The sequence below is a fragment of the Pelophylax lessonae genome (genome assembly GCF_965119305.1).
Source record: "Pelophylax lessonae genome assembly, chromosome: 5".
Lineage (NCBI taxonomy): Eukaryota > Metazoa > Chordata > Amphibia > Anura > Ranidae > Pelophylax > Pelophylax lessonae.
Window position 1 is genome coordinate 102645405 of NC_138772.1, and position 273886 is coordinate 102919290.

General features: G+C 43.9%; 1 protein-coding gene across 3 annotated transcripts; it reads right to left on the reverse strand.

The window, feature by feature from the left end:
• Positions 1–114856: 114856 nt before the first annotated feature.
• DNAJB6 (DnaJ heat shock protein family (Hsp40) member B6) lies at positions 114857–238767 on the reverse strand. 3 transcript variants are annotated; one of them, XM_082258047.1, is made up of 9 exons: positions 238676–238767; positions 237387–237496; positions 231813–231875; positions 231111–231221; positions 221418–221549; positions 197087–197231; positions 191680–191750; positions 126602–126799; positions 114857–115335 (listed from the first exon to the last, which is right to left on the reverse strand). In XM_082258047.1, exons 1-9 carry the CDS (start codon positions 238738–238740, stop codon positions 115253–115255), a joined length of 978 nt encoding a protein of 325 aa, XP_082114173.1. In that variant the 5' UTR covers positions 238741–238767; the 3' UTR covers positions 114857–115252. The 3 variants fall into 3 exon arrangements, with proteins under 3 accessions (XP_082114173.1, XP_082114172.1, XP_082114174.1); XM_082258046.1 differs by having other exon boundaries at positions 231810–231875; XM_082258048.1 differs by lacking the exons at positions 114857–115335; positions 126602–126799 and having other exon boundaries at positions 190779–191750; positions 231810–231875.
• Positions 238768–273886: the final 35119 nt, after the last annotated feature.

A 273886-nucleotide genomic window follows, 5' to 3' on the forward strand; every position in this document is an offset into this window, starting at 1 on the left:
CCCTAATGTAAGTATACATGCATGTGAGATTGGGACTTTAGAGTAGGGATAAACCGATATGTTTTTTTCAGGGCCGATACCGATATTTTGGTCACAACGTATCTGTATCGGCCGATATGGGCCGATATTTTGTACATTTAAAGTTTGAAAAATAAAGACAATTTTTGACACAAATCTGGTACTGAACATGTTCATTTTTGTTTAATGCTTAATGGCTGGCTGGCTTTCTGGCACCCTGTGGTGGGTGGCTGGCACCCTGTGGTGGGTGGCTGGCTGGCACCTTGTGGTAGGTGGCTGGCTGTCTGGCACCCTGTGGTGGGTGGCTGGCCGGCTGGCACCCTGTGGGGGGTGGCTGGCTGGCTGGCTGTCCGACACCCTGTAGTAGGTGGGTGGCTGGCACAGGGGCTGTGGGTGGTTAGCTGGTACAGGGCCTGTGGGCGGCTGCCTGGTACAGTGCCTGTGGCTGGCTGGTACAGGGCCTGTGGGTGGTTGGCTGTCTGGCACCTTGTCTGTGGGTGGGTGGCTGGCTGTCTGGCACCCTGTGGTGGGTGGCTGGCTGTCTGGCACCCTGTGGTGGGTGGGTGGCTGGCTGGCACCCTGTGGTGGGTGGGTGGCTGGCTGGCACCCTGTGGTGGGTGGGTGGCTGGCACAGGGGCTGTGGGTGGCTGGCTGGTACAGGGCCTGTGGGTGGCTGGCTGGTACAGAGCCTGTGGCTGGCAGGTGCAGGGCCTGTGGGTGGCTGGCTGGTACAGGGCCTGTGGGTGGCTGGCTGGCTCGCTGGTACAGTGCCTGTGGCTGGCTGGTACAGGGCCTGTGGACGTGGGTGGCTGGCTGACACCGCGCTGATGTGGGTGTATGGCTGTGATACACTCCCGCGAGACAAGTTCCGATTCCAGACAAGGCTGTCCAAGGCGAAGGAGGCGGCCTAAGAAGGCTGCCAAGTGGATGGACCTGTGTTGGGATGGACATCATATTTTATGAGCCCGCCTGCAGTTGTGTGAATGTGATGTAGTGCTAAGATTGCTGCTCCTACTTTGTGGTTTTCTATATAGTTTTTATTCATTGATAGAATTTTTTGTATAAAAATTTGTACCACAGGCAGGAAAGAAAATTCTCAATTCTTGACTGTGTTGATGGGGAAATTCCACCCGCAGAGCTATTGTGTTCTCCCGGCGGAGGAGCGCAGGGAGTCATCCTGGCCAGGAAAACACACAGTGATCATTGTTAGCAGCTATAGCCACTGGCAAGAATTGCATGAAATATCCAACATGCTGATTGTACCCAAGTTGATTCATGTGAAATGACACTTTGCTACAATGTAAAGTAGTGAGTGTACAGCTTGTATAGCAGTGTAAATTTGCTGTCCCCTCAAAATAACTCAACACACAGCCATTATTTTCTTAACCGCTGACAGCAAAAGTGAGTACACCCCTAAGTGAAAATGTCAAAATTGGGCCTGAAGTGTCAATATTTTGTGTGGCCACCATTATTTTCCAGCACTGCCTTAAGCCTCTTGGGCATGGAGTTCACCAGAGCTTCACAGGATGCCATTGGAGTCCTCTTCCACTCCTCCATGACGACATCGCAGAGCTGGTGGATGCTGGAGACCTTGCACTTCTATTTGAGAAGGCCCCACTGATGCTCAATAGGGTAGGTCTGGAGACATGCTTGGCCAGTCCATCACCTTTACCCTCAGCTTCTTTAGCAAGGCAGTGGTTATCTTGGAGGTGTGTTTGGGGTCGTTATCATGTTGAAATATTGCCCTGATGCCCAGTCTCCGAAGGGAGGGGATCATGCTCTGCTTCAGTATGTCACAGTACATGTGGCATTCATGGTTCCCTCAATGAACTGTAGCTCCCCAGTGCTGGCAGCACTCATACAGCCCCAGTCCATGACACTCTCACCCCCATGCTTGACTGTAGGCAAGACACACTTGTCTTTGTACTCCTCAACTGGTTGCTGCCACACATGCTTGACACCATCTGAACCAAATAAGTTTATCTTGGTCTCATTAGACCATAGGACATGGTCCCTGTAATCCATACCCTTAGTCTGCTTGTCTTCAGTAAACTGTTTGCGGGCTTTCTTGACCACAGCCATGCAGATCAATTTGATGCAGTGTGCGGCGTATGGTCTGAGCACTGACAGATTGACCCCCTACCCCTTAAACCTCAGCAGCAATGCTGGCAGCACTCATACGTCTATTTCCCAAAGACAACCTCTGGATATGACGCTGAGCACATGCATTCAACTTCTTTGGTCAACCATGGTGAGGCCTGTTCTGAGTGGAACCTGTCCTGGTAAAGCGCTGTATGGTCTTGGCAACCGTGCTGCAGCTCAGTTTCAGGGTCTTGGCAATCTTCCTAGAGCCAAGGCCATCTTTATGTAGAGCAACAATTCTTTTTTTCAGATCCTCAGAGTTCTTTGCCATGATTTGCCATGTTGAAATTCCAGTGACCAGTATGAGAGAGTGAGAGCGATAACACCAATTTAACACACCTGCTCCCCATTCACACCTGAGACTTTGTAACACTAATGAGTCACATGACACCGGGAGGGAAAATGGCTAATTGGGTCCAATTCTGACATTTTGACTTAGGGGTGTACTCACTTTTGTAGCCAGCGGTTTAGACATTAATGGCTGTGTGTTGAGTTATTTTGAGGGTACAGAAAATTTACACTGTTATACAAGCTGTACACTGTGTAATTTCTTCAATGTTGTCACATGAAGTGATATAATAAATTATTTTAAAAAATGTGAGATACTGTGTATATATATATATATATACACATATGTAGCACTGCCTAACAGCAGGACTGTGATTCATTAGTCAGGGTGTCATGGTTTCCAGGTGTGCCTGCTGAAGGGGGAGTCTCCCCACTGGGTCCTCTGAGAGGCTTCTCATAGGTCTGTGGAGGAAACCCAATCAGGGGACACATCCAGGCTTGTAACTACCCCAGAAGGCAGATTGTGCTGCAAAGGATTCTGGGAGTGGGTATAAGTTTGGGGGTGGCACATGACACAATGTCTTTGGCGGGAGCAGAGTCCCAGGATGTAGAGTGCGGCTGTCTCTCTTCCTGTCTGAGGGAAGAGGATGTCTCGGGGTGTCGTCTGAGAATCCAGAGAGTGCTGAGTTGAGCTGAGGGGATCTGGTGTGCCGAGAACCTGCGGAGAGAGAGAGGGGTTCAGTCCCAGGAAAGCCTACACAGGTCGTGAGTACTGCGGATTGCCCCTGGGGGTCTGCCAGAGTCAGAGGGGACCACTCCGGAAGAGGTTCTGGGATCCAGTGCCAGCTATCTGAAAGCTGAAAGGGGGTACCTAGGTTGAGGACCCTGAAGTTACAGAGGGGGGGGTGCCTAGATAATGAACCCCAAAGAGTTCAAGACTAAAGGGGGCACCTACTATTGGGCCCTGAATTGTACAGTGTGTGCCAGTTGGAATGTACAGTTTGACAGGATTCTACAATATACTACCTCGAGCTAAAGCAAGGCAGGAGGGAAGTATTTAGTGACTTGTTGCAGTATAACAGTGTTGTTGGTTCTACAATTTCACAGTCCTGGATCTTCTGGACAACAAGTCGAGGATTCAGCACTTCTCCTATGTTACAGAGTGTTCTCAGAGATACTGAGCGTTGGCTGACACTGGCTGGCGTCAAGGAATCGCCAACAGGCATTTTTCAGGAATGAAGTCCCAAGTGTATATAGTTGAAGCCTAAAGGAGTATCCCACTCATTCCCTTCTCCCATCCCCTTTTATCTACAATAAAACAACAACACAAAGATGCTGGAGTGGTTCATGTCTCAGTCTTCACACCCAGGTCCACAGCTCACATGGGCTGAAAAGGTAACCGGTAACAGTGGCAGACCCACCTCAGGCCACAGGCTATATATATATATATATATACTGTATATATACACATATACACACACACACATATACACTCACACATACACACACTATATTACCAAAAGTATTGGGACACCTGCCTTTACACGCACATGAACTTTAATGACATCCCAGTCTTAGTCCATAGGGTTCAATATTGATTTGGCCCACCCTGTGCAGCTATAACAGCTTCAACTCTTCTGGGAAGGCTGCCCACAAGATTTAGGAGTGTGTCTATGGGAATGTTTGACCATTCTTCCAGAAGAGCATTTGTGAGGTCAGGCACTGATGTTGGAGAGAAGGACTGGCTCGCAGTCTCCGCTCTGATTCATCCCAAAGGTGTTCTATTGGGTTGAGATCAGGACACTTCCTCCACCCCAAACTCGCTCATCCATGTCTTTATGGACCTTGCTATGTGCACTGGTCCAAAACATTTGGTGGAGGAATTATATATATAATTTTTTTATATTAACCGTGGAGGTACAATTTATCATTGTGGCATCTGAAAAGTCCCAGTCCTCATTTTTAATTGCATTAGTACAATATATTGTCTGTAACAATAATCAGGCTAATTAAAATAGTGCAAAGAGAAATTTGAGAAATATGTAAGGTACAAGCCCTGAAAAGCCAGTCGGAATCCTTCTTGTACTGGTTTGACTTCAGTAAAGGAAATTCTGATTAGTTGTTATTGGTTACTGGATTTCACACTTAGCGCTTTGTCTTTTTGTACTGTTTGCTGGGCAAGCAGGAATTGTAACTGTTGAAATGCAAATGTACCCTGTGAGATTTCCCCTTTCAAACTCGTTCCATCTTGCACAGCCTGAACTTTGCAGAAATCTATGTATTAGAGTTGCAGAAAAAGAGTATTTCTGTCAGGAACAATGTTGTCTAAATTGTAAAGTAGCTTTTACCTTATTTCACCAAAGTTACTATTTAGTTATGAGTGCAGATCAGATTTGCACACAAATTTGTGGAAATAGCGGAGTATTTGTTAAATCTAATCTACCAGTCATGGTGGGATATTGCTTGATTTTATAAGACAGAAGAGACAGATATTTGATTCTGGATGTCAAATGTGACATCTGAATTATTACAAATGTTCCTGGGGAAGAAACAACAACAGAATACTGCTGATTGAGAATGATAATATATTTACCTTATGAAATGCGCTGCAGTTGCTGTACTCTGTGCTGAGTTTACTTAACTTTTCCTTCACTGGAACTTAAAGCGGCATTAACCCCAAAAACAAAAATGTATTATATTGCAGCTTTCCATTCCTTAGCTGTGGTGGCTGAATTCCTTCTCTTTTTATAGATTTTATTTCCTTTATCTTCACTTGGTGAGTCGGCCAGTAAGTCTGTTATTTTTCAACTTACAATGATCAGCTTATTTTCATTTATTTAAAACCTTTATCCCAAAAAGGAAAAAAAAAAATGTTTCCTGCAAAAAGTGTTAACTAAAGTTCAGCGTAATTTTATTAAAGGAGATGTACAGCCAAAGCTAGTTTGGCTCTACAACTCCTATGGATCACAGGAGTGCAGTTCCTTCTGTGGTCTGAAGTCCGCTCTCTGCTGATATCACGGCAATGGAAGTCAGGATCCGCCAGGTGCCTGGACTGACACCCTGCTCAGCCTCTCAGCAAGCCGCTGAGAGCCTGAGCCAGCCGCTCCCGCCCCCATCCAGAGCCCAGCGCTCCAGTGAGCGAAGAGGAGGCAGAGCAGAGCAGAGAGCTGCTGACTGATAGTCAGCAGCTCTCTGCTCAGGGTGTTTTCAGAACCGAGCAATCGGCGGTGTTCAATCGCTTGGTTCTCAGTGTAGAGGCGTCAGGGGACAGATGCAACATCGGACCAATGCTGCATCCACCTAGGTAAGTATGATTCTCAAAAGAAAAAAAAATATATATATATATACTTCTCTTTTAAGTACATCTAAATCTGCTGGTGCATATAACACTAGCTTCACCTCAGATTGACAATGCTACTGTCCAAGGGTGTCTCCATTGCGCCTCTAACCAAAGTGGAGCCACTCCAAGACAGGAAGTGTGTTACTGGCCAGATCACCAGGTGAAAATAAAGGAAAAAAAAGAAAACTAAACCACAAAAACTAAGTTTTTGGGAAGCAATGTATTAAATGTTTGCTTTTGAGTTTATGTTCATTTCAAGGAGAACCTTGTGGAAAGAAAGATGTATGTATATATATATATATATATATATATATATATATATATATATATATATATATAGTAAGTGTACAGCTTGTATAATAGTGCAAATTTGCTGTCCCCTGAAAATAACTCAACACACAGCCATTGATGTCTAAACTGCTGGCAACAAAAGTGAGTACACCCCTAAGTAAAAATGTTCAAATTTAGCCCAAAGTGTCAATATTTTGTGTGGCCACCGTTAATTTTCCAGCACTGCCTTAACCCTCTTGGGTATGGAGTTCACCAGAGCTTCACAGGTTGCCACTGGAGTCCTCTTCCACTCCTCCATGACGACATTATGGAGCTGCTGGATGTTAGAGACCTTGCGCACCTTCACCTTCCATTTGAGGATGCCCCACAGATGCTCAATAGTGTTTAGGTCGGGAGACATGCTTGACCAGTCTATCACCTTTACCCTCAGCTTCTTTAGAAAGGCAATGGTCTTCTTGGAGGTGTGTTTTGGGTCATTATCATGTTGTAATACTGTCCTGCGGCCCAGTCTGCGAAGGGAGGGGATCATGCTCTGCTTCAGTATGTCACAGTACATGTTGGCATTCATGATTCCCTCAATGAACTGTAGCTCCCCAGTGCCGGTAGCAGTCATGCAGCCCCAGAGCATGACACTCCAACCATCATGCTTCACTGTAGGCAAGACACACGCTTCACACCATCTGAACCAAATAAGTTTATCTTGGTCTCATCAGACCACAGGGCATGGTTCCAGTAATTCATGTCCTTAGTCTGCTTGTCTTCAGCAAACTGTTTGCGGGCTTTCTTGTGCATCATCTTTAGAAGAGGCTTCCATCTGGGACGACAGCCATGCAGACCAATTTGATGCAGTGTGCCGCATATGGTCTGAGCACTGACAGTCTGACCCCCCACCCCTTCAACTTCTGCAACAATGCTGGCAGCACTCATATGTCTATTTCCCAAAGACAACCTCTGGGTATGATGCTGAGCATGTGCACTGAACTTATTTGGTCGACCATGGCGAGGCCTTTTCTAAGTGGAACCTGTCCTGTTAAACTGCTGTATGGTCTTGGCCACTGTGCTGCAGCTCAGTTTCAGGGTCTTCAGCAATCTTCTTATAGCCTAGGCCATCTTTATGTAACAACAAATATAGCAACAATTAATTTTTTCAGATCCTCAGAGAGTTCTTTGCCATGAGGTGCCATGAGGTGCCATGTTGAACTTCCAGTGACCAGTATGAGAGAGTGAGAGCGATAACACCAAATTTAACACACCTGCTTCCCATTCACACTTGAGACCTTGTAACACTAACGAGTCACATGACACCAGGGAGGGAAAATGGCTGATTGGGCCCAATTTGGACATTTTCATTTAGGGGTGTACTCACTTTTGTTGCCAGCAGCTTAGACATTAATGGCGTTTGTTGAGTTAGTTTGAGGGGACAGCAATTTTACACTGTTATACAAGCTGTACACGCACTACTTTACATTGTAACAAAGTGTAATTTCTTCAGTGTTGTCGCATGAAAAGATATAAAATATTTACAAAAACGTGAGGGGTGTACTCACTTTTGTGAGATACTGTATATCAATATATCCACTTGCTGAAAATAGTCTCAACAATGGCACTTACGGCTGAATTTATGTATCGGTTAAAAAGACCCTATTAACAAAATACAATATAAATCGCTAAAAACAATCAAAGTCAACTGGAAATAATCAGCCATGTATCAAATCATACAGAAATATATATGAATAAAATTTATTATGAAAAATACTATTAAAAGATGACAAATAGTAGTAAAAAATAAAAATAAATTAAAAAATATATATAATAAAATCAAAATAAAATAAAAATAAAATAAAATAAAAATAAAAAATAAAATATAAAAAATGAAAGAAATTGAAAAAAATAAAAAAAAAAAGAGAAAAATGAAAAAACGGAAGATGGAAATTAAAGCAGCGCTTTACTTCCTCTTTAAATATGCAGCTGTAGGCAGATGGGATGTATCACTGAAGCTGAAAGAAACAATGCAATCTCCTTGCAAGTGAGCACAGAGTTGACTGGCAAATCACTAGAAAGAACTGTAATTCATTCACCAGCTACACTGTATTGACATAAGCAGGCTTTCTTTCCTAGGTGGGAGGCCCCCTTTAAGCTGTTGATTTCCTGGCAGCTTCTGGCAACACACCAATGAATGATGGTTTCTGTGGTGCAGTAGTGAACCCTGATGGCACTCTCTCCTATGGCGGCAGCAGCAATCAGCAGGTCTGAGTCTGTTGGGCTGGGTCTGGAAATCCGGCAGTAGGCCTCTGAGCAGAACTCGATCACAGCAGGTAGCAACACTCTGACTCTTGCTCAGTCCAGTGGGATGAAGCTGATCTCTACACTTTCCAGAACCGACAGGCTCTGGTTCTAATGCAGCACAAAGTCTCTAATCTCACCCTTGGTGCAAACTCTATCTCTGCAACAGGACCTTTCCCTGTGCATACACCGGTGGCTATCTCCCCACTGCCCATGCTTTCCCGGGCTTTTCTATTTATCTGGCCCCTCCTGCCTTTAGGCATACTGGGTCTTGTAGTTTCCTGTGTCTGTATTAGTAATGGCATCTCTCCTGGCTTGAACTACTGTACATTTCCAAGGGTTCAGTGCTCCAACTGAGAATGAATCAGAAGCTCTAAGTCACAGATGTCAAACACAAGGCTCGCGGGCCGAATGCGGCCCCCTGGGCCATTTCATGTGGCCCTCGCACCTCTCCTGCAGCTGCGGCAACCCCCTTAACTCTGCCTCCACCTTGTCTCAGTAGGCAGCAGCAGAGAGGACAGAACTCCTTTGTGCAGCTTCAGAAAGGCTTGTCTTTGCCCATCCCCCCCCCCCCAGCAGTTTGCAGCAGAGAGGAGGGCAGAACGCCTCCTACAGATCCTGCACCTCTCTGTGGAGCCACAACACCACCTTGCCTCTGCCTCCCCTGGTCTCAGCATTCAGCAGACCCTGTAAGCTGACTCCAGCCCTCCTCTGGTTCTCCTCTGGACCCTGTACTTTCTTCTTCCCAGATCCATCCGCATCTTCTTCCTGGCAGCAGCACAAGTTAAGGGGGTGCATTGTGATGTAAGGAAGGGTGGGTGACTCTTGACTTCTGATGGTCTGGGGGCCCTTGACATCTCATGTTAGGGTTTAAGGGGGCGTGGGGGGCTCTGGACATCTAATCCTACAGATATAATCATATTGTAAAGCACTGCACAAACTGTTGGCACTATATAAATTCTGTATAATAATACAAATAATAAGCGGCCCTTTGAGGGCGACCATAATGCTGATGCGGCCCACGATGAAATTGAGTTTGACACCCCTGCTCCAAGTCCACAGATCTCCATCTTGTGGTGGAAAAAAGAAACTTCATGCAAAGAATGTTAACTATGACAATGCATTACAAATCCTGTTTGTTTCAGTTACAATGGGTCTTATTACATTAGTTCAAATAAAGAAAAAAAAAAATACTTTGCTAAGTACTATTTGTATATAATAGGCATTATACTATACACCAGTGTTTCTTAACCTTTTTTCAGTCAAGGCACCCTTTACAAATGATAAATAATCTCGAGGAACCCTTTAAAAATGATGGACAGTCTTGAGGCACCCCATTCTAAAATGTAAAAACAATTCTAATAGTTTTACATAATGCAGCAACATCCACAAGTCCAAATAGGACACCCAACGTTAGAAGGAATTTATTGTTCCAAAAGCAAATACACTTTTGCAAACTGGTATTGACCAGTGTTCCAATGTTTCTCCACCACTCAGTTTATGTGACCCCAACTGCTGATGGGGAGGGTCAAACAAGGATGCTATGGAGGTAACTGACATTCTCCTTATCAACTGATGACGCCATTAGTCATTATTGAACACCGGCAGCTAGAAGGTTGTAATGGTACACAATGAAAACCTGTGACTTAGTGTAACTAAAAGGGAGACTTCATCCACACACCAACTTGTATACAATTTTTGGGCAAATTTACACATTTTGCCAAGGCACCCCAGAATGTATGGGCACCCTGGTTGAAAAAGGCTGCTATACACTCACAGTGCAGATCTCTTCCTCATAACATTTCCCCTTAAAGGTCAAATATTCTTAGCTTATATGTGGGGCTATTCTTTCTATTGGACGAGAGTTATTTAAAGCAGAAGTTCACCTTTTAACAAAAAATAATAAATGCACATTTTTTTGCAGGTAAATAAATGTGCATTTATTATTTTTTGTTTCTGGAGCCTCTAAAGCAGGGGTCTCCAAGTGGTGGCCCTCCAGTTGTTGCAGAACTACAATTCCCATAAGGCATTGCAAGGCTGACAGTTAAAACCAGCGGCATGATGAGACTTCTAGTTCCGCAACAGCTGGAAGGCCACCAGTTTGAGACCCCTGCTCTAAATCATTGCACCAGCAATCAGCAGATCCCTGCTAGCTGTAAGAGCAGGGGATTGGCGGTGGAGCAGGGGCAGGTCCGTTCGTAACATGTTACATGTTACACCATGAATATGGAATTACACCCTGAATACAGAAGGTAAACGTATCCTTTAACTCATATGATCAAATGTTCTTAGCCTATTGTGTTAGGCCATTTTCTCTATTGGTTAGGTGTTCTTGAATTCTTATGGTCAAGTGTTCTTAGCCTATAGTGTTGGGTTCTTTTCTCTTGGATGAGTGTTTTAACTCTTATTGTTGAATGTTGTTAGCCTATAATGTTAGACTTTTTTCTCTATTGGTCAAATGTTCTTTAAAGTGCTTGTTCACGTCTTCAGATAAAATTAAATGTAAACTAACAGGGTACACCAACCCCAGCCGCCTGGTCTGTGCTGTACTTACCTCTGTGGGAGCTGAACTATCAGTGCCCACTCAGCCAATGTAGTGATTTAGGATTTGAATTCCTGGTTCTTCTGCCTTTGCAGCACTTCCAGGTCAGATCAGAGCAATTCTGATAGTGCTGGTACAGAGCATTGCTCTGATCTATCTTGGAAGCACTGCAGAAAGAAGAATAAGAAGAGTGGGAATTTCAGGACTCTCGACCCCTACAGGGGTTGTATGGGCACTGACAGCTCAGCACTTATGGAGGTAAGTACAGCGGGGGCAAGGGAGGTTGGGAGGATGTACAGTGTTAGTTCTAGACCTGTCCAGTTCGTTTCGTTCCAAATAAATAGTCGGAAATATGTTTGGTTTATTCAGATATATCCGAATTACAGTATGAACAAAGTTTGCTGAATACTCCGAATAACGAAATTAAAATTAGTCTGAATTTTGGAAATTCATATTTAGTTTTAAATCAAAATTTACATCAAATCCTAGTCAAATTCGAACTGTAAACATATTTCTGAAATCAAAGACTGTGTGTATTATCAGAGTACCATTTTGAAATAATGCTGTTTTTGTTAAGCAAAAAGTGATTTTAAGAGTCATTTTAATTATTTGATGACGATTTCTTTTGTTTGTTCACTTTGCCACATTCGAATCGGAAAAAAAAAATATAGAGTTTTTGATTCGACCGATTAAAAATGTATCGATTCAAATGTTTTTTTGAATAGAATAAAAAGAATAAATAAATAAATCGGTAAATTCAAAGAAAATTAGAAAAAGACAGAAAACAAATTTGGAATACGAATTCCAAATAGGAATTGAAAGAATCAAGCGAATTTAAGGAAACAAAATAACTAGATTAACAAAACAAAACAAATGTTTTCATCATGCACATGTCTAGTTAGTTCACCTTTCCATTTTTTCTGAAAAAGTTTAAGGGCTCTTTCACACGGCCGCTCCGCTTGTCCGCAAATCATCCTATTTTTTTGCGGATGATTTGCAGACATAATGTAAGTCTATGGCATTGCGGTTGCCGATTTTCTTCCTTTCAGTTCTGTTCAATTTTTTGGAACGGAACAGAACCCTATTTTTTCATCCGTTCAAAAAACGGAAAGGAAGGAAAATCGGATGTCAGCGGTGTCACCCGCTGACATCCGCAATGCCATAGACTTACATTATGTCTGCATATCATCCGCAAATGGATGGGATGATATGCGGGCATATGGAGCGGATGACACAAATGTCATCCGCTCCGTGAAAAAAAAATAAAAAGTCCCGCAGCGAACCTTTCACACGGAGCGGCCGTGTGAAAGAGCCCTAACTCTTTTGGCTATTTTCTTTAAGGATCGAATGTTGGGGAATGTTACATTTGCCCGGCAAAAGGCAACAAATAGAAACTGACGTTACACACATTACATTTACACAAATTACAAACATTATAAACATTAAATCAAAAATGGAGAAGGATCTGGGAGTCCTGGTAGAGGATAGACTAAGCAATAGCATGCAATGTCAAGCCGCAGCTGCCAAAGCCAGCAGAATATTAGCATGCATAAAGAAAGGGATGTATTCCAGAGATAAAACTATAATCCTTCCACTTTATAAAACTCTGGTCCGACCACATCTGGAGTATTCTGTCCAGTTCTGGTTGCCGGTCCGCAGGAGGAATGTGTTGGAGCTGGAGAAGGTCCAGAGAAGGGAAACTAAACTAATTAGGGGATTGGAGGACCTTAATTTTGAACAGCGTCTGCAATCGCTTGATTTATTCTCCCTGGAGAAGAGACGCCTGAGAGGGGACATGATAGCAATTTATAAATATCTCAATGGTGATCTCAGCATAGAAAAAAAGCTATTCAGTCGGAAGGACTGCATGAGGACTAGAGGGCATACAATGCGTCTGGAGGAGAAGCGTTTTAACCTCAGGCAACGGGGGGGGGGGGGGTCTTAACTGTTAGAGCTACAAGATTGTGGAATTCTCTACCACAAGAGGTGGTTTCTGCGGGAAGTATGGTGGCTTTCAAAAGACTCTTAGACGTACATCTCAAGGATCAGAACATTCAGGGGTATGTGAGATGATTACAGCCACACACACCTACACAGGTTGAACTGGATGGACTATTGTCTTTATTCAACCTCACCTACTATGTAACTATGTAACTATGTAAATGGTATTATTTGTAACTTCTGCGCAAATGATTAGATGTTCACAAACCAAATTTGTATACATAGACTCCTAGGTGTTTATATGCATGTGTCTTTTGACATTTGTTCCCTTGACTTGTATGGAGGAGTAAAAGCAAAGCTCGAATTGATCTCAAACCGACCGTAACTAATTCCAAAAGCTGATGTAAACTTACCCTAAATGAGATGGATCGTGTACTTGGAGTCATTTAATTGTAACCTTTGTAACACATTTAATAAGAAACCAGCAAGCAAGGAGTTGGATGTCGTCTTATAACTCCAGCGAGTTTACATTATTCAGCAGCGTGTCAGAGCCCTGATAATGTTACAGGCTTTGTGAAAATCAGATGCTTCAAACAGTAACTTTTTCATCAGACTGTAAATCTCCCTAATTAGGAGACTTTGTTCCATGCTCTGCCTGCAGTGCGCTCCCTGACAAAGGTGCCGCATATCGACCTAGATCAAACTGTGCTCAGCTATCTGTGAGGGTTGATTGGGCCAACCTATTTGGCTATGTCTGTAGACGAGAGAAAAAAATAGAGGAATTGAAATGTACACATACAGGATGACAGAATAGGTTTGCTTAAGTTTTCAAAGTTTTGAAAGTGAAGAGCGCTGTCACAGAATCGCAGACTCACAAAGCTCAGTGGTGACATGACTCACAAGACGCTCTTTATAATAGGAGTGTCAGCACAATGTCTTCTCCATGGGAATGTGGCAAACTTTAAATGGAAACTTTTCTGGGTTTTTGCTCAGTTTTATTCTAATGTTTTTGAAAGTTTATATTGCATCTTTTATATCAGGTTTTCATTACATGTATGTCTTTAATACAGAGTGATTGCATTGCAGTTGTTGACAGAAAAAATAGGACTTCTTTATATGAAAGTACTACACTCTCTGCTTACTTTTTGACTGCCTCTGTCTAATTGAAAATTCACATCTGAGCTTGGAAAGGGAGAGGGTGTGTTACTCATTCAGTTTTGTGAATAGTGGGAAGTACAATTACAGGCTGTATAAATGATTCAGTGGTGGACAACAGGCTTGTTTTCACTGTCTGCTGGCTGCAAGTGGGAAATATGCAGTGATCATATGTACTATTTACTTAACTATAACAATGTTAAAAAATACATTTATATTTTTAGGTCATGAGCATAAGAAGGTAATAAAGAAAACATACACTCACCGACCATTTTATTAGGTACGCCTTGCTAGTACCGGGTTGGACCCCCTTTTGTCTTCAGAACTGCCTTAATTCTTCTTGGTATAGATTCAACAAGGTGTTGGAAACATTCTGAGATTTTGGACCATAGTGACATGATAGTATCATGCAGTTGCTGCAGATTTCTCGGCTGCACATGCATGATGCGAATCTCCCGTGCTCTATTGGATTGAGATCTGGTGAGTGTGGAGGCCATTGGTGTACAGTGACCTCATTGTCATGTTCAAGAAACCAGTGGAGAGATGATTTGAGCTTTGTGACATGGTGCCTTATCCTGCTGGAAGGAGCCATCAGAAGATGGGGACACTGTATTCATAAAGGGATGGACATGATCAGCAACAATATTCAGGTAGGCCGTGGCATTTAACCACTTTACCACTAGAGGATTTTGCTGTCTTACGTCTGGGCCACTTTTTGCGATTCGGCGCTGTGCGACTTTAACTGACAATTGCGCGGTCATGCAACGCCGTACCCAAACGAAATTTACGTCCTTTTTTTCCCACAAACAGAGCTTTCTTTTGGTGGTGTTTGATCACCTGTGCGATTTTTACTTTTTGCGCTATAAACAAAAAAAGAGCGTTTATTTTGAAAAAATAACAATATTTTTAACATTTTTTTATATGAAATTCCCCCCAAAAAAGATGTAAAAACCAATTTTTTTTAAAATTTTTGGCCAATTTGTTTTCTGCTACCCATGTTTGGTAAAAAAAATTGCAATAAGCGTATTTTGATTGGTTTGCGCAAAAGTTATTGCGTTTACTAACAAAGGGAAAGATTTATGTCATTTTTGGTGTTTTTTTTTTTAACGAGTAATGGCGGCGATCTGCGATTTTTTTTTGCGGGACTGCGACATTGCGGCGGACAGATCGGACCCTTGACTGACATTTTTGACACTTTTGGGGGTACCAGTGACATTACTGCAGTAATCAGTGCTATAAATATGCACTGTTACTGTAAAAATGACACTGGCAGGGAAGGGGTTAATTTTATTGGAGAGGGAGGGGTTAATGTATGCCTGGTGCTTACTGACGTGTGGGGGGGGAGGTGACTGAGTGACACAGGGACAGATCGGATGTCCAGCTATGCTGAACACTCTGATCTGTCACTCCCTGTCACTTAGGAGATCCGCCCGCTCTGTTTACACAGGTGGGCGGATCTCCAAACTGGATTCCCCGAAGAACGCCGCCGCTCCTCCCCTGGCCCGACTCCCGCTGTGAATGAAAACAGCGGGAGCGCCGCCTACAGGGGGAGGAGTCTGACGACGTAGGTCTACGTCGTCAGACCTACAAGAGCCACTTTGCCGCAGTAGTACTACGGTACTCAGCGGTAAAGTGGTTAAACAATGCTTAATTGGTACTAAGGGGCCCAAAGTGTGCCAAGAAAATATCTCCCCCACGCCATTAAATCACCAACAGCCTGAACCGCAGATACAAGGCAGGATCAATCCATGCTTTCATGTTGTTTACACCAAATTCTGACCCTACCACCTGAATGTCGCAGCTGAATTTGAGACTCATCAGACCAGGCAACGTTTTTCCAATCTTCTGTTGTCCAAATTTGGTGAGCTTGTGCAAAATTTAGCCTCAGTTCCCTGTTCTTAGCTGACAGGAGTGGCACCCGGTGTGGTCTATTGCTGCTGTAGGCCATCTGCTTCAAGGTTCAATGTGTTGTGCGTTCAGAAATGGTATTCTGCATACCTTGGTTGTAACGAGTAGTTATTTGAGTTACTGTTGCCTTTATATCATCTTAAACCAGTCTGCCCATTCTCCTCTGACCTCTGAAATCAGTTGCATATATGCCAGGAAATAACTAAATAAAAATTGCTTGCCTTCATCCAAATTTGTTTGGGGAGGTGTCTCCAAAGCTTAATTGCAAACCAAAAAGTAAATATGGAACTGACACCTGCTATCGGCTAATACAAAAATATGTATTAATTTCAAGGAACATATATAAATTTTACAATTCTAGTGAAAGAAGCCTCCCTCCCTCATTCCCTCCCCAAGATATTGGGCTCAGTCCATAGTCCTCTCTGACTGATTCTAAGTCAGGGTCCTTGATGAGATCTATGCTTATCCACTAGTAGTCATGATGAGTATCAGGCTGCACGTCCCTGATTGCAATAGGTCCAGCCTGCATGCGGTTGGCGGCTCAATATGGAGTTCCAGTGTGCAGCTGATGTGACCAATGCTGCCAATGGCTATTAGAAGGAGAAAAATGAAGGATAGTGTGCAATTTATCAACACTGGCATTGGACCACGCCCTGAGGTAACCTTGGAAAGTAAGCAGGGCGAAACCCATAGGCATCAGGGGGACATCCCCCAAAGTATGGACCCTTGCCTTGGTTATTTGGAAAGCACGCCAACAAACTGGAGATATACCAAGTCAGCCATGGCTATGCTTTAACTGCTATGTTACTGCAGCGCAGCAACTTCTCTCTTGTACAGCAAGTTGGAGGAATAATGGACATGGACTGCCGATGGTGAAAAATTGCACACTATCCTTCATTTGGCTCCACATTGGTCACATCAGGCACACACTGAATAATGAACACTGAAGGAGTAGAGCAGAGAGTGGTGACTGACAGTCACCGGTCTCTGCTCTGAGGAGACCGAGAACTGAGTGATCAGCAGCCATGTTCTCGGGCTTAGAGTGGGACAGCTACAGCACATCAGTATTGAGGGGAGTATGGATGTTCTAAATTTAAGGCCCCAAGTTTCTTCTTTATTGGAGGCCTCAGCAGCAATCATCTCATGTCTACAAATACCTTCAGACTCTTGCCTGTTGTTGGGGGAGTATGTCCTATATTGGCAATACAATTACAGCTGCATAGCAATTGAGAGCTTGTTTGGGAATCTTGTGCAGACTGACAGCAGATCAGGTCAGATGGGAGCATGAGAGAAGGTAAGTATCTGCTTTTTTAGGGCCCATACAGTAAAGAGAACCTGTAACTACAACTTTAACATTCCATCATAATTTAGCTGTTTACCAAAATAATTTTCAGCACATGGTTGCATATGCAAGTCAATATGCTGGAATGTCATTCATGGATTTTACAATACTATAACATTGCAGAACAATATCCAGTTTAATGTGACTAACTACAACTAGCTGTATGTTAACTATATCACTTTTGAGGCTATGACATCCTCTTTCCTCAAAATCATTATCTCCCTGTGTTGTGGGCCTCCACGCAACCACCCACGCTCAAACAATGGTTGCGCCGTATTGTTAGGATTGCCGAAATGGAAGAGCTCATCCATGTAGCACGAGACGCACCAGCTTTTCGGACTTGTGACCCGTTTGTTTCAGCATGAATAATGTAACACTGTATTCCCCCTACACTCTATATTCCCCCCCCCTTTTTTTTTTTTTTTGTTTCCCTCTTGCTTTGTAATACTCTGCCCCGCTGTTTCTACTCTTTTGCTCTCTGCTACCCCCCCCCCTCCCTCTCTTTCTCTCCTTCCCCTGACCTGCTCAGGTGCTATTTGGTGGTTTGGCCGGTCCAAATGGCTCGCACCTCTCTGGTCCTTCCCCCGAGGCCCACCATTGGGTCTCCCCCCTACGCCGACAGCTATCCCTCCCTGTTCCTGGGCTTCCTTTGCCCGATGGACGGGCGTACCCATCAACACCACCTTGCTCCCTTTAGGCTAGTGTTCCCACCTTAGGGATCCCCGTACTTCTACAAGCCTTCACACTCCCCCTGCCGCTGGGATCCCACCTCATCTCAACTCCTCAGACCAAGGGGGTTTTCACTTCCCAAAAGTTCCTTTTTGTATCCATTTTACCCACTCGAACACTGGCCTTTCTGAATAGTTGCTTACTATGTTTTCCCACTACTCGGAGACTGGCTGCTTTTGATCCGGTGTAGGTTGGGATAGTTGTCAAATGTTATGTTGATGTAATTGCATTGTTTATCCATGTATGCCTGTATTTCCATTTGCATTTCATGTTTTCTGTTACTGCTCCTTTTATTACCAATAAAATGTTTAAAAAAAAAAAAAAAATCATTATCTCATGTGTAATCCATATGGGAATTGGCTGGTGAAAACTTTGTTGTATTCATTTGAATCACTGTATACCTTATAGTGGGGATCATAGGTCATCCCAGAGGATGCAGGAAACAGGCACACTAATGTTGCAGGTGTGTGCTGCATTCATATTAGAGCCAAAGATAGAGCTCAGGGCCCCACCTTCTAGAGGGGGTCAGGAATTGCAAGGGAGTTGTGAGAGGTGCACGTTGCACCATATTGTCCAGGACAGGACAGACTGAGGCATGAGCCTAAGGGAGAGAGAAGCTGGGATGCTGCAGAAAAGACACAGAGCTGAGGCACAGCGTATTTGCACAAGCACTGGATGTGTTTAATAAGCAGCAAGACCGAAACTACTAAGTTGAGCAGTAGAGCTTCACAGAGAGCCTCGAGGCTGGATGTTGTTTTTTTTATCATGTTAATGGTGAGAACCCCCTTCATGGGAAGACATCCATGTGAACTTTTGTGTTACTTTTAAGTTATAAAAAAGTACTTCCGGCTTGGAGTAAATTCACTGTTCGGTGATACCAATGAACTGCAAATTCCACCATTTGTCACAATTAGTGGAGGATGCGGGCAGAAGATGGTAGAATTCGGATCATTGCATGCCAAAAACTGATTTGCCATAGACTGTTTGTTTGTGCTTTGCTGTGTGAGTAGCTATATTTGTAATGTCTCAGATCCTTAAAGAGACAGTAAACCAAAGAACTGTGTGTCCTTGACTGCAAAGATGGTTGCTGTTGCCCATGGCAATGAATGAGTGATCTGTGTGGCTGATTTCATACAGCCTATGTTACTTAATGGTCATATTGAGGACTTCATGGCTGAATTACTACAGTCTTTCCTGACAGCAAAGTTCAAGGAAGTGTACCCTTTGATGGGCCATGACAAGGATAACTATAACAGGTACAAAGCAGCAATCCTGTCTGGTGAGAGCTGGGAAAGCTCTGCTGGGAGTGTGTGGTCTCCCATGGCAACAAGAAAGGAAGTGTCATCTGAGTGGTGGAGCTGCAGTGAAGAGGTGGCTCATCATCCCCACAAATAGGGTTGGGATGTTCGAAAGCCTGTGACACCTAGCAGGGTGTCTTGTTTCATTTGGTGGCTGTGTAGGAAGATACACCTGGAGAAACGCCAAATGGAATGTTAAGACTGTTCCTGATAGAAATGTGAAAGGGACTATTTTGGAATTGAATACAAGTGAAGTGGTGGCAAGTCCGGTGAGAAGATCTGCTTCCAAGAAGGACTCGCTGCTGTGTAGTACCTTGTATAGTGGGCAAAACTGAGTATAATGTGTTGCTTACTAATGAGGTTCAGGTAAATAGTGGGTTAATACAGCCTGCTGAAAATGAAAATGTGTATGTAATGCATGAAGCACTGCCAGTGCACGATGGTGAAATGGGGGTATTGCAACCAATGGTGTCTGAAGATGTGTTAATGCAATGTGATCTTAAAGCAGACTGGGATGAGTGGCGCAAGGAAGTACTTGCATTACTGGACAAAGTTTTCGGGTTTAAAAGTGAGGTGGACACTATTCTGTCAGAAGAAGGGTCTGTAGAGCAATCTATAGACCAAGGCACGTTGGCTGCTAAATAAGGTACCCTCTCATGACAAAAGGACTAGGTGAGTGTGAACACACAGCAGACATTTTGCCCACAACGCATATAGGAGTTGATGATATAGTGTGTCTTGTTATGACAGACATACCAAAAGAAATGCTAGAGAATGCACAGCCAGTGTACAAACCCGATTCCAAAAAAGTTGGGACACTGTACAAATTGTGAGTAAAAATGGAATGGACTAATTTACAAATCTCATAAACTTATATTTTATTCACAATATAATATAGATAACATATCAAATGTTGAAAGTGAGACATTTTGAAATATCATGCCAAATATTGGCTCATTTTTGATTTCATGAGAGCTACACATTCCAAAAAAGTTGGGACAGGTAGCAATAAGAGGCCGGAAAAGTTAAATGTACAAATAAGGAACAGCTGGAGGACCAATTTGCTACTTATTAGGTCAATTGGCAACATGATTGGGTATAAAAAGAGCCTCTCAGAGTGGTAGTGTCCCTCAGAAGTCAAGATGGGCAGAGGATCACCAATTCCCCCAATGCTGCAGGGAAAAATAGTGAAGCAATATCAGAAAGGAGTTTCTCAGAGAAAAATTGCAAAGAGTTTGAAGTTATCATCATCTACAGTGCATAATATCATCCAAAGATTCAGAGAATCTGGAACAATCTCTGTGCGTAAGGGTCAAGGCCAGAAAACCATACTTGATGCCCGTGATCTTCGGGCCCTTAGATGGCACTGCATCACATACAGGAATGCTATTGTAATGGAAATCACAACATGGGCTCAGGAATACTTCCAGAAAACATTGTCGGTGAACATAATCCACCGTGCCATTCGCTGTTGCCGGCTAAAACTCTATAGGCCAAAAAATAAGCCATATCTAAACATGATCCAGAAGCACAGGCATTTTCTCTGGGCCAAGGCTTGTTTAAAATGGACTGTGGCGAAGTGGGAAACAGTTCTGTGGTCAGACGAATCAAAATTTGAAGTTCTTTTTATAAAACTGGGACGCCATGTCATCCGGACTAAAGAGGACAAGGAAAACCCAAGTTGTTATCAGCGCTCAGTTCAGAAGCCTGCATCTCTCATGGTATGGGGTTGCATGAGTGCGTGTGCCATGAGCAGCTTACATATCTGGAAAGGCACCATCAATGCTGAAAGGTATATCCAAGTTCTAGAACAAAATATGCTCCCATCCAGACATCGTCTCTTTCAGGGAAGACCTTGCATTTTCCAACATGACAATGCCAGACCACATACTGCATCAATTACAACATCATGGCTGCGTAGAAGAAGGATCCGGGTACTGAAATGGCCAGCCTGCAGTCCAGATCTTTCACCAATAGAAAACATTTAGTGCATCATAAAGAGGAAGATGCGACAAAGAAGACCTAAGACAGTTGAGCAACTAGAAGCCTGTATTAGACAAGAATGGGACAACATTCCTATTCCTAAACTTCAGCAACTTGTCTCCTGAGTCCCCAGACGTTTGCAGACTGTTATAAAAAGAAGAGAGGATTCCACACAGTGGTAAACATGGCCTTGTCCCAACTTTTTTGAGATGTGTTGATACCATGAAATTTAAAATCAACTTATTTTTCCCTTAAAGTTATACATTTTCTCAGTTGGTATGTCATCTATGTTGTATTCTGAATAAAATATTGAAATTTTAAACTTCCACATCATTGCATTCTGTTTTTATTCACAATTTGTACAGTGTCCCAACTTTTTGGAACCAGGTTTGTATATCTTGCCATCCTCTACTAGGTCAGGGGAGCTTGTACCACGGGTTACTGCTAATTTGAGCTGGATATTGCAAGTAGTACTGGGCAAAGGTTGCCAAGAATGGAATTATATGATGCAATGTTTGGTGTTAATGTTGAAAGTTGTCTCACAATGTGCTGGATTGCTTCATAATATTTTGTATGGGAAGCACTCTGGAGCACTGTTACACAGGTCAGAGGTATTTAAAGTACCAGAGGACACAGAAATGGTTAAAGAGACTGGTGTATTTGATCTGCACAAAGGTTGTGTTGAAAAACGTTTGTTGGTAGGACAGTCGCTATTAGAGTGTTGGACAACAGGGCACAATCTGAAACTTTGAGAAGGTCCCCTAGGGAGTAACCACTTGCCTGTATGTGGTCCCTTCACAAACACTGTCCTAGCAATCAATAGGACAAGAGTTCCTGATCATGGTTGGGTTGCTGGGGGTAACCACACCGGAGGTACAGGCAAACCTGCAAGTCAGTTGGTAATGACTGAGGTTAATAAAGGTAGTAAGAGGGGTGGTAGAGAGACCAGTGGAACCCCAAGGGTCAGGAAGAAGTAAACAGAAAAAGCCCTAAAAACATACTACTGGCATGGAGTAAACTCACTGTTTGGCGCTACCAATGAGCTACAAATTCCCCAACTTGTCATATGTCAAGCTAGCCATTCGGCCCCAAAGAGACTGACATATGACACCTTGGGTTGTTGTTTGCCCTGGTCTTGGCACTCCTGCTATGTAAAGTTAGGCAAAATTCAGACATAAAAGGCATTAGGGCCGAATGAACATAAACTTTCAACCTACGTTGAAGATATCCTTTTTTAATGTTGCAGATCCAGTCATATCCCTCCCCATATAAATTAATCTGAACTTTAAAATAAATGATAATAAATCCAAATTTTTTCTGGGTAATCTTTCTACAAATACCCAACAATTATGAGCATCCTTCCCTTTTGTATGAGTAAAACAGTCTGTGCAATATTTAGTCATATCTATTTTTGCAGATCAGAAAAGACTGTATACAGAAAATTATGAGCACTTACTAAAAACTTTACAAACTGGTTTGTCTTTGTGGCGCTGGAGTGCCTTTACATATCTAGGCTGGATTAATGTAGTTAAAATAAATGCCCTCCCCCAAATGTTATACCTATTTTACACGGTTTCTATGTTACACCCAAGGTCTTTTTCTATGTGATGTGTATCTGCAAAATGTTCATTAATTACGTATAGATGTAAAAAAAAAAAAAAAATACACACTAGAATATCCTATTTGACCCTGAGAGGTCCTAAACGATTGGTGGGTTTGGGCTTGCTGGATGTCCACCTATTGGATTAATAATGTGAATGATAAGATTTGGGTCACATTAGAAAAATATATGGCTGGGCACAATCTTGCACAGACTCCTTTGGTCCCGGCTAGGCACAGGGGTCTATCAGTTGGGGTTTCTCCTGTAACAATTGCCACATTGCAGGTTTGGGATGAGACAAATAGGGCTACAAAACTAGCACCTGTAATATCCTTGGCTTTCCCTGGGAGAGAATATCACACATGGGATCAGGGCACTGACATAAGCTGCCATGTGCTTGCTCCATGTGGCACCTTTTTACCTCTTTTTCTGAATTATGACAGTGGTTTAGCCTCTTCCTAATAGACTTTTGGAGAAACCACCAGTTAACACACCTTTTAAAACTAACCATCTGGGAACAAAATGTAAAAAAAAAAAAACTAAAGACTCACATCTTATAAACATATTGTATATCAAATTCTTCTGTTGTAAGATACTCCAGACGAATCATCATTTTGAAGAGAATGGGAGAAGGAATTGAATCAAGAAATACCATTATGTAATACTGGGATGGAATTCTAATTTCGGTAAACAGAATATCTCTTTTCCTAATTATCAAAGATACCCTACAAATATTACTTCATAATACTGCAGTCTCAGTTACAAGAATAGTTTTACCTTTTTCTTTTTTTCTTTTCTTTTTTTCAGGCTTTGTTTTTGTGTTTTTTTGTATATAAATTTATATCTGAAAAAAATAAATAAAAAAAATATAATAAAAAATGAGACCTTGGGTGAAAGCTCAGAAGTCATTTACACAATGCAATGGACTAATGATAAGCCAAACCTCCTTGCCACAAATTATGTAGGGGGTGACCTGTACTCCTGATACACCAGGTAGGCCATTCCTACATTGATGGCCAATAATAACCTTGCCCCCCTGACAATTGGTGGGAGGCTCCCCTGTTGATCTCAAGTGTCATTGAGAATTATTTAGGTCTATGTATATACTAAATGATGTTAATCTTAAGTTACTTTTTCCAGTTAATTTGTTGTTATGGATGCTATGTGCTTAAAGGACTTTGGTGACCAAAGAGTTTTAGTGGGGGAGTATGTAGCCAGGTGCTGGGGTACAGCAATATGGAGAGGGAGACATTACCTTTTATTCTTCTTTCCCTCTACTAAAATACTTATGTCATGCTGCACCATTCTCCTCCAGTCCGCAGGGGAAGAGCTAAATCCAAGCAAACCCATAGACTTCCTCACAGAGTGCTGAGAATAGAGGGAGAGAGGGAGAGAGAGTGGGAGGCAGGGACTGAGCAACTGAAAGCAGGACACTAAGTATTCCCAATCCATACCACATATATAGTGCACTCTATACCACACCTATGCCAAACCTAGACTGCATCTATACCAACCTTATACCACATTACACTGAACATTTACCAGAACTAAACTATATCTACCTTGCATCTTTGCTGAGACCCTACTGTACCTATACTGTACTTATACTGTACCTATACTGCTGGCAGGCTAAGTGGGACTGTCATTAAAGTGGAGTTCCTGCCTCAAATACATTTTTTAACTATAAATACCCCTATAATACTAATCCATCGCCCTTTACAAAACTGCTATTCTCATACTTACAAGGTGTACAGTATTGGATTTTAGTCACAATCTTACTTTTAAAAACGCTGTCTGAGCGTGACCATCTTGGATGTGGGCATCTGAAGCCACGGTGTAATCTGTTGTGTCCTTCTTCCTGATTCCAGGGAGTGTTCTGGGAGTTCTTCCTGATTCCAGCCTCCTGGGAGTGATGATAAACAGCTCCCAGGATGCAATGCAAAGGCTGAAGTGATGTCGGTGGCCGCGGCCACAGAGGGGGGAGAAGGAGGAAGTACAATCAAAAATGCCCTGAAAATAAGGTAAGGGACCCCCCGAAAAAAATTGAAAATGCCCAATTGTTGATCAGCATAACGAGTACTCAAGGAATCACTAAAGTTGCAAAATAGGCCGGAACTCCACTTTAACCACTTAAGCCCCAGCCCTATTTCGGACACTTTTTGTTTACAAGTTAAAACCAGTATTTTTTCCTAGAAAACTACTTAGAACCCCCAAACATTATATATATTTTTTTAGCAAAGACTCTGGAGAATAAAATGTCGGTCATTGTAATATTTTTTATCACGCGGTATTTGCGCAGCGGTCTTTAAAGCGCCATTTTTTTGGAAAATTTTTGAAAAATCACATTTCACTAATTTTAAAAAATACTAAACAGTAAAGTTAGCCCATTTTTTTTGTATATTGTGAAAGAACATGTCACGCCGAGTAAATAGATACCCAACATGTTACGGTTTAAAATTGCGCCCCCCCGTGGGATCGCGACAAACTACGGTCAATAGAGATCTCAATCTGCGACGCTTTAAATTTATTTAACGGTTACCAGTTTTGAGTTAGAGTGTAGCTCTTTTTTTTAAATTATTGCTCACGCTCTGGCGATCGCGGCGATACCTCACATGTGTGGTTTGAACAGCGATTTCATTTGCGGCTCGACTTCCGTATACGTTTTTTTTTTGTGCGCGAGCTAACGGTGACGGGGGCGGCTAAATTTTTTTTTTTTTTTTCCCATTTATTTTATTTATTTTTTTAACTTTATTAAAGTTTTAAAAAAAAAATAAAAATCTGATCACTTTTATTGCTGTCACAAGCAATGTAAACATCCCTTGTGACACCAATATGTAGTGACAGGTACACTTTATGGAGGGATCGAGGGTCTAAAAGACCCTAGACCCCTCCACTACACTTCCCTGTATGCAAAACGTGGAAAACTGCATTTTTGCATACAGCCGTTTTTCAAATTTGCCGCCTTTTGCAGCACAGTAACCCGGAAGTGACGTCATGGACGCCGCCTCCGGGTTACGTCATCGGAGACCCGATCGATGCCGTTTCCGGCATTCATCGGGACTCCATCCAGCCAGCGGATGTGCCGGCTGGGTGCTCGGGGCTCCCGGTGGGACGGGAGCCCCGGGCAAAGCCACGGAAGGCGGCGGGAGGGGGGGGGACGTCCCCTCCCGCCCCCCCGGGTACCGATCGAGCGGCTCCCGAGCCGCATCGGTCGGTACCAACGGAAAGCTAACCGTCGGCTCTAAACCACGGTACCGGGATGATGCCTCTAGCTAGAGGCATCATCCCGGTACACTACCGCAAAGTTTACCGACGTAGACCTACGTTAGTATGCGGTAAGTGGTTAAGTGCACCAATGCTCTTAAAAGGCCCCAATGATAGCCAGAAGAAAAACATCTTAAAGGACTGCCCTTTCCGATAATTATTCTGCAAGTTGCTGCCCCCTCTGCTGCAATCCTCCTTTTCGCTTTATATGCTAAATTGTCTTATTACCACTGTTAATACATTTTATGCTTGCCTAGTTACCAACCATATTGGGTAACAATAAATTAGGTTTGCCTTTACTATCTGGTTTGGTGCCTGTTTACATTGATATAGCACTACTATTAGGCACTAAATATTACTTTCAATTAATTCCTGTGATATTGTATATTTGTGCACTCAGCCTGGTGTGTCAGGGGAACTGAGGTTCTTATGAAGGTCGAGTCACAGAACAGAAGACCCATCCTATACATTGGCTTCTACGAGGGTAGTGCTACATATAGATAGAATGTCCATTTCAATGTAAAGTATGGATTACATGATTTATATACAGTACCTCACAAAAGTGAGCACACCCCTCAGTGAAAATGTCAAAATTGGCCCCAATTAGCCATTTTCCCTCCCCAGTGTCATGTGACTTGTTAGTGTTGCAAGGTTTTAGGTGTGATTGGGGATCAGGTGTGTTAAATTTGGTGTTATTTATCTCACTCTCTCATACTGGTCAATGGAAGTTCAACAAGGCACCTCATGGCAAAGAACTCTCTGAGGATCTGAAAAAAAGAATTGTTGCTCTACATAAAGATGGCCTATTCTATAAGAAGATTGCCAAGACCCTGAAACTGAGCTGCAGCATGGTGGCCAAGACCATACAGCGATTTAACAGGACAGGCTCTACTCAAAACTGGCCTCACCATGGTTGACTAAAGAAATTGAGTGCACGTGATCGGCGTCATATCCAGAGGTTGTCTTTGGGAAATAGACATATGAGTGCTGCCAGCATTGCTGCAGAGGTTGGAGGTGTGAGGGGTCAGCCTGTCAGTGCTCAGACCATACGCCGCACACTGCATCAAATTGGTCTGCATGGCTGTCATTCCAGAAGGAAGCCTCTTCTAAAGATGATGCACAAGAAAGCCAGCAAACAGTTTTCTGAAGACAAGCAGACTAAGGACATGGATTACTGGAACCATGTTCTGTGGTCTGATGAGACCAAGATACATTTATTTGGTTCAGATGGTGTCAAGCATGTGTGGCAGCAACCAGGTGAGGAGTACAAAGACAAGTGTGTCTTGCCTATAGTCAAGCATGGTGGTGGGAGTGTCATGGTCTGGGGCTGCATGAGTGCTGCACGCACTGGGGAGCTACAGGGAACCATGAATGCCAACATGTACTGTGACATACTGAAGCAGAGCATGATCCCCTCCCTTCAGGGACTGGGCCGCAGGGCAGCATTCCAACATGATAACGACCCCAAACACACCTCCAAGAATACTACTGCCTTGCTGAAGAAGCTGAGGGTAAAGGTGATGGACTGGCCAAGCATGTCTCTAGACCTAAACCCTATTGAGCATCTGTGGGGCATCCTCAAATGGAAGGTAGAGGAGCGCAAGGTCTCTAACATCCACCAGCTCCCTGATGTCGTCATGGAGGAGTGAAAGAGGACTCCAGTGGCAACCTGTGATTCTGTGAAGCTCTGGTGAACTCCATCCCAAAGAGGGTTAAGGCAGTGCTGGAAAATAATGGTGGCCACACAAAATATTGACACTTTGGGCCCAATTTGGACATTTTCACTTAGGGGTGTACTCACTGTTGTTGCCAGCATTTTAGACATTAACGGTGTTGAGTTATTTTGAGGGGACAGCAAATTTACACTGTTATACAGGCTATACACTCACTACTTTACATTGTAGCAAAGTGTCATTTCTTCAGTGTTGTCAGATGAAAAGATATGATAAAATATTTACAACAATTACAGATACTATATATATATATATATATATATATATCTATATATATATATATATATATATATATATATATATATATATATACACATATATACAGTATATACACACATACACTGTATATGTAACTATATAGCTTACAAAAAAAGCAAGGCATCCTAACATCTCCCACAAAAAAATTACAATTGACCAGATAGATTCTTCTATCAAACTTAATAGACTCATGAAGAAACTTTAAAATATTTTCAACATGATGTCTGTCATTGCAAAGATAAATACAATTCATCAAAACCAGCTCTCTGTCTTGTATTTTTTTTTAGCAGCGACTTTCTGTTTATCATGCTTGATTAAAGATATTCATACAATCATTGTAATCATTTTTCTTCCCGCTGCTTTGAATCATTGTGAATCCCGATGTTTAGGACACTGGAATAAGTTCAATGATGATGCATAGCCAGGCTGCTGATGTGAAATTAGCACAGTAAAAGATTTCAGACAGAGAGGCTCCAAATTAGAGATGAGCTAAATTATTCAAGCCAGTGGGCCATTAGCTAAATTCTTTTTTCTAAACAATGCTTGAAACAAGCTTTTGGCTTGAGATGGAAAATACAACATATCGTGAAACTTGAACACTTCGCTGTTGGTGTCACATTTGTTCTTAGTCAACCTGGGATATGGTTTAAAAAACAGGGGTTTGAAAAGTTTAGAAGCAAATCAGGCCAGTGTTAAACTAAGAGAGTCCGCATTGGTCGAAATACTTTTATACTTACAGGGAAAGTACATTATTTCTTTTATATCTTTATATATTATGGTCAAAAGTTTTTTTTTGTCAGGTAAATTTTAAAGGAGATCTATGGTCACCGCCTACATTTTCATCTCAGCACCTTTGTAGTTTAGAAGGCAGGCTCTGTGAAATGAATGACACAACAGTGCCCACTCACAAGGCATAATAAATATGTGCCATGGAATTTAGGGAAGTAAATGTGTGGCAACTGAAGTTATATGTAAGTCTTGATTCTTCCTATAAGGGCCCTTTTCACACCGGAACATGTGCAGGAAACCCGCATTCCGTGCGCATTTGTCGCCCTGTGTTCAAAACATATTGGGTGTGCGATTTGCTTGAATTGTAAATGTATTCCTAACAACACCCCAAACGCAGTGCAGTTGCCTAAACAAGATCGCATGGTACAGCACTGCCTTGCGATCCAGTTGCAATGCGTTTGTAAGTTCATGCACTACATTTAGTGTGATCCAGTGTGATTTCAGCCTGTGCAAATTAATGGGCTGAAAATTGCACTGCACCACACAGGAATGTGGTCCACATTTTTCAGGTGTAAACTGGCCCTAAAGTCGACCTTCCACCCCCCCCCCCCCCATCATTTCCATTCATAAGTTTTGGATTTCACTGTTTTTAGCCATTTTCTTGAATCCTATTACCACATTTCTAAAACTGTACTATTGCAATTTGAAAAGAAAGTGTTTAGGACTCTCTAAAAAGTGTTTAGCCTCTACATGTCATAACATGGGGGACCATTAGCTCTAGTGTTAGATGTGTTTTCAAGTGATCCATTGTAGTCAGGAACTATATTTTAAGGGCCTGGTAGCCCATTTTTTTAAAAAGCGAATAAAAAGTCTATAACATATAGGTTTCCCATGCAGGGGTTCTTCTCCAATAAATATACAAACATAAATGCTAGCCCACCTGGCTCTTTATACTGGTCACCCCGGCCATAGGTGCTTCTGTGCAGACAGCTTTACTCTAGCATGCACAGCTCTGCTCTGGCCTTAGCCCTCAGGCCACTTACTGCCTCTTGCAGATACACACACTTTGACTGCCACCTGCAGTCCCTGACTCCTGGAGAGGATTGGAGTCCTCCTGACTTCCATGCACAGACCTCCTGTCTGTTGGGTGGAGTCGTCTCCAACTGGGAGCCCTGGGGTATTCCTTCACCTCCATTATAAGGGCTGTGTGCACCTGAGCACACACCCTGATGGTCATCCACAAAACAACATCGGGAGGATGAATAGATGGGGGGTGCAGGGGCCGGTACTGGGGGTGGGATTGGCCTGCCGGGGGAGGGACATTCTGTGATCCCCCTGATCCCCAGCAGCACCTGAAGCCAGCGAGAGCGGCAGAGGAGGGATAGCAGCTTCTAAAGGTAGCTGCAGGGGATCGGGTTTGCGGGTGGGTCAGTGCTGGGGGGCAGGAAGGGGGATGAAGGGGATAGAAAATGAGGGTGGGAGGAATATTTTTAGGTGACAGGGAGCGGTGGGAGGTGGAGAGGCTGGGGACAGGGAAGCGGCGACATGGGGGAGTGTCACATTTTAGGTTATTAACTCTGATCAGCGGATTGTAATCCGCTGATCAGAGTTATAGAATTGTTCAGCAGAGTCTGCTTAACAATTCTGTTATAAGTTTATGGTCATTGAAGTAACTATGAACTTATAGCAGGGGGAGAAATTAGGTGCGTACAGCGTACAGACCTGGCCGCCTGCAAGCAGTGCTGTAGGTCTGTACGCCGTATGGACCTGGCAGTGAGAGGGTTAAATAACACACGGGGATGCATTAAAGTGATATCTGGTGTTACAGAACAGTACGATTTTACAGTGACAGTGCGCGCAGTCAGCACATATTTGGCTATGTAACAGATTTTTTTTTTTTTTTTTACAATTAGCTTGGCTCACAGCAGCAAACAGTCTAATTCATTTCAGTTTGATTATTTTAGCAATGACACAATCTTTTCCAATAAACAGTAACAAGAAGGCTTCAATTGTCAGATAGAAAGTAGCCAATAGTTTGCTGTGGTGCTCCCTGTTCTAGCTACAGTAAATCTGTTGTGCTACTGGCCAATTTCTAGCTAACACTCATTAAAGCATAACGCAACTGTATCTGAGCACCAGCAAGTTAGGATAAGGTGTAGTGGGAGGGGTGGTGGGAGTGCTGGGAGTGTCCATTACAATGTAAAGATCTACACACCACTGGAAAGTCCAACCTCTGATGACGCTTCCAGGGTGGAGCGAAATGTATTAGGTGACGGGACTTCCGGTGACATCAAATCCTGGTATTGGAACGCAAATGCAAACCACGGCCATTGCGGTATATATTTCATGCTTCCAACAAGAATATGTTTTGTAAGTGCGCATTTTATAGTAATAAAAGCTTTTTAAATTTAAAATGGTATTATGAAATGATGTTTTAATCTTCCTCCTATGATAACCTACAGCCTGGGGAGATACGAGGAACAGCTGAGAAACCATCTGACGGAAACCCCTAGGATTCTTACTACAGGCGATATTCTTTATGGGAGTCAGTGAGTAAGGGCACAAGAGGAAGGGGAGCATGGCACCTTCACCATTGCCATTTCATGTTATTGTACAGACTGCACTTTTAAACATACCTTGGCACAGAAGATATACAGCACTTTATATACTTATGAACTTATTTTATATTCATACTATTGTGATTTCTTTTTTTTTTTGTAGATATATTGTCAGCACTGTTAAACAGTTTTTCATACATGACATTGAACTATACCCATAGCAGGTAAAGTTGGGGATATACACTATTACCCAACATTTCATAGAATTGGAGGTTTACACTTAATATATTTTGAGTTTTTCTTGGATTGTCTAGTTATAACACACATTGAGTAGAGCACAGACAGCACTGGGATCTGAGACTTCTGCTTTAAGATAATACTGAGGAAATAGCAGTGTAAAATTGGCCAGGAACAGGACAGTGTTAATCAGGTATAATAGGTCTAGCCAGTGTGTGCCTAACTTTTATTCCATCGATGAGAATAGGGGGTGAAGTGTATGCGACTGATATGATGTAAAATGGTTTAGGTGCACACTGTTCTTTCACTTTTTTTTTATTTATTTCAAAGATGCAGTGACCTGTTGTGAACAAAAGGCAGATCCAAGAACAGAAAGTCATTACCAAGTAAATGCTGTACTTTCAGTACCCCAAGCTTAAAAAAGGCCCTATTAACACGCAACACAAATGTAAAAAGCCAAATGAAATGAAAACCCCAAAATACCACTCCTGCTATAAAAGCCCACTTTTTTAAGGGAAGCCTTGCATCAGCTTGGGGCTGCAATTACAAGCAGCCGGAGCAGACGCCTCCCGCCGATCCCCCAGGGGTTCCGGTCCCACCAGGAGACCTGAGCCACAAGCCGGGGCATCCGCCAGCTGGCCGAAGACCTGAACAAAGCCAAAATTGGCTTTGATCGGGTCTCCAATGTAGTACCTAGGAAGCGACGCCACAACTTCACCTTCGGTTTACTTGGCAGCCAACGGCGCCAGTTAAAAAAAAAAAAATTATTCAAAAATGCCAATCTTGATGTTTTGAATGGTTTGAAGTGTAGAAGAGGGGTTTGTGGGTTTAAAGGGACAGTGTAAAAAAAAAAAAAAAAAGAGAAAATAAATAGGAAAAAAAATGTTTTTTAAAGCGCCCCATCCCACCGTGTTTGCGCGACAAACACATTCATACGTCCCGCCCGCAAATGTAAACAGTGTTCAAACCACACATGTGAGATATAGCCACGATCATTTGAGCCAGACCAATAATTCTAGTGCAAGACCTCCTCTGTAACTCCAAACAGGTAATGGTTAAAAAAATTTTAAAGCGTCCCCTATAGAGATTTTTAAGTACTATAGTTTGTCGTCATTCCACAAGTGTGTCCAATTTAAAAATGTGACAGGTTAGGTATCTATATACTCAGCGCAACATCATCTTTCACATTATACAAAAACGTTACCGTTTCATTTTTTTTTTAATTCATTGAATTAAGTTTTTCCAAAAAGATTGTGTTTGAAAGACTGCTGCGCAAATACAGTGTGACATAAAATATTGCAACGACTGCCATTTTATTCTCTAGGGTCTCTGCTAAAAATATATATTTTAATGTTTAGGGTTTCCAAGTAATTTTCTAGCAAAAATTACTGATTTAACTTGTAAGCAACAAATGTCAGAAATAGACCTGGTCTTGAAGAGGCTAACCTAATAATACAATGCCCTAGCAACATACAAAAAAAACCATATAGCCACAAAATTATTGAAAACTCCAAAATAGTACCTCTGAAACAAAAGCCTAGCTTTTTTTAAAGGAAAGCAGCAAAAAAAATGCTTGCTGTTGACAGGACAGCAGCTAAAAGTAACATCTGTTCTCAAATTAAGCACAAAATAAAAGACAAAAATCCCCAAATTTTAAGAAAAAGGTTGTGAATGACTTAAGAGCTCATTATCAAATAAAATACAGTTTCCTCAATTTACTCGAATTACTCCCTATGCAGATTGCCTGCTATCCCTATCCTTTGACTACAGCAGCTTCTATTACCCTGTGCCTATTACACTGACACTATGGCTGTCCTATGCCTCCCCTTTTATAGTGAGGGGGGTCCGCTTATACAAAAGCTCCCTTATTGACTCTTCTAAGCCTGCTGGCTGTAATTCAAAGGCCATACACTGCATTTAGTTGAAAAAAAAAAAAAATTGGCAGGACTGCCAACCTGGAGCATGCCAGATTTGCCTTGAACACACGGTAGTGGTGAACCTGAACCCCATCTCTAATGGTGAACATTACCTTTGGTAACACTTCTACCCTCGTCATACATAATGTTAGCATTTTTTATTATAATAAAAGTGCAAAGACTGCATTCTTTCTTTTGTGAGACAGCATTTGCCTACTTTGAAGCTGAACTCCAGATAGATATAAAAGGTGTAAATTAATGCAGATCTGTATTTTTTAGTACATCATTAAATGTATTTTTCTAAATGCAGGCAGTGTAAGTACCATGGTATCAGCCTCTTGCAATCCCCAGTACGACAGAGCTCAGACAAGGAGAGGGTGAATCAGTACAAGGGCTTAGTCAGTAGTGTTACAGTGCTGATGTGCAGTATAAATCTCAGGACTGAGGGGACAGAAATACAAATCCTTTGGCAGGTAAAACAGCTTTCTTACATATATTTCATCTATGTATTTAGCTGTTTGCCTGAAGTTCAGCTTTAGAAATTTTAAAATGTAATTATTCAGGGAACAATAAAATATAATAAATATGGTGCAACACTGACAAGAGCCATTTATAGCACTGATACATTTATTTAATTTTAACATTTTAATTTGCAGCTAGCTGCGGCTTTGACTTGGAAGACGTGAAGCTGTTTATCTCACTTTGTGGGATCTTGTAACACAACAAATGTCACTAAATAAATCAGGGAAATGTGCTTAAAGTATGTTAGAAATTCTGTATATAAACCCTACAGAACAGCGCACAGTCCACATGGGCTTTGCTGCTTAACTGCAGACAGGAAAAGAGGAACTGTTTTCAGGGAAAAGACATAGAGCAAAGCATAGGTGCCACTACAAACTTAGAAGCACTGCCATCTACTGGTTGAAAAATATATCTCTACTAAATACTGATGTATAGTAGTTGTTGCACAAAATACAATTCATTTTCCAACAACCCCACTCAATATCTACTCTAGTTCTATCAATCTTTTTCTTGTAAGCTGTTTTGGCATCTGCAATCTTTAATATCAGCTCTGATCCACTTTTGTTTCATGGGTTGGAAATCTTTGAATCTCATCCCATGATTCTGGCTCTGGTTTTAATGCCATGCAACAAACATAGGACAGACATTTGGCTGGGATGCCTTATCAAACTTTGCACCTGGTAATGCTATATGTTGGTTTTTATTCACCATTTTTTCCCATTACCATTTGGTAAGCATTGTTCACACATACTCATTGATTCTACTTGATGATATATATGTAGGTTTAGGATAGCGCACTTTATTTCCATTTTTTCATTTTTAATTATTCCAATATTCAGGAATTATAAGTGCAGCAATTCCCATTTTTTGATCAGCTTATCTTTGTCCATTTTACATGCCTTGATTGTTTTTGGTATATTTCCTGATTGAAGCCTCTTTTACAGTATTTGGATTGTCTGAGTTAATTTCTATTTCTGTGTCAGTTTATTGCTTATCCTCATGTGACACTGATGTGGAATTTCTCTCAGTTTGAAGTGTTAGTTCATGAAATTTTGAACATACTGAAGTCTAATCGACAATTACACTTCTACTGATGGCTACCTTGTTTGTGTAATTGCAGCTGTGCTAATGGCCATTTTCTTTTATTCTGTTTCTGTATCTTGCACTGCATTTGTAGCTGGCTATGGCTGGGCTCTCAGCTTTTCTCTGGGCTATTCCTGGGCCCATAACCTGTTAGAAATTCTGTATTTAGCCCTATAGAACAGGCAGTGCACAGTCCACATGGGTTTTGTTGCTTAACTGCAGACAGGAATACAGGGAAAAGACATAGAGTTTACCATAGATGGAGCTACAACCTTTTAAACACTGCCATCTACTGTTTGAAGAATACACAGTGAGGGGAAAAAAAAGTATTTGATCCCCTGCTTTGTACGTTTGCCCACTGACAAAGAAATAATCAGTCTATAATTTTAAAGGTAGGATTATTTTAACATGAGAGACAGAATAATGACCAAAATATTCAGAAAAAAGCAATTTAACAAAGTTGATTTGCATCTTAATGAGTGAAATAAGTATTTGATCTCCTATCAATCTGCAAGATTTCTGGCCCCCAGGTGTTTTCTATACAGGTAACAAGCTGGGATTTGGAGCTCTCTCTTAACCACTTAAGCCCCGGAAGATTTTACCCCCTTCCTGACCAGGGGTTTTTTTGCGATTTTTTACTGCTTGACTTTAACAGACAATTGAGCGGTCGTGCAATGCTGTACCTAAACGAATTTGACGTCCTTTTTTTCCCACAAACAGAGCTTTCTTTTGGTGGTATTTGATCACCTGTGTGATTTTTTGATCATGCGCTATAAACAAAAAAAGAGCGTAAATTTTGCAAAAATAACAATATTTTTCACATTTTTTTATATGAAATTCCCCAAAAAAAAAAAAAGTAAAAATCAAAATTTTTTAACATTTTCGGCCAATTTGTTTTATGCTACATATGTTTGGTAAAAAAATCGCAAAAAGCGTATTTTGATTGGTTTGCGCAAAAGTTATCGCTTTTACTAACAAAGGGAAAGATTTTTGTCATTTTTGGTGTTTTTTTTTTTACGAGTAATGGGGCTGACCGCCGCAGTATATGTACTTGCGGCGGTCGGCAAGCGGTTAAAGGGAGTGCTCCTAATCTCACCTTCTTACCTGTATAAAAGACACCTGTCCACAGACGCAATCAATCAATTAGATTCCAATCTCTCCACCTGTCCAATGATATCAGGGACAAGATTGTAGACCTACATAAGGCTGGAATGGGCAACAAGACCATCAACAAGCAGCTTGGTGAAAGGGGGACAACAGTTGCTGCGATTATTCACAAATAGAAGAAACACACTATAACTGTCAATCTGTGTGATAAATTAAATTAAAACCCGCGCTGCTGATATTAAAATTGTCAATATCTGTGTTACAATTTTTTAAGTGCAGCTGCTGTGCATCTAAGTTATTCTTAGAAAGAAAATGTGAAGTAAATTTAAAACAGCGCTAGCATTTCATGTGAAAAAATCAATAGATAGAAGTGCAGTAATATTAATAAATAAAAATAAACATATATTGCAAGAAATAATAAGACAGTCCTTGTTGGTGAAATGTCCAATAAAGTGCTCAAGTGCAGAAAACGATCATTCAAATGGTGCTCAAAGTGAGTGGCCAGACCCTCTAGGTTCCCTACTCACCACAAAAATGAGTCTCAAACGCTTGAAAATAATTCTTCGGACTTTGGCACCCAGGCTTTTTGTTGTAATTCATCCAAGGCTAGAGATGCTCTGTATGGGATCGCTCCAAACCAGACCTCCGTTAATCCCGGATAAAAAACAGAAAGGACCAATAGTGTAGTATGTTTTTGATTATTTATTCCCCCAAAGCAAAAGAAACATACTTACAATGTGCAAAGATAAGAAACGCAGTGAAAAAAGAACCATCAATGGTGGTGGACGCCGCTATTCGCATGCGTTCCACTGTCAATCCAGACTCTGGGAGCACTGGTGTTCTGAAATCACATGAATACTGGAGTGAGAGTTATTTGGAAACAGATATCACAAGACACAGGAGCAAGAGACTCAGGGAGCACTGGGGTTCTGAAATCACATGAATATTGGAGGTAGAGTTATTTGGAAACAGATATCACAAGACACAGGAGCAACAGATTGCGGGAGCACTGGGGTGCTGGGAACGTAAAAGCTCAGAAGCAAAAGACTCTTGAAGCACTGGGGTACTGAGATCAAAGCAATATAAAGTAAGAGCAAGAGACTCTGGGAGCACTGGGGTGCTGGGAACACAAAAACTCAGAAGCAAAAGACTCTTGAAGCACTGGGGTACTGGGGTCAAAGCATTATACAGTAAACCCCCCTCCATTGCGGGGGTTACTTTCCAGACCACCCGCGAAAAGTGAAAATCCGCAAAATAGACGTACCCTATTCAAATACACTGTAGGCATGTTTTTATAACTGTCACTGTACTTTTAAAAGCATTTTAAGGTTTTTAAACACACTGTTAAAACAATAGAAACACATTTAAACACATAAAAGATACTGAGAGACAGAGCAAGAGCAATGAAAAACACAAAAATATTTAATTAACAATGATTTCATTAGTAAAATAATATAAATAAATCTTACAGAAAAAAAAACGCAAAATACCGGGACCGCAAAATCTGAACCGCGATGGAGCGGAGGTTTACTGTACAGTAAGAGCAAGAGACTCTGGGAGCACCAGGGGTGATGGGGATCGCATGAACACAGGAGCAAGTGACTCATGGAGCAGAGGGGTGCTGGGATCACATGAACACAGGAGCATGAGACACCGGGAGCACTGGGGTGCTGGAAACATAAAATCTCAGAAGCAAGAGACTCTTGAAGCACCGGGGTACTGAGATCAAAGGAATATACAGCAGAAGAAAGAGTTTCTTCAAGCACTGGGGTGCTGGGATCACAGGAACATGGGAGTGAGAGTCTCTGGGAGTTGACATGGTGCACAGATGCTGTAATACTGGAAGCTCACTGGGAGTTCACAGGTTATGCGGTGACTGAGAATAGGAACGCCGGAGTTAGCAGGGGTACAATGAGGCAGGGTCTGTGGGAATACAGGAAGACACAGGGGTACACAGGGATCCTCAAAAAGAGAGAGATATAGGGGTACTCGGCAGCTAGCATACTGATCAGTTGCATGAGCATCAAGCAAAACATACAATAACCCTTTAAGGCAGCGGATTGGCTATGGTGCTGGTGGTCTCTGGATGACTACATGCCAGCGGCCTGGGGAAGGAAAGACTCTGTGCTAAAGCAAGGCACAGCTGAGTGAGACACCTCCATAGGTATAGAAAAGTGGAGTTGCCCTTTAAATGGTTTAACAGGGCTTCTTATGGTAATTACAGGAAGAGGAAGCTCATGAACACAACCAGGCTTAAAATCTGTGAGCTGTATATAATTATTTCAGAAAATGCCGACCATATTTCTAAACAGCTCGTTCTCTGATTTCTCTAGACCCTGTAAGGATTCAGCTCCAGCTAAAGCTGCCAATTCCTGGCATCCAGTGTTCTGGAACACTGCACATTTAAAGGTACTTGTGCTATAATAGATGGCTGTGCACAACATGTGGCCCTGCTTGAATGCAAGTGAATGCATTTATCTATCACTAAAAATATACTCTTTGCCAGAAAGTACAATTGTGTGTAATATACTTGCAAATTGGCAAATATAACTTGTTGAGAGAAAGAAAAATGCGGAAAAAAAAAGTCTTTTGATTTAATGCAAATCTCAGTTTAAGGAAACTAGTGCGATCCGCCACACTTTTGTTTCCTTAAATAATCCTTTCAAATGTATGCGCTCGGCTGATCACACAGAGCTACGACGCCCACAATCATACAATTATGTTTAGCTGCTCTGTGCATGATGATCACTCAAATCCCCAACAGCGAACAGAAAATGTATATTTTTTGAAAGGGGGGAAGGGGGTGTTAGAACGTTTATAGAAAAAAACACTACATTCTGAAAAGCCCTAACATTATCTTGTGCTCAAAATTATACTATATTGTATTTTCCTTTGAGTTCACATTCATTAATTAAAGTAAAATATACCTGAAAGTAATTTTTAGCATCATTTTTACATTTTATGTTAGCTCCGGCATACAGTATCACCAATCATTTCTAGAATTTAAAGTGCTCTCTCTAGTGGCTACCTGTGAGAGATATTTCTTGAATACATGCTGCTAGAACAGACAGAAGAAGCAACCTGCTATGAAATAATATGTTGCAATTTGGACTTTCATTACTTAGGCTCCATTCATACCTTAGCATTCTGGGAACGCACATAGAAACCTGCGTTTTTGTACGCATTCTCGGAAAGACACAAAAAGTGTGCCAAAACGTGCATCTCACTTGCAGTACCATTATTTTGTAAAACTGCAAGAATGCACCAAAATGTGCATTGCAATAACCTGGGAAGGCTAAAGCCTCATACACACGCTCAGATTATCGGACAAATTTTCTTTAGTTTTTTGTTGCATGCTAGTCTCAAATGGAAAGTGAAGAGGTTACTTTTTATACGAAAATTCAACTTCAGAAGTGATGCCATGTGTTGATTTGTTTTATTTGTATTCTTTAGTTTCCGAGCATGCCTATTCTTGCTCTTATGACTTTTTTTGGACGAAAACTGTACTAATTAAACAAAAATCGGACATTGTGTTCACGTGCGATAAAAATTATTTAGCCTGCACATCCAGTTTTTGTCGTACGAAAATCTGTAATCGGCTGTCGAAAGCACTATACTAACGATCCGAAAATTGGCATTGGACGAAATTTTACTTCCGATTTTCTTATCGTGTCTACGGGCCTTTACTGCCGAAAGAAAGGGGCAGAAACTACTTTGGTGTGTTTTTCATGCACAGGGCATCTCATTTATGTAAATGGGTGGCACTATGCTGTTGTGGACAAATGTAGAAATAAACCTGCAAAAAAAAAAGTGTGGCGTGCAGCACAACTGTGAATTGAGCCTTAAGGGTGAATTCCAGGCAAACAGGTAATTATACAGTTGAAGTAAAAAGATGCAAGATTTTTTACCTGCAAAAAGGTTTTTATTTCTGTCCATCCAGCCCTGAGATACATAAAGCTCTGACACAGCAAAGTTAGGTTGATAGTAGCCAGACTTTCACTATGGATATGATTAGGGCTACACGCCAAAACGTATAAGCCATGTATTATTTTGTACTACAACTAGATTAATACATTTATTAACTGTGGAAGATCAAGCTGCTGGCTTTCTTTAATGTTTCTGTGTTTGCTCGGGTGCTAGGAGGACACTACAAGCCAGTGCACAGACTGCTCACCACCTTTGGGAAATACTACAGGTGTTTTCTACTATATTTTTTGACATTCCCTTGCCTATTAGGCCCCTTTCATGCGGGCTTTCCGATCCAGGCCGCCTGTCAGATTTTCAGGCGGACCTGATTGGAACCCTATTTTCCATCTGTCTGGAGGATCGGATGGGATCGGATGAAAACGGACAGGCGGTCTGTATTCAACTGATCTCCCATAGAGGAAAGCGGGGATCTGACAGCTCTGTCTCTACATAGTAAGTAAGCGGAAACGGAGCTGCCATCCGCCTGCTCAGTGGAGATCGGCGCGTCGATCCCCGCTGAGCAAAACGGAGTCCGTTGAGCGCACCGCCAGTGTGAAAGGACCCTTAGACCAGAAAAATTTGAATTATATGATATATTCTGCTCTCATTGATTTCAATAGCGTTCAGGTTTGGCATACAAACTTCTTTGAAGTTCGTTGAACCCTGCTCAAACCAAATCCAGGGCAGCTCATCACTACCTGCAACAATATGGACAGAAATTCTGCATACGTATTTAATTTTATATAAGAACTGCATAACCATACTTTAGTATGAAAATAATACATGTAATATCAAAAGAAGATTATTCAAATGCATTTAGGACTACAATCTTGATAAAGCTTATTCTATATGCTTCAACTGCCTGAATCTGAATATTAGTGAGGAGATCAACACTATCTTAATGCTTGCTCTTAATTTTTTTGAGTGTCCATTTCACAGGGGTGCGGTGGATGATTCTGGAGCACTGTACTGGACCACTTTTTTTACTTTTCAAGTCACCACGAATTTTTTGTGCACATCTTTGCACTGAACTTTGTGCTTTCACCAATACATTTATATTGCTGATCCTAATATGGGACTGTGGATTTAAATCTATATTTTTCATTATATTGGTTTTTTTTTTTTGTTTAAACGGTTTTTTCATTTAACCGTTTGCCGACCGCCGCACGACTATTTACTGCGGCGGTCAGCCCCGGCCAGGCAAAGTGACGAAGATCTACGTCGCCTGCCTGTCACTTCCTTGGGAGCCAATAGCGGGCGAGCGCGCGCCCGCCCGCAACAGTTCGTTCACAGGGAAGTCAGTGCGTGTGACCGGCAGACCCGATGTCCGCTGGTCACTCGCCGATCGTCGGTGCAGAGGGAGAAAGTCAGGCGGCTGATGTAAACAAGCCGCCTGTCATTCTCCCCTGTGTAGAAACACTGATCACACGGTTCTACTATGTAGGACCGTTGATCACTGTTCCTACACTAGTAGCCACAGCCAATCACAGTAAAAAGCACGCCCCTAGGGACACACTTAACCCCTCCCTCCCCAATAAAGTTAACCCCTTCCCTGCCAGTGTCATTTTGCAGTAACAGTGCATATGTATAGCACTGATTACTGCAGTAATGTCACTGGTAACCCCAAAAGTGTCAAAAATGTCAGTCAAGGGTCCGATCTGTCCGCCGCAATGTCGCAGTACCGCAAAAAAATCGCAGATCGCCGCCGTTACGCGTTAAAAAAAACACCAAAAATTACAGAAATCTTTCCCTTAGTTAGTAAACGCAATAACTTTTGCGCAAAACCAATCAAAATACGCTTTTTGCAATTTTTTTTACCAAACATAGGTAGCAGAAAACAAATTGGCCAAAAATGTTAAAAAATTTAGATTTTTACATTTTTTGGGGGGGGGGGGATTTCATATAAAAAAATTTGAAAAATATTGTTATTTTTGCAAAATTTACGCTCTTTTTTGTTTATAGCGCAAAAAGTAAAAATCGCACAGGTGATCAAATACCACCAAAAGAAAGCTCTGTTTGTGGGAAAAAAGGATGTGAAATTCGTTTAGGTACAGCGTCGCACGACCGCGCAATTGTCTGTTAAAATCACGCAGTAAAAAATCGCGAAAAACCCCCTGGTCAGGAAGGGGGTAAAATCTTCCGGGGCTTAAGTGGTTAAGATTGGACTTATATATTTTTTTTACTTTAGCGCTTTTTTGGACTTTATTTCAATGTGCTGTTCATTTATAACACAGTATTCACATTTCATTGCTGTCCATTTACCTAATAGATCATGTAGCAGACTTAGAAAACATAGTAAAGATAATAGAAATGTAAACGAGAAAGGAACTAAATCAGTGTCTTTTTTAGATCTAACTGTGGATGGAAAGGACAAAGAGGGACTAAGAAAAGAAAAAGAAGACGGACGAGAAACAGCAAAAGGGACAGGTACTCAGAGGTGGGAGCAGAAGCAGTCCAGGATGAAGCTATCTACTTCCCAGGGAAACAGAGTAACTACAAGGAATCGGAGAAAGGAGACCTAAATGTTGTTACTCTAACTGAACATGCCCTTAATCAGGACCATATATCTCTGCTGAAGCGGGGTCTCAGCTTCTCGCCATGCAATAGAGGGAGTACCACAGATATATATAAGGACATCTGTCTGTTTTTGAGATGTATCAATTTGAAACTTATGTACATTAGTAAAAAATCTGATAATGACATGGCAATTAGGCCAACCCCCGACTTTAGCGGAGCTTGGTGATAGGGAATTCATTGATTTTATGGAAGGCAATACTTGGATAGACTCAGATCTGCTAGATCCACCACCGACATCAGGTCTGAAAAAAAATTCCACATTATTCCCCGACTTTAAAAACAATAGATATCTTCAAAATTTTCAGGAAGCAATCACGAGGGGCCTGCATCCCATCAATTGGGAACAAATTTATCCCATTTCAGACAATTTAACATTAGGCGAACACAAGACCCTAATGGAACTTAGAGAACTCCCCAATTGTGTAATCAAAAGAAGTGATAAGGGGGGTAATGTGGTTCAAAAATATTTACCTCACTTATAAGGTGGATGAACACCGGATTGAATTTCTGGATCTGCTGATCTCTAAAAAGGACACAAGAATTGAAACCAAGACTTTTAGAAAACCTATTGCAGGCAATACACTCCTCCATGCCACCAATCACCATCCATGGTCACAGATCAAAGGTATCCCTACAGGGCAGTTTCTCGGGATCCATAGGAATTATTACAAATAAAGTGGAGAACTAAGACGACGATTTAGAGCTCGAGGATACCCAAACTCAATTATCTGGGAAGGCATCTCTAAGGCTCTTAACAAAAAGAGAGAAGTCATTTTGGGGCACGGGATTTAAATAGCCCTCAGGAGCATAAACAAGAAGGTGAGAAGGCAATATATGAGAAGGTGGTGAGGAGGCAATACATATTGCCTCCTTACCACCTGATTTTAACCCATGATTGCCATGCAATGCACGCAATTATGACATGGTAGTACAGTTTAAATCAGGTGACACTGTGCCCTGTTATCTTTGACTTCTCCTATGTTTTTCAGGTAGATCTCTAAAATCTTTAAGGTTGCCTACCCCTGACATACAGCAAAGAGCTAGTGCAGAGTTTAGGTTTAAACAGGCCGATTGGCAGCAATGGACATGCTCACATGTCCGCATGCTCATACGTGTGGGCAATGATGAACAGTCTGTCTTCTATGGTTATAGAAATGTGCACCCCTAAGCCAAACAGTTTGTCTGCGCATGAGCACTTCAAATATAAAGGGGTTGCTAGGGGCACTACGTCCTGTTTGCATTGATAATATAGGAGGAAAGATGGACTTTTGAGGTGCCAGGACACAGAAAATATATAAAAATATCATGTTTTTATTAAGGTATAATCACAATGAGAATTTTTATGTCTAAAACATCTAATTAAAAGTGCGCATTCCACTAAATACATTAGAGCAAATACAGTATGCCTTCCTTTCATTTTAAACATATAGACCCCAGTATAGATAGATCGGTGTAGATATTCCTATCCATGACCAGCCACATAGACTTGGGGTATCCACTACTTAGGTAAGTTCCCCCAATGCGTTTTGCGGGACACCCGCTTCTTCAGCAGGTGTAGGGGAGTTAGACAGCACTATAATTTGCGAAAGAGCCCAAAGCAAAAAGTACATCCACCTTGAAGCAGCTGTTAATTATAGTGGCATGCAAAATTACTCGAATGATATAACCATGAATTGTGGGTAAGTATGCATTTACCAACAACCACCCAAATAGTAATGTACCCACAAAAAAACATAGAAACAATAAGCACGTACCAAAATGATGGAAACAGGAATAAATAGGAGGTGGAGGCTAGAGAGATCTTGGCCTAAAGGCTGTTTCTATGTTCCTGACACACAGGCTCTTCCAAGATGGCACTCACAGCCCTTGGTAGAGGACACATTGGTCCTATGCTGGACTCCTCCTAGTGCCAGTAGCAAACAGTGGTCATGTGACCAATTTGTTTAGTACTGAAAAGACAAAGTGATTTTTATGATATCACTTCCCAGCACTACTAACACAATGAATCTGCAGTGATGCTCCTCAGTTTAGCAAAGGCTAACTCGGACCACTGGCCCCACCTGCCCACACACATGCCACACCATTTTTTAAACAGAGCCTCCACTGCCAATGGTAACAAGGCTTATCTCTTGGAGGCGTTGGGTTAAATCTCAACTTTGGCAGAAGTCAAGTCCCTATATACAGCCTGGGCCTAGGATCCAAGAGAAAGCACAATAATCTCTACGCACACATTTAAGAAATTGGCTATTCAGTAATGCTGGGTGCTGTAATGACCATAGGCTGGAAACCGTGGATGATCAAAGTGAAGAAATGTCATTAGCACACCAAGGATTCCTTGAAAGGGATTTATTTTTCGTGGTCACATAATAAACATACAGCAACGTTTTGGAGCCACACAGGGCCCCTTCATCAGGCAAGCGACTTGCCAGACAAAGGGGTTGCACCTGGCTCCGAAAGGTTGCTGTATGTTTATCATGTGACCACAAAATTATTTCCCCTTTGAGGAATCCTTGGTGCTGATGACATTTCTTCACTAGGATCCAAGGGGGTCCCTAATCATACTCTGATTATTCTGATTACAGTTCCATGCACCACAAAGCCCTTGCATGTATGCAGTTTTGTTGTCTTAGAAACATTTTAGGCCAGGTTAGGTTCTCTCCAAGAAAGTAATGGACAGTTAGCTTTGAGAAGGAGTGGTGAAGTTATTGCAGCCACATCATAAATACAAGGGTTTCATCCTAATGCATACCAAATGCCTTTTCATTAACTGAAACTCAAGAAAAACTGGTGTAGAATGTGCCTAAATAGAATCAACTGCTTTCCTGAAAAAAAAAAAATGTGCAAACAGAAAACAAAACAAAATGAATAGTGTTCCCTGGCCCTGCTCTCCCATTGATAGTAATTACACTATGGTTTATGAACTTGAAAATCTTGTTTCAAATGCAAGTACAATGCAGTTAATCAATGCCCATGGGCACAAGCCAAGAATAGTATGTACCCCTGATTAACAGGATGACTAAAGTGCTACTCTGCAGCCTTGAAATGTTGTCTGTATAAGGAGCAATTCATAAACTTAACATAAAGTTATTCATCTTTCCAATAATCCCTCCCTATTTTTACTGATGGGCTGTGGCAGGTAGAAAGGCAGGCTGCCATAGCTTAGTGCAAATGTAGGAACTGCGTATAACCAACCAGAAAGCGGATGCCTTATTGGGTGTGATAAATGCAATCAGGAGACCTCCAATCCGGTTTAATAGTAAAAGGATAGAGGACACTGATCTAGGCACCCAGAAGGGTGACAGGATACTGGTTCCTCAAGGTAAAAGTAATGGATTTGTTGAGGAGGGCTCCTGATGGGTGAGCGTAAGCCAATAGATCAACCACATATTTCAAAAAGTACAAATAATTTTATTGAACATTTAAAACAGACAGATAAATAAAAGAGAAAGCAATTCTCGTGATATATTGGTGTACAGCATATCCATATTAGTCTCACTCAAAATCAGGGACAGGGCTGACGCGTTTCGCCCTTGAGTGGGCTTTCTCAAAGACCGTGTAGAGTCCCAGGTAGACACATTAAGAATAATACTGGACAATAATGCTGAAGAGTCGGAAGGTCCGGTCGATGATCATGGACATGAGTCCACACCTGCACTCAAAGAGCCCAGACTAGGAGCTCATAGCCCAAAGATAACCAGGGCCAAAAGCTATCCCAACAGGTGAAGTGTCAAGCCCGGCACCTTGGTCAGAAGTAAACATTCACTGTAATACATATGAGGCCAGGGGAAAGGAACACCCAAAATGCATTTGCTGCACCGGTATGCGAATATATATCTCTCTCAGGCTCTTTCCTTCACAGCCGAGTCAGGATTCCATCGCCGCCACTACAAGAGCGGAGGCTAGTAGTCCATGGGCTATGAGCTCCTAGTCTGGGCTCTTTGAGTGCAGGTGTGGAATCATGTCCATGATCATCGACCGGATCTCCCGACTCTTCAGCATTATTGTCCAGTATTATTCTTAATGTGTCTACCTGGGACTCTACACGGTCTTTGAGAAAGCCCACTCAAGGGCGAAACGCGTCAGCCCTGTCCCTGATTTTGAGTGAGACTAATATGGATATGCTGTACACCAATATATCACAAGAATTGTTTTCTCTTTTATTTATCTGTCTGTTTTAAATGTTCAATAAAATTATTTGTACTTTTTGAAATATGTGGTTGATCTATTGACTTACGCTCATCCATCAGGAGCCCTCCTCAACAAATCCATTACTTTTACCTTGAGGAACCAGTATCCTGTCACCCTTCTGGGTGCCTAGATCAGTGTCTTCTATCCTTTTAAATGTAGGAACTGCATCAACTTGGCATATTACATATGTGCCCTGTTAAGTGTATAGAGTGGAGCTAAAGCAACACTTCCTTCTCTTAAATCTCTTTTGAAAGAACTCCATAGATCTGCTCCTCATTAACCATCATTAAAAAGAATATATATGTGTGTATATATATATATATATATATATATATATATATATATATATATATATATATATATATATATATATATATATATATATATATGTGTGTGTGTGTGTGTGTATATAGGTTTAATAATGTTTAAAAGACACAAATAAAGTATTTAAGAAGGATTCACATTTTTTAGCTAGGCAAATATGAAATATTGCAATTTAATATTATATATTTACATTTTAAGGCATCATGTGAATCCATAGGCTTCTACTTACATGTTTACCATACTAGTTTTGTCTGCTTTTCTGAGAAAAAAAAAGAAAAAAAATTATTTACAGAGCTCAATAATTTGAATGCAAATTACATTCATGCAGCCTAATGAGCCAGAGAAAACACTCATTCTCCCTCTCCTTCTTCGCTTTTTATGTCTCCATACAGACTTTCAATTAGAGAGAGACAGTCTGAAAGTGTTTGCTCTGCTTTCTCACTAGAAAACCCATAGGTTTAATTGCATGCTGTGATAAATGTTCATAAAACGGAAAATTTATATCAAATACTTACCGTAATTTTCCTTTCCTGATGGACTCCATGGCAGCATACGTATCGGGTTTGGCCCCGCCTCCAAACCTACCCATAGGACCTCACTCCCATAAATCTTTGCACCTGTTCAGCACACGTGTTCTGTAACTATCCTCCACAGAAATCCGGGAGGGAACTCCTGCTGCCATGGAGTCCATCAGGAAAGGAAAATTACGGTAAATATTTGATATAAATTTTCCGTTTTCCTGACAGACTCCATGGCAGTATACATATCGGGAAATAACTCGCCGTACACACAGGGTGGGCAGGTGCTGAACAGAAAAAAGTTTAATTCCCTTTGTCAACAGACAAGACTTGCAAACCAAAATTCACAGAAGAAAGAGCTGCTGTCTCAACACAATAGTGGGACAAAAATGTGTTAATAGAGGACCATGCCGCTGCTCTACAGATAACATCAGGAGCCACGTGTCTGGAAACTGCCCACGAGGTAGAAATGCTCCGCGTTGAATGAGCTGTAACTACTGCTGGAGGGGTCAAGCCCTTAGCCCTATAAGCCCACTGGATGGTTTGAATGATCCATGAGGAGATAGATCTCGTAGAGGCCCTTGAACCTTTGTTTTTGCCATAGAAGGTAACAAGAAGATACTCCGATTTTCTGAAAGAAGATGTGGCTTCCAGATATTTCCTAATACAATTCCCAACATCCAGTGGATGAACCGGAGAGTCTTCCCCTTGTCTGAAGGTCGGTAACACAGTTTTGACGTTTTCGTGGAAGACAGAGGTCACTTTTGGTCTCACATCCAACATGGGAATAAGTACCACTCTATCAGGAAAGAATGTTAAGAAGGGCTCTTGTGCCCCGAAGGCCCCAATTTCTGATACCCTTTTTGCTGAGGTTGCAGCTACTAGAAACACTGTCATCAGAGTAAGTTCCTTTATGGTAACGGACTCAGACGTGTCTTGGATACGATCTGACAGGAAATCCAGTACTAGAGGCAGGTCCCACTTGGGAAACCTAGGCTTTCTTTGAGGCCTAATTCTCACTGCTCCCTTAAAGAACTGTCGTATTAAGGCATGACTGGCCCAGAAGATACCTGTGAAAGCTGAGATAGCCGAAACTTGGACTCTGAGGGAACTCACAGAGAGTGGTAGATCTAAACCTGATTGTAGGAAGCTCAGCACATCCTGGATCTTAATGGAGGACTGAGGATCAGGCCTTGCAGCCAACTGTGAAGAAAACCTTGACCAGATTCTCTGATAGACTCTATTTGTTGAGTTTCTTCTAGCACTGAGTAACGTAGAAATTGCAACTTCCGGACAACCTAAAGCCTGCAACCTCCTCCTTTCAACATCCAAACCCTCAGATGTAGACGAGCCGGGCATGGATGGAGTACAGATCCCTGGGACAACAGATCCAGTCTGAAGGGCAGTGGGATTGGGTCTCGGACACTGAGTAGCGTCAGAAGGAGAAACCATGGCCTGTTGGGCCAGAAGGGAATCACCGCCACTACCTCCACTGGCTCCGACCTGAGTCTCCGAAGGAATTGTAACACAATCGGAACTGGTGGGAAGGCGTATGCCCTGTGGAACCTCCACTGATCCGAGAGGGCGTCCAACCCGAATGCCTGGGGATCTCTGAACCTTGTGTAGTATTTCGGCAGCTTGTGGTTGCAGAGGGAGGCGAAGAGGTCTACTTCTGGGGAGAACCCCAATGACAGAATCCAGTCGAATACTTCCCTGTGAAGGGACCACTCGTTGTTGTCCAGGTCTACTCTGGACAAAAAATCCGCTTGGACATTCTGGACTCCTGGAACATAGACCGCCGACAGATCTGAGAGATTTCTTTGTGCCCATGACATGATCGGTTCCACTTCCCTCAATAGGGACCAGCTGCGCGTTCCCCCTTGCTTCCTCACATATGCTACTGCTGAGGTGTTGTCCAGCCGTAACATGACAGGTTGGTCCTTTGTCAGATGAGAGAATGCTCGTAGAGCTTGGAATGATGCTCGAAGTTCCAGTATGTTGGATACTATCCCTCGAGTAGGAAAACTCCACCTGCCCTGAGCCACATCCGCCAGACAATGGGCACCCCAGCCTATGTTGCTGGCGTCCGAGGTGATCACTACCCATGGAGCTGGCTTCAGAGAGTGGCAGTTCAGCAGGTGGCCTCTGCATAACCACCAAGGGAGACTCGCTCTCATGGCTGGAGTTAGGAAGATGAGTTGATCCAGATGCCACGTATCCCACTGTTGCAGGAATCCCTTCTGAAAGGGTCTCATCCTCCACAGGGCCCACTTCACCATGGGGACTACTGCGACCATAGTCCCAATCACCTTCAGGCATTGGCGTGCCTGAAGATGAGAGGATGAGAGGGCAAAGCGAACCCTGTCTCGGACTGTACCTATCTTCTTTTCTGGAAGGGAGATAGTTGCCTTCGCCGTGTCGAACAGGGCGCCAAGGTAAACCAGGGACTGTGTTGGAGTTAAGTGGCTCTTCTGTTCGTTCAGTAGCCAACCAAACTTCTGGAGAGTAGACACGACCTGTTCTAGATGAACTAAGAATTGATCTCTGTCTTGGGACAACAGGAGAAGGTCGTCCAAATAATGGTGGAGCCGAATACCTCTCGTTCTCAGTAGAGCTACCACGGCCAATAAGATTTTTGAAAAGGTCCGTGGAGATGTGGAGAGCCCGAATGGGAGACAGATAAATTGAAGATGTGAGCCGCCCACTGCGAACCGGAGATACCTTTGAAAATCTTCTGCCACAGGGACATGAAAGTAGGCGTCCTTCAAGTCGATGGACACCATCCAATCGGCCGGCTGAACTGCTTGCTGTATGGATAGCAAGGTCTCCATCTTGAATCTCTCTTTTTTTATAAATTGGTTCAAAAAAGTCAGGTCTATGACTGGTCTCCACGATCCGTTTTTCTTTCGAACCAGAAAAAGCGGAGAGTATATTCCTTGGCCTCGCTCGGACTCTGGAACGGAGATGACAGCCCCTTGAGCAATGAGAGACTCGACGTAGGAAAATAAAATTTGACGCCTTTCTTCTAGGGATGGTAGAGTAGTAGGCAGGAATCTTGAGCCTGGCATCTCTTTGAAGACCCACTTGTGACCTGAAGACACCGTCCTGACAGCCCAGGGGTCCTGAATCGAAGCCGCCCAGACATGACGGAAGGAGCATAGACGCGCTCCCACTTGGCATGCCTGAGCTGGCCCAACTTCAAAAAGACTTAGTGGGCTCATGGTCACCTGAGGAGACATTCTTTGCCGTCTTCCTGGAAGACTGTCTGGACCTCCAATTTCGGTTGAATTCTCGACCAGGTCTATAAGTACGAGCCTCCCTGGCTCGATCGGGGACAAACTTCCTACTAGACTGTCCCTTCTTGATATTAAACTGGCGCCGATCCTGGGGAAGAAACCCAGACTTCCCGCCCGTAGCCCGAGTTATGGCCTTGTCGAGCTTGTTCCCGAAAAGGGAGGACCCCTCAAAGGGAATGCGGCACCAGACTTGTTTTGATGCCGGATCAGCAACCCAAGGGCGGAGCCATAGGACTCTCTTAGCCGTGACTGAGGACAGCATAACTCTTGCCAACAGACGGATCAGATCTATGGAAGCCTCCCCAAGGAACGACGAGGCCAGCCTAAGCTCCTGGATTGGGGAACTTCTGGCAACCTCCTCCGACACTGATCTGACAGATTCATCCACCACGTCAGCCCAAGATTCCATAGCCTTAGATATAGCGGCTAAGGCCAGGGCTGGCTTGCAGGCCATACCTGCCGTGAGGTAGATCCTTTTCAAATCGGAGTCCATCCTTCGATCCAGCGGATCCTTAAACGAGACCGTATCCTCTAGGGGAAGGGTCATGTGCTTGACCAGTCTCATCACTGCTGCGTCTACTAAAGGAGGAGACTCAAGATTTTTAACATCTCCCTCTTTAAAAGGGTATAGTTTGGCCATCTTGGAGACTAAGGAATTCTTTCGTTCCACCTTTCTCCACTCCTCTGAGATAATTTCTCCCAATTCTCCCAGGAAGGGAAAATTAACACGCTCCTTATTGAGCTGTTTAAAGTACTTCTTTTGTTTGGGAGGGGGAACAGCTGACTCCTCCCAGTTTAAGGTCTCCCTGACCGCTTTTACCAGAGAAGGCACTAAGGCATACTCAAAACCCAGGCAGGGATCCTCAGCTTCGGAGTCGCTATCTGACAAGAGCATCGACTGATGGCTCGTATGTGCAGACTCAAAATCTTCCTGTACTTGAAGCGTTACAGGGGAAGGGCTTGGGGGAGCCGTTGCAGAGCCTTGAGATTGACTGACACCCACACCCATCTCGGCTAAAGAGTCCTTCACTACCCTTTTGACCAGGGCTTCAATACGTTGATCAGAAGTATCCCTTTCTCCCGCAGCCTGGGAGAAACACCTGTCACAGAGGGACTTCCTTTCAGGGACACTAGCGCCACAGCCCCAACAACCTGCTTTTTCAGGTCTTCGTGAGTGACTGGCTGATGTGGACGCTCTTTTATGATGATGGGAGCCCGATCGGGATTTCCCAGCAGAGTGCCGGTGGCGGGAACTCGAACGCCTTTCGCTTCTTTGAGAAGAGTGCCTAGTCTCTGAACGAGAAGGGCTGAAACAAAACAGAAACAAAAGAAACACAGACAGGAAGCTAGGAACACCTGAGTTCCAATCCCCCCCCCTGTAACCCGCACCCCCACTAAGAAGCCCCCAATACCTGTTAAGAGCGGGCTGACCACCGGAGGGCAAAGTAGCTTCCATTCTGGCGCTGACCTACAGGGATGAGCCGGACAGCGATGTCAGAAACCATGAAGCAATGGGGGGAGAAGGAGGGGGGGGAAGCTCCCAAACTGGGGCCAGTTACTCACCAGGAACCAGGTGGGGAACCAAGCAGAGCGGCAGCAATGCAGCAAAGGATCTTTCCCGAGGCGCCGCACATGTGCAGTAGCGTACCGCACCGGCAGCCGATCAGGAAGTGATCGCTGACCGGCCCCGGACCACTAGCCACCAGGGAAATGAAGAGAAAACACAGGTAGGCACAAACAGGCAATAAAATAAGCAAATAACAATATAGCTGCCATGGAATATTTTACTCACGAACCGCTGGCCACCAGGGATGGATGCGCACACCGGACTTATGACACTCCTAGGGTACTGGCCACCCTCAGCAGCTGGGCTTTCTGGCCAAAGGCTGCTACATCTTCGCCCCTACTCCATACCCCGCAGCAGCTGGGGCTTATTGGAGAGCTCAATACCCGACTGGTAGAGACATCCATCTCCCGGGAACCATCTTCAGGTAGGATATCAGGTAATCCTTTGGAGGACAAAAAAAGAACACGTGTGCTGAACAGGTGCAAAGATTTATGGGAGTGAGGTCCCATGGGTAGGTTTGGAGGCGGGGCCAAACCCGATACGTATGCTGCCATGGAGTCTGTCAGGAAAATGTTTTATATAAATAATAAAACAAAGAAAAAAGGTTTAAAACGTATAAACTTAAAAACAAATTATTGGCTCAAAAATAATCATAATTCCCTTTAAAGCTGAGTTCAGGTATGGATATTTTTGCATAGTTTCATCGGTCCAGCTTAGACCAATGTACAATGTTCCTCTTTATCATCCAGGTTCGATGCCAAGCAGCTTTCTTGCTGCATAGTGAACACAGAAGCTTGCTCATTTTGTGCAGATGCCATTCAGAGAACACCAAGTATTTTTTTCAATGAATACAAGGCGTTCTCCGATTGGATGAAGTGGAGATTGTGACATCACCTCGGTTTATATCTATTGAGGATGATGCAATGCATTCTCTGAATGGTGGCTGTGCTAAAGGAGCAACCATTCCCTGTATTCATTATACAGCAGGGCAGCCACTTGGCATGGGACCCTAAAGATAGTGAGAATCACTGTAGTGGAGGCGGCTATTATGGTGACTACCGTCTTCCTCAGAGATCAGCCAGGTATTGAATACACATATATTTTTACAGTGGGGAAAATAATTATTTCATCCCTGCAGATTTTGTAAGTTTGCCCACTTACAAAGAAATGAAGGGTCTATAATTGTTATCATAGGTGTATTTTAAATGATAGAGACAGAATATCAACCAAAAATCCAGAAAAAACCCATGATACAAATGTTATAAATTGAGTTGCAGTTTAGTGAGTAAGTACAGTATTTGATCTCCTACCAAACAACAATAATTCTGGCTCCCTACAGTATGTGCTCATGTGGTACATAGATTAGTCCTGTCAATTTAGGAAGGTGCTCCTAATACCAACTTGTTATGTGTGTAAAAGACACCTGTCCACAGAATCTCTTTCTTCCATTCAAACTTCACCATCATGGGCAGGATCAAAGAGCTGTCAAAGGACATCAGGGACAAGATTGTAGACCTGCACAAGGCTGGAATGGGCTACAAGACCATCGGCAAGATGCTTGGTGGGAAGGAGACAATTACTTCCAACAAATGTTGGAGTAATTAAATGGAAGAAATACTAAATAACCATCAATCGCACTTGGTCTGGAGCTCCATGCAAGATTTTGCCTCATGGGGTAAGGATAATCATGTAAAAGTGAGGAATCAGCCCAGAACTACAAGGCAGTTGGGACCACAGTCACCGAACAAACTATTGGTAACACAATACGCCACCATGGATTGAAATCCTGCAGCACCCTCAAGGCCCCTCTCCTAAAGAAGGAACATGTACAGACCCGTCTGAAGTTTGCCAATGAACATCTAAATGATTGGGAGAAAGTGCTGTGGTCAGATTAGACCAAAATTGAGCTCTTTGGCATTAACTAGACTTGCCGTTTCTAGAGGAGGACAAATGACCCTAAGAACACCATCCCTACAGTAAAGCACAGAGGTGGAAACATTATGCTTTGGGGCTGTTTCTCTACTACAGGTACAGGCCGACTTTGGCACATTGAGGGGCCTTGAATGAGAACTTCTTCCCTCAGCCAGAACACTGAAGATGGGCAGTGGATGAGTCTACCAGCATGACAATGATCCAAAACATACCACCAAGACAACAAGTAAGTGGCTCAAGAATAAGCACATTAAGGTCATGGAGTGGCCCAGCCAGTCTCCAGACCTTAATCCTATAGAAAATTTCTTGAGGGAACTGAAACTTCAAGTTGCCAAGGGACAGCCAATAAACCTTAAGGATTTAGAGAAGATCTGTAAAGAAGAGTGAACCAAAATCCCTCCTGAGATGTTTGCAAACCGGATAACCAACTACAAGAAATGTCTTACCTCTGTGATTGCCAACAAGGGTTTCTGGACCAAGTACTAAGTCATGTTTTGCTTGAGGATAAAATACTTATTTTACTCACCGAACTGCAACTCAATTTAATTTGCATCATGTGTTTGTTTTTTTTCTGGATTTTTGGTTGATATTCTGTCTCTAACATTTAAAATACACATATGATAAAAATTATATACCCTTCATTTCTTTGTAAGTGGGCAAACGTACACAATCTGCAGGGGATCAAATAATTATTTTATCCACTGTACATTGGTTCAAGCTAGAGCAATATAACTATGCAAAAACATTAAGCTAAATAGGAGTGTATGCACAAGTTTACACATGCAGATAAAAAATCCATAAGAAACCTCAGAAAATAGGAAGCTACGGTGTGATGGCACCTGCTTTCCAACCATGGTGCACTGGATATGACAGCCTGAATACCATCCAGTCTAGAAGGCCTGACCGTGTATGAAACTCTGGCACCCACAGATGTTTCTTGAGCTTCTCTGAGTTCATTTTCATTTTATTTCCTATTAATTCTGAATGTGACTCTAAAGGGTCAGTCTGCCAAAGAAGTATGATAAAAGTAAACCTGTCATTGCTACCCTCTCTTTCTGAAAATGTGTAATTGTTTGCCATATTGATGTTTTGGCTTTAGTACTTTGAGTCACTGACTTTTATAACTTACACCTATTTGTTGCAGGCTTGTTCTAGATCAGGGGTCAGGAACCTTTTTGGCTGAGAGAGCCACGAACACCACATATTTTCAAATATAATTCTGTGAGAGCCATATACTATATTTCAGGGGCGGGAACCTTTATTTAAGTAAGTAAGGCAGTGACAAATTGCAAAAATGGCCTGGTCATTAAGGGGGTAAAACCTTCCAGGGTTTAAGTGGTTAAAAGAGCTGAAATATTGAAGTCGACTTCCCTTGTTCACACGAGTGTGATTTGCAGGGCATGACATTGGAAAGGAGAAATAACCTTAGCGCAAACAGAAAGTGGTTGTGTAGCCCATATGTGCCAAAATGTCAATGTCTCGGGAAATGTTATTAAAAAATTCCACTGTATATACGACTGCAGGCCTGCAGCACTTCTTCAGTGAGGGTATTGGGAGCCTCTGTAAACTGTGAATAAAAGATGAAAAAGAAGGTGCAGGCTAGCCTATAATTTTTTGCTTTCTGGTCTTCACTGTCTCAACTTAGTAATTGCAAATACTTAGTATTTGCAATTACTTGAGACAGGGGAAGCACAGAATGCAAAATATTTACACTGACGAGTCTGACTGACTGACCTGTCGCTTCAGGACCTCCCTCGGCTTTACGCTGTGCCCGCGCTGCCGCCTAGAGAAGAGGGAGGTGTCCAGTGGTGGGAAGAGTAAATTTAGGAGCGGAGGAGGAATGTGACCATTGCCCTTGCTCTACCGCTGTCACGTGATGATGCTGACGTCACGTGACATCACTGGTTGCTAGACGCAGAGCGGCATACTAGCAACCAGTGTGGCCGCAACGCGCAGGCATGGACTCGACTCGGGCTAATAATGATATACTCATAGCAGGAGACCCTATTTGTCTGCTAGCCAGATGCATCCATCAAAAGAGCCACGTCTGGCTCGTGAGCCATAGGTTTCCGACCCCTGTTCTAGAGGCAAATCAGATCTACTAAAGCCAGACCCAGACAGTCAATTAGCATTTTTAGAAGAAGACCAGCAAGGACAGCCCCCATATTTCCCTAATGACAAGTGTACTTTGAACTATAGGAGTCAGGTGGGCTATGTCACCCACTGACAGCTTATATTTTTTTGTGAATTCAGAGATGAAATCTGACCTGTCTCAATTGTCCATTTTGTATTGTAGAGGCTTTTGGACTGCATGCAGAATTAAAGTATTTCTAAAACCAAAACTTTTTATTTTTGTTCTGGATAGAATACAGAAGGGTTACCATCCCGGGCCTTAATAGACATCTTTTTTCCCCGGTAGGAGATTAAGTCTTATTTAAATCCAAAATTCTGAGTAGTCGCTAGAACAGGAATATTGATCAAGACGCTATACTAACTAATATAGTAAATAGACAATAAATTCAGTATAAAAAGTTATATGGCTTCCCTGTATTAACTTATTTCCCCAAAAAAAGGCATATGAAAGTTGAGTTCCCCTGTAACGCTCCAGAATCTACCAAATCCTAAAATATCATCCTTAGGGATTGACCTTTAACATCATTCCAGCTTTTTACGGTAATGTTAGGCCAACTTAAAGTAAATGCAATGAAGAAAATGAATTATGAGCTGATGAGCTTTGCCACTGGTGACAGCTATAATTATACAGAGTGCAAATAATGTAGAGGTGTAAGGGAGTTGTTTTAATACTCTTACAAAACCCTGTGATGAATGACATACAAGCGCGCATGCAGGGATGAAAGGGCAACGCCTGTGACAAGGAGACAGTGATTAATGGTTGCCGATGAATGGGAGATTCCCTGAGACCTGCCGGTGACACCTTTTCCATAATGATATCCAGTGCTGCAAAGTTCCTTCTAAAGAGAGCTTATCATTTAATGCCCATTTACACTGTCTCTGCTGATTAAACCGTAATGATAAATGTGATCCCTCTTCTACTCATATGGAGCTTTGTGAGAATTTGGGTCTGTAAGTACTCATCTACTACAATGGCTGAAAGATAATAGAAGAGCCAGTCCACTCCAAACTAAAATGTATGTTATTTCATACGGATTGATTTAACTATTCACTAACTGCTTATATCACTTAGAATCCAGGGACCAAATCGACAGCTCAGGCTGAACAGTGCATCATGGATTCACGAGTAACCTGCTGTCTCATACTCAGACATGTTTAGATGCTCATCCAAAACCTACATGGCCGAGCTCGCCAGGAAGCTATCAACTGTAATAAGCCAATCCTCTATGGCTAGGGCATTCTCTGCCCTTTGTATACATGCCCCTTGTATACATGCAGATGTGGGATGGGGAATGCACTAGCTATCAGGTGCTTGACCCATTACAAATGACAGCTTCATGGTGGGCTTGGCCATGCAGTTCAGAAGTGTCAGAATAAACCAAGCTCATCCCTACTTATTTTGTGGCAGCTGCCATGGAGCAGAGGCATAGCATGGAAAAAGGTGTGTAGGTCATGGTGTGGGCTTTGACAGGACTTTGTCATTTGCCCTGAGTTCCCATTCACATTTGAATGCACCGTATTGCAACATGCGCATTGCCATGCATTAATTAGAATTAGATGGCCCATTCATGAAAGAATAAGCTAAAACACATCTCAAAATACAAACCCGATTCCAAAAAAGTTGGGACAATGTACAAATTGTGAATAAAAACAGAATGCAATGATGTGGAAGTTTCAAATTTCAATATTTTATTCAGAATACAACATAGATGGCATATCAAATGTTTAACCTGAGAAAATGTATCATTTTAAGGGAAAAATAAGTTGAATTTAAATTTCATGGCATCAACACATCTCAAAAAAGTTGGGACAAGGTCATGTTTACCACTGTGTGACATCCCCTCTTCTTTTTATAACAGTCTGCAAGCATCTGGGGACTGAGGAGACAAGTTGCTGAAGTTTAGGAATAGGAATTTTGTCCCATTCGTGTCTAATACAGGCTTCTAGTTGCTCAACTGTCTTAGGTCTTCTTTGTCGCATCTTCCTCTTTATGATGCGCCAAATGTTTTCTATGGGTGAAAGATCTGGACTGCAGGCTGCCCATTTCAGTACCCGGATCCTTCTTCTACGCAGCCATGATGTTGTAATTGATGTAGTATGTGGTCTGGCATTCTCATGTTGGAAAATGCAAGGTCTTCCCTGAAAGAGACGACGTCTGGATGGGAGTATATGTTGTTCTAGAACTTGGATATACCTTTCAGGATTGATGGTGCTTTTCCAGATGTGTAAGCTGCCCATGCCACACGCACTCATGCAACCCCATACCATCAGAGATGCAGGCTTCTGAACTGAGCACTGAGAACAACTTGGGTTGTCCTTGTCCTCTTTAGTCCGGATGACATGGCATCCCAGTTTTCCAAAAAGAACTTCAAATTTTGATTTGTCTGACCACAGAACAGTTTTCCACTTTGCCACAGTCCATTTTAAATGAGCCTTGGCCCAGAGAAAACGCCTGCGTTTCTGGATCATGTTTAGATATGGCTTCTTTTATGGCCTATAGACTTTTAGCTGGAAACGGCGAATGGCACGGTGGATTGTGTTCACCGACAATATTTTCTGAAAGTATTCCTGAGCCCATGTTGTGATTTCCATTACAGTAGCATTCCTGTATGTGATGCAGTGCCATCTAAGGGCCCGAAGATTATGGGCATCCAGTATGGTTTTCCGACCTTGACCCTTACACACAGATTTTGTTCCAGATTCTCTGAATCTGTGGATGATATTATGCACTGTAGATGATGATAACTCCAAACTCTTTCAAATTTTTCTCTGAGAAACTCCTTTCTAATATTGCTCCACTATTTTTCGCCGCAGCATTGAGGGAATTGGTGATCCTCTGCCCATCTTGACTTCTGAGAGACACTGCCACTCTGAGAGGCTCTTTTTATACCCAATCATGTTGCCAATTGACCTAATAAGTTGCAAATTGGTCCTCCAGCTGTTTCTTATATGTACATTTAACTTTTCCGGCCTCTTATTGATACCTGTCCCAACTTTTTTAGAATGTGTAGCTCTCATGAAATCCAAAATGAGCCAATATTTGGCATGACATTTCAAAATGTCTCACTTTCAACATTTGATATGTTATCTATATTATATTGTGAATAAAATACAAGTTTATGAGATTTGTAAATTAGTCCATTCCTTTTTTACTCACAATTTGTACAGTGTCACAACTTTTTTGGATTTGGGTTTGTATGAGCATCTAGGATGTGTTGCAATGCACGTGTGTTTTAAGAGTGCATTGGGGTGGCTTTCACAATGACTGTTCCTGCTGAACCGGCCGAGATTCGAACAGTGTATGGCCAGCCTTATTACAGGTTTTGTATTTTCTCTTTAAAACCTTTCCAAAAAAATAAATCTAATATCCCAAAATTAGTCACTTTATATCTTCATTGCAAGCAATAATCATGCTGCGTTTGGCCAACCCAAGCTATATCAGAGATACAATTATTTCTGAAAGCAGTGCGGTACATTGGTGGATTGAGAAGCCTTGAGGCAGCTGAGGGAAACAGGAGCCGGTCAGTGTTTCCAAGATTATTCCTTGGGGGTAAAAACAAACACAGAAAATAATTTGCAAGAATAAATGTAATTCTCATTCTTTCTGTTGCCTCTCCTCTAATCTCCCATAATTGTCCACACTTGTGGTCTGCACAAAGGAATTCTGCAATTGCTTTCATCAAAACTCAGCTTTGTGTTTATTAACCTAGACATTGCCAGAGCAGCAAGGATCTCATAGTGTTTCTTACTAAATTGGTTGCAAATGTGACTATTAAAGAGACCTTGTCACCATTTCAACTACAACCTCCCCATAGCATTATCTGTGCATTTAACATTTTATGTTTGTTATTTACTGTTAAAAGGAAAAACTAAAAACTGCTTCTGGGTGCCAATAATTGTTTTCTACTGTCCATGCTAGACAATGTAGTGACCAATGACTAATCACCATTGTGAGGTTGGTGTGGGCGGAAGAAGATGATCATCAAAGTGCAGCAAGGCCCAGGGGGGAGGGTGTTATACATTAGCTTATCTTTTTGATATTTGTGAAAAGGTGAACTAACCCTTTAAGGCAGAATTGGATTAAAGCCAGGTACACAATATTAGTAGAAAAAAAACTGTCAGCTCTGGCCAGAGCCGCAGTACTAACCATGCGAGGTTAGTTCAGCGATCTCCTCCAGCCAAGCTGTTGTGTTCTGACAGGGGGATGGTCCCCTTCCCCTCTCCCCGCCGCAGCCGCTGAAGCCGCCAGAACAGTGATTTTTTTTTACTGCCCGTTGTCTCCCGACATTTGGCCTGTGTGTACGAGGCTTTACGCATAGTAGCAGCGTTGGCCTTTCCCATCCCTTCAATTGACACTTATAAGGAGTGCAACAGACACATATACCACCCTATTTGCACTGCCTCTAGTGGCATGGCCCCACCCTAGACAACCCACAAGTTCATCGTCCTGTCTGGTTGCTTAGCTTCTTCAATCCAGTGCTTCAGCTGCTTCTGTGGCATCTGGTTGGAAACACTTCTGGGTCTTACCTGAACTATTGAATTAGAATCCAACTAGTTGTTGCTTTTATGTCACCTTCACATCCAATCAGAGCTGAGCAACTCCATCCTTTCTCTGAACTGTCATGACACACCCAATTAGAGCATCTTTCTTCCTCTGCCCACTTTGTTTAAACTTGGGATAGCTTTTGACTTGCTGCCTAAGCAACACTTTTGCAAGCTAGCTGCAGAGCTCCTGGCACACCTCCTTGCTATTCACTCTGTATCCTCCATCGATTCCTGGACACTAAGTTCTGGTTAGTTCTTGGTTATCTATGTCTGCCACCTACCCTGACCTCTGACTCAATTTTGGTTTTCAGTGGCTGCTACCCATCCTGACTTCTGGCTCATTTCTGGTTACCTATGTCTGCTTGTTTTGTCTGTGACTATTCTTGTCCACATCCTAACCTGACCTCTGGACTGTTCCTGGTGGCTCCCAACTCATGGCTCATAGTATTTTCAGCAGGGTGAACTTGGAGTAGGCAACCTGGGGTAAGCATGCTGCAAAGCCCAAACTCCTGCAAGGTGCTTCCTAGTGAATACTAGCTGACTCTTAGACTCTGCCCCCTGGGAGGTTCTGCATCACCTTCTCCCACGTGGGACCATCCTCCTACTTCAGTGAGTCCTTCTCCAGTTCCCAGGTCTTATCCATTTCAGACCAATTTTAGTCTAGTTTCCCTCTTCCACTGTGCTTCAGCCTACTTCCTACTACACAATGCTTGTTTTAACCTTTTCCATCATGGTCTGCTCTACAGTCAACCAGTTGTCCACCTACACTTCTCTGATAAGCCTCCCACCTCTCATTAGTTATCACTTAGAGTGTAGCTAGATGGTCCATATTGGCATAGCCATAGTTGATATCCTCATGCCCCCCTTTGTGAAGTGAAAAGCCAATGCACAGTTTTGACTAGTTGTGCTATCCCCCTGGTTTAGTGCAGGAGCATAAAAGGCCCCTTGAAAGTGAGATATGTGTAATATAAAAATATCTCCATGGCATTGTTTGTTCTCCACAACTTCTGCTCCCAATGTTTAAACAATTGCGATCAGCACCTAGACTTCTATGCAGCTGCCAAATGTAATTTAATGTGCTGAAAATGGACAATGCAATCATACAAAAATAGAAGAATCACTGAAAATGCTGTGTAGCACCCTCCTAGGTAGGTGCTAGGAAAAGTATATGTGTGGCCCTGTCTGCTTATCAGGGGGGCCTGATCAGTTAGTTAGGCTTTCATGTGTTTCCAGGTGTAGTCTGTTGAGTATGGGAAGTCTCCCCACTGTATCCAATGAGGGCTCTTGTTGGACGGTGGAGGAAACCTGGCCAATAGCGCACCAGGGTTTATAGCTGTCCCAGTGGGTGGAGTTTGCCGCAATGCACCCTGGGATCGGGTATATTGGGTATAAACTTGGCGGGAGCATGTGACAGAGGGTCTTTGGAGAGAAGCAGAGTCCCAGGAGAAGGCTGATGGCTGTCTCTCCTGTCCTCCTGTCAGAGCAAGTAAAGGTGTCCTGGGCAGTCGGCCTGAAGGACCGAAGGTTCAGCTGGGCTGCAGAAAGGGATCCAGAGTGTTGCTGACTGAGTGGAGCTGTTGGGCAGAAGTTTCCAGGAAAAACAGTGTTGTGAGTACTCGAAATCTGCCCAGGGGTCTGCCTAAGAGAGGGGGCCACTCCAGAAGGTCAAAGGGATCCAGGAGCCAGCTAACCGGTAGTTGTGGCATAGAAAGGGGGTGCCAAGTGTTAAGCCCTGAAGATAAGGGAGTGAAATGGGGCGCCAGTGTGGGCCCTGAAGCTTTCAGCAGTGCAGCAAAAGTGCACAACTAGCTACCTCAGGAAGGAGTACCTAAGGCAGCTAAGAGAGGATTTCTTTAGTTGAAGCTCAGTTACAAGAATAGTTCAGCATAAACCAGCATCAGGCCAGCGTTTACCAGCATCAAGTCAGCATTGGCGGGCATTCAGCCAGCGTCAAGCCAGCGTCAAACAGTACTTCTTAAGTGTCTCCGCCAAATTGTGCATAGTTGAGTTAAAGGAGTATCCCACTCATCCCTTCTCCCATCCAAGTTCCTAAATAAATCAAAAATCCAAAGATACTGGACTGGTCCTTGTCTCAGTGCTCACACTTGGAGAAACATGCTTAAATGTGCTGTTGTTGTTAGCAGTAACCCAGGGGGACTCATATCCAGCAAAACGGCTGGGAATTGTGCTACAGCTGTTTTCACAAAAAAGGACGTTATGGAGGTAAATGCAAAAGTTACATGACATTTATGCCCTATTCACACCTATGCAGTCCTGTGCAGTAAATAACGGGTGTTATGTTCCAGGGGACCAGACACTGTGTTAGGCACATTCATTTGACCAGAAACTGCACTTGCAGTATTTTTCCTGAAATACAGCATTGAAAGGTATGGTAGCTGGAGTTCCAGTCTTTTGCATTGTGGTGCCATTTAAAGTTAATGCATAATTAGGTGCATCCTGGGAATTGCTGTAAAAAGTGTAGCAATGCAACAAATTTGTGTAAATCTAGCCTATACAACTGAACCCAAGTCAGGAAACCAGCATTTACAGAAGTAGGTCACCAATGGCCGCATTCAAATTTTCTTAAAAATGCATATAAAATGCAAACAAGGTACACTGAGGTGGTGTGAATGAAACGTAAAATAAAGCCACATTTACCAAGTGTAGCCGGATGTGTATTGCCTTTTCCAATAGTTATTAATTAATCAAAACACCCCATATGGATGTATTTTCCAGGTATGTTATACTACAGAAGTGGCGTTTCAACATCCCATACCATATATTACTTTACACACAGAATAGAGGAAAACTGCCATTGTAAACCTTTTCCCTTTTCAGCATCTCCTGTGCCCATTACACCCCGCATTTTCTATAATCTTCTGGCTCTTTATTATTTCAGACATTTTATCATCTTTTTTATCATGAATGCAGGAGACTCACCGAATGAGCACACTCTGGTAATTCATATATATTTAAAGTGATTCTGTATGTACAAACATGAGCACATTATTACCCAGACGAGGGTGTAGTTATCATTCCGCTCACATCTATTCCCCCTGGAACCCCTCCCTGTACTGCATGAATATCAATAAGTGGAGAAAGTAAAGAGAATGGGGACACATACAGAATAGAGTATTAGACATTCAATTACCGACTACAAGATGGAACCCTAAAATTCTAACAATGTAAATGATTTTGTTGTTGTAGTATGTACAGTATATCACTCCAGGCATGCAGGAAAAGGGGGGCTTCAATATTGTAAGCACAGGATTGCTGCTTTCCCGTATACAGTGAAAAGGTTTATAGTAAATAAAAAAGAAGATAGATAGATAGATAGATAGAAAGATAGATAGATAGATAGATAGATAGATAGATAGATAGATAGATAGATAGATAGATAGATAGATAGATAGATAGGTAGATAGATAGATAGATAGATAGATAGATAGATAGATAGATAGATAGATAGATAGATAGATAGATAGATAGATAGATAGATAGATAGATAGATAGATAGATAGATAGATAGATAGATAGATAGATAGATAGATAGATAGATAGATAGATAGATAGATAGATAGATAGATAGATAGATAGATAGATAGATAGATAGATAGATAGATAGATAGATAGATAGATAGATAGATAGATAGATAGATAGATAGATAGATAGATAGATAGATAGATAGATAGATAGATAGATAGATAGATAGATAGATAGATAGATAGATAGATAGATAGATAAACTATAATATGCTGTATATATATATATATATATATATATATATAAAATTATATATAGATCTATATATATATATATATATATATAGAGAGAGAGAGAGAGAGAGAGAGAGAGATATCTATAGATCTATATATATGTATATATACATATATATATATATATATATATATATATATATATATATATATATATATATATATAGTTAAGATGCATGAATATTCCATTAGAAATCAATCAGCACTGACCTCTGACATTTACACTTCTGATTGTTCTATCCCATGGAACATTGGAGAGCCTGCTGAGTAGAAGTGCACTTTACATATCATCATGGCATTGCAACACTTTAAAATCATTATTTATCAATGCAATCAAGCTCTAAGCAGCTGTTTGTGATTATGTTTTTGAAGGGCTTTTCTTATCAGAGTTAAATGTGGCGCCATGGGTCCCCCATTCATATTACTAAAGCAAAATCTGAAAAAATACATCAATGTCATTATCACGTGTGTCCCTAATTTTAATGCAATCAGACATACATTTTACTGGTTTAGGGATGCATCCTGGCAGCCTCTAATCTTCACCTTGATATTTCTTGTGTGTACTTGGCTGTCCCACAAGTTAAATCCTGGTAGTTTCCACTTTCCCCATCTTTTGAAGGTCGAGCGATGTGATTTTGTAAAAGGAATTCTTCATTTTCCTGGTCCCAGCCCCTGATGAGTTCTCTACAATCTGCATGTGAAAGGTGCTATTCCCACCTAGAAGCACTATGAGAAGTCTGGTGAACCTGATGCAATGGTTTATGTAAAAGCGGTCTTCTGATCTTGGTCTTGTTGCAGTGTCTCTTGAACAATGTGGTTCCTGATTTATTTTACTTGCCTTAAGTTGATAATTGTAGTTGCACCAACAGCTATGGAGAGCAAGGTTTCTGGTAGGCTGGGTATAAAATAAATGGATTGTTTCGGCAGTCTCTTGTGTTACATAGTTATTGGTAACACTAATAAAGATTAAGCAGAGAAAGTACAGGGGGGGCTGTAAGGTGTGTAGTCAAGTTAAATCTGGCAGATACCGGCATCTCTCCCTCAAAAAGAGTCCATGTCCACCCTTAAATTACTGTAGCATGACTATACTATTATTATTATTATTATTATTATTATTATTAATAATATTACAGGTACTTATATAGCACTGCCATTTTAAGCAGGGCTTTAAATATATGTTGTACATTCACATCAGTCCCTGCCCTTATGGAGCTTACAAACTAAGGTCCCTAACTCACATTCATACATTCACATACTAGAGCCAATTTAGACAGGAGCCAAATAACCTACCACTATGCTTTTGAACAAGCCATGGACATATGCCATGATACTTGAAGAATAATGACAAGGGTGGGTCCATTTGCAAAGACTTTTTTTAAAAAAATTGGACATTTTCCTTTGTGTGGGAGCCAACTGATGGATAAATTGTCTATAAAAGCCGTTATCAGCCAGGGTTCTGTGAAAGTCAAAGGTTCTTCCAGAGGTTGCTAGGGTTTCCTTGAACTGTGATTGATTGACCTCCTATCCAATGGTTTATACAGTACATAGTTCCAGGTCCAATTCAACATGGCAGAGCTAGAAGCATAACACCCAAGAATTGCTGTATTGCACAGCACCTGGCTGCTCTAGGCCCATTAGAGATTTATTGAGGTGCTCCTGGCTGAATTGCTCTGCACTTTAAGCCTCGTACACACGCGTCGAAAATCGGCAGGGAATTTTCGTCCGACGACCGATCTGATGATTTTCGGATTGTTAGCATGATGCTTCCGACAACCGACTCCGACTTTTCGGCCGAAAAAAATCCGGTGTGCAGGCTATACAATTTTTGTCCGCCGTCAAAACACGGCCGATTTTCGTGCAGTCAGTACAGATTTCGACAGGGAAAAATCTAATGAGCAAGTCTGGACATGCTGAAGTAGAAAATTGTCGGGCGAGAAAATTTGTGTGCAGTCTAGGCACATTCCAACCAACAAAACACCACTCTGGACAAAAGACAGACGATCGGTCGGTCGATAATCGTTGCGTGTGTACTGGGCTTGAGCTTTCCCTGGTCCCAGACATGTGAGGTATTGCACTTCACTGTCCTCTCTGCAGCTTTGGGTGTGATGCTGGTTTGTACTCACTCAGTGCCCTTTAAGTAGTTTCCCAAATCCAGAAACCAGCTGCACTGGCCCTTCTGCTGGGGTTATCTCCAGACAACTGAACTCCAAGCTCTGCTCAAAAACTGCCAGGCTCCTGGGTATTTATAGGTTGTTCTCCCACCTTCTGGGCCTCACATCCTCTGGGATTGGTGGAAACTCCATAAATATTCAGACTGCATCCTCTGTCTCCACACCCACTAAGTTCTAGAACTAGCCATAGAGTTCCAGAAGACAGGAGGAGGTAACAGAGCCACAGCCTTGGAGAACTGCACAGACAAAATGAACCCATGCTCCTCTACCTACAGGGGAGCCAAACTAAATTTCCCTACACTAGCAACGGTGAGGGTGCTACAATTGTTTCAAGAGTTCCTCTGGGGTAAAAAGGTTGAGAAAGGCTGGTCTATGGCTATACACAGATTATCACATCACACTCCCCTTCTTGCTCGGTACCCAGAGCTGTTTGGGAGGAATTATCATTATGGTGGGAAAACGAAATAACAATGCAGTTAGGTTAAACACTTCTTTGTGATTCAGCAATATCAGAGATAAGAAAAATGAATTAGATGTAAACCCTAACTGAATGACACTTATCCAAAAATTACCACTTTTGCCCTTTTTTTTGGGGTCCCATTCACAGCATTAGTGCATTTGTGCAGGTGAAAAAAAGGCCCAGGAACGTGTGGTACTAAAGCACGGAATGAGCGAAGCTCAAAAAGACATCTGACCTTTTTTACCATGAATAGGGCAGCCCAATGAAATAATAGGTTGCGCTACTTGTGAAAATTGTACAAATGCAGGTTTTTTTTGCATGTTGTCAATGTCCGAAGTAGTGCTACACTAGCGTAAATGCTGCCTTGGTGCCACTATTACATGTACTCTAGCAAGGACTGCATGGCATTACTCCAGGGGGGTTTCTCCATGCTGGCAGCGGTAGACCATTTCTATGTAGAATATGCTAATAAAAGCACGTTTAGTCCCCTACTAGGTGACAATTCAGGAGCAGAATAGGAATACAGGCACAGAGCATTGTCACCCTATAACAGGAAATCCTGAACAAGGGCATTCGTGGCAGGATCATAAGGAATTTGTAATGAATGCCGCAGATTTAAAAATATTGGCTATGACTATTGAAGTGCATAAAATGTAAAAGAATATTTATATAGGATTTTATGGATTTAGTCTACATATCCTTAAAAATAAAGAAAATAACTACAAGTAAGCAAATGATTGCAGCAGGATTAAAGTTGAGCACTTTTTCAATGTCAGTGTTTGACTGCATTTTTTTGCAGTTTTGGTTTTCGCTGAAGGTAATAAGGGATTCAAACCAATTTATGTAACAAGCCTCAAAATTATGTGCACAAATGTAACATAATCATTGCTCATTCATCATTTGCAATTGTATTTGAAAATAAGCCTTGCTTTGAGCCTACAGAAACACTCCACCAAGTAATAAGCTGAAATGATACCTGATTATCTTGGTGCATTTGAGTATTCCCTTGTAAGGTTCATAATAACACAAGTATTTATTGCTGGGAAGGATTGGGAATTTTATCTTTTTTTTTACTTTGCTACCATATATCCGAGTACTGGAGTTTGCTTTTTTTATTTGTTTCCTTCGGATGCAAGCAGGGATTAACCTAGTGGGTGCATGAGCCAACATTAATCAATATTATTAACTGCTGCTATCTAAGCAAACAATATTTAATACAGTATAATTAGGAAGAGGTGATATACTGTTACTTGTCTGTCCAGTAAATGGCTGGCTTAAAATGTCTTTTGCAGTAAAGGGCACCACCAAGTGTTCATTTTAGATATTGCAGCTAAAACCATTTTCGGCTTACAGTGACTGATGGATTACTGAAAAGATTACATTTATTTTTTTCTGTGCATCTAGTGCTTGCTTCTGCTCTGATCCCAAAGTCTGCATTGCAAGCAATTCTCTCCATTACACACATATATTTATATATATATATATATATATATATATATATATACATACAGTGCCTAGACAAGGTCATTTAGAGCCCAGGGGGAACATGCCAAAGTGCACCCCCCCCCCAAGATTTATGAGTATCAGGGAAAAAAAACCCTCCCCACAAAAAAAAAAAAAAAAAATTGCGCTCTAATCTGTATGTGTACTCTCAAAGCATACATTTCCCCTTCTAGTAGTACAAATTAGCCCCCCTGCTAAAATCCCCCCTCCCAGAAGAAATCTTCCCCCCCCCCCCCCATCCACCCTCCCAGTTTAAAACCTCTCTCCCCCCAAATCCCTTCAGCTCAAATCTCCCCCCCCCCCAAAAAAAAAGATCACCCCCACCTAGCGTCATAGCACAAATCCTCTACACCTCAAATTTCCCCTCCAAGCACAAATTCTCTCTCCCCCCACTCCAAATCCCCCTCCCAGCACAAGTTCTCCAACCATTTCCTCCTTCTAGCACAAATCCCCCCCCCCCCCCTAATTCCCCCTCTTAGCAAACTATCCCCCAATTATCCCTACTAGCACAAATTCCACCCCCTAAAAGAAAAACAAATGTCACCTCCTAGCACAAATTCCCTCCCCCTTCCACCATATAACCTCTTCTAGCACAAACCCCTCAAATCCCCCCTCCTAGCTTAAATCCCCTTCCCCCATCCCCCCTCCCAACACAAATCCCCCCAAATCACCACTCCTAGCACACCCACCAAATTTTCTCTCCTAGAACAATTCTTTCCCCCTGCCATCAGCCAAATTCCTCCTCCCAACACATATCTCCTTCCCTCCAATCTCCTTGCAGCAAACCCCCCCACCCCCTCCACCTCACATGATACTACAGTGCCCAGGGAAGCCTCTCCTCTTTCCCACCCCTTGTACTGGCCCTGTATATTACAATTATTTCTCTACTAGGACTCGATCAGGTGTGTGGTTATACTGGTGATATGTTGCCTCCTCACTGCCTGGTTTAACCCTAAAATTGCCAACCCACTGTCCTGCAACCATGTGTAATGCATGCTGTTGTGGTGCAGCCCCGTTCACTTGAATAGGTTGCCTTCAGCGGTGGCACCATCTGCCAAATGAATCATGTGGTTTAACTTTTCCTGTGCCTGCAGCATGAATATGGCCCTGAGTGGCCCTAAGGTGGGCGATGGAGAGGAAATAAAACCAAAGCTCAACCACCAACCGTGTGTATAATCCTTATTCTTGCCTCCTGACCTATCTAAACATTGCCTGATCTTTGTGTGTTGTCTAAAATCTGTCCCATGCAACACTAATGCATGTATAGTAATAGACGAATATCAGAGCTGCAGACTGGGGAGACGATGCATATCGTTATATGTCAGGCTATCCTGTGTACAGCTCACCCCCAGGAGTGAAAGACTTTCTCCCTTAATTGTAGAAGGAAAATCTACAACACAGGGATCTGATGTACCAAGCAACAAGATGTGGTGCAAGCAAGCTCCTCTTACCTGGCTATGATCCATCTATCTGACTGTTGCTTCCCAAGTGGTGTCCCCAGTTTTCAGACCTTAAGTAATGTGGTTGCTTTCATCTGATTGAAGACTTGAAGCCTCCTGCTACTCTCTCTTCTTCTCTTTCTTCTGCCCCAGGGGCAGAGCCCCCAACACAGGGGTCATCTCCAGACAGTGAGGGTAATACAATTGTTTCTAGGCTTCCTCTGGGGTAAAAAGGTTGAGAAAGGCTGGTCTATGGCTCTCCACAGATTATTGGATCACACTCCCCTTCTTACTCTGTACCGATTATTGGATCACACTCCCCTTCTTACTCTGTACCGATTATTGGATCACACTCCCCTTCTCACTCTGTACCCAGTGCTGTTTGGGTGGAATTCTCTTTTATGGTGGGAAAACTAAATAAAATACATTTCCTTTAATTGTAGAAGGAATATCCACAACACAGGGACTTGATGTAGCAAGCAACAAGATGTGCTGCAAGCAAGCTCCTCTTACCTGGCTATGATCCATCTATCTGTTGCGTCCCAAGTGATGTCCCCACTTTTGAGACCTCAAGTAAGGTTCTTTGCGTGGGTGCTTTCATTTGGTGTTTAGTCTGTTGCTCAGTAGCAAGTTCACATCCAGGGGTGACACCATGGCTGCAAAGCGTTCCTTTGTCTTTCTGCTTTCTGTCTATCCAATGTGTTTCTGGTTGAAATCTGAGCATGGTAGGCTCTCCTACACTGAGAGGGAATTTTAAGGTGTAATTGCACTTTTGTTGAAAAAAAGAATCCCCTCTGGGTGATTAATGTATATTGCAAGATTTTAACAAATGTTGTTGGAGATTCCTACACTTTTCTGTTCTGAAGAAATAGCTGTTTGTCTCACCATGTCCTTTGCAGACTGATTCCTGAATGGGAGGTCTGGGCTCATTACAATCACCTGAGAAATTCTCAATGTTCTAACAGAAAAAAAAACACAGAGTCTGCATTCCTTTAGAAGTATTTAACCCTTGGATAACCAAAGCTGAAATTCTTATTGCAATTCATTTTTTTACAGTTTTAGAAACTTGCTGCAGTTAATTTATAATAACTTTAACCACTTCAGCTGCGGAAGGTTTTACCCCCTTAATGTCCAGGCCATTTTTTGCAAAATGGCGCTATGTTGCTTTAACTGACAATTGCGTGATCATGTGATGCTGTACCCAAATACAATTCATGTCCTGTTTTCCCCACAAATAGAGCTTTCTTTTGGTGGTATTTGATTCCCTTTGCGGTTTTTAGATTTTGCGCTATAAACAAAAGAGCGACAATTTTGAAAAAAAAATTCAATATTTTTTACTTTCTGCTATAAAACATTCCCAATAAAAAAAAATGTAAAAATCTATTTTTTTTTTATCAGTTTAGGCCAATTTGTATTCTGATACATACAGTATTTTTGGTATAAAAAAAATTTCAAAAAGCGTATTTTAAAAGTTATACCGTTTACAAACTACGGGATAGATTTTTGGACTTTTCATTCTTTTCTTTATTTATTTTTATTAGTAATGGCGGTGATCAGCGATTTTTAGCGGGACTGTGACATTACGGCGGACAGATCAGACACCTAACTGACATTTTTGACACTTTTTGGAAACCAGTGACATTAATACAGTAATCAGTGATAAATAATATGCACTATTAATATATAAATGACACTGGCAAGGAAGGGATTAAGACTGGGGCTGATCAAGGGGTTAAGTGTATGCCTAATAGTGCTTACTAACTGTGTGGGGGGATGGGTTGGACAGAGGCAGGGAGAGATCGGTGCTTGAGCTTAGCTGAATCACACGATCTTTCCCTGCCTCTCTGACAGAAGACCCGCCTGCTTTGTTTGTATCAGTAGGCGTCTCTTCTGTCATTCTAGCCAAAGATCGCGGGAGGCTGGCGGCAATCGAGCCCGCTCCTCCCATGATCTGGCTCCCGATGTGTCTAATCACATTGGGAGTGCGGGTCTGGCGGCGAGCGATGCGCCGCCGAATCCACGTGCACATAATCGCATAGATCTACGTGATTATGCGCAGCAGAGCCGTCCTTCCGCAGTAAATCTGTGTGTGTCGGTCGGCAAGTGGTTAAACAGACTTAATGGGTCAGGTAGCAATTTCAAACGCTATATATTTTTTTTTTTTTATGAAAGTGGAGGTCTTCTGTAAACTTGCTCAGCATCCCTGACTGGAAGGTATTTGTTTATTACTGTAGCAGGTTCTTGACTGGAACTAAACCCCCCAATGTTTCTTTCTGCTGCTGTGCAGGTTTGTTGATGGGTGGTGAATGACAGTGGCTTTTTTATATGATTTCTTACTGCAGAACGGTATAGTGAATTGACAGTTTCAGGATCACATGCGGTATTTAGGGAAAATGTGTCTGGATCCCGCACTGTATCAGTGTGAACCTAGACTTAGACAGTACAAAAAGAAAAAGCTACTGCTGTGCTCTCTGTAGAAGACCAACAATGCTCTGTGACGACAGTACCATGGGTGCATCTTGTATTAAATATTAATTACCGTATTTATAGGCGTAGAACACGCACCATCATTTTATGTGGGAAGTTTCAGGAAAAAAACTTACATTTTAAATAAAGAATTCTGAAGCAAAATAGAGATCAGTGCCCATCAATGCAGCTTTATCAGTGTCCATCTGCAGCCTCACCATTGCCAATCATTGCAGCCTGATCTGTGCCCATCATTGCAGCCTTATATGTGCCCATCATTGCAGCCTGATCTGTGCCCTTCATTGCAGCCTTATATGTGCCCATCATTGCAGCCTGATCTGTGCCCTTCATTGCAGCCTTATATGTGCCCATCATTGCAGCCTGATCTGTGCCCTTCATTGCAGCCTTATATGTGCCCATCATTGCAGCCTGATCTGTGCCCTTCATTGCAGCCTTATATGTGCCCATATGCAGCCTTGTCATTGCCCATCATTGCAGCCTGATCTGTGCCCATATGCAGCCTAATCCGTGCCCATCATTGCAGCATGATCTGTGCCCATATGCAGCCTGACCTGTGCCCATCATTGCAGCCTGACCTGTGCCCATCATTGCAGCCTGACCTGTGCCCATCATTGCAGCCTGAACTGTGCCCATCATTGCAGCCTGATCTGTGCCCATATGCAGCCTGATATGTGCCCGTATGTAGCCTTGTCATTGCCCATCATTGCAGCCTGATCTGTGCCCATATGCAGCCTTGTCATTGCCCATCATTGCAGCCTAATATGTGCCCATATGCAGCCTTGCCATTGCCCATCATTGCAGCCTGATCTGTGCCAGATTATATGTGTACTCGGCGCTCGCAGTCACACCGTCCCGCCTCCTTGGCCAGCTCTTATGATAGACAGAACACTGGTCCAATTCCGGGACATGTGACGTCTATCCTAGGAGGCGGGACTGTGTGTGACTGCGAGCGCCGAGTACACAGGAGATCCTTGCTTTGTGTAATGCGGAGGCACTCGCCCCACCCCCTTCCCCTCAGAGGCAGCCTGGTACAACATTGGCGCATAACACACACATGATTTCCCCCCTATTTTCAGGGGGGAAAATATGTGTTATACACCGATAAATACAGTAATAAACAATTTTATAGAAATAACAAAAATATAACATTTTATGTTAAAGTGTTATGCAGTAAAGCATGCTTGTTTTACTCACTGTGGAACCTAAGTGGTTAATCCTCTGCATTATGTAAAAAGGCTGTTTGATCATATCTTCTCTGATCCTCCCCTTCTTTTACTGTCCCCAATCCATCTCCTGATAGAAAAGTGCATGGAGGCACTCTGCACATGCTCAGTTCGGTGTGTATTGCTAGAGCTGCATGTGATCAGCACAGGGCCAATCAGCACTGTCCAGACAGAGGGTGAGGGGTCCTGCAGCCTCATAGGACAGTCAGAGAAAAATAAAAACTCCTCCTACAAGCTTTAATCAGACACTGATAGAAGTCACAAAGTCACAAGACTGCTGTATACTGCTGATGAGAAAAATAATTGCATTTCCATGTTTTCTGTACTGTGGGAGACCAGATTTAGTGAATGCAGGGATCTGGGTTTAGTAACACTTCAAAATTAAAAAATGGTTGAGACAATTTTGTTACATCAATATAATTTTAGGACCCACACCAGTCTGCACATGTCTACATTTCCCTTAAGCCCTCCCCTTATTGATTTTAAAGTGGTATTAAACCCAAAACCAAAAATGTAATATGTTGCAGCTGACCGATCAGTAGATGTGGTGACTGCATTAGGTTTCTTTTCATAAGCCCCGTACACACGTACCGATTGTCGGCCGTAAATATTCGGACGATGACCGTTCGGCCGATTGTAGGCTTGTTAGTATGATGCTTCCGACAGCCGACAGCGCATTTTCGGCCGAACAGAATCTGTTGTGCAGACTTTAAAATTTTTGTTGGCCGTCACCAGAACGGCCGATTGTTCGCCAGTCAGTACAGATTTCGGCTGACAGACAGCAGATTAGCAAGACTGGGCATGCTCAGAAAAGAAAAAAGACAAGGAAAGTTAACCATCACATGACATCACTTCTGCAGTCGGCTGTTGTTGGCCGACAAAATTCGTGTGCAGTCTTTTGCAGTTTTCAGCCGACACGACAGCCCTGGACAAAAGACGGCCGATCGTTCGGCCGACGATCAGTACGTGTGTATGGGGGCTTTAGGCTTTTATCCTCTGTTTTCCCCTGGAGATCCAGCCAGTGACACGCCTCCTGTATTGGAGTGCTCTAACTATGGATAAAGGAGCACAGGGGCACCATTGGATAGCAGCATTATCAGTCTGGGGGGGGAGGGGGGGGGAGGGGAGTGTTTAATGTAATAACAGATTTCAATACACTAACAAACTGAAGCCAAACTCCAGCTAATACTGCATAAACAGTTACCGCAAACTTTTTTTCCTTTTGGGATAAAGATTTTACATAAATAAATAAAAGCTGATCTTTGTAAGTTAGTGTTAAGCGGTTTGTCTCATCTCTGTAACTGGTACATTCTGCTGGAGAGCTTGTTCTTTTGAAAAAACAACAGACTTACTGGCTGGATCACCAGATGGAAATAAAAAAAAAGAAAGCCTAAGAAAAAAAAAAAAAAGGAATGCAGCCATCACATCTACGAAACACTAAGCTGCAATTTGATAAATGTTTTCTTTTGGGTGTATTACCACTTTAAGGTAAGTATCCAGCCAATAGCAGAGCAGGTATGTCAGTGTGCAGACTATAAATACAAGGACTGCAGGACCTATTCATGGGATTAGATGTGGAAGTGCATGTTCAATAAAAGGTGAGGAGAATCTGGAATCGACTTTCAGCCCCATGAGCATTTATGTAATTATTTGCGGGAACAATAGTAAACTCATTTTAGCGGCATTTACATGTGTGTGCGGCAACAATTTGTGGCGTATTCTCTATCCAATGCTTAAACCAACACTTCCAGGGTATAAAACCTGCTTATTTATTCTATACAGAGAACAGAACTTAAAGAGGAGCTCCAGGCACCTATCAAAAAATAAAAGTCAACAGCTACAAAAAGTGTAGCCGCTGACTTTTAAAAAGCAGCCACTTACCCGTCCCAGGGTCCAGCGGTGAGCTCACCCCAGCCATCTGCATCCTCTGTCCTCCCTCGGCTGTGCCGGCATTTTCACTATGGGCACCCGGTTGTGACAGCTTGCGGCTTCACAGACGGCTGCCCACTGCGCATGCGCGAGTCACGCTGCACATCCTGACTGCTGGATTCAGTCTTCTAAGACCTTTCAGGTTCCCAGAAGACTGCAGGGGGAGGGAGGAGAACTTCCGTTGCCAGGCACCACAGCCTTCGGAATGAAAGTGGGAGCGGGTACCTGTCAAAATCGGGTCCCTGCCCCCTCCCACTACCACCCACTCCTCAAAAGTGCCAATTGTGCAATAGGAGCGGAGGACGAGTCCTTAAAGCGGAACTTCCCCTTTTGGGTGGAGTTCTGCTTTAATAGCGTTCATTCACAGTTTTCATCTAGAAATACTCTAATTTGTGTTTCTTATGAAATATATTTAAAATATATTAGTGCTGAGACCTAAACTCTGAAACTTCCTATTAGAAGAAATAATAAATAGAAAGGGTACAGAGAGTTCAGAAACATTGCATTTTCTCCAGGAATCCTTGAATTTAGCTAATGCCAATTCCTTTATTTATTTCTGTATTTATTTTTCTGCTGCGATCCGATTTAGTCCCTGTTCACATTTGTGCGATGCGGGAATGCTGCCAATATGCAGCGTGATCCCGCATCGCATCCGAACCCTTGGCAGTTCACACTGCCATATGCAATACGCAGGGGGTGTCAATTAAAAGTTAACGACAACCCCAGTTGCGATCGTATATCGCAGTGCGATCTGTAAGTTCGCACAGAATCGGATTGCACTAGTGTGAACCACCATGCGATCCGATTCTGCTGCAGATATAAAAAAGGGTCAGGTGCGTGTTTAGTGCGGATGCGGTGCGAATTCAGCCATGCAAAGTGTATGGCTGAAATTTGCACGGCACATGAGATCGCATGTAATTTAGGAGCAGTGCGCTCCGAATTACATGCGATCTCCGTGATCGCACTAATGTGAACCGGAGCTAGGGTTTGTTCCCCATGGTCACACTGTATGTAGGAACGTAGCTATGTTCTCTTGCTCTCCCCCAGGATGGACTATGGCCTAGAGACTGTGGGACTGGAAGTATGCATAGGGCAGTGCCCATGACCACAACTAATGTGCACTGCTCATTTCATACAAATGGAAGTGAGGGGCCAATGGAGAGGTCCGGAGTTCATGGAGGACATTGTAAGGAGACACAAAAACACAGTAAGACACAATTTCATTAAAAAAAATTGATTACAGGGCAACTATCTGGTGGATGTGTATGGATTATTTTTGGAGAATAAAGATTTAATTTAGTGTCACTTTAAATCAACAGATATGACAGCATTAAAGTGGATCTTTAGCCTTAAAGTGATTGTACAGGAAACATTTTTCTTTAAAAAAATACCAAACATGTTATACTTACCTGTTCTGTGCAGTGGTTTTGCACAGAGCAGCCCCAATCCTCCTCTTCTCAAGACTCCCAATGGCACTCTGGGTCTCTTCCCCTTGCTAAATGCCCCAATAGCAAGCCACAAACAGTGGGGCCATTCATGGGTGCTCGCTCCTGAGCCGGCTCTCTGCATCCATAAGACACTTTTAACATGGCTCAGCCATGCCACCACTCCCGCCTTACTGGCTGTGATTGACAGCAGAGAGAGCCAATGGCTCCTGCTGCTGCATCTCAGCCAATCAGGAGGGAGAGCCTCGGGTCTCGTTCACATCGCTGGATTGAGATCGTGCTTAGGTAAGTATTAGGGGGCTGAGGAGGGAGCGGCACACTTAAAGTATAACTAAAGGCAAAACTTTGTTTTGGATAGAGCAGAGGTTGGTTAGAACACTTGTCAGTTTTTTATTGATGTCTGTGCCCCCATTAGGGAGATTCACCCTCTCTATTTGTCCTGTTTACTATTATAATTGAAAGTGAAAGCAAAAAAAATCTCCAAATTTTGGGGTGTCCCCAGAAAAGTAATATGGAGGAAATCTTCCAATAGTTCTGGTGACTTAGGGGTCCCCAAGTAATTCCCTTAATTTGCAAGGATTTCCTCTCACTTCCTGTTTTGCTATGGGGCAGGAAGTGAAAGTAAATCTCTGCAATGGGACACAGATGGCGGAAAAAAATCTGACAGTTGGTTATAACCCTCCCTTACTCTATCCAAAATGAAAGTTTTGCCCATAGTTCTACTTTAAAGTGGAGTTCCACCCTATTTTAATACTTACCTCCATCTTCTCGCTCCGGGTCACCTGAAAAAGAAATGGATAATCGCATATTTTTTTTTTTTTTACTTACCTCGTAGCGAAGAAAATATACTTACCTTACTTCCTTCTTCCTCCTTCCTCGGCCGCGGCCCGTCGTCACTTCCTGGCTCTGCAATGATTCCTGGGAGCTGGACGTCATCGCTCCCAGGAATCATTGCGCCTGCACCGGCCCCGACGTCAGTTCCGGGTCGCGCGCGTCATCCCCTTCTAAACAGCTTCTGGGCATGCCCAGAAGCTGTGGAGGGGTGACGCGCGCGACCCGGAAGTGACGTCGGGGCCGGCGCAGAGCATCGTGGGACCACAGAAGGCGGAAGAAGACGCCGAAGAGGACGCGCTGGCTTCAAGCTGCCCACATCTGAGATGGCAGCGCTGGACAAGACGTTTGCAAGGTAAGTATTTCGTCTTGCAGGTAAGTGCAACCCGGGACAGATCAGAGGCTAGCCATTGTGGAAAGCACTAGCCCTGACTGTCCCGGGGGTATTAAAAAAAAAAAAAACAAATCCAGGGTGGAACTCCGCTTTAAGGTTTTTTACCTTCATGCATAGAATGTATGAAGGTAAAAACCTTTCAGCCTTTACAACCACTTCAAGGTTTTTTACCTTAATGTATTCTATGCATTAAGGTAAAAATAAAAAACATGTTGCAGAGGATCCCCCAGCCCCATTTTATACTTACCTGACCCCAATCTCGATCCAGTGTTGTGCCCAAGAGCAGCAGCTCTCTCAGAACTTTCCCTCCTCATTTTATGTGAGCACTGAAGGAGCAGAGTGGAGATCACTCTGAGCAGATTGAGAGTTGAGTGACCAGCGGTCATGTAATCGCTCAGTTCTCGGTCTTAGAGCAAACATGGGACATCTGCATTATCACTCCAATGCTGCAGCATACAGGCGAGTGTGATTGTTTATTTTTTTCACAAAATGCCAAACGTTAAAGCAGTTCTAAAGCCTTAAGTTTGTTCACCTTAATACATTCTATGCATTAAGGTCAAAAAGCGTCTGTGCTTTAACTGCCCCCTGGACATCAGCATCCTTCAGGCAATATTCCTGGTAATGTTCAGCAGCCCAAATCTCCTGAGATAACACTTCAGCACAATGCTGTGTTTTCTTCTGATGATATTAGGGCTACTCAGCATTCCCCAAAATATCAACCTAAGGATGCTGATGTCATCCTCGCTAGGAACTGTGGGTAGAAATAGGGGCAAGGTAAGTATATTCTTTTTTTTTTCCTCTGCAGGTGTTTTTTTACATTAGTTTATGCTATGTTTTGGGAGTCTAACTAAATAAGAGGACCTTGTAATTTTAGAATAAGATCCACTTTAAGGAACCTATAAAAGTAATACACTATATTGTCAAAAGTATCGGGACACCTGCCTTTAAACGCACATGAACTTTAATGACATCCCAGTCTTAGTCTGTAGGATTCAATATTGAGTTGGCCCACCCTTTGCAGCTATGACAGCTTCAAGTCTTCTGGGACGGCTGTCCACAAGGTTTAGGAGTGTGTCTATGGGAGTGTTTGACCATTCTTACAGAAGCGCATTTGTGAGGTCAGGCAGTCTTTACTTTAATTCATCCCAAAGGTGTTCTATCGAGATGAGGTCAGGAATCTGTGCAGGTCGGTCAAGTTCCTCCACCCCAAACTCGCTCATCCATGTCTTTATAGACCTTGCTTTGTGCACTGGTGCGCAGTCATGTTGGAACAGGAAGGGGCCATCCTCAAACTGTTCCCACAAAGTTGGGAGCATGAAATTGTCCAAAATGTCTCAGTATGGTCACGCCTTAAGAGTTTTCTTAACTGGAACTAAGGGCCAAGCCCAACCCCTGAAAACCTACCCCACACCATAATCTCCCCTCCACCCAATGATTTAGACCAGTGCACAAAGCAAGGTCCAAAAAGACATGGATGAGTGAGTTTGGGGTGGAGGAACCTGACTGGCCTACCATTGACTGGGAGGCCATTAAAGTTCATGCTTTTGACAATATAGTTTACTTTAACTGCACCCAGCCCCAGCATCCCTTTAATAGGGTCTTTACACCTGGGGAGTGAGAAGAATCGGCCGATCGTGTGACCACTATGATTTGCTGTTATATTGGTCAAATGATCAGGAGTCAGACCCGCTAGCTCCCAATGATTAGTACAGACAGAGGGCTGTCTTTGCCAGCTGTGACTCTGTGCTGGGGGGCGCAGTGTGCATGCTTTTAGCAGAGAACACATATGGCGCTTTCCCACTGCATGGAACCGAACGGTTCGGCTCGCTTTTGTGCTTTTCCACTGCATGGAACCGAACGGTTCGGCTCGCTTTTGTGCTTTTCCACTGCATGGAACCGAACGGTTCGGCTCGCTTTTGTGCTTTTCCACTGCATGGAACCGAATGGTTCGGCTCGCTTTTGTGCTTTTCCACTGCTGGTACCGCATGGTATGGTGTAGGAACGGTTCGGTACGATACGGTACGGTACGGCGGCGCTTTTCCACTACATGGAACCGAACGGTACGGCTCGCTTAAACAGTACCACCTCGGTTGTGGTTCCAAGAGGTACCATACCGGTACCATATCCCACAATCCTTTGCATGCAGCTGACTGTTTGTCACTACTAGCCACTGATTGGTCAGAGAATCTTGTTATCCCACCCACTTACTTTAGTACTACTTTAGTGGAAAAGCAAACCATACCAAACCGTACCGAACCGTTCCAACACCGTACCATGTGGTACCATGCAGTGGAAAACCAAACCGGGCCAAGCAGGGCAGAGTAGAGCCGAGCCGGTACTTGCAGTGGAAAAGTGCCATTAGATACCCATTAATGTATTTGTGTGGCATGTTGGCATTAAAGCCCATTCTCTTTGCCACTGCATATACACGTTACATGGGTGGCAAGAGTTTAATATTTATAGCGGATTCTTCATAGACACATACCACTAGTTCTATGACCTGTAAGAGCAGCACTGCATGCTGAACTCCCAAAGCAGATATGCAAATAGCGACTTTCTCAAGCTGACTATTTGCATAGGACTGCCCTTCCCTCATCTCTACATGGCAGGGGCCTATTGATTACATTCCACCTTATCTGGACATAGATTTGCTATTAGGATGGCAGGGAACTACCTAACAAAAATGTTTCTATTGATGAAAATGAGTGTGAAAGCGTAGCTCTTCCTCGTAGGCTCTGGATTCATTGTTTCATTTTCCAAGAACACAAAAGCTTACAGATCCAATTTTCATACAAAAGCCCCTATATCTTTTATTTTATCTATTTGTCGCTGACATTCCCGTTGCCGTGTCTGCGCTCTCTTTACTTCGCCTGTTTTTTTTGAGGAGGGAGAGACTTTCTGTTATCTTTGTTTCCTTTCCCGGGTTCTAAAGCAATGTTATCAGCCCTTTCTTCTCTAATCCATCCGCATCTTCAGCACAACACATATTGATGTTCCCTCCTCAGACAACAAACCTAAAATCTGCTTTCAGAATATAAATCTTGAAGACAATCCTCCATCCAATCACTCCAGAGTCTTTCAAGGTGTTGAGAATTTGCTGCATGACTTGATAACTCAATCCTTAGGCTGGAGAGCCCATTTTCAAGCCAGGATGTGACCCAGAGGGATACACTCTACTAGACAGAAGACGTTTTCTATCTCCTTTATATCGCTTCTCAGCATTTCACTCTGCAGCTAATGAGAACACAAAGCTGGGTGACTTCTGAAAGTGAGATCTTCAGCACAGGCAGTCCCTGTAATGGCATAAAACATATAATGGCATAGAACATAGGGAGTGAATTTCTATGGACACTTGGAGGATGGGTCAGATGCTATGAGAAGGAAAGATTTAGCACAGTGCACCAATGCAATATTTCAACACATGGAAATGTATGTAGAATACAAACATCTACTGAACTGCAGCATCCAGCAGCAAATGAAAAGTATAATTTATGTTCAATGAGCACATATTTTGAGTTATTTTTGCAGAGCTTTAAAGAGAAGTATAGCCAATGTATTTTTGGTCATACTTCTCTTGTGGGTCACAGGAGTCTAGAACGTATGACAGAGCCGGTCCATGCTCTGGAAGGATCCTGACAATATTGTCGGGATCCACCCAGCTGCCTGATTGACAGCTTTCTTTGCCTCTCAGAGCCGGAGTCAGCTGAGCCTGCCCCCTCCCCTGCCCACTGCTCCAGTGAGTGCTGAAGGAGCAGAGTGGAGTTCACTCTGAGAATTGAATAATCAGCGGTCATGTAATCGCTCAGTACTTGGACATGGGACAGCTGCAGCATCACACCAATGCTGCAGCATAGAGCTGAGTATGATTTTTTTTAAAAATGCAAAACATCTACTTTAAAGTGGTTCTAAAGCCATAAAGTATAATGTGACAATACTCAACGTCACTGGTTATGAAAGACAGGCACTATATGTGGGGCCCTTGGAGTAATGTTACTTTGGATCCAAGTCCATGTCTCCCCAAGACAGTAATAGGCCATACACACTATAAGATTTTCTGAAGACTTTTTCCTTTAGACCTACCAAAACCATATAATATGAGGTCAAACCTAAACACTTTCAATTTGTATGCAATCTGGCAGGCCCTTGCACTACATAGAAAAGGTAAATCTGAAGGAAATCTAACCAAAAAAGTTGGATAGTGTGTATCCAGCTTAAGACTCATAGCAGATGCTAATATGATCAGCTCAACCACCTGTCTTCCAGACATTGTTGAATATGCTGATTTACTCACCTATTATCTGCTGTGGTTTCTGTGTTTACACTTATGATAATGTGTATTGTAATTCAGAAGCTTGAGGACAGCAATCTGCTAGTTAATTGGCGTAGGTTGATTGAATCATTGTCAGCTATCAGTTACTGGTGGAAAAGTAGAATACTGTTTGTGTTGGTTGTTCTTTAGATAATTAGTTTAGGTAAATTATATTTCTGTACACAATTTCATCTGCATATGATAATGTAATCAGGCACCTGACCTGGTGGGGTAATCTGATCAGGAGGGGGATGTCCATCCTGTATATATTCGGTGTGAGTTGTTCAATAAAGGATCCAATTCTCTACAAGCTAAGTTTCGTCTAGTTATGTATGGGGGGCGGCTAGAATATCTGATACCTATTTTTAAGACTGGAGGAAGCTGTATACTGACGGAAGCCCACAAATACAGTGTGGGTCCCGGTTCCGTTACATATAACTAAAGGCAAAACTTTTTTTTTTCATTTTGGATAGAGTAGAGAGGGATTAGAACACCTATCAGATTGTATTGCTGTCTGTGCCCCCGCTAGGGAGATTCATCTTCTCTATTCATCCTGTTCATCATTATCATTGAAAGTGAAAGTAAAAGAAAATCTCAAATTTTGGGTTGTCCCAGAAAAGTAATAGAGGGGAAATCTTTCAATGGGAACACTAGTTCTGATGTCCTGGGGGTCCCCAACGAATTCTCTTAATTTTCAGGGGTTGCCTCTCACTTCCTGTTTGGTTATGGTACAGGAAGTGAAGGGTAATCTCCGCACACGGATGGCAAAAAAAATCTACTCTCCCGTGCTCTATCCAAAATGAAAAAAAAAGAATTTGCCTAAAGTTCTGCCTTTTTCACTTTTGCATTGTATGCATTAAGGTGAAAAACTTTCTGTGCTGCAGCTGCTCCCCAGCCTCTGAGCCGATCCGATTCAGCGATGTACACGAGCACAGCGGCTCCAGCTATATATTTATACACAAATGTTTTGTCTTTCATTTCTATTTTAAACTGAATGGATTGTTTTACAAGGTGATTATTTACAATCACTTTAACAGTGGATAGATCAGTCTAGAGCCAGTCTGTTAACTTAGAGGGAGGAGCAGGGGACTTTCTTGCCATCCTAGGGTACAGGGCTTTGTTTTTCTATTGATGCACACACTGTAGGAAGACACAGCTGTAGTCCCTACATGCAAGGATGGCTCTAAAGTTTGCTGCAAGAGGAAGGAGCCACTCTAAATCAGAAAACCTGGGGCAGCATCATGGCACCAGCCTAAACAGGAACATAGGCAAGGATTAAAGGATAAAGAAGCTGTATAGTAATGAGTGACACTCGATACTGCAACACCCTAGGTCATATAGCAAACTAGGATGTGGTACATAGAGATCCTCATAATATGACCAATATCCTCGACATGTTTCGGACAAATCCACTTCTTCAGGAAGAGTAGTTTCAGATTGCGTCTATGAAGAAACATATCAGCTAGATAAAGTATAATACACAAACAAAAACAACAATAGAATCTTAGATGTGGAGGGGGGAGACCACATGTATGCTTACCAATAAGGACCAATATCTGCAGAAAGCCAGGGCACATTGCCACCACAACTACCCCAAAGCGATCACAGGGGACACAAAAGCCAGCACAGAAGAGCGGCGAGAACAGAAAGAGACAGACTGGACTATCCACCGTATCCTGAGCTACCATTTGCAGCCATATGGGTCTCCCATTCCTGTATACGCCAGCCATTGTCATTCGCCTACCTTTTATCATCATCTGGTAAGGTTATTTAGGATTTATGGTGCTACAGCTTCAGCATGCTTGTGATTCTTGCATTTCTGTATGGGCGTTTTGGATAGAGCTATCTGGTAAGCTGCATTCCTATCGGTGGAGGTGTCTGTTCACATCATTTCACAACATTATTCAACTTGATATCTTTTACTTTTGGTGAGAAGTACCTTATCGGATCTGTTGGTGGTGGTTTCTCATTCTTTCACCCTATTTTTTATATCATTTATTACATTTTTTGGCACTTTGGTGATTCACATCTCTAGAAAGTGCTATTTTTCTTTTATTGCCCCACATTTGTTTTTGGTTTTACGCTATAGCGTTCTCACTTTTATTCCACATATAACCATACCACTGAGGGGGGTCGGTCTGGACTGTGAGATCCATTGTGTATCGCCCTTGCCGAATCTTTGGAATTTGTGTTCTCATTTGGCACGTTTTTTATTGGTTTCTGGTAAGCCTCCCATCCATACGGATATTCTACAAGTCATCTTTTTAATATCTGGCTTTTATGGACTTTATGGACTATTCAATGATTATCTGACACAATTTGAATATTGTTTGATCACCTTCAGCGCGACTTGTTATTACTATTATTTGTCTTTGGGGTGTTGGTCACACTTGAGGTCGCTGCTTTTACACAATATTTGTTGGATTAGCGCAGTTGTTTCTTTTAATTTTACATTTTCAGTACTACATGGAATATCAATAATATGGGAATGTATAGTCTTTTCTTTTTTCTTTTTTTGTTTTACTATACATGTAAAAGAGATCAGCTGAAGGTAAATACGCTCATATGACAATGTTTTTTTTTAAAATAATTCCGATATATGGTTTGTAATTATGTACGCTCCTGGGGGCAGCTATGTAAGATCATTATATGTGCTTTCTGCTTTGCAGATGTGCTTTATTAGAGAAAAAATGGCAGCTGTGGGACATTACAGACAACATTAAAGTGTACGTATAGCAAAAACGTTTCTGTTATTTTTTGGATATAGTAGGGGAATTCAGTTTTTTTTTGTCCCAGAGATTCAATAGGAAGTGAGAGGAAATCTCCACATAGTGATGTGAAATTCCCTCTAAAGCAACCCATAAAATACTCATTTTTTCCCCCTGTCATCGGATTACACTGATCAGAAATATGTCATCAGAAAAAGGTGTCCCCATCGGAAGATTTCCCCTCACTTCTTGTTCCTGTGACAAATGTAAACAATTTGCATTTTCCATCACTTTCTGTCTGGATGATAATCCAGGACAAAGAGAGGATGGATCTCCCCTGTGGGGACACAGACAGCAGTAACAAAAACGTGACAGGACTCTAATAGTTCTCTAGCTTTAAATATACTTTAACTTCATAAAGTTTGATACATGGTCCCCTTGGTGCAAAGAATAATGATATGCAGTAACACATTGCAATATACTATATTTCCTCCTTCAGCAGTACAATTCTTCACTTCAATAATTTATTAGTTGTGATAAATTGCAGCATTTTACTAGTCTTATTATCAGGTAATACAAGCTGTACTTGCACATTTTTGTTCATTAACAATGTAAGACATATTATCACATACTATGTTTTCAGGGCTATATATATATATATATATATATATATATATATATATACACTATATTGTCAAAAGTATTGGGACACCTGCCACACACATGCACTTTAATGGCATCCCAGTCTTGGGCCCCTTTCACACATACGGACCGTTGGTCTGTTTTTCATCCATCTGTTGACGAATAAGAAACGGCATCAATGAATTTCTATGGAAAAACGGATCTAAATGGATGATCATTCATTTACATCCGTTTTCATCCGCTTCCGTCAACATCAGTTTTTTTGAACGGATGAAAGCCCTATTTTTCATCCATTAAAAAAATGGATGAAAAACTGAGAAAAGGTAAGACAGCGGATGACAGCAGATGAAAAACGGATGAAAATGGATGACAATTGATGAAAAACGGATGAAAATGGATTACAACGGATGAAAAACGGATGAAAAGGGATGACAACGGATGACAAAGGTTGACAATGAATTAAAACAGATGAAAACGGATGACAACGGATAACAACGGTTGACAACAGATGAAAAATGGATGACAAAGGATGACAACAGATGAAAATGGATGACAACGGTTGATAACGGATGAAAAACAGATGACAAGGGATGGAAATGGATGAAAAACGGATGACAAAGGATGACAACAGATGAAAATGGATGACAACGGTTGATAACGGATGAAAAACAGATGACAAGGGATGGAAATGGATGAAAAACTGATGACAAAGGATGAAAAAATGATGTTGACTGAAAGAAACTGATAACAAAAAAAACGCGGCTGAACTGATGAAATGAACAGTCAGTATGAGTGAAAGGGGCTTTAGTCCATAGGGTTCAATATTGAGTTGGCCCACCCTTTGCAGCTATAACAGCTTCAACTCTTCTGGGAAGGCTGTCCACAAGGTTTTGGAGTGTGTCTATGGGAATGTTTGACTATTCCGCCAGAAGCACATTTGTGAGGTCAGGCACTGATGTTGGAGAGAAGGCCTGGCTCACAGTCTGCACTTCCGCATCATCCCAAAGGTGTTCTATCGGGTTGAGGTCAGGCCAATCAAGTTCCTCCACCCCAAACTCTCTCATCCATGTGTTTATGGACTTTGCTTTGTGAACTGGTGCGCAGTCATGTTGGAACAGGAAGGGGCCAACCTCAAACTGTTCTCACAAAGTTGGGAGCATGAAATTGTCCAAAATGTCTTGGTTTGCCAACGCCTTAAGTGTTTTCTTCACTGGAACAAAGGGGCCAAGCCCAACTGCTGAAGAACAACCCCCACCATAATCCTCCCTCCACCAAATGATTTGAATCAGTGCAGACTTACCTTGAAATGAAGCCCTCCAACAGCTCGCTGTCACCGCAGCAGAGGCTTCCATCTTCACCTGGTCTTCCTTCCGGGTTCGTTGGCTGCAGCCGCTTGAATGGCCAAGCCGCATTGGTGTCACTCTGATGCATGCATGCGGGAGCCACAGCCGCGGCACAGAGCTCTGAAGGAATAGCACGGGTATACCGTTCCTTCAGAGTGCATGCGCTGATGACTTCAGCAGCTGCCAAACGATGCATATTTAGGAGATAGTCATTCAACCTACAGGGAAGCTTTATTATAAGTTTACCTGTAGGTAAAAATAAAAATAGAGACTTTACTACCACTTAAAGGTGCAAGTGATGATTTTTTTCTTCTACCTGTAAACGGCAATGTATGCATGGACACATAGGGCTAATATAGAGTGGCGTATAGAGGCAGAAAAAAAAATCAAACGTCCTTAAAAGCGACTTTTTTGACGCCCAGTGTGCATGAAGCCTAAGCATTTACTGCGGTGACCTGTCTTAGTATTTTTAGGACAGAAGCAATATAAACATTTAATAAAGGAATGCTTTCTTCTGAAGAAAAGTAGAGTTTCACTTTAAACTCGGCTATGTAAAGAGGAGAAGTGGGTTTAGGGAGCTGTGCAGATGGGAAAAGAGCCGTCCGCCCTGTAATCACACCCACGCAGATCTCACAACCTCTGTACTCGCATTCAGAGGCGCTGGAGCATTCGTCTGCAGGTGTACAAATGACAAATGGCACGAGTCTGAATCTTTATTATAATTAGGAGGCATTAGTCACACTGAATCATAAATGAAAGTTCCTTAGTCTGGTACAGCCTGCACAGCGTTCTGGGAAATACAAAGAACTGTGTTTTTCTTAAATAGAACATACACAATTACCAAGCAAAAGGCAATAATAAAGAGTTCCGTCAGTTGTTCTAAAACCTCGCAGTATAGTCATCTCACAGGCTCATTATCTGCAATAAAAGAAAGCTGCTTTTAAGGGCAACCTATCAGGAGAGGAACCTTTGCTTTTGAAAATGCTAGTCCTCTGGCTGTTATGGCGGCCCTCTTACTAATTCACACTGCCATATGCGAATCGCTGGGGGTGTCAATACAAAGTTAAAGACACACCCAGATCAGTTTGCAGATCGCAGTGCGAGCTGTCTGTTCGGACATGAATCAGATCGCATAGATATGAACACGCATGCGATCTAAATCTGGTGCAAATCCAAAAAAGGGTCCTGTGTGAGTCCGAAGTGATGCGAATTCAGCCATACAATCTGTATAGTTAAATTCGCATTGCACAAACATTGCATGTGATTTGTAGAGCAGCGTGCTCCGAATTACAAGCAATGTCTGTCCTCGCATATATGTGAATTGGCTCTTAAGCTGGATACACACTATACAATTTTCTTTTGATTTTTCCCTTTATATTTACCAAAACCATATAATATGAGGTCAAAACTAAACACTTTCAATTTGTATGCAATCAACTACTACTACGTAGTTAAAAGGTAAATCTAAAGGAAATCTACAAACAAAAGTTGGAGAGAGTGTATGCAGCCTTAGATTTGTTTTCCAGGAACAGACAAGGACTTCCGACTTTTTTCCAGCTTTCATGATCTGCACACATGGACCAGGTCAGTGACTCCGAAAGCAAGAAAGTCATTATGATAGCCAGGGAACTAGCAACCTTAGGAGGTAATCAGTGGTGGGAGCCCCATATTTTATGACAGGTATACCTTGAAAGAACTGGAGGAAGAGTGTCTGTGTTGCCAGTTGCAGCCAATCAAAAGCTGATTTTCATTTTGTAATCTGCACTACAAAAAATGACAGCTTCAATCTGAATGGTAAGAGCAGGCTGCTAAATTTCTTACTCCGGGACCTTTGCCAGTGTGATGTAAACGCTTTAGGGACAATGTAAAAGAAAAAGGAATATTTGCTCATCGGCTATCATGAAAGACATCAGTGCAGTTCAGATTGTTGGCTTTTTTCACTGTTATTTCATAAAAAGTTTTCACACTCTTGGAATTTTTAATGTTTTATTGCCATAGGACATTAATTCACTTTGAACATCATTTTTTTTCCTGATCAAGAGAATTTTCAATGCCAATATGAAAACAGATCTTTGCAAAGTGATTTAAATTAATTATAGTGAAAGAATATAAAAAACAGCTTACTGCATATAAACTGCAAGTATTTAGTAGTATGTTTGCGATTTTGTCTTGCTGAAAGAGATAAGACTTCTAACTTTTTATCTGATTTTCCTACAAGGTTCCCTGTAATTTAAGCTGTATTCATTCTACCCTCACAAGCCTTCCAGGGCCTGCTGCATAGAAAACATCCCCACACCCTAATGTTGCCACCGCCATGCTTCACAGCAGGGATGGTGTGTTTAAATTAGGGATAAGCTTGGCATGTTTGTATCCAAGTTTGAACTCGCCAGGAACCTGTCACAGTACTACTCCAATCATAAGTGTGCATAGCCTATTGCATTAGGTGTGCACAGAAAAGCTCAAATACGCATATATATATATATATATATATATATATATATATATATATATATATATATATATATATATATATATATGTATATATGTACACTGCCCAAAAAAGTTAAAGGAACACTTTGAAAACATAACATATCTCAGAGGGGAAAAATATCATGCTGGATATCTATACTGAGATGGACTCGGTAATGTGTTAGGAATGAAAGGATGCCACATCGTTTAATGTAAATGAAAAGTATCACCCTACAGAAGGCTGAATTGAAAGACACCCCGAAAATCAAAGTGAAAAAATGATGCAGCAGGCTAGTCCATTTTGCAGAAATTTCATTGCAGCAACTCAAAATGGCACTTAGTAGTTTGTATTGCCCCTAAGTGCTTGTCTGCATGCCTGACAATGTTGGGGCATGATCCTAATGAGACGACAGATGGTGTCCTGGGGTATTTCCTCCCAGATCTGGACCAGGGCATCACTGAGCTGCTGAACAGACTGAAGTACAACCTGGCAGGGTCGGATAGACCGAAACATAATGTCCCAGAGTTGTTTTATTGGATTTAGGTCAGAGGAGCGTGGGGGCCATTCAATGGTATAAATTCCTTCATCCTCCAGGAATTGGCTGCATACTCTCGCCACATGTTGCCGGGCATTGTTGTGCACCAGGAGGAACCAAGGATCCACTGCACCAGCATAGGGTCTGACAATGGGTCCAAGGATATCATGTTAAAACCTAATGGCAGTCAGGGTGCCATTGTCTAGCCTGTAGAGGTCTGTGCGTCCCTCCATAGATATGTCTTCCCAGACCATCACTGACCCACCACCAAAACAGTCATACTGAACGATGTTACAGGCAGCATAACTTTCTCCACGGCTTCTACAGGGCTCTTTCACATCTGTCACATGTGCTCAGGGTGAACCTGCTCTTATCTGTTAAAGGCAAAGGGCGCCAGTGGCAGACCTGACAATTCTGGTGTTCAATGGCAAATGCCAATCGAGCTCCACAGTGCTGGGCAGCAAGTACAGAGCCCATTAGAGGACGTTGGGCCCTCAGGCCACCCTCATGAAGTCTGTTTCAGATTATTTGGTCAGAGACTTTCACACCAGTGGCCTGCTGGAGGTCATTTTGTAGGACTCATCCTGTTCCTCCTTGCACAAAGAGCAGATATAGGTCCTGCTGATGGGTTAAGGAACTTCTACAGCCCTGTCCTGCTCTCCTAGAGTAACTGTATGTCTCCTGGAATCTCCTCCATGCTCTTGAAACTGTGCTGGGAGACACAACAAACCTTCTGGCAATGGCACGTATTGATGTGCCATCCTGGAGGAATTGGACTGCCTGTGCAACCTCTATAGGGTCTGGGTATCGCCTCATGCCACCAGTAGTGACACTGACCCTAGCCAAATGCAAAATTTGTGAAAAACAGAAAAGATGAGAAGGTAAAAAATGTCAATGGCCTCCACCTGTAAAACCATTCCTGTTTTGAAGGCCGTCTCATTGTTGTCCATCTAGTGTACCTGTTGTTAATTTCATTATTACCAAAGCAGCAAAAACTGATTAACAACCTCCTCTGCTACTTAACTGACCAGATCAATATCCCAGGAGTTTAATTCACTTGATGTTATACTCTGATTCAAAAGTGTTCCTTTCATTTTGTTTGAGCAGTGTATATACTGTATATATACATACAGTCTTCCTTGCAGGACTCTGCCCCATTTGCACATAATCTCCCTGCCTGCAAATTCAGAATGAGAGAGAAATGTTTCCACACTTCTATTAAAAGCAGAGTTGCTCAGTGAGAGATCTTTCCCATCTCACCACCGGCACACAGAGCAATAATGCTAATGTGAATGGAGTGATTAGGGTGTGGCCAGGTACACCGGCACACCCTGTGTGCACGCCTATGAGGCCAATCATAAGTGATTGAAGCATTACCCAACCTGCAGCTGAATGTATACACACCCCTAGTATATGTGCTGCTGTGGAGTGGGGTGGGCAATTCCTCGACTGCTAATGATCAGCCTAGTACAGGTGACAGCTTCCTGGCGGGCTCACTTATGTGGGTTCGGAGTTGGCAACCGGTTGTAAATTTACAGACAGTTTGTAAATTTCGGGCAACTTCCAAAGTGTCCGTAATTGTCCATTATAGACAGCAGCTGCCCATCAAAAATATGGCCGCAAGGGACAGAAAGCTTAGTCACGTTTGGTGGGGGAGTTGCATGCACAGTGGCACGCGCCAGGGCAGGACTGGAGTGGGGGGGGAGCTGGGCCCGGGACTCGGGAGCACCACCGCCCACCTCAGTTGTCATCTGGTAGATTTCAGATGTGTGTTTTTGTTTTAATATTTCATGCAGTTCCAGCGTCCACACAAAGCATGTGGGGGGGAATCACTAAAAGAAGGGGGAATTGGTACACTAAGGTAAGGGGGATTCTGATAAAAATTTCACCCCTTATATCAATAACCCCCCTCCCTTACCTTAGTGTAATCACTCTGCAGAAGGTGGTTTCTTCCTGGCACTCCCCCTTTAATTAGGGTCCTCAGAGTTTCCCCTTAGAAACGCAGAGTCTGAGTCTGCAGGATTCCCCCTTACAGTGCAAGGGGAACTCTGCGGACCCTGATGTAAAGGGGAACACTTATGTAAAGGGAAATTTTGCAGACCCTGATGTAAGTGGGAACTCTGATGTAAAGGGGAACACTGAGTACTCAGATGTAAAGGGGGATCTGGTGACCAGAGTCTACCTTACATCAGACTCTGCCTTTACACCAGAGTCTGCAGCATTCCTACTTACATAATGGTCCACAGTGTTCCCCTTTACATCAGAGTTTCCCTTTACACAAGTGTCTGCAGAGTTTTGTCTTGCACTGTAAGGTGGTTTAGACCAGAGTCTGCAGCATTCCCCCTTACATAAGACTCCAAAGAATTCTCCTTTGCATCAGAGTCCACAGCGTTGCCTTTTACATCAGGGTTCACAGAGTTCCCCCTTGCACTGTACAGGGGAACCTTGCAGACTCTGATGTAAGGGGGGAATCTGTGTTGTGTTATATTAATCTGACTTTCATGTAAACAGAGAATTTTGTTTTTTGCATTTTGTTATACCTTAAACACATTGCTAATAGCACTAGCTACATGTTTGTAGCTTAAATATTGTTATTTGCACCTTTTTGCACTGAAAATTGGTTACGTTATTTTATGTACTATTTGGAAGTGTGAATAAAAAAATTGGTAGTCAGTAAATTTTTGGAGTCCTGTCAGTAAATTTCTCTTTGGGAGGTTGGCTACACTGAGTGGGTTTGGATTTGAACATGCCCAAGCTTATCCCTGTTTATGATGATCTTTCAGCTGACTTCCGAGTCTCCCCCATACTTTCTGGTAACGTCATGCTTTTTCTTTGCATCTTCTATAAAGTTGTGACTGGTGAAGCACCCAGGCAACAGTTGTTTAATTCCTAGTTTCTGTAATCTCAGCCATTGAGTTGTCACTAGTGTCCTTCTTGCATGGTCACCACTTTTGGTGGATAACGGAATTTTTGTAAAATCTTACCTGTAAAATTCCTTTCTCTGAGTCCTATTCTGTTCTGTTATGGGCAGCGGACCCGGACTGGCCGGACTTCTGCTTACCTGCCCACGGCTTTTTCTGGGAGCCTTGTCCCTTGAAGGGCTTACCCTTATAGTGCGACCGAAAGGCACGAAAGGACCCCTGAGACCCTTACCGCGAACAAACTTAGACTTGTGAGATTGGGGCAAAAGAGTACTCTTACCCCCAGAAACACCCTTGATCAGAGTATCCAAGGATTCGCCAAAAAGGCGAGAACCCGCATAGGGCAAATTAGCCAAAGTCTTGCGAGAAGATTGGTCAACAGACCAACATTTCAGCCAGATCAGGCGACGGTTCAACACCGCCACACTCTGCAGACGCGCAGCCAAAGGGACCATATCTAGGTCCGCATCACACAAATACATGACACCCTGATGAATCTGATCCACCATAGCCAATGTCGTCGGCGAAACAGAGTCAGCCACCAGAGTGCGCCTGAGCACCTGCGTCGAATCGGCAATAGCCTGGGCTGCCATAATGGAAGCAAAAATAGGCTTCAGCATAGAGCCCGCAACCGTATAAGAGTGACGGGCCAGAGACTCCAATCTCCTGTCCGTAGGGTCCCGGAACACCGGGGTATCCTCAGCAGGAATCGTTGTGGACTTATTCAAAACCCCCACCGCGTGATCCACCTGAGGCGGCACACACCACCGCTCATCAGTAGCTGGTGTAAAAGGATAACGCAGCTTGAATCTACTCGGCACAGCAAAAGGTTTCTTTTATGTTGCGCCATTGCTCCTCAACAGCGCGCTGAAATTCCGTAGAGCAAGGAAAAACCTGCGACATTTTGCGTTTTCTCTGCGTCCCATAAGAGAACATCAAAGCAGGAGGACATGGTTCATCCTCCAAATGCAGCGTTTGTTTGATAGAAGCAACCAACTCATCCATGATTGCAAGCTCTTCAGACGAGCCAGGGGGAGAATCATCAACCCCTTCCACCTCAGCCTCCCCTTCAGACCCCGCAAGGCCTAGAGAAGAACGAGACCCTGAGAAGGGCACACCAGCCATAGCATCCCCATCGCCCTCTGAATCAGAAGAAATGGACACCCTGGGCCTTTTTGTGGATCGATCAGCCACCAGCATCTGCACCTGAGCAGCAAGGTTAGCCATAATAGCAGCCAGATCAGCCCCCTCAGGGGAAGCAGCAGCAGCCCCCTGGCCCCCTACCAAGGAGGGAGGAAACTTGCTTTCCTGAGAATCCATGCCCCAGTAACTCAGAAAAAAAGAAGTATTGCCCCTTTAAGGCCGCGGCGATCGTTCACCGCACCCACAACACACTCTGACCCACCGGGCTAGGAATACAAAGGCAAGGAATACAGGAATGGAAGGTAAAAACCTGGAGAGGTCACACAGGCTGCTGCTTCATCGATCGCTGTCCTCAGAGCAAAAGGAAGTGATGCGAGACTGACCGCCCCCATACAGCCTATGTAAGGCTACACAAACATGGCCGCCGGCCGAGACTATAGAGGCAGAAAACACTGACATGTGGCCCGCGCGATCGCCGCCAAAATGGCGGCGTTTGGCGCCAAAAACGGCGCTCTCACCACACAGGATCGGTCACCACAAAACTGTCACAAAAAAATGGCGGACCGCAGCAGCGGCCGCCGCACAGTATGCCCACAACATGTCTCACAAACACGTCCTTCACAGCACACAGCATGTCACACAGCCTGTTACACAGAGCAGAGCATGAGAGCCCCCCCCCCCCTGCAGCCCACAGAGAGCAGCTATACTGACAGAGAGCTCGGCATTATGCACAGACATGCAGGGTCCCACAGTCCCAGACTGACACCCAAGACACCAAAAAACAATAAGGTGTAACCACCCTCCTCCTGCGCTTGGTATCCAAACCCCTCGACCACACTCCTCACGGGACTCACAACTGGCTTCTTAGATGGCTTAGGTTTTGCTGCCCATATCGGACTGGGGTAGTCCACCGGTACTGAAAGCAAAGAAACAAAAAAAGGGCGCACCGACCTAGCGCATTATCCTCAATAGAAGGCTTTATTAAAGTAACATTAAAAAATGGCTACTCACAGACGTAGATAAAGTAAGTCATATCAAGCTCAATTGCTCAAACGTCCAGGTGTAGTCTATACAATCGTTCATAACTGATGAGATGCCGGCTGACGCGTTTCGAGGCCCAGCCTCTTCCTCAGAGCCACAAAGCCACACAGGGTGGCTCTGAGGAAGAGGCTGGGCCTCGAAACGTGTCAGCCGTCATCTCATCAGTTATGAACGATTGTATAGACTACACCCGGACGTTTGAGCAATTGAGCTTGATATGACTTACATTATCTACGTCTGTGAGTAGCCATTTTTTAATGTTACTTTAATAAAGCCTTCTATTGAGGATAATGCGCTAGGTCGGTGCGCCCTTTTTTTGTTTCTTTGACACCCAAGACAGACAGGTCCCCACACAGAAATATACTTACCATCCGGATGGCGTGGGGAGCCTGCACAAGCGATTAAACCGCTGCACTGGGACAGGGAGAGTCGCAGCCAGGACGCAGTGGAATTGCGGTGCGAAACCGCATGGCGTCCAGTGAGGTAGCCACCTCACCGCAGCATCCCTGCAGCGGACAGGGATGGGTCGTTCATATTTGCCAGGGAAACCTAGCTGAACGCTCGATGGCAGGCTGGGAAGCCACCGGCCCTGAAACCCCAGATAACCAGGGAGGCCAGCCCGAGACCCAGCACCGCACGATCATCTTCATCAGAAGATCTGACTAGAGCTGAAAAGAAACAGCTAAGTAAAGAAAGAGAAAAAACTCCAAATAAAATCTAAAAGAGAGAAGAAGCTGAGGCTGAAAAGCCCCAGCACAGGAAACGTCTAACCTACTCCTGAGCTAGACAAATGAAACTGAGGTAGGAATGCAGGAAGCAGGAGGGTATTGACTGAGGGGACCACCCCCTGGGGGTGGGGTAGGCTAAAAGCTTTGATATTAACATATTCTGTTGTCTAGCCACTCCTACGGAGCAAAGGTCAATAACCCTATTGTGACGAATATGAAGTGGCGGCGACTGTCGGAGGACGTAAGAGAAAACCTGTTTTATGCAGATATACAGCTGCTCCATACGCTTTTCACTATCTAATAATCGATTTAACTGTACCCCAGGGGATATTTAATGATTTGTAAATGTTATTGTGTCCTTCCCCAGACTTGTGTTTTTAAATTACCCTTTATAGAATTGATTGATTAGTGTCGCTGGTCTTCATGGAGTAGGTTATGTCATGATACTACGTAGTCAGACGTTGGACTTTCCATATACACATATATTTATACGAACTCCTTGATCTCCATTTCCCTAATTATGTAACTCTGAAAAAGAATTGGGTGCTCCAGTGATGATTCAGGTGTATTATATTAAAAGGGAGTGTATACATATGCAATCACTTGTTTTGTGGTTTTTCATTGCAATTATTTGAAGTTACTTTGCAGAGATCTGTTTTCACTTTGAAATAAAAGAGCCAATTGCTGTTGATCAGCATAAAAACGAAGTCACCATTATATTGTCTTTTATTTAATGTTTTATAAAAAGAAAGCTTTCAAAGGTGTAATAATTTTACAGGCACTCCGTTTCCGGGAAAGTGACTCATAGCAGTAAAGTTGGAGGATTATCATTATGGCCAGGGAACTAACTCCTAAAATAAGTAGTAGAGGTCTGAGCTTCTCTGTGATATGTGCAAACTAGGCAAATCATAACTAAATATGTGCAGGTGGGTTTGTTTCATCTGAGAGAAACATGCAACCAAATCCAGTTAATCAGGATTTGAAAATTGTATGAGTCTTTGTGGATAGGGTGAATTGTAAAGCAGACATTGAAGTGTATGTAATACTAAAACTTGATTAAAATGTAGTTTACCAGTCCTTGGATGTGGTGGCTGCATTCGTTTTTTGTTTTTTTCCTGTATACTTTCACCTGGTTGTCCTGCAAACAAACACATTTTCTCTCCCTGGATGGCTATGCTTAGTAAATCGACTGTATCTAGGGAGGGAACTCAGGCTGGGCTTCCTCTCTTCATCTCCATTACATAAGGTGGTTAAGGCAAATTGATATTTACATCTCAAAAGAATTCACAAAGACTGCTTTTATGGCTAATATGAAAAGGTGTAGCCTGTACGCCGATTGGTTTAAATGGGGTATATGTTTGTTGTTTTTCTTCTCTTCCGATTTTTTGTCTTTTTTTGTTGTTGCTTGGATGTGTTGTTGTTGCTAGGTCTCATTTGGCCTTATTTAATTGTGGTTCCTTCCATATATGATTTTACTTTTAGTAAAGTTAGGGTCTTTTTCCCCTTTTCTTTTCATTTTTTTTTTCTGTGATAGCTTGGTTTGACCAAACATATGAGTGGGGTGCCTCCTGGACCTGTCTGCATGGGTGACTTTCCCCTCTCTGGCCCTGTCTCCTCGGGGATCGGATGTAGCAGTGCTGCATTTTTGGCTGATGTCATGTCCCCAGCGTAGTGTATTGCCGGAGGTGGCGTGATTTCTGCTAATATGGCGGATGTCATGTGATGCTGGACTGTATGGCAATAAGGAAACACACCGAACCATGCTGGAACGCATTTCCGGGTTTGATCTGACGTCACTTCCGCCACCTACTTAGGACTGACGTCACTTCTGCTGATATTTGCATTCGGGCGACGGCGGGGCCTGGACTAACCGCGAGGCTTCTGCCATGGAGAAATATATTGGTCATGATGCCGCTGGGACGCCCTGCCCCGCCCCCCTATGCAAGGATCTTTTGCTCAAAAACAGCGCCTAGAAGCAAGAAAGGAAATAGCTGAAAAATGTACAGCTGGTCTTGCTCTTCCCAGCTTACAGGGTGACCCAGCTCTTCATTCTGCATAGGGTCTACCGTATAGCGGGAATTGCTGCACAAAACTGGTTGCAAAGATGATCTGCATTGTACAGTATAAGGTGTGCTCCATCCCCAGGCTCCTTGATGCACCTACTTTGGAGATTTCCTAAGCTCCATCGATATTGACGAGAGGTTTTGAAAACCCTTAACAAACTGTATGGCCTTATTCTGGCCCCTGATTCAGTGCTGTGCTTACTGGGTACGTAAACTCTCCCGAGTCTGACCCCTGCCAAACGCTAGGGATCGTAAGATCTCTTTTTGTGGCATGCAAACTGATAGCCTCTCCCTGGGGTTTGCCTAACCTTTCCACAGTAAGAAAATGGATATCTGTGATGAATAAATATTATGTTTGAAAACCACACCTATACTATGTAACGCCCCTTGCAAATTTGAAAAGATATGGACAAACTGGTTAGAAGTAATGTGTCCCTTGCCCCCTGCCTATTAAAGCTTTAGTAAACCACACAAAAAATAAAAAACAATGCCCCCCTGCAGGTTTAAGTCATAATGTACTACTATGCACTGCACCACACCGAATTGAGACAGACTTGACTGTACATGGAAAACTTGAGTGCAGCCCTGTCACAGCTCCCCGGCGATGCCATCTTCACCTGGTCCTCCTTCTGGGTTCGCGGGCTCCAGCTGTATGAGTAGCCACAGCCACATGTGTGCGGGAGCCCTTGGCTTGGGCACGGTATGCAGCCCCTTTAGAACGCATGCGCCAGTGACGTCAGTGGCTGCATGTTGTGTGAACATTTCCTAAACAGTGCAAGTTTATGAGATATTGACTGTACCTTCAGGAAAGCATTATTATAGGCTTACCTGTAGGTACAATTTTAAAAGTGGAGCTTCATTCTACTTCAGATGTGGTCACGTCCACATCACTATCCCTGGAATGGCAGCTGTTTCTTTAAGAAAGGTTCTGGTACACCATTGGCAGAGTCTACCTGTACAATGTGTGTTGTGTGTATTCGGTGCTGGTTCTGGAAAGTACTTGCTAGAGCAGTTATATACAGTGGGTACGGAAAGTATGCAGACCCCCTTAAATTTTTCACTCTTTGTTATATTGCAGCCATTTGCTAAAATCATTTAAGTTCATTCTTCTTCCTCATGAATGTACACATAGCCCCCCATACTGACAGAAAAACACAGAATTGTTGACATTGTTGCAGATTTATTAAAAAAGAAAAACTGAAATATCACATGGTCCTAAGTATTCAGACCCTTTGCTCAGTATTTAGTAGAAGCCCCCTTTTGATCTAATACAGCCAGGAGTCTTTTTGGGAAAGATGCAACAAGTCTTTCACACCTGGATTTGGGGATCCTCTGCCATTCCTCCTTGCAGATCCTCTCCAGTTCTGTCAGGTTGGATGGTAAACGTTGGTGGACAGCCATTTTTAGGTCTCTCCAGAGATGCTCAATTGGGTTTGAGTCAGGGCTCTGGCTGGGCCATTCAAGAACAGTCACGGAGTTGTTGTGAAGCCACTCCTTCGTTATTTTAGCTGTGTGCTTAGGGTCATTGTCTTGTTGGAAGGTAAACCTTCGGCCCAGTCTGAGGTCCAGAGCACTCTGGAGAAGGTTTTTGTCCAGGATATCCCTGTACTTGGCCGCATTCATCTTTCCCTCGATTGCAACCAGTCGTCCTGTCCCTGAAGCTGAAAAACACCCCCACAGCATGATGCTGCCACCACCATGCTTCACTGTTGGGACTGTATTGGACAGGTGATGAGCAGTGCCTGGTTTTCTCCACACATACCGCTTTGAATTAAGGCCAAAAAGTTCTATTTTGGTCTCATCAGACCAGATAATCTTATTTCTCACCATCTTGGAGTCCTTCAGGTGTTTTTTAGCAAACTCCATGCGGGCTTTCATGTGTCTTACACTGAGGAGAGGCTTCCTTCGGGCCACTCTGCCATAAAGCCCCGACTGGTGGAGGGCTGCAGTGATGGTTGACTTTCTACAACTTTCTCCCATCTCCTGACTGCATCTCTGGAGCTCAGCCACAGTGATCTTTGGGTTCTTCTTTACCTCTCTCACCAAGGCTCTTCTCCCCCTGATAGCTCAGTTTGGCCGGACGGCCAGCTCTAGGAAGGGTTCTGGTCGTCCCAAACGTCTTCCATTTGAGGATTATGGAGGCCACTGTGCTCTTAGGAACCTTAAGTGCAGCAGAAATCTTTTTGTAACCTTGGCCAGATCTGTGCCTTGCCACAATTCTGTCTCTGAGCTCTTCAGGCAGTTCCTTTGACCTCATGATTCTCATTTGCTCTGACATGCATTGTGATCTGGAAGGTCTTATATAGACAGGTGTGTGGCTTTCCTAATCAAGTCCAATCAGTATAATCAAACACAGCTGGACTCAAATGAAGGTGTAGAACCATCTCAAGGATGATCAGAAGAAATGGAAAGCACCTGAGTTAAATATATGAGTGTCACAGCAAAGGGTCTGAATACTTAGGACCATGTGATATTTCAGTTTTTCTTTTTTAATAAATCTGCAACAATGTCAACAATTCTGTGTTTTTCTGTCAGTATGGGGTGCTATGTGTACATTCATGAGGAAGAAGAATGAACTTAAATGATTTTAGCAAATGGCTGCAATATAACAAAGAGAGAAAAATTTAAGGGGGTCTGAATACTTTCCGTACCCACTGTATGTTTAGTACTATGGTGCCTTGTGAGGCAACCCGCTCTTTTTCTTTGTATGGTTTTGTACTTGTCACTACCAAAACTTTTTATAAATAAAATTAATTTAAAAATAGAAAGAAAACAGACCAATTTGTTCAAAATGGATTTGATTTCCAGCCAGGAATGATTGTTCCTTTTCAAAGAAAACTAATAATTAATAGATTGGGCTACCTATTTAGCATGGTACATTTCTGAAACATACAATGCTTTCCTAGAAACAGCTGTTGTACAAAATGATTATATTATGTGTACAGCCAGTAAAAGTCAGAATGAGCATTTTCATTAACATAAGAGAACATTATTCCCAAAGGTAAGTAGGGCAGACCTGATTTGATGGTAAGTGTGTAAATACATAAACACAGAAACTTTTCCACATCAAATATTTAAGAGAAAAGCTTAGAACAAGACTTGTGCAGATTTTTAATGTAGGTGTATATATGCATACAATGCAATATAAACTTACTCAATATTAAACTCTGGCATAACCTAGTGTCACTGCAAGAAAGACAAACAACAAAAGGGCGCACTGGCTTAGCACATTATCCTAAGAAAACTTTATTCAAAGTCAATAAAAAATATATATACTCACAAACCATGTAGGTTCACAGTACATTAAGCCACTAGCTTGTGGCACAGTGGTAAGTTCAACCCAGTGTTCCGCCAAAGCCGTCTAGGACCCAAATTCACTTATGTTTTTTGAGGCTGAACCCTATTCTTCTGAGCCAAATAGGTAGGTAGGAGGGCAGCAAGGCCCCATTTATCCCCTGGTAGTTCCTTATAGGGAGTGCACCTGTGTATTCATCCCTAGTCCACCAAACTCCTACCTCATATAACTTAGGGTCCATGCACACTACACAGCAGAAAAAAATGCCAGAACTGCTGGCAGAATAAAAGTAGCTCCTATGGAGCATTTTGTACACACATTTAGGCGCATTTGCGTTCATATGTGTTTTTCCCAAAAACACTAGAAAACACGTACACTTAAAAAAGTGCTTGGAGTGTCAAGCGTTTTTTTTCTACCCAAAAGCTCCTTTCAGAAATGCTCTTGCGTTTTTGTTTTTTTTTTTGTAAATACCGTGCATGGACATAGGCTAAGATAGATTTGCTTCTACAGGCTGAAGGAAAAAATGCAAAACATCTGTTTAGGCAGCATTCTTTATGGCCAGTGTGCATGAGGCCTTAATCTGTATCCCATGCTCAAAGTCTGATGAGTTCTCAAGAACAATTAACCAACACCCTGGCGTGACATAAGCGTGAATCCACCCCCTTTATTATGGATACCAGTGAAAGGTTCCATTGCTAATTGTATTGCACTTTGTTGCATTTTATGTATTTGTAGTTCATGTGCTATCTACCCTCGAGCACCTATTGTACATCACAAAATATGTAGATTCTGCTGTAAACTTTGTTACAATGTATCTTTAAAGCGGTATTTAAACCCAAAAACGTAATCTTTACAGTTTACCCATCCTTAGATGTGTTTGCTGCATTTGTTTCCTTTATTTTCACCTGGTGATTTGCCAGTGACACACTTCTTGTATTAGTGTATTTTCCCTCTGAATGGACGAGCAATGGAGACACCATTGGACAGCAGCATTAACAGTCTGGGGAGAGGGTTGTGTTAGGCCATTGCTTCTCAACATTTTTCCAGTCAAGGCTCTCTTTAAAAGTATGCACAATTTCAAGGCACCCCATTTTAAAATGTAAAAACCTAAACCAATAGCTTTACATATTGCCGCAACATCCACACACAGGACACCAAACATTGGAGATGATTTATTCTTACAAAGCAAACATTTTTGCACACTGCTACTGACTAGTATCCTAACATTTGTTCTCCCTCATTTTCTCTCCGCCATACAAATAATGTAACCCCGGTGCTGATAGAGAGGGGCAGGCGCCAAACAAAGATGCTGTGCAGATACCAGACGTCCTCCTTATCAACCGATGTCAGCAGTTGTTAGGTCGTTGGCATCTGGCCCAAATGGAGCCCAAGATTGTAATGTTGCACAATGAAAACCTGTGGCTTAGTGGAACACAATGGCAGGTTTCCTCCACCTACTTGCTTGTACAGCACATGATCTTTGTGCAGTTTTTAGGCATTTTAACAAGGCACCCTGGTTGCAAAAGGCTGTCAGATTAGCAGATTTCAATGGACTTGACTGACAAATTAAAAACAAAATAAAAACAATCTCCACATAACACTTTTTAATTAGTTACCGTTTTCTTTTTCCTTTTGGGATAAAGGTTTTACCTAAATTATTTAATGCTGATAAGCACCCCTGTTAGTGGCAAACGGTTTGTCTCAGCCCTCTAACTGCCACTTTGCTGGATAATTGGGTATATTAAAGGAAGGGGCAGGATTAAATGGTAAATAAAGGGCAGAAAAAAGAAAACTAGTGCAGCTGCCACATGTAACAATTGATAAAAAGGAAAAAGGAGGTAATTGGGGCTGCCTGGATCCAAGAAACAATGAAAGCCAATGGAAGATTTGTGTAAAATAGATAAATGTGTCTCACCAATCCATAAAATTAAAGTGCTGAAATGCAACAAATAAATAGAGTAAAAATATTAAATCATAGACAGTACTGACGGTGTTAGAACAGTAAAATATATAAAGTATCAAAAAACATCAATAAAATGACAAAATGCAAAAAAGTGACACGTGCAAATATAAATACGATAAAAAAAATCCAAAAAATGTCTATATAAGAGGATGATAATCAAAATCACAAATAGTATTCAGTCTTCAATGGTGATACATGAAAAACACGTGTGCTCCCAGGATCGCACTCACCAAATCACCAAACTCCTGCAGGGGTGACGAGCATATAATAAAGATGACTCCTGTATAGGGCTGCAACGACTCGTCGACGTAGTCGACTACGAAAATTCGTCGACGTGCATGAAAGGCGTCGACGCGTGACATCACACGCCCCCTGCTCGCATTGCCGGCCGGGCCGCTGCATTGATTGGGGCCTCTGCAGGCTGCACTGCCCCGCCCCCGGCCCCCGCTGCGCTCCAGTCCAGAGTATCCTTGCAAGTGCTGAATCTGCTGAACATAACCTGACACAGTCAGGAGCAATGAAAGTCTCCATAGAAATGTGATGGATCTGAGTTTGTGGTTGCAGTCAATGTTACATTCCGGATACATTTCTTTGATGACTAATGAAGAGGAATAGATGGTAGCCCACCCATCATCTCATCTCTGCACACAGGACTATGGCAGAATGTCATCTGACAGAAATACATCCCATGGATTCGGAGGGCACAAGGGGGATTTGTAGCAGCAGCGATCAATAGGACACACACACTGCAGACTGACGCCAACACCGATGATCCCTCCCACTGTCCCACACAGACGAGACGTCTCGCGCCACTCCAGCAGCATCATGTGATCTCAGGTGAGCCTGAGGGGTCTGAACTGGGAGGGGGGCTTACTAAGTGGTCTGTACTAGATGGGAGGGCTTACTGAGGGGTCTGTACTAGGTGGGAGGGCTTACTGAGGGGTCTGCACTGGGAGGGGGGCTTACTAAGTGGTCTGTACTAGGTGGGAGGGCTTACTGAGGGGTTTGTACTAGGTGGGAGGGCTTACTGAGGGGTCTGTACTGGGAGGGGGCTTACTGAGGGGTTTGTACTTTTTGTTATTCAAGGGATTAATTAGCTAATCAAAAAAAGAACACTCAATTAAGCAAAAAAAAATAATCGTTAGATTAGTCGACTAATCGGAAAAAAAATCGCTAGATTAGTCGACAGACAAAATAATCGTTAGTTGCAGCCCTACTCCTGTATGTGTGCCCAGTTGGATGTGAACCACGTTCCCAGTATAAAAGAGATCCTCTCTCAAAGGCCACAAATATATGGGAAGAAAAGAATCCTCATAGCGTGATTCCGTATAGTGAAAAGAATTTATTGAAATGTATACAATATACTCACAAACAAATGATAGACAATCACAGTAAACCGACATACTGGGAACGTGGTTCACTTCCGGCTGGGCACACATACAGGAGTCATCTTTATTACCATTTGTTTTGGATTCTTATCTTATTTATTTTTGCACGTCTCACTTTTTTGCACTTTGTCACTTTCTTGATGTTTTTTGATACTTCATATATCTTGCTGTTCTAACACTGTCGGCATTGTTTTATGATTCAATATTTTTACACTATTTGTTGCACTTCAGCACTTTTCCTTCTTTAATTTTATAGATTGGTGAGATACATTTATCTATTTTCCACTAATCTCCCATTGGCTTTCATTGTTTCTTGGACCCAGGCAGCGCCAATTACCTCCTTTTTCCTAGTTCAATCCTTTCATTGGGCTCACATATGAGGTAGGCTGCAGCCAGATAGGCATACCATAGCGAGGAGTTTTTTACATATTTTACATGTAACAGTTGGTAAGCTGCAATATAATGAATATTGGTTGTTTTACTACCACTTTAACTTTGATACTGCAGTGATTCACCTTCTAAAGCTTTTTACTATTACTGGATGAGCAGCCCTAAATACTTTATCACATAGGCCAGGTAAACTTTTATTGGAAACTGGAGTTTAATTTAGAAACATTAGTGCATTGCATGTTATGATCTGAGACAGCAGAGAAAGGCGGCTCGGCCAACCCTTGATGTTATAAATTAGTATGTAATGTAAGCTGTAGCAGCACAAGGGGGGGAGGTGGGACAATTGTCAGGCTGCATGCTATTTATAATGCGGATAGGACAAAGCAATAGAAATAGATCACACAATGCAATAGCTTATTAGAAGAAAATGGTGAAAAAACCTTTAAACATGAAATTTGATGACCGTTAAGGACATCCTGTTCTGGGAAGTATAGATACTGCCACATCTCCTGAACATACTAGTTCTGCCCATCCAGTGTCTTCAGTACTTTCTCCATCAGTGTCTCAGAACAAGTGTGCAGTTTAGGAGCGCTGACCTAAGTCTGAATTTGGTTGCTGTATGTTTTTCAGGTCAGTGTAAAGTATTGAAGACAGTCAGGCAACTAGCATTTTAAGCAAAGGTGGGCCTAGTATTTTTCTCTGAATACAAGATTTCTTTAATGGTATTCCTTCTCACTTAATCAACATTTCTTAGCTGCAATGTCTCGGGTATTGTTGCAAGGACTGTTTAATTAGGCAGATTTGCCTTTGCAACAAAGTTGGTCTTCATAGACTTTAGGTATCAGTCTAAAAACCCATTGCATGACATAGCAGCCCTGAATGAGCATTGTCAGGGAACAAAGCAGGCCAATAAACTTTGCCTAATTGCTATGTTTTCCCCATGCTAGAAATCTCTGACAGCAGCTCCCCATGCCTCCCTTACAGCCCCCAATAACAGGTCTGGGTCTCTTTTACTTTAGATTTTCAAAAGTTACAGACTTTTAAACTGTTGTTTTATATCAGTTTCTTATTATGTACATACAATCTAGGTTTTATAAATTTATTACTTGAGAAAGGATTCTCAGAGCACTATTGTCTGAGACAGCACAGCATAGAAAGCTTGCTTGCAGCATCCTTTGTCTAATAGTAAGTGGAGTCAAACAAAGGAAAGCCGCTCAAAGTGTATTGATGAGCCTGGTGCAGGTCAGATCCTTCATCCGTAATAGTAAAACATCCAAGAAGTAGGACCGCACTCAAGGCAAAATTTGAAATCAATGGTATCCTTTATTCCTCATAGATAAATTCGTACAGACAGTGCATGACAGACATGTCAGGTTGACGCATTTCACGATACGAATGATCGCTTACTCATAACCCCACAGTGTGGTTATGAGTAAGCGATCATTCGTATTGTGAAACGCGTCAACCTGACATGTCTGTCATGAACTGTCTGTACAAATTTATCTATGAGGAATAAAGGATACCATTGATTTCAAATTTTGCCTTGAGTGCGGTCCTACTTCTTGGATGTTTGTCTAATAGTAACCTCTGTCTGTGCTGTCTGAAAGGGACTGTCACTGCTCTGATGACTGACTGAACTTCTGTAAACAATTAGCTTCTTTCAGCACAACAGAGTATGTTAAAAGGAGACTAAAACACCATATGCTTGCAGGATAAAAGACGGCATATTATTTTTTTATATGTATTGTATACAAACAAACATACTTTAGACCATAATAAATTATGTACAAAACCACTAAGCATTCCCTGTCAGATTTTGTGAATTTAAAATGAACTGTACCACCCGAAAAATGGTGTACAGTCTAAAGGTACAGTACATATATTAGGTCTATTGTTCAATGTTGCCACATGGGCTTAGATGCTCCCTGGTACACAATGGTACCAGGGCTTGCCCGAAAGGGTAGGCAGTACACACAGCTGCCTTGGGTTCTTCAGCAGGATGATGGTTGCAAAAAGGGCAAGATCTGCAACCATTGCAGTTGAGGTATTTTACAGCTCTGGTGGAGGAGCATGGTGTACTCTCTCTTTCCCCTTGGGTACTAAAGGACCTTGTCCCAGCACTGACAGATACAGTCTGGTCTATAACCAATTGTTCTCAGAAGATGCAAATACTGTGCTAGTAAAAACACACAGACCTCTGAATATTTCCCATTGATTGAACTAGTCCTTACAATGAATTCTTTTGGACAGAGCAGAGAACCGAGTCAGGTGAATTAGGATAGCCTAGCATGCAGGCACAATTAATGTATTAGTTGGCACCAAGGAAGTGGTAAGCACCAGACTCTAGCTATCCTATGTAGGGCAGTCAGGTGATTTTAGGCTCGTCACCATGCACCACATTTATGGAGCAGACACAAATCTTGCTGATCAAAATACAACGGAAAATAACAAGATGTTAGACTATTAGGATGTGAAATTTGGCTTCCTGACCTCTAAGATTTGGGAATGAAGTGATATAAAAAAAAAAAAACTGACTGGAATGGAAAACCAGCCGTGGGGTTAATTGGCTGGATCTTTTGGTGTATGTCTATCCTGAGTTAAAAAATCATCACAGCATATATATTTATTTACACACACACACACACACACACACACACACACACACACACACACACACACACACTTACCAAAACTATTGGGACACCTGCCTTTACACACACATAATTTTTAATGACATCCCAGTCTTAGTCTGTAGGGTTTAATATTGAGTTTGCCCACCCTTTACAGCTATAACAGCTTCAACTCCTCTGGGAAGGCTGTCCACAAGGTTTAGGAGTGTGTCTATGGGAATGTTTGACCATTCTTTCAGAAACGCATTTGTGAGGTCAGGCACTGATGTTGGAGAGAAGGTTTGGCTCGCAGTCTCCACTCTAATTCATCCCAAAGGTGTTCTATCGGGTTAAAGTCAGGACTCTGTGCAGGCCAATCAAGTTCCTCCACCCCAAACTCACTCATCCATGTCTTTATGGGCCTTGCTTTGTGCACTGGTGCGGTCATGTTGGAACAGGAAGGGGCCAACCCCAAACTGTTCCCAGAAAGTTGGTAGCATGAAATTGTCCAAAATGTGCTGGTATGCTGAAGCCTTAAGAGTTCCCATCACTGGAAAAGGGGCTAAGCCCAAACCCTCACCATAATCCCCCTTCCACCAAATGATTTGGGCCAGTGCACAAAGCAAGGTCCATAAAGACATGGAACAGCTAGTTTGGGATGGAGGAACCTGACTGGCCTGCACAGAGTCCCAACCTCAACCCAATAGAACACCTTTGGGATGAATTAGAGTGGAGACTGTGAACCAGGCCTTCTTGTCCACATCAGTGCCGGATCTCACAAATGCACTTCTGAAAGAATGGTCTAACATTCCCATAGACACACTCCTAAACCTTGTTCCCAGAAGAGTTGAAGCTGTTATAGCTGCAAAGGGTGGGCCAACTCATTGAACCCTACGGACTAAGACTGGGATTCCATTAAAGTTCATGTGCGTGTAAAGGCAGGCATCCCAATCCTTTTGGTAATATATTGTATATACCTATACATGCACACACATTCATTATTCTGCTTTATCGTTACAAAATCTCTTTTCCATTACAAGTGGAGCATGGCTATGTACAGGCTGCCAAAATTCATAAGCCGGAAACATTTTTTCTCACACATCTCCTTCAAAAGGACTTGTCTGCTGTTAACATAGCAAACTTAAAAACACACTTTAAGGGGAAACGTATTTATTATTAAAGCGTAAATGTCTGATACAAAAAAAAATGAAAGCTTAGGATCCCTCTGAAGGTAACATATGTCTGCTCGCTCTAACAAAGATTTCTGTCATTTCTTCTAGTGAAAATGTACATGTTTACTGTGAAGAGAATAGAGCAGCACAATCCTTCCTTATAAACACACATAGGAAACATTTCTTCAAATAAATACAACAGCAGAAAGACAACACATTTCTGTTACACTTATAAGTAGGAGACTAAGGCCCCTATCACACTCGTGCGCTTTTCCAGGGCATTAAAAGTACATGAAAACTATTCCCCAATAAATGAAATCCTATGTAACTGGGCACACTGCAGGAGCGCTGCACTTCGAAATGCCTTACTTGCTGTATCTTTGGTGCAGTTTTTCATAAGTGCATCAAAAAGGCACCTTTAGGTCAATGGAAAGACATCAAAGCACATGAGTGTGAATGGGGGGGGGGGGGGGGATAATATATAATGTGATTTAATTTATATAGTTAGGTAAACAAACACTAAACTGTACCTGTTAGCCATGCTCAAACACCAGACAGCCATTATAGGCTCAAATTACCAAGCTATAACTATAGAAATAAGGGTCCATTGTACACCTTTGCGGCTCAGCATCATGTACACGTTAGTTTGCTATGGTGGTATATCTTAGTAAATCTTTAATGGCACCCCAACAAACTAAAGGCATCCCATTCAAGTGAGTAGCCTGTCTTATGGCAATGCACATTAATGCACCCGAAAAGACAGGATAGTTGTGAATGGACCCCTACTCAAACTCCAGTTTGGCCACTTCTCACATCCTTGACCCCCTGATGTATTTTTTTTTAAACTTATTTTCCCAGTATATCAATAAAGCTGAAGTTTAGGTATGCGTATTTTTGCACAGCTATCTTTCTCCAGCTTGGACCAATGTAAGGATGCCGGTGTCATACCTGGAAGATCTATGTGGAAGTTGGAAATCCCTGTACCATGTTGCCCCGAAAATAAGCCAGGGTCTTATATTAATTTTGGCACCAAAAGTCACAGTAGAGCTTATTTTCGGGTAGATCGTATCGTGTAATGTGCGATCTTCTCTCCCTCCCTGCCTGTCAGGAATCCCCTGTGTGAACCTAGTAAAAGTGTTTGTAAAATCCTAGAATCCACTCTATTACGGTTTTATATAATGTCCAGTGTGTGTGTTTCTGTATTATAATAGTGTGATATAATAGCTGATCTCCCGCTGATCTCCTTCTCTTCTCCCAGCTGTCAGGGGGGGATATCCGCCCCTCCCCTCTGCAGTGCTCAGAGCGGGTCACGGAAGCACCAAGTGGCGCTGTAACAAAGGTATTTCACACAATTATAATAGAATACTTGGCACTTCCGTGACCCATTCTGAGCACTGCAGAGGGGAGGGGCTGGGATCCCCCGCTGACAGCTGGGAGAAGAGCAGGAGATCAGTGGGAGATCAGCTGAGCACCGAGCGGCACTGTACCGAAGGTATTTCACACAATTATAATACAGAAACACACACATTGGACATTGAAAAATCCTAGAATCCATTCTATTACTGTTTTATATAAACACTTTAAACTAGGGCTTATTTTCAGGGTAGGGCTTATACTGCAGCCCTCCCTGAAAATAACAGTAGCTCTTATTTTTAGAGAAGGTCTTATTTTCGGGGAAACACAGTAGTAGGCACTGCTATGCTAGCTTCCGGCTCCTGTGCCAATCAGCTGCTCTGCTGCTTAGTTAACACAGGAGATTGTGCGCTTTGCACATAGGTGTTCTCGGACTAAACGAGGGGGAGAGGCGGGATGGTGAACTCACAGTTTTCATCTCGACCAATCAGAGAACACTTTGCATTCATGCAAAAAGTGAAAAATGTGTTCTTAATATCACCTGTACTTGGTGAACAGCCTCTTGTTTTCTCAATGCAACAGGACAACTATCTGGCAAGGAACCTGGAAGCTAGTAGTGATCACTGTAGTGGTGCCTACTACAGTGGTTTCCAGCTTCTACGAGGATCTTCCAGGTATGACACAAGGATACTCACATTGGTCCAAGCTGGAACAATGTAACTATGGAAAAATGTGCATACATAAACTTCAGATTTAAGCAGCTTCAGCTCAAAAAATGGCTGCTTCCCTCAACTATAGGGGACAGATACCTCTTAAAGGGGCACATCAACTAACAGTTTAGCACATATCTGCTTGATTCTGCCTAGAAATGCATACAACAGACAACAAAGGCAAAAAGCCTGCAAGACTAATTAGATCATGCTGCAGGATAAGGGCATATAACCCAACTTTAAAGGGTCAGTCCAATCAAATCTATTCCAGTTATGTGTAAATGCTATTGGTTATCACTCACTCGATTATGTTACCTTTTAGGTATACCTGTGGTGAGGTCTCTGTAGTTAAAGCGGAGTTCCACCCAAAAATGGAACTTCCGCTTTAGGTATTCTAACCCCCTGACATGCCACATTTGGCATGTGATTTTTTTTGGGGGGGAGCGGGTACCTAGTTTTGACAGGTACCCGCTCCCACTTCCGCTCGGAGCGCCGCGGCGCCCTGAACGGAAGTTCTCCTCTCCCCCTCCCTCCCTGCAATCTTCTGGGACATGTCAGAGGTCCCAGAAGATTGCCGGCCAATCAAGACGCGCAGTACGACTCGCGCATGCGCAGTGGGTACCCGGCTGTGAAGCCGCAAACTGTCACAGCCGGGTGCCCACAGCAGTGATGCCGGCGCCGAGGGAGAGGATCGAGGCTTCGGGCGGCCGCATCGCTGGACCGTTGGACAGGTGAGTGAAAGGACTGGAACTCCGCTTTAAGTGCCCAGTCCACCCACCTGGACCACAGAGAGTGAAACTATTGCTTTTTATTTTATTTTATTATTTTTACTACTACGTACAGAATTCAGCAAGAGAGCTGGAACCCTAAAGAGACATGGTTACTTTGCCCATTCAGGCATTCTGAACGGATAAGTGGAGTATTTTTAAGGGCATTTTAAAACCACAACACAAGGGACACTGCAATATAAAGCAATGTCCTGTATATGTGCTTTGCCATTCATTCCTAATAGCACCTCAGCACACATACAGTGCATTATAAGCGCACTACAACACACAGAAATCAATGCTCAGCGCACTGACCATTCACGTGTTGCGTGCCCATATGAAATGAAAGGGCTGCTTAAACACAATGGGCTGTAATACATAAAAACGTGTTATCAGGTGAATGATTCCTTGGGAAAGAGATGACACTGCTACAGCCCCCAAGCCATTGGAGCGAAGATTTGATATGTTCTAGGGAACATTGAGAAATGTTGAAGCAGTATTAAAGCCAAAAGCAGACATTTGTAAGATTGCAGCTTACCAATTCGTAGATGTGATGGCTGCATCATTTTCCTTTTAGGCTTTCTCTCTATTCTCAGGGATGAGACAGACCATTTAACACTGGCAGGGGTGCTTTGAAATGCTCAGCTTTTATTTATGTAAAACCTTCATCCCAAAAGGAAAAAACCTGTTTGCTGTAACTGATTATAATGAATTAGCTGGAGCTTCACTTCCAATTGTTAGTGTATTTAAATCTGCATCTAACATCCCCCTCCCCCAGACTTACAATGCTGCTGTCCAAATATGCCCCCCTGTGCTCCTTCATCCAGAGTGGCGTCCTTATAATACAGGAGGTATGTTACTGGCCAGATTACCAGGAAAAACAGAGGGGGGGGAAAAAGTCTAAAAAAAAGAAGCCTAATACAGCTGCTTCATCTAACAACTGGTAAGCTGCAATATATTACATTTTTGTTTTTGGGTTTATTATCACTTTGTGTCTAAACAGTACCCTGAAAACCATATCTTTGTATTAAAGGAGTTGTAAAGTCAGAAGGTTTTTTTATCTTGATGCATTAGGATAAAAAGCATTCTGTGTGTAGCAGCCTCTTTAATAGTCACCTGAGCCCATCTCTATCCAGCGATGTCCACGAGTCCCTCGGCCGTCTGAAACTCTACCTCCTGATTGGCTGAGACACAGCAGCGGCGCCATTGGTTCCCGCGATTGTCCATCAAAGTGAGTTATCCAATCAGGAGAGAGAGGGGGCAGGGCCGAACGGGAGCTCCATGTCTGAATGGACACACAGGGCTGCAGCTCTCCTCAGGTGCCCCCCCATAGTAAGCTGCTTGCTGTGGGGACACTCATCAGGAGGGAGGGGCTAGGAGCAGAGAAGAGGGACCTGAGATGGAGGATCCGGGCTGCTCTTTGCAAAACCAACTGCACAGAGGAGGTAAGTATAATATGTTTGGTATTTAAAAAACAAGGCTTTACAATCACTTTAAAACTCCCCTGAACAATAGAAGTGCACTTCCTTGTATGCGAGTGAGCCTAGGCCCTCCTGTGTATACAGCCTCATAGCTGTATATCTTCAGTGTTAGATTTGAGCACTGCTGCCTCTGACTACTAGTCTCAGGAGATTTGGCATGTTCATACTGTGTTGCTGATCACAGTTATCTTTGCTGACGGAATCTGACACGAGGAAGCAAAGCCCACCTCCAAGACACAGTGCAGAATATTGTACATTAGTATTAGGAAGACAGCTGCAGGGGGACCACAGACAATACTGATGAGCACTTGCCCTTTGCCCTGCTTTTTGTGGGCACCAGTTCCCAAGTTCGTTATTCATGCATAACTGAGTTGTCAGCTTTGAATGGACTGAGTTATTTCTTAACTTGCCAGGAAATTGAACCCTGCCTCATGCAATTAATATAGAAATAATCAATTTTTAGTTTCCTTCACACTATCACATATTTTTATATTGTCACTTAACTTTACCATAGAAACAAACTCACTTCTATCTTAGTGACTATTTCTTATAGTCCTTACACTGTAAAACGTTGCACCAACCAGAGTACGATACAGATTTCAATTCACTGCAAATGTAGTAGAACAAGTATTTTGTATGAGTAGAAACAAAGTCACTCAAGTTCCTTAATGCAGTCCAGGAAAAGTGTAAGATTCACAGCTAATAAAAGGCAAAGACATTGCAAATGACATTTCAGGAGAAGCAACTGTAACAGCTGTATTTTCAGGGTAGGTAGCAACTAGGTTTTTTTTTTCAGGAAAGATTGGCAAACCTTATCTACTGCCAAAAATGAAAGAAAAAAAAAAAACAGATCTTGGCTTAATTATACTTTAATGTAAGGACTGCTTTAAACACAACCAACATAGGGTTGGGTATTGCTACTTCAATTACAACATTTAAATCTACTCCAAAAGCTGGGAAATAATAAAACTCATAATAAAACAAAGTAGTACTGAAATCTATTGCTGTGAAGAAACTTCCCTGAGCTGGACAATGATACTGTCCTTTGGCTGAGCACAAATCACTGTAACAGCAGAGGGCAGTCCATTCACAACGAGCAAACAATTGGGAGCCACTTTAGGCAGCAGCCATCTATCTCTAGATTCCGTCAAGAACGGTGACAAAGCTTCAAAATGATCAAGGTGTTAATGCTGCGGCCACATAGCGGCGGTGCACTCTAGCGTGGGTAAATAGAGCTGGTGAGTTCAGGTTAGTGGTATGATCTGGAAGGCTTCAGTTTCTTCTGCTCCTCTCGATGCTTCTGTCTCTTTCTCTTGCTGCTGTCTTTGTGTCCTGGGAAAAAATGGTCAGTAAGCAACTGTAGCAAGTCGCAAAGTTTGTATTAAAAATAAAACATTACAGAGGAAAAACTGTGCTTTTGTGTTGCTTTCCATCATGATCAATAACTAGGGGTCTATTCACTAGGCTGACTGGTCAATTTCCGACCTGATGTGTCAATAACTGTACCAATATTCTTTAGGAAATGGGAGGAGAGAGATTGAAAATATAAGTTTATGTTGACATCTAATGATATGCATGCAAAAATGGAAGATGTGACAGAACCCCCAGTGACTCATTTTCAAGTTAAATTATATTTCATCAGTTATAATAAAGGTCATCTTCTATGCCAGGGGTCTCCAAACTTTCTAAGCAAAGGGCCAGTGTACTGCCCTTTAGATCTTATGGGGGCCAGACTGTGGCCTGTGGGCACTGAAAATGGTATCAGTGAAAAGAATAGTGCCCAAACGATGGTATCAATGAGGAGAATAATGTCCCATCTCTGGTGTCAGTGGGAGGAATAGGGCCCCATCATTGGTGTCAGTGGGAGAAAGAGTGCCTCATCATTGGTGTCAGTGGAGGAATAGTTCCTCATAATTGGTGTCAGTGGGAGGAATAGTGCCCCATCATTGGTGTCAGTGGGAGGAATAGGGCCCAATCATTGGTGTGAGCTGAGGAATAGTTCCTCATCATTGGTGTCAGCTGAGGAATAGTTCGTCATTGGTGTCAGCTGAGGAATAGTTCCTCATCATTGGTGTCAGATGAGGAATAGTTCCTCATCATTGGTGTCAGATGAGGAATAGTTCCTCATCATTGGTGTCAGCTGAGGAATAGTTCCTCATCATTGGTGTCAGTGGAGGAATAGTTCCTCATCATTGGTGTCAGTGGAGGAATAGTGCTTCATCATTGGTGTCAATGGAGGAATAGTTCCTCATCACTGGTGTCAGTGGGAGAAATAGTAATGTCTTTGCTGTCAGTGGGAGGAATAGTACCTCTTATCAGTGGGAGAAATAGTGTCCCAAAGGCCAGATAAAGGCAAGCAAAGGGCCGCATCTAGCTCCCGGGCCACAGTTTGGAGATCACTTTACTTTACTTTTAAGCAGCAATTTGGGGCTAAAGCCAGCCCTTAACTTTGGGGGTTTAATTTTGTGGAGCAAACCAATTAGGAGCGTTATGGAGACGTGGTGCCAATATATGTGGCCATTAAATGGATTCTTCTAATGTTCGGCCTAAGTTGCCAAATGTCTATATCTTATAGATATGGCCATGAGCTTAAGCCAAAACACTAGAAGAGCGAGTCCATCCAAAGCATATATTTCAAGTTCTCAGATTGTCAGCTGGTACAATTACCCACCAGATTCATCTCTGTCGGGTGCAGCAAATATATGTCCCCCAGCCTATGACACCCATTCTCTACGTCACATTTTTCCAGTGCTGAGGATCCATCAAGGAAGCACCAGAGAGCTAAAAGAGGCCAACCAGATTTTTGTGTAAACTAGGTGTTGAAGTGACATGAAAGTGATATGGGGGCTGCAATCTCTTGCCTTCTCCCAAAAATATTTTTGTTGCATGGCTGCATATGGATTTGCTGCTTTTGAAATCATAGCCCCAAACATATATATTACAAACAAGTGTCAGAAAAGGATTCTTGTTCTCAATACTTGGTCCAGATCAGTGACTCAGTGAAGCCATAAAGTCAATGCATCAGCATGGCAGCCAGGCAACTAAGCATTTTCAGAAGGAATGGTCAGCAATAGAGGCATCCATGATTCTCTCATTATACAGGTTTTTTTAAGCTTTAGTAAGAAAAATATGAAGGCTGCCATTGGTGATCTCCTATGGAAAATCCTAGTTTCTGGCTGTTTCATGCTGCAACATTCTATGATATTTACTTTGAACAGGCATGCAGAATAAAGTCTGACCTGCTAAACTGCTCAAAGCCATTGGATCAGCATGACAACTGTGTAACTAGCTTTTTCAGGAGGCAGGCTGGAATGACCGCATCTGCATTTCCTCAGTACAGGTTTCCTGGTGGTGTATGAGAATGACATTTGGGATTACTTGCCATGAAGCCTGTCATTGCTCATCACCCCTTTAGAAAATTCAGGTTGCCTGCAAGCAGAAATCTGTGCAGCTTTGTAAAATTATCATTCATTTTATTGTTTTTCATGTAGGCCATTTGGGTCCCCTCGAAAGTCTGGCTAAAAAACTCCTAGTCAGCAACCCTTACGCCCTAACTTTTTGCTAGGACATGAAAATCCAGCACTGCAGGCATGAAAACAGTTTTCACATCCTAGCAACAAGGTAGGATGTGGGGGTTGCTTACCAGCAGTTTTTTAGCCAGTGGAGGATCTGCATTTAGATACTCCTGTAGGCTAACAGTTAAATCAGGGTTAAATGTACTCAGTTCCAGCTGCAACTATGCCCATCGGTAATTTATATTTGTAGGCAGTAGTAGATTGGCTATTTAAAGTAGGGATGCACCGAAATAAAATTCTTGGCCGAAGCCGAATAATAATGAAATGCTTGGCCGAAGGCCGAATACCGAACGCGGTGTTTCGCATTTTTTAACATAAAATATGCCCATTAGCGTGCCCCTTAACATAAAATATGCCCATCAGAGTGCCCCTTAACATAAAATATGCTCATCAGAGTGCCCCTTAACATAAAATATGCTCATCAGCATGTCCCTTAGCATAAAATAAGGGGCACGCTGATGGGCACATTTTATGTTAGGGGGCACTCTGATGGGCACATTTTATGTCAGGGGGCACGCTGATGGGCACATTTTATGTTAGGGGGCACTCTGATGGGCAAAACAAAACATTTAAATCAGCATTGCTCTTAACATAAAATATGCCCATTAGCGTGCCCCTTAAAATGAAATATGCCCATCAGAGTGCCCCTTAACATAAAATATGCTCATCAGCATGTCCCTTAGCATAAAATAAGGGGCACGCTGATGCCACATTTTATGTCAAGGGGCACTTTATAGGGCACTCTAATATAATTAGCATGGCAAGTGGCAACAACATATGGCAGTCTGCACACTAATGCTTGTGCAGCTGCCAGCTACCATATTCTTCTCCCCCAAATGTTCTCAGCTCCACATCACATACCTCAACTGCAGCCAGAGCCAAAAGCCGTGAACAGGGGGGCGGGGCGTGGACCTAGTGTGAAGGAGCCGCCAGTCAGGAGCAGGGGGCGGGACGCGCGCGTGATGTCACACCCCCTACTCGCGGCCGGACAGGACACCGGCGGCGTGTGAGAAGGGAGCCGCGAGCCGCAATGAGGAAGGTGAGCGGTCAGGGCGGAAGCTACAGAGGATCATTGCATACATTATCAGAGGGTTACTTACTGCAGAGGACATTTTTTACATAGATCATAATAGAGGACCGCGAGCCGCAATGAGGAAGGTGAGACATTGTTCGGCTCAAAATTATTCGGCCTTTTGATTTATTCGGCCGAACACCGAAAGTGCCATTTTCTCTATTTTCGGCCGAATAATGTTCGGCCGCCGAATATTCGGTGCATCCCTAATTTAAAGACAGCAAGCATGTGAGCAAACCAGCCCTGATGAAGAGGGTTCACCCTTGAAACTGGTCATTGGTTATGCATGCAAAGGGCAGCGGCTGGATGCTCTCTAACAGGATCCGCAACAGGGATTTTTTTCTGCGCAGTAAGGGTTGAGAAGGTCTCTTTCAGGATGCCATTTTATGTGATATATCAAGTCTATAAAGAAGGTTTTACCTGGAAAGGACATATTCCTACGTTTCCCTGAGGCAACACTGTATCCTTTTTTTCCACTTGAGCACCATTTGTATCGATTTGCCTGGCTTTCAAAGCTTGTTTAGCTTCAATACTTTGAGTGACTGACCCAGAACAAGTACGCAGATTAGGACCTCTGACTTTACCCTGTGGTTAGTATGACACCCCAACAATCAGCAGTTTTAACAGGGGGTGAGCAATGGCAGGCTTTGAACCAATTTCAGGATAGATTTGCTTTAAGGCCGCATGGACAATTTTGGGCAAATGAAGTCAATAAATTGTTTGATCTTCTGATGAATTCACTGGGTAAAGCACCATAAACACAATAAACAGGTAAAATGAGCCAACGATTTGGACCAAAGTGATGGTGTTAAGCCAGGGTGAATGAACAACAAATGCAGAGCACTTATAGCTGCACTCTGGAATACAGTTTAAGCAGTATACATCGATTTTGGTCACAGAAAGTTTGCTACAACCTACCAACAGAGCTGAAACAACATTCCTAAAGGCAGAATTTTTTTTTTTTACCTTATAGAATATAGAATCATGCGGAATAATCTAGAATTATAGAATCATGTTACACCCATATTCAGAGTTTAACATGTAACAAACGGACCGGCCCCCACACCTCTCCGATCTGACAGCTAGTGGGGATCTTCTCTACACCTACACTGGCAGATCTGCTGATCGCTGGTGCAATGCTTTACAGGCTCCCCCCAAAAAATGCACATTTTTTTACCTACAAAAAAATGTGCATTTACTATTTATTTCTAAAAAGTAAGCTTATCCTTTAATGCATTTTTTGTATGCAGATACCCCCCCCCTTTTTATACTTACCTAAGCCTGATATCAATCCCCCCCTTATACTGACCTAAGCCTGATCTCAATCCAGCGAGGTGCAAGTGAGCAAAGGCTCTCTCCCTCCTCATTTGCTCAGAGACAGCAGCGAGAGCCAGGCCGTGCCCTGCTCTCTGTGCCTATTGACACACAAGGCCAGCTTGGGAATGAGCATGCAGGAGTGCCCCATACCATAACGGGGGGGGGGGGGGGAGGGGTTGGGAGCATTAGTGGTGGATCCAAGAGGAGGATCGGGGCTGCTGTGTGCAAAACCATTGCACAGAGCAGGGAAGTAGAACATGTTTGTTTGTTTTTTTTAAAATATAAAGTGATCCTTTACTATCACTTTAAAGTGGAGGGATGAACTACTTCTTTTAGGGTTAAAAGGGCAGCAATGTGCAGTCTCCCCCAAAATCAACTATAAATAATGTGAGTACCTGCTCTAAGCTGTAAGGTTGCTCCAGGTTACTGTCCATCATTGCTCTTTGAGCCAAATCACTTAACTGCAATAGAGCTTTAATTATTTCTAAAAAACATATAGGCATTTGAACATACATCATTTAGATTTTATATCCAAGCAGTGACAACCTACTCCACTTCCATAGTGCTACAGAAACAGAGACGGGATTTAAAAGAAGCCATGCAGGGAAAATGCTTGTGATTTCAAACAAAACAAAAGGCAGCATAGCGATGTCAGGAATTGTAGTTAGTGATTCAGTTATAGATATCAGTTATAGATAAAAATGGAACGTCCGCATGCAGTTCTTTGCAAATGAAAATGGCATCTAGTACCACTACCATGTGCTGAAAATGGCTCCTACTACCACTACCATGTGCTGAAAATGGCTTCTACTACCACTACCATGTGCTGCAAATGGCACCTACTACCACTACCATGTGCTGAAAATGGCTCCTACTACCACTACCATGTGCTGAAAATGGCTCCTACTACCACTACCATGTACTGAAAATGGCTCCTACTACCACTACCATGTACTGAAAATGGCTCCTACTACCACTACCATGTGCTGAAAATGGCACCTAGTACCACTACCATGTGCTGAAAATGGCACCTAGTACCACTACCATGTACTGAAAACGGCACCTACTACCGCTACCATCATACACATGGCTAAAACATTCACACTCTTGTATATATGGTGGTTATCTGGAAGTCCCATCTCCTTTTTGGGAGGATTATTTGAATACAGTCTCAGAGTACTACTAAAATACTTGAGACTTACATGAATCAAATTATAGGGCGGTTCCTGCAAAATGGAATTTGGGGGTAATGTTTATGTATCATTGGGGTTCATTTACTAAAGCCAAATAGACTGCGCACTTTGCAAGTGCAGTTGCACTCTACAAAGAGCTGCTCCAGACCTTAGTAAATGAGAGGAAGCAAAAAAGCATGCAAGCAAAAATTTGTTTTTTCAATTTTTCTTGCATGTGATTGGCTATTCTTTGCAAAGTGAAGTTTTGTCTCATTTACTAAGCTTTGAAGCAACTGCACTTTAAAAGTGCACAGTCTATTTCCCTTCAGTAAATCAACCCATCAACGTCTTAGACACAGGGTTGTGACATATGGATGGCATGTCCTACACACCACTGTAAACCTCCATTACAGAACCCATCTCCCTAGTCCTAAGTGACCTTTCTAGCACACTGGAAAAGTCACCACATGTTTCCTAAATGAGAAGTTTTGTCCATCTTAAGCCATGGCCTCCTCCTACAATTTAAGTGTTCAGCTAGTGGCAGCATCCCCACTCCCAACATGCAATTAAAGTGTATAGAAACCAGTTCTTACATGACCCACTCAAATCTGTGCCCTTGTTTAGCAAAGTCCTCTGAAACTGTCTGCCTGCGCCTTCCTCTGGTCAGGTGTCTAAAATTCCCCACAAACATGAATGGGGCCCACAGAGGAAGACAAGACATGCCCTAGGACCAAGACAATAAAGAACACCTGTGAGAATAAGGCTTCATTAACATATTGTGTAGAGGGAACGCAAGTTCCCACTTCATATTTGAAAAAGTGTAATTTGCACACGTTTCCGTGTGTCGCACTTAGGGCAGTCCATTTATTTTAATGAGCTGCCCTATACACATTTGTTGCACCAAAGAAGCTCAGGGACCACATTTTGCCCCTTATACATGTGTATTTGGCCTCTTTTCTCATGAGTTTTGTCGAGCAGCAAAATCGTGGGGTGCCATTCAGGATAAATGACAACCAAATGCTTGTTGCACGTTTTGGTGTAGTGTGAAATTGCAGGCAGAATCACGCCAATTCTGCCCACGATTCCTAACTATCCAATGGGAATGGGATCCAGTTTGGAGATTGCCATTGTACACCTTTTCCTAAAAAGAATAGTAGCTGGCTGGCTGTTATGCTGACCCAATGGTCTCAAGACTAGAATAATTGAAATGATAAAATAGGCCAATTGGGCTTGTTGGAGAAAAATCAGCAGTCATCATCTGCAAATGTGCCCTGGATTACTAACCCACAGACAGAATGAATGTCAGGCAACCAGCATTTCCTGAAAGCAGTGATTAGCAATGTCAGCGTACATGTTTTTCTGGTGACAGGTTTCCTTATATGTGGCTGAGTATGAGCATAAATGGGTATTATCATCACTTAGCACACTCCTTACTCCAAGCTTTAATATTTTAGCGTTTTCCATTAAACACAATATTTAGAATATTGTACAGCATATACAGCTGTCCTATTTCACATAAATGCATATATACATGCATTCAGTTTTATTAATTACTATTTTTTTCCTTTCAAGAATGTCCACATGGTAGGATACAACTGTATTTCTCATACTTCTTCAATGACTCTTACAGCACAGATTGCATAACATATTGTGCTGGGGGGCTTCACACTGAAAGGTCTTATTTCATTAATTTTTCAATACAACTCAGGACATAACCTGCCTCTGAGCAAGAACGCCATTCCTCAGTGATATATCTATTTCATATAATAGAATATTATTTTAGCCACAAAGCTACATTAATTCTAAGGCTGCATTCACACCTGAAAACACGAGCAGAAACTAGCATTTTTCTACCTGTCTCTGTAAACGTGCAAAAATGCATGTCGCCCTGGCGGTGCCATTGTTTCTGAATGACACCCCAAACGCTGGTAGGAATTGCACTTTTTTTTGTGTGTTTTCCACATGAAAAAAAAAGCATGTCACCAAATGCATTTGGCATTACTTCTTTGGTGCGTTTTTCATGTGACACGGCCGCTCAGGTGTGAATGCAGCCTAAGAAATGCAAAAAAGCAGGTTTGATTCTACTACTGTGCAGAAGTAAACCAGAAACTTGTAATACATTAATATTACAGAAGATTAGCTTTGGTATACGTCACACTCTGTTTACTGTGCAAATGTCAGCATGGGGTGATGGACAGACCAGCAGGGCATGACATTCAACAAGCATTCTACAACATTTCCAAGCAGAACATCAGGGCTAGAATATCCTGCTGGTGTTTACAATTATTTTGCTGCAACTAGCAGCATTAAAAATTAATGTTGTTTTATTACTGTGAAATAAACTTATAAACCAAATTAAGGGGGGCTCTACCTCTTCTGTTTTACAGGCCAGGATATATTGCCACGGATAAATGGTTACATGGTGGTCTGGGAGATGACAAGTGCCACTATTTATAGGACCACTGTATGTGAAAGGTGCCATAAAGTGGCATAAAGCAGTGGGACAATTGGTTTCACACACTCCCTCATTTTCTAGGGCCGATAAACCTTAAGGTCCCTTTCACACTAGCGGACCGTTCAGATCCGCCTGTCAATTTTTCAGGCGGATCTGAACGGATGCCCCATGCATCTCTATGGGCATCGGATGTCAGTGGAGACATGTCCGCTGACATCCGATCCAATCCTTAAATCAAACTTTTTTTTTTCCCATTGCATAAGAGACAAAAAGTCCCCTATGTGATGATTATTTTGGTGACAGGTGACTTAAAAGACCCTAAATGTCTCCCCTGTGCTCCACTGAATGTAATGCAATGCATATTGCACTGCATTGCATTCTTTCCCAGCCTTGACGGGCAGGAAAACTGTCGCCAGGGACCCGGAAGCGTCAGCAACAAGAAGTGGGCTTGTGTCCGCTCTCCTCTCTCCCCTCTACCAGGCGGCACCCACTATGCCGATTCCAGGATCACATGGGCAAGAGGCGGAGCCCAGGAAACATAACGGGGGGGGGAAGGGGGCATGAGGAGTCTGTGGAGCATTCGGGAGGCAGCCCAGGCGCCAGGACGCAATTTCTTGTTGCCATGTCGACCTGGTGCCTGGGGTTTGTTGAGCCCTACCTTATCTGCATGCTTGTTCCTGATCAGAGATTCAGAAAATATCAACATTATAGGATCAGCACAACAACTGGGAAGCTAGAATCATTTTAAAAGTAGAGGTGTGCCTAAGCTAGCCAAAGAAACCTCACAGATTCCTCCATCTACTCTAACTGGCAGCTGATGCCTCCGCATATTAGTATGTCCAAACAGTTCAAGCATCTAATAGGATGCAGGTGCTGTTGGGTCAATAACTTTCTGACAGACTTCTTCGACAGAAGTTGACTGTACAACTGTTTTTGTAGATTGGAACGGTGCCAGCAGGGCCATGTACTGCTCAAATGTTGGGCAATCCAGCATCGATCAGCTAAAACGTGAGCAGTATATGACAAGTATTACATATTATCCCAGTAAAGGTTTCCTTTCTACTGTCATCTATACAGCACAGCTTGTGCAGTCCCAGCACATGGAAAGAAAGCTTCCATAATAAGTGTCAAAGTAAAATTTAGAATTCTGAATCACCAAACCACTGGGTACATAAGGTGCTAACAGTCTATTATTAGCTATTCACTGCAAAGCTATCCTCCACATTGAAGCTAACAACTATATAATATCCAAAGTATAAATATATTTGAGAAGTAATTTTTAGAAATAAGCTATCCATTTTTAATTACGTGCTCACATGACATTAATCTCTCGCTAGCTGTCACTGTTAACATGTTTGTTTCAACCTGTATTAAACAGGGCTCGATTTCGATTTATAGACAACATAGGCCATGGCCTCAGGTAGCAGGGCTAAGAGTGGGAGCACACGGCCACCCACACTGTTGGCGATTGACAGGAATACATTCTTGAATATAATTAAAGTTCTGGACTGGCACCCTGCCTGCCAATTCCACCCAGTCAAATCATCATTGTTGCTGTTTTAGTACAGTTGGTGTTTTTGTTGCTGGAATCTTGTACCTACAGCTCACTCACTCTGGTCATGTACACCTACAGTAGAAATGAACTGTTTGCAAAGGGCTGGAGTAGGACAACACTATGAGGGCATAAAATATAAAACCGGGCCTGGTTAGAAAGTATATATCCATCTGCATTTTATATATTCTAATAGGAGACTGAAAATGACTTGGGTCTCATTTACAATTTTACCAGTGTGGTCACACAGAAAGCTAATTTGTACATCACTTTTTGTGTAGCAACAATCAACTTGACCGACTTTCATACATGGAGTGTTGGTTATGTTCCTGGTCATTTTGGTTCATGCAAAGGACAAGACTGTTCATCTTTCTCTGGGCAGCAGTTCTGAGCAAAGCAATTAAGCTCTTCATTAAAGGTGAAGTTCACCTTTCTGGAAAAAATAATAAACATATTTGTGCAGAAAAAAATGCATTTATTATTTTTTTCCTACAGAAGCCTGCAAAACATTGCACCCACAATCAGTTGATCATGGGTGCAATGCAAGGCTCCTATACAGACACATCCTCCAGCTTTCTTGCCCATACCTCTGTATGGGCTTTGTTTGAAAGCTGGAGGAAGTATCAGTAGACTATGAGGGCGCTCATCAGTGCCCATGCAGTCCATTGAGAACTACAAGCCATGTGCCGTGGTGGAAGATGTAGTTTATTCATTCACAGATTGCAATAAATGAATGAAGCAACTGTGCGGGTGGAACCATGCTGATTTTGAATTTGATTGTGACTGCTGTGGAGAGAATCCCTCACGTGCTGTCACAGGGGAAGGGGGTGAGCGGGGCAGGTACTACAACATCTTACAACCTAAATAGGGATGTAATATATTCCAAAGGTGAACTTAGCCTTTAAATTGCTGTAGTTATCAAAGTATCTAGAATAAAACTACGCACCTCTACTTTCACATGGCACTAAAATTGAAAGTTAGAGACTAAAATATGAATTTTAAACTGATGGTAATTAGGCTCTCCCTCTGGGATGAAGTCAGCACAAGATTGCAGCACTCTCCCTCCCTCAACCACATGAGATAATCTTCCCATGAAAAGTAAAGACACTACAGAGGCTCCATTCGATTTAAAGAGGTTTACTACTCTGGCCATTTAGGAAGCGCTGGCTTTTCTTTTATTTTTTTAAATATGAATTTGATCCTGAAGATATCAGAGCAGTATAGGCAGTTCTTTTACATACTGGATGAGGCCCAATACAGTTGTTATAAAGTTGTAACTTAATTCGCTGAGCTGTGTATGCTTTTTGATGGATAAATACCGGTGTGTGTTGTACTACATCACTGAACAAGAGCAACAGCTTTTTTGTTGTTTTTCCGGCAGTGTTGTGCACTTGCTTGACTGGCTAATGTGCACGTTACCATCATTAAACTCCTCATTATGCTGTTTTTGCACACCTGCTGAGTGAAGGAGAGCTTCCCCATAGATGTCCCTCAGTATATCTTGCTGCCCTTCCTCGTCATTTCTGTAACCGTGAATGTGCCTGGAGACGCCAGGAGGATGGTGAGGCCTGGTGCTTCTGCTGCTGCTTGATGGCAGAGCGTTCTGTCCCCGACGTCTGCACTCCTCGGTAAAGGCCATCTCATCAGCTACACCTGAGAATATGAGCAGATAAAAAGCATAACTATATAAATAAGGAACTCCTAAATGGTCAGAAAAAAAGAGAATTCAAATGTTGTCATAAATATACAGAGGCATAACAATAGCCACAGCAGCCCATGTGATTGACATTAGGTCCTGGGAATAGAGACTGTTAGGGTCCTTTCACACGGGCGCTCCGTATGTCCGCAAATCATCCTATTTTTTTGCGGATGATTTGCGGACATAATGTAAGTCTATGGCATTGCGGATGTCAGCGGAATACCATCCGCTGACATCCGATTTTCTTCCTGTCAGTTCTGTTCCGTTTTTTGGAACTGAACAAAACCCTATTTTTGTTCCGTTCAAAAAACGGAAAGGAAGGAAAATCGGATGTCAGCGGTGTCATCCGCAAACCCCCATAGACATACATTATGTCCGCATATCATCCGCAAACGGATGGGATGATATGCGGGCAAACGGAGCAGATGACAGAAATGTCATCCGCTCCGTGGAAAAAAAAGGACCGCAGCGGAGCTCTCACACGGAGCGGCTGTGTGAAAGAGCCCTTACAGAAATGTACACAGAAAAATTCTCTATGTATCTGAAGATAACCTAAACCCATCACTGAATTAATGTAGCAGTATAAAACCCAAAAACAAAAAGAAATGATTATATTGCAGGTTACCAATTTTTAGATGTGGTGGCTGCATTCATTTTATTTATTTTTTTATTTTTACCTGCTGATCTGTCCAGAAAGTGTGAACTTTTCAAATTACTTTAACAGACCAAGCTGTCCAGCAATAGTGTCAGAGGGATGCGAGAAACCATTTACCACTGACCGGGGTGCTTACAATGATCAGGTTCTATTCATTTATGTAAAATCTTTATCCTAAAAGGCAAAAAAAAAAAAAAAAAAAGTTTCTGTAACTGCTTAAAAAGTTAGTTGGAGATTATCTTTAATTTGTTGGTCAAGTCCATCTAAATCTGCTACTGTATCTAACACTACCCTCTCAATAGAGTGACAATGCTTCTGTCCAATGGCTGTCCCCAGCTCCTCCATTCAGAATGAAGACATCCTAAATCGGGGGTTGCTGGCAGGATCACCAGGTAAAAAAGAAAGGAAAAAAAAGCCTTAACAAAAATACAGCCACCGCATTTAAAGGGTAATTCCACTCTTGTACCTAAAAAAATAAAGATAAATTCCTAACACCCTCCATTCTCGACCCCCCCGTCTTTTTGTTGCACTTATTTGCATGTGCTAAGAATCTCCTCCTGTACACAACTGCCAATGTACAGATCTGTGTAAAGCCCCGGAGGGGACTAATGTGGGCAATTACTCATGGTTATTGGTCAGCAAAGTCATGTGACAATGGTGACCAATGAGTCTTTTCTTTTATCCCCAAAATAGGAGACTCTCATTGAGGAGTGCTGTCACGTGACTGCGCACATGCAATTATGTTTATTTGGATTAACCATAAAGTTAGGGAGGGCATGCAGAAATAGTTACACATTTCCAAAATGAAATTCTACTGCTCTGTTTCAGAATAACAAAGATCATACATTTTAACAGTATAAAATAGAAGTAACCAGCGGGTGTTTGGTGCATGATTACCTTTACATAGTTACAGAGTTACATAGTTAGTCAGGTTGAAAAAAAGACACAAGTTCATCTTGTTCAGCCAAAAAAAAAAAGAAAGAAAAAACAGTATTGAAAACCCAACCATACAATCCCGTATACACAATCCTATACCTGCAGTTGATCCAGTACTTTCTCTCTCCCCCTGCCATCCCTTCCCAGTCCCCTAAGCTTATCTAGGGGTAATTATTCACAGGCCCGAATAGAGCCAGACTTCTATAGTAGGAACAATTCTACTGTGCTGGTCATATCTTTGGGGAGTTACAATACAGTTGGCACTGCCGGAAAATTCTACATCCAGGCTGTGAACATTGAGGCCACTGCTGCCATTGAGGGGTAAGTGTGCGCCAGGGGCTCAGACGGGGCCGGAGAGTGGGGACTTATTAGAAAGTGTACTTGTCCTTTCAATACAAGGTCAATGTAAAGTTAAACTGAACCCCTGCACAGTTTTTATTTGGATTGCTGTGAAAGAATCAGAAGTCAAGTTTTAACTTCTGTCTGAGCCCCCACTGCAAAGATGTCCCATTACTTCCCATTCCCAAAATATGAGAGGAAGTAAGAGTATCTTCTGAAAGTGCGGGGAATGCAGTGCCAGTAGTAACTGCAATTGGCATTCTCACGGGAACATTCCATCTTGTTTAGTAACAACTGATGCATTTTGAGTTTTCCCTCAAAAATGTGAGGGCAAAGTCTCCCAAAAATACTAGCAATTAAAAAAAAAAAAAAACTCACCTGAGGACGATTTAATCCTAAGATAAGGAAAAAATGTCTGAGCTGGATTTCTCAAAATTTTCTGAAGGCAGGTAATGTATTTTATCAAATAAGGGAATGAAGTGACTAAACAAAACGACTTTCCTTCTCTGACAAGACACAGTCCTCAAAAAGTGTATAATAGCATTAAAGGCTAACTCCACCTTTTTTTACCGTTACATCGGTATTTAGGGTGCAAATGGGCCCCCCATACCTGACAGTGTCCGAGACTGGCTCTCAGTGGAACACTAGTGCGGTAATCACCACACTCCTAGTTCACTGACAGTTCCTCTGGCTCACCATCTGAAAGTGCTGTCCTTTTGAATAGACAGGCAGCTGGAGGAATAGTCTGCACAAGTCAAGCATTGCCCCCTAAATCGACTGATCATGGTTGCAAATTCTTTGTCAGTTCCTATGCAAAAAAACAAAAATAAAAAAACAAATGCACATTTGTCCCTGCAAATATACAGTGATAATTATTTTATCCCTTGCAGATTTTGTAAGTTTGCCCACTTACAAAAAAATGATGGATCTATAAATGTTATCATAGGTGTATTTTAAATGATAGACAGACTATCAACCAAAAATCCAGAAAAAAAAACCACATAAAACAAATGTTATAAATGGAGTTGCAGTTTAGTGAGTATAAAATAACTATTTGATCCCCTTCCAACCAACAATAATTCTGGCTCCCACAGACTCATGTGGTACACAGATTAGTCCTGTCAATTTAAGAAGGTGCTCCTAAAGACAACTCGTTATGTGTATAAAAGACACCTGTCCACTCCATTCAAACCTCACCATAATGGGCAAGCCCAGAAGAGCGGTCAAAGGACGTCAAGGACAAGATTGTAGACCTGCACAAGGCTGGAATGGGCTAAAAAACCATCGGCAAGAAGGAGACAACTGTTGGAGCGATTATTCACAAATTGAAGAAATACAAAATAACCATCAATCGCCATCGGGTTGGAGCTCCATGCAAGATTGCGACTCATGGGGTTAGGATGATCATGAGAAAAGTGGGGGATCAGCCTAGAGCTACACGGGAGGAGATTGTGAATGATCTTAAGGCAATTGGGAACACAGCCACCAAACAAACCATTGGTAACGCAATACGCCATCATGGATTAAAATCCTGCAGTGCCCGTAAGGTCCCCCTCCTCAAGACAAATGTACAGGCCCATCTGAAGTTTGCCAATGAACATCTAAATGATTCAGAGAAGGATTTGGAGAAAGTGCTGTGGTCAGATGAAACCAAAATTGAGCTCTTTGGCATTAACTTGACTCGCCGTGTTTGGAGGAATAAAAAATGCTGACTATGACCCTAAGAACCCCATCCCTACAGTCAAGTTCGGAGGTGAAAAACAATATGCTTTGGGGCTGTTTCTCTGCTAAAGGTACAGGCTGACTTTGCTGCATTGAGGGGGTCAATGGAGGGGGCCATGTATTGTAAAATCTTGGATGAGAACCTTCTTCCCTCAGCCAGAACACTGACGACGGGTCATGGATGAGTCTTGCAGAATGACAGTTACCCACAACATACCGCCAAGGCAACAAAGGAGTGGCTCAAGAAGAAGCACATTAAGGTCATGGAGTGGCCTAGTCAGTCACCAGACCTTAATCCTATAGAAAATTTATAGAGGGAGCTGAAACTTGGAGTTGCCAAGCGACAACCAACAATCCTTAAGGATGTAGAGATCTGTAAAGAAGAGTGGACCAAAATCCCTCCTGAGATGTGTCTAAACCTAGTAACCAACTACATGAAACCTCATACCTCTGTGCTTGCCAACAAGGGTTTCTGCACCAAGTACTAAATTATGTTTTGTTTGTGGATAAAATACTTATTTTACTCACTGAACTGCAGCTCAATTTATAACACTTGTATCATGTTTTTTTGGGATTTTTGTTTGATATTCTGTCTCTATCATGTAAATTACACCTAAGATAGAAATTATAGACCCTTCAATTCTTTCTAAGTGGGCAAACTTACAAAATCTGCAGGGGATTAAATAGATATTTTCCCCGCTGTATGTGCATTTATTTTGGAAAATGTGGTAAGCCTTTAGGAGCATTGTAATTGTCTTGAGCATACTTCCCAAAATGCCACATCCATTTTCCCAGTAAATCAGTCATCTTGCTTATGAGGATTTGTTGAGGATTGATTATAATGTATGCTCCCAGAACCTCTCTCAGTGCAGCAAAGCAATCATGTGAACACTGAAGGTGCAAAACTTCCCCTGTAGTCTGGAGAACAGTGCGGATGTCAGGGACAGAATTTGAGAGTTGCATATGCATTTTTACTGCGATTTTGCTACAGAGCAGTGTGAAAGTACCCTTAGGCTGATAGAGCCTCACATACATGGAAGTGTTGGAGGTGAAGGCACATGAAGGCAGACAGAACACAGAGGCACAAGAAGGAAAGAAAAATGGAGTACTAAAACCATACTTTTTCAAACTCTATTAACCTGAAGCCCCCTTTTTAAAGAGGAAATTCAAGAGGCTTGGGGGAAAACTAGTATTCAGCAGCTACAAGCACTAACTGCTAACTTTTAGGAAACACACCCAATTCTTTGCTGGGTTTCTAACCTTCCACCTCACCATCTTGCATTGTGAACCAGCTGTCATATCTTGATCCCCCACAGCTAGCCCACTACTGCACATGTGTGAGATCACGGACTGCAGGGAGACTGGTGGTTTGGTTAGAGTTGTGATGCTGAGAGTTTAATTTTTATTTTTTTCAGGTAATGTCTGCTTTCCAGGACTTGTGTGAACTTACAGACAAAGCTAACAGTTTATGCCTTGCTCTACATTTTAGTGTAGTCAACACTGCATGAGTCACAATCAACACTCAGACTATACATATGACGGACGGTCTCAAATTCTATCAATTACTATGGGTGTGTTGCTGAACTAGATATTGGCACCATAATGAAAACGCCTAATTCCTCCTGAGTTGGGAGTGTTTGTAGGTATAAAATAAAAAGCATAAAAATACAACAGTCAGTTGTAAAGTTGATCAGAATCGTTACTCGTAAAATATTTAGCTCTAGGTTAATCAAGCTTTAAATGGAGATTCTACCCTAAGAAAATAGAAAAAAACAAGGTAAAAATACACTATTCAATCTGAACATACAGTCTCCCTTTGATCTACCATCAACTATGTAAGGCAAGGGCCTGCTTGATTTGATACAAAATAAATGATTTAGGTGTGTCCTAAAATTACATTGTTTTCCTAAATCTAAATGAGATGTTACAGGGATTGTACAATCGGGTTGTATATTGTATGACTAGTGAACAGCTTGGTTCTCAGCATCAGAATCTGAACTTACCCACCATCAAATGACAGCAGAGCGGTGCGGCTCTCGTTCTGGGATGACGCACTGTTTGCAGTGTGCCAGTCTGGCATTTAAGGGGTTTAACCCCTTCCCGCCTCTGTTATAGGTGAAAGACAGCTACAGCGCAGGCTTGATTTGCCAGGAGGGCGTACATAGACATCCTCCTGTGATCGAGCTGCCCACACGACCTCTGCGGTGTTCGGGCGGTGCGCTCTGTGATCTTTCGGACTCAGCTGATCACAGATCAGGGTAAAGAGCCAATCAAAGCAGCCCTTTACCATGTGATCAACTCTGTCGAATGACAGCTGATCACGTAAGTAAACAGAAGCTGGTTATCAGCTTTTCTTTGCTCCCACTGACAGCATGAGGAGAGAAAAAGATCAGATAACTAGCTTTTGTTAAAGGGGGCATCGGCACTGATAATCAGGTCACTGATTATCAGTGTCCTGATTATCAGTGCTGTCCCGCCAGTGCTGCCTCATCAGTGCTTTTTTCATTTGTTTAATATAAAAATCCTAGTTGTGATTAACCACCACCATAAGAAAGCTCTATTTGTGTGAAAAAAAAAATATGATACAAATTTCATATAGGTACAGTGTTGCATGACTGTGCAATTGTCATTCAAAGTGTGACAGCGCTGAAAGATGAAAATTGGCCTGGTCAGGAAGGGTTTAAAAGTGCCCGGTGGGCAAGTGATTAAACAGGCGGCGGGAAGGCCTTAATGCCTGTCAAATGTTCTCCAAACAGCGATCTACACGCAAGTGTAGACAAGGCCTAAATGTGGGTACGAATGGTCGAAATTTGTCTTGTTCAGCAGGAAAGGCCAAATGTGGATCTGTGTGTGGCCCTCCCCATCTGTTGAATGGGACTGTTGGAAGAATTTAATTTGATCGGCTGCTGTGCTGATCAGTGTATTCTTAGATTGAGGTTGTCCCTGTTAGAATACAAAAGCCCAGGGGGAAGGAATTAGTTAATATTTTTTTTTTCCCTACCAGCCTGCTGGATGAATGAAATAAAAAGAAAGGTGTATACCCAGCTTAAAAGGCATTCATTGAAAAACAATGTAAACTATCAATATAAAAAACTGACAAAAGCAGATATGCAATGTGTACACAAGAAACATTAGTTACTAAATCACCCTCCTTCCTAGATGAAGTTTACTTTGAACTCTGGGGCATATGCAAACTGTGGACCTCCAGCTTTTGCAAAACTACAAGTCCCATCATGCCTCTGCCTGTGGGTGTCATGATTGTGACTGTCAGAGTATTTCTATGCCTCATGTGACTTGTAGTTCTGCAACAGCTGAAGGGCCACAGTTTGCACATCCCTACACATCTATTTGCCTGTCTGCGGTATCTGCTTTTATATTTTACATTCCATCTCCTACAGGAAAAAAATTCTATAACAAAAAAATGTTTCGACAACACATCTGCTTATGAAGTCTATTATGTCTTACCATCAACAGAAAGCAAGATATAACATGTTCCTTTATTACATAATCTGGTATTTTTCATATGCAATGCAGAACACTCCAGAATAGGCTTCGGGTGTAAGCAGCGTTATTATGTAATACATGATGATCCTGGACATCAAGGAAGTGTCATTCTAAAGAGTCAACTGAAATTGTGCAAGATTTGTTTTTCTCACTAAACCAGTATCTGGAAACACAAATCTGAAGGGAGAACGAGCATTGGGTAATTTAGACATGAATGTATTATGGGGAAATCTGAAAACCAGGTTATTATGTGGCATGGCTGGTAATTATTGTGAAAAGAAATACTGGAACAATGAATAAAATAATCTATAATAATATTTCACACTTAAAGTAAATGTAACCCCTAAGTGTCCTTTCACATGGGAGTCATCTGCTCAGTAATGCTTTTACTAAGAAAAAATGGGTTCATTTTACATCAGTCTTCAGTTCAGTTCAATTCAGTTTAAATTGCTCTACATACATTTTTGCAACATATTTTTTTTTTTTAGTTGTTTCAGAAACCAGTCATAGGTACAAAAGTATATATATATATATATATATATATACACACACATACAGTGGGTACGGAAAGTATTCAGACCCCCTTAAATTTTTCACTCTTTGTTATATTGCAGCCATTTGCTAAAATCATACAAGTTCATTCTTCTTCCTCATGAATGTACATGGCAAGACACAAATCTGGCCAAGGTTACAAAAAGATTTCTGCTGCACTTAAGGTTCCTAAGAGCACAGTGGCCTCCATAATCCTCAAATGGAAGACGTTTGGGACGACCAGAACCCTTCCTAGAGCTGGCCGTCCGGCCAAACTGAGCTATCGGGGGAGAAGAGCCTTGGTGAGAGAGGTAAAGAAGAACCCAAAGATCACTGTGGCTGAGCTCCAGAGATGCAGTCAGGAGATGGGAGAAAGTTGTAGAAAGTCAACCATCACTGCAGCCCTCCACCAGTCGGGGCTTTATGGCAGAGTGGCCCGACGGAAGCCTCTCCTCAGTGTAAGACACATGAAAGCCCGCATGGAGTTTGCTAAAAAACACCTGAAGGACTCCAAGGTGGTGAGAAATAAGATTCTCTGGTCTGATGAGACCAAACTAGAACTTTTTGGCCTTAATTCTAAGCGGTATGTGTGGAGAAAACCAGGCACTGCTCATCACCTGTCCAATACAGTCCCAACAGTGAAGCATGGTGGTGGCAGCATCATTATGTGGGGGTGTTTTTCAGCTGCAGGGACAGGACGACTGGTTGCAATCGAGGGAAAGATGAATGCGGCCAAGTACAGGGATATCCTGGACAAAAACCTTCTCCAGAGTGTTCTGGACCTCAGACTGGGCTGAAGGTTTACCTTCCAACAAGACAATGACCCTAAGCACTCAGCTAAAATAACGAAGGAGTGGCTTCACAACAACTCCGTGAATGGCCCAGCCAGAGCCCTGACTTAAACCCAATTGAGCATCTCTGGAGAGACCTAAAAATGGCTGTCCACCAACGTTTACCATCCAACCTGACAGAACTGGAGAGGATCAGCAAGGAGGAATGGCAGAGGATCCACAAATCCAGGTGTGAAAGACTTGTTGCATCTTTCCCAAAAAGACTCCTGGCTGTATTAGATCAAAAGGGGGCTTCTACTAAATACTGAGCAAAGGGTCTGAATACTTAGGACCATGTGATATTTCAGTTTTTCTTTTTTAATAAATCTGCAACAATGTCAACAATTCTGTGTTTTTCTGTCAGTATGGGGTGCTATGTGTACATTCATGAGGAAGAAGAATGAACCTAAATGATTTTAGCAAATGGCTGCAATATAACAAAGAGTGAAAAATTTAAGGGGGTCTGAATACTTTCCATACCCACTGTATATACACATACATACATACACACACACACACACACACACACACACACACACACACACACACACATAAAAATTCTTGAATAAAATTGGCCACAATGGAATGGACGCAGCCTTCTTCCATTTAAAAAAAATTACAGACCTGAACGGACGTTTAAATCCGACTGCCCATAGACATGCATTGTCAGTTGGATTTCAGATGGATCCAGACTGAACCACAGACAGCTTTAGGGTCTTTTCACACAAACGATCCGATCAGAACCGCCTGTCAGTTTTTTAGGCAGATCTGATCGGATCCTCCATGCATCCCTATGGGGCAGTGGATGTCAGTGGAGACATGTCCGCTGACACCAGCTGCCATCCGCATCCGATCCTGTCTGTGAAATCCAGAAGGATGGAAAACCTATTTTCCATCCGTCCAGGGGTATGGGATGAGAGCGGACAGGCGGTCCGCTCTCATTCGATTCCCCAATGAAGAGCAGCGGGGATCCGACACCTCCCTCTCCGCACACAGTGAGAAGACGCAGCTGTCATCCGCCTGCTCAGCGAAGATCGATCCCCACTGAGCAGAGAACGGTCCGCAACGGAATGTGGACCGTGTGAAAGGAGCCTTAGACTGAACACTCAGGTGAAAGGGCCCTAACTAGAAGATTGTGGGGTTGATTTACTGAAACCAGAGAGTGCAAATCCAGGTGTATCTGTGCATGGTAACATCAGCTTCTAACATCAGCTTGTTCCATTAAGCTTTGACAAAAACCTGGAAGCTGATTGGTTTCTTTGCAGAGCTTCACCAGATGTTGCACTCACAAGTTTTAGTAAACCTTGTTAAAGCATTGTATATCTATTATCATACTTTGTCTTTACTGGTTTTCATTTTAGTGCTTATCATCTTTGAAGCCACTTGTCTATATGTACATGCTCTAGCGTTGGTGGGTTCAGCTGGAACTGGTCAAACTTCAATCAATATGTGGTCGTCCCCACTTGGGACTGGTCAAACTTCAATCAATATGTGGTTGTCCCCACTTGGGACTGGTCAAATTTCAATCATTATGCGGTCGTCCCCACTTGGGACTGGTCAAATTTCAATCATTATGCGGTCGTCCCCACTTGGGACTGGTCAAATTTCAATCATTATGTGGCGGTCCCCACTTGGGACTGGTCAAATTTCAAACATTATGTGGTCGTCCCCACTTGGGACTGGTCAAATTTCAAACATTATGTGGTCGTCCCCACTTGATAGTGATTGTTGGAGCAACTTCTGTTTAAGGAGACTGTTGGAAAACTTTTATTGATCAGCAGCTTCAGCCACTGATCAGTGTATTCCAATAGCTGCGGGTGCCACTGTCAGAATACAATGTCCCTACCAGGGGGGATTTCTCCATCCACCTCAATCGTGTGGCTAGAAGAGTCTGCCGTATGGCGGAACAGAAAAGAAAAAGAATAGCGTAGGGACAGCTTTATACTTCCAATTGGCCATGTATCCCTGATACTCTAGCCTTGCTTTTGGGCAAAGGCTTTGAGGGAGCATGTGACCTCCCAGGATACAATGCCTGGACCTGAGCTTCCAATCACAAGACTTGAAACAACGTCATGTGAGAAGGATGTCATCTACCTGTTAAATAGGGGGGGTGAATACTAGGAGGGCAAGTTTAAATGGGTCTGGGGTGGGCTTTCAAGTTTTTTTTCAAGGCTTTTCACTTTGCCTTGAATTGGCAGAGACAAATGCTTAAGTCTTTTGGCAGTTTTAAAAAATGTCTGAACATGGCTACTATGTAATTTTTGGGGGTTTTTAGTGAGAATGAAGTATCCTTTAAATAGAAAAAATAACTGTCACACTGCAAAATCCTTATGTTTTCTATGAAAAAAGGAAGTATTAGCTCCACATGTGTGGTGTGTATACACAGGTGACCTTGACAAGCCCTAATAAATTCATTACCAGACAAGTGCCTTGGAGTCTATTATTCTAGGTGAGACATCTGCACAGTTGTGACCATCCTAACAGCAGCCATTGTGATTAAAATATGGGTTCATAACAGGAAAAAAACAAGCAGGTGAAACTTTATAAAATGCCTAATTATTGCCTGAAGTTTTTGATCTCCATGAGAAATATCTGTAGGTCTAGGCCTGCAGAATTCTGAATCACAGTTACTATAGCAACCTCCAGGTAGTCTCTAAAATTACAGCTAATACCAGCGGGGAGGATATGAGCAGAACGATACACCCACACTGGTGTTAACTCCTCAGTTATCCATAGTAAAGAAAACCTTCAGTGAACCATCACCGGCAATCCCATAAGATCTCTTAAGGAAGCTTAACGCTCCCGCAGCTTGAAAAGGCTTATGAATAGGATAGTGACACCTAGCAATTAGCAGCAATTTGATGTTAAAAAATACGGTAAAACATTCCTTTTTGCACTAAAGGTATCCCAAGCAACACAAAAAGCATACTGCAGGTACGATCTAGATTCTAAAGGGACCAAATGAAAAAAAAAAGAAACAGGAAACAATCATTTATTTTGCCTTCAGTGGGCAAATTGTCAATCCCTTAAAGCCTATCCCTTGCCCATATATACTTTCCTTCACCGACCTCCTCAACAAATCAATTCCTCCATCAGAGCTGTGGGTCAATCCCATTGTAAGCTCCATGTTGGATTGTGTTCGAGCTTTTACAGGCATGATGATGCCACCTTCTGTGTATGGCCAGCTGTACTCAGTACTTCACTTTATCCTCCAGGTATTGTTGTAGTGTGTTGGTCAACCTTCGAGAAGAAAGCGTTAAGCCTTGTACAAATGGGCCGAACGTCGGGTGACATCGGCCGGTTCAATAAAATCTGTCCGACATTCAGTCCATGTGTATGGCAGCTGGTCTGACAGAAGCCGGCTGTTTGGCCAATTTCTATTAGACGAGCATGCAAGAAAACTAGCAGCCAACAGGCTCCCGATCAGCGCTCTCAGCCAATGGCTGAGGGCGCTGACTGGAGTATTCTGAAGGGGAGGGGGTTATTCTCAACCTTCAGTTCTCAGAAATGAACTGTTTATCATAACTTCCTGCCTGGGTTTACTCCAGGGGCTCCATCTTTCTCCCAGAGTACAAAGAGGTTTAAAATGATGTATGTATTTGGGTAAGTATAAGAATACCAGTGGTTAGGTTTCACTAGGACAGGGACTAATACAAAAGGTTAAATATATTCTTTTAAAATGTATATTAGAATGGGTAAGGCAATGGTATTCTAAAAGGGCTGACATTGTGCCATGTGTCTAGAAAGCCATAGCTTCCCGTAGGAAGAGGACATGTTCCACCGGTTGGATCACTTTGCTCAGTATACAGCAAAGATCAGGAAGTAAAAAATACATTTAATCAAAAAGGAAACACCCACAGCTACATATATAATTATATTTCCTTTTACCTTCAAAAGGAATTGTATTTCCATCCATCAAACCCTTAAGATAGACACAACCCTACTAGACAGCAGAACCAGGTTGGGGGCCTGACGTTTTCTGTTGCATCTAAACCACACAACCCGGTCCCCTCCCTGTACCCAGCCTGTGAATGGACAGCAAAGAGCACAACAGCACAGTGATGTTCATTCATCTCTTTTCCCTGCCGACTTTTATGCATTCCAGCATATAATGACTGATTCCCAGTGCCTCTCCTCCCCCGATGCATTGTGAAACACAGGAAAAATTAATGGACAGATGCAGATTTGTTAGTTTTCTACTGCACTTGTTCCCACTACAGAATGTTTGGAAAAAGTTCTGTATGCTGCACGCTATGTGGGTTTCCCTTGAAGGGTCCCTATTAAGAAGTCTATTGAAAGGCGATCCTTCAAAGTGGTAGCGCAATGCATGTAAAATGCACAGCAACAAATACTGCTGTGCTCAAGCCAATAGGGAAATTTTACATATATTACAAAATCCATAAGCGCTACGACATCCAAAGCCTTTTGAACAGATGCATGCGAGAACTAAAAGTGCATTTTTTGTTTCTATAAGTTAATATTTATAACAACAATAATCAGGGCTTTTTTTCTCATAGAATAGGTGCAGGAACTCCCCCTTTCCAAATTACACTTGTCTCCGCCCCCTACCTTCCTCCTTTCCTTTCCTTGATTCCACCCCTTTCCCACCTCCCACTACTGCCTCTTTTAGAGAATACAGAACCAAGTATTATTTTGTGACACTAGGTAATTTGTATAGAATGTGTTAATAATACCAAGAATAGCAGTATCATAGATCCCCTGCAGTCAAAAACAATAGACCACCTCAGTAACAGTAGATCCCATTAGCAACTATAGACCACCCACAGCAAAATACCCCCAGGAACAATAGACCCCCAGCAGCAACAACAGATCTCCCTGTAGACCGCATTAATAGACCCTCCAGAAGCCTGACACAATAAACTGTTCCCTCAACAGAAAATCCCTCCCAGCAACATAAGACCCCCCCCCCCCCGCAACATAAGACCAAACCCAGCTACAATAGATCTACCACAAGCAACAATAGACCTCCCCCAAATAAAAATAGATCCCTTCCAGAAATAATAGGCCCCCCAGCAGCAACAGTAGACCCCCCAGCAACAATAACCCCCTGCAAAAATATATCTCCTCCAGCAATAATAGATCCTCCAGCATCAACAGACACTGTAGCAAACCCAGCACCCCTTTCTATTACATACATTCAGTGCTGGAGGTGCCAGAACTGCGTTCCCCCGCGTTCCCGCTGAAAAAAAGCCCTGACAATAATAATATAATAACATTAATATTTATAATAGTTTAAAATCATATAAAATAACAAAATTAGTTATTGGTTTCAAGCACTTCAAGTGTACGTAAAGCCAAAACCTTTTTTTTGCGACTTTTGAAAAGGGAGCAGATAAAGTCCATTGTGCAGATTTGCTTTTCTGCATGCGCCTATTTTACACATTTTTAATGCATTCCAGTATGTTTTTGATGCAGTCCAATGCATTTTTCTCCCTCTTTTTTTTTTAAAAAAACTTAAATAAGGACATGTGTGTTCCAGTGTGTTATGGTACATTTTTGATGTGTTTTACTGTGTTCCAGTACAGTCCAGTGCAGCAAGAATTCAGCATGTTTTTTTTTTCTGGAACTGCCCATACTAGTGTGAACTATGCCATTGCAAATCATATAACCTACTGTCCATGGATTTTTGATGCAGAAAAATGTGGATGTATTGTGCATGCATGTGGTGTAAACTGGCCCTCAAAGTTTAACCTATGGATGAAGTGTTTGCTTCCATAGGCTGCACAGGCCACGCTCAAACTAGCAAATGAGATATTCTCCAGTAACCCACATGACAATGGCAGTCATGTGCAAGTTCATGGCTAAGAATGTCAGTTAGTTGTTGTAGACAAAAGCACCAGAAATAACCGGGTAGGTGGGTGATACATATAGCAATAACTTATATTTAAAGCGGAACTAAACCGTCCCTCGTTTTCAGTCAAGGAAATTGTCAACTTAGCCTCTGTTTGATGTTCAACTGCCATGATGCTGCACGTGATCAGATATGCCACCAGCCATTTGATGGCTTGACAGATTGGTTGGGAGCACAACCAATGAAACTGTTATGCCTCGTAAACATGATCAGATAATCGGACGACTTATCGTTTGCATTTTGTTGCATGATACTAGTATCCAATTCAACAATGCGTACTAAACAAATTATTTTTTTTCGTACGATTCTGGAAAATCTTCCCGGTTTCGTAGCTACTTATCGGATAGTGCAAAACAAAAACAATGGCAGCCAGGCTTTTTCCAGGTTTCTGATCATGCGTGGTCTTTGCCTATCGATTTTTAGCGGACACATACTGTACTGTTTAACCACTTCCCGCCCGCCCTATTACAAAATGACGGCGGGAATGTGGTTGAGTTATCCTGACCGGACGTCATATGACGGCGGCAGGATAACACCGCTCTGGGCGCCCCCCGGGGGCGCGCAGAGCGGCGATCGGTGATGCGAGGTGTCAGTCTGACACCCTGCACCTCCGATCTCGGTAAAGAGCCTCTGACGGAGGCTCTTTACCATGTGATCAGCCGTGTCCAATCACGGCTGGTCACATAGTAAAACAGGAACAGCCGTTGATCGGCTTTCCTTAGTTCGTGCCTGATAGGCACGAGTAAAGGAGCGCCGATCGGCGGCTCCCCTGACAGGGGGGGGGGGGTCGGCACTGGTAATCAGATCATTGATTACCAGTGCAGACCCTTGGGGGGGGGGGGATGCCACTAGAACCACCAGGGATGCCCACTATGACCCCAGGGATGCCCACTATGACCCCAGGGATGCCCACTATGACCCCAGGGATGCCCACTATGGCCACCAGGGATGGCAATCAGGACTTAGGGAGCCCCCCATTGCCCTCCCCATCAGTGATGCCCACCAGTGTCCTCCCTATCAGTGCTGCCCACAAGTGCCCATCATTGCCATCCTTTAGTGTCGCCCACCAGTGCCCATTATTGCCCACCAGTGCCGCCTATCAGTGCCCATCAGTGCCGCCCGTCAGTGGCGATCAGTGCCGCCCATCAGTGCCCACCAGGGCTGCCTATCAGTGCCCATTAGTGCCCGTCAGTGCCACCTATCAGTGCCCGTCAGTGCCGCCTATCAGTGCCCATCAATGCGCCTATCAGTGCCCACCAATGCTGCATATCAGTGCTACCTATCAGTGCCACATATCAGTGGCTATCAGTGCCGCCTATCAGTGCCGCCCCATCATTGCCTCCTCATCAGTGCCTGTCAGTGCAGTCTCATCAGTGCTCATCAGTGCAGGAAAAAACTTATTTATTTACAAAATTGTATAACATAAACAAAAAACTTTTTTTTTTTTCAAACTTTTCTGTCTTTTTTTATTTGTTTAGCAAAAAGTAAAAATCGCACAGGTGATCAAATACCACCAAAAGAAAGCTCTATTTGTGGGGGGAAAATGATATAAATTTGGTGTAAGTACAGTGTTGCATGACCGCGCAATTGTCATTCAAAATGCAACAGCGCTAAAAGGGGAAAATTGGCCTGGGCGGGAAGGGAGGGAAGTGCCCTGTATTAAAGTGGTTAAACTCTGGTCGTTCGCTGGGCTATCGTACGACAAAAGTTTTCGTGTTTGTCCCTTCGGATTATGTTGGACGAAAAGCCATGATCGGCTGTCAAAAGCTGTGTACTAAGGATCAGAATATCGCACGATCAATTGGAAAGCAATTTTTTGCGTATGATTATCTGATCGTGTACATGAGGCATTACGTTCCTGGGAATGTAACTGTTTTGTTATTTAAACTGTTATCAATGGGTTTAAGGCCTCATGCACACTGGACGTTTTTACAGCTGCTGTTAGCAGCGTCAGACGTTTTTTTTTGCAGCTGCAGAACGCCCATCCATGTTATTCTATGGCCTCATGCACACATAGAGCTTTTAGGAGCTCCAAGTGGCATAGGCGTTTTACAGCTCCAAAAAAAACCCAGGAACTGTGGGTTCAGGAGCTCCAGCGTCAAGCTGCAAAAAACGTCTGACGCTGCTAAAGGCTCCATAAGGCTCCATAACGTTGCTTAACGTGCGTTAAGCCACGTTATACGTTTTTTTTTCTTCCATTCAAAATCAATGGTTCCCTATGGGAGCCTATTGATTTGAATGGAAGTCACACCGCAGGTCGGATCGGGGTGATCCGACTTGCGGTGCGACCTGCACTGTGAGAATCTTGAGGGGGAACTCCACGCCAAAATGGGGAAAAAAAACGGCGTGGGGTTCCCCCCCAGGTTCCAAACCAGGCCCTTCGGATCTGGTATGGAATTTGAGGGTAGCCCCGCGCCGAAAAAAACGGCGTGGGGTCCCCCCCAAAATCCATACCAGACCCTTATCCGAGCATGCAGTCCGGCATGCCAGGAAAGGGGAGGGGACGAGCGAGCGGCCCCACCCCCCCTGGATCATACCAGGCCACACGCCCTCAACATGGGGGGGGTGTGGGTGCTTTGGGGCAGGGGGGGCTCTGCACCCCGCACCTCAAAGCACCTTGCCCCCATGTTGATGAGGACAAGGGCCTCATCCCCACAACCCTGGCCGGTGGTTGTGGGGGTCTGCGGGCAGGGGGCTCATCGGAATCTGGAAGCCCCCTTTAACAAGGGGGCCCCCGATCCCGGACCCCCTCCCTATGTGAATGGGTATGGGGTACACTGTACCCCTACTCATTCACCCCATAAAATGCAGTGTATGGAAATAACGACAGGAGACGTTTTGGAAAATTTATTAAAAATCTTCATCCGGCTCTTGTCCTCTCCGGGGGTCTTCTCCTCTCCGGGGTCTTCTGCTGTCTTCTGCTCTTTTGCTGTCCGCCCTTCTTGTCTTCTCCTCTCCGGGGTCTTCTGCTGTCTTCTGCTCTTTTGCTGTCCGCCCTTCTTGTCTTCTCCTCTCCGGGGGTCTTCTGCTGTCTTCTCCTCTCCGGGGGTCTTCTGCTGTCCGCCCTTCTGCTGTCCAATCTTCTTGTCTTCTCCTCTCCGGTCTTCTGCTCTTTTGCTGTCGGCTGTCGGTTGTCCTTCTTCCTCCGGTCCTCCTCCTCCGACGTCTTCAGCGATAATGCCGGCCTCTGGTCTCTGCAGCTTATTATATAGCCATTAGGGGCGTGGTCGCCAGATGACGTCATCGGGAGACCACGCCCCCTTGTGTCACAGATGACGTCATCTGTGACACAAGGGGGCGTGGTCTCCCGATGACGTCATCTGGCGACCACGCCCCTAATGGCTATATAATAAGCTGCAGAGACCAGAGGCCGGCATTATCGCTGAAGACGTCGGAGGAGGAGGACCGGAGGAAGAAGGACAGCCGACAGCAAAAGAGCAGAAGACCGGAGAGGAGAAGACAAGAAGATTGGACAGCAGAAGGGCGGACAGCAGAAGACCCCCGGAGAGGAGAAGACAGCAGAAGACCCCCGGAGAGGAGAAGACAAGAAGGGCGGACAGCAAAAGAGCAGAAGACAGCAGAAGACCCCGGAGAGGAGAAGACAAGAAGGGCGGACAGCAAAAGAGCAGAAGACCCTCGGAGAGGAGAAGACCCCCGGAGAGGACAAGAGCCGGATGAAGATTTTTAATAAATTTTCCAAAACGTCTCCTGTCGTTATTTCCATACACTGCATTTTATGGGGTGAATGAGTAGGGGTACAGTGTACCCCATACCCATTCACATAGGGAGGGGGTCCGGGATCGGGGGCCCCCTTGTTAAAGGGGGCTTCCAGATTCCGATGAGCCCCCTGCCCGCAGACCCCCACAACCACCGGCCAGGGTTGTGGGGATGAGGCCCTTGTCCTCATCAACATGGGGGCAAGGTGCTTTGAGGTGCGGGGTGCAGAGCCCCCCCTGCCCCAAAGCACCCACACCCCCCCATGTTGAGGGCGTGTGGCCTGGTATGATCCAGGGGGGGTGGGGCCGCTCGCTCGTCCCCTCCCCTTTCCTGGCATGCCGGACTGCATGCTCGGATAAGGGTCTGGTATGGATTTTGGGGGGGACCCCACGCCGTTTTTTCGGCGCGGGGCTACCCTCAAATTCCATGCCAGATCCGAAGGGCCTGGTTTGGAACCTGGGGGGGAACCCCACGCCGTTTTTTTCCCCATTTTGGCGTGGAGTTCCCCCTCAAGATTCTCACAGTGCAGGTCGCACCGCAAGTCGGATCACCCTGATCCGACCTGCGGTGTGACTTCCATTCAAATCAATAGGCTCCCATAGGGAACCATTGATTTTGAATGGAGGCAGAAAAAAACGCTGCTAACAGCTACTGTGGCCAAACGTGCAATAACGCTAGTAGAAAAAGCTACTGAAAGCACGTTTTTACAGCTGCTGTTTCCCGGCGTTATGTAAACAGCTTTGGAGCACGTTTTTATGACGCCCTGTGTGCATGGAGCCTAAGGCTCGATTCACCCCTACTCATGTTGCTTTTGAGCGTTTCTTTAGTGCTTTTTTTGCTGTAATTTCCAAGTTTCCTAACCGCGATTTGCGTTTTTTTTATGCTATTTTTTGTGTGTGTGTGTGTGGGGGGGGGGGGGGGATTTGTTGTTGGGCATATTTAAAAAACGCAAAACACAGATCGGAGCAAAAGAGCACTGCATGCTTTTCTGCAGCTTCTCCTTTGAAGTTTTTTGAACCAGAAAAGCAACGTTTTGCGTTTAAAAGGTCCCTGACCCTTTCCAATTACGCAGAGGCACAAAAGTGCATTGATGTGAACATGTTCCGTAGGAACCCATGTAAAAAAAAAATATCCTGTATTTCTGCAAAAAGCATACAAAAATGCATTGGTGTGAATGGAGCCTTAGCGGAACTAAACCCATTGATTTAAAGCAGAACTTTACCCATAACTTATAAAAAATAATGTTTTTTTTTTAGCAAGGAACATACCGTACATTCTGCTACCAAAATAAGTGTGCTGTAAAATTCTCTCCAGCACCGCTCCTGTTTCTTCTTGCTGAAGGCAGCTATTTTGCTGAAGCCTAGAGCCCCTGAACAACAGTAAATAAAATATGGAACTAAACCCATCAATTTAGTGGTTTCAAAAAAGTTACATACCTGGAATGCGGGGATTGCTAACTGTCACATTTGTTTGTGTCCTCAACCAAATTATCAAACCATTAATTGGCTGGTGTCATAACTGATCATATGTGCGGCACCATGGCAGTTGCAGATCAAACAGAAGCAGATTCCTTCGCTGTAAAGGTTAGGAGTAGCAATGCACTGACATTTTGACAGCCGAAAATGGTGTAATTGGCATTTTGCCAATAAGAGATAAAGGTGCCGATAATGGCTCCGAAAACTATTTTGGCATGATTTTACTGTGATTATGGTGTGTTTTTAATAGGTCATGTGACTCAAAAGCTGCATCAAAAACATAACACTTGTGTGTTATTGATGCGATTTTCCTGCGTTTTCAATGCATTTCAATAGGTGTTTTAGGTGTGTTTTTTTTAACTGACCAAAAATGCAGCAAACTGAAGCGCAATGGACCAGTGTGAAGACATACATAGAATTTAAAGGGATACATTTTTCTTGAGCTTTTCTTGTGCTAAAGGTGCCAATACTAGCCGACAATTAATTCATATTCATTTAAATTCATAATAATAATTAAAAAGTCTAATATAATACAATTATTTATGAAAATATATTTTTTTCAAAAACTGTCAGGTTTCGGTTTTCGGCCAAGTGCATCCTGTATTTTTGGTTTCTGCACCACAATTTCTATTCGGTGCATCTCTAGTTAGGAGGGTTTAATCCCATGCTAAGGCTGTCAGCAGATCAGCCTCTACAAAATCATCAGTGCCTAAAAATGAGGAGCAACTGAGCATATGCAGAGCAGGGTGAGACAATGTATAACGGGGTTTTAAACAGTATAGACATAGATTTTTAATGTTTTACATCGCTATACCTGCAAAAATGGCCAGCCTGAAGTGATCTAGCAGGACCTAATTTTGTGACTAAAGTTCCACTTTAACAGTTTGCCAAAATAGTCACATTTAAAGCAGTAGTATCCCGCTTTTTGACACTTTTACCTACCGGTAAGCCTATAATAAGGCTTACCTGTAGGTACAAATAATATCTCCTAAACTGGCATGGTTTAGGAGATATTTACAGTGCATGCATGCGCTCTGAAGGTCCGGGGGGACCTTCAATCTATTTGCCGGGAGCTTGACGGAGTGACGTCATCGCGGCTCCGGCCAATCATCACGCCGGAGCCGTCTCTTCCAGCCAATCACCGCGCCGGAGCCGCCGAACCCGGAAGAGACGGCGAGGGATCATGGCAGCGCCCGCAGCGATGTCCGGGGGTCCGTGTCGGGGCTTCGTTCTAAGGTAAGTTACACATAATGGGCTAGTATGCGATGCATACTAGCTCATTATGCCTTTGTCTTGCAGGTTTTTTTTTTTTTTGGTTTTTGGGTTTACAGCCGCTTTAACCACTTGCTGTCCACCCCATAGCGGTTTTCCCGTGTGGAAAACCGCAGGTCCATAAATATTGGGATATCAACACAATTCTAATCTTTTTGGCTCTATACGCCACCACAATGGATTGGACTTTAACTGCAGACTTTCAGCTTTAATTTGAGGGTATTTACATCCAAATAAGGTGAACGGTGTAGGAATTACAACAGTTTGCATATGTGCCTCCCACTTTTTAAGGGACCAAAAGTAATGGGACAGATTAACAATCAAAAAATCAGACTTTCACTTTTTAATACTTGGTTGCAAATCCTTTGCAATCAATTACAGCCTGAAGTCTGGAACGCATAGACATCACCAGACGCTGGGTTTCATCCCTGGTGATGCTCTGCCAGGCCTCTACTGCAACTGTCTTCAGTTCCTGCTTGCTCTTGGGGCATTTTCCCTTCAGTTTTGTCTTCAGCAAGGGAAATGCATGCTCAATCAGATTCAGGTCAGGTGATTGACTTGGCCATTGCATAACATTCCACTTCTTTCCCTTAAAAAACTCTTTGGTTGCTTTCGCAGTATGCTTTGGGTCATTGTCCATCTGCACTGTGAAGCCATGTCCAATGAGTTCTGAAGCATTTGGCTGAATATGAGCAGATATTATTGCCCAAAACACTTCAGAATCCATCCTGCTGCTTTTGTCAGCAATCACATCATCAATAAATACAAGAGAAGTTCCATTGGCAGCCATACATGCCCACGCCATGACACTACCACCACTATGCTTCACTGATGAGGTGGTATGCTTTGGATCATGAGCAGTTCCTTTCCTTCTCCATACTCTTCTCTTCCCATCACTCTGGTACAAGTTGATCTTGGTCTCATCTGTCCATAGGATGTTGTTTCAGAACTGTGAAGGCTTTTTTAGATGTTGTTTGAAAAACTCTAATCTGTCCTTCCTGTTTTTTGAGGCTCACCAATGGTTTACATCTTGTGGTAAACCCTCTAAATTCACTCTGGTGAAGTCTTCTCTTGATTGCTGACTTTGACACACATAGACCTACCTCCTGGAGAGTGTTCTTGATCTGGCCAACTGTTGTGAAGGGTGTTTTCTTCACCAGGGAAAGAATTCTTCCGTCATCCACCACAGTGGTTTTCCGTGGTCTTTCGGGTCTTTTGGTGTTGCTGAGCTCACCGATGCATTCTTTCTTTTTAAGGATGTTCCAAACAGTAGATATAGCACACCTAATGTTTTTGCTATCTCCCTGAGGAGTTTGTTTTGTTTTTTCAGCCTAATGATGGCTTGCTTCACTGATAGTGACAGCTCTTTGGATCTCATATTGAGAGTTGACAGCAACAGATTCCAAATGCAAATAGCACACTTGAAATTAACTCTGGACCTTTTATCTGCTCCTTGTAAATGGGATAATGAGGGAATAACACACACCTGGCCATAGAACAGCTGAGCAGCCAATTGTCCCATTAATTTTGGTCCCTTAAAAAGTGTGAGGCACATATACACACTGTTGTAATTCCTACACCTTTCACCTGATTAAAATGTAAATACCCTCAAATTAAAGCCGAAAGTCTGCACTTAAAACACATGTTGTTTGTTTCATTTCAAATCCATTATAGAGCCAAAAAGATTAGAAATTGTGTCGATGTCCCAATATTTATGGACCTGACTGTGTGTATATATATATATATATATATATATATATACACACATACACACAGTTGGGCAAAAAAGTATTTAGTCAGTCACCAATTGTGCAAGTTCTCCTACTTAAAAAGATGAGAGGCCTGTACTTTTCATCATAGGTATACTCCAACTATAAGAGACAAAATGAAAAAAAAAAAATCCAGAAAATCACATTGTCTGATTTTTAAAAAATTTATTTGCAAATTATGGTGGAAAATAAGTATTTGGTAAATAACAAAAGTTCATCTCAATACTTTGTTATATACCCTTTGCTGGCAATGACAGAGGTCAAACATTTTCTGTAAGTCGTCACAAGGTTTTCACACACTGGTATTTTCGCTAGTATTTTGGCCCATTCCTCCATGCAGATCTCCTCTAGAGCAGTGATGTTTTGGGGCTGTTGCTGGGCAACACAGACTTTCAACTCCCTCCAAAGGTTTTCTATGAGGTTGAGATCTGGGGACTGGCTAGGCCACTCCAGGACCTTGAAATGCTTCTTAGACAGCCACTCCCTTCGTTGCCCGGGCGGTGTGTTTGGGATCATTGTCATGCTGAAAGACCCAGCCACATTTCATCTTCAATGCCCTTGCTGATGCAAGGAGGTTTTCACTCAAAATCTCACTATACGTGGCCCCATTCATTCTTTCCTTTGCACGGATCAGTCATCCTGGTCCCTTTGCAGAAAAACAGCCCCAAATCATGATGTTTCCACCCCCATGCTTCACAGTAGGTATGGTGTTCTTTGGATGCAACTCAGCTTTCTTTCTCCTCCAAACACGATAAGTTGAGTTATTACCAAAAAGTTCTACTTTGGTTTCATCTGACCGTATGACATTCTCCCAATCCTCTTCTCCATCATGCAAATGCTCTCTAGCAAATTTCAGACGGGCCCGGACATGTACTGGCTTAAGCAGGGGGACACATCTGGCGCTGCAGGATTTGAGTCCCTGGGGTAGTGTGTTACTGATGGTAGCCTTTGTTACTTTGGTCCAAGCTCTCTGCAGGTCATTCACTAGGTCCCCCCGTGTGATTCTGGGATTTTTGCTCACCGTTCTTGTGATCATTTTGACACCACGGGGTGAGATCTTGCGTGGAGCCCCAGATCGAGGGAGATTATCAGTGGTCTTGTATGTCTTCCATCTTCTAATAATTGCTCCCACAGTTGATTTCTTCACACCAAGCTGCATGCCTATTGCAGATTCAGCCTTCCTAGCCTGGTGCAGGTCTACAATTTTGTTTCTGGTGTAGTTCGACAGCTCTTTGGTCTTGGCCATAGTGGAGTTTGGAGTGTGACTGTTTGAGGTTGTGAACAGGTGTCTTTTATACTGATAACAAGTTCAAACAGGTGCCATTAATACAGGTAAAGAGTGGAGGACAGTGGAGTCTCTTAAAGAAGAAGTTACAGGTCTGTGAGAGCCAGAAATCTTGCTTATTGTAGGTGACCAAATACTTATTTTACCGAGGAATTTACCAATTAATTCATTAGAAATCCTACAATGTGATTTCTTGGATTCTTTCCCCCCATTCTGTCTCTCATAGTTGAAGTGTACCTATGATGAAAATTACAGGCCCCTCTCTCTCATCTTTTTAAGTGGGAGAACTTGCACAATTGGTGGCTGACTAAATACTTTTTTTCACAAGTGTGTGTGCGTGTATGTGTATGTATATATATGTACACACATACGTAATTCTGTACTACCGCCTGCAGGGGGCGCGCATGTGCTGCCAGCTTACCAGCTGGCTGCTCTTGTTGTGATTATCCACGGCAGAAGCCGATCTGCGGGTGCCAGGCACTGGATGTCCGCCGACACTCGCTGTTCATCAGTAAGAAAAACAGCAGATACTTTAAAAAGCAGAGGAATCTGATTATTCAAAGTTATATAAAAAGGTAAATTGTTTTCTTTACCTATAATCAGCACTGAAAGATGTCTACCTATAATCAGCACTGAAAGATGACATCAAGTTATTTTTTTTTTCTTTTCAATGTGTAAGCAGCTTTACACTCTCCACAGACTCACGCACCTGCTATTATCTCTAACTCTGTTCAGTCAATTAACCTGGCTGAGATGACTTTTGCAGCAAATAGCAATGTCAGCTAATTAGGTATATATTATCTTGCAGCAGATTATAAAGATCATCGACATAAAGTAAGGAAACCTTCAGAGGGTAAACATCAATTTATGGGAAGTATGTGAAAGGACGGGTTTTATGATCAGAAAAGCTACAGATTTCAGACATCATTACTAGGTCATATTTTACTTTTTAGTTTCCTGTATGCTGTAATTGCAATCAGTAGGTCTTCAATATCATCCTCATCCCCTATAAAGCTCATTACAGACAAAGGAATTTGATCCTTGCAAATTCTTCATTTGTGCACCCCAAAACCTTAGCAGTCTTGGATAACATGTTGTAGAAAAAGCTTTCTGAGACGGTAAGATTTGTTAGGGTTAATAGCCTAGTGTCACATATAGGTAACAGTAGCTACAGAGAAACAGTCTGTATATCGCTTTAGTTTTTTCAAGGCAGATACCCAAGTAGGTTCAGTCAACCCAAGCCTGATTTTTCCATTTTTGGTGGATGTAGGCTAGCTGTATCACCCTTCATCTGTTTATGGGTTCTTGTAGACAGGTATGGTTTTCTTCCACTCGATGTACAGTATACACCAAATGCAGGTCTGGACATTCCAATTAGCTTAAATGCATTAGTGTGTAAGTCTGTTCTAAAGCTGCATTTCACCAGCTTTGTGATTCTTTGCATGGGGACAGGCGAGTAATTCGGCAGGCGGATGACAAGTCTGTTTCCGCTCCGCTATGCAGCGTGGACAGGGACACAGCCCGCTCTCCTCTTTGGGGCGGTCGGATGCAAATGGACCGCCTGTCCGTTTCTATCTGACTGTCATCCTATCCAGGCTGCCGGACAGATCGCAAACGAGTCCCCATCCTGATTTTGGTGGCCTGCATCAGGTTGGATGCCCGCTGACATCCACCGCTTCATAGAGAGCAATTGATGGTCCAATTGGGTCTGCCTGAAAAACAGACAGGCGGACCCGATCCGAAAGTTTGTGTGAAAGGGGTCTCAATGTTAAAGGCTAAGTTCACCTTAAAAAAAAATAAATAAAAAATAATAATAATAGCATACCTTTTTACAGGTAAAAATTGTGCATTTATTATTTTTTTAATTAGTAGCCTGTAAAGCATTGCACCCACGATCAGCCCATTGACAGAAGGATCAATGAACTACTAGAACGTTTAATAGAGTCCTTGTAGTTCACTGAGAACTACAAGTCACCAGCTGCAATGCTTCACGGTAGTTGTACTTCTCTTATTCACATATGAATGGCATGGGGGGAGGGGTATGATGCATGGTTGCACTCTTTTTGCATTGTCACAGCGAGTATGGGGAGAAGATGTTATGAAAGGTGAACTTATCCTTTCACGCCAGTTTAACATTTATGGTTACACTGACAAAATTCTTATAGTTCATGTTAGCTCTGTCTAGACCACAAACTGCATATGAATACAATAAAGTAAACCAATCGATTCTTAGAACAGTCCTGCTAAGGTTATACCCCTAGAGATTAAAAAAAAGAACCAGACCGCACTTTGTTTGTTTGGGCCAAACTGTTCTGAACAAACTATTACTACAGCAACTGTGATAGCTGTATGAACTGTACGTAGCCTTAACTACATAAAGTATACAGCGCTGTGATCCGGCATCCTGCTCCCTATACAAAATAGAGCCAGGCTGAGCACTGCTCGGCCATTCACAGGGAGCTTTGTATTCTATGAATACAAAGATTCCTCTGACTGAGGTTGAAATCGACATGTCATTCACCGGCCTCACCGCATCAGCCAATCAGAGGTAGCTTTGTATTCATTCATAGAATGGAAAGCTCCATGTGAATGGCTAAGCAGTGCTCAGCCTGACTCTTTTTGTTCCAGGAGCGGGATGGGAAATTCACTTCATGCTGCAGAACACAGCACTATATACTGTATATATAGCTGAGGCTTCATAGTTTATACAATGCTCACAGCTGCTGCATCTCTTAGTGAAGAACTGGGGCTCTACTTTGAAGCTAAACAGCTTAATATGACTAAATACATATACAGTAATGATTTACCAACCAATGTGTTTGTATTACTGTCTATTCAATTCTGAAATTTGACCAGATCTATAAATGGTATTCTTCCTTCTTCCACGTCTCCTGATTGGCCAGTTAAAGGGCAGCTACACATCAATTAGGTCATCTCTCTTCACACTCTGCTCTCCTCTTATCAGCAAATTGGCATGCGGTACCCCTGACTGCCCCCCAGTCCTGCCCCTCCCTCTTCTAGTAATGCTGCTAGTGATAGTGATTGTGCCCATACCAAGTCAACTGTATGTACTTACACTAGTCACAATTAAAAAATACGTGATTAATTAATAAATACTTATCTGCATTTATTTATTTTATTTTTTTTAAATATATCTATCTGGACTTCAGCTTTAAAAAATAGTTTGAGACAAGTGCGCTTTAACAGAACTGCAATCTTTACTAGATAACTTTTGCAGTTCATTAACATTACTTTACTTTTTCGCCAGGAGTTGCTCTTTTAGACACAGCTTTATAAAATGATAATGCAGCTTCAAAATAAAAAAATAAGCCCAATACTGATCAGAAGGTTTGTTATCTCCAGCTAGGTTTCTATTCCCCGTATATATTCAATCTCCCTTTAAATGGAACAGATTTGGATGCAGCATGCAGAACGCGATGTTCTAGTGATTAGGAGCTTACACAGCCAGATCAGTATTCAAACAGCGTGTACCCGCTTGCTAACTGCATTATACGGATATACTGACACCAGAACAAGCCAGGTGTCCAAGGACATCCCCAGGCTCCAGCCTCACACTCAGACATCACGCAGAGTTTAAACTGTATTCAACCAAGGTAATCAATGTATGCCTGCATAAAGGGAGGCAGAAATAATGAACCAATTCACATTGCAAGCTGGAAAATAAGATGCAACAGATATTTCCTGCAATTATGAGGAGGGGGTGCTTTTGCAATACATAAAGCATATAATAATATGTTAGTAAATTACCAACACATCATACATACAGAATGAAGGCAGTAGGTTAAACCCTTTTTTCACAAGATATGTCTTATATGTCACATTGTAGCTAATTAGTTGCTAATGATCTGAACAGCTGAACGTCAGTCCAGCCATAAAAGTGATATTCGCTATACATGGATCATAGGTTAAAAAAAATAACAATAGAAATTCCCATTTTCTCTAAAATCAGCTTTGTTTTTCCTTGGATGACAAGCTTTTGAAATCACTAAATAAAGCCAGATAGCATTGGCCTAGGGCCTGTTTGTGTGTCAATGAGTTTAAACTGCATTTATAAAGCCTCATAACAGCCGTTCCATGGCTGCCATGAATATTACACAATGGGCATCCCACAGTGCTGTACACACAGTAGCACTGTTAAAAATATAACACTTCAATAGCGGGCACTTTTATCCTCTCCCTGCCCAGGCCAATTTTCAGCTTTCACTGCTGTCGCACTTTGAATGATAATTGCACGCAGGGCCGCCATCAGGGGGGTACAGCCCATACACATGTATGGGGCCCGACCAACCTGAGGGGCCCGCCGCCCGCTCAGCTGTTTCTTCCTTTCAGTAATGAGGGGAGAAGGTAGCCCAATGGACAGAGTGCTCCTCTCACCTACAGCTTCCTACGCTTTGCCAGCAGGTGGGCGGGGCGCCACTGGGTCATCACGTGATCAGTGGTAGAGAGCGCGGTACACTCAAACTGAGGCCGGAGGAGAGACAGAGAGGAGAGCAGAGCATCAGCGTGCAGGGCCATCTTATCGAGCATAGAGGTAAGCTGCTGGCAGTTCTGGGGTGGTATGGTACACTGCACACTAACAGTAATTTTATTAGCAGCGGTGTTCACCTGCTGCCTGCAGTATTTAGGTTCTCATCATGGTCAATTACTGGTCTGGGCAGCTACCTGTCTCGGGAGTTTGTTGCTTTGTCTCACACTGCTGTACCGATCTTTTCACTCAATGTCTCATTTGCACAAAACCTGCGAGTGAGACAGGAATGGGAGTGCACAGCACAACATGCCAGTCCAGTGACTCTGCTCCTCCACTGATGATCCATCCTATCCCTGCCCCAGTGGCCCCACCCATATTCCACCCCTTTCTCACACACACACACACACACACTGTGAAGGGGCTTGCTGTGTGTATGCAGGACAAATGCCAAACTAGAGTACACAGCCACTACAGCAGGACCAACACAGTGATAGATCCTGGCTGGATAATTGGTGAGTGTCTCTCTAACTCGCCCCCCCCCCCCCTTGACAATTGCAGATGCACCCCACTCCCCCCTCCTCTGCTCTGTGTCTCTGATTGAGAGCTGTGGGTCAGTGGGTATATGTGGCCTCCGGCTCTGTTCACTATAGCGATTGCTGCTGGATGCACTTTTCTGCGGGTAATCATTAGCTGTGCAGAGGGTCACAAATAGGTGCAGCTGCCAGCGACCTGTCATTATAGTGAACAGGGCCAGTGGCCACACTTACCTGCTGACAGCCGCTGAGAGCTGCTGCAATTAACACTGGTGCTAATCCCTGGTGTGAATGTAGCCTAATTTACACTATATACAGTGACACATGTTTTGCTGCATTGCAACATCTGTCACATCAGGGACACTCAGGAAATTTATTGATTCCTATGTGTCCCATTCACACTGCAACGCAGCCTATGGCTGTGCTTCAGCATGCTGCAATAAAATGCAGACATGCTATGCCGAATCGCACAACAATGCAGCGCATCTTACTCTGGTAAATTGCTGTGAATGAAGTGTACAATTTATACACCTAAAATAAAGTTCATTAAAAAAAAGGGAAGCCATGTGATGCACTGCCTTTACCACAGCCGACAAAGCAGAGCTGCCGATGCTGTGAATCGTTCCAGTAGCTCTGCATTATGTGTGAATACAGCCTGAAAAAGGATGCCACTCTGAAAAACAATCCACACATGGATTCCTTTTTTAGAGGCATTTATCAGGCAGTGAAGAAGTGATGTCACCTCCTCACCACTTGTTTTAACTCCCAAAATACTGCATCACCCCACCACAAGCATTGCACACAGTTGCGAGGAAGTTGCAGCACAGACCTATCAAATCTAATAAACGAATAATCTAAGAACAGATCTATTAAATCTGTCAACTTTTTATACTTTATTTTTGAGAGTAGGTGCAAAAATTGGGAGAGCTTGTATGGGCCCCAGTGCATTACTTTGTCCAGGGGCGCATAATGCTATTAGGATGGCCCTGGTAGCGTCTGCTCAGGGACAGGGCAGCATTGATCAGTCACTGGCTGATTCGGAGCTTAGTTGGTTGGTGACACCGTGGAGGTGAAGAGGAAAGGGGGGTCTGGCGTAGCTTTCGTGGACTGTGAATTGAGCTGAGGTGACATTTTTGCAGACTGGGATTATAAGGATACTGAGGGGCTACATGTGTGGATGTGGGCTTGTGCTGCCAGCCTGCCTGTGACTCTCTCTTTGCTGGATGGGGATATCTCTTTGCTATATTGGGCCATCAGCAGTGTTGCACTTTGAATGACAATTGCGCAATCATGCAACGCTAAACCCAAACTTTTCTCATTTTTTTTCCCCACACAAATTGAGCTTTCTTTTGGTGGTATTTAATCACCACTGGGGTTTTTCATTTTTTGCTAAATAAAACGGAAAAAGTTTGAAAAAAAAAAATTTTTTTTCTTTTGTTTCGGTTATAAAATTTTGCAAAGAAAAAATCTTTTTTCATACATTTAGGCCAAATTGTATGCTACTACATTTCTTTCATGAAAATAACCTAAATCAGTGTATATTATGGGTTGATTTGGTGGGACGGAAAGTGGGCGAGCCCTGTGTAATGTTGGAGGTCAGGCCCGGGGGGAAGGGGGGGGGGGGCCCAGGCCTACAGCTGTGTAAGAGGCCCCAAAATTTCTGATGGCTACCCTGATTGCACGGTCATGCAACACTGCACCCAAACTGTACCCAAATTATTATCATTTTGTTCACACAAATAGAGTTTTCTTTTGGTGGAATTTAATCACCACTGGGTTTTTATTTTTTGCTAAATGAAAAAAAGACTTAAAATTTTGGAAAAAAAAAAAAGGTTTTCTTCGTTTTTGTTATAACATTTTGCAAAAAAATAATTGTTCTTCATAAATTTAGCCCAAAATGCTACATTCTGCTACATTTCTTTGGGGAAAATAACCCACATCAGTGTATATTATTTAGTCTGTAGGAAAGTTATACAAGCAATATATCTGAAAATTCGTCAATCCTGATATACTGATCTAATTTCTTGAGGCTCTAAAATGCCAAGACAGTAGAAACACCCCCCAAATGACCCCCTTTTAGAAAGTAGACAGTCCAAGGTATTTAGTAAGAGGCATGGGGGGGGGGGGGGGGAGGGGGGGTTGAAATTGTAAAAAAAAAAAAAAAAAAAATGCAATTTTTATTTTTTACATACTGTCACCAGTGTAGTACAGCATCATCATATACCTAACTGGTGACAGTACAAAAAAAAAAAAAAAAAAGGTAATCATTCTTTTATGTTTTTTTTTTTTTAACACACTGGCCAGAGCTATAGAATGTTAACATAGTAACATTGTACTACTCTGAAGGAGTGATCAGAAGTTTTTTTTACACATAATGATTGCTTATAGCAGTGAATTACATGGTCATAAGCAAGCATTTTACTGAATGAAACTGATTCATTGTTTTTTGTTGCTGTGATTGGTCAAAGCTAATCACATGGTAGAGATGGGCTGTGATTGTCCCTGTCTGTACCATGTGATCAAACTGACTAATCACAGCTAGAAACACAATTATACAGAATGGATGGTAAGAAAGGAAGCCATTCATTGTGGACAACTGTCATCTACTGTGATTGGTCACGGTGGTCACATGGTACCAGCAGTGACCCCATACTCCATCCGCATACTATAGGACATCCAGTCAGGATAACAAAGCCACCTCCCGGCCATCAATTTGCTATTGGCCGGGCGGGAACTGGTTAAGCAGCATGTCACTTTCATGAGGCACTGACAAGCTTGTCAGCTGCCTCCATTGATTTCAATGGTAAGACTCCATTAGGACTGCTTCACACGGGCTTCGGCTGGTATAGGAGCAGTGTGGACATCAAGCTTTAATAACACATTTGAAGAGCTTTTAATAAGCAATGATGACGTTTTTAAAGCACCCTTCAGCTCCAGTTTGTAAATTTTGAACATAAATGGTAGTGTCGATTGCCACTTTAAACAAGCTGCTAGCAGGCTTCAGTGCTACCTGAAGCTTGTTTAAAGCCTGCTAGCAGCTTGTTTAAAGTGGCAATTAGCACTACCATTTATGTTCAACATTTACAAACTGGAGCTGAAGGGTGCTTTAAAAACGTCATCATTGCTTATTGAAAGCTCTGCAAATGCGTAATTAAAGCTTGATGTCCACACTGCTCCTAACTGGCTTCAGTGCTACTTGAAGCTTGTTCAAAGCCTGCTAGCAGCTTGTTTAAAGTGAAAAGCAACACTTAAGCCCCGTACACACGTACCGTTCGTCGGCCGAACGATCGGCCGTCTTTTGTCCGAGGGCTGTCTTGTCTGTTGAAAACTGCAAAAGACTGCACACGAATTTTGTCGGCCAACAACAGCCGACTGCAGAAGTGATGTCATGTGATGGTTAACTTTCCTTGTCTTTTTTCTTTTCTGAGCATGCCCAGTCTTGCAAATCTGCTGTCTGTCGGCCGAATTCTGTACTGACTGGCGAACAATCGGCCGTTCTGGTGTTGGCCAACAAAAATTTTAATGCTTGCACGACAGATTCTTTTCGGCCGAAAGTGCGCTGTCGGCTGTCGGAAGCATCATACTAACAAGCCGAAAATCGGCCGATCGTTTGGCGGCCGAACATTTTCGGCCGACAATCAGTACGTGTGTACGGGCCTTAACATTAGGATCTGTGGACATTTCCAAACAGGAGCTGAAGGACACTGTAAAGGCTTAAGCCCCGTACACACGTACCGAATGTCGGCCGAACGATCGGCCGTCTTTTGTCCGGTGCTGTCCTGTCGGCTGAAAAGTGCTAAAGACTGCACACGAATTTCGTCGGCCAACAACAGCCGACTGCAGAAGTGATGTCATGTGATGGTTAACTTTCCGTGTGTTTTTTCTTTTCTGAGCATGCCCAGTCTTGCTAATCTGCTGTTTGTCAGCCGAATTCTGTACTGACTGGCGAACAATCGGCCGTTCTGGTGACGGCCAACAAAAATTTTAAAGTCTGCACGCCAGATTCTGTTCGGCCGAAAATTCGCTGTCGGTTGTCGGAAGCATCATACTAACAAGCCGACAATCGGCCGATCGTTTGGCGGCTGAATATTTACGGCCGACAATCGCTACGTGTGTACGGGGCTTTAGAGAAAGCAGCTTGAAGCTTGCCGAAAACTTCGCAAAAAGCTTGCAGAAAGTTTCATAAAACCTTGCTGTTCACATTGCTCTTAAGATAAGGTAAGGCCTGTGTAAAATTTATGGTGTGTTAGTGAAGCATTTATAAAATCTTGGCTGGTGCTGGAAGAGAGTTAGTGGAGGTTTCTGTGTCCAGGAATGCACTGGGAAATAATAGAGAACTGGGGCAGAGCAGCTCCAGACACTTCCTGTTTGCACAGACCAGCCATGAGGTTTGCTTCTGTGTGCAGGAAAAGCCTTAAATTGGTTGTGAAGTTCAATCAATGACTTGTACCTATAGGTAAGCCTATATTAAGGCTTACCTATGGGTACTGTAAATATTTCCTAAATGTTTACCGTTTAGGAAACATTTACTATATATGCGGCCGATGTCATTGGTGCATGCGCTCTGAAGCAACGCCCACCCAGGCAGTTCTTTCAGAATCCTATGCCATAAACAGCAGATCCCCCGCACATGTGTGGGAGTGACGTCATCATGGCTCCAACCAGTCACACAGCCGGAGTCTGCAAACCCAGAAGGTAGATGGAAGCGGCCTTCAGCGATGACAGTGCATCGCTGGAATCCTTAGTTTTCAGGTAAGTTTCACACACTGTGCTAGTATGCAATGAATACTAGCACATTTTAACTTTACCTTGCAGGTCAGAGAAAAAAGGCACCCAGCGGTTTACAACCTCTTTAAGCCAGCCAACAATGCTGTTTGGTGGGCTTCTGTAGAACGTGCATGCTGGAAAACCAGCAGCCAAATGACTTCCGATCAGCGCTCGTCCCCCTGTCAGAACATGACAGCTCATCAGGGAGGTCGCTAAACTAACCTCGCACCGGAGTTGTCAGTTTTTTTTGTTCAACCTGCTGGATTGCATGAAAAAAAAAAAAAAAAACTTTAGTGTGTACCGGGCTTAAGGCTTTAAGGCTGTGTCTCCAGGATAGGAATGTGCACGCTAGAGTAGCATCAAAAATCCTGAAAAGGAAAAAAGGAGCCACCCTAGGACCAGGAGCAGGATGGGAAGCTCCTGTCCCGCTGTCAACACACAAGGCTTCCTCTGATTGGATGAGGTGGAGAGGTGTATTCACTCAAATACGCAAATTACTTCACAGCCCGAATCAGTTTTGTTCTGGCAGCGAGATAGAAAGTTCCCATCTTACTATCAGAACATACAGTTTATACAGCGCATACAGCCACGTATTAGTGAAGGAAATGTGTTTGTTTGTACAAGCTATACTCTTCCTATACCTGTAGGCCATGTGCGCACAGAGTGAAGCCTGCCCCAAGCACTTCTGAGTTTTCACATCTCCGCCCTGGCCTATATGGACCTAACTGTATATAATGGATGGTGAGTGCCTTACCAGATGGTGAATGGCTGTACTCAAACACATAGTGTTTGGAAATTTCATTGATATTTATGGACTTTTTTTTTAATTGTATCAGTACTTCACATTTAATGACACTGGGTGAGATGTATTTGCAGTGGTAAATGCTGTATAAATTTTTTTATTCAATACGCCTCCTCAATTTGCGATTGATATCCTAGTTTGGTATATGGGTATTTTTCGTTTCATTTTTAAGGTGGCGGCAGTTGATTTTTATAGTTTTTTTTTCATTTATTTATTTATTTCATTCACGTAAACATTATGGCGCAGAGTATATGTGTTTGTCCATGTATATTTCATTGTTTGGTGTGGGGCAAAGATACTTTTTGTTCAATGTTGAAAATAGATGAAGGGACTAAAGGCTTGTAAACATGATAAGAAAATCAGAAGTAAAATTTAGTCAGACGAACGATTGCTAGTATAGTGCCTTCGAAAGGTGATTACAAATATTCGGACGACAAAACCTGAATGTGCAGGCTATACATTTTTTATCATACGTGAACACAACGTCTGATTTTTGTTTGATTAGTAGATTTTTGCCCAAAAATATTGTAAGAGCAAGACTAAGCGTGCTCAGGAACAAAGAATACATACAAAACAATTCAACACATTACATCACTTCTAAAGTTCAATTTTGTCATACGAGAATTTTCGTATGAAAGTAACCTCTTTACTTTCCATATGATACTACAATGCAACAAAAAAACAGATGAATATTTGTCTGATAATCTGATTGTGCGTACAAGGCTTAAGGCCTCTTTCACACGGCCGCCAGCTACCTAAAGCAAGAATCGGTAAATTATTGCTGCTGGAATGACCAGGTTATGTGATCAGCAGCGCCTGCTCAGCTCGTCTAAATTAATAGTGGGCTGACAGCAGCCGCTGGTGTTCGCATGTAGCCGCACTTAGAGCAGTTAGCTACGGTTAGGGACAGATGTCGGAGACTGCTGTCCCAGGTTACCTGAAGCCTGACCGAAATAAAACCTGTCAGATGCCTCACATACACAGAAGAGAGACAGGCGGATTTCCTAAAGAAGTTGAGAATCTTTCCTCAAAAAATTGAAAATAATCTCCAGTCACATGAAAAATCAATTCCTGTTGACTTTAAAGATCAAATCATGTGAAGATGTGTTTCACAACTGGATATTTGAAGTGAATATGCATACAATTTTTCCTGCCACACTTCTCAATTGCTGTAGAAAGTTGATGGAAAATGGCAGTTAAAGTGGTTGTAAACCTCAGACATGAAATTGTGACCAAATCATATCCCTCTATAGTAGGGATCCTCAAAATACAGCCCTCCAGCTGTTGTGGTATTACACATCCCATGAGGCATTGTAAAACTCTGACATTCACAGACATGATGGGAATTGTAGTTCCTGAACAACTGGAGGGCCGTAGTTTGAAGACTCCTGCTCTATAGTATGTACTTGTCTCAATCCAGAACACTAAGTGCCATTTTTATCTTCTGCCTCCTTCCTATGCTATCTGATTCAATGATTCAACATGATTCAATTCTGACAATTTTTCCTGACACCAAGGAAAAAAAAGTGAGATTGGAGGGGTCTCCAGCACACAGCCTGTGATTGACAGCCTCAGTTCTGTTCCTGTGTGCTGTATGAAGGGGGGTTTTCCTTCCCCCCCCCAATGAGCTTTTTAGCATTCTCCTCACTGAGATCTGCAGTGTATGTAATTTGAACTCTCCATCCCATTTTCTGACAGCTCAGACAAGCTTTAAACATTCTGGACTGAAGAGACGTAGAGAAGTGAAGCCTTCAGCTAAACAGGTATAACTTACGCAGGAGGATTTGTTCACCTCTAATCACCTGAGGATAGTCACTTCATTGAGCACACAAGGATTTAAAACCACTTTAAAGACAAAATGGCCACCTATATGCCAAATTCTTTAGTTGCTCATTCCATCTGCAGCAATCTGCGGCTTCTTTATGGGGTGAAACCTCAAATGTATGTTCTTCACACAGTGATCTATAGGAGTCATCTCCAGAGAAAGCCCTTGGTAATAGGGGGATAGCAGTCTATGAAGAATTCCTAAAAGTATTTACGAATATAATAATGATATTTATAAGGCTGACTTTTAGGTCTGTTGTACAACAAAATTAGCCTTAGTGGGGTTGATTTACTAAAATTGGGGAGTACAAAATTTGTTGCAGCTCTGCATAGAAACCAATCAGCTTCCAGGTTTTTTTTTTGTCAGTCTAACTGAACAAGCTAAAGTTAGAAGCTGATTGGCTACCATGCACAGCTTCACTGGATTTTGGACTCTCCAGTCCAGTTAGTAAATCAATCCCAGTGTTTCAGTTTAAGGGTCAGCAGTGGTCAAACTTGAGTAACCCCTGACCCTCTGACTGCCTAAGCAATGGCTGTTCCCATATTTCTATCGTGACATATCCCCTTTATTAATATTATGATACAGGATTTATATAGCGCCAACAGTTTGCGCAGCGCTTTACTTTAAATACTGGAATAGCAGCTTTACCATTTGATACATTTATGATGTTTTACTGCAGTTTATATCTATCTTGCTTTACTATCTCTGCCCCAAATGTCAAAACCTTTGCGGTTTCATGGTTCATAGTCTGACTGCACAGCATATGTCAGACTAATATACAGTTAATACAAAACAGACCTTTTTATCTATTACTGTATATGGGAATGGGTTGGTCATTGCCTGGGAGACCATTAAACAAAATACAAATATTGGAAACTGAAAGCTGCAGTTAAAATGACAAGTCGCATGACTTTAAAAAGGTGCCACAATATCACATTTAACCACATCTGTTCCTGCAGCTCATTCCAAAAATGTTATATATATATATATATATATATATATATATATATATATATACACACACACACACACAGTATCTCACAAAAGTGAGTACACCCCTGACATTTTTGTTATATCTTTTCATGTGACAGCACAGAAGAAATTACACTTTGCTACAATGTAAAGTAGTGAGTGTACAGCTTGTATAACAGTGTAAATTTGGTGTCCCCTAAAAATAACTCAACACACAGCCATTAATGTCTAAACTGCTGGCAACAAAAGTGAGTACACCCCTAAGTTAAGTGTCAAAATTTGGCCCAAAGTGTCAATATTTTGTGTGGCCACCATTATTTTCCAGCACTGCCTTAAGCCTCTTGGGCATGGAGTTCACCAGAACTTCACAGGTTGCCACTGGAGTCCTCCTCTACTCCTCCATGACCACATCACAGAGCTGGTGGATGTTAGAGACCTTGCGCTCCTCCAACTTCCGTTTGAGGATGCTCCACAGATGCTCATTAAGGTTTAGGTCTGCAGACATGCTTATCCAGTCCATCAATTTTACCCTCAGATTCTTTAGCAAGGCAGCGGTCGTCTTGGAGGTGTGTTTAGGGTCATTATCATGTTGGAATACTGCTCTTACGGCCAAGTCTGCTTCAGTATGTCACAGTACATGTTGGCATTAATGGTTCCCTTAATGAACTGTAGCTCCTCAGTGCCGGTAGCACTCATGCAGCCCCAGACCATGACACTCCCACCACCATGCTTGACTGTAGCCAAGACACACTTGTCTTTTGTACTCCTCACCTGGTTGCAGCCCCACACGCTTGACACCATCTGAACCAAATAAGTTTATCTTGGTCTCATCAGACCACGGTTCCAGTAATTCATGTCCTTAGTCTGCTTGTCTTCAGCAAACTGTTTGCAGGCTTTCTTGTGCATCAGCTTTAGAAGAGGCTTCCTTCTGGGACCACAGAAATGCAGACCAATTTGATGCAGTGTGCAGCATATGGTCTGAGCACTGACAAGCTGACCCCCCACCTCTCAAACCACTGCAGTAATGCTGGCAGCATTCATACGTCTATTTCCCAAAGCCAACCTCTGGATATGATGCTGGGCATGTGCACTCAACCTCTTTGGTCGATCATGGCAAGGCCTGTTCTGATTGGAACCCGACCTGTTAAACCGCTGTATGGTCTTGGCCAATATGCTGCAGCTCAGTTTCAGAGTCTTGCCAATATTCTTATAGCCTAGGCCAGTCATGGCAAACCTTGGCACCCCAAATGTTTTGGAACTACATTTCCCATGATGCTCATGCTCTCTCTAGTGTAGCTGAGCATCATGGGAAATGTAGTTCCAAAACATCTGGGGTGCCAAGGTTTGCCATCACTGGCCTAGGCTATCTTTTAGAGCAACAAATCTTTCTTTCAGATCCTCAGAGCGTTCTTTGCCATGAGGTGCCATGTTGAACTTCCAGTGACCAGTATGAGGAGAGAGTTAGAGATGCCATGTTGAACTTCCAGTGACCAGTATGAGAGAGTTAGAGAGAGAACACTAAATTTAACACATCTGTTCCCTATTCACACCTGAGACCTTGTAACACTAACAAGTCACATGACACCGGGGAGGGGAAAATGGCTAATTGGGCCCAATTTGGACATTTTCACTTGGGGCGTACTCACTTTTGTTGCCAGCGGTTTAGACATTAATGGCTGTGTGTTGAGTTGTTTTGAGGGGACAAAAAATTCACACTGTTATAAAAGCTGTACACTCACTGCTTTACATTGTAGCAAAGTGTCATTTCTTCAGTGTTGTCACATGAAAAGATAATAAAATATTTACAAAAACGTGAGGGTGTACTTTCTTTTGTGAGATACTGTATATAGACACTATATACCATCACAAAATCTTTAGAAACATTACCTCTGTTATTTCTACAGTCTATGTCAGGGGAGATAAGCCGTGCAAAGAAACTATTTTGTGACTCTTATCTTTTAAAGCATAACTTTACCTTTGAATAAATATTGAGTCATAAATGCATCATAATCACAATTGCTTTCACCAGTATATTAGTTTTTCCCTATTTGTGTCCCTTATCTTTCCATATGATAAGAGTCTCTCAGGTTGATTTCTTTTGCCTGCATAAAACCATTCATTATCAGTGGGATTTGGTTTTCAGTTTATGACAGATGGGTATTTGGAACAATGTGTTCTCATTCGTCTGTGGTCTATAAGGAAATAGAATAGCAAGACATTCCTTCGTTACTGGGTGCTCCTACGCATGACTGATGCTGAACTTGGTTGCGGATCTGAAATTTTCTAAACCAGCAGAAAGAAAAACTGAGTTTGAACTAAAATGAGTCATATCAGAAAAGGAAGGAGGGAATTTGTAAATAACCAGAAGCTGTTTTAGAGCTCATAAAAAGAGATCATGAAAATAATGGTAAAATGGTCCTTTAACCACCTCCACTCTGGGCGAATTCCGACATTTCTTACATACATGTTCAAAAAATGCTTTTTTTTTTTTTAATTATTTAGAACCCCCAAACATTATATATTTTAAGCAGAGACCTTGGAAACAAGAATGGTTGCCATTTTAATTCTTTATGTTGCTTCACAAATTTGGTTTATCAAAAGTTTTTCAGCAAAATAAGTGCACACAAACACAATAAAATAGCTAATCTGTTTGGGAAACAACAATGTTATGCCAAGTAGATACCCAACATGTCAAGCTTTAAAATTGCATATGACTGTGGAACGGTGCCAAACTACACTACCTAAAAAACTCCATAGGTAACGCTTTACAAGTCTTTACAGGTTACCAGTTAAGGCCCCTTTTCACACTTATGCGACGTGATTTTACAGCGATTTTGAAGCGACTTTGGCGCGATTTTGAAAGCAATGGCTATGGCTCAAAACACAATCAAATCGTGGCAAAGTAGTGCAGGAACTACTTTGAAGTCGGTGCGACTTCAAAATGCACTGATATGAATAGGGCTCATTGAAAATAATGGAAAACGACTTGTCATGCGATTTAGCTGCCCCCCCGCATCACAGGATTTGATTGACATCAGCATGAGCCAGTGGTCCCTGCTGCTATTAATCCAAGCATCCAAGGAACAAAGCTTTTCCACACTCCAATGGCCAGGGAAATCCAAACTTTCTTTTAATTTTAATCAACAGGTGAATTTATTAAACATGTTCCAACAGCAGAAAATCCAACCTTACTTTGTAAAATCCATATCACATAAACTTTACAGGATGACAGCAGTTGTTAAAGCATTTCACGCAAGATGAACTTAGTCATAACTTTAGTTTGGGTTTTTCTAGCCCTTGGAGAGTGGTCAACTTTTGTTCTATGGATTCTTGGATTACCATGATCACAGAACGGACCAGCACCTAATCGCACAGTGGAAGGGCCGATATATGGGGAGTCCACCTGGAGCAGTGCTTGTTTTCAATCCCCCCCCCAGCCCTCATCTGCAGTGACGTGCAACAGTGGCTCAGCTCTCTGGGAACTCTGCCTCCTCATTGGCTCCCGTTGCTGTCAATTACAGCCACTGAGCCAATCATGAAAGAGGAAATGGGGTCGAGCAGCAGCTCTGTGTGTAAATGGATACATGGAGCCGTAGCTCTGGAGCAAGACAGACCTGACATCTGATGGGAATTATCATTCCTGATGATGTGCTTTGATCAAGTTACTGCTATTAATGGGAATTTTTAGTCCTACTTTATTAAAGTACGATACATCTGCACTATTCAGCGGGCTCGGTTTGCTTCATCTGGTCTTTTGGATGTCCGCAGAAGGGAGGCTTTTACAGGGATCATGCAAAGTACATCAAATGAACATATAATTAGTGATCGACCGATATTTTGGCCAATGCATATCAGTATCGGCCGATATGCGCCATATTTTTGTACATTTAAAATTATTATTTTTTTTTTATTGTTTTTTCTTGACAGGTACTCTTGTGGAGGGATCTGGAGGTCTAAAAGACCCCAAACCCCTCCTCTGCACTTCAAAGCATTCAAAACGCCAAGTTTGGCTGTTTTGAATGCTGTCATTTTTTTGATTCTGGCGCCAGTACCCGGAAGTGATGGAGACCCGATCAGAGCCGAATGCGGCTTTGATCGGGTCTTTGGCGGCCGTGAAGGCTGGTTGCCCGAGTATCCCAGTGGGACAGGAAACCCGGGCAAGCCACGGAAGGCGGCGGGAGGGGGACGTCCCCTCCCGCTCCTTGTAATGACAGCTGAACAGCTTCTTAGCTGCATCGGTTGTCATTACAAGACAGCCGACTGTTGGCTATGGACGCCGGTAATGGGGTGATGCCTCTAGATGCACTTTCCCGAACTATTGGCAATATTGGTACCCTCCGGGGCCGATTGCGATAGATCGGGAAAAGTGCATATCGGCTTTGCCGATACTCGGTCGATCACTACATATAATATAAGATGACTTGTCAAAATGAATGGTCTGAGGACCATTGAAACCCACCCAAAAAGAAGGTAAAAGAGTAAGGTCCCTTTCACACAGGTCAGATCTTTTTTTTTTTATCAGGGGATTTATCTGCTGATCCCCTGCTGCTCTGAGAGGAGCGGCTGGGTGAAAGGTCTGTATCCGCTCTGCTTATAGAGAGCAGACACAGACAGAACCCGCTTTACAGGTTGCTGCATGTAAACAGACCAGCTGTCCGTTTACACCAGACACTCAGAGGAGAATGGAGGATCTGATCTGGTCCAGCTGGAAAACAGACAGCTGGATCCGATTCAACCTCTCATGTGAAAGGGGCCTAACTGAACATAGAAGCTGATTGGTTGCCATGCATAGCTGCTCCAGATTCTGTCTGCTCCTGTAAAATTCCACCCATCCAAGCAGAATTAAGGAAGCTGCTACTGCTTGTTATGTGAAGGTGCCAGCTCCAGTGCTTTGTTCAACCATTATGCTTTGTTCACACAAGCATATTTACTTTTATTTTTTTGCTGACATTTGCTGCCTGACAGCCAATCAACACCACTCGAAGTATTTAAGGGGAGCAAATGAATGCATACACACAGCAGTATTCACATTCCCTGGCCTAATGACAAAAATAAAGCTGGCTGCAGAGTTCAGCAGACCTTGACGCTATGCCCCCCTCTCAATTAACTTCTAACCAGGAAAAAAAGAGAAAAGCTGCTGCACACAGGCACAGCGCTGGATTGAGAATGGACTAAGGGAGGTGTTTGCAGGGAAGGGAGCTACTATTTTTAAGTTTTTTTACCCTAATGCATTAAAACAGTAGTAAACCCAAAAGCAAACATATTGCAGCTTACCTATTTTTAGATGTGAGGTTGCATTACTTTTCTTTTTTTTAGGCTCTCTTTCTTCTATTTTCATCTGGTGATCCAGCCAGCAGGTTTGTTTTTCAACATAAAAGCGCTCCAGCAGAATATATTAGTTTACATGGATGGGACAAACCACTGAACACTGGTAGCGGTCATTAAACTAATCAGCTTTTTATATATACATGCAAAACCTTTTACCTTAAAAGGAAAAAAGCTGTAACTGTTTATGAAGTGGGAACTGGGTTTGGTTTCAATTTGTTGGCGTATCTAAATCTGCTACTACATTAACATTTGTAAATCCTCATGTTTTCTCTTTTTTTTTTTTAAAAAAAACATATTATACTCACCTCCTCTGCGCAGTTGGTTTTGCACAGAGCAGCCCAAAGCCTCCTCTTCAGTGCTCCAGCCCCCCCCTCCCCCTCCGGTTAAATGCCCCCACAGCAGGCAGCTTGCTATGGGGGCACCCGAGCAGAGCTGCAGCGCCGTGTGTCCATTCAGACACAGAGCTGTCATATAGCCCGCCCCACCCCCTCGCTCTTCTAATAGGCTAACTGATTTTGATTGACAGCAGCAGGAGCCAAATTGCACCGCTGCTGTGTCTAAGCCAATCAGGAGGGAGAATTTGATTTTTTTTTTTTTTTTTTCATTTTATTGGATATGTTTTATAGCAGAAAGTAAAAAGAGAGATGCATTCTATCAATGAATACAAAGCTTTTTTTTTTTTTTGACTGGCTGAGTCAGAGATTGTGACATAAGCCTTCCTCTCTGGATACATTGGAAGCCTCGGCTCCAACCTGGAAAACAGTGCAGTATGCTGTATGTAGCCTGAGATACATACATTTTATACAGCACAGGTTAGTGAGGAACACTAGTTGGGCCCAAATAAACAATGTAAAAGTATATCAAAAGATGGAGTTCAGCTTTAACACTTCATTGTGCACAATTCATCTTACATTCCACATTGAATTTGCCAACCTCTGCATATCATCTATAAATTCACCACTGGTATAAACACCTGGTGCCTAACTTGACCCAGGGCTGCATACTGCCCTTTGGAACCTACTATCATCCCTCCGAGGCCTTGCAGATAGTGGTCTGTTTTTTAGTGCCCACTCAAGCCAATAATATTGTTTAGAGTGGCTTCTAGTAGTAAAACTGCATGCTTTATTATTTTCCTATTAGCTTATTTTTTTCTGTGCTCTCCATCCCTTTCCCTTTTGTTTTTTAATTAAAAAAAAAAAAAAACTTCGAGAAATGTCAAATGACAAAAGAAATAAAAAGAATTGTAGCAAGAACAAATGTGGAAGAATTAGTCTGTAAACAGTCTAAAACTAGTAAGTAACATGCCTCCAGTTTATGACGGTCTAAAACAGTTAAGGGCTCCAAAACATCTATTGCTTGCCCTGGCGCTGACGTCTCTAGTTTCTGACCATTTCTTGTTGCATGCTTCTAGTTGCCAATTATGTTCTGTTGCACATCTGCAGTCTCTTGCAATCTTCTGTGTCATGTCTATAGTTTCTAATAATCTCCTGTATTATGTCTACAGTGTGACAGCTTTCTATAATATGACATTCACCGAATATTAAGCAGCCCATTGGTGATGTCAGGGTCAGTTGACAAACTTTATACCAGGTTTGCAACTTGTTAACCACTTGATCTCCGGAAAATGAAAACACAACTCACACCCCATTCCATGACCAGACCATTTTTTGCAATACAGCACTGCGTTACTTTATCTGACAATTGTACTGTACCTCAAATAAAATGTGTCATTTTTAATTTTCAAACAAATAGAGCTTCCTTTTGGTGGTATTTAATCAACTCTGGGGGGGTTTTTCTGCCCTAGAATCAAAAAAATACTTTTTTTTTCAAAAACCTTTACTTTCTGCCATAAATCCTATTCAATAAAAAAAAAAAATCTAATTTCCTCATAAATTTAAGCCAATATGTATTCTGCTACAAACACTTAGACCAATATGTATTCTGCTACATATTTTTGTTAAAAAAAAAAAAAAAACCCCAATAAACATATATGGATAAGTTTACATGAATGTTCTACTGCCTACTAACAATATATATTTACGTTTATTTATTTTTCGAAACTAGTAATGGCAGCAAATAAGCGACTTAGAGTGGGACTGCGATATTGTAGCAGAAAATCAGTCACTGACACTTGGCAGGAACCAGTGACACTAAGAGCCGGTTCACATAGGCGCAACCCGACTTTGCCAGGCGACCTGTGAAGTCGCGGTGCGCAGCTTGCCCAGCGACCTCGGAGCGGCATGCATGGACTTCATATCATTGAAGTCAATGCAGGTCGCCCCCAAAGTAGTACAGGACCCTTTTTATAAGTCGGAGCGACTTGTGTCGCTCCTATTAGAACGGGTCCTGTGCTAATCTATGGCAGGCAAGTTGCCTGACAAGTCGCCCCAGTGTGAACCGGCTCTACTACAACGATCAGTGCTAAAAATATGCACCATCACTGGACCACGTTAACTAGGAAGGGGTTAACATCTAGGGCGAGCAAAGGGTTAACTGCACCTAGACAGTGTTTTTGTGTAAAGGTGTGCTGCTTTTACTAGGAGGAGGAGAAGAGAGATTCTCTCTCTCTCTCCCCCCTCCGCTTTGCAGGGATAAAAAAAAAAAACATCCCTTCCCCTCTGTCAGAACAGAGATCTGACTTGTTTACATAGGCAGATCTCAATTCTGTGTGTTTTACCAAGAATCGGAAAATTGCCAGCCGACATCTAATGCCCGGCCCCCGCAGATTGGCTTCTGATGCAATTATTCAGCAGTGCGCTCTCGAGCAGCATATTCGATTTTTCTCTCCAGGACCAGCAGTAGTATATAATGAGTTTGGAAATTGTAGAGAAATGCTTAAATAATGCATTACAAATTACAATTGAACTACACCCATTCGATTATAGATGACTAAAATGTACTGGAGTTTTAGTCGACTAAAATGTACTGGAGTTTTAGTCGACTAAAATGTACTGGAGTTTTAGTCGACTAAAATGTACTGGAGTTTTAGTCGACTAAAATGTACTGGAGTTTTAGTCGACTAAAATGTACTGGAGTTTTAGTCGACTAAAATGTACTGGAGTTTTAGTCGACTAAAATGTACTGGAGTTTTAGTCGACTAAAATGTACTGGAGTTTTAGTCGACTAAAATGTACTGGAGTTTTAGTCGACTAAAATGTACTGGAGTTTTAGTCGACTAAAATGTACTGGAGTTTTAGTCGACTAAAATGTACTGGAGTTTTAGTCGACTAAAATGTACTGGAGTTTTAGTCGACTAAAATGTACTGGAGTTTTAGTCGACTAAAATGTACTGGAGTTTTAGTCGACTAAAATGTACTGGAGTTTTAGTCGACTAAAATGTACTGGAGTTTTAGTCGACTAAATACGACTAAAACTAAAACATTTGCAGAAGACTAAAATGGGACTAAAACTAAAAAGCCATTTTAGTCCTAAGACTAAAACTAAATTGAAATTTGCTGCCAAAATTAACACTGCTCTCGAGGCAGAAGTGTAGAATCGTGTGTGTGCGTGTATACAAAGGAGGACCACCCTGTAGCAGTAAACCTGCTTTAGGGCAGACCAGAAGTGGTTAATTTTGGGTCCTGCAAAATTTTAATTTTGCAGCCAATGGGAGCAGATACTGCTAGGCACTAAAACAGCTGTACCTCTATGATCACCTGTGGACAAATCAACATATATAGGACTGCACTCCATAACCCAGTCTTATTAAATAACCCAGACAGATGTATTTGTCAAAAACAAACCTGAAATAGTCTCACTGTAATTTAATTCCAGACCAATTCAGTCACAGCCAACCCATTTTTCTCATCGTCTTGTACTGAAGCAACACTAAACAGCATTTCTCTTTTCGCTTTGTGCTAAATATTTCACTATTCTGATAACTATACTTTTAGCCAAAAGCATCTGTTCTCAGTAAAAAGCTATGTTTGGAATGCAGAGAGGCTGTGCTACAACATGTAGTTTACAGAATTCCAGATGTAACAGAAATCACTTAAAAGGTCATCTATATCTAGAACCATAAGCTGGCTCTGGTGAGGTGTCAGAGCTTGCACAATTAGGATTCGTTAGTTCCCTGTATAATTAGAAAAAAAACTAATATTCTATTGTCAGTTTTTCCTAGGTCAACTCCTTCCAAACCATGCATATTGACTATCATTTTTGAATCGCACGGGGGGGGGGGGGGGGGGATAAGGTACGCAGCAGGGCAACAAACTCAGGATTTATTAAAGGCTATCATAGCTTCACCTTTCCTGACCATCTTGGAATGTCAGGTGTCCCCATCCTGCACTGGGCCCCCAGTACTGCTTTTGGATTTTACATCATATAAATTGGAATTACAAAAAAATGCAAACATGTAGCAGTATGTTCTGGTTTTGAACAAAAGAACTCCCAGCCCCACTGGAAGGGACAATCCCCACCGCGCTGGCAACACCACCTGGTCGCCAGGCACAAGCACCAAGCGATCCTCAGCAGAGGGAGATAAACCCCCCCCCAGCAGAAAACAGGCACCTGCAGCCACCAGGATATTTTGCACTCCACGTTCGGCGATCAGGAAGTGGAGGGATCCAGGAGTCAGCACCAGGGGATGAATAGGGGCTCCCACCGCCAAAATCCCCGCCCACAGGGGGCCGCTGCCATTTTCAATGGCAAACCACCGCAAAATGGCCACCGGACTACACAAACATGACCGTAGTGCTACAACAAAATGGTGGCACCATGAGGCTTACAGGGACCCAGGAGGAAACCTAGGCCTCAAGAACAGACCCATGCAAGATGGGGGGGCCCTGGCAGGAGCCCCCACCAGGTACAATCCCCCCCCCCCTGCATAGTCAATCGGCCGGTCACCGGCAGCGCACCCCCCCCTCCCATCTTGGCTTCCCAGGAGGTGGATCAGACCACCCAAACGGCCCCAACATATGTAGAGGGGGGTACCATGGGGTCGAAAATGTGACCACGTCCACCCCAAAACCTTCCAGGGGGAGAAGAGGGGGGCAGCTACTCGCCATACTAGGAACCAGGTGGGCACCGCTCCAGAAAGAACCCCTCTTCATCAAAATGAGGGGGGGGGGGGGGGTTCGGCCAGGAGGAACACTGCGATTTAGGCTGAGACCCGGTTGTATGCGACCTCGCAAGGAGTTTAACTCGCAGGCCAGCTCTCGTCCAGTGGGGCCATGTCGCGGCCGACCTAACACAGAGCTGTGGTCTGCGCACGCTCACTGGCCAGACTTGGGTGACCACTTGATCTAGATTACCCAGCCCGTCGCCCAGTCCAGCAGTTTGATTGTAGATCTCACAAGAAAAATCCAGGAGAAAAAAAAAAAAATGATCTAAAAAGAAAAAATTGCCAGAACCAAAGATCCCAGCAAGGAACTAGGTCCTTACTCTTGACTACGCAGAAAAAAAAAAAAACTGAGTGCCTATAGCAGAGAGAGGGAGTATACCTCCAGGGACTGCTCATGGGCATTGCCAGATTTTTTTTTTTCTGCCTAGTGACCTACTCCTGTAGGAAGCAGTATAACCCAACGGTTATGAAGATCTGAAAGTGTGTCAGTCAATGAAGGAAAGAGAAATAATGTTACCGTGGTAACATTGTACAACTCTGGGGAAGTGCTCAGTATTTCTTTTTTTTTTACACATTATGATTGCTATAAGCAATCATTTTACTAAATGATACTGATTGATTTGCTGCGATTGGTCAAAGCTAATCACATGGTACAGATGGGCTGTCATTGGACCTGTCTGTACCATGTGATCACACTGACCCATCATAGCTAGCAACACAACTGTACAAAATGGATGGTATGAAAGCCATCCATGGTTTACAACTGTCATGGGACCTGCTGTGATTGGTCAAAGCAGTCACATGGTACCGCCAGCAAGCCAGTACACTGATCAGTCAAAGGATGACAGATAGCACTGCTGCCGCATGAGCGGCTCTTGCTAAGAGGACGTCATATGACGTCCACGCAGAGCAGTAAAGTCACCGCCCAGCAATCATTCTGCTATAGGCCAGGCCGGAAGCAGTTAAGGACAACCATAAGAAAATGAAGAGGAAGGGACTACTAACCTTCTGAAAATGTTAGTTCTTGAGGTTAAAGCTTCTTAGGAGAGCAAGCCCTACATTTTTGAACACTTAATGCAATCTAGCATGAAGAGAAAACAGAAAATTTTATATCAATACTTACCATAATTTTCCTTTCCTGATGGACTCCATGGCAGCACACGTATGGGTAGGCTCCGCCTCCTCTCCTACACTATAGGACCCCACTCCCATAAAATTTTGCTCCATACCAGGAGCCGCGTTCCATAAATAGACTACTCCAGCAGATGGGAAGAGGACTCCTGCTGCCATGGAGTCCATCAGGAAAGGAAAATTACGGTAAGTATTGATATTAAATTTTCTGTTTTCCTGACAGACTCCATGACAGCACACGTATGGGAAATAACTAGCCATAGACACCCGGGCGGGTAACTGCTGGTTAAACAGAAAATTGGTTTAAAAGTTTTGTATATTGACGGTGCTAATTAAACCTAAATCAACCGAAGACAAAGAAGCCGGTTCAACACAATAATGCGACATGAAGGTATTGATTAATGACGAAGAAGCCGCTCGGCAGATAACGTCAGGTGCTACGTGAATAGAAGCCGCCCACGACGTAGAGATCCCTCTGGTGGAATGAGCCGTCACCACCTCAGGAGGAGCCAGTCCCTTGGCTCTATACACCCACTGGATGGTCTGAACTATCCAATTTGCTATGGATCTTGAAGATGCTTGTTTACCTTTGTTTTTCCCATAAAAGAGAACAAGATGGTCTGACTGGTGAAATGGAGCCGTGGTCTCCAGAAATAACCATAGTGTTTCCCCCACATCCAAAGGATGGGTAGATACTTCATTTGGAGATCTAAACGTAGGCAAAACAATCTCCTGGTTAACGTGGAAGACCGACGTTACCTTCGTATTGGAGCCAAGCATTGGAACCAAGACTACCCGATCAGGGAAGAATGTCAGGAACGGTTCCTTGTATCCCAAGGCACTGAGTTCAGAAACCCGTTCAGCTGATGTAATAGCCACCAGAAAGGCAGTTTTCATGGAAAGATTTTTAAAGGACGGACAGACGGATCTTCCCGCTCCAAGGTAGTTGAGGAAAGAAAATCCAGGACTAGCAGGAGGTCCCATTTGGGGAACCTGGGCTTCCTAGGAGGCCTTAGGCTAGTGACACCTCTGAAGAACTGGCGAACCAGAGAACGTTTCGCCCATGCAGTTCCAGTGAAGGCAGAAATGGCTGAGACTTGGACATGGAGGGAACTGACCGCCAATGACAGATCCAGCCCGGACTAGAGAAAACCTAAGATTATCCTGAATTCCTGGATTAGTAACGGAGCCGGACACACTATCCACATAATCTTTAAATTTGGACCAGATACTTTCATAAATTTTTGGTGCCGGGTCTTCTGGCACTCATCAATCATTGCGGAAATTGCCTCCCTTGGACAACCAAGAGCTTTCAGTCTTTCCCTCTCAAGAGCCTTACCATGAGATGAAGCTGTGCTGGGCAGGGATGTAGAATAGGGCCTTGGGACAGAAGGTCCAGCCTGGACAGCAGGGGCACCAGGTCCCAACAACTCAGTGAGAGTAAAGCCCCGTACACACACGCAGATCGTCGTCATACAAACGTCGGCGGATGAAAGATCTGCCGATTGTATGCGTGTTAGTATGGTGCCTCCGACAGATGTCTGCACACAATCCGCGGACAAGAGTCTTTCTTGCAAACATGAAAATTTTTGTCTGCAGACACCAGAACGGACGATTGTTTGCCTGTCAGTACAGAAATCAGCCGACAGACCGCAGATTTGCAAGGCTGGGCATGCTCAGAAAATAAAAAACACAGGGAAAGTTAACCATTACATGACATCACTTCTGCAGTCAGCTGAAGTCTGCGGACAAAATTCTTGTGCTGTCCTTGTGCTGTCTTTGCACTTTTCAACAGACATCCCGGGGAGAAAAGACGAACATTTGTATGACGACGATCTGCGTGTGTGTACGGGGCTTTACAGAGGGAACCAAGGTCTCTTTGGCCAAAAGGGAAGGATTGCTAAGATCTCCACTCTCTCTCTGTAATGAGTCTCTGAAGAAATTTGAATATGACTGGCACCAGGGGAAAGGCATAAGCTTTGTGGAAGCTCCAGTGATCCTTCAGGGCATCTACCCCGTAGGCCTGGGGATAACGCCACCTCGTGTAGAATTTCTCCAGTTTGGAATTGCTTGGAGAGGCAAATAGATTTACTTCCGGAAGAAATCCCAGAGACATGACCCACCTGAAGATTTCTGGATGAAGGGACCACTCGTTCAGATCGGACCTCGAGAGAAAATCTGCCTGGACGTTCTGGACACCGGGAAGGTAGGCAGCCGACAGATTGGACAGATATCTTTGAGCCCATGCCATAATCGGTTTCACTTCTTTCAGAAGAGAATAACTGCAGGTGCCCCCTTGCCTCTTGATATATGCGACAGCTGTCATGTTGTCTAGCCTTAGGAGGACCGAGGCACCGGTCACCAGATGATGAAAGGCCCGGAGAGCACAGAATGCCACCCGAAGCTCCAGCACATTTGAGAGTGAGACCACCCCAAGGGCAGGGAAATCCCATCTGCCCTGGACCACTTCTGACAAGCAGTGCGATCCTCAACCTGTCCTGCTGGCATCCAAAGTCAATTCAGGAGATATTCCAGTTGAAGCCACCAGTTCAAGCTCTCCTTCATGGACGATGTTATCCGTATGAAGACATCCGAACACTCGGGACTCCATTGTTGAAGGAATCCTGTCTGAAAGTGCCTCATCCTCCACTGTGCCCATTTCACCATGGGAGCCATGGAAACCATGGTTCCGATTATTTTCATGCACTGAGAGGCCCAGGGATGAGAGGCTGATAATGCTGGATGAATCCTGCTGCAAATTATCGGAATCTTCTCTAATGGAAGGGAGATGGTGCCCTTGGAAGTATCGAAGAGATCCCCTAGGAAGGCTAACGACTGTGGGTTCCAAAATGGCTTTTTTCCATATTCAGGAGCCACCCAAATTCTTGAAGGGTGGAAATCACTTGAGACCTGGGACGCAGAATTTGATCTTGGTGTTGTGATAGAAGAAGCAAAGCGTCCAGGTAATGGTAAAGTCGAATCCCTTATGCTCTGATCAAGGCTACTACAGCCAGTAAGATCTTTGAAAAGATTGGAGGTGATGTGGTAAGCCCGAAAGGGAGACAGGTAAATTGAAGATGCGCCTGACCCACTGCGAAGCAAAGAAATTTCTGCATTTCTTTTGCTACTGGGACGTGAAAGTAGGCATCTTTCAAATCTATAGACACCATCCAATCCTCTGGTGGCATTACCTGGTGGATTGTGAAAAGTGTCTCCATCCTGAACCTCTCCTTCTTGATAAAGGTGTTTAGGTGTGTGTCAAGTCTGACTGGCCTCCAAGAGCCGCTTTTCTTCAAGACCATGAAGAGCGGAGAACAAATGCCTTGGAATCTTTCCTCGATCGGAACAGGCACTGCTGCGCCCAGGGACTCTACGTATGTTAGAAGAATCAGCTTCTTTTCTTCTGAACGGGGCAAGGTCGTGGGAATGAAGCGAAGAATGGGAATTTTGTCAAAGATCCAAACGTGACCTTGTGACACTGTGCCGACAGTCCATTGATCTTCGACTGAGGCTGCCCAGACGTGCGCAAACATAAGCAAGCGAGCGCCTACCCGCACTGTCTGGACAGGTTAGATATCAAAAAGGGACTTCGTAGCCTCTCGGCCACCAGAAGATGTCCCCTTGGAAATTTTTTGACCTGCAGACTGGGGGCGCTTCCAGAGCTTTCTGAACTCCCGACCAGGCCTGTAGAAACGCGCCTCTCTAGCACGTTTATGTTCTGTCTATGCTGAGGTCTTCTTCGGTCCATCAACCAGCAATCCTGGGGAAGCACCCCGATTTACCACCAGTGCCACAGGTATTGGCACTGTCCAGCTTGTTGCCAAAAAGGGATGAACCCTCAAAGGTAATCCTGCACCAAACCTGCTTTGTCAAGGGTCAAGCCAACCAAGGACACAACCACAAGGTGCGTTTGGCCGTGACCGAGGACAGCATGACCCGAGCCACCAGGCGGATGATATCAATGGAAGCCTCCCCCAAAAAAGCCGTTGCCAGCCTTAATTCTTAAACGGCCGAGCTTCTGGGCACTTCCTCAGAGACACTCTGTAGTGTAACCTCCACATTGTCCACCCAGGCCTCTATAGCCTTAGACGTGGCTGCCAAAGCCAGGGCCGGCTTACAGGCCATAGCTGCGAACAGGTAGATCTTCTTAAGATCTGTGTCAATCCGTCTGTCTAGACCGTCCTTGAAGGAGACTGAATCTTCCAGCAGTAAGGTAACGTCTTTCACCAACCTCATCAAGGCCGCATCTACTATAGGAGCAGAATCAAGATGTTTCACCTTATCACTTTTAAAGGGATATATCCTGGAGACCTTGGATGACAAGGAGTTCTCTCAGCTCCTTCCCATTCATCCGTTATAATTTCTCCCAGCTCCCCCAAAAAGGTAAGATGGGAAAGCTCTCTTTCTTGGGAGGTTTAAAATATTTATTTTGTTTTGCTGGGGATTCTGCTGGATCTTCCCATTTCAGTGCCTCTTTAACCGCTTTAACTAGCGGTGGGACCATGGCAAACTCAAAGCCTACATTCTGGTCCTCCAAGTCATCTTCACTGCTCGTGGAATCCTCCGAGAAGCGACTCGGTTGGGAAGTACCCGGCTCCAATTCATCCCTCGGGAGGGAACCAGGAGCTTCAGATGAGTGACTCGACTTCCTACCAGGATCCCAATCTCTAAGGGATTCCTGAACAATCCGCTTGACCATAGACTCTACCGGTTGTTCTGTGCCTATTTTCTCTTTTAGCGCCCGGGAATAACAGGTATCACACAAGGACCTATCCTCAGGGACACGGGCCCGGCAGCCCCAACAGGACTTTTCTGTAGAGCAGTCAGAATGGCGGGAAGGTCGTAGGGTAACTGAACTAACAGTATCTTCATGACGCCTGGACCTGGAACTAGACGCATGGCGTCGAGATTTTGATGAAGAGTGATGCTGAACGGAAGGAGACTGATCCTTGGATCCAGAAATAGAGCATTGGTCAGACCTAAATGGGCTGAATAGAGGGGAAAAAAAAAAACACAGGCTCCAGCAAACAACCAGCCGAGGCAGACAGGCAAGGGTAAGGTAACTAACTTACCTGTTGCGCAGGGACTGGCCACCAGGGGGCGGTGAAGTATCCATTGCAGTCAGATGAACAGCCTGCAATAGGAAGAAAGTAAGCATATATAACCTACCTTCCCCCTTTCTCCATTGCGCCCCCCTCACCCCAACAGCAATTGGCCCATTGCAGGACTTACCACCTATGAGCAGAGACGCAGCACGGGGAAGCCACTGCAAAGCCCGCAGACATCCCGAGGATGACAGCTTTTTAAATTTCCCAGGAACCGCGAGACCACACCCCCCGACGCGATTGCGTCACAGGGGACCAGAAAGCGCAAGTCAAGCCTTGTCCTGGGCGCCCAAATCAGAGGCCCAGAAAAGCGGGGTAGGAGCCGAAAACGGCGGTCTGGAGTGCAGGAGCGTTCCAGCCGCCATGGACAGGAAATAGCAAAGCCAAAATGAAAACTTATACATTACCACCCGGAAGGCAGCAGGACAGTCTCAGGCCTGGAATGGAATCCGCGTGTGCATCAGGGCCTCCCGCTAGTAGCAGGGACGTTTGGCCAGCGATGCAGCCCACCTCTCATGCAGGATTTTCAGCATCATGTAACATTGCCCGGGTCCACCCAGTAAATACCGAGATTGCTGGACTAATACATAGAGGCATCATCAGGAAGAAAATGGTCACACGCCACCAGGTCGCCTGAAACCAACAAGTATCCTATAAAAAGGTAAGACTTCCTTCTTGCAGCAGGAGGACAAAAAAGGAACACGGCTCCTGGTATGGAGCAAAAATTTATGGGAGTGGGGTCCTATAGGGTAGGAGAGGAGGCAGAGCCTACCCATACATGTGTTGCCATGGAGTCCGTCAAGAAAATTTTTTTATTGTATTTCTGCAAAAGGTTGGTTCCCACTTGAACGCATTATTAAAGTGTAAAAAAAATAGAAAATTGTTTGCAGACAGGCTTGCTCACTTAGCTATCCATTTGCAATATTTAGAATGTACAGTGGAATTTACTAAAACAGCATGGTGCAAAATCTGGTGCAGTTCTACCAAAAAAAAAAAAAAATCAGATTCTAGGATTTATTGTTCAAACCTAATTGAACAAGCTGAGGTTAAAGTTAATTGGCTACTATGCACAGCTGCACCAGATTCTTAGTGCTCTAGTTCTATACATTCTTGGCACACCTGTGAGTATCTCTGCAGTACAGGGGCAACCCCACTGTAAGGCCCCTTTCACACTATCCGTCCGTCGGACAGATTCCGTTTTTCTCAGTGGGGGAATCGAGCCGCCGATCCCCCCCCCCCCCCGCTGAGCAGGAGGATGACAGCTGTTCTCCGTGCTGTGTGCGGAGACACAGCTGTTAGTACCCCACACATCTCTATGGGGGGAAATCGGATGGGAACGGACCGTCTGTCCGTTCTCATCCGATCCGCTGGACGGATGGAAAATAGGGTTTCTCTCTGTCCAGATTTGACGGATCGGATGTCAGCAGACATGTCTCCACTGACATCCGATCCCCCATAGAGATGCATGGGGGGACCGTTCAGATCCGCCCAAAAAAAAAAAAAAACGGACAGGCGGATCTGAATGGTCCGCCTGTGTGAAAGGGGCCTTATGCCCCGTACACACGTGCAGATTATCTGAAGACTTTTGTCTTCAGATTTACCTTTTCTATGTAGTGCAAGGGCCTGCCGGATTGCATACAAATTGAAAGTGTTTAGGTTTGACCTCATATTATATGGTTTTGGTAAGTCTGTAGACAAAAGTCTTCAGATAATCTGCACGTGTGTACGAGGCATTAGGGAGAATTTTTTTTTCCGCAGCTTTAGGCCCCTTTCACAAATACGGACTGTCGTCCGTTTTTCATCCATCCGTTGGGGGGTGAAAAACGGACATCAATCCATTCCTATGGAAAAATGGAGGATTATTCATTTATATCCGTTTTCATCCGCTTCCGTCAACATCGTTTTTTTGAACGGATGAAAGCCTTGTCTTTCATCCGTTAAAAAAAATGGATCAAAAGAAAAAAACAAAAAACTGATGCTGACTGAAAAAAAAAAAAAAAAACACGTGACTAAACTGATAAATGAATGGTCTGTACTGTATGTGTGAAAAGGGCCTGCCTTACAGGATATCAAAAAAACAGCCAACAAAATTACCAGATTCCACTGGCATTTTCTAGGAAAGGTTTGAATGTTACTGGTGGCTGTGTGGCCATAAAAGTAGCTCGACACCAACACTAACGAGAAGGAAAGGGGGGAAAAATATAACTACATAAAATGTTAGAGTAACTCCACATGAGAGATAATAGCTATGTATATTGCAGGGACTTTAACAAACTTTGTTGCATATTCCTCTTTTCTGAAGAAATAGCTGTTTGTATACGTGTCCAAATACAACGTTAACCTGAATGGGATGGACTTTTTAATTATCAATCAGCTGCTGCACTTGCAGGACTCCAATCAGGAAAATGGATGTGGTTTACTGTGTAGCAGATGTCCCTTTCCATGTGAATGAGCCCTGAAGGAACATCTTCAATTTGTAGAGTCCTATTATACAGTAAAGACTAATGCGCAATTCCCAGTCCTCCCAGTGTAAATGCACTATTGCTACTGATCACTGTCATATTCCCACATCCACAGATCTTGTGATATTAAAGTGCAGCTCCTCTGTATCCTTAACCTATGTACAGTGCCATACATGCGCCAAAAACCTAGGTACTAAAAGTCATATGTACATCTTCCAATATAAAAAAACATGCCAAAACCTTTTGAGATTGTGCTTTATTAGCTGTTTCCATGGCTGCTACAGCCAGGGAATGACCGTTCTAAAACTGGAGAGATTAAATAGACGTCGCTTCCATGTTATGGCTCGTACACACGATCTGAAAATCGGCCGAAAAATAACGCTTGTGACAAGATCGCACGATAATCTGATCGTTAGTACACAGCTTATGAGAGGCAATCACGACAGTTCGCCCGATATTATCCGGTCGTGCAAGCATAAACATTTTGATTGTATAATAACACATCGTACGATAATCGTATTATCAATATGTTGTTCGTCCGAAAAAAATGGTGAGCAGTAGACCGCGCATGAGCAGTAGACATTTCCCCTCACACACTACAGCGTGGTTACGCATACCGAAAGCTTTTGAATCATCGTCCGAGAAAATTTGTATCATAAGTAACCTCTCCCAACGTCGTCCGATTTTCGGATCGTGTGTACTGGGCATTAGAGGAGAAACAAGGAATGGATGTTCCTTGATCGCTGTAGCTTGCTCTCCTGTCCATTTACCACAGCCCTTCGAAAATGATCAGGTCATTGTACAGAAGTAAAAAATCATCTTGAGCCTGGGTTCACACTGCCGCAACTTTGAATCCAGCATCCCTATGTGACTTTATCGTGGCTTGCATATGACTTTAATATGACTTGCATTGTCTTCTGTTAAAGTCACACCAATAGTGCAGAAACCATTTTTGGAGATGCACTGATTAGAACAGCTCGATTGCAGTTATTTGGACAAAACGAACTCTCAAGTTGCAGCAGTGTGAACTGGGGCTTAATGATCAGCTGTAAAAAATTTAACCAAGCTCATAGATGCACCTTTGAACTTACGAGAATCACTTGGACCAAGGATGTTTTTGTACATTCGCAAGTCAGACAAAATTTTTTCTTTGCGTTATGGGAAAGGAAGGGAATTTTCCTAAAATGAACACAGATGGCAAAGAGAAAGGAAATCCCACCAAAGTGAAAGGACACCTTGTTACCAGAGCTAGTGTCCCCACTGGAAGATTTTTCCCTCTTACTGTCCTGGTAGCATCCTAAAATTTGGGATTTACTTTCATTTATGGTGATCGTGGTAAATGGTCAATCTGTATACACTAAATGGTGGTAAATGGTCACTCTGATTTTCCTTTTGTTATACTTAAGCTTCCACTTCGATAAGGGAAGCTTGACAAGCTGACAAATACACTCAAAAGTATTGGGAACTTTAATGGTATCTCAGTCTTAGTCCGTAGGGTTCAATATGGAGTTGGTCCACCCTTTGCAGCCATTAACAGCGTCAACTCTTCTGGGAAAGCGGTCCACAAGGTTTAGGAATGTGTATGGGAATGTTTGACCATTCTTCCAGAAGCACATGTATGAGGTCAGACACTGATTTTGGTCGAGAAGGCCTGGCTCGCAGTTTCCACTCTAATTTATCCCAAAGGCATTCTATCAGGTTGAGGTCAGGACTGTACAGGCCAGTCAAGTTCCTCAACCCCAAACTCAAGTCTTTATAGACCTTGCTTTTGTGCACTGGTGCACAGTCATGCTGGAACAGGAAAGAGCCATCCCCAAATTTTTTTCCACAAAGTTGGGAGCGTAAAATTGTCCAAAATGTCTTGGTATGCTAATGCCTTAAGAGTTCCCTTCACTGAAACGAAAAAGGGCAAGCCCAACTCCCCAAAAAAACTCTCCACATCATAATCCCCCCCCTCTACTACCAAGTGATTGAGTCCTGACCTCAACCTGATTGAACACCTGTGGGATGAAATAGAGCAGAGTGTGAGCTAGGCCTTCTTATCCACATCAGTGTGCCTACCCTCACAAATGTGCTTCTGGAAGAATGGTCAAAACATTCTCATGACACTCCTAAACCTTGTGGACTGACTTCCCAGAAGAGTTATAGCTGCAAAGGGTGGGCCAACGCAATACTGAACCGTACTGGCTAAGACTGGGATGCCATTAAAGTTCATGTGCGTGTAAAGGCTGGCATCTGATGCTTTTGACAATATAGTGTACAAGACGGACCTGGTCATAAATCTTGACAAGTTCACTTTTTTTTTAAGCAGACAAAAGTATTCCACTTTGCTGAAGGTCATCCAAACAAAAAAAAAACACAGCTGACCTTACACCTGTTTACTTCATATTCCAGAACATCTTACCTCACACAAACTGCAGTCCAGATAAAAAAATATTAAATTAAAAAGCCAATTATAGCATGAGCATTTTGTTATCATCAAGAGACAGATGTCAAGGGCCACCAGTGCGTCTGTGGTATCAACCAGAGGATCCCAAGACCGTGCTACAAACCTCTGTACCTTCCTGTTGAGACGAGAGGCCAAAAGGCCCCAGAAGAAACATTCGGACTGAGGCAGAGTCCAAGGTCAGGCCCAGGTAGTCCCAGCTTGGTGGACGGAACCAAAGCAGATTTTTGGAAATTCAGTTTCCATCTTGCAAGGTTCTCACAGTGATGTCAAGGTTGTCCTTCAAGGCAGCAGGAGACCCAGCCCACCGAGTTGCTGCTATAGTAGAGAAAAGGGAGAGCAGTTTACCCCCAAAAAGGACTCACCACACCGACCCAGGTACAGAGCAGAGCATTCAGCTGTACGCGGTACGGCAATCAGAGAGAAAGCGGAAGCGCAGAAGTTAACATTAGAGGCCACCGATAAATCACCACTTTGTGTGCTACAAAAACAGCCGCCAGTAGATACACTAGCCATCCACAGCAAAATTGCAGCTCCTGGTACCCCCAGAAAACGAATAGGCAGGAGGAAGGGGCCCTTTACCCATACCCACTCATCCCCAAAACAACCAGGTCTGTATGAACACCCCTAGAGGGGGATGGGAGCCAAGTGTGGGCAAATGGGGGGTGGTTCAAAGTGGGACCCTGATAAAAGAGGGGGACTCTGCAGGAAGGACAGGAACTTGGGGGGGGTCCAACCATGCCAGAGAGGGGCCCACATCCACCAGTGAAGGGGGGGGGGGGGGACTACTTATCGCACCACAGAAACCGGGTGGGCACCACTCCAGGCAGACCATATTGGAATGGGAGGTATGCTGCAACTCAGGTTGTGACCAGGTCTGAGCGTCCTCACGAGACGCATTTAACTCGGCGGCCAGTCCCTGTCTACTGGGGCTATGTCGCAGCTGACCTAGCGCAGGGCTTTTGGGGTCGAGGTCGAGCTCGCTGGCCGGACTGGGGAGATCGTAAGGATCTACAATATCCAGTGCTTCGCCCAGTCCGGCAGTACATTATACTTCTCACAGGAACAGAAAATTAGGGAAAAAAAATCTATATAAAAAAAAATTCAAGGACCAGAGATCCCAGCAAGGAACTAGGTCCTTACTCCTAACTAAGCAGGAAAAAAAACAGTGCTTATAACAGGAAGTGGGAGTATACCCCCTGGGACTGCCCCATAGGCGTGGTAAAGTTTGTTCCTGCCTATTGTCCTACACCTGTAGGGGGGCAGCATAACCCAATGGTCAAGGTGGTCTGGAGCAGTGTCCATCATTGAACGAAACAGAAACATTACATTTACAACACACCTAAAATTCTCAGTGATTTTGTAAACCTCTAAGATCAAAGACAGCTAAATTATGGGAATCACACTTCATGTGTTAAATCTTTCAAGAGCGGTTTGATTATTATTGCCTCGCTAGTTAAGGTAAAATAAAAAAACAAACAAAACAAATAGCAAAGAGCAAGAGCTTTCTACAAGAGTTAGTATTTTTTACTGATTTTAAAGCAGCGTTAGGAAATATGGTTTTAAAATTCATACTTTTAGCCTCCTTATTAAAATCATGCCATCGGACACTAGCAGGTGCAGCAAAGTTGTATAAAACAGGCCACAAAATGTTTTTTTTTTTCAATGAAAACTGATATGCAGCCACTCCAGTAAAGGTAAATTTTAATGCACAATTAGGTTGTTAAATGAATGTATTACCTGTGAATTTATTGGCTTTGTATTTGAAATCATTTGCAATTTCCTTACTATTAAACCCCCCCCCCCCCCCCCAAAAAAACAAATCTAAATATGTTTATAAAAGTATTCGGTTAATCAAAAGGCATAATGTAAAAAAACTGTTGGTATTTTATAGCATAGAATGTAAGACGCAACACAGACTTTTCTATGAAGACTTTGATAAGGCCTGAATCAATATGTAGCATGCGGGAGCTGGAAGAAGCTAAAAGCTGCCATGAAGTGAGCCCCTTGACATCAACTGTAAGCAGCTAGTTCGGGCCCATTCCCACCAGAGCTGTTATGTATTATTTTGCTGCATTTTCCAGCACAGACAAAATGCAGGGATGCTAGGAAACACACCTTTTCAATTGAATTTATTCCCAACACATTGTGGGTGCTGCAGTTTGGGTGTATTGTCCAAATCAGATGAAACTGTGCCTTTCAAAAACAGAAAACGAAATGCAGCAACACGCTCTGGTAAGAACAAGCCCATATTTTGTGAAATTTGATTTGAGCAAGTTGGTAAAAAGTGACAAACCATGCATGAAGAACTAGTGCAAAGGGTGTTTAGCTGAATACCCCGATGTCTGCAAGTGCCGACAAATCAGCTAGGCGCCCCAAGAGACTAAACCAGTTTAATTCTTTTAAAGTGGTTGTAAACCTCAGACATAAAAAATGAACATAACACAGCCTTCTATAGTCATACCAGCCTGAATTTGAAGCACATAGTATTGCTCCTTTCTCTACATATGTCACTGATGGAACTCTAAGTCGACACAACAGGCTCCAGGCAGATGTGCTCCCATCCAAGCACAAAGTAGGTGATTCATGGTCTCAGCTTTGCATGTTTTTGTGAGCCCGTTATAGGTGGGGTTGTCCCTTCCCTCCAATCAGGTATCAGATTACGCTACAGCTCCAAGCTCTGCAGTGTGAGACATCACATCCCACCTCCTTTTCTGCTGCTGAGAAGAAACCTTTGGTCCGTGTGATGGAGGATCTATAGAAGGGATATGCAAACTGTGGCCCTCCAGCTGTTGCAAAACTACAAGTCCCATCATGCCTCTGAGTGTCATGCTTGTGGCTGTCAGTCTTGTTATGCCTCATGGGACTTAGTTCTGCAACATCTGGAGGACCAGTTTGCATATCCCCGATCCACATGGAAAAAGGCTGCAGATAAACAGGTACAACGTACATAGGAAGATTTGTTTAGTCTGAGCATCACCTGAGGCCAGTAACTTCACGGGGTATATGTAAGGGTTATAACCACTTTAAATCGTTAAAATAGCAAGGGTCGACAGCCATGCTTTACTATTTAATATATATTTTGATATATTATATAGTTATTATAAATTGCAAACATCTGACTGATAGTACTAGCAAACTGCAATCAGGGGGTAATGTTGACAGAACAGTGTGAGCTGGCTACTTCATTTTGAAAGTAATTCTGTTAAAATATTGTCTAAGTAGATCCATGTCTGGAGAGAAAAAAAAAAAAACTCCACTGACCTGGAGACTTCAGAACATCGATTATTAATTGCCTCCATTCCTGCCTTCTAATTTCTCACCACATGCATTTCTGCCATGTCGTCACAAAGCAGGTGTCAGAGGCATTCCAACAACCAAAGCTCCCCCTGCAGTATTGTGCTAACGCCATATTCAGTGTTTACATGATTACCCCTCAGATAGGCAGTAATCTTATAGCACTTCTTATATTGATACAAGTAGGTTTCCTACTAAATGTTACCCCTGTCCAGTACTACATAGATCTAGGTTTCCCTGAAAAGCAAATAAACTTACAGTTTAAATGAGCTAAACACATTCCAGGCGCAATAAAACAAAATGAGTGCAAAGTTTTATCGTGTTTTCTTTAGAAAACAGTCACAGCCTGAGTTAAAAAGGATGTGATCTGCCAGCATGCTGTCGCGAAGGATCCTTACTCTGCATGGAAACAGTGATTTCTCTGCAGAAGTTTGATTGGTCCCTGCCAAGTCCAGCGTCTGACTCAGCATTCAGCAAAGCTTCTTTACCCTTCTGTTTTGAAAGTGCTAGCTTTTACTCAACAGAGTAGTCAGACCACTGCTTCGACAATGAGAACAAGGGTCCTTCTCGGCAGTAAGTTGAATGGCAACAGGGATTCTTCATGCTGTGGAGGTTTTTCAAGACTTTGCCATTAACTTTTTTTAATGCATCCGAGTTGGGTTTCGGTGATTTAACCTGAAGGTACAGTTAAAGCCAGCAATACCTGCAATAGCCACAGAGTGGATGGGTTAAAAGGATGCTGTCAGGATATGAGTAAGGGAGCTGCATTTGTCAAGTTCTTTAGAAGGTACAGGTTTCTCTTTGAAGCCTCGGAGTTTGAAAAAACAAGTAATTAATGGCAGCTTCAATAGGTTTTGTTTTTAATTTTCCCAAGCTTATTTTTTAATTAAAGCACCACACTTGTCTATAGAACGTTTTTCCTATATTCCTAAAGTATGCAAAATAAACCAGATTGGTTGCTTTGTAGGTCTTCAATCCAGTTTTCATAAAGCAGCCTGAACTTTGGTAAAAAATCTGCATATAAATGAATTGCTAACTTGCAGTGTTTTATTGAGAACTATGCTGTAATAGGTGCAAGAATGTGGTTTACAGAGCACCATTCTAACAAACCTCGTCCACACTATTTGACGTTGCTGCTGGTTTATTGAATTTACAAATTTAGGTTTAATGCAAGTTTTTGTACAACTCCACTCTAACCCGTCTAATGAAGTGCCAAAGCCCACACAGTTTGATCAGTAAAGTGAGCAGGAGGTGTGCATCAGAATCAAACCAAACGACAAAATGAAGCAATCTTGTTTGCAATTTCTTCTGTGTATCCTATACTACTGTTCACTGCAAAAGTCTAGGCAACACCGCTGAAACGACTTTGCTGGGTGCAGGAAAAGTCTTCTTTTGTAAGTTATAGCTTACAGGAGGGCGACCATATCTACTGAAAACTAGTGACAGGCCCAGTGCTCTCGCATGATTGTCCATATCTGGATTGAGAATAAAGGAAACCAATTGCTCTGCTTTTCATGCGAATCTCATGATTATTTTAAATACATCATTTGATCAAGAGTACCCAATATGTTTACAACATACATCATAATGTATTTCAACTTCAATAAACCTTCAGTCCTTCAGGCTCAAACTCAAAATGAATGCCTGATTTTTAAACCTTGAGGTCAAGACACTTATGAACTATGAGAAAAGCGCTTGGGACCCCTGGGCTATATTGCAAACAAGATTCCTCCATGTTACAGTGCAGAGTACGGTGTTACTAATAAATTCACACAAGGGAAGCGTTAAGCAGGTGGCAAACTGTGCATAGGAAATGTGGTTCTTTTTATTTACAATAAAAGGGGAGAAGGAAGGATCCACTTATCTGCGTGGAAAGCAAAGCAATGCTTGTGAGAATTACCCATATAGCAAACAGACACAAGAATGCTACAAGTACCATAAATAAAAGAATGCACTACAAACATCAGCATTTATTCATATCCAACTTTTAGCAAATGACAAAATAGAGTGTCTTTTCTTGCTGAAATTACACAATAGTTGGCAAAAAAGTGCTAAAATGGCAGCACTCATGCACAAACAGATAAAGTAAGAAAAAAAACAAAAACAAACAAAAAAATAAAAAAAACACAAACCTGCTACTACGAAAATTGGAAATGCTTGGTTTAACATCCTCTCGTTTAGGAAGATGAGTATCCAGACTGTTTTGCTGGGAAAGTTGGATTGAAAGCAAGGTGGACAGCTAACACTTTGTTCACATTTTTAAACAAAATGAGTAAAAAGGATTCATGCAGTTAGTGAACGCTGCGTTCAACCACTATGAAATATTACGGCTCACTTCTTGTTCAACCTCATGGCTGCCAAAGGGTTCCCCTTGTGCACTTTGCTAGAGTGGCCCACATGGCAAATTGAAGGTAAACTTTTAAAAAGTGCATACAGAAATGTATGATATTAATAACAAAAACAAAAAAAATATGGTCCTATGAGAGTGGTCCCAAAAACAGAACTGAGCGTCTATGACAAATAAGAGAAACTCTCCATGAGCTTCTTTTACTTGGGTCTTAGATTAAATACAGATACACTCTGAACAGTTCTTTAGATTTCTTCAAAAATGCTCCTGATCCACAAATGGTGCTTGTTTAGGTTAATATTTCTGTTACATGCGTGCGTTGAATTTTACTTGTTATCCAAGCGTAGCAGCTGCTCCTTACCATTAATTGTTATGGACTTTAACTGGCCGTCTTCTTCAACTTCAACTCGTTCCTGACCGTTCTCAACAATCCTGCAGGACCAAAACAAATCGTCACAGAAGCAAATGGATCAAGGTAATCCAAGAAAAGAAACAGCCTAAATTACAAAAACAAATAACGTTCAACTTGAGCAGCACGCAGGGGGGGAAAAAAAAAAGTTTCATAGAAGAAATGTTTCATGGGAGGGGATATATTGCTTCTCTCCTGCTGTTAAGTAGAAACGTTGCACATGGAGAAAATACAATGAAGCTAGGGTATTTACTGGTCGCTATTTTGTCTCTATAAAAAAGGCCTCATGCACGCAGTCTGTTCAGCCACTATGGAAAAATGCTACTTAAATAAAAGCCGGAAAAAGTACATATTAAAAAACAGCAGTAAATCTAGTGAGTGCACCAATCAATATAGCAGCTGGCAAACAAGGTGACCGTACAAAACCTTGTGGTAGAAATAAATGTGCAGCACCTAATACATGGACTGCTGTATTGATCTCATTTTTGCATATATTTGGTCAAAGTGATGGTGAAACAGGTTTATATGCAATTGTAAGAAAAGTCCCTCCAGAGTATGATCTATAGGTGTACTATGAACTTACCAAAAAGGTCAAAAAGTACCAAGCAGACAATATCCACCAGATAACACCAAGGAACATGATGAATGTCTGCACGAGTGAACCTTCACCTAAACTATGCACTCACTAGAGACGACATATACAGGCCTCAATAAATGATTACCAGTCATTTTCAGTTTAACACTTGAGCAACATGGATATTTGCTTTGAAAAAGCAGCAAGCTAGGTATAAAAAAAAAAAAAAAAAAAAGAAGGCTCACCAGCCAGGCACCCAGAGAAAGCTTACATAGTGTAGTATTTTTTGAAGAAAAATTCATATATTAAAACAGGCCAGGCACTTACATGTGCTTAGAGTGCCAGTACATCGGCCCCTTCCGACGCATTTCGTGTGCATGCACATTATCAAGGGATATGCATCCCTTAACATGCATGCGCACGAAACGTGCCACGAGGAGCCTACATGCTGACGTCATGTCCCCGTGTCCATGTGCTTGGAGCGGTGGCCGTCATTGTAAAAGTGCCTGGCTTGTTTTTATTGTGCTGCAGTACATATATGAATTTTAATTTTTCTACAAAACTACACTATGTAAGCTTTATCTGGGCACTTGGCTGGCAAGACTTTATATACTTCTCACTGCTTTTTGGAAGCAAATATCCATGCTACTCAAGCGATAAACTGAAGATTACTAATGGATCATTCATTGAGGCCTGTATAGGTTTCATCTCTGAAGATTCACTTGTGCAGACATTCAGCACGTTCTTTGTTGTGATCTGGTGGCTATTCGCTACTTGATACTTCACCTTTGGGGAGCTCATAGTGCATCTATAGATCATACACTGGAGAGACTTCACATTAAATGGATCTTTATTACAATTGCATATAACCTTTTTCCACCATCACTTAGACTGCTGTATTGAATTCACTGTTGCATACATTTAATTTTGTCACTGTATTAAAGCGGAGTTCCGGGCACAGAAATTATTTTTCAACAAACATACCCCCGGGACAGTCAGGGCTAGTACATTCCACAGTGGCTAGCCTCTGATCTGTCCCGGTTCGCACTTACCTTTTAGAAGAAATACTCACTTATAAAATTTCTTCCACAGCGTTTCCATCTCTCTTGTGGGCAGCTGAAGCTGGCGCGGTCCTCTTCGGCGTCTTCTTCCGCGTCGTCTTCTCCCAGAATGCGCCTGCACCGGCCCCTCTCGTCACTTCCGGTGCGGCGCCGCATTCCTCCACAGCTTCTGGGCATGCCCAGAAGCTGTTTAGCAGGGGAATGCAGCGTCGCCCGGAAGTGACGAGCAGGGCCAGTGCAGTCGCATTGATTCCTGGGAGCGATGACGTTCAGCTCCCAGGAATCAGTGCAAGCCCGGAAGTGACAGCGGAGCCACGGCACAGAGGGAGGAAGACTAGGTGAGTATATTCGATCTTCAATTACAAGGTGAGTAAATAAAAAAAAACAAGCGGACGTGCACAAAAAAAAAAAAAATATCGATTTTGTGCCCGGAACTCCGCTTTAAGCATTGCACATTATTTTAAAAACGACATATTGCCTACGTATGTAGGCGCATCAAGTGTGTGTTTTTTCAGCCTGTAAACGTTTATGCATACATAGAAACCTAGTATTACACAGGGGTGTTACAGTCTAGAAAAATGCTCAAGGCCTGTAAAAAGCTGCGTGTAAACCTAAAAAAGGTTTTGCTCAGAGTGGTCCCTTACCTTTACTGGAGTCCATTGGCGCTCTCCCCACTTCCTCCCTCGTGTGTCCCCATAAGTAGCTTGCTATCAGGGGCCCATGTAAAGGCATGCTGAGCCGGGCTGTGCGAGTACAGAGAGCGTGCAGGACAGCCCCGCCCCCTCAGAGGATTTGACTGACAGCAGTACGAGTCAACAGCTCCTGCTGCTGAGTGAAGCCTGTGAATCCAGGAAGAGAGCAGTGCTGCTACAGACTAACAGTGTTGGACCAAGAGAATCTCCGGTAAGTTCTGGAAGGGGTGGGGAAAATGGGTAGTGGAAGGGTGTAGGAAACTAGTGGGGAAAGAAAAAACCCCACAAAATAAAATTCCTTATTTACAGCTAAGACCGAAGTCCCAGCAGGGAGCTAGGTCCTATTCCTAAAACTAGGCAGAAACAAACTACAATCTGAAGCAGAGTGAGTGGGGTTATGCCTGCAGGGTAACGTCCAACAATCCACTTAGGTACCCTAGGGGAACGCTTTGGGCGGTCCCATTCTTTTTTGAGCATGGTTTCAAAATACGCTGGAAAGGGAATTACCTTTGCCACTCTGGATGGCTTGCGAGTGCCAAACAAATCTGCACTTCGGTCACAGTTGCGTCCTCCATTTTTGGGGTCTCATGCACAAATATAACCAGTGCGTCCACCAGCGCCTTATCTTGCGCGGCAGTGGAGGTAGAATTGTCATCCCCCTGTCAGACAGGGCGCGAGATAGCGGACCCAGCAGGGAGACCCGCGCCTGCGGTGGCTGAGTCAGACTCCAGGACCGCTGGCATTGCATCCATGGACAGCCAGGGTCCGGAAGGCCCTGCGGCCTCCCTGAGGGGGTCAGATGGGGGACACATGATCTGTAGGGTCCATGTTGCACCAAGGGAACCTGTAAGCAAATATTGAAAAAAAAATGGACAAGTTTTTTTTTTTTTCTTTTTAAGTCCCACTGCGCTACAGCACCCCCCAGAGGTCAGGCAAAGTGCAATGGAGACCCCCAGACTCACTGTGTACCAAAGATACACCAGGAGGCCCAGAACGTCTGCACAGCATGTGTCAGCAGCAATCTCAATCCAAAAGGGGAGGATCTGAAGAACAGCCCAGGGTAATGGGAGGGGCTCCACACCAAAAACACATCCAGGATCTCCCATTCTGATTCCTACTAGAGAAACTCACGGGGCCAGTCCCCATCCAGTGGGACTGTCACGGCCGACCCAGCGCGGAGCTAAGGCCTGGCCGCCACATGCTCGTTGGCCGGCTGGGGTGACCACTGGATCTATACATCCAGCCCATCGCCCAGATCCAGCATAGTTTGTAGATCTCTCGGAAAAATTTCGGAGAAAAGCTACCTTAAAAAAAAAAATCTAGAAAAAAAAAACACCTTTGCCAGGACCAGAGATCCAAGCAAGGAACTAGGGACTGCCCACAGGCGTAGCCAGAACTTTTTTCTGCCTAGTGTCCTACTTCTGTAGAGGGCAGCATAACCCTACTGATATGGATCAGAGACTTGTCCTACTTTATGTAGGAACATAGCCACCCTTTCTCAAGATGGACTAGTGACTATAGTTTATGTAATGTGTATAGAAAAAGTGCACGGCTTGCTCCAAAAGAACGGAAGCAAGGGGAGGTTTAAGAACTAAGAATGTCGCAAAAAGGCAGCAAATTAGTAAAAATTTCAGGAAAAAAAAAAGATCACAGGGCCATTAAGCAGTGGTTGGGTATGGATTTTTGGCGAACAAGGATATTGTTCAGCGTCACTTGAAGGCATTACCAGTTAACGCTACCAACCAGCTGGGTATGTTCAAACACGACACATTCTCTGCAAAAACCAGGCATCATTTGAACAGAAATTCAAGATAAAACAAGTACACTTTTAGACACAAGGTTTTTTCTAGAGAACTGGTGTCTTCTCCAAGCATGTGCCATTTTACCACTGCTTTAACTAGAACATAATCCAGGCAAACTTAAAGTTCCCATAGCAAAGGACAAACAAAACACCATTAAAGTTGCATGTAAATATTTGTGCAATTAGATAAGGAAGCCAACGATCCCTTTGTATTCTTTCCTTTCAGAAATCTCCACTTGCTAGACAAACATCAGGGATACAAGAATCCCTGCTGTGACATGGGATCCGACTTGTGAGACCCCAAGCAGCACGACATGTCAAATTCAATGTTTCCCTATGAGAGCCATCTTAACTGATGCTACACCATTAGCGCCAACTTTAGAGAAGGTCCCTGCACTACTTTGGTCTGATTTCAGCCCTTCTACAGGCTTCTAGACATCATCCACGAAGGAAGTTGCAGGTCGAAGTCATATGACTTTGCCGTTGCAGCAGTGTCAATGGAACCTAATAGCATTATTATATATTTCATGAGGGGTCCACAATTCCACTGAAGCCAGCACCTTTTACAGATGGTTCTACAGTTAAAATTAACCTGTTAAAGCTGAACTAAAAAAGGGAAAAAACACAGTGGGAGGATTTAGGGTTTAAACAAACATGGTCACACCTCCCCCTACTCCTATGAACGGCAAGCTTCTTCCTGCTGCACCATCAATTTTCTTTTGGTGCAGCTTTGTGGCTCAACATGCACAACTGCATCATCCATTCACAGGGATCTGTACACAAAGACTAAACCTCCAACTTGTCCCATCTTCCACTGAAGCAGAGGGCCTCCTAGATCTCAACGGAGCACAAGTGTGGTGCATATCCAACTCAGATTTACTTGGTTTAAAGGAGAGCACTTGATACCAAAGGAGGAATCTACGGAGAAATACATACGGTACTTCTACTGTCCACAGAGCACAGCTGCAATACAAAAGTAGATCCTTCAGTCCAATAAATTACCGCAGCATCTAGTACATGGGATTCACAGAGATATTCTTTGAGAAGCTTGAAATAACCATTATTTGAGGAAGCACACTGACCATAACCTTTGCCCTTTATTAAAATGTTTTAATATTGAAAGGCCAGAGCACAGGTGAAAGCATAATACATTTCATGTCCACTTCACAGCATACCTCAGTCATTCGACCCTTTGCTTAGCACACAGCTTCTGACCCAAATAATACAATACCTTTTTGTTGTAACTTTCCGGCCATTAATTATTTTGGACGATGTGGAAACTGATTTGAAGTTGCCCATCCCTGAACCACCAAATGACGAAGAAGAGAATGAGGTGAAGCCGCCATGTCCAATGGAACCAAATGATGTAGTAAAACCTAAACAAAATAAAAACCATTAGGCCTTGTTCATACTGGGCGTACTAAAGTATACGCTCATAAAAAGGGCCATGTTGACATACACAGGTGTTTCCTGCATCCCCAATGAAGGCAGTCTCATTGATGTCAATAGGGATGTAGAAGCTGCCCGAACACAACTGCTACTCCCAATCTGACATCCATGTGGGCACACAGGTTTGTGTGCTCAACCACACACACTGCAAGCACTAGGGGGACATGCACCGACACCCACACAGATGTCAAATTGGGAGAAGCAAATTGGGAGAAGCAACTGAGTGCCAATTGACTTCAATGGGATTGCTTGCATAGGGATGCATGGAATACCTGCACATCAATGCGTGGGCAAGCATGAATTGCCACGGCACACAGTTTGTTAGGTTGAAGAAAAAAAGAAAAGAAAAACTATCCCATATACACAATCCTATAACCACAGTTGATCAAGGGGAGGGCAGAAAGCCCAGCAAAGCATGGTTCAATTTGCTCCAGCAGGGGAAAAAATTCCTTCCTGATCCCCCGGATCAACTTTACTTAAAAACATTTGTACCCAGTTATATTACGTTCATTTAAGAATCCAGGCCTTTTTTAAAAGGCACTCCAGTGAGCTGGCCAGGAACACCTCTGGAGGGAGTCTATACCATATTTTCACAGTTTACTGTGAAGAAACATTTCCGTAAATTTAACCCCCAAGTTCACAATAGACCACTTATGTATTAAAAGATGTTGATCATATCCCCCCTTTAATCTCCTCTTGAGAATAAATTTAGTTCTTCTAATCTTTATTCATAGGGGAGCCCCTCTGTCTCTTACCAGTTTGGCTGCTCTTCTCTGCACTCTCTAGTTCCCAAATATCTTTTTGTGAACTGGTGCCCAAAACTGAACATTCCATATGAGGTCTTAAGGCCCGTACACACGTACCGATTGTCGGCCGTAAATATTCAGCCAACGTCCGATCGGCCGATTGTCGGCTTGTTAGTATGATGCTTCCGACAACCGACTGCGACTTTTCGGCCGAACAAAATCTGGTGTGCAGGCTTTAAAATTTTTGTTGGCCAACAAAGAACGGCCGATTGTTCGTCAGTCAGTACAGATTTCGGCCGACAAAAATGTGATGCTCAAGACTGGGCATGCTCAGTGAAGAAAAAAAACACACGAAAAGTAGACCAGAACATGACATCACTTCTGCAGTTGGTTGTTGTTGGCCGACAAAATTCTTGTGCAGTCCTGAGCACTTTTCAACCAACAAAACAGCACCGGACAAAAGACGGCCGAACGGTCGGCCGACAATCGGTACGTGTGTACGGGGCCTTACTAATGATTTGTAGAGGGATAAAATGATCTCTCTCTGCAGTCCATACCTCTTAAAGGATTTCGCTCACTTTGGAAACTGCAGCTTGGCATTGCATGCTATTAAGCTTATGATCTACCAAAACCCCCAGATTCTTCACCACTGGTTCCCCCCAGTTGTACTCCTATTATGCAAGATGCATGCATATTCTTAGCCCCCAAGTGCATAACTTTACATTTATCAACATCGGCCACATAGTTGCCCAAATAAATAGTGCATTGGTGTTGGCTTGTAAAATGGAGACATCCTGTAAGGATGTTTTTCCATTGAAATGGGACTTTAATTCTAGAACCTATATCATTTATAAACAATAAAAAACCAAGGGTCCCAACACTGAACCTCGGGGTACACCGCCGCCAATAACCTCAAGACCATTCAGAATATAAAATTAATCGCTACTCTATGTAAATGAATAAACTGGCTAAAAGATAAATTCAAACAGATCTTTCCAAGCCTGTAGACACTACTTTACACATTAGTAGTGTGTGGGGAACGGTGTCAAATGCTTTTACAAAAAAGTCAAGTATACTACGCCCTCAGCCACCCCTCTGTCCAACATTTTACTTATCTCCTCAAAGAAAGAAATCAGATCTGTTTGAAAACTTATCTTTCATAAATCCATGAGGTCTATTGCTTTAAAAATTTCAGCTGAACTCCTCTAATAGGTCTAAATAAACTCTACAGTGTATTTTACCAACTATAGACGTTAAACCAGTTTATAGTTACCTAGTAAAGACCTTTATCCCTTTTAAAATATAGGCACCACATTAGACTTGCACCAATGCAGTGGTATTATTCCAGTCAATTTAGGATCTGTGTGTGGATGCCATCTGGTCCAGGTGCTTTATTTACCTTTATTCTGCCTAAATATTTCTAAACCAGATCATTTTTGAGCCATTTTGGATCATTTGTGGCCATGTCATTATCATCCCTATTATGGACATGAGCTCCCCCATGCTCCTTTGTATACAGCAAGATGAAGGTATTTAATAAAATGTGCCTTCTTTGTCCCCAGTCACCCACTCTAGATTTTTTTGTACCTACATGCTCAGACCTGACCTAACCTTTTTATTATTAATATATTTGCAAACAAATAGGACAAATCCCCAAAAATTCTTCAATCTGTCATTCATTTTAAATTTTTAAGGCCTTGATTTCCTTTACATTTTCAGTTATATTCTTTGTAACATTTAAACAATCATGTTCCTTGATTTTTATATTTTATAAAAGCGCTATTTATTAGTTTAACTTTGGCCATGAGCTACATCGGTTTTATTTTCACCCCTTTTTATGGATAGTGTAGGACCCACTGATAATGGGGTACTTTGACGTAGTGGTGGGCTTGAGCACAATATGGCCATATGGTGGGACCAAATCCCCATTTTTATGGATTGTCTCCATATTTGATAGTCATTTCTTTTGCATGTGTGCGCTATTTTTTAATATACATGTCGCTTGGTTCATAGCTGCACCGGCTTTAGATATACATGTTCAGGGTTTGCTCCCCCAATTTTTTGCTTGTTTATTAGGTTTTATTTTTAGCCTTTTGAAAGTATTGCCCAAGGGAATATACTTTGCAGTTTACATAAAGTTTGTTTTTGGTTTTTGAAACATTTCCCTTTCTGTTCTGTGTTCATCAATGGCAATTATTCCCCCCAGTCTAAGTTTTGGAGAGCAGCCTTCATCCCTTGGAAAATTTGCTCTTAAAATGAAAGTGTTACTAAATCCATAATCGTAAAAGGAGTCTGTATAAGCAGTAAAGCATGCTTGTTATACTCATTGTGGCATCTAAAAGGGTCTAAGGGGGGGGGGGGCCTGCACTGTTTAAAAAGATTGTTTGATTCGGTCTTCTGATCCTCTTCTTCCAGTCCCCAATCTACAGTATCTGCTGATAGAACAGAGCCAGGGGAGAGGCTGCATAAGCAGTTTGGTGTGTATTGCTAGAGTTTTTTTTTTCCTGGGAAGGTGCATGTGATCCGCACAGGGCCAATCAGCTGTGTTCAGACAAATAATGGGATTTTTGACTCACCGTAAATTTCTCTGATTGATAGACACCTTAGATTCTTGACCAGTGGGTTATACTGCCCCCCACAGAAGCAGGACAATAGGCAGAAAAAAAAAACAAGCTTCACTACACCCAGGAGGTATACTCCCCACTCTGCTACAGGTACTCAGTTTTGTTACAAGCAGTGTCATAATTATTACAGCTCCATAGAGGTGTTGGGGCTGTGTCAGTCAACGAATATTAGCAAAACAGCAGCCTGCAAAACCTTTGGCCAAAAGAGGCATCCGCAGATACAAACACATCCACTTTATACAATTTTGTAAAAGTGTGCACCGTCTACCAAGTGGCTGCCTTGCAAACCTGCGTCACCGAAACCTGACGACGGAAGGCCCAGGAAGCACTGAACGTCCAAGTAGAGTACGCCTTTACAGGGAAAGGAACTTGACCCTTGATTGAATAGACCCGAGTCATCGTCTGTATGATCCATCTCTAAATGATAGCAGAAGCAGACAGTCCTTTCCGAGGCCCATCTGTGAGCCCAAACCACATCCAGGGCATGCAACACAATTTCCCTTAGGATGTTTTGGCCTGGGACACAGGGAAGGCAACACAATGTCTTCATTCAAATGGAAATCAGACTACTTTAGGAAGGAACGACAGACAGGGGGGCGAAGAACCACCTCCTCATCTTTGTGAACCACCAAGGGGTGCGTCAAGATCACGCCGCCAATTCAGACATGGCGCGAGCAGAGGATCTCCACCAAAGGCCACCTGGGGACAGCGTAAGCAGTGCAATCTCCCGAATAAATTTTAAAAGGGGAGTCTTCTGGAGGACTAAAAGCACCATGTTCAGTTCCCAAGGCGGTAGAGACCGCATTGGTGGAGTCAAATGTCAAACCACCAGAATAAATAAATAAATAAATAATAATAAAAAAAAAAATACGCACCAGGGAGTGCTTGGACAGGGATTGTTGAACGACCGCCAAGGCTGCCACCTGGCCCTGGATTGTACGAGGCCAACTTCTGCTCAACCCCCCATTAAGGGTCAAGACCAGGGCCACCCAGAAAGAGCTAGGGTGACCACCAAGCGACTCACACCCCGAAATGTATGCTTTCCACGTTCGATGGTAGATATTTATAAACAGGTAGACTTCCTAGCTTTCAACCGTGCCGGAATCTCCGACCCAGGCAAACCTTTACCAAGCGGTCAAAGCCAGTGACTATAAAACCGGATGGAAGTTTGGTCCTTGGAGACTGCCTCTCGGAGAGGATCTGTTGTCCCAAGGAATGTCGGCGACCAGCCGCACCAGGTCCTGCATACCAAGACCGGCGAGGCAAGCCCGGGGCCAGTGAAATGACCAGGATCCCTTCTGCCTCGATCCTGCGCAAGAGTCAGCAGAAGCTTGAGGGGGAAAGCGTAGATCAGACGATACTGGCCCCACGGTGTCACCAGTGCAGCCGTGGCGTGTGCCAGAGAATCCTGTGACCATGCCACAAACCTCTGAACCTTTCTCCAGCTCCACCTGGGGGGTGCCCCACCAGACATAACTGATGAAACCCATCCGGATGAAGGGATCACTCCCCTTGGTCCAATGCTTGCCGACAGATAATCAGCCTGTCGAATTTCCACCCCTGGAATGTGTACAGTGGAAAGGGCCAGAATGAATGCAGAATGAAGCGTTCTGCCCACCTTAGAATGCCAGCTACCTCAAGAGCTGCCAACACACTTCTTGTTCCACCCTGGGGATTAACATAAGCCACAGCCGTGGTATTGTCCGACTGAATTCACACTGAAATCCCCTGAAGACTATCCATCTAGTGATCCAGGCCCAGCCTGATAGCTCAGAGTCCAAGGTCATTGATCGGGAGTCTAAGCTCTTCCAGTGTCCAAACACCCTGAGCGGAGCTCCGACCCAGGACACCTCCCCACCTGGACAGACTGGCATCCGTGGTGACCACTGCCCAATACAGGGGGAGAAAGGATTTGCCTTGTCGAAAAGCCAGAGAGGGAAGCCACCAGACCAGAGACCCTTCTGTTTCCCAACTCAGCTGGATCGGATTGTCCAGAGACTCCGAAAACCTGTCCCATTTAACCAAAATATTCCTTTGCAGGGACCTTTTAGAGAACTATGCAAATGGAACCACTTCGAAGGTAGATACCATCAGGCCCAGCACCCGCATGCAAGTCCGAAAGGATGACCATCTGTTGGAAAGCAGATGTATCTCAGCATGCAATTTCTGGAGTTTGTCCAGAGGAAGGAGCACTGGCTAGAGCAGAGTCAGACCCAGATAAGCCAATTTTCTGGAGGGAACCGGAGGAGACTTCTAGTAATTCAGAAGCCAGCCGAACTCCGAGTCTGAGTCTGTATAGTAATCTCCACGTCGTCCACCAGAACAGCAGAGGACTCAGCTCACAAGAGGTCCTTCAGGTAGCCCAGTACTGTGATCCTCCGCTGACGTAGCAACGTCAGAACCGGGGCCAACACTTTTGTGAAGACCTGAGGAGCAGAGGCGAGACCAAAAGGGTAACGCCACAAACTGATAATGCTCCTCTCCTACAGCAAAGTGGAAGAAGCGCTGGTGACGAGCAGATTGGAATGTGAAAGTGCCCTTAGTGGCGATAGAAGGAAATCCCCTTGATGCAGGGATGCCACCACAGTGCGAATGGACTAAATTCTAAACTTCTGTACCCGCACAAAGCAGTTCAGGGCCTTGAGATCCAGAATTGGGACACACCCTGCCCTCTTTGGGACTGAACAGGTTCAATTAAAACCCCTGAAAAATGTTTCAAGGTCAGAGCCGGAACAGTCACAACCTAAAGCAGCAGGTCTGGCACTGCCCCAAAAGAGAGCTTGCAATTGGTCCGGGGAAAGACACATTGGAAGGAAAGAACCATACCAGAGAAAGAACAAAAGTTGATCTTGAAGCCAGACCGTATTGCTTTGTGGACGCACTTGTCTTGCACCAAGGTGGTCCACAGGCTCAGAAACCAGCGAAGACGCGCCCCCCACCCCAAGCACGGGTGAGGGAGCATTTTCATGCTGAGGAAGCCTTGTCCCCGGGTCTGGAGAATCCTGCTCTCGGCTTGCCTGACCAAGGTCACTTGGATCCTCCCAAAGAGGCCTTGAAAGGCTTTAAACCCTTGTCAGCGGACCCTGAGGGACGAAAAAACTGCTTGTGAGCCGAGAAGGACGGGCCACATCTACGACGAGGTTCCTTACCTTTACCAGCCTGCGGAAGAAAAGCATTCTTTCCCCCGTGAGACTCTTAACCCACTTGCTGACCAGACGCTGTAGTTTTACTGCAGCAGGTCGGCTCTGTTACGCGAAACTACGTATCTGTACGTCACCGTGTAGCAGATAGTGGGGGCACACACACGCACGGATTGGCTAGAGGGGGAGCCAATCAGCAGGTCAGGCAGACGCGATTTCCGCCAGGCACCAGCGATCGCTCCCTATGGAGACAAAATGGCGGTCTGCAGATGTAAAGGCAGACCGCTGTTCTGTCAGTGATAACACAGGGATCCTTTGTTCCTCCTATTTAGGAATATCGGTCTGTGTTCATCTAGTAATTCCCCCACACAGTTAGAAAGCATCCCCTAGGCACATATTTAACCATTTGATCGCCCCTGGTATTAACCCCTTCCCTGTCAGTGTCATCAGTACAGTAAGTGCATTTTTTTTTAGCACTGATTGTATTAATGTCACTGGTCCCATCAAAAAGTGTTCGTTGGGAGGTTCGTTCTGTCCGCCGCAATCCCAAAAAAAAAAAAAAAAAAAAAAAGAAATCGCTGGTCTTATGCGATCTGTTAGACAGGCCTCGGTATTCCAAAGTCATGTCTTCCATGTGGTAAATATGATATACTGCTGTTAACCATTGTCTACTTGTGGGTATTAAGTCACTCCAATAGTAGAGTATTAAAGATTTGGCTGCGTTCAGAAGACGTGGGTTAATGGATCTTTGGTATTGGGTAATTGGTCTCTCCGTGCAGTGGAAAAGCACCTCCCAGGGGTCAGCTTTAAATTGGCAATCCTTGGGTGTTCCTTACGTACTTGAGAATCATGGACCAATAAGGTTGTACAAGAGGACAATGCCACCATGTGTGTGCGTAGGTGGCGATTCTTCCACAACCTCTCCAGCATTGGTTCGAGAGGCTTGAAAATGTGGTGTAGAATAGCTGGGGATTGGTGCCATTTCCTCAACAGCTTATAGTTGGCTTGCACAGTCTTTGAGGAAATGGCTGAGGTATGTGCCAATCTGAGAATTTTTTGCTTCTGAGCATGGCTGAGTGTATGTTGGAGGTCTTTTTCCCAAGCATAGATAAAATATGGGAAATTAGTAGGATTACAAGTCCTCATAGTTCTGTAGAACAGGGAAACTGCTTTCTGAGGAGTTTGGCTGGTAATTAAGATAGTTTCCAGGGGGGTAAGATCAGATTGTGATCATAGGGGGTGAGGCAAAGATTTAATAAATCGTCCCAGCTGAGTATCTCCAGTGGTCCATGGTGGAGGGATGAGCAGAATGAGTAATAGTGAGATTTACAAGACCTTGCTATGTTGTCACATGATGTAAAAGTGTTCGTATGAGGTAGTCAGTCCCAGAATTTGGGATCCAGGTTCCCAGGTAGAAAAAAAAAGGATTGTCCAATTATGGGCATGAAAGTGGATTTGTATTCCCAATAAAGAGTTCTGTGTAAGGCATCCCATCCTGCGAAAGTTGATCTCGTGAGTGGGGAAGTGTGGATTGAAAATTCTCTATATCCCATTTGGGATCCATATGTGGGGAGAAGAGGTCCATGCCACTCAAAGTGTATTCTACTTACACACAGTTTAGATTGTAGATGGTGTTTCCAGTCCAGGATGCCATTCGGACCACAGCATAAAAAGCAAGCTATAAAGTCAGGGAGACCTACCCACCCTCTTTCATGTAGGCAAGTAAAGATATGGATATGCGAGGGCGGGATCGAAAACACACATTTAATTAAAGACCTGAGGATGTTAAAGAAACCAGATGGTACGTTAAGAAGCATTTGAAAAAGAAGAGTACATTCATTTTAAATTACGTTTAACTCCACCCATCCATGAAGTGGCTAAATGATGCAATTTGAGATCCTGTCTAATGTTATTTATTCGAGAGCTGCAATTTACACAAAACAATTTAGAAGGGTCAGCCATCAAGTGTGTACTGAAGCATTTTAAAGAGGTGGGTTGCCAAGTGAATTGAAAGTTTGGCTGTAACCTCCTGACTTCAGATTTGGACAAGGAAATGTTAAGAATTTCAGATTTATAGAGAAATGTATTTTAAAGTTGGAGATAGTACCATATAGTTTAAGGAATAACATTAGGTTAGGTAGGGTGATGACAAAATAAAAGGTCATCTGCATATGCCGCATATTTGTGTGCTTTTTCGCCAATTGTGATGCCATGAATGTTGGGGCTATTGCGTACAAATGCAAGGAAGGGCTTGAGGGAAAGTGCAAATAATAGCGGGGATATGCGAATAATAGCGGGGATAGAGGGTAGCCCTGCCTTGTGCCATTGTATAGTTTGAAGGCATCACTCAATATTCCATTGACCCGGATCTGGGCAGTAGGTGTCTATATAAAGCCACAATCATAGATTGCATTTTAGGTCCAATACCAAAATAAGATAATTGCCATTAGGAATTCCCAGTCCACCCTATCAAACCCCTTTTCAGCGACTGTAGACAAGAGAAGGGTGGGCTTGGCAGATCGCCTAGCAAATGAGATAAGTGAAAAATGGATTTTTGTAAGAACTTACCGTAAAATCCTTTTCTCTTAAGCTCATTGACAGACGTAGTCTTCTTGATTCTCAAGAGCTGGGTTATGTTGTCTCCGCAGGAGTAGGACTAGGCAGAATGACAAAACGTTCTGGCTCCACCCTAGGGGGCAGTCCCTGAGGGTATATCCTCCCTCTCTCTGCTACAGGGAATCAGTTCTGTTTAAAGCAGTACAGAGAAATTAACCCAACCCAACTCAATGATAGAGGGGCGGGTACTACGTCTGTCAATGAGCTTAAGAGAAAAGGATTTTACGGTAAGTTCTTACAAAAATCCATTTTTCTCTATCGCTCATTGACAGACGTAGTCTTCTTGATTCTCAAGAGCTGGGACATCCAGAAGCAGTGCCACAAATGAGGGGTGGGATTGACAAAATCAAATCCAATCTAGTAGGCCCAACCGGTGCCAAACTAGAAGTTTTAAAGGCTCATTATAAACAAAGAATGAGACTAAAGAAAAATTTTCCAACGGAAAAAACCCTCGAGGTAGACCACTGGTCTCCTCAAATTGCGGCCTGCAAAACCTTGCGGCCAAATGAGGCATCAGACGATGCCATTACATCAACTTTATAATGTTTAGAGAAGGTATGCACCGACGACCAGGTAGCCGCCTTGCACACCTGGACCACTGACGCCTGATGGCGAAAGGCCCATGACGCACTAAGTGCCCGAGTGGAGTGCGCCTTAACAGGGAACGGGGGCTCCCGACCCTTAATAGAATAAGCCTGCACTACCGTCTGTCTGATCCATCTGGAAATGGTCGCGGCAGATGCAGGCAACCCCTTTTTGGGTCCATCTGGGATCACAAAAAGTGAATCCGTCTTGCGAAACGAGTCTGTCGTTTTCAAGTATACCCTGATCGCCCGGACCACATCCAAGGAGTGCAAAGCAAATTCCCGAGGATGACTGGGCTTAGGACACAGGGAAGGTAATACAATTTCTTCATTCAGATGAAATTCTGAAACTACTTTTGGTAGGAAGGATGGGTTCGGACAAAGAACCACCTTATCTCTATGAACCACCAGATATGGTGAACGACAAGATAATGCGGCCAGTTCTGACACCCTGCGTGCAGAAGTAATAGCCACCAAGAAGGCCACCTTCTGGGACAACGTGGGTAGAGGAATCTCCCTAATATCTTCAAAGGGAGGTTTCTGAAGAACCGACTACACTAAATTAAGATCCCAGGGGGGTAACGGCGCGTGCACTGGCGGAGCCAGATGTCGCACCCCCTGGATGAAATTCCGCACCAAGGAATGAGTAGCCAAAGGCTTCTGAAAGAAGATGGCTAATGCTGAGACCTGACCCTTGATAGTACTCAAGGCCAGTTTCTGCTCAACCCCTTGTTGCAGAAAAGCCAATATTCGACTAATCGAATAAGACCGAGGACGGAACCCCAAAGGTTCACACCATGCAATGTAGGACTTCCATGTGCGATGATAAATCTTTCTGGAAGTCGCTTTCCTTGCTTCAACTAGAGTAGGAATAACTGAAGCTGACAAACCTTTGTCCTTCAGCACCTGGGTCTCAATAGCCAGGCCGTTAAAGCCAGCGATCGTAAGGCAGGATGGAAGATCGGTCCCTGAGACAGTAGATCCTCTCTGAGAGGAAGTCTCCACGGGACGTCCGCCACCAGTCTGACCATGTCGGCGTACCAAGCTCGACGAGGCCAGTCCGGAGCTACCAGGATTACTGGGATTCCTTCCTCCTCTACCCTGCGAAGAAGTCTTGGCAGTAACGCGAGAGGAGGGAAGGCATATATTAGCTGGTATTGCCCCCACGGGGCGATCAGTGCATCTGCGGTTTCTGCTAGAGGATCGCGGGAGCGAGCCACGAATCTCTGAACTTTCCTGTTGAATCGTGATGCCAACAGATCCACATCCGGGGTGCCCCACCGTAGGCACAACTGGTGGAAAACGTCTGGATGGAGGGACCATTCCCCCTGATCCAGGGTCTGACGGCTGAGATAATCTGCCTGCCAATTCTCCACCCCCGGAATGAACACCGCAGAGATTGCTGGAACAAATCGTTCCGCCCAGCGAAGAATGCAAGCCACTTCTTTGGCCGCTCGGACACTCTTGGTGCCCCCCTGATGATTGACATAAGCCACGGCCGTGGCATTGTCCGACTGGATCCGAACCGGGCTGCCCTGGAGCTGCTCGGTCCAGTGAATCAGACAAAGTCTGATCGCTCTCAGTTCCAATACATTTATCGGTAATCTGGATTCTTCCGGGGACCAAAGTCCCTGGGCAGATAATTGACCGAGAATTCCTCCCCATCCGGATAGACTGGCATCCGTGGTCACTATCGTCCAATATATTGGCAGAAATGACTTTCCCTGGCTGAGCATTGGAGACCGAAGCCACCAAACCAGAGACTCTCTGGTCTGTTTGCTCAATCGTATCTGATTGTCCAGGGATTCCGGATTCCGATTCCATCTGAGAAGAATCTCTTGCTGAAGAATTCGGGTATGGGACTGGGCAAATGGGACTGCTTCGAAGGAAGCCACCATCAATCCCAGAACCCTCATGCACGTCCGAAGGGAAGACCAGCTGTTGGACAGTAACAACTGGACTGCTGATTGAATCTTTCGAAGTTTCCCTACCGGAAGGAAAACTCTCGTCCTGACTGTGTCTAGAATTAGACCCAGATATTCGATCCTCTGGGTGGGAACCAGAAATGACTTTTGCTGGTTCACCAGCCACCCGAATTCCTGTAAAGAAATCATAGTAATCTCTATGTTTTGTAGCAAGGTCTGAGGAGATTCTGCATGAAGCAGAAGATCGTCTAGGTAACCTAGAATCGATATACCTCTTTGGCGCAGAAGTGCCAACATAGGGGCCAACACCTTTGTGAAGACCCGCGGAGCCGTGGCGAGACCGAAAGGTAACGCCACAAACTGATAGTGGTTCTCCTCTACGGAAAAGCGTAGAAAACGCTGATGTCCTGCGAAAAATGGGAATGTGAAGATAGGCGTCCTTGATGTCTATGGACGCTAGGACATCCCCTGGATGCAGGAAGGCTGCTACCGTGCGAATGGACTCCATTCTGAATCTTCTTATGTTGACGAAAGAATTGAGCGCTCTTAAGTCCAGAATTGGACGCACTTTGCCCTCTTTCCTGGGTATTGTAAACAGGTTTGAATAAAACCCTTGAAACCGTTCTGTCCAAGTAACGTGGACTACCACTCCTTGTTGTAGTAGATCTGTGACTGCTCTCCGCAGATCTTCTAGACGATCCGGAGATAGTCGGATATTGGAAGGGAAGAATCGCGCCGGTGGGAGAGATCGAAACTCGATCTTGTACCCTGACTTTATGACTTCGCAAACCCATTTGTCCGGGATTCTGGAAAGCCATGGATCCGGGAACCGGCGAAGACGTCCCCCCACCCCAGTTATGGGTGGGGGCGCACCTTCAGGCTTTGGATGGTTTATCTTCAGGTCTGGAGGGGGCGGGCTTTTGCTTGCCCGACCAACGACCCCTGACGCCCCCTGCAGGAGCTTTGGAGGACTTAGTTTTTTCACCCGCTGGACGAAAAAACCTCTTGTGAGCAGAAAAAGAAGGCCCTCGTCTTTGACGAGTTCCTCTACCTTTAAAATTTTGCGGTAAAAAGGTGCTTTTTCCACCGGTGAGATCCTTAATGATCTCATCTAAGTTGGCTCCAAATAGACGTTCTCCTGAAAAGGGGATATTAGCCAATGCTTTTTTGGAACCTTGGTCGGCTATCCAACCTTTTAGCCACAGTGTACGCCTGAGAACCACTGCTGAGACAGATGCTCGCGCCATTAATGGAGTGGCGTCTAACGCCGCATCGCATACAAACTGTAACCCCTGTATCATTTGTTCCAACAAATCTGATACCGCCTGAGGGACCTCTTCTAGGTCCCGGCGTAACCACTTGGTCCATTCAGTTACAGCCTGCGAAACCAGACCAATAGCAATTATTGGCCTGAAAGCTGATCCAATCAAGGAAAACATGGTGCGAGACATAGCTTCTATCTTGCGATCCACTGGATCTTTAAAAGACGGAGCGTCTTCTAAAGGAATAACCGTGGCTTTATTCAATCTAGCAATTGGTGAATCCACCACAGGTGGTTCTGTCCATTTCTTAATAAGGGTTTCCTCAAAACGGATAACGCCTGTCAATGCGTTTGGAAATATTAAAAGTGCGTTTTGGCAGACGCCATTCTTCATCGATTGGATTGCCAAAACATTTGGGCAATGGAAAAACCTTTGCCACTTTGATGCGCTTTTTAGTCCCAAAGGGGATCTCAGTTTCAGCTATTTCTGATGGAATACCCTGTAACCTTAAAGTCTCTTTGAACAGATACAATGAGTGCGTTTACCAACGCTTCCTCTCGGGCTATGGCAGATGCCGAAACATCCTCCTCACTGTCTGAAGAGACAGGACCCGAGACACCAATACCAGATGAAGTACCTGCAACTGCAGAAATAGGCTCAGAGTCTGAATCCGAGGTTTCAGATAATAAGGGGTTAGGCGGGGGTCGCTTTCTTGCGCCCTGTCCCTGACAAGCCACTTCCACCCGGGACACAAAAGTTTCCATAATGGCTGACAAAGATTCAATTGTCAATGGGGTGCTGGAGGATCCCGCAGACCCCTCGAGGGGATCCGGAGGAGATACATGAGTGGCAGGGTCCATGTTAATACAGGACACTTTTGCCAGCAATAAACAAAAAAACTTTTTTTTTTTTTTGTGTGTCTCCCCCTAGCGCAATAGCGCCCCTCAGAGTACCTGCTTCTCGATCCCAGAGAGAGAGAGGGACCCCCAAGGCTCACCAACCGATGCAGTGCAGTTTCCAACAAACTGCAGCCAGCGTCTGTCTTACACAGACTGGAAGAAGCTGTTTGCTCTTTTCCCGGGCAGAAGGCGTGGCTCCGCCCCCTGTGTACGCCTTCCGGCGTTCCCAGCCCTCCACGAGGAAGCTGGGCTCACAAAACATGGCCGCCCCCATAGAAGAGACAAAAGACTCCAAAAACATGGCGGCCGACGTGACCTGAGGACATACATGCATTCGGTCTACGGCAAAATGGCGGCGGACCGCCGATATCGTCTTCCCAGCACATCCACCTGCACTCTGCTGAGAGGTGACATATGGATCTACAGAGATACACTGCACATAAGGTAGGATTATACCTCCTATGTTTGCTGTAATGTTACAGTCTGCTGGGTAGAGTGTTAGCTCTTGAACCAAGTCCACTTCCCACAAACACATGCTGTATTACAAAGGGGACTTGTAAGTGTCAGATATATACTGACCATATATGGAGGGGCCCATAATATATACTGCCTCATAAATGAGGAAAAAAGGGAACGTTTTACTCACCATACCGAACCGACAGGCACCCTCTCTTCATAATACCCTCTCCACCGAGGTGGGGGTTTGTGGACGCCTCGACTCTCTGGTCCTGGCGTCCAAGCGAGCTTTTAACTCGTAAAGTCAGTCCCTTTACTGGGACTCCGTCGCGGCCGACTCAGCGCACTGGTCTGCACGCGCTTTTAGGCAGAAACCGGGGTGACTACTGGATCTCACATCCAGCCCGTCGCCCGGCCCCGCATACTTACTTGAATATGTCGCGGCCGACCAAGCGCAATGCCTGGTCTGCACGCGCTCGTAGGCCGGCTGGGGTGACCACAAGTGTCGCCCAGTCCGGCATTTTTGCTTGAAGATCTCACAGGAAAAAAACACTGGAGAAAACTACCTAAAAAATGTCTTTTTCTTAAAGAAAAAAAAAGTCTTGCCAGGACCAAAAGATCCCAGCAAGGAACTTAGGTCCTTACTCCTGACTAGACAGAAAAAAACTGATTCCCTGTAGCAGAGAGAGGGAGGATATACCCTCAGGGACTGCCCCCTAGGGTGGAGCCAGAACGTTTTGTCATTCTGCCTAGTCCTACTCCTGCGGAGACAACATAACCCAGCTCTTGAGAATCAAGAAGACTACGTCTGTCAATGAGCGATAGAGAAATTGTGCTAGCGGCATTGTCTCTGGCTTCCCTTCCAGGTATAAAACCTGTCTGGTCGGCAGAAATCAAATGAGGAATAAAAAGGGTAGGAGTCTGGAGGCCAGCACCTTCACATAATTTGGCATCAATGTTCAGGAGTGATATTGGTCTAAAACTCCCACATATGCTTGGGTCTTTCCTCGGCTTGGGTATGACCGATATATGCATGCAGAGTTTTGGGTCTCAGTGTTTCTCCTGAGGGTATTGTGTTAACATAGGTGGTCAGAGGAGGGAGTAATAGTCATAGTAGGCAGAGGTGAGTCAGTCTGGGCCTGGTGCCTTTCCCGTGGCAACTAACCCCAACGCCAGGCGGAGTTCTCTTCTCGAAGATCTCAAATGCTGAAGAGAGGAGTTTAGGAAGATTGGCTTGGGAAAGAAATCCTGTATCAAAGATCCCTTGTGGGTGGTCATCACTGATGGGAGTTCTGCACATGATAAAGTTGTTGATGAAAGGATCTGAAATCCCTAGCAATGGAATTCGATTCCTATACTATACGAGTACTTTTATTTTGCAATGATCTTGCTAGGTACCTACTGGGCTTGCTTCCCGACTCATACATTTTTTTTTTTAGCTATTTTACAATAGGCACTTTTTGTTCAATATGATGGTTTTCAGTTCTCTTGTGTCAAGGTGTGGAGGAGAGAGGGTAACAGACGCTTTGCATTTACATCCCAGAATCTGATTCTCCTGGGAGTCCGATTGCCACCTTAACCTTTCCCTCTTTTTAGGTGAGCCTAGCTCTATAAATCTGCCTCGCACAAAGGCTTTATGAGCCTCCCATACAACTGTCGGGATGTGCAAGGGGCAACATTTTCAGCGAAATAAGAGGCGATGTATAAAAAAAAAAAAACAAGACCAACATAAGAACCTGATAAATTTGGCTAGTGCATGCAAACGTTTGCCGTGCTTGTGCGGGGGTTTTCCACTCCCCAAGCCCGCCAAGTTGCCGGTGCGAATGTGGGAAAGGGGACAGGCACAAGGAGGGGGGGTTAGCCACGGGCGCATGTGAATAAACGAAAACCAACATATCCATAAAAGCAAAGTGAACACATAGGTCAAAACCAGATCATAAGCAAGAACAAAATTGACAGTTGAACCTCAGTGAATGTGAATACCTCAGGGGTCAGAGGCTGAAGTCTGAACCCATAAACTCAAAACAGAACTAGCCATAACATGAGAGGTAATCACCTCGTGGAGTGAAAAAAAGCCATTGGGAAGGCTACAAGTGTGACCAGAAAGGAGACTCACTGGGATGGAGTGGTGGTACGAAGTTTCTAAGCCACCATTTGCAATGATGCAGCCGAGGGAGGGTCTAGTAGCGGAATATCTTCTTGCAATCCCGGTAGCTCTGGCGGGGAAATGTTAAGATCCATACAGCATTTCTCCAGATCTTCTGGGAAGCGAGGAATGGCTGAGTGACTGTCTCTGGTGGCAATGAAGCACGCTGAGAAACCCCAGCGGTATTGGATAGCGTTTTGTCTAAGCCTTTCCGTTAAGTGGCCTCAAGGCCCGGTGACGAGCCAGAGTCTCTCTGGCCAGATCCGGGAAGAAAGATAAGAAAGCCATCAAATTCCAGGGAGGCTGCTTCCCTTTGCTTACTGCATAACTCTCCTCTTCGTAATAATGAAGCCTGCAGATCACAGCTCTGAGGGCCATTAGAGAGATTGCGTGGGCGCAAAGCACGGTGAACTCTGTCCACCTTAATAGGATCTACGGAGTTGCCCAGTCGTCTTAGTACAAAATTCAGCCTAGCGCTCACTCCGAAAGGGAAGACTGGCATGCTGCTCTCCTCAGGCAGTGAACTCCAACATGGGTACATAGAAAGAGAGAGAAAGGAGGCGCAAACACCTAGTGCATTACCCGTGGTCACTGTTTGCAAAATTTTAATAAAATGCATACTCACAGACATGAAGATGATAAAATCGTGTTACAAGAATCCACCATGTGTGAACTGGAACAAGTCCTTCAATCAGGACAGCTAACGCGTTTCGGGGGTCAAGCCCCCTTGCTCAGAGCTGGTCTTATCAGAAGCAGATCCTTATGATAGACCAGCTCTGTGGAAGGGGGCTTGAACCCCGAAATGCGTTAGCGGTCCTGATTGAAGGACTTGTTCCAGTTCACACATGGTGGATTCTTGTAACACAATTTTATCCTTGTGTCTGAGTATGCATTTGGCATTTTATTAAAATTTTGCAAACAGCAAATTTTCATACCTCGTAGCTTCTGGTAGCCCTCCGATTCTTATATTGTTTCTTCGATTTCGGTTTTCCTGATCCTCAATTTGGTACATGGCCATCCTGTGGGCGATTGCCAGGCGCTTAGAATGTTGCTGGATATTGGAAATGGCATGGCACATTCGTGTTCGTCCAGGCGCTGTTAAGGTTCATCAACAAATTGCAATACCTGGGTTAGATTAGATCTGAAGGCAGAGACCTCTTTCTTAATAGCCCTTTCCAGGTTATGGAGCATCGAGGCCAGCTCTGATTTAGTGGGCTGACCATGGCTGCTACCTCCGATCTCCTCCGATTCCCCTTCACTGTCGGAGCAGTAGGAGGAGGCTGGGGAGCTGCAACGCGACGGAGCTCCGTCTGGGGGCGGAACCACCTCCCACGATGCAAGTGGCCAAGCTCTCCTGATTCCGAGGGATCCTGTTTCCGCCGCCAGGAATCGTTTGATGTACCCCGAAGTGGGGGGTTTTCGTGGTCAGGGACTTGGCAGTGCGTTTAGCCATCGGGATGGTAGTAGGTTCTGGGTTGTTAAGGTTGTCCACGATTAAATGCCTCTGGAGGAGCTAACCAGCAAAGAGTACTCACTGCTTCATGTACAAGCCATGTCCCATATTTTTTTTTTCTGAATTGTTGCCCTTTGTTTATAGCGCATAAAAAACCGCAGAGGCGATAAAATACCAACAGAAAGCTCTATTGGGGGGAGAGGCCTTATCGCAAAGCGTTTAGGAACCACAAAGGGGCGTTTTGGACGTTTCCACTCTTGAGAAAAATCTGTCAAAATAGGAGGGAAAGGAAATACCTTCGCCACTCTAGACGGCTTGCGAGTGCCAAAGGGGACCAGCGCCTCATCTGCGTCCTCCATTTTTAAAGTTTCACGCAGACACACAATCAGTGCGTTCACCAGCACTTTTTCGTGCGCAGCTACAGGAGTAGAGGAATCATCCTTACTATCCGAAAAGTCAGGTGGGGAAATGTGCTCCAAAGACTCCATGAGTAAAGGGGACCCCAAGAAAAAAGTGCCAAACACTGCTAAGGGACAGCCCCACTGCACTGGTAACATCACTCGGTCGCCAGCAACAGAGCACTCCATGATCCTGCAGCAGAGAGGAAGGACCCCACCAGACAGGCACCGGCAGCACCAGGATAAACTGCACTCCAAGTACAGCATCCAGAATAGGAAGAGACCCAGGAGTTAGCACCGGGGTCAAAGGAGGGCGGAAATCACCGCCCAGAGGCTCCTCTGTAATGGCTGCTGCCAATTCCTATGCTGCCAATTCCTATGCCAAACCAATGAAAAATGGCCGCCAGACCACACAAACCTGGTTGCCAGGCTATACACAATATTGGCCACGACAAAATTTGCAGCCCTGCCCAGCTCCTTTAGGCTCCCAGGAAAGGCAAAGGGTGGACCAGGGTAGGAGCCCCACCAGGTACAGTCCACAGAACCCCCCAGCCCAGTCGCCGGCAGCATATTCCCCCTCCCACCACCACCACGCCATCCCAGATGAGGATGGGTAGACGGAGGGGGGGGGCTAGATGACCCACTGTGACCTCCAGAGTACAGTGGGCATAACAGGAAGGATCAGAATCCAGGGGGTCCAATTGTCCCAGGGAGGGGCCCACGTCCACCCCAAAACCCTCCAAGGGGGGAAGATGCGGGCATCGCTCCAGACATAACCTCATCACCATCGAAATAGGGGGGGGCTGTTGGTCAGGAGAAACGCTGCGACGCAGGCGGAGACCTGGTCAGATGAGACCTCAGGAGGCGTTTACCTCGCAGGAAAGCACCTGTCATGTGGGGCTTTGTCGCAGCGGACCTAGCGCAAAGCTGTGGTCTGCGGGCACTTGCTGGCCAGACTGGGGTGACCGCTGTATCTAGATTATCCAGCCCGTCTCCCAGTCCGGAACTAGGTCCTTACTCTTCACCAGGCAGGAAAAAAAAAAAACCTATGGGGGGGCAGGAATATACCTCCTGGGACTGCCCGTAGGTGCAGTCAAGTTCTTTTTTGTGCCTAGTGCCTACTGGTCAAGAATCTAAGGACCTGTGTACGTCAATGAAGAAAAAAGATTACATTTTCATGTTAGGTGTACAGTGGGAGACCAGCTCTAGTGAATGCAGGGTCCCAGGTTTAGTAACACTAAGAGTTCTTATATTTCCAGCCAAGTACTTCTTGTTTCCATTAAATCATGTTATGTTACCGCTACACAGACGTTCTTTTATATGAACATTAGTAAATAGGCTCTGCATGGTTTAAGACAACCAGGCCCAGCAGAGCATCATTCCTAGTGGGTCCTCTATGAACTGTACCGCAAAATGGTCTTGTATTTATACATTTTTGCCCTTTAACTGTTCCTGCAGTCCAGTCAATTTCTGGGTAGTTAAAAACAGAATTTTTGTAAAATCTTACCGTAAAATTCCTCTCTGAGTCCTCCGACAGTCGCCGCCCCTTCCCAAGTCTTCACCAATGGGTATTGACCTTTGCTCCGCAGGAGTAGCTAGGCAACAAGATTTGTTAATACAAAAGCTTTTAGCATAGACACACCCCTAGGGGCTGTCCCCTTAGTCAATACCTCCCTGCACCAGCATTCCCAACTCAGTTTGGTAGCATAGCAGTAAGAGTACACAAAAACCCCAAAAGAGGGGCGGGGGGCGGCGACTGTCGGAGGACTCGGAGAAAGGAATTTTACGGTAAGATTTTACAAAAATTCCGTTTTCTCTTACGTCCTCCGACAGTCGCCGCCCCTTCCCAAGTCTTCACCAATGGGACGTCCCAAAGCAGTGTAGACCTGAGGGGTGGGAGTCGCAGCCGCAGAAAAGCAACGCAGTACCCACATCAGAGAAAGGAACCTTACCACAGTAAGAGAACCAACTGGGCAACAGGAAAAACGTGCTCAACAGGAGCAACGACCCAGGAAAACACAAGTAACCCAGGGGTAAAACACCAACAGCCAAAGACCCAAAAAACAGGGGTCCCTAAGGCACTGCCGCACTGAGGACTTAACGGCCAAAGGAGGCATCAACCGATGCCTGAACATCCACCTTATAGAACTTTGAGAAGGTGTGAACGAACGACCAAGTTGCCGCCCTACACACCTGGGCCACAGAAGCCTGATGCCGGAAAGCCCAAGACGTACTCAAAGACCTGGTAGAGTGCACTTTCACAGGGAAGGGAGGGACCTTCCCCTGCAAGGCATAGGCCTGCACAATGGTTTGTCTAATCCATTTGGTGATAGTCGCAGCCGACGCCGCCATGCCCTTCCGAGGTCCCTCAGGAAGGACAAAGAGGGAATCCGCCTTGCGAAAAGGCTTAGTGGACGACAGGTAAACCCTGATCGCCCGGACAACATCCAATGAATGCAGGGCAACCTCCTTAGGATGCTTTGGCTTTGCGCAGAGCGAAGGCAAGACAATTTCCTCATTAAGGTGAAAATCCGAGATCGCTTTCGGCAGAAAGGACGGGATAGGTCGCAGGACCACCTTATCCTTGTGGATCACCAAGTAGGGAGAGCTGCAGGACAAAGCCGCCAGCTCCGACACCCTGCGAGCCGAAGTGATCGCCACCAAAAAGGCCACCTTTTTGGACAACAGAGGCAACGAGATCTCCCTGATCTTTTCAAAGGGAGCACGTTGCAACGCGGACAGAACCAGGTTCAAGTCCCACGGAGGCAAAGGCTCCCTCCGCGGAGGGGCCAAATGGTGCACCCCTTGAACAAAGGTGTGGATCAACGAGTTCGACGCCACAGGGCGCTGAAAAAGGACGGCCAGTGCAGAAATCTGGCCTTTAATCGTGGCCAACGCCAAACGCTGGTCCACTCCAGTTTGGAAGAAAGCCAACACTCTGGACACCGAGTACGAGCGAGGGGAAAACCCCCTGGACTCACACCAGGCAAAGTATGCTTTCCAAGTACGGTAGTAAATCTTTCCCGAAGAGGCTTTTCTAGCCTTGATCAAAGTGGGAATGACCTCAGGGGAGAGACCTCTGTCCTTCAGGACCTGGCTTTCAACAGCCAGGCCGTAAAGCCAGCGACTGTAAAGCAGGATGGAATATCGGCCCTTGAGACAGGAGGTCTTCTCGAAGCGGCAGACGCCACGGAGCGTCGACTGCCAGATTTACGAGGTCTGCGTACCAAGACAAGCGAGGCCAGTCCGGTGCCACTAGAGGCTAACCTGCGAAGGAGCCTGGACAGCAGCTGAATCGGTGGAAAGGCATACATCAGACGATACTGATGCCAGGGCGCCACAGCGCTGTACAGGACAGGGCCATCCATAGTATTTTCTTGCAAAAAGAAATGGCGGGCCGCATAGCGGTCGCCGCTCAGGCATGTCTGTCTATTCAGTTCCACATAAACTCACAGCAGAGCCCCCCCCCCCCTCGCAGCCCACAAGGCATGCATCCATACAGGGAGCCTGCACAGCACACAGACATGAGGGTACACAGCCACAGACTGAACACCCACACAGATGGTCCCCACACAGAAGGTGCTTACCGTACGGCGTGGGGAGCCTTCTCAAGCGACAAACCGCTACCAGGATGACAGGGAGTGCCGCAGCCAGGACGCAGTGGATCGCAGCACAAGACCGCAGAATGGCGTCCAGTGAGGTAACCACCTCACAGGCAGCATCCCTGCAGCTAACAGGGATGGGTCGTTCATAGCGCCAGGGCGAACCATAGCTGAACGCTCGATGGCAGGCTGGGGATCCATCTGGCTCTCAGCCCTGGGATCCAGGGCAGCCAGTCCAAGACCCAGCTCCGCATGATCATCTTCATCCGAAGATCCCTAAACTAAAGCTGACAAAATAACAGCTAGTAAAGAAAAGAAAAAATACTTGAAATAAAATCAAAAAAGGGTAGAAGGCTGAGACTGAATCCCCAGCACAGGAAAGCCTGCTACTCCTAAGCTAGGCAAGATCAAACTGAGTTGGGAATGCTGGTGCAGGGAGGTATTGACTAAGGGGACAGCCCCTAGGGGTGTGTCTATGCTAAAAGCTTTTGTATTAACAAATCTTGTTGCCTAGCTACTCCTGCGGAGCAAAGGTCAATACCCATTGGTGAAGACTTGGGAAGGGGCGGCGACTGTCGGAGGACGTAAGAGAAATCCCCCATCATCATTACTGTCCCAGCCCTTCTATCTGTGCAAGGAGCAGTCTCCACCTCCTCATTAACACTGGGAGGTCTATAACAAACTCCAATGATTACTTTTGTAGTATGCACACCCATAATGCTTTAGCCTCTTCACACACTCCAACTAGGTCCTAATTCCCACTCCACTTTACCCCGTCATTCTAAAAGAGCATAGCCAGGAATATTAAACTGTGGATCACAGGAGTGCCGCTCATTCTACACTCCTGTGACCCTTTTTCTGCAGGCAGCAAGCTGAAGCCGCTGTCGGCTGACGTGTCCGAGCCAATGCAAGCTTGGGAAAGATCGCTACCATAGGATCGAGATCCACTCACATGCCTGGACCAGCCTCTCAGCAAGCCTAAGCAGGCCGCTTCCGCCCCCTCCAAAGCCCAGCGCTCCAGTGAGCGAGGGGGGCCAAGCAGAGAGCTATGACAGACTGGGCAGCGTTTGATCGTTCAGTTCTGTGTTTGAGTCAGCAGAACAAAGCTGCATCCACCAAAGTATAAATCTACAAAAAAAAATTAAATAAATAATTCCTATACATCTCTTTATCCCAATCATGTAAAGAATAAAGTCAAGATTCAGCAAAGTTCTTTGTGCACCAAGCCTCCTCCCCCATTTTGCTTGGCAGACTTCTAGCATTGGTGAACACTTTAATTCATGGTCACATTTTGCATATTTTTTTATTTTAGTACAAATACTACCATTTCCAATTGTTGCTTTTAACATGGGAACCTCCTTATCACCTGCCATAGCCCACCCCCCATCTTTCGCCATTTCACCCACCAATAGGGAATGACCCCCGTCACTCGCTTTAGTACTCCCAGTGTGCATGAGGCCTTAAAATCACAGCTATAAGGTGAACCAAAACTATTCAAGACAGACTAAGATGTATCCTGATGATCGCAGCTTATCTCAAATTAGCGGTTTATGAAAAGGGGATGAACAGTGGAGAACATATGCTGATCATTTTAGCACACAGAAAATCTGTCATTGACAGAAACCAGGCAGTTTATTAAGGTGCGATCTCTGCACCTCACTGTTGAACTGTCAGAAGTCTCTCTTCCCAGATTCTCCAGCCCAGATCTGGAGAATCGGGGAGAAGAGAGAATCCCCATAAAACTGAGGAAAACGGAAGATTCATTTTTTCCTTTTAATCAGTGCCCCCCTCCCCGAGACAGTAAAAAAGTTCCCCTGCTTTCACCCAAAAACCAGTAAAGCAGGTTAGAAACACTATATAGATATGTGGTGTGAGGTACTGAGTTGATCGGCCTCCTGTGAGAATGTCTGCACTGAGCAGGTGCAATTCACTGCTACTTAGACACCCAAATTTCACCGACTGTTCCTGTAATCGCGTTATATCGCAATATTACATTCAGTGACAGGAGGCGTTCTCCACAGTTCGAAGTGTTTGTAGATTGCTTCATTCCTCAATAGTAGTGATTTACACCACTTCATAAACAGGCACTCAGGAGTAGAGCCATTTCCTCCAAGAATGCCAAAGAACTCAGCAGCGGTTATTTTTCGCTGCTTGATAAACGAACACCAATACTATCAAAGGTTATACAGTTCAGTTAGCATGTTAAAGGATACAGGCACTAATCAAGTGTCAAGGTTAGAAGGTCCAAAGTATTTACAGTACCTGAATCAAATGGAGAAAAGCCTGTGGAAAAGCCTGGAAATCCTCCGAAAGCGGAGAAAAACGAACCTCCTGGCCTATTTCTGCTTCCTCTGTGGCCCCTTCTATTTCCAAAGAAGTCATCAAAAGGATCCTCTACACAAAGAAGATTTTTAAATAGTCAGCACTGTTTATATTAAAAAAAAAAAAAAAAACTAGTGAGGACATTTTTCTAAGTAGTTTAGTGAGAGATTGCTGGATGAAGGCACATATACAATGCTATTTCTTTACTTGAATTCTTTAAAGAAAGTGAGAAACTGTCTCAGATCAAGACACCTCAGGCGCAGCTCAGTTAAAAAAAAAAAAGTAATTAAACGCAAGCAATTGTTAACCCCTTTATAACCGGGGGTAAACCAATATCTAAACCCAATTTTGAAACTCTGGCATGTTAGTAACTGTACATAATCGCAACTACCTGTACTTCGTGTATTGAGGTGGATTTTTTTTTCCCCGGACAGATTGGACTTTCATTTGGTGGTAAATAGTGATGGATATCTCCTAAAGTGTTTTATTATGAAAAAGAAAAAACTGGCACAAACTAGTAAATCTTTAGCCATATATTTTAAGGACGTTACCATAACCGCACCCAAAAACCGTGCAAAAAAAAAAATAAGTGATTTTTGACCTACCGTAAAATCCATTTCATTGACCTGACACAGCTCCTGATTCTTCTTAACCACTGGGTTATACTGCCCCCTACACTAGACAGGAAAAAGCTTGACTATGCCCTATGGGCAGTACCAGGACATATACGCCCACTCTCCACTATAAGCACTCCGTTTAGTTACAAGCAGTGTCAGTAGAAAGCCAACTCCACAGATGGGGTGGGTGCTGTGTCCGTCAATGATCAGAGAAATGGATTTTACGCCAAGTCAAAAAGCACATTTTCTTTCGCTCATTGACAGACACAGCTCTATCTTCTTGACCATTGGGATGTCCCAAAGCAGTGTCAAACATGAGGGGTGAGAACAGCAAGAAAAAATTCCCAAGGCTAAACCGCAGCCAACCATGTAACATGGAGCCCACATGAAAATACACACTCTCAAAGAGGATCAGGTCCTCTTAACAGCAGCCTGAAAAACCATGCGGCCAAAAGCAGCATCCGCAGATGTAAACACATCCACCTCAAATAACTTTTGATAAAATAAGAGTGTGCACAGACGACCAGGTGGACGTCTTGCAAACCTGCATCACCAACGCCTGATGATGTAAGGCTCAGGAAACACTAAGTGCCCTAGTAGAGTGTGCCTTGAAAGGGAAAGGAGGAACCATCTGTCTGATCCATCTGGAAATGATGGCGGTGGAAGCAGACAACCCTTCAAGGTCAGTCCGTGAGCACAAAGAGCGATTTCCTGAAAGACTCCGTAGCTGCCAGGTACACCCCAATTGCCCAGACTAAATCCAAGGCATGCAAGGCCCTGTGCACAGAGGAAAGATAGCCACCAAAAAGGCCACCTACTGGGACAGTGTAAACAGGGGAATCTCCTGAATATTTTCAAAGGGAGGCTTCTGTAGAGCTGAAAGCACCAAATTGAGATCCCAGGGCAGCATCAGATCCCATCCTGAAGCAACCATATGTTGGACACCCAAACGATAAAAAAAAAAAAAAAAAAAAAAAAAAAAAAAAAATCGGTCCTCGGGACAGCAGATCCTCCCTGGGAGGGAGCTTCCAAGTAAACGTCGACAACCAGCCACACCAGATCAGCGTACCAAGCCTGACCAGGCCAGTCCAGAGCCACTAAGATGACCAGAATCCCTTCTGCCGCTATCCTACGTAGAAGTCTTGGCAGAAGTTCGAGGGGGGAAGGCGGAAATTAGCCGATACTGACCCCACAGGGCCACCAGCACGACTGTGGCATCCGCCAGAGGATCCCTTAACCCGAGTCACAAACCTCTGCACCTTTCTGTTGAGCCGAGACGCCAACAGATCCACCTCGGGGGTGCCCCACTGGAGACACAGTTGATGAAACACCTCCAGGATAAAGGGACCACTCCCCTTGGTCCAACGCCTGCCGATTGAATGCGCACTGGACAACCCCCAATACGATCTGTTTCTAATGATCCAGACACACAGTCTGATCGCTCGGAGGTCCAAGACATTGAATCGGTAGTCTGAACTCTTCCAGCGTCCAGATCCCCTGAGCAGAATGCTTGCAGAGGACGGCTCCCCAGCCAGACAGGCTGGCATCAGTAGTGACCACTGTCCAATTACAAGGGGAGGAAGGATTTTCTCAGCTGAAGATCCGGAGAACGAAGCCACCATATCAGGGACTTCCTCGATTCAGCCGGATCCGATTGTCCAGAGATTGCAGAGTCATGTCCCATTTGGTCAGAATCTCCCTTACAGGGACTTTGTATGGAACCGTGCAAACAACTCTAAAGTAAACACCATCAGTAGGGATGCACCGAAATGAAAATTTTGGACCGAAACCGAAAATGCAGGATGCCCTTGGCCGAAAACCGAAACCGAAAATGACTTTCCCCCAAAAAATTTTTTTAAAATGGATAGAACAGGGGCATACACCAAAAACAGGCAGCGACGTACACCTGTCGCTGCCACCCTGTCACAGTATATGTACTGTGATGGGTTGGCAATAGGTTAATTTAATTACCAATGGTATTTGTATTATGCAGCATGAGGGGGTTAATGTATTGTCACTGCTGGTCACTCATCTATTAGTGACCGACCAGTGGCAGGTAATTAACCCCTTCGTGCTGCATTAGTGCAACCAGTGTTAATTAACACTGATACTGGTTGCACTAATGCAGCACAAAGGGGTTAATTACCTGCCTGGTCGGTCACTAATAGATGAGTGACCTGCAGTGACAATACATTAACCCCCTCATGCTGCATAATACTAATATCATTGGTAAGCTGCCTCAGCTCCCCCCCATCTCCCCCCACTCCCACTGCCTCAGCGTCCTCCTCCTCGGGTGTCCTGCATTCAAAAGTCCCGCCTCTGGCCGGCGGCACCGCCTCTCAATGACGTCCCTACTACGATCTGTGCATTATGAATGGACATACCAGGTCGGGGAGCGGGGCGAGCGGCCGCTATAGAGAGAACTAATGTGATTCTTCCCTGTCAGTTCAGCACGTCTATGTGTGAATGAGAACAGAACAGAACTGAGCTGACACCGGGGGCGGGCGGAGCGGCCGTTATTAGCTGTAACTATGTGAGAGCTTCTCTTCCTTGTCAGCGGAGATACATGCCTGTCACTGAAGAGAAGCTCTCACATAGTTACAGCTAATAGCGGCCGCTCCGCCCGCCCCCCCCCCCCCGCCCCCGGTGTCAGCTCAGTTCTGTTCTCATTCACACATAGACGTGCTGAGCTGACAGGAAGGATCACATTAGTTCTCTCTATAGCGGCCGCTCGCCCCGCCCCCCGACCTGGTATGTCCATTCATAATGCACAGATTGTAGTAGGGACGTCACTAAGAGGCGGACGGCCGGCCAGAGGCGGGACTTTTAAAACCTGCCCTGCGCTGCGCCCTCCTCCTTCCCCACGGCGGCCATATTTTATTTTCGGCACTGTTAACCCATTATCGGCCGAAATGAGAGAGGCTCATTTTCGGCCGATAATTTCGGTGGCCGAAATTTCGGTGCATCCCTAACCATCAGGCCCAGCACACGAATGCAAGTCCGGAGGGAAGACCATCTATTGGACAGCAGGTTAACCACTTACCGACTGCCTAACGACGATTTACGTCAGCAGTCAGCCCCCCACAGGCAAAGCGACGTAGGTCTATGTCGCCAGCCTGTGAGGCTCTAGGGAGCAAGCACGCTGCCGGAGGGAGAAAGGCAGGCGGCTAATGTAAACACAGCCGCCTGACGTTCTCCCCTGTGTAAGAATGGAGATCATACGGTTCTGCTATGTAGGACCATTGATCTCTGTTCTTACACCTCAAGCCACATCCACAGTTAGAAGCACGCCCCTACGGACACACTTAACCCCTCCCTCTCAAAAAAGTTAACCCCTTCACTGCCAGTGTCATTTTTTACAGTAACCATGCATATGTATAGCACTGATTACTGTAGTAATGTCACTGGTAACCCCAAAAGTGTCAAAAATGTCAGTCAAGGGTTCGATCTGTCCGCCGCAATGTCGGAGTCCCACAAAAAAAAAAAAAAAAAAAAAAAATCTCCATTACTCAAAAAAAAAAAAAAAAAAAAAAAAAAAAAAAAAAAATCTTTCCCTTGGTTAGTAAACGCAAAAACTTTTGCGCAAACCAATCAAATTACGCTTTTTGCGATTTTTTTTACCAAACATATGTAGCATAAAACAAATTGGCCTAAAATGTTAAAAAAAATTTAGATTTTTACATTTTTTGGGGGGAATTTCATATTAAAAAAAAGTGAAAAAAGCGCAAAATTGGCGCTCTTTTGTTTATAGCGCATGATCCAAAAAAAAAAAAAAACAAAAAAAAAAAAAAAACGCACAGGTGATCAAATGCCACCAAAAGAAAGCTCCGTTTGTGGGGAAAAAAGGACATCAAATTTGTTTAGGTACAGCATCGCACGACCGCGCAATTGTCCGTAAAGTCACGCAGTGCCGAATCGCAAAATAGGCCCTGGTCAGGAAGGGGGTAAAATCTTCCGGGGCTTAAGTGGTTAAAAGGAATTCACAAGACTTGCCGCTATGGCTAACAGAGGGGGAAATCAGGGAAAGGTTGGATAAAATTAACACAAATAAATCACCAGGCCCGGATGGTGTACATCCGAATGTACTCAAAGAACTCAGTAAGGTTATATCTAGACCACTGTTCCTGATCTTCGCTGATAGTATGACAGGAACTGTACCAGGCGACTGGAGAAAAGCTAACGTGATACCAATATTAAAAAAAAAAAAAAAAGGGCAGAGGCATATCCCGGGTAATTATAGGCCAGTCAGCCTGACATCAACTGTATGTAAACTTCTGGAGGGGATGATAAGGGACTATATCCAGGAGTTTGCTAAAATCAATATCAGCAGCAGTAATAAGCACGGGTTTACAAATGGGCCTTCCTGTCAGACCAAACATTCTATGAGGAGGTTAGCTGTGAGCTAGACAGTGGATGTGGATGTGGTGTGCCTGGATTTTGCTAAGGCATTTGATACAGTTCCCCACAAACTGCTGATTTATAAATTAAGGTCCACAAGCATCAACCACAAGGTTTGCTGTTGGATACTGGTTAAAGGGACGTGTCCAAAGGGTGGTAGTAAATAATGCATACTCTGACTGGTCTGAGGTGGTAAGTGGGGTCCCCCAATGCTCAGTTCTGGGTCCAATTTATTCATAAACAGCATTGAGGACGGGGTCAGTAGCTCGATCTGTGTTTGCAGAGGACACAAAATTGAGCAGGGCAATAACTTCACATCGGGAGGCAGAAATCTTGCAGAATGGCCTGAACAAAACAACAAGAGTGGGCAACTTCATGGCAAATGAGGTTTAATGTGGATAAGTGCAAGGTATTGCACTACTAACGTATTGGCAAAATACACGCTAGGGGGGGAACCTCTGGGGGTATCAAAAATGGAGAAAGACCTGGGAGTCTTGGTAGCAGATAGACTTAGCAATAGTATTAAATGTCAAGCTGCGGCTGCCAAAGCCAGCAGAATCTTAGCATTCATAAGGAAGGGGATGTATTTCAGAGACAAAACTATAATCCTTCCACTTTATAAATCACTGGTTCGACCACATCTGGAGTATTCTGTCCAGTTCTGGTCAACAGTCCTCAGAAGGGATGTGTTGAAGCTGGGGCGAGTACAGAGAAGGACAAAAAAAACTTATTAGGGGATTAGAGGACATTAAATACGAAGAACGTTTAGAAGTGCTCGATTTATTCTCCCTGGAAAAGAGATGCCTGAGAGGGGACATGATGGCAATTTACAAATACCTCAATGGTGATCAGAGCATAGAAAATAAACTATTCAGTCGCAAGGAATGCATGAGGACACAAGGCCATACAATGCGATTAGAGAAGTGTTTTAACCTCAGGCTACGCAGGGGGTTCTTTACAGTAAGGGCTACAAGACTAAGGAAGTCTATACCACAAAATGGTAGTAACTGCGGGGAGTATGGCTACTTTTAAAAGACTTTTGGACATACATCTCAATGATAACATTCAGGGGTATGGGAAATGATCACACCTACACAGGTTGAACTGGATGGACTATTGTCTTTATTCAACTTCAACTACTATGCAACCATGTAACTATGTTAAGGAGGCAACTCGCAGCCTGCAACTTCTTAAGTTTGTCAAGAGAAAGGAGTAGAAAGAATAGAAAGGGAGGGATTGGACTTTATAGGCACCAGTATTAAAATTGTATACTTTATTAAAGGATTCACAAAAACATACAAGACAAAATACACAAAAGAAAAAGGTAAAAAAGGCCAACATACAATGTACATATAATGCAATAGGGCGACAAAGCCTAAAAACAGTATACAAATCGCATAGCCTATCAAATATTAATGTATGTAACAACATAGCTGGGATTCAATCTAATATTTGTGTATCTACTCTGTACAGACGACCGTTGGAGACGGTTATTATTCCTCTCTTTGGCCACCTCATATACAGTGGGTACGGAAAGTATTCAGACCCCCTTAAATTTTTCACTCTGTTATATTGCAGCCATTTGCTAAAATCATTTAAGTTCATTCTTCTTCCTCATGAATGTACACATAGCACCCCATACTGACAGAAAAACACAGAATTGTTGACATTGTTGCAGATTTATTAAAAAAGAAAAACTAAAATATCACATGGTCCTAAGTATTCAGACCCTTTGCTCAGTATTTAGTAGAAGCCCCCTTTTGATCTAATACAGCCAGGAGTCTTTTTGGGAAAGATGCAACAAGTCTTTCACACCTGGATTTGGGGATCCTCTGCCATTCCTCCTTGCAGATCCTCTCCAGTTCTGTCAGGTTGGATGGTAAACGTTGGTGGACAGCCATTTTTAGGTCTCTCCAGAGATGCTCAATTGGGTTTAAGTCAGGGCTCTGGCTGGGCCATTCAAGAACAGTCACGGAGTTGTTGTGAAGCCACTCCTTCGTTATTTTAGCTGTGTGCTTAGGGTCATTGTCTTGTTGGAAGGTAAACATTCGGCCCAGTCTGAGGTCCAGAGCACTCTGGAGAAGGTTTTTTTCCAGGATATCCCTGTACTTGGCCGCATTCATCTTTCCCTCGATTGAAACCTGTCCCTGCAGCTGAAAACACCCCCACAGCATGATGCTGCCACCACCATGCTTCACTGTTGGGACTGTATTGGACAGGTGATGAGCAGTGCCTGGTTTTCTCCACACATACCGCTTAGAATTAAGGCCAAAAAGTTCTATTTTGGTCTCATAAGACCAGAGAATCTTATTTCTCACCATCTTGGAGTCCTTCAGGTGTTTTTTAGCAAACTCCATGCGGGCTTTCATGTGTCTTACACTGAGGAGAGGCTTCCGTCGGCCACTCTGCCATAAAGCCCTGACTGGTGGAGGGCTGCAGTGATGGTTGACTTTCTACAACTTTCTCCCATCTCCTGACTGCATCTCTGGAGTTCAGCCACAGTGATCTTTTGGTTCTTCTTTACCTCTCTCACCAAGGCTCTTCTCCCCCGATAGCTCAGTTTGGCCGGACGGCCAGCTCTAGGAAGGGTTCTGGTCGTCCCAAACGTCTTCCATTTGAGGATTATGGAGGCCACTGTGCTCTTAGGAACCTTAAGTGCAGCAGAAATCTTTTTGTAACCTTGGCCAGATCTGTGCCTTGCCACAATTCTGTCTCTGAGCTCTTCAGGCAGTTCCTTTAACCTCATGATTCTCATTAGCTCTGACATGCATTGTGATCTGGAAGGTCTTATATAGACAGGTGTGTGGCTTTCCTAATCAAGTCCAATCAGTATAATCAAACACAGCTGGACTCAAATGAAGGTGTAGAACCATCTCAAGGATGATCAGAAGAAATGGAAAGCACCTGAGTTAAATATATGAGTGTCACAGCAAAGGGTCTGAATACTTAGGACCATGTGATATTTCATTTTTCTTTTTTAATAAATCTGCAACAATGTCAACAATTCTGTGTTTTTCTGTCAGTATGGGGTGCTATGTGTACATTCATGAGGAAGAAGAATGAACTTAAATGATTTTAGCAAATGGCTGCAATATAACAAAGAGTGAAAAATTTAAGGGGGTCTGAATACTTTCCGTACCCACTGTACATAGGTTATTCTGTAACATATGTGATTGTTATATGTGACTGTTGTTACATTAATAGGCTATGCGATTTGTATACTGTTTTTAGGCTGTCGCCCTATTGCATTATATGTACATTGTATGTTGGCCTTTTTTACCTTTTTCTTTTGTGTATTTTGTCTTATATGTTTTTCTGAATCCTTTAAGTATACAATTTTAATACTGGTGCCTATAAAGTCCAATCCCTCCCTTTCTATTCTACTACTATTTAGGATGTGGCACCCTTAACTTTACTCCCCCCCTTCTGTGCACCTGGACATCCTGCGACCTAGGAGCGCACATACCAAATACTTAAGAGAAAGGAGTACTCTGGCTAAGGCAGAGGCCAGACAGGCCCAGATAGTTCAGCTTCATAGATGGAGGCAGAGAAGACTTCTGAAAATTCTAAATCCAGCTGAACTCACAGAGTTCATAATTGAGAGCTCAGAGGGAGACTCCGCTCGCAGGAGGAAATCGTTCAAGTATACCAGTAACGCGATCCTCCATAAGTGTAGCAAAGCTAGCACCGGGGCTAACGCTTTTGTGAAGACCCGAGGAGCAGAGACGAGACCAAAGGGTAAGGCCACAATTGGATAATGCTCCTCTCCCACAGCAAAGTGAGAAAATGCTGGTGACTGGCACATATTGGTATGTGTACCTGCACAAAGCAGTTGAGCGCCTTGAGGTCCAGGTCCACACTTTGCCTTCCTTCCTGGAGACTAAACAGGTTGGGTAAAAACCCTGAAAAACTTTTTGAAGCCGGAATCGGACAATCACCCCTTGAACAGGTCTTGTACTGCCCCAAAAATAGGCCCTTAAGTGGTCTGGGGACAAGAGCAAAGTGTAAGGAAAAAACCTCGCTGGGAGACCAGAGCGAAACTCGATCTTATAGCCGGTCCAAATGACAGATCCGGAAACAATCGAAGACGTCCCCCCCCCACCCCCAATACGGGTGAGGGTGCACCATCATACAGAAGGAGCCTTGTCCACTGGTCTGGAGAAGCCTGAGATTGGCTTGCCAGACCAGGTTCATTTAGATCCTCCTGAAGAGGCCCTGAAAGGCTTTGAGTCCTTGTCAGTAGACCCGGAAGGACGAAAAATGAGCTGAGAAGGAGGGCCCACGTCAACGACTCGGTTCCTTGCCCTTAGTGTATATATGGCTTTACAGTCACTTTAAAGCCTTTGAATAGTACATATACACACCGTATACCTACTGGCTTGCTTGTGGCTGCAGAAACATTTTCAGCATATTTGTAAAAACAGGACACGTAGGCATTTCTAAATAAAGCAGTTAAGATTAGCCAGGTAAATGTGGAAAGATGCCTAGAGTGAAACTAGCTAACGGGAAAAATGATTTGAGTAACATTTCATAGATGCATAAAAAAAAAAAATAAATAGTCCTGAACATATCACTATACATTCCCATTAAATAGTAAAACATTATTAAAAACACATACCAAATAAATCAAAGGAAAATGGATCTCGTCCTCCAAAGAATTCTCTGAAGACATCATCTGGGCTTCTGAATGTGAAACCAAACTCAAATGGATGGTCGTAGTTACTTCCACCTAAAAGGGTTACAAACAGATGAATCAAAACAATATTTATGCATCATACTACAAACTACATTATAAAACAGATACACAACATCCTTATGCTGGCCATACACGCACAGAATTTCGGACGAAAACGGTCGTTCGAAAATCGGGCTGTTCGTGATCAAAAGTTTAGCGACGATTTTGATCGTGTGCCCAGCTGTCGATGGATACATAGCGAAAACTTATCGTTTCAACGATAAAACCAAGTATGGTAAGATTGAAAGGAAAATATTCTGACTCTTATTGCGCATGTCTTTAAAATATCATATCAGTTATGATCATGAAAATGATGTAAAAGTTTATTCTGTCAGTGGCCAATTCGCTTTCGACCGACGAATAATCGTTCAGTCTGCAAACGGCTGAAATTCTGTGCGTGTATGGCCAGCATTAGTCAATGTCCATAACTATTTTCAGTAACAAAGTGCTAGGCAGGGGGAAACCATATTATGCATTTGTATATTATATAAGCCACTAATCAACAAATAAGCATGGCACAAGAATAGGAAAACAAACTTTTTTTTTTTTTTTTTTTTAAAACAAGGTAGAACTTACCACCACCACCTCCTCCTCCTCCGCCTGTTAACCCATCTTTTCCATATCTATCATAGATGTCTCTCTTCTTAGCTAGAAAAAAATAAAATTAAATTAAACATGCAGGAGTTTTTTCCCTTAAAAAAAAAAAAAAAAAAAAAAATCTTCCTCTTAGCAAAGGGAGAATAAATAAGCCTTTCACTTTCAAGGTGCGACTACCTCAGAAAGCTCCCAGATATTCAACAGAAAGAAGCCCATTTCACACAGGTATTAGGCACCAAAGCTGTCAGAGCCTATTAATGTGTTCATCAAGCCAAAGATAAGCAGTCAGCAAACTAGATCGGATTCTACATGAATTTCTAACCAGTCAATCATCAGATTCTTAAGAAATATATTTTTGCAAACACTATACAGGCATTTAGGAACCATTCACAACAACATTTATTGCAGGCATCAACATGCTTTCAAGTTTAAAGGCCCCTACAGTATAACTGTAGATTTATTGAAGCTGCAGTTATACTTTAAAGCCGAATTCCAACTTTCTTTTCATGGAATGATCAATCCCATGTTGCTCGGTTGTCTGCAGATCTCGATATTCTGTGTTTAGTTGTGGCTGTGTCTCATGCAACACTCTGTATATCCTGTTAAGACTGTCCCATCCACAGCCACTTCCTGCAGCACCTCTGTAGTCTTACAGATCACAGCATTATTCAAGAATGAAACCGCTTCAAACACAGCCTGTTCTGAACGGATTACATTTAGAATTCAATCCTGCCCAGTTAAAGTGGTTGTAAAGGCACAAGGTTTTCCTCTTGCATTCTACGCATGAAGGTAAAAAACCTGTGTGCAGCAGCAGCCCCCCTCCCTCCAATAATTACCTGAGCTCCCACTCGATCCATCGATGTCCTCGAGAGCCTTGACTCTCCAGTGACTCGCACACCTAATTGTCTTTCCCACTGCTGTCAATCACAGCCAGTGAGCCAAAAAGATGGCGGAAGGGCCGAGCCACAGCTCCGTGTGCGAATGGACAAAGTAGCGGCACGGAAGCGCACCTGCTTGGGTGCCCCCAGAGCAAGCCGCCTGCTGTGAGGGGCCAGAAGTGCTGGCACGGGACCCGGGAAGAGGAGATAACAGGCTGCTTTGCGCAAAACCACTGCACAGAGCAAATTTAACAACTTTATTTTAGAAAAAAAAAATTCACAACACTTTTGTATCACTTTAAAATATGCCGACCAGTGTGAACAGAAGAGTCCCAGCCCTCAGATCAAACCTTCCCAGATCCCTGCTCTCTATGAAGCGTTCCATTTACATATGAAGGAAGCACCTTCATAATCTCCCATATTCCTTCCTCTGTAGTCTTGCAGTAAGCCATTATTGCTTTGGCAAGCTGCAAGACAAGAACACCACAGGAGGAGGTAATGACAGATTTACACCCTTCACCGACCACCTGAGCTGAACGAATAAGCCAAAAAAAATTATCTTGATTCAATGAAAGAGAAATGGGATTTTTCGGTAAGACAAAAATCCCATTTTCTCTATCGTTCATTGACCATTGGGAAGTCCCAAAGAATAAAACGTGAGTGGGAACAGCAGAAAATAATTCCCCAAGGCTACACCATAGCCAATCAGGTAACCTGGAGCTCAACCAAGAACTAGCGCTCATCTGGGAAAAAACAACATTTGCCCGTGTTTCACAATGCCTTTGTGAGTATGTGTACTGTATTTTCTGGCGTACAAGACTACTTTTGAACCTCAAAAAAATCCCCCAAAAATGGGGGGTCGTCTTATACGCCGAGTACAATATCTCCAAGGTAACCTAAAAATAAGTATTACCGGTAGATGTAATCTCTCAAGACGCTGGCTGTGTGGGAATCCTGTACCGGTATACCGTATGTACCGTAGCTTTGGCTACCTACAGTGTACCGCGCTGAGCCAATCAGGGAGAGTGATACATTCTATTATTGAATGCAAAGCCTGCTCAGATTGGCGGAGTAACATCAGCCCGCCTCTCTGACTCTGCCAATCCGAGCAGGCTTTGCATTCAATAATAGAATACATCACTCTCCGTGATTGGCTCAGCGCGGTATACTGTATGTAGCCGAAGCTACGGTACATACGGTATACCGGTACAGGATTCCCGCACAGCCAGTGTCTTGAGATTACATCTACTGGTAATACTTATACTTAGGGTACCTTGGAGATATTATGAGAGATTACATGTATTACAGTACTTGGGGTACCTTGGAAATCTATGAGAAATCTGATGTTTTTCAATGGTGTTGCCTTGCTTCGGAAGGGGAGGGGGGGGGGGGGTTGTCTCAGACGGCGAGTATAGACCAAAACCTATGTTTTAACTTGAAAATTAGGGGGGGGGGGGGGGTCGTCTTATACGCCGGAAAATATGGTATGCATGTTTACAATAAATTGTTTTAAAGATAATGCGCTAGGCTGGTGCGCCCTCTGTCTATTCCTTTTTTAGAATTTGTATGTCCACGACCCGTTGAGAGTGGCAGCACAGCCGGGACAACTTCAATGAGACCTGAATCGCATTTCTAGGATACCAGCCGCAAGGCTACCCCTCAAGTGCAGGAGTCATTTGCTTCTGGCTTTCAACAGGAAAGCCGTTAAAGCAGGATGGAAGATTGGCCCTTGAGACAGCAGATCTTCCCTGAGAAGTCGTCCAAGGAACATCAACGACCAGCCGTACCAGATCGGCGTACCAAGACCGGTATGGCCAGTCTGGAGCCACTAGGATGACCAGAATCCCTTCTGCCTGGATCCGGCACAGAAGTCTTGGCAGAAGCCGAGAGGGGGGGAAAGGTGTAAAATCAGACGATACTGACCCCACAGGGCCGCGAGCGCGACACTGGCGTCCACCAGAGGATCCCTTAACCGTGCCACAAACCTCTGCATCTTCCTGTTGAGACCAACTGGTCTACCTCGGAAGTACCCCGGAGGCACAACTGATGAAACGCCTCCGGATGAATTGACCATTTCCCCTGGTCCAACGCATGTCAACTGAAGGTCAACTGAAGTAATCTGCCTGCCAATTTTCCACCCCCAGAATGTGTACAACAGATGGCTGTACACAATCTGGCCACCTTAGTAGAATGTCGGCTACTTCCCAAATTGCCAGGACATTTTGTGCCCCCTTGGTGATTGACATAGGCCACAGCCGCGGCATTGTCCGATTTAAGTCACACCAGACACCACTGAAGACCATCCATCCAATGATGGAGACAGTCTGATCATTCGGAGCTGCTCCAGTACATTGGCAGTCTAGACTCTTCCAGTGTCCAGACTCCCTGAGTGGAAACTTTTCCAAGGACGCCTCCCCACCCAACAGGCTGGCATCCGTGGTGACCACCGTCCAGTACAGGTGGCGGGGTTGGGGGGCTGTTCAGATTCTAAATTCCCCTTAAGCAACTTCACCCATTCATTGACCGTCTGACACCAGAATGTTCACAAAGATTGGTTTTAATATGGAACCCGCCAACACGTGTAGATGGTGGGACAGACTCCAACAGTCTATCCACGGGGTTTGTTTAACGCCGGAGATTCCTCCACCGAAACCACAGTGTACTTATTTAATTTAATCCAGTAACTGGGGTGATCCAGCTTTGGTGGCACGGTCCCATCGACTGGAAACCGCCTCCACAACAGGTCCATTGACTGGAAACCGCCTCCACAACAGGATGGCATTTAAAGCGCTTGGGCACCACTAGCATGTGCTTGATGCGCTACCATTGTTCATTAACAATACTGTCAAAAACACCTTGCCTGACTTCTGGGCTTTGCGAAAGCCAAAAAGACACCTGCGTACCCGACACTGTAGATTCGTCTGCCATTTTTAAAGTTTCTCGCAAGGAAACAGTGCTTCTACCAATGCGCGTTCCTGTGCGGCAGCTGAAGACCGGTACTCTTCACCATCAGAATGCGAGGACACCGATCCATCCGGATGGGGAGCGTCCGCAACGGCCATATCTGCCTCAGAATGGGAGGATACCATGGATGGAGGTGAAGGCAGCGGACGTTCAATATCAATCTTGAAAACAAAATCTACCTTTGACACCAGGCTTTCCAAGACTGCTGTAAAAGCAGACAGACTGCAACCCAGAGGGTCCCACAGCTGCACTGAGGGGGTCTGTAGGTGAAACATTGTCCTAGGTACTTCATTTTACACGGATTTAAAATAATACAGTGTGACTCTAAAAAGATAGCAAAATCGCGATCCTACTGCCGCACTAGCGGTAGTACAATCTGAGCGAGTAAGGAGAACCTACAAAGGACTGTAAAAATATTACCCAACCGCTCAGGAGGCTTGCTGAACGTTCTGTGAAACAAAGTAAAAAACGATCTGACACAGGAAATAGAAAAAAAATGCCTGGGTCATTGCTAGATCAAATGTGCCATGCCTGCTGCCTGTCCAGCGATCTGAACTACAAGAAAATGGCTATCCCATGCATTCCTATGGGGAACAGAAAATAGCTGCCCATACATTGTCAATGGAAAATTAGCACGAATCAACAGCAAAATGGCGGCCCCCCACGGCACGCCATGTGGTCGCCAGGACCCCCGGGTGGGGGGGGGGGGGGGGGGGTCAGACAACTGGTATCAGAAGGTCCTTAACAATAGACCCCGTCAGGACAGTAACACCCCCCCCTTCTGCAGGAACGCCGCAGCAGCCGTAATATTACCACCCCCAAAGGTAGGAACCTACTAGGGGGAAGGCGCGCCTGGTATGTCAGAGAGGCCAGGGGAACCAAGGGATCTCCAGAGGGTCCGACCATTCCCAGGTTCCCATGTCCACCACAAGACCGCCAGAAGAGGATGGGGGGGGGGGGGGGGGGGGGACAGCATTACTCACCGTACCACTGTATCAGTTGGGCACCACTCCAAACTGACCACCTCCCACCTGGGACTCAGGGAGTTCCAGCGAGATGGTCCACTCGCAGGCTTGTCCCTATCCATTGGGGCTCTGTCAAGGCTTAGTGCTGGGACTATAACCTGCTCACGCTCGCTGGCCAGGCTGGGAGACCTTAAGGATCTAGATTATCCAGTCCGAAACCCAGCCAGCTGTTGCTTGTAGTTCTCCAGGAACTCTAAACTAGTAAATAAAAATTGCATAACAAAAATTTCCCTTTAAAATCGCTAAGACCAAAGTCCCAGCAGGGAACTAGGTCCTATTCCTTAACTAGGCAGAACCAAATTAGGGCTGTACCAGAGTGTGTGGGGTTATGCCTACAGGGACAGCCTCATAGGTGTGGTAAAGTTTTCCTGCCTAGTGTCCTATTTCTCATGGGAGGAGCATAACCCAATGGTCTAGGAAGATATGGAGCTGCATCTGTCAACGAACGATGGAGAAATGTAAATGTGTACAAATATGCGATAGAAGTGGTTAAATAACGAGATAAGGAAAACGTTTAAGGCTTCTGAAAATCATTAAAAAAAAAAAAGCACATCCTGTATAAACTAACATGTCCTAGACCACTCTTCTCAGATATTTCTTTTGAACTTCCACATTTCCCTAAATGCTAAACTATATACTGATCTCCATGGAAACTGCGTACAAACAGGAAGAAAGCATGGTGGGAAATTACTTACGATCTGATAACACTTCATAAGCCTCAGCAACTTCTTTAAATCTCCTTTCTGCTTCATCTTTATTCTCAGGATTTTTGTCTGGATGCCACTTGAGGGCTAATTTTCGGTAGCTATAGTATGTATAGCAAAAAGGAAAAAAAATAATAAAATTCATAAAGTTTTGTACATCAAAAATCTATATCTGTATTGTGTCTTCCATACACTATCTGGTAATTACATGATTTGATTTCTCTTTTTAACGAACATTGCAGATGCATACATACGTACTAGACACAGATACAAAACATTAAAGTGGTTGTAAAATCAGAAGGTTTTTTTTTTTTTTTTTTTTTTTTTTTATCTAAACCCTAAATGGTGACACCAGCGGGCACCGAATCCCACGTGAATAGCTTTAAAATTTTAGAGATCAATACATTGTTTTTAGTTTTGTGTAAGGTGGGGCAAGTGAAGTATTTCCCCCTTTTTCTTCCTCATGGTCTGGGCTGGGGGGGCAGGACTTAGCCTGAGTAGGTCACATGTCCTGTGACATCCCCTTTGCCATTTCAGGCACACCTCTAGGCTTTGCATAACAGTGACAGTGGAGCCGTCAGTCAAGATCTAATCCACTAAACACCGCCTTCGGGCAGATTAGATACTTGACTAATATAATAACTCCAATCTACTTTGCAGGTCCTGAAAAAGCTGAAGGACGTCACAGGATGTGTGACCAACTCCAGTTTAGCCCCCGTAAATCCAGACTGTAGTAAGCTAAGGGATTTACTTTACAGCAAGCTGTGGTAAACACAGCTTACTTAGAGAGAAGAGGAGCATATGCAGTGTGGTGGCAATGAGCCCGAAGATCATGACTGCTGCCAACAATGAGCTATGGGTGACAAAGAAAAAAAAAAAATTATATATATATATATATATATATATATATATATATATATATATATATATATATATATATATATATATATATATATATATATATATATATATATATATATATATATATATATTTATATAATATTTTTTTTCTCCTTTTAAAGACTGTAGCCTTAAACAAAGGGCACAAAAATCAGTGATTAGAAAGTTCCCCCCTCCCCCCCCCCTTTGGTTCAGTGACACTTTATAAATTTCTAACAAACTCTTCAAAAGAATGATTTAACAAATTGTACCACCCCCACTCTTCAGAAATACCACCATAATGCAAAAAAAAAAAAAAAAAAATTCAGATACACACCTAATGCAACAGTTTTTTTTACACTTAAAACACTGCAAAAAAACACAAACAAATGTCTACTCACGCTTTCTTAATGTCGTCTTGTGAGGCATTCCTAAGGACCCCCAGTATGTCATAATACTCCACCATGATGTAAAATGAAAGTATAAACCTGCAAAAAAAAAAAGTACAAATTTAAAAGAAGTGAAAGAAAAAAAAAAAAAGTCATAAAATGCAAGTTAAGAGTAAAAATATGAATAGCATATCTGCTACAAACTGAATCAGGGGAGTGACTCATGTTACAGGCTATATGAAAGGTTTTTTTTTTTGGCAATGTCCATAAGAATTGGAGGTACTTCAATTATTATTATACAGGATTTATATAAACGCCAACAGTTTGCGCAGCACAACAAAATAAAGGCAAACAGTTACAATCTAAGGGCATTAGTTGGTACAAAAAATGGATTTTTGTAAGATCTTACCGTAAAATCCTTTTCTCTTAAGCTCATTGACAGACGTAGTCTTCTTGATTCTCAAGAGCTGGGTTATGTTGTCTCCGCAGGAGTAGGACTAGGCAGAAAGACAAAAACGTTCTGGCTCCACCTTAGGGGCAGTCCCTGAGGGTATATCCTCCCTCTCTCTGCTACAGGGAATCAGTTCTGTTCTAAAGCAGTAACAGAGAATTTAACCCAACCCAACTCAATGATAGAGGGGCGGGTACTACGTCTGTCAATGAGCTTAAGAGAAAAGGATTTTACGGTAAGATCTTACAAAAATCCATTTTTCTCTATCGCTCATTGACAGACGTAGTCTTCTTGATTCTCAAGAGCTGGGACATCCAGAAGCAGTGCCACAAATGAGGGGTGGGATTGACAAAATCAAATCCAATCTAGAAGGCCCAACCGGTGCCAAACTAGAGGTTTTAAAGGCTCATTATAAACAAAGAATGAGACTAAAAGAAAAATTTCCAACGGAAAAAACCCTTGAGGTAGACCACTGGTCTCCTCAAATTGCGGCCTGCAAAACCTTGCGGCCAAACGAGGCATCAGACGATGCTATTACATCAACTTTATAATGTTTTGTAAAGGTATGCACCGACGACCAGGTAGCTGCCTTGCACACCTGGACCACTGACGCCTGATGGCGAAAGGCCCATGACGCACTAAGTGCCCGAGTGGAGTGCGCCTTAAAAGGGAACAGGGGCTCCCGACCCTTAATAGAATAAGCCTGTACTACCGTCTGTCTGATCCATCTGGAAATGGTCGCGGCAGATGCAGGCAACCCCTTTTTGGGTCCATCCGGGATCACAAAAAGTGAATCTGTCTTGCGAAACGAGTCTGTCGTTTTCAAGTATACCCTGATCGCCCGGACCACATCCAAGGAGTGTAAAGCAAACTCCCGAGGATGACTGGGCTTAGGACACAGGGAAGGTAACAATTTCTTCATTCAGATGAAATTCTGAAACCACTTTTGGTAGGAAGGATGGATTCGGACGAAGAACCACCTTATCTCTATGAACCACCAGATATGGTGAACGACAAGATAATGCGGCCAGTTCTGACACCCTGCGTGCAGAATTAATAGCCACCAAGAAGGCCACCTTCTGGGACAACGTAGGTAGAGGAATCTCCCTAATATCTTCAAAGGGAGGTTTCTGAAGAACCGACAACACTAAATTAAGATCCCAGGGGGGTAACGGCGCGTGCACTGGCGGAGCCAGATGTCGCACCCCCTGGATGAAATTCCGCACCAAGGAATGAGTAGCCAAAGGCTTCTGAAAGAAGATAGATAATGCTGAGACCTGACCCTTGATAGTACTCAAGGCCAGTTTCTGCTCAACCCCTTGTTGCAGAAAAGCTAATATTCGACCAATCGAATAAGACCGAGGACGGAACCCCAAAGGTTCACACCATGCAATGTAGGACTTCCATGTGCGATGATAAATCTTTCTGGAAGTCGCTTTCCTTGCTTCAACTAGAGTAGGAATAACTGAAGCTGACAATCCCTTGTCCTTCAGCACCTGGGTCTCAATAGCCAGGCCGTTAAGCCAGCGATCGTAAAGCAGGATGGAAGATCGGTCCCTGAGACAGTAGGTCCTCCCTGAGAGGAAGTCTCCACGGGACGTCCGCCACCAGTCTGACCACGTCGGCGTACCAAGCTCGACGAGGCCAGTCCGGAGCTACCAGAATTACTGGAATTCCTTCCTCCTCTATCCTGCGAAGAAGTCTTGGCAGTAACGCGAGAGGAGGGAAGGCATACATTAGCTGGTATTGCCCCCACGGGGCGATCAGTGCGTCTGCGGTTTCTGCTAGAGGATCGCGGGAGCGAGCCACGAATCTCTGAACTTTCCTGTTGAATCGTGATGCCAACAGATCCACATCCGGGGTGCCCCACCGTAGGCACAACTGGTGGAAAACGTCTGAATGGAGGGACCATTCCCCCTGATCCAGAGTCTGACGGCTGAGATAATCTGCCTGCCAATTCTCCACCCCCGGAATGAACACCGCAGAGATTGCTGGAACAAATCGTTCCGCCCAGCGAAGAATGCAAGCCACTTCTTTGGCCGCTCGGACACTCTTGGTGCCCCCCTGGTGATTGACATAAGCCACGGCCGTGGCATTGTCCGACTGGATCCGAACCGGGCTGCCCTGGAGCTGCTCGGTCCAGTGAATCAGACAAAGTCTGACCGCTCTCAGTTCCAATACATTTATCGGTAACCTGGATTCTTCCTGGGACCAAAGTCCTTGGACAGATAACTGACCGAGAATTCCTCCCCATCCGGATAGACTGGCATCCGTGGTCACCATCGTCCAATATATTGGCAGAAATGACTTTCCCTGGCTGAGCATCGGAGACCGAAGCCACCAGACCAGAGACTCTCTGGTCTGTTTGCTCAATCGGATCTGATTGTCCAGGGATTCCGGATTCCGATTCCATCTGAGAAGAATCTCTTGCTGAAGAATTCGGGTATGGGACTGGGCAAATGGGACTGCTTCGAACGAAGCCACCATCAACCCCAGAACCCTCATGCAAGTCCAAAGGGAAGACCAGCTGTTCCATACCGAACCGACAGGCACCCTCTCTTCACAATACCCTCTCCACCGGGGTGGGGGGTTGTGGACCACTCCGGACGCCTCGAATCTCTGGTTCCTGGCGTCCAAGTGAGACTTTTAACTCGCAAGGTCAGTCCCTCCACTGGGACTCCGTCGCGGCCGACCCAGCGCGGAGCTCTGGTCTGCACGCGCTCGTAGGCAGAAACCGGGGTGACCACTGGATCTCAACATCCAGCCCGTCGCCCGGCCCCGCATACTTACTTGAATGTGTCGCGGCCGACCAAGCGCAATGCCATGGTCTGCGCGCGCTCGTAGGCCGGCTGGGGTGACCACAAGTGTCGCCCAGTCCGGCATTTTTGCTTGAAGATCTCACAGGAAAAACACTGGAGAAAAACTAAAAAACTAAAAAAAAATGTCTTTTTCTAAAGAAAAAAGTCTTGCCAGGACCAAAAAGATCCCAGCAAGGAACTTAGGTCCTTACTCCTGACTAGACAGAAAAAAACTGATTCCCTGTAGCAGAGAGAGGGAGGATATACCCTCAGGGACTGCCCCTAAGGTGGAGCCAGAACGTTTTTGTCTTTCTGCCTAGTCCTACTCCTGCGGAGACAACATAACCCAGCTCTTGAGAATCAAGAAGACTACGTCTGTCAATGAGCGATAGAGAAAAGGTAATAGCTGAGGGGGGGGATGAGCTGATGGAGAAAGTGCAACAGTGTATTAGTTGCAAGCTGGATAGGCTTCTTTGAAGAGAAGGGTTTTCAGGGACTGTCTAAAGATGGGTAGATTAGGATACAGTTGGACAGATTGGGATAGGGAGTTTCAGTTGGACAGATTGGGATAAGACGTTCCAGAATATGAGACGTTCCAGAAGATGAGAGAATCTCTGGAGAAACCCTGGGAGGTGAGCATGGGACGAGGTGACAAAGGGAGCTAGAGACCAGGTGGTCTTGGCAGGAGCGTAGAGAGCAGGCGGTCTTAGCAATACGGAAGAGAGCTGCTTTGTTGAGATTTTGAGAACAGGTTAGTGATGTAGCCAGGGGCAGAGCTGTGTAAGGCATTGCAAACTATTGTTAGTACTTTGAATTTTATTCGGAGGAAATGGCAGAGAGGGGTGGAGGACACTGAATGGTTGGTAAGGTGGACGAGTCTTGCAGCAGAATTCATTATGGACTAAAGGTGGGATAGTCCATATAAGGGTAATCCAATGAGGAGAGTTGAAAAATGATCAGGTGTGAACAGGGCCTAAGTGTAGTCATCTGGTTACATTTATTGAAGGTTCAACATTTAGCAACTCACATGGTTGATTAAAAGAGACATATCAAAGTATGCAGGCATCCGGGTAAAGCTGTCCACAGACCATCCTCACGGTTGGCTCTCACCGCTGTCAGTGTGCAGTTGTGACCGGGAAGACTACCCTGCAGTAAACACATCTGAAAGCAAGGCTTGAAGCACTCGTGGAGCGCAGAGTATAAGGGACGTCTAGGTGGACAGCTTTACCCTGGCTGCCGGCATACCTAAGCGTTTTAATCATCAACCATGTGAGTTACTAAATACTGTACCTTCATTAAATGTAACCCTATTGCTACAGTTTGAGGCGCCTCTTTATATTCAGTTGTGATATGACCATTTTATGATTATGACTAAGCGGCTCCTATTCCCTTATACGAGTTAACCGTGGTCCTGCCTCTGAATTTGTCGGTTACCGTGACAAATAAATTGTTTATAATTTCAAGTCTGAGTTCAGTCTCTCATCGTCTGCGACATGATGCTACTTGAATTTCAAGACACCGCTTGTTTAATCAAGTCACAATTTATAAAAAAAATATATATATTTTTTTGCTGGTCTTGCAAATATGCTCTTAAACACAAGTTACTCTCAATCCAAGGTTTTACTGTAGTTGAAGTCTGTCAACCTGACAAGTGTAAGTAATCTAGATGATTATAAGCCTCAATGTGGGAAGCAAACATTTTTAGAAATGCAGTCCAACGGCAGTACTATGCCATTTATTTAGGTCATGCTTTAACCTGCTGCATGTGAGGAGTACAGAGCTATACAGATACAAACAAAGCCAACAAGCATAAACACTGCCATGCCTCTGATCATTGCCACAGAATTTCTAGTAATACTTTAGGCCTTATGCTCCTCTGAACGCTTTTTCCTCTGACAGGAGAAAAGCTGCTTAAAAAAAAAAAAAAAAAAACACTATACCTAAAGCTGCCTTTGTCACACACACATATAGGCATATCAAGCATTTGAGAGTTCATGGATTCCATTGGCCAGAATATTCTTTATTCTGGCCATTGAATGAATGAACCCTCATGTGCTAAACATGTCTAGCATTTAGGAGAGTCAAGCATGTTTTCCGCTTAGAAGCTCCCCTCCTGAACATGCTGGTAATGGGGTTAAAGCTGTTAACACTCTAATATGCCTGTGTGCACATGGAAGGTTAAAAAAAAAAAAAAAAGTCAACTACTTCTAAAAAGGAGGTTGATGAGCCCTTATTAAAAATATAACAGCTTAAAAGGATTTTTTTTTTTTTTTTAGGCCCCTTTCACACATACGGGTCTCATCAGTTTTAGGGTCCATGTACACGGGATGTTAGAAAAAACGTCCTGCAAAGCCATTTCGGACGCCGGGAAAAAGCAGCTGTTAAACGTGCTTTCAGTAGCTTTTTCCATTTGCGTTATTGCACGTTTGGCCACGTTGCTTTTAGCAGCGTTTTTCTGCCTCTATTCAAAATCAATCTTTCCCTATGGGAGCCTATTGATTTGAATGGAAGTGGCACCGCAAGTCGGATCCGACTTGCGGCACGACCTGCACATCGGGAAGCCCCGCCCCCTCGTGTCACAGATGACGTCATATGTGACACGAGGGGGCGGGGCCTCCCAATGACGTCATCGTGAGCACGCCCCTAATGGCTATATAATAAGCTGCAGAGACCGGCATAATCACCAGAGACGTCGGAGGAGGAGGACCGGAGGAAGGAGAGCCGACAGCAAAAGAGCAGAAGACCGGAGAGGAGAAGAAAAGGAGAGGACAGCAGAAGGGCGGACAGCAAAAGAGCAGAAGACCCCGGAGAGGAAAACACAAGAAGAGCAGACAGCAAAAGAGCAGAAGACCCCGGAGAGGAGAAGACAAGAGCCGGATGAAGATTTTTAATAAACTTTCCAAAACGTCTCCCGTCATTATTTCCATACACTGCCTTTTATTTGGTGAATGAGTAGGGGTACAGTGTACCCCATACCCATTCACATAGGGAGGGGGTCCGGGATCTGGGGGGCCCCCCTTGTTAAAGGGGGCTTCCAGATTCCGATGAGCCCCCTGCCCGCAGACCCCCACAACCACCGGCCAGGGTTGTGGGGATGAGGCCCTTGTCCTCAACATGGGGGCAAGGTGCTTTGAGGTGGGGGGTGCAGAGCTCCCCCTGCCCCAAAACCCCCCATGTTGAGGGCATGTGGCCTGGTGTGGTCCAGGGGAGGTGGGGCCGCTCGCTCGTCCCCTTTCCTGCATGCTCGGATAAGGGCCTGGTTTGGAACTTGGGGGGGACCCCCACGCAGTTTTTCCCCATTTTTGGCGTGGAGTTCCCCTTCAAGATTCTCACAGTGCAGGTCGCGCCGCAAGTCGGACAGATAAGATAACATGGAGCTGCGTTCAGGGGCTTCTGGAAAAAAAACGCCCAACTGCTCCTAAACAGCCATTTCCAGCGACCCGTGTACATGGAGCCTGAAACGGACGAAAAATAGGGCTTTGATCCGTTCAAAAAGAACAAACAGATGTTGACAGAAGTGGATGAAAATTAGTCATCCGTTTTTTCCATAGGAATGCATTAATGTCCGTTTTTCATTAATCATCGAATGGATGAAAAACGGACGAACGGTCCAAACGTGTGAAAGGGGCCTTATTCAATTCTGCAGAATCATGTTGGGTTTCTAAAACATTGCATATTACATGTTACCATGTGCTGGTGACCAAATCTGGAGTGTAAGAGAAATGGCATTTAAAATGTTTAAGCGACTCTAATCTATAAGAGCATACTTAGAACGCTAACATATTAGATAGAAATTCAGTTGAGTAAACATGCAGATATGGCTGATCGCGTGGTTTAAAGTCCACTACTAGCCATTCGTTTTTCAAGGCGCAACTGTTTACATTGAAGTCAAAACACACCTCACAGGCAAAATGAAAGGAGAAAAATTGTTATGCAGACAGATAATGTTTGCACACAAATGTGAAACAAGTTATGTCAGTATATCGCTCAACAGTGAGTGTTTTTGGCCATTTGCCAAAATATTCCCCTCCACTTATTTTACACTATAAAAAAAAAGGAAAACTGGAAAACCGTGGGCGTTTAGGCCTTTTGCACATGATACTTCCGTTTGAGAACCCACTTTCTCTTCCGTTCATTGACAGACAGCTCCATATGCTTCACCATAGGGTTATGTGGCCCTCTACAGAAGGACTAGAGAGACAACACAAAAACTTGGCTACACCCTGTGGGCCGTCCTCAGTTGGCATAGCCCCCCTCTCTGCTTAGAGATACTCAGTTTTTGTTTGCCTAGTTCAAGAGTAGGACCTAGTCTCCCTGCTGGGCCCTAGGTCCTGGATTTGTGTTTGCCATTTTTGGATCACGGTTTTTTTCCCTGTGGAGATCTTCTAGCAACTGCCGGGCTGAGCGACTGCAGTTCCAGTGGTCCCCCTCAGACCCGGTTCACACTCATGCGAGTGCCGGGTTCGCATGTAATGTCGGAGCGCACTGCTCCGACATTACATGCGATCAGCTGTGCGGTGCGAGTTTAGCCATACAGTTTGTATGGCTGAATTCGCATCGCACCCGGTGCAAACACGCACAGGAGGCATTTTTGCAGCCGCATCAGGATCGGATCGCACAGCGGTTCACACTTGTGCGATCCCATCCTGTGCGAACTGCACGATCGCACTGCGATATGCGATCAAACTGGGGGTGTCGTTAAGATTACATTGACACCCCCAGCGTATCGCATATGGCAGTGTGAACTGCCGGGGGTGCGTGTGCGATGCGGGAAAAGGATGCGAATTCGCAGCCTTCCCGCATCGCAATAGTGTGACCCGAGCCTCAGTGCTCGGTCAGCCGCAACATAGTCCCACGGCCGAAAATGTAAGCTGCGGGGGGGGGGGGGGGGGGGGAAATGGGAGGAGAAGAGGGTCCAAGGCAGGTTTAGTTGCCAAGGTGCTGTGGGGCATCATTGGCTCTGTGGGGGTAGTGCGTCTACGGGTTTTCCCAAATTAGCAGTGGGCGGCCCCCCTTAGGAGAATCAGTTTGTGGCCCCCCTATGTGGGCCTCCTTGAGGGTCTCGTTGCCCCCCTGCCACTTTTTGCGGGCCTCCGCTGGTGCCTGCTATGGGGGGGGGGGGTTGAGTCGCCGACCGCCTGTGCAGGCAAGGATAGCGGCTGGCTTAGCGACTGCGCCCCCGCCCTCTATCTCATCAGATCCTGCATCTGGTTTGGTTGCTGCGGATGGGACCATCCTGTGGAGTTTCCCCTAAACCGTCAACGAGTACTATTCCTCCATGGCTGCTGCGCCACACAAGAGGCGCTGGTAGATGCACTGATTGCATCAGTGCAGGAGTCATTTATGTTTGAGGATGCAGCTGAGGCTGTTGCGGCCATATCTGTCCCGTTTGTCACTCATAAACCGCCCAGTGCGGTTATGGTTTTCTCTTATCCAGCTTATTTTGACAATTGGGTCTGTAAGTGCTTGGTGCGTCTAATACAACCCTTGATGGCCCGACGACGCTTTGATGTCTGGCATCTTTTGAAGGAGTCAATTCTGAAGCAGTGGAAGCTCCCACCGGTGGTGGGTGCCCACATTTCCCAGGTTGAATAAGGCAAATCATGTTTTCGGTGAATATGAATACAGCCTATGAAGGACGTGACCCATTAACAGTCCGAAACAGGTCAGGCTAATTGTATTCTGTGGCATTCATGCCATACATGCGTTTCATCGATTGTTCATATATACACATGTCTATGGTCTCCTATGCAGGATGTTATATGTAGAATGTTCATTTTTTTTTTTTCATATGGTCCGTCTAATAAATTTATACTTTATACATTGGAATTGGTCATTCCATGAGGAGATAGGCCTTTGGCCTCACCAAACGTTTGGTTCCGACCAGGAGGTTGGATTATTTCGGGCTTACTCTGGATTCAGCTCCAGCCAGTGTTCCTTCCTGTGGGAAAGTTGCAGAAGTTTCATTCTGCGATTCAACTGCTAGTCCACAAGTGGCGTCCCTTTGGGCGTGTATGAGTTTTAGGGTCTGATGGTGTCCACCGTTGAGACGGTTTCGTCTGCACAGTTCTACATAAAACTCCTTCAAAAAGGAGATTCTGGTCAAAAATGGGACAAGTGTCCCAAGTCACTGAACAAGGATTTGTCCGAGTCAGGCGAAAGTTTTCTGGTCTGGTGGCTGCGCTCCCCAACTTGTTACAGGGAAAGTCCTTTCTCCCTTTGTACTGGACAGTGGTCACGACAGATACCAGCCTGTCAGGGTGGATAGGGGTCCTGGGGCTGAACTCGACCATCGATGTTTTGGAACTTTAAGCAATCAGGCTTTGCCTGGATCATTGGGCAGAGAGGCTACGGGGGCTCCCAGTGCCGATTCAGTCGGACAACGCCATGGTCGTGGCTTTGTGAATCACCAGGGTGGCACACGGAGTGTGTTAGCTGCCCTGGAGGTGTCCACCATTCTCCGGTGAGCAGGTCCTTCTTGCCCTCACTGCTGTACACTTTGGCAGGCGGATTACCTGTCAGGCATTAAACCGGGGGGGGGGGGGGGGGGGGCAGGGGTAATTGTGGTCCCTTCCTCCGGACGCGTTTCATCAGATAGGTCTGCAGTGGGGCACCCCCGAAGTGGCTCTGTTGGCATCCTAGCTCCATGGAAAGGTGCCGTGGTTCATGGCCAGGTTGCGAGATCCTCCAGCAGACACCACAGATCCTCTGGCAGCTCAATGGAGCCGGTACCATCCGATTTACACCTTCCTTCGCTGCAGCTTCTTCTGCGATTTCTAAGCAGGATCAAGGACAAAGGGATTCCGGTCATTCTGGTGGCTCTGGGCTGGCCTTGCCAGTCTTGGTACACTGACCTGATGCGACTGGTTGCCAAAGTCCCCTGGAAGCTTCTTCTCAGGGACGATCTGTTGTTTCAAGTGCCAGTCTTTCATCCTGTTTTACAGTCACTGACTTGGACGGCCTGGCTGTTGAGCCAGGTGCTAAAAGGACAGGGGCTTGTCTGGGTTGGCGATTCCAATCATGTTAAAGGCTAGGAAATCTACATCACGAAAGCTTTATCAGATGTGGAAGGCATACATTTCCTGGTGTGTGGTTTGCGGAGTCCATCCTTATTCCTTTTCGGTTGCTCAGATTCTGGCCTTTCAACGGGGTTGAATCAGAAACTGGCATTGAGCAAGGTGAAAGCCCAAGTGTCTTTTCAAAGACCTTTGGCTTCCTATTCATCAGGGCGTACATACCTTCAGGGGGGGGTTCATCATTTTACTCCACCTGTAATTTTGCCTCTGTCACCATGGGATTTGAACCTGGTTGTCGGTTCTTCAAAATCTCCCTTTGAAAAACATACAAGAGATCCCTTTCCTTACACGGTCACAAAAGGTGGATTTTTTGGTGGCCATCACCTCTGCTTACAGGGTGACGGAGTTAGCAGCTTTGTCTTGTCGTTCTCTATCTGGTGGTTCACTGGGATAAGGTGGTCCTGTGACCGCAGCAGTCGTCTCTCCCGAGGGTTCTCTCCGATTTACATTTGAATGAGGACATTGTGCTGCCGTCCTTGTGTCCCAGGCCAGCTCATTCCAGGGTATTTGCCTTTTATACTCTGGATGATGTTCAAGCTATTGGCAGCCACTGAGTCCCTTTGGGGTCAGACTCCCTCTTTGATTACAGATGGGCCACAGATGGGGATTCCTGCTTCCTCTACCATCTTTTCCAAATGGACAGTGATCCAGGTTTATTCACTTATGGGTTAGGTGGTTCCCCCTTTCCCTGTGATGGCACATTCTACAAGGGCACTTAGCGCTTCTTGGGCCTTCTGTCACCAGGCATCAGTAGCACAGGTATGCATGGCGGCCACTTGGTCGTCTGTGTGTACTTTCGAAGTTTTACATCATGGATGTTATGGAATCTGCAGTTGCCACCTTTGGCCGCAAAGTTTTTGTGGGCTGCGATTTAGAGGGTCTGTTTTTCCCTCGAGGGTGTATTTCAGGCTGGGCTCCTGTTCTAGTTGAGTTACTATTACCTGGATTGGCTTGTGTTTAGCCTTGGGTTTGTTATTCCCACCCCTCATGTTCAGCACCGCTTTGGAACATCCCTATGGTGAAGAATATGGAGCAGTGTGTCAACGAATGGAAGAGAATATGATTGTTTTGTACTCACTGGAAAATCCTTTTCTCTTGAGTTGACAGATGGCACCCACCCCTCTAAGGATTTTTTATGCTTCTGGTACTGCTTGTTACAAAACAGTGTCTCTAAGCAGGGGGGGGGGGGGGTTTATGCTAGCGGAGGACAGCCCAGCTTTTGTGTTGTCTGCCTAGTTCTACTCCTGTAGAGGGCAGCATAACAGTATGGTGAAGAATATGGAGCTGTATGTCAACGCAGAGAAAAGGATTTTACGGTGAGAACAGGTTTGCGCATATTCACGTATATGCACTCATGCAAAAACTTCTCGCGTTCTTGTTCTGCACAATATGTAAATGGGCACATAGGCTAACAAAAGGTTCTTGCACAGGCCAAAAAAAAAAAAAAAAATGGCAAAAGCCTGTATAAGCAGCATTTAAGCCCATTGTCAATGGACCCTAAAGCTTACCCACTAAAAACTGGGCACTTTCACCCTTTTCCTGCCCAGGCAAATTTACAGCTTTCAGCGCTATCCCACTTTGAATGACTGTGCAGTCAAGCATCACTTCACCCAAATGAAAATATTTTTTTGAGAGTAATCAAGCATTATTTTTGTGGTAATCACAACGGAGTTTATTTTTTGCTAGATAAATTAAAGACTGAGTTTTCGTTTCGGTTATAAAATTTAGCAAATAAGTAATTTTTCATCTTTACCGATGGGCACTGATGATCAGTGCCCTAATTCAGTGTAAACAATGTACTCTGCAGTCACTGAGAGCGCATGAGGAAATAAATGCTGATAACTGACAAGTCTACTTACATGTGACCAGCTGTGATTGGACACAGGCTGATTATATAGTAAAGGGCCACTGTGATTGGCCCTTTAACATGATCTGTGATTAGCGGTGTCCAAAAGGACACACCGGTCACAGAGTGCACCCCATGTGTGCACAAGGGAGAAGTCTCCTGCGAACTGGAGAACCGTGCTGTAGCAGTCTTTCAGCTATAGCACAGGCAGAAACAGGTTAAATTACAAGAATTAAGTCACTTTGTAAAAAGTGAAGGCACACTATTAGGCAAGGCCAACGAGGTACACAACACCACCTGGACTTCTATACATCCGACAGGTTTACTACTTTACAGACACCTTCCAAGAGGAGAGATACACAGCAGCTATGCACGTCCCTCCCCTCTGCTGCCTTTGTATTTGTGAAGGTGTTCACAGTTTACAAAGGCTTCTGTGATTGGCAGCAGAGGGGAGGGGTGGACATAGCAGCTGCAGCAACTCTACTGTTGACTGATGCAGAGATCAAAAGGCTCGGCTTCTGCCTCTTAGAAATACAGCATTAGCTCCCATCGCGGTTCAGTTTTTGCGGTCCCGGTATATTGCGGTTTGTTCTGTAATATTATTTTACTATATAAATCATCAAAAATTAAATATTTTTGTGTTTTTCATAGCTCTTGCTATGTCTCTCAGGATCTTGTGTGTTTAAATGAGTTTCTATTGTTTTAAAAGTGTGTTTGAGGACCTTAAAATGCTTTTAAAAGTACAGTGACAGTAAAAAAACATGCCTACAGTGTATTTTAATAGAGTTTCTATTTTGCAGATTTTCACTTTTCACGGCTGGGTCTGGAACGTAACCCCCGCAATGGAGGGGGGGGGGGGGGTTTACTGTACTATAAACCTGCCAGATGTAAATAGAGAGCAGTCTAGTAGATGTCTTGCACCTTCGTGGACTTGACTCTCAATGTTCCTTAACTTTTTGCAAAGTGGCTGTGGCCGAATTCGTGACCAACCAACAAGTGGGACACAATCATGAACTGTAACGAAATTGGATATTTCAAACTTTAACAAATAAAAAACTGAAAAATTGGGCGTGCAAAATTCAGCCCCCTCTGTAGCGCCACCTTTTGCTGTGATTACAGCTGCAAGTCGCTTGGGGTACGTATCAGTTTTGCACATCGAGAGACTGAAATTTTTGCCCATTCCTCCTTGCAAAACAGCTCAAGCTCATTGAGGTTGGATGGAGAGCGTTTGTGAACAGCAGTTTTCAGTTCTTTCCACAGATTCTCAATTGGATTCAGGTCTGGACTTTGACTTGGCCATTCTAACACCTGGATATGTTAATTTGTGAACCATTCCATTGTAGATTTTGCTTTACGTTTTGGATCATTGTCTTGTTGGAAGACAAATCTCCATCCCAGTCTCAGGTCTTTTGCAGACTCCATCAGGTTTTCTTCCAGAATGGTCCTGTATTTGGCTCCATCCATCTTCCCTGTCCCTGCTGAAGAAAAGCAGGCCCAAACCATGATGCTGCCACCACCATGTTTGACAGTGGGGATGGTGTGTTCAGGGTGATGAGGTGTGTTGCTTTTACGCCAAACTTAACGTTTTGCATTGTTGCCAAAAAGTTTGATTTTGGTTTCATCTGACCAGCGCACCTTCTTCCACATGTTTGGTGTGTCTCCCAGATGGCTTGCAGCAAAACTTTTAACACTTTTTATGGATATCTTTAAGAAATGGCTTTCTTGCCACTCTTCCATAAAGGCCAGATTTGTGCAGTATACGACTGATTGTTGTCCTATGGACAGAGTCTCCCACCTCAGCTGTAGATCTCTGCAGTTCATCCAGAGTGATTATGGGCCTCTTGGCTGCATCTCTGATCAATCTTCTCCTTGTAGGAGCTGAAATTTTAGAGACGGCCAGGTCTTCGTAGATTTGCAGTGGTCTGATACTCCTTCCATTTCAATATTATCGCTTGCACAGTGCTCCTTGGGATGTTTAAAGCTTGGGAAATCTTTTTGTATCCAAATGCGGCTTTAAACCTCTCCACAACAGTATCTCGGACCTGCCTGGTGTGTTCCTCGTTCTTCATGATGCTCTCTGCGCTTGAAACGGACCTCTGAGACTATCACAGTGCAGGTGCATTTATACGGAGACTTGATTACACACAGGTGGATTCGATTTATCATTAGTCATTTAGGTCAACATTGGATCATTCAGCCCCGGTTCACACTAGGGCGACCCGTCGCCTCACAGGTCGCCTCCCATAGGAAAGCTGCGGACCCGTTCTAATAGGAGCGACACAAGTCGCTCCGACCTAGAAAAAGGGTCCGGAGCTTCTTTGGGGCGACCAGGAGGCGACCGCCATAGACTTCAATGTTATGAAGTCCGTGGCGGCCGCTCCGAGGTCGCGGCGCGCTGCTCGCACCGCGATCTCGGAGGTCGCCCCTGAAAGTAGCGTTGCTCCTATGTGAACCGGCGCTCAGAGATCCTCACTGAACTTCTGGAGAGGGTTTGCTGCACTGAAAGTAAAGGGGCTGAATAATTTTGCACGCCCAATTTTCAGTTTGTTAAAAAAGTTAGAAATATCCAATTCCACTTCATGATTGTGTCCCACTTGTTGATTCTTCACAAAAAATTAGTTTTATATCTATGTTTGAAGCCTGAAATGTGGCAAAAGGTCACAAAGTTCAAGGGGGCCAAACACTTTCGCAAGGCACTGTATATATAAAAAAAAAAAAATCCATGGCCAGCACTAACACAGGACACCAAGGTCACATTTAACACCATGGTGTTGTGATAATGCACACTGTGCATTGGTGGGCTGCTATTCATTGTAAATGCCACACTTCTGTACTGCAGTGCGACAAACTATACTGCAGATCCAATTTTAGGTCCGTTGAGTGGTGGCCTTGTCAAATGGGAAAAAAAAAAAAAAAACAGAAAATTGTTTCAGCACCACAGAGAGCTCCAGTTAGTGAGTTTTTTTTTTAGGTCGCTGCTAGCCAGCTTTACATATGTGTACATACAGGATTTGTGCCATGAATGTTCCATTGGAAAATGTGTTTAATATACCTCAGTATAAGATTAGGAGTGGTTTGGCCAAAAATTCAAATGTTTGGCTTCTGTGAATGCTGCTTGATGGTCTCTGCTTATCATTGGCTTCACTATTCTCTGAAATCACTGACCCAGAACAGGTATGTAGAGAAGGTCCTGTGACTCATTTCTGACTGATACTTCCATACTTGCTACAAAACAATGTCTTGAAGAACATAACATCAATGCAACTAGAATTTTAAAGAGTTCAGCAATGGTAGTTACCCTATTTCACGCACGAAAGGTTTTTTTAAAGATAAGTAACCCAAAGTCAGCTGACATCGAGCGATTGCCAAAGAGAAAGATTCAAAATTGGACACAATTACAGCAATCTTGTCAAAACCCTCCTTTAAAAAGAAAAAAAATATGTCTTATCGACTAACCAAACAAGGAATGCTCTGAAAAAAAAAAAAAAAAAAAAAAAAAAAAAAGATTTATCCTTTGCATTTAATGTTAGTTCAGGCTGAGTAACTACGACTGACAAATATGGCATTTTCGCCAGTCTGTAAAACTCTAACAAAGTAAAAAAGGAGGAAAAAAGTGACCGGTATGTGAGATTTCAAAAAGTAACAGTCCAAGAGTGAATTATACTGCTGTGCATCAAGTGCGCTTTCTAAGCGATATGCGGAAAGTTGAAGGTCATGTTATGAAAATTCCTACAGTTCCAACACACCCACACAGCTATTTTTGTAGTCCATGGTGCTTCACATACTCAAAGCTGCAGCTCGTGTTTAGACAGATTTCCAAAAGCCAGACTCGAGTTTCAGAAGACAGGAAAAGCAGAATTTGAAAGCATAATACAAACAATTGCAACATGTGAATGATCCAGCAATCACAGTGAATGTATCTCCATCTGCAGTATAAAAGTAAATATGTACTTTGTTATACCATGATAGCTGGCCCTCTGCCCAAAGCCAGGGCATTACATTTACTAATGGTATCATCCAGGTAAGAGGTTGGCTTTGTGCTGCTGCCCCATATCGTGCCACTCAAATTTGGAGTATGTCTAAACAGAGGCTGGCACAAGGGTTCTGCTGGGGAGTCTTTAGGCACCTTTGTGTGCATACTTTTCACTCATGGCGTTTAAGTCCTTTGCACTTGGTTTTCAATACTATAAAAGCTAGTGATCGACAGATCATTTTTTTAATGCCGATACTGATGATATTTTGGTCACAGGATATTGGTATCGGCTGATATTTTCAGACATGTAAAAAAAAAAAAAAAAAAAAAAAAAAAAGTCTTTTTTTACCCCAGGTACTCCTTGTGGAGGAATCTTGGAGTCTAAAAGACTCACCCTTGGTGGGGAAGGGCATCTCTTATGAAACCCAAACTCCCCAGGGATTGCTTTTAAGAATAGTATAGTAAGAATAGTATAGTAACGAATTGTATACATCATAGTAGTAAAGGCAACACATTGTGCTAGGTTAACCACTTATGGACCAGGCCTATTTCTGACACTTACTGTTTACAAGCTAAAACACGTTTTTTTTTTTTGGGCTACAAAACTACTTCGAACCCCATAACATTTTTTTTATTATATTATACACACACTTTTTTTAGCAGAGACCCTAGAGAATAAAAAAAGATCATTGCAATATTTATCCCACCGTATTTGCGCCACGGGCTTCCAAATGCAATTTTTTTGGGAAAAAATTACTTATTTTTTTTAAATTAAAAAAAGTTAATCAGTAAATTTCACCAAATTAGTTTCTATAATGTTAAAGATAATGTTACGCCGAATAGATACCCAACATGCCATGCTTCAAAACATGCCAGCTTAGAGGAGGTCTAGGGCTCAAATTATTGCTCTCGCTCGAACGATCGTGGCAATATCTCACATGTGTGGTTTGAACACTGTTCACATATGTGGGCGGGACTTACGTATGCATTCGCTTCTGTGCACTAACGGGGACAGGGCGCTTCAGTTCTCCCCCGCCCCCCCATTTTATTTTTTACAGTTCTTTTTATCATTTTTATTCCTATTACAAGGAATGTAAACATCCCTTGTAATAGAAATAAGCATGACAGGATCTCTTTATTGTGAGATCTGGGGTCAAAGACCTCACAACTACACTAAAAAATAAAAATTGGTTCTTTAAAGCAGTTGCTAGGAGACGACGTTTGACGTCGCTCCGGTCCCCCAAGACCATAGAGTCGAGTAAGGGCCATCTTGCCCTCACTCGACTTCCTGTCTGAGGAGAGAGGATCAGATAATTTCCCCCGCTGCCGGCGGGTCCGGTAAGCGGGGAAACCACCGGGACGCGGCGGGAGGTACCTCTTCCACCGCAACCTAAGGGTGATCCCGTGGCAAAATCGGCCGCTGGGACCACCCTCATCTTTAAAAAAAAAAAAAGCAGAGGACCGCCCGCCGTTTCGAAAAATACCGGGGTTATGGCAGCCATCTGCCATAATAAACCCCCCACAGTGCAGTACCCGTTGAGTAAAGGTAAAGTAATGAACATTAAAAGACCCGAGGAGCAGAGGCGAGACCAAAGGGTAACGCCACAAACGGATAGTGATCCTCTTCCACAGCAAAACTTAGAAACCGTTGACGTCCTGCACATATTGAGATGTGAACGTAGGCATCTTTGATGTCTTTGGAGGCCAGGGAAATTCCCCTGATGTAGGGAAGCCACCACCGTGCAAAAGGATTCCATCTAGAATTTTTGAAATCGCACGAAGCAATTCAGTGCTTTAAGGTCCAGAATTGGACGCACCTTGCCTTCTTTCTTGGGGACCGTAACAGGTTTGAGTAAAAGCCCTGAAAACGTTGCGAATTCGGAACTATTACTCTTTGTTGTAACAGGTCCTGTACCGCCCCAAAGAAAGCCTGCAAGCGATCCGGGGACAGTCACACATGGGAAGAACCTTACCGGAGGGACGGATCGAAACTCGGTCTTGCACCAAAATCGATGGGATTTGTTTTGCTTTAGGGCCCTTGTGCAACCTAAAAGTCGCATGATTTTGACTGGATTAAAAGCAATGCCTGTGTAATTTTGAGGTTTGTAGACCTCAAAATGCATCAAAGTCAGGCCAAAGTAGTGCAGGGACTACTTTGAAGTTGCTGCGACTTGAAGTAGCACAGATCTGAACGGTACTCACTGGAAATAGAGTACAACTTGTCATGGGACTTGCAATCTCAAGTCGCAGGACAAGTCACACAAGTGTGAAAAGGGCCTTACGATTCACTTCTGCTCAGGGGCCATATATAAAAAAAAAAAAAAAAAAAAAAAGATGCATATTGACTATATTTGAATATAGTGTCATAACAACCCAAGCCAGGTATAAGGTCCAAGTGATAGCAAATGATAGGCTGAGACACCCATAAACACTGCACATAAAATGTGCTGCAGATCATCATGTGAATGACCTAGCTGCCTCTGCGCCCTGGCCCAGGATATACTATTGTATAGAACAGTGAGAAACAAAAAGAGAAACGTTCCACAGGGATTTAAAAGTACATGGCAAATCAAAAAGGTAGGAGGAATAGTGATAAAGACAGAACGATTACTAAAAGCAATAAATTAGACAAAGATAAAAAAACTGTATAAATTCATAGAACATACAACAGATCTAACAATGTATCAATACAGTGTGCACATAACACAATACCAAACTATTGTAGGTTTAGCTCAGGTCTATGGCATAGGGTAAGTGTCATATGGTAAAACTGATCAATGATGCAGCATATAGACATCCCGACACGTTTCAAAATCTATATTGATTTCTTCCTCGGGAAATTCGGAGCATAGACATATTAGATGTATGTGCAATTGTATCAACATATAAATTTAGCAGGAAAGAAGATAAAGGCAATAACGTGTTGGTCCCTGCAGCAACAACCAGCCTCTCAGAAAGAGAAGAGTATTCACAGGTGGAAAAAACAAATAATCCAAGGCCATGGCTTATATGGAGGCACTTCTGGCAACTAAATCCAAAATTGCCAAAAGGTATAGTTGCAGTGTCTTTGCCCACAGATGCGTCAAAAGCAAAAACGCTTAAGGACCGCTAACAAAGGGAGGACAGTCTGTGCACGGTATCCTTTCTCAGCCTGTCCATCACACACATTAGCCATTTACCGGTAGTGACCCCCTTTAAATCAATATCGAAATAAGAAATCAATATAGATTTTGAAACATGTCGGGCTGTCTATATGCTGCATCATTGGATCAGTTGTTTTACCATACGACACTGACCCTATGCCCTAGACCTGAGCTAAACCTACAATAGTTTGGTATTGTGTTATGTGCACACTGTATTGTGATACATTGTTAGATCTGTTGTATGTTCTATGGATTTATACAATTTTAATATTTGTCTAATTATTATATAAGTTATTGCTTTTATTCAATCATACTTTTGTCGCCATTTAAGGCTCCTACCTTTTGATCGGTCATGGCCATTTAAATCCCCATGGGACGTTTCTTCTTTGTTTCTCATGTGAATTGTTTGGGGAGGCCATTTAGACCGTTATTAGTTGCACACACCCATTTGCTCTATGCGTTTGATATAATCTAGTGGCCCCACATCCTTAGTGTGGGCACACCCTCCTATAGTGCCATAACCTAAAGACCGTCTCTACTGTGAGGATGTCTGCATAAAACAATTGCTTTTGGAGGGGATAATTGATATACCATATTCCCCTGAAGCTAGAGGACTGAAATCATGTCCTATAAGCTACTAGCGTCAGGCCCAGGGAATGTGTCCAGTAATGCCTGAATGTGGAAAATGATTGCCTGCTGGATGAAGCCTCAGGAGCTAGGTCTCCAGGGCAAGCCATATACATGGACAGATACAACCCCATTCAGGCTCCTGCCCAGAGGCCTGATCCTCAATCCAGACATTGTCTATGTATAAAGACAACCCTATTGCCAACAGCATATAGTCGGAGTTAAAGCAGTATGCGTATAATAAAAGCTTCCCAAATCATGGCCCATATACAGCTGAGGCCCATGCACAAAATAGACTATCAGTAGTATCAAAAACTGGCAAAAGCCTTGATCTGTGACAAGGAGAACTTAGTTGAACATTCACAACTAGATGTCCAGCACCTAATAGTCTACTTCATGTCCGTGTTAATGTTCAAATAATATCATAAATGTAGACAAAATAAAGTATACTGCAGAGCCATCAGAGAAGTGTTAGCAGCCAAGACTCTTGGGCCATCCATGTGTAACTGCCATCTGAATATTTTCAAAGGGATTCAGAGGAAACAACCTCCAAGTGCTTATATAAAACACAATAATAAAGTGTTCTGTTTAGTGCACCATCATATGGAAACTTCTGGAAAAAACCTGCTTCTAAAAGACGGCTTATTAGAGAAACCGCATAGGAGTAATAGTTTATGAAATGCACAGTTCACAGATGCAAATTACCTTTACATGTGCAATTCACTAACAAGGGAAATCTAGTTGAAATACAGCCACCAGAGATCCTGCCCCCAATATATCCACTACTCCTCCCTGACCATGGCCAAATGTTTAGTTGGAATGAGTCACCCATAGAGAGAAGTACACTGAAGTAAACCTGAATATCTCACTCAGGTAAGAAGCACCTAAAGTCTCAATTCCTGATGTCTTAGGCTGGCCATACATTATACAATCCCTAATTGGATACAATTGAAAGTGTAGTTTTGACCTTATACCGTTTTTCCGAAAATAAGACCTACCCTGAAAAGGAGACCTGGGATTTGTGGGAAGGACTGAAATACAAGGCCCTACCCCGAAAATAGGCCCTAGGTTAAAGTAGTAGTAAAATCCTAGAAACCACTCTATTATTGCTTTATATAATGTCCAATACGTGTTTCTGTAATATTATTGTGCCAAATACCTTCTCCGCGCTCTCAGCTGACCTCCTGCTGCTCTCCTCCCCTCCTGCTGCTCTCCTCCCCATCTCCCAGCTTTCAGAGGGGATCTCGTCCCCCTCCCTCTCCAGTGCTCGGAGCAGGGAAGAGAGCTCCAGTGGGTCACGGAAGCGCTGAGTGGCGCTATAACAAAGGTATTTGGCACAATTACAGAAACACACACATTGGGCATGATATAATACTGTAAGCGTGGATTCTATTACTCGGTTCACACTGGAGATTCCCCGACAGGCAGGGAGGGAGAGAAGGGGGGGGGGGGGGGGTTTCGAGAAGACCGCACAATACATAAGCCCTACTGTGTCTTTTAGTGCCTAAAACGGTCTTTATTTTTGGGGAAACACGGTATCACAGTCTTTGGTAAATCCAAAAGAAAAATAGCACAAGATAATTAAACATGGATGGCTAGCCTTAAGGTCCTTTCACACAGGCTTTCTGCCTGGCAGACTCAGTTTTGCTCAGCGGGGATCGATCCGCCGAACAAGCAGATGACAGAGACAGACCTGTCAGATTCCCGCTTTCCTCTATGGGAGATCAGATGAAAACAGTTCGCCTGCGTTTTTATCCGATCCTCCAGACATAAGGTTTCCATCCGTCTGAAATTTCACGGACAGGATAGGATAGCAGCAGGTGTCAGCAGAGAGGTCACCACTGACATCCGCTGCTCCATAGGGCCGCATGAAGCATCCGATCAGGTTCACCTGAATAACGGACAGGTGGACCTGATTGGAAAGCCTGTGAGATGCCTTAACCTGGTCAGGTCTGGTAGTAAATGAAAGCTGCTGACATCCTGAGCCTGGAAATGTGGCCAGAGCAGTCAGAAGTGCACCATCTGCCTGTGATAATGAGCAGTCAGAAGTGCACATGTTTGTCTATGCAGCCCTTGCATAAAAGGACTTTCCAAGATTCAGTAAATTATATGTTGCAGGATCCACACCAAAATCAAGCACAAAGACCTGATTGCACCCAGACTGAAGGGAGACTTATTTACAGGAGGAGACTAATCATTTTAGGACTGCCAGGGATTATTTTGCCACATATTTGCTTATGCACTTTTGGCAAAGATTTATGGCCCAGCTGGCTGCCATTTGCCCTCTTAGGAAGCACATGCTTAGGGAGGGAATGTATGCTGCTGGTTCTAGCCAAAAATCACTACCACTAATTAGCATTATGTGCATATTGGTTTGGCAAGTACAGAGGTGACCTCAGCATGCTCTGGCCTACCTTGGAGCGGTCCTGGCTTGCAGGCTCTGCAGGGCACGATGGTGCAGCAGCCAACATGGTCAGCTTCAAGCAAACATCCAACATGCTCCTAGAAAGCTTTCCTGTCACTGCCCCATCAGTAGTATGGGTGGACAAATAACCAATGGTGTGCTCTGTCCTCCCTGCTGCAGAAGGTGTCTGGCTCCATAAAATTAAGGTTGCATGTTCCAGGTTCCAAAAAACGCCACCTTGGCGAAACCGGAAGGGATGTCACTCACTGCCCCCAATCAGGATGTACCTGCAAGTCATGCAACCAGAAGTGTTGTGTACCACACATGCACTCATACTTCTACCAAGATGGCGCTGGTCAGAAGAGATGTCACCACGTCCCACGAGGAAGACACTGCCATCTTGGTCCACCATGTGCTCCAGATTACAGCAGGTAGGAGCCAGTGCCTGGGTCAAAAAGAGCAAGTGCCCCTCCGCCTCCTGGCCCTGCCGCAATGAGAGACACACTCCGGGTGCCATCGATTAGATGCTTGCAGATGGGGGGGGGGGGGGGGTGGAGGGTTTACTTCCTCTAAGTTACATGGTATAAATCTGTTTCAATACAGAAGTTTTAGAGACAATCAATTCAGAAATATTAGCACATGAACCACAACTTCCTTTGAGGCATAGTCTGGTCAGAATATGCATGTAAAAAAGAATTTGCAGTGCATATGTGCACGACAACTTGTATTAGCCCTAAACTGTTTTAATCAAGATTATAACATTTACTACTGTTTTCGTCTCATGCCTATGCATGCTTGAAACGTTCAAGTTTAGTTTGTAGTAACGGGGGGGAAGTTATAAGCATACATGACGTATAAATGTGAAAATTCCACTGTCAACTGCAGCCGACAGCCAAGAATGGCAACACCAATACCAGTCGTATCTTCAGTTTTGCACAACTGTAGATGCTCTTAGGCTTCGGGATCTTTGAAAACCTCTCCTGAATGCTGGAACTTGACAGCTAGTAACCGACAGTTAAAAATGTCCATTGTGCCGCGTTTAGAAGCATTTTTACATTATAAGATGGTCAGGAATGTATCCCTATTGAAAACGCTTGGAAAACGAAACGTTTCTAAACGCGAGTTACCGCTTTTACAAGCATTTGGTGTTTCAAATGCCAATAAACTTCCATCTGAACGCATTTTCTTGCTTTCAAAAAAAAGCCACTAAACTCAACTGTATCTAAACAACTTTTCACGTCTCAGTGCACATGGACAGATAACAGAGGAGAGTTCAGGGACTGCTGGAAAAAAATAAATGCCCAACTACTCCTAAACATCCGTTTATCAGCAGCAGTGTACATGAGGCCCAAGACCAAATATTGGCCAGTTTTATAAGGGGTGGGGGGTTGTGGGCAGTCCCCCTGTCAGAACACAGACAGGGGGGAAGATCACTATACTACCATCATGCCTGTTAGTACAGCAATCTGTCAGGTTTCCCCCCCCCCCCTTCTATGCATGAAGGGAAAAAAAAAAAAAAAAAAAAAAAAAAGAACACCCTTCAGTGTGCAGCTCCCCCCTAATACTTACCTAAGCCCGATCTCAATCCAGCGATGTGCACGAGACCCGAGGCTCTCCCAGGTTTCTCCCTCCTAATTGGCTGAGATGCAGGAGCCACCAGCTCTCACTACCGTCACATCAATCACAACCAGGGAGGTGGGAACAGGGGCGGGGACGAGCCTCGCTACGTGACTTGATGCAGAGAGCCGTCTCAGGAGCACTCAGCAAGGTGGAGGGGACCCAAAGCGCCGGCAGGGGATCGGAGAAGGAGGATCAGAGCTGCTCTGTGCAAAACCACTGCACAGAGCAGATAAGTATGAGAGGTTTGTTCTCACAAGAGTCAATGGGGCTGTGCCACTGCTGCAAGCCAAATGTTTGGCTAATGGTTGCAGCATATTAGTGCCAAGGAAGATCATTTTAACATTTCTAAATTAGGAGCAGAACGGTTAACTCAAAATCCGATATGGCAGATTGTGCAAAAACCTCACAATTTCCAAATACAGGCATATTTCATTGGTGAGAAATACAGTTGCAGGGAAATGCTGGAAACACAGGAAGTGTTTGCAAGGAAAAAAGCCATTAGTGCAGAATCACTTACAATTTAAATAAAAAGCTTTGAAGAGTCACATTTAATGCTCCATTAACCATTTGCCAACCGCAATTCGTATATACACATAGTAGTTTGGAGAACTGAAGGGAACCAGCTGACAGAGGGTTTAAATCTACACGATTAAGGCGGTGTTTCCTGAGAAGGGAGGAGCCAAGGTCTGAGGTGGCTGTCCTGAAATTCCTGGAAAAGACTTTACCAGTAAGAGTAACTTTTTGCGAGAAAATTACTTAAAACCCCCAAGCAGTATACATTATTTTTTAGCAGAGACCCTAGAGAATAAAATGGCGATTATTGCACTTTTTTTAATGTATTCCCGCAGCGGCTTTGCAAATGTAATTTATTTTAACCGCTTGCCGACCGCCCACAGTATATTTACTGCGGCAGTCAGCCCCTCCTGGGCAAAGGGACGTAGTACTACGTTGCTCGACTAGGAGCCTGCAGGGGGCGAGCACGCGCCGCTGGAGGCGCGCTCCCGCTCGTTCATTGACGTCCCCGTGCGAGTGATCGGCGGCTCCGATGTCCGCCAGCCACTCGTGATCTCCCGATAGAGAGGGAGAAAGGCAGACAGCTGATGTAAACAAAGCCGCCTGTCATTCTCCCTGGTGTAAATGCAGAGATCATACGATCCTGCTATGTAGGATCGTACGTCTCTGTGGTTACATCACTAGCCACGCCCCTTTACAGTTAGAATCATGCCCCTAGGGGCACACTTAACCCCTTGATCACTAATAAAGTTAACCCCTTCCCTGCCAGTGTCATTTTTACAGTAACAGTGCATATTTATAGCACTGATTATTGTAGTAATGCCACTGGTACCCCCAAAAGTGTCAAAAATGTTAGTCAGGGGTCCGATCTGTCCACCGCAATGTCGCAGTCCCTCGCCTAGGATATAGAAACATTGCACTGGTACTGGCTGGGATATAGAATACCTTATACTGGTACTGGGATATAGGAGACATCCTGGTACTGGGATATAGGAGACATTATACTGGTGTGTTCTAGAGAATGCCATAATTCCAGTACAATAGAGAGACAGACAATACAGGAGTTGGCCGTCCTGGTCTTTTCCTAGTCCTATGATAGGAGCTGTCAGTCTCTGCACAGTCTAGCCTGCACCTGCCTATCAGTGAAGTGTATAGAGCCCTTATATGACACCGGGGAGCTGTAATCTCGTAGTAGGGCAGTCTCGTGTATACAAGGCTCTGGTAGTAAAACATGGGGGCGCTGTAACTCGGTTCACTATAGTGACATCAGATCCCGCACACCACTTACCCAGCACTTCCCCATTCTGCCAGAACTCAGGACGGAAGAAGGCGGGTACTGCACGGCATGAGGTCACATCAATTCCACGAGGAAGGGGGGTACAGCACAGCACAGGTGAATTGTGTATGAAGTAACACACCGGAAGGGCAGGCGAGCAACCGCTAATAGCTGTAACGAAGTGAGCCCTTCACTTCCCTGTCAGCTGAGATACCCGCTTAACAGGGAATTGAAGGGCTCACTTCGTTACAGCTATTAGCGGTGGCTCGCCCACCCGGTGTGTTACTTCAAACACACTTCACCTTTGCTGCGCTGCACCCCCCTTCCTCGTGGCTGCCATTAATTTCGGCATCTTTAACACGTTTTCAGCCGAAATGGGATAGGTCTATTTTCGGCTGAAAATTTCGGTGCACCACTAATAAGCATTGCCATGCATTTTTGAAAAGCATGGCATGCATTTTCTTGTGGGTTGCCATTCATTCAGAAACGCACAGATGTGAACGAATGGTAACGCACACACGCTTTGGTGAGCTCGTCAAAGATTTGTCAATGTGTGGCTTGCTTGCATTACCATTTGTTTGCATCTGCGTGTCTGAGCGCTTACCAAAGCGTACATTTTCTTGCGAACTGCCAGCATTCGAAGGCACGCAGATGCAAACAAATAACAAATATGATGCGCTTGGCCATGCGTTTTCAAAATGTTTGACAAAGTGTTTTTATGCGCGTTGCCATGCATGCGTTACTGTTTTTGAACCGCACAACAAGTGCGTGTTTTCTGTGCTGGTTGCACTTGGAAATTCATAAAGGATAACGCAGCCTAAATGGTAATGCAAGCATGACATATTGGTGCTCACTTTCAAAACACCTGGCAAAGCATGCTTTTATTGCGGGTTGCCGTGCTCTTGGAAACCAGCAGATGCGAACGAATGGTAATGCTAATGGATGTGCATTGCCACGCATTTCTAAAAAACACACAGCAAAGCGTTCTTGCAGGTTATGTGTTCAGAAAAATGCAGATAAGAATGCAGCCTAAATAGAAAGTGCAATGTTCATTGCCACGCATTTTAGAAAGGCACAGCAAAGTGTATTTTCTGTTCGGGTGCCATGCATTTAGAAACACTATGTGGCACTGTGAAAGCGATGAGTGTTTGGTGGGTATTGCCATGAGATTTTTCTGTGTGGGTTGAATGAGCAAGCATGCACAAGTGCCCTCTTAGCAAGCTGCGGTGGGAGAAGAGGAAGATCAGGGCTGAAAAACCATTACACAGAGCAGGGAGGTATGACATTTGTTATTATATATGCAATGACAGACATTGCGTGTGATTCGGAGCGCACTGCTCTGCAAATCACATGCAATGTCTGTGCAATGCAAATTCAGACAGATTGTATGGCTGAATTTGCATTGCATTTGACACAACTCGCACAGAACCCTTTTTTGGATCCGCACCAGAATCCGATTGCATGGGTGTTCACTGCGATATGCAAACTGATCTAGGAGGTGTTAACTATGTATTGACACCCCCAGCAACTTGCATATATATGGCAGTGAACTGCCTGCGAGTTGAATGTGATGCGGGAACACACAGTGGATTTGCAGGATTCCCGCATCACATATATGTGAACCGGGACTTGGAATCACTAACTTTCTGACTAAAGTTCTACTTCCCGCTTCTTCCCTATTCACTGCACAGAGGAATGGAGTAGGCGGTGATAAATTCATTCCTTCCCCAATCAACACCCACATGAAGGCCCAAAAACACTTATACCACCCGCCCACATTAACTCCCACAGCTGCTCCAAGTGACTCCCATAGCATGCCCCGAAACTACAGAGGCTAAAAGCATGATGGGACATGTATCAAGACTGGCAAAGGAAGGAAACAGGAAGTAAAAATTTTAAAATTCGGGCAGGAGGAGGAGCGACATCACAGAAACCTGCTGTATATAGCTAAACTAGGTAAGATACAGATAGAATGACACTGGGGGTTGCGATTTATTTACATGAACAATGAATCTGTTTTGGGGAGAAAAAGTTTGAGTTCTGCTTTAAATGTTTTACCTCTTCCACCTCCTCTAAGTGATCCCCTGGCAAATCCACCGCCAGGACCACTTATGAGTTGCTGAATCTCTCGCTATCTCCATTAGGGATATGAGCGCTAGCTGCTGCCATGCAAGCGGTATCTAACGTCAAACTAATGAATATACAGAGGGCAGTTCAAAAGTGGGAAAAAGCGTACCTAAACTGGGGGGGGGGGGGGGGGGGGGAGTGATTTGACTTACCATAAAATTTCTTTGATGTTCACTGACAGACACAGCTCCTGTCATTCTTGACCATTGAGTTATGCTGCCCCCTACAGAAGTAGGACACTAGGCACAAAAAAAATTCTGGCTTCACCCATGGGCAGTCCTAGGGGGTATACTCCCCCCCTCTCTGCTATAGTCACTCAGTTTTGTTATAAGCAGCGGCAGGAGAATTATAACTCCAGAGGTGTGGGTGCTGTGTCAGTCAATGATCCATCAGAAAAATTGATTTTACGGTAAGACAAAGATCCAAATTTTCTCTTTCATTCATTGATGGACAGCTCCAGAATCTTAACCATTGGGACACCCCAAAGCAGTGTCAAACATGAGTGGGAAAAAAAAAAAAAATTCCTAAAGGCTAAACCTAGCCAGCCAGGTAACATGGAGCACAAACAGGAACAACTGGAGCGCACCTGAAACATACACCCTCAAAGAGGACTACTCTTCTCAAACAGCAGCCTGCAAAACCTTGCAGCCAAAAGCAGCATCCGCAGATGCCAGCACTTCGCCTTGCAAACCCGCATCACCAACGCCTGAAGACAGAAGGCCCGAGAGGCACTAAGAGCCCACGTAGAATATACCTTAACAGGGAAAGGAAGAACCTGACCCTTGATTGAATAGGCCTGCACCACCGTCTGTCTGATCCATCTGGAAATGGTCAGGTCAGACATAGCCAAACCCTTGAGAAGCAGTGTTAATTTTGGCAGCAAATTTCAATTTAGTTTTAGACTTTTGACTATAATGCTATTTTAGTTTTAGTCGTATTTTAGTCATCTGAATTGTTTTGGTTTTAGTCATATTTTAGTAGACTAAAATCTCCAGTACATTTTAGTCGACTAAAATCTCATACATGATAGTCAACTACAAATCAAATAGGTTTAGGTTAATTGTAATACATTAGACATTTCTCTAGAATTTCCAAAAGGAATTATATACTCCTGGAGTAAAAATCTAACATTATTTATGGTATTAAGTTTTGAACACGCACTAGACACAGATTTAGTGCCGGTTCACACTAGGGCGACCTGGTCGCCTCACAGGTCTCCTCCCATAGGGAAGCTGCGGACCCGTTCTAATAGGAGCGACACAAGTCGCTCCGACCTAGAAAAAGGGTCCGGAGCTTCTTTGGGGCGACCCGGAGGCGATCGCCATAGACTTCAATGTTATGAAGTCCGTGGCGGCCGCTCCGAGGTCGCGGCGCGCTGCTCGCACCGCAACCTCGGAGGTCACGGTGCGAAGTAGCGTCGCTGCAGTGTGAACCGGCGCTTAGCCATTGTGATATATAAACTTTTATAAATAAAATCAAGCTTCACAAACAAAAACATTGCTTTTTAACAAACAGAAGTACAACTTTAAAATAGAAATAGGAAGCAGAGGAGTGTTAATTTTGATGTCAATTTTCAATTTTTAGTTATAGTCTTATGACTAAAATGCCATTTTATAGTTTGTCATATTTTAGTAATCTGAATTGTTTTAGTCGAATTTTAGTCGACTAAAATTGTTTTTATTTAGTTGACGAAAACATTTTAATTAACGAAATTAACACTGTTGAGAAGTCCATCCGCAAGGACAATAGGGATTCTGATTTCCCAAACAACTGTTGCCGCCAGATACACCCCGATCGCTCGAATGACATCCAGAGAATGCAAGGCAATCTCCTTAGGATGCTCAGGCTTAGGACACAGGGAAGGCAACACAATGTCTTCATTCAGAGGAAACAAGACAACCTTAGGAACAACTGACAAGGGCAAAGCACCACTTTATCTCTGTGACCCATCAAGTAAAGGGAACAAGACAATGCTGCCAGCTTTGACACCCTACATGCAGAAGAAATTGTCCCCCGAAGGTAGCCTTCTTGGTGGCTATGTAAGCAGAGGAATCTCGAAAATATTTTTGGACGGCAGTTACTGAAGAACCAACAGCACCAAGATCCCCACCAGGCAACGGAGACTGCACTGGGGGAGCCAAGTGGCAAATCTCCAGAACAAAAAAGAGCGAACCAAAGAATACGTAGCCAATGAACATTAAAAGAAAGGTCGAAAACCTGGCCTTTGATGGTAGCCAAGGCCAGACGCTGCTCAATACCAAGCCAAGCCACCGAAAACGAGCGGGGTTGAACCCCAAGAGATTGACACCAAGTAAAATACGCTCTTCAAACAAGATAAAAAAAGAAAATCTTCCTAGAAGTAGATTTGCTAGCTTTTAGCAGCATGGGAAAAACCGATTCAGACAGCCTCTATCCTTCAGCACCTGGCTTTTGACAACCAAGCCGTTAAGGCCAGCAACTGTAAAGCAAGATGGAAGATTGGCTCTTGGGCCAACAGATCTCCTCAGAGAAAGCCTTCAAGGAGCAATGGCAACCAGCCGTATCAGATCTGCGTACCAAGACCAGCGAGGCCAGCCTGGAGCCACTAGGATGGCCAGAATGCCTTCTGCCTCGATCCTACGCAGGGGTCTTGGCAGAAGGTCTAGAGGAGGCAAATCGTTTATCAGATGCTACTGTCCCCCGGACCATGCCACAAACCTAAGCACCTCACTGTTGAGAGGGGAGGCCAATAGGACCACCACCAGGGACACAAATGATGAAATACCTCCGAAGGAAAAGTCCAGTATATTGATCGGTAGTCTGTATTCTACCACAGTCCAGACCCCATGAGCACAATCCGTGCCGAAAACGACACCCACACCGACTGCCATCCGTGGAGACCACCGTCCAGTACAGGGGAGGGATTTTTTTCTGTCGAAACACCAGAGAGCGAAGCCACCGAATCAGGGATCCTCTTGCACCCCTGCTCAACAGGATCAGAGTGTCTAGAGACTGGATTTTATCCCCACATGATGAGAATCTTTTTGCAGAGGTCTTTCATGGAACTGTGCAAACGAAGATGCCTCGAAGGTAGAAACCATCAGACCCAGCACCCACATGAAAGTCCTGAGAGACGAATGGCACCCTGCAGCTTTTGGAGGTTGTCCCATGGGAGGAACACCCTGGCTGTGGCCGAGTCAAGAGCAGACCCAGATAGCCCCAACTTGGTGGATGGAACCAGAGCAGATTCCTGGATATTTTTAAAATTTCCAACCGAACTCCTGCAGAGTCCGTACAGTAATCTCCCGGCTGTCAGTGAGAACAGTTGGAGACTGCTTGCAGAAGATCTAGGTAGTCCAGTACCGAAATCCCCCGCTGGCGCAACGCCAACACCGGGGCCAACAATTTGTGAATACCCAAACAGCTGAGGCGGGACCAAAGGGTAATGCCACCAACAGATAATGCTCCTTGCCGAAAACAGAGCGGAGGAAGCAAGGATGACCGACATCAGGATAGTAACCGTCCTTGATAAATCGATAGAGACAGAAAATCCTCTTGATGTAGGGATGCCCCTACCATACGAATAAACTCCCATTCAGAACATCTGTACCCGCACAAAGCGTTTCAGAGCTTTGAGGTCCAAGATTGGACGTACCGTGCCTTCCTTTCTGGGAACTGTAAACAGGTTTGATGAAACCCATAAAAAAATGTTCAGCAGAATCGGATTTCAGAACAATCACCCCTTGTAGTAGCAAGTCTTGCACAGCCCCAAAGAGACCTCGCAGGCGGTCCGAGGATAAACGCAGGTTGGAAGGAAAGAACCTCTGGAGAATAAGACCGAAACTGAATCAGGGAGGTCCATGGGTCTGGAAAGAAGCAAAGACGTCCCCCCCACCCCAGATAAAAGCGAAAGTGCCACTTCAGGCAGAAGAGGGCATGTCTGCAGGTCTGTAAGGATCCGCTCTCGGCATACCAGACCCTCTTGGAACCTCCGGAGGAGGTCCTGACAGACTTCGATCCCTTGATCATGAGATCCTGAGAACGAAAAAGGCCACTTATGAGCCGAGAGAGAAAAGACCTACGACAAGACTCTACGCCCCTGGCAGCCTGTGGAAGAAGAAGAGTACTCTTCCCCCTGAAAGACCCTTCTTGATATCATCCAGGGAGGATCTAAACAAGCGATTCCCCACAAAGGGAGGATCAGATAAAGCCTTCTGGAAAGTGGTTTGCATTCAAGCATTTCAGCCATATCATGCGCCGAAAGGACCACTGCTGTCACAGACAGCCTAGAGACTAATGTCCCATACACACGTGCAATTATCTGTAGACTTACCAAAACCATATAATATATGAGGTCAAACCTAAACACTTTCAATTTGTATGCAATCCGGCAGGCCCTTGCACTACATAGAAAAGGTAAATCTGAAGACAAAAGTCTTCAGATAATCTGCACGTATGTACGGGGCATAAGGGAGCAGCATCCAGGGAGGCACCAGACAAACTGCAACCCCTGGAACAACTGGTGCACCAGCTCTGTAAAAGCAGGGGGAAGCTGTCCCCCCCCCCCCCACAGATCCTGGCGCAAATTCTTTGCCCACTCCGTCAGTCTGACACCAAAGCTATGGTGAACAACAGCCCAAGAACCGAACAAGTCACAGCAACATGTGGCAGACCAGGTCTCAACCCTCCTGTCAAAAGGGATCCTCCACCGTGAATTAAGAGTGGATTTATTCAGCCCTGGGAACCTGAGAGGGACATCCACATTCAACAGACTCCTCAAGGGGATACCCTCTATCAAAATGCTTAGGCATGGCCATATTGAGTTTAGGACCACCCCACTGACTCGACAATTTTGTCAAAGTAGGCAGGAAAAGGGAATACCTTTGCCACTTATGGGGACGGGCGCCTCCATGCAGCAGCATCCTTCATTTTTAAAAAAATTGCTCACCCAAGTCCATCCCAAAAGACCACCCAGTGAAGGGGAGACACTACTTACCACACCATGAACACAGGGTGAGCATCACTCCAGGCAGACCACAACAACATCGGAATAGGGGTGCTGCAGGCCAGAGCATGCTGCGACTCAGGGCATGCCCAGGTCTGCACGCCACGTCCTCACGAGACATTTTAGCCGGCCAGCCCCCGCCAGGAGGGACTATGTCGTGGCCGACCTCGCACAGAGCTGAGACCATAAGGATCTAGAATATCCGGTCCGTCGCTCAGTCCAGCAGTTGTCTATAGTTCTCACAGGAACAGAAACTGAGGTGGAAAAGAAATCTGTTTAAAAAAGGAAAATATGCAAGGACCAGAGATCCCAGCAAGGAACTAAGTCCTTATTCCTGACTAGGCAGAAAAGAAATTGAGTGCCTATAGCAGGAAGTGGGAGTACATCCCCTGGGACTGCCCCATAGGCGTGGTAAAGCTTTTTCCTGCCTAGTGTCCTACACCTGTAGGGGGCAGCATAACCCAATGGTCAAGAAGATTCTGGAGCTGTGTCAGTCAATGAACGAAAGAAATCCCATTTTCTCTTTCGTTTATTAAAGGACACAGCTCCTGTCATTCTTGACCATTGGGATGTCCCAAATCAGCGTCAAACAGAGGGTGGGAAACGGCAAAAGATTCCCAAGGCTAAGCAGTAGCCAGGCAACAGGGGCCAACTTGGGGGGGCTTTGGGGGGGAACACACCCTCAAAGAGGACCAAGTCCTGCAAAACCTTGCGGGCAAAAGGAAGCATTTGCAGATGCCAACACATCCACTTGATGACGGAAGGCCCAGGAGGCGCTAAGCGCCCTAGTAGAGTGCGCCTTGACAGGGAAAGGAGGAACCTAACCCCTGATGGAAAAGGTCTGAACCACCGTCTTTCTGATCCATGTGGAAATGGTCGCAGAGGAATCCGACAACCCTTTGTGAGGTCCATCTGTGAGCACAAATAAAGTGGACTTCCTAAAAAAGACTCTGGACCTGCCAGCTACGCCCAAATTGCCCGGACCACATCCATGACATGTTTAGGCCTGGGACACAGGGAAGGCAACGCAATGTCTTCATTGAAATGAAAAACAGACAACCTTTAGAAGGATCGACGGAAAAGGGCGAAGCACCACCTTACCTTATCCTTGTGAATCACCAAATAAGGTGAGCAACATGATAACACCGCCAGTTCCGACACCCTGCACGAAGAAGTGAAAGCCACCAAAAAGACCACCTTCTGGGACAGCATAAGCAGGGGAATCTCCCAAATATTTTTAAAGGGAGGCATCTGTAGAGCTGAAAGCACCAATTGAAGATCCCAAGGCATCAATGGAGCCTGCACTGGGAGGAACCAAATGTAGGACACCCTGAATGAGGAAAAAAAAAGGAAAAAAAAAAAAAAGGAGGTGCGCACCAGGGAGTGTGTGGACAAAAAGGTAGTTGGAAAAAGCCTGCGAAGGCTGAGACCTGACCCTTGATACTAAAGGTCAAATTCTTCCACTAAAATACATACAGCAAATGTGTAACAAAGTCCTGTTTGTAGTCTTCACTCAAACTGCTATCCTTTATCTGGCCCTTGGGGCACTATTTCTCCTTCCAACAATGGGGCACCATTTCTTCCACTGATAGCAATGATAGGGCACCATTACTCCCACTAATACCACTAATACCAATGACGGGGCACTACTCTTCCTCCTACTGAAGACAAAACCATTTTTCTCACTGGTGCAGGGCCTGGCCACAATCAAGCCCCCCCTAAAGTCTGAAGAGCAGAAAACAGGCCCTTTCTTTGAAAAGTTTGGAGACACCTGCTTTAGGGGATAATTCCCTCTACCCTCAAAAAATACAAAGGGGGTGGATCCACAAAAGGGTCTGAGAAACAACCAAAAGGTTAAGAAAATGTTTTTCCTGTGCACTTTTGTTCCACTGAGATGTACTCATTGGGGTTGATTTACTAAAACTGGAATGAGCAAAACCTGCTGGAACTCTGCATGGTAGCCGGCCAGCTTGTTCAACCCCACTGTTTTAGATCAGTAGTTATTCACTTGCCAAGCACCCATTTTAATTTTTTGAGGATAAAGCCCTCAGACTATTTTATGAAATCCAATCTCCTGTGTATTTTAATCCTCCTTTCAATAATGAATGAAATTAAAGTGATACTACATAAAAGCAATTTACAATATACCCAATAAAGTTAGAAATAGAAAGCGTCACCCATTTACCAAGCATTTGCTTGTGCAGAACACTGATCAGTTTGTGGATAATCAAGGCTGGTGACTACTCACAAATAGTCAAATCTTCTCCAACGCCACAATTCAGAAACCAGTCAGACTATACAGACTGATATATGTTCATATACAAACTGAACAGATGTGGTAAGACATTGCAATTCATAGCTCAAAATCAGATACCAGTATCAGTT

What these genes read in the sequence shown, in the direction of transcription:
- DNAJB6 (XM_082258046.1), bottom strand. Translation starts at nt 238,740, where the DNA reads ATGGTGGAGTATTATGACATACTGGGGGTCCTTAGGAATGCCTCACAA. An exon ending in CGGAAAGTTACAACAAAAAG is followed by an intron (nt 191,751 to 197,086) that starts GTATTGTATTAT and finishes TTGGTCCTGCAG; the next exon opens with GATTGTTGAGAACGGTCAGG. An exon ending in AAAGTCCATAACAATTAATG is followed by an intron (nt 126,800 to 191,679) that starts GTAAGGAGCAGC and finishes TCATATTCTCAG; the next exon opens with GTGTAGCTGATGAGATGGCC.